Below are 288,358 nucleotides of genomic sequence, written 5' to 3'. Positions count from 1 at the left end.
CCCCGCTCTGCCATGGGTCGCCCTCTGTGTGTGGGGCAACTGGTGGGGTGCGGGCCTTGGCCTGGTGCTGCCCGCATTCCCCACCACCCACCTCCAGGTCCCCATTCACCACTGGGTGATGGGAGCCTGCCGGTAGGAGAAAGGGACCGAGAGGTTGGCAGTGCACCTCATAGTGACTGGCTGAGCGGTCAGTCGTTCTGGTCGTTCTGCCATTATGGGCGCTGGGCTTTTGTTATATAGGATTACACCTCAATAAAACCAGAAAAAGAAAACAGTTGGGAGAAAATAACAGCAATAACTCCTTATATCATTGTATATTTTACTGGTGTTCACATTTCCCCAATTGTCCTATTAATTTTTGTTCTTACAGTTTACTTATTTGGACTGGAATGCAAATGAATTCTTTACATTGTTATTGGTTACTTTGCCATTTAAATTTCTCCTATTCCTATAGATTTTCCCTCCACCTTTTCTCTTTCTTGCATTTTATTGCTGTTATTAATGAAGAAAAAGTCTGATTTTTGCTGATTGTATCACTTTATGTCATTTAACACACCACTCGGTTCTCTGTACTTCTTTTAAATTCATGATTGGATTTGGAGACTTCAAGTTCAGGTTCAATTATTTGATAAGACTACTTCATAGGTAAGGTGGCATTCCTCCATCAGGAAGCATACAATGTCTTTGTTTCTCTCTGGGGATGTAAATAGAGACTGATAATTAAGGTCTAGATCCATGAATTCATTAGAGGTTGGAAAATGGTGACATTCTAATGCTGACAGTCTTCATTAATTAGCTGGAAAACTTCTGCAAAGAGAAACTGCCTTCATCGATCATTTGGTAATCCTGAAGCACAGTTTATATAGTAAAGGCAGCATAATTAATTCTTTCCCTATGTTTATCTTTTCCAAAATGAGTTAGTTCCTTGGTCTCTCCCAAAGGTGATTAATGAGCTTTTTAAAATCATTATAGATTTATGCAATTAAACATATTTAATGTGTTTTTAGCTACTGTAGTTATCTTTATTGATGTTCCAAATATGAGCAATGACAGCTTATTCAAGTTGGCTCCTGAGTCCTTTTGACTGAGCCTCGCAGTATTAAGAGCTTCTTTGCTTTCTGGTGAGAAAAGATAACTCAGGTTCACCCTGTGCATTTCTCCAAAGATCCATGGAAACTTTTAGTGGCAAATGGTCTATGAAGACCCCAATGCGGGCACCAGAGGAGCTCCTTACTACGGGGTTAGTCATTGTTTCGGGACTTTTCAGTGGACAGAACTAGGAACTTTGTTCTTATTTTTAAGGTAAAATATATCATAAGAAGAAAAACATTATGAATTGATGCTGATACTGACAATTCAAATTCAGGAGTACAGGGTTTTCATTTAGTTTCATCAAACACTCTCACACCAAAAATCATGGTTCTTAATGATATTAATATATTTATTTATTTGCTTTATCCTACAGAACCAGGACTAGCGTGAAGCCAGTGAGACACATATTGTGCAAATGTAAGGAGGCCTACTCTCAGGGTGGTGCAGGTGTATGGGGACCTCCTTAAATTCTCTGCCCTACAGGTCCCACTCACCTCTCCCATAGTTTTGACCCTGGTCCCACCCTGCACACTCAACAGTATTAGAATAATAATACCAACACTAGCACCAACAATGTGATTAGAAGCAGCCTAAGGTGGTGGTGTTCGGGCAGTTCTCTATTCCTTGTCTGTAGTCTACTAATGATGTGCAAGAAACTACTATGTTTTAAATACTTGGAATAATTCCTTTCTATATCATTATGACACCAATTTGATACACAATTGGGCTCATTTGTTTTATTTTACTTTCAATTTTAGGGATTAGTTCTTACATTTAATTCTGTTTTCTATAATTATGTAAGAGATTTACATGATTCCAAAGTCAAATCTATAAAATAAAATTATTCAAAGATGACTAGCTTCCATTCATATCTTTGTTCCCTCCCACTGTGTCCCCCTATGTAATCTTTTTTTTTTCCCTCCGTGTGGATGTGTCATGGTTCAACCAGCCTCCCATCGAGGGATTTGGGTTGTTTCCAGTTCTTTTTTTTTTTTTTCTATTACAAATAATATTGCAATGAATAACCTAGTGCTTTTGTCTTTTTGTATTTTTTATTTTGCTCAAAGGATATTGCTTCAATGTTCTTGAAAGATATTTTCATTGGGGATATAATTCTAGGTTGACATTTATTTCCTTTCATCCCATTGAAGAGGTAATTAAAATATCTTCTGGTATTATTACTGTTGACAAATCAACTCTCAGTCTGAATGTGGCTTCTTTGAAAGTAATCTCTTTTCTCCCTTGCTGTTTTTAATAAGCTATTCTCTTTTTCAATGGTTTTCTGTAGTTTCACTATGATATGTCTAGCAGATATATGTTTTTATTTATCTTGCTTAAGATTATTTAGACTTTTGAGATCTGTATATTAGTATCTTCCACCATTTCTAAAAAAAAAATCTCCAGCCATTCTCTCTTCAAATATTGCCTCCTACTCTTTCCCTCTTTTCTATCCTTTGTGGATAGATCTTCTAACTGTACCTTTTATATTTCTTATGACTACTTCTATATTTTTCTTCTTTCCTTGTTAAATTCTGGATATTTTATTCTGACTTGAGTTCACAAATGCCCTATTCTGATGTGTCTAATCTATAATTAAACTCCTCATTGTGTTACTCAAGTTTAGTTACTATATTTTTTCTTTCTCAAAATTCTATTTGTTTTTTTTCATAGTCAATAATACTTTTTATAGTTTCTTATTTATTGCAGATAGTTTCAACCCCCTAGTTCATTTCTTTAAACACAGTAATCATCAATTTTTTATTCTCCGGGTCTAATGATTTTAACATCTTGAGTTTCTGAGGGGTCTGTTTCTGTTGGTTCTCACTCATGGTTTTACAATTCCTATGCATGCCAAAGATTGTATATGAAAAATTAGTTGTAGAAATAATTTGAGACCAGTTTGACAGTAATTTTCTTCATAAAAGATTTTTTTCAGAAAATCTTTTTGTTTACTTCTACTGGGCATCTGGATGTACCAACATTCGGAAACTACCTTAATTGAGTTCAAGGTTTAAGATTCCCTGGGTTACCATGTGAAACAAACTTGAGTTGCAAGTCTGCTCAAGGGCTACTTGCTTCCTATTTACTTTTATCCTGAAGTTTTAGATATTTGAGGTTCCAACTTAAAGGGGAAGAGTTGTCAGTTTTGTAACTGATTCTGCTGGATTAGCAAAGGACCTCATGGCAAAGGTAATTTTGAGTGCTGGGCTTTCTTCTCTGAGTTTTCACCTTCTAGATTTTGGCCCATAATGCCTAACTATCTTGCCTATCTTGTTTACTCTTTTTTACTTTTAACAAAACAATATTTCACCCGGCCTTTGAAGTTGTCACAAGTAGGAGGATCTGTCCAAAGAATTTAGCTTGACATTTAGATAAAAACAAGTTTATCCGTATTCTCATGAATTTTTAGAGCTAGGCGTCAGGAACACCAACGCTTGCTGGAAACCACCAGAAGCTAGGAGAAAGGCATGGTATCTGCCTCCAAAAGAGACCAACCCTTCCAACACCTGGACTTACGGTAACTGGAGGACACTATGCAGCTGGCTACCATAAGAAGTCAGACCATCAGTGTGATCCTTGCTCTAAATTCAAACGTGTATAATTTTGCGATGGGGGTCTCCAGTCTTTGCCTTTGGAATCTCATAACGGCCATTCCTCAAATATGTATTGAACACCTCCCATTTGCCAGGTACTGTTCTCAGTGCTGAGGACAAAACTTTCTGCCTTAGTGGAGCTTTCATTTCAGTGGGTATCAGTTCAATAGTTTGATACTTTGGCTCCTTTCATACTCCCCATAGTATAATGATCTTATATATCCGCTGGAGGAAAACTAAGATAAAAAGTTATGCGGTGGGAAGTTCCACTTACTAAATGAAGAAATACAACAAGAGAAACATGGGGAGTGAATTATTCTTAAGACCTCATTCCTTAAGTGAGGATTCAAGAACAACTCCCTTGACACTCATTAAAACCACCTCAATGCTCCTCCACCGTTTCCCTTTCAAAGATGCTGCTCTTTTCTTTCCTGATCTGGGAGCCCCTTTTACATCAACTGCAATCCAACTGCCCTATCCTACCCCACCACTGGGGTTGAGGGCAGACCAAAGTAAATTTTTTGGACTATTAATAACATGGGGATGGTATTTAATTAAGCATTATTACCTTGCCAACTTTTGCTACATATACCAAGGTTTCTTTTTCAGCATATATAAAAATCAACCAAAGAACAAGGCATCTGCATTTTTTTAAGGGCCACTCCTGGTATTGGTGTAATGTATATGCAGATGGAGTCCATATACAGACCACTTACATATTAAAACTACCATTCAGAATCATTTTGTGCACAGAGCATATACAACCATTGCTTAGCTGCCTGGGATAAACAGTGTTGGATTATCTCACAAAATATGTGTCCTCACCTGTATTTTTGCTACTGAACATGTCTCACATTCTAAAGTCTTTTTTCTAAGACACAGGATCACTTAAGTCCAGTGCATGTCAGTATCATTTTGGGTGAATGCGTACTTGGAAAAGATTTTTAAAAATGCTTCTTAGAGGGGTGATTTAGCATGATTGAGGGTCCAAGTGTCTGCATTTAACCAGCTTCCAGGAGATTCTGGGGCATGGAAACCCTGCTCCTGGCGTTATCCCCTGGTCTTGGCTCATTGCTTGGGTTACACGTGCCCTTTCCCCTTTCATTGAGATCCATCCTTTACTTGGCTCTATTGGTAAATCTGAGACAGAAACTCCTTTCTTGTGCCTGTCAGTGACAGCTAGTCACCTGTGCCCTAGTGTATATCTCCTAATCTGCTGGGTTTAACCCTGTCACCAGCTATTACCAGATGGGTCCATACTTCCTGGGAGGCATGAGACTGTCTGGTCACCAACAGGACTGCACAGTCAAGCATAGCTATCAGTTTGAGACAGGTTAGAAGGCCACTCCTGGTATTGGCATGAATCACCAAAAATATTTCAACCATATAAAACTCAAATTCAAGTATTAGAATATCAATAACTTTCTTTTCCTGAGAATTAGTTACTACACAGAGTCCATCTGCATGGGTTTCTAGAAGCCCAGAGCTACTTTCATGGGGCTGGGAATCTAAACACCGATGTGAAGAGCAGGTGGGGACACAACTCATAAAGGTCAAATGAGTCTGGGTTCTAGCTCTGCTCTTTGCCTAGAATGGTATTTTAGAACTAGGTCCTTTCCTTCTTCGAACCATCGGAGTACCCTCATTCTTTATGGCTCAAGACGCTCTTGCAGGACTGTGGGGACAAGCCAATGAAAGAGTGGATGAGAAGGTAAAGGACTACAGTCATTCATACAGTCAACAAGTATTTATCAAGTGCCTACTATGTGTAGGCTGGACCAGGAGATATAATGGCAACAACAGCAGATATGATGTCGCAGTCTATCAGGGTAGACAGACAGGAATTGAATAATAAAATAAGTAACTGTAAGCTTGCAATTTCAGTGCTAAAAAGTAGGGGTCAATGATCAAAGTCATGGCCCAGCGGCAGGGAGCTGCCAAGGAGCACTGGTGAGGGCTCTCCCCAGAGCTGCTGGCAGAGCAAAGCGCGGCCTGGTGGAGGGGACGCAGTGGTAGCAGGATTGGTAGAAGGCAGCACAGAATTTGGAAAGGTGAGGCTAGAAGAGGACAGTTCAGGTCAATAGCTGACGCCCAGGAAGCTGGGTGTGGAGGACTATTCATGGGTCTGGACTTCCGTGTGTTTCACTTTGTCATCTGCGTGATATCCCTCAGGCTGGTCCCCCTGGTGTCCTTCCATCCTCAATCTACCAAAGCCCTTTCCATTGTATACTCATCAGTTTATCTGTCTCACTCTCATGACATGTATAAGGCAACAACATGACACGGTGGTCAGAATGCAGGCTCTGAATGTTGCCTGTGTGACCTTGGGCAAGAAGTTTCATCTCTCTCAGCCTCCGTTTCCTCTTCCGCGAATAAGGAAAGAATATTACTTATCTCACAGGATCAGTATAATGAACTAATACATGTCAAAGTTTTAGAACAGGACCTGGCACATAGTAAGTGGGGAATAAATATTAGCTATTAATATTACCGGTGTTCTAAACACTTTAACATAATGGCTCTTTTACTTCTTGTGAAACCTTATGACAGTTACTATCATTACAGATGCTTTATAGGTAAGAGTTCTATCATTCATTTAAAAATATGTTAGGATCTAGGATTGACAATGAGCAAAACAAACACAGGCCCTGCTCTTAGATGCAGGAAGACTAGTTAATGCTATTGGGCTCCCACTGACCAAGTCTGGGACAATTTGAGCCTCCATACAAATCATGATAGTAACAATCACAAGGTGTTGAATGAAACAGGAATTCATGACTCCATACTGATATAAATAAATAAATGCACAAATAAAAAATGGGGCAATTCTTTGTTATATTAGAATGCCAACTAATGAGTCCTGGTCAGGTGGCTCCGTTGGTTGGAGTGTCTTTCCTGTACACCAAAAGGTTGCAGGTTCAATTCCCAGTCAGGGCACATACCTATTTACAGGTTTAATTCCTGTTCAGGCACTTATGGGAGGCAACCAATTAATGTTTCTCTCTCATATAGAAGTTTCTCTCTTTCTCTCCCTTCCTCTCTCTCTAAAGTAAATTTTTTTAAAAACATATGCTCAGGTGAGGATTAAAGAAAGAAAAAAAGAATTCCAACTAATGAATGTCGAAGAAATGGAGTTTTTTTAAAAACCACCAATTAGCAAATATCATAGTAGTAAATGATTCAGGCAAGAATTTTCAATGGATGCTAAAACCATGGGGTGAAAGTCTGATGAAGAATGGGATATTTACATCCTTTCAAAATACTTATTAATTCCAATGAGGAAAATCACGTCTTTATGGAAGAGCCTGGCGGACACCACCTTAACCAAGTGTCTAAAGTTACCATCCCCAGGGATGGGACAAACTCAATCACGTGCCTCCCGAGGCACCGAGGACACAACAGTGCCTCTGTGTCATTCCTGCCACCTGTGCAGAGCCTGATTTTAATCCCAGAGAAACAGCAGACAGACTCAAATTTAGGGACATTCTACAAAGTTACTAATGAGTACTCTTCAAAGATGTTAAGATCAGGAGAGACAAAAGCAGACTGAGGGACTCTTCCAGATCAGAAACCTGACGACTCAGTGCAACATGGGATGCTGGACAGGACCCTGGACCAGAAAAAACATTCTATATAAAGGTCATTATTGGAACAACTGAAAAAATATGAATGTCTCTAGTTTACATCGTAGTATTATATTCATATTAATTTCCTGAATTCGATAAGTGCACTGTGGATATGAGAGGCAATATCCCTGTTTTTAGGAATATATTCCTAAAATATATGTGAGGGGTACTGAAGAGCAAAGGAGCTCCTTATTTGCAAGTATCTCTCATATGGTCCAGACAATAATAATAATGACTAATGTGTGTGTGTGTGTGTGTGTGTGTGTGTGTGTGTGTGTAGACAGGTAGATAAATCAACAGATAAAATAATGAAGCAAATGATGCAAAATGTAAACATTTGGGGAATCTGGGTTAAGGACATTCAGAAGTTCTTTGTGCTATTTTTGTATCATTTTCCCCTGAAATTATTTAAAAATTAAAAGCTATCCAAAAAATCAAGAGAAACTCACACCCTCCCTCCAAGCCTGTTTTGGGGGGATGGGATGGGAGGAGGGAGGCGGCGAGAGAGCTGAGGGCGGATCTGTCTGTAGAATCTGCAGACCCGCCAGGTGGCTGTGTCTCTCTGCAGACTAGCTGCTTCCGGCTGCTGGGAAAGGGTGCTGACAGCCAGAAACATCATTTCTGGCCCCTTCCCAGCGCAGGAGGAAACAGTGAAAGCTCTGTGAGGCGGAGGAGCTGGTCCCGGAGGACTGGCGCCAGGAAGCAGAGGTGTGGGCTGGAGGTGGGGTCCTGGCAGGGTCTGCGGGTCAGCAGAGCTTGCTGGGGACAGGGATTCACTGCCCCGAGCTCCCTCCCACCGCGGGGAAAGGGGAAGGAGGGACTGGAAGAAGACTGAACATTTGCTAGGCGCCTACTATCTGCCGAACACTCTTTTGAGTGGTTTGCATATATTACCTCACTAATCCTCATAGAGTTTTGAGATAGCCTCTGTTATTATTCCCATTTTAGAGATGAGGTTATAGAGGCTTAGAGAGGTAAGGGCAGAGATTCTGTTTCAGGCAGAACAGTGGAATGCATGTGCTAACTGACTTTTATGATAAAAGCAACTTGAAAAGCTGGTTAAAATAAGAATTTAAAAAAATTAGTCAATGATCTGGCAAGAAAGTATGGAATACTCAGAAGTCCCAAAGTAAGAGAAATCAGGAACCCAGAGAGGTGGGCAGGGCAGGAGGCAGCCTTTCCCCTTGAGGGCATTGCCAAATCATGGGGACCTTGACCTTGGTACTCATGGGCTGACAGAGACCAGAAGTGTAAAAGTCAACCCAGAGCCCATCCCAAGTGGGAGATTATTGGAACACCCAGCTCTGCACAAAGCTGGATCTCTAGTCTCCCCCACCCCCTCCGCATCAGGTTAGGGAAAAACTAGGAGCGAAACCCACCAGTCACCATCCCCACTAAAACCTACGAGGAAATCTTAGCAATGAGCTCAGGGGGAAAGCATTTTCCCTGAGAATTCATAGCCCCAAATGGGCTGTCAGTGGGTTTTGAAGCCTGGCTTCTCACTCCCTGGTTAAGCTAGAACAGCTCACGCTGAAGTTCAGATGCATATCTGTGCAGCAGATAACCAGCAGCTACCTTCAGCAGGACTAGTTACAGCAGTGCAGGAAACAAGAGCATGAGCACGACACGAATCTCTCTCCTGGGGGGATCTCAGGGACAGAAAAGCAAGGAGAGTGTGCAAGGTAAGTTCCGCTGCTGCAGCACGAGACCCACCCCACAGTCCCTGAAAGAAGAAACAACTTCATTTTTCTTTCCAGAAACAGGCCGGACGGCCAACAGCTCTGCTCACTCAGTCGTTCAGGGCCCCAAGTCCCTCCCACGTTGTAGCTTCATCATCCCCTGAGACCGTGTCATCATCTACTTGGTAGAAGCCAAGTTACCATCATTTCCAGGTTGCTCCTGGCCGGAGGGAAGGGAAAGTGTGGAGCTGGCATACTCCTAATCTCAGGTCTGGGTCCAGGAGAGGCAAACAGTACTTGCACTCACATTTGATGGGAGAAAACTTGGCACTGGATAAACTTACATCCAAGCGCTGGGGTGGGCTGGGACTGGGCTGGCTTCCTGCCTAGGAAAATGGATAGAACAGATCCTAGGGAATCACGACCAATCTCTGACACAGCCCATCCCTCTGGCTGCTAACTATGTGGGAGACACACCAAAGTCCAGCCAGTTACAGCACCCTGATCTCTGAGTGATGCCCAGGCCTCGCCACCTGGTTCAGATGTGGGCCCTTGTGGCCAGATGACTGGTAAGCTAAGGGACAGTTTGTCCCACCCCCGGGACCAGCAGGCTATGATAAAACAGGGAAAGCGAGACCAAAGAAACATGCCCATTCAGAAGAGAGATGGTGGCCAGCAAGCAGTAGTCCCCGGGGCAGGAATTGTGAGGGCCCCTGCCCTGGCCCTGGAGGTTCTGGCTGCACTAGTCTTGGCCTCTGGAAGATTCTCCCTTGTCTACTGTCCTCATCTGACCCGAATGTCAGAAAATATGTCTTCCTTGAGGGCTATTTTGGGGCTTTTATGGTTTCTTTGGAAAAAAACAATTCTTGGAAGATTCATTAGGGATCAACTACTATTTGCTGACTGACATCTCAAGAACAAGGCTCTGCTGTTTTCTCACAGATTCTCAGCCTGCTCCATGCCTTTGCTCCCTCGCTCTGGCTCCCACACCTGTCCCCCGGCAGTACTGTAACGGCAGCGATTTTGAGACCAGGCTCAAGAGAGAAGCAACCCCCGTAGTCTGACCTCTGCCTTGGCGCTGGCTCCCTTGTATGAATGTTTTGCTTGCGGGATAGTCTTTGAGAAAGGCTCTCAGCCACAACCGTCTGATCGCCTATGTTTGGGTGACAGAAGCAGATGGCTGTTCCCTACATTGCCGGATACTTGCTACTCCCTTTCACCTCTGCTGGAAATCCGGCTAATATTTGCAGAGCTCACATCTTTTCTTTGAATGTCACTGCAACTAACAAGGAGCAGCCGGCACTCACTAACCTTCTGGCTCTTCCCAACTTCTCTTGAGTTACAGCCTTCGAAGGCAAAGATCTGCCTTTCAAGCTAGTGAAGGGGACACTTTCACCTATTACTTGGCCCAGGGTCCCCACATGCCCAGCCTACAATATCAGTGTTCCTGCTGCCTGCCCACTAGGATCAGCTATGGCAGGACCCCATTCTCATGCCCATTTTTATATTCATCAGGGTAAGGATTAGTGTGTGTGTGTGTGTGTGTGTGTGTGTGTGTGTGTGCGCGCGCGCGCGCACCCCACAGTGCACAGGGCATGGCTCAGCAGTGCACAGGAGAGGCCAGACCCTTCTGAGCCTGCTGCCCTCAGATCCATGCCTCATAAACCCCACCATATTGGCTGTTATATCTGGCCCTCACACAGACCACTCATTGATGATGCAAAGCAGATTTAGTGTGCTCAGCAGCTTTTTATGGGGTTGCATTCTATAGCAGACCAAAGAACAGATACCATATTTTCCGGCATATAAGATGACTTTTTAACCCAGGAAAATCTCAAAAGTCGGGGGTCTTATATGCTGGAAAGTACGGTAATTGGGTTTTAAGCAATCTGATATACATTGTCAGAGATTTTTCTAACCTACCGTATTTTCCAGCGTATAAGACCCCCGACTTTTGAGAAGATTTTCCTGGGTTAAAAAGTCGTCTTATACGCCGGAAAGTACGGTATTTTAAAAACCTCAGAATAGATATAACAGCCAATATGGTGGGTTTTATGAGGCATGGATCTGAGGGCAGCAGGCTCAGAAGGGTCTGGCCTCTCCTGGAATAGCTTGCACATTCTGGAAAATGCGGGAAGGGAGAGCTCTGTCCGAAGACCAGAGGGAAGGTCAGAGGCTACCTAAAGGCCAGCCTGGCAGGACAAATAGGCAGAGCGAGGCTGAGGGCAATGACACATTGCTGAGGTCACGAGCCAGCAGCAGGGTGGCGCTCACGTGGTTATTTGGGGTTTGGAAGGAATTGTTCAGCACAGAACAGCCCAGCCCCTAGTTGCTGGGACTCCCCTCAAGGCTGGGAAAGAGGGGTGGGGGGAAGGCGCTGCTATCTCGGAGAGGACCGCTCGCCTCTGTGCCTCCGTCTCCCCATCGTGTAGGAAGGAGCTGGGGGCCGAGTCTGTATGAACGCTGCCTCTGCCCAGCCACCAGGGCCAGGACCCTACGGCTCTAAGGTGCTGTATGATATCCCGGGTCCTTTACACACTTCAGAACATAAAGGTAAGAAAGCCATCAGGGAAAGAGGAGAAGTGATTTGCTCAAGGCCACATGCAAGGGAGGAGCAGAGCAGGGCTGGAGTCCGGCACGAACCAGTTCCCACTAAGGACTCTTACAGAACCACTACCATCGACCCCGTCCCCACAACTGGAGCACATCGGAGTGGGAGTCGCATGTCCCCACCCTGGTCAGGGGAACAGGACACTGCCCTGTCATGAGAAAACACGCTCTGGGTCAGAATGGCCGAGAGAGGACGCTTAGGCTGCTACGAAGAGACCGAGCAGGAACGCAGCGGGTTCGGGAAGACAGGAGTCCACATCCCACAGCCACCCACAGGCAGCGCAGTATCATCAGACGCCCGGGCATTGCAGTCATGCTCGGTCAATGGCAGCCGCAGGTATGCCCCTGGTCTGTCTTTTGGGAAAAATAAGAATGACCTGCCCGCGTCTTGCGGCCCGGGCCCCGTGTGGCAGGCGTGCTTGCTTGCTCATCCCTTCGCAGAGAGCTTCAGCGCGTGGCCATGCTCTCACAGAGGAGACAGAGATCGTCCCGACCCTGTGCCCAGGAAGATGCGGAAAACAGACTCCAGTGGAGCATTTGCGGTCGCACTGCGGGCTGCCCGGCTGGCGGCCAGGTGCCAGTGTCATCTTCCCACACAGAACACGTTCCGCCCCCTCCGAGGAAGTGGATCCCAAACTCCACCTAGTTACACTTCCAGATCCAAGTGCAGGATGTCTGGGGGAAGGACGTCCTCTCCGCCACATAGGGTTCCACATCGTCCAGTGACATGCAAACTGCAAGGCAAGTTGTATCCCCCGCCACCACCCCAGCTGCACCCCCACCCCTTACTCCCCAGCACGATGCTGGGCAGGGGTGGGAAAGCCACGGCAATGCTCCCATGTGGAAAGGAAGAAGGGAAGTACTCGGACGCGCATAGCAATAGGTCCATTGTGCTGGCCTCAACCGGATGGACTTGCTCTGGTTGGCTAGTCCGGCCAACCTGGTTCTGGAAGATTCTCCTTTCCCCACCGTCTCTGTGACCACATCTGAAGCAGGCGTTAAAGGCCTGGCCTCCTTGGGGGTTGCCTTGGGGCTCAAACAACCAATCACTGGCCAGTTCCTACTTTCCTTGGAAATTTCTAGTCTGGGGGCTTCTAGCTAGTTCCAGGTGCCAATGACCAGCCCCAAGCTGTTTTCCCAGTGGAGTTCTGAAGTGATTTTATTATTGTGTTTCCTGCTCATTCCGGCTACCTTGGGAGGGTTCTAAAGCAGTAAGTCTGGGGGCCAAGACATCACCCTTCATCCGATCTTGCTCCGGGACTGGGTCGTGGGCTGGGCTTCCTGGGTGGCCTCTGAGAAAGGCTCTGGCCCACAAGCTGACCTTCTGTGTGGGTTACAAAGGGGGACAGCTTTCACCTCTGCGAGGCCCTCGTTTCTAGATCCTCTCTATTCCTTTTCATCGCATGTCTTTCTTGTAATAATTTGCTAAAAGCCACAAGGAGTAGCAGCCACGTACACTAATATTCCAGCTCTTTCCAGCCACTTCTCCTGGAGCTACGGGCTCGGTCAATATGTGATCCGCCTTCCCAAGTGTCCTAATAATGGTTTTGCTAAATGTCCTTCCCAGGTCTGATGAGGAGCCCCACCTCTCTAGCCTGCGAGATCCGAACCCATCCAACATGCAGCAAACCACGAAGCCAACGACTCACACTGTATGAGTTTAGGACCGCAGCCCACCACCAGTACCAACTTCTGTGTATTTACGGTAACGAAAGACTGCTATAATACAGAGACCCAGTGATGACTTGGTGGCTGGAAGAAGGTAGACGTGTTTCTCTCATGTGCAAAAATAGTCCCCGGGGCTGATTCCAGATTGGCAGGCTGTTCGGTTCCACACGGTCATTCAGGAGCCTGCGGTCCTTCTCCCTTGTTTCCTTGCCATCCCCTAAGCCAGTGGCCTCGTCGCCTTGATCACCGCTGGGTTGCAGGGGAAAGAGTGTGGGGGTAGGGGAAAGTACATCTTAAGGCCGAGGCCCGGGAGAAACACGCTTTTCTTCCCAATATACGCCACTGGCAAAGACTTAATCACAGCGAGAGACCTAAGTACGAGAGCATCTGGGACACAGAGTCGGCTGGAGGGAGGGGAAAATCAATGTCGGTGAACAATGAGCAGTCTCTAACCATGGCCTGGAAGCTGAATGGGCAGGTCTCCTTATGAGTCAGGTGGCCTTGAGCATAGGCCCAGAGGAGGACTGTCCATGTAGGGACTCTTCATCTTCACCCCAGACACAGGCCATGACATGCGTATTCCCCATCCGGAACACGGGACCAGAAGACCAGCAGGACACACGTTTGTTTGGTAGCTTTGCCATGGCCCCATAGTCCTCTCTGAAATGATGCCCACCATCCTCCCCTGTGCCAGTGGGGCCTGAGGGGCACGCAGCACCGGGAACCTGCTGGGAGGTGGAAGAGGGTGCCAGCCAGGGTTGTCTGAGCAGCGGACTGACCATAGGATTAAGCGTGCAAGGATTTCAGTAGGAGACATGCCCGTGTGAATGAAACAGAGAGGGAGCCAGCAGGCTACGAGGCAAGAGACCCCGAGAGGAGAGCGGGAGAGGTGTCCATGGACGGCCCTGCAGTCTAAGAAAGCTCCTGCAGAGCCATCGGGAAAGCCTTGAGCCCAAGTCCACCAGCAAAGGACTCTCAGGCCTCCCGGGGACAGTTCTGCCTTAGTTCCCAAGCCATGCACACAGGCATTGGTGGGGAGCAGCCCGTGGGGGGCATGGGATGGATTTCAAAGCCAGAGCTGCTCTGCTCTGGCCAATTGCACCTCCTGTAACAGGAGGTCTGCAAGGCCCATTCTCATGGCTACCACGGGGTGTGACAGTAAGAAGCTGGGGTTCGTATCCTTAAAAGAGCACAGGCTTTGAAATTTAAAAAGAAATACTGGGTTGCAACCCAGCTCACCACTGACTAGCTGTGTGGCAAGAAACCTAAGCCTGTTGTAGTTTTGTCATCTGTACAATGCCTGGGTCAGGTTATCTGGGTGGAAGTGGAGTATCCATATGAGGTGCTAACTCAACGGCAGCCTTTATCTCCTCCTATTCTGCCAGAGCCCAGTGGACCTAGGGTCCACCCCAAATGTGCTCCCTAAGGGAGGATGCTCAAGTCCACGGATGACCCATTCCCTGGAATCACACACAGCCCATCCTTCTCACCCCCACACCAAGCGGGCCCAGAAATGGCACACAGTGAGCTGCGGAGGCCAAACTGGCCTTCAAAACAGTCCAAGAAACACCCTGATAAATATCTCCCCCTGAGCCAAAGAGAAATATTTAGAAGAGGCTGCCAGCTGGAGCTGGGATGGCCACTTGTTACCTCCTCTGGGATCCAGCTTATTTGAAAACTGGTCACCCAGGCCAGGACTATGGGCTGAGACTCAGACAGGGAGGGGAAGGAAGGAGGCGTCGCCTTGGACAAGCCTGCAAATCCCAAGGGCTGTAAATCCAGACGGCTGGGCGGGCTCCCACCCACCCCAGCTCCGCAGCACAACTCCCCAAGAGGCATCCTCACCTGGAGTTTCTCTCTCCTCTGATGCTCATTCTCCAGAGCACTTCTCTCTCTCCTTCCCTCCCTCCTACTCTCTCTAGGTCTCTCTCTCTCTCTCTCTCTCTCTCTCTCTCTCTCTCTCTCTCTCTCTCTCATTTCTGTCCATCTTTCGACAATTTCTGGCTCCCAACTCTCTGTGTTCCCCCTCTCTACATGTCTCCCAGTTTCCCATCTGTCCGAGGGCCCCAGTCCTCCCCATTTTTCTGGTTCTCATGTCCTATTGCTCCCTCAGCCCATGTCTCTGCCTCTCTTTCCTCTTCTCCCACCATTTGGCCTCCAGGCCCAGCTCAGCCGCCTCTGTGGAGCTGTGTGCTGCCTTGGAAAGCCTTCAAGCCACCGGGAGGAGCCAAGCCCCAGCAGTTCCATAGGGACCTCATGGGAGCCCCCCCCCCCCCACCCTCTCCTTTCTCTTCTGTGCAGGGAAGAGATGCCCAGCAGAGAGCATCCCAGACCAGGCTGCTGCCTCTAACACGGGGGCATCCCAACCTCCCCCTCCCTTGCCCCACCCCTCTGTCCATGTCACTGCCTCTTCCAAACATCTTTCTATATCCAACCCTGAGAACTAATTGCCAGTTGTAGGCAAAACAAAGAAACTGGGACAAAATGGATTCACTTTTATACCAGAGAGTGGGGAATTAGCTTGATTAAATGCGGAACATTTATTCAGTAGAATAATTTAAGCAAGATGAGCATCAATCCTCCTCACTGCCCCCTTACTCATCTTAACCCGACAAACATTTCGGAAGCACTGATTGAGAGCTGAGCAGGGACTGGTGATGGGATGTGGTCCCCACAACAACCCCTGGATGCTGGCCAGGGTGATCCAAGCAGGCCTTCAGCTGGGGAAGGAGGCTTTCCAACAGGAAGAGGGGTGCTGTGGTGCCCACAGGGGAGACGCCCAAGCCAGGATCTCTGGCCTACAGGGTGTGACAGCCACTGGGAAGGTTTGGGGCACTAGCCCCTGAAGAGTAAAAACAGGAACTACTGCTAAAGATATAAGGTAAGAGGGGGTGGGGGACAAGTTGAGGGAAGAGAAGGGGGATGAGGGGATTCAGAGTTCAGCAACCCTCCTCCCACCCCGAGGTGCTCAAACCAGCCTAGCCATGGCAGCTGCCGGACATCAGAAGCAAAGCCTCACTCACAGCTGCCTCCCAGGCTGAGGCGTTTGCAAGTAAGGGCCTCTGTCAGGAGCCCTCGCCGCAGTGGAACTGGCTGCCACTGCGGACTGCAATGGCCGGTGTGCTCCCCGGGGCCAGGACAGCGCCACAGACCCCAGTCCCCTCTGAGCCAGCGAGGAGGACATTCAGGCCCGGTGGGTCCTATTTTTCTTTCAGTTTTTAAATAAAAAAGATCTAATTGGCCGCCCTAGCTGGTTTGGCTCAGTGGATAGAGCATCGGCCTGTGGACTGAAGGGTCCCGGGTTCGATTCCAATCAAGGGCACATGCCCAGGTTGTGGGCTCAATCCCCAGTGTGGGGCGTGCAGGAGACAGCCAATCAATGATTCCCTCTCATCATTGATGTTTCTCTCTCTCTCTCCCTCTCCCTTCCTCTCCGAAATCAATGAAAAAATATATTTTTTTAAAAAAAGATCTAATTGGCCTTATTTAACAATTCATGAATGGGGCAGCATCCCATCTATTACATAAAAAGCTGCTTCTATTTTTGTTTCTTTGTTTTCATTTCCTCTGCTCTCTAGTTTTCTGCAGAGCCAGGGCCTACAAGAGGTGCGGTGTGAAGAGTAAAAATCGGTTCAGCCCCCACCACCAGAGGGCGCCCAAGCACAGAAACAGGGAAACCTGGAGAAAGAAGGAGGAAAAGCATCCAAGCTCCCAGCCTGGAGTGGTGGGTCAACTCTGAAGTAACGGTGGAGGGGGGGTGGGATGGTAGGGGCTCCGAGTGGGGATCCTGCCCTCCTCGACCGAATGCCGTTTACTACCCCACCACCACCGCTGCCGAGTGGCCCTGTGACACGGCCAACCCCCGAGGGCTTAGGGCGGAGACGGGGTGCGGGGCAGCTGCCGTAGAGCACTGGAAAGACAGGCTCCGGTGATGGTAGGAGCCCTGGACGCAGAGTCGGGGGCGCTGGCTGCGACTCCTAGCTACTCTCCACGTGACCTTTCCTTCGCCGCTCGCGAAGGCTTGTTTTCTCATCTGTAAACAAAGGGGGTGGGGAGATTCTCGGTGGTACCCAAGCGCCCTTCAGGCTCTGACCTCAGACATGCCCCACCCTCCTCGCGGAATCCTGGAGAGGGCAAGGTGAAGGGCTGCACAGAGGAACCGAAGAACTGAAAACAACCGCTGTTCGCTCCCGCGCAGGGTCCCGGGAGGGGGCACGGCAGGGAGGGGGCACCCACTCTCGCCCACTCGGACGGGCCACTACCCACCCAAATAGCCTGCCCGAGTCTTCCGCTGCTGGCTCAGGCATCTCCCCACCCGCCACCAGGAAAGGGCACGGAGTGAGTGGGGTCCTCCGGGGTGGGTAGAGGGCGATGACCCTGACCCCAGCCTCCCGGAGAAGTCAGGCGCACGGAGAAGCGCTCTCTCCATCCTCACAGCGCCGACTTTCGCCTCATCAGCGGCTTCAGCTCCACCCCGGACGCCGGCGATGGGGAGCAGAATAGGGAGGCAGGGACGCTCTGGGCCAGGCGTGGGTCCACCTGGGGAGGCGAGCAATGGACCGGGCAGGGGGGCGCGACCTCGTTCCACTGAGCTTAGCTTGTGGAGTTACCTTCTCTCGGGGACGGGGGGGGGGGGTCCTCCCCCTCCCTCCTTCCCGCCCCCAACCTCCCAGTCTTGTGAGCCTGGGCCCTGAAGGTTCAAGAAGTCAAGAACCTGGAGAAATGCACTGTGCAAATATATTGACTTTATTTGTCTCCGTTCGGGAGCCTCACAGACATATCCAGGTAAAAAGACCGTTAAAGAAACGCCGCCAGCCATCGCAATGCAAAAATAAATATCAATCCTCCGGCCCCAGCAGCGGCTGCGCTGCACCCCAAGTCCCACCGGCCGCGCCTAACCATTATAAAAGTGTTCAGCGAGCGTATGTTGGCGGGAGCGTGAACTGGGTGCGCTGGGGGGCACGGCGGTGGAGCGGTGTGCGAAATCGGAGTGGCAACCCATCGGACGCGGGCGGGGAGCGGCTCTCCGGGGAGCCCTGGCGGCGGGCGACGCGGCGCGGGCGCGCTCCCCGCACACACTCACAGCGGAGTTCGTACTGGTCAGAGTTTAAAAATAAACATGTACAAGGGCAGAGAAGCGGCCCCCTTCCTGGCGCCCCCGGCGCGCTCGGACCCGGGATGAGCGCAGCTCAAGGCGCACCGACCAGTTCTGTTTGGCGGGAGTCCCAGCGCGCGCGAGGGGCGGTCGTCCCGGGTCCTGGGGGGTCCCCGGGGCGCGGGCCCTTCCGGGGTTCGCACGCTAGTCCCCGGCGGGCCCCGAGGCGTGCGCCCCGCTGCCGGCGGCGCCCTCACAGGGCCGAGTCGGAGTCGCTGGAGTCCAGGCTGTTCCTCAGTTTGCAGCTGCTGAGCTGCTCCCGCTGCAGCGACAGGCTCTGCGTGCTGCGGCGCAGGCACTCCAGGCTCTGCAGGAAGGACTTCTTGGCCTTCTCCTCCTCCATGGGAGACACCCCCTCCTCCTCCACCTCCTGGATCTCGTCGAAGGTCACCGGCTGCGTCTTGAAGCGGGACTGGCGCGGCCGCCGCAGCCGGCCCTTGCCCTTGGTCAGCTTGGCGGGCCGCACGGGCTGCGGGAACGCGTCGGCCAGGCACACGAAGTGAGGCATCACCGCTTGGTAGCTGGAGCAGATGCCCATCAGCTCGCTGGGCTTGGCGGCCGCCATGGCGCTGCCGGCGTCCTCGGGGCCGGGCGGCGGCGGGGCGGCGGGGCTGTCGGGGAGCGGCCGCTGCGCCGGGGCCCCCCGGGAGGCAGCAGCCTGGGGCTCGCCGGGCGGGGGATCCAAATCTGCTGTGGGGTGGTGGCGGCCCTCACGGGCCCGGGTCGGCGCTCCTCGGGAGGGCGGGCGAGGGCCCGTCGGGGATACACGGCGCTGGGGGCGCCGCTCCGCTGCGATCCGAGGCGCTGGCCGCTTCCGCGCGTCTGCCCCGCGGCGTCCGCTGCAGCTTATATAGCTGCTCCTACCCACACGGCCCGGCTCGGATGACAGCGAATGCCTTTTAAAGCGTGCGCGCCCCGCGCCCTCCCGCCTGACGTCGCCCCGCCGCTCTGGGAAAGTAACGGCCCCTTTCCCGGAGCCCCCCGCCCCCACCGACCTGCTCCGGAAGGCCGGCCCCGCCCGCGGGGATTCCGGGAGCCTCCGGAGCTGCGGGAGCACGCGGCTGGACCGGGGCGGCAGGGAGCAGGGGTCCTGGGGTGTTACTATTGGTGCTGGGACCCCCAAGTCTGTAGGAACCGCGGTGGCCGCGGGACGCAGGTCCCCCTTCCCGGCGCCTAATCTCAGAGGCACACACTGAGCGCGCTGGTCGTTCTGCCTCGGGTTCTGCGCGTGGCGGTGGCAGCTCCTGGCCGTCCTTACAGCGGGCAGAGCCGGGGCACGGCTCCCCAGAACTGAGTTCGGAGGGAGAGTCGAGTTTCTTCTCTGGATCCTTGTTCTTCCCCTCCCCCCACTACACCTCCCCCCCACACTATCCCCCCCCCCCCCCACCTCCACACACACACAGGCACGCTTGAATACAGTCACAACCTATTATTCCATTATTCCATTCTGGTTCTTCTGTTCCCTGAATGTCTTCTCCATGTTTATCTCCTCACTACCCCACCCTCTTCAAGTCCCTCGGGCACCCCCTTCATGCTTAGAAGAATGACACTTGGATATGCCACTAACAACAACAACAACAACAACAACAACAACAACAACAACTACCATCTGGAGAGTTGTACTCCAAGCCAGCCAGTGAGCTTTGTGTTACGTATGCGGCATTACCCTATTTGATCTTCGTAACAGTGAGGTAATCGGTATTCTCCCAATTTTACACGGTGTGTGGCAGGCACAGAGAGGATCAGTAACTGAGGGGCCCAGTGGGGCCAACGCCAGAGTGCACGCTCTGTAGTAGCCAGCTGAGGGTGCCACCCCAGTGCCCCTGGGCTTCTAAGACAGGTCCCCTGTCAGGTGTCCCAACTCCCAGCACAAACCAGCAGAGTCTGGCGGAGCTGCGGGCCTGCGGGCCAGAGGGCCAGAGCAGTGCCCCCTACCGGCTCCCAGAAAGGAAACTGGAAACCCAGGGAATCCATGGGATTGGGCCTCTATTCCTTCCATAGCCATTCAACAAAGATGTATTGAGAACCTACTGTGTACCGGTTCAGGCATGTCCTGCCCTCTGGATGTTACATTGGGGGCAGGGAGGGTGGTGGTGGAGGGGAGACACAGACAATAAACAGGAAACAAGAACATGCACTGCGGGCGGGGTGGTGGGAATGCAGATCCAGCCACGTGCCTGGGCAGTGCCTGGGCGGAGGGGTGGCCAGGAAAGGCTTCTCAGAGTGGGTGATATTGCAGGTGACACCTGAAGGCTGCAGGACAATAATATCACTACCAAGCACTTAGTGTGTGCCCTGCTCTGGAGTACCTTTGATGCATTAACTCATCTAGTGTGTTAACTACTGCATTTATCCTCTCAGCAACCCTGGGTGACCAGTACTTGTAGCATCGCCATTTACAGACAGGAAAACCAAGGCACAGAGAGGCTAAGCCACTTGCCCCAGGCCACATAGCTAGTAACCAGCAGAGCTGAGGTTCCCACCCAGGCCACTTGGCTCCTAAGCCGCTTCGTATCCACTGCACTGCGTCCATGTGCCTGTGGAGGACAAAGAAGGACCCAGCGTGTGGCCACTTGGCGGGGGGGGGGGGGGGGGCGGGGGAAGCATTGGGGCAGAGGGAACCAACCCTAACACAAAGGCCCTACGGCAGGAGTGAGCTGGGCCTCTTCAGGAACTTCAGGAAAGCGGAGGGTTGAGAGCATTTTATTCTAGGGGCCGTGGTGAGGCACTGGGGTTTTGAGCAGGGGAGCTGCACACTCCAATGTATGTTTTCAAAAGCTCACAGTGGCTGCCATGTGGAGAGCAGAGTGGAAAGGGACGGGGGGGCGGGGGGGTAGAAGCAGGAAGTGTGCTGAGAAGATCGTCCCTTCCTAATCTACCCCCCTTTCCTTCCTATCGTGCTTAACTACAATCTAAAAGGCCTTCTCATCCGCTTGTTCCATCGGTGTTGTCTGCCTTCCCACTGGACTACAGTTAACAGCCACTGCCTTTCCAAGCAGGAGTCAGGGGGCCTGTGGAGTGTGCCACCACCACCCTGCTCCCCGAGCCTGCTCCCACAGCGCCTGGTTCCACCACAGCTTCCTTTCCAACCCATGCAGCCCCTCTGGACCCCAAACTCCCAGGCTGGGGACCGGGGCACCGTAGGCTAGTGGTCGCCAACCGATGGTCCGCGGATCACTGGTGGTCCGGTAGGTCTGAAAGGTTGGAGACTGCTGCCCTAGGCCACTCCTGTCGGCCTCCCTGTCGATTCCTGGTCCCACTGCTGACCCTTCCCATCCGTGGCTTCTCCCCTTCAGGATGGCTCAGGGGAGACAGCCCCACACTTAGTAGCCTTTTCACACTGTTCTGTGCCCTCTGGAAGGCTGCTATCGGGTTAGAACCCAGACTAGATTCTAACCCTGCTCTGCCACAGGCTCCTTCTGTGACTCGGGACAGGTCCTACTCTCTGAGAGTCCGTTTCTGCACCTCAGAGCACAAGTAATGCCTTTGCTTTCTTGCAAACCGGGGGCCAGTGATCGCTGTGTGGAAAGCTCCTGGCGTCGTGCCCAGCATGTCTTCGGCATGAGGCACACCTTCCTTTTGTTTTCATTGTCTCATACCCCATCCTGCCCAGCCCCCAGCGAGGCTGAGGTGTCCGGGGGAAAGTGCTCCAGAGGGCATCTGGGCTCTGGTGCTTATCCCTCTGCCTGACTCAGTGTCAGGGCGGGAGCCACAGAGCAATGTCTCCAGGCATGGGATTCCCGGGGAACCAGTGCCCAGAGGTGGTCCTAGGGGGCTTCAGGGGGTATCAGCCTCTTTCAACAGACCCCCCTCACATGTGACAGGAGGGATGGGCAGATGTGGGGGGACCCACAGCCTACCCAGGTATCGGGTTCTGTTGACCTCGCCTTGCTGATTCACACAGGGTCAGTGCTGGGTTTCCCAGGACAGGCTAAGCGGCCTTTCTTGGCCACCTTGGGGCAGGGGATGGCTATTAAAGGGGATGCAGGACAGTCCCTCTTCTCACCAGGCCCGTGTCCTTGGGACGACCAAGGAGGACACAGAAATGTCATCTGTTGAGCACCTATGTGCCTGGCACTGTGCCAATGATGCTTGGCATGTGCCTCACCTAATCATTCTCACGGCATCCTCTGAGGGGTAGCATCAGCTGTTTTAGAAATGAGGACTCGGGGTGCTTTGTAGCCCACCAGGGTCCCCCTCAGTGCCGGTGCTGACACTCACCGCTGTCTGCCTGACCCCGACACCCATGCTCTGTGCCCGCACCACCCGTCTCGCCATCCCTCTGAAGTGATGGGAACAGCGGGACTAGATAGAGGTCAGACCCCCAGGTTCCATCACCCGCATACGCTGTGGCCTCGACCCAGATGCTTCCCATCTCTGAGCCGCAGTTTCCTCACCTGTGAAGTAAGGAGACTAGGCTCTGATTTACTGGGAGCCCCTCCAGCTCTGACATTCTAGAATCCTCGGAAGGATGCAGGGATGAGGGGACCCATTCACAGGAAGTAGATGCTTCCTCTTGGGCCAGAGAGTGGCAAGCAGCCCGGCCGAGGCTGCGGGGGAGCCTCGCCTCCATGGAGGGGCTGCTGGGGGAGCAGATGGGGCAGGAAGATGGCAGCTGGCCAGGGAGGCCTGTGCCTCCACCTCCTCCACCATCCCCACCCACACTTTGGCTTTTGGGCAGAGCCAGGGTTTAAAAAAAGCAACTCCAGCTCTTCTGCTATCAGCAGGGCTTTGTTTCCAAGGGAGCCTGCGGTGCACAGCCTGGCGGGCGGGAGCAGGGATGCCCAGTCCGTCCGGGATGCAGACGGGCAGCCCCAGAGCCAGTGGAAGAGCCCGCCGGGCAGTGCTCCCTTGCTTTTCGGGGGGGAGGGGGGGAGGGGGGGAGGGGGGAAGGGGGGGAACAAGCGGGTTAGGCCCCTTTCTGTGGCTGCTCTGCCACCCTGGCACTGACCAACTGCCAGCTAGACACCTTGGTCAGCTTCCGTCCCCTCACACTCTCCCAGAAGCCTCTCCGAGGGCTGCCAGGCCTCCGAGTGCTGAGTGAGGTGGTGGTTACTCTAGACCTTGCTGTGCCGGTCAGTTTGCACACGTGTGCATTCAGGTGTGCGGGGTGGGATGAGAATGTGAGTGTGGCATCAGGGGCGGGGAACAGTGGTTGGCAAACAAGGTCCGTGGCAGGCAAGCAACAAGGCCTCTCCGGTGTCCTGCCTCACCCCCGCGGGAGCCCAGCCCACCCCTCGGCGGGCTTTCCGCACACAGCCAGTGATTTCAGCGTCCCACCAACTGCTTCTGTCTCACTCAGAATTACCACTTCGTCTGGTATGATTGTGAGCAAAAGTGTTTTGATAATTTTGCTGGAGGGTTGCCATGACAATCTCCAGCGAGCTCCAAGAGGGGGTGTCAGTGTGTGCACGGGAGGTAGACAGAGGAAGAGAGTCCGAGAGACTCAGGCAGGGAGAGACAGAGGAAGGGAGAGGATCAGGGAGAATCCCAGTGACATCTCCAAGTCAGACCTTCAGCCTTCATGGCCCCCATCCCGGGGGCAGGGGCGGGGGGCCATTCATGCCGCAATGAGCTCATGGTCTAATCTGGGCCTCACTGTAGGCCCTGTAATGGGACACCAGCTGCTAAGGGCAAGCTGCCATAGCTGCCATGGCAGGGCTGGCCCCGCAGGGGAGGCTCCCTGGCACCCCCCCCCCCCCCCACTCCCAGGATTAGCCCCAGGAACACCAGAATGGAGTGGGGGCAGGGAGGTTCCTGGGGACTCAGAGGGAGCCAGAGCCCAGGGGAACCTCCTAAGAATCACCCCAGCCTGTGCTGCTGGGAATAAAGGGAGCACATTTCCCAGCCCCGGCCTGCTTCCTGGCACAGCTTCAGCAGCCTGGGTCTGGGCTCAGTCCTTCCTGCACGCTTTCTTGCAAACCGAAGGGTCTCTCCTGGGACGAGCGGTCTGAGAATCACTAAGGATAAGGCTAGAACCCTGCACAGTCTGCGGCCCTAGAGCTTTGCAAAATAGTTTCCCCTCTGTGACTTCAGCAAAGCAGGACTATCTGCTGTCTTTTGAGATGAGGACAGAAAGGCCCAGAGAGGGGAGGGAACTAGATCAAGGTCACACAGCAAGGCAGGGGCAGAGTAAAGATGAAACCCAGTCCCGGACTCTCCCCCAGCCTTACCGCCCTCGGGGAGGACAGGTTCTGTGGAATGGCCCATCTGGCACTACCCCCTCATATGGACAGGGAAACTGAGGCCCAGAGACATACCCCAGCTAGTACACATAAAGCCTGAACTCGCAGCCTCAGGTCCTAAGCCGTTTCACTGCTTCTACTGAACCACAGCCCCATGCGTTCCATAAACAAGCCCAGGGACTTATCTTGTTCATGCCCAAGTGTACAGTGTCCTCCTCTGCCTGGGAAGGAGAATCTTCTGGTTATTGGCAAAACAGAGCAGAGGACAGCAGGGCTGGCCGGGAACACGGAGGCCAGGTCAGAGGCTCGCCGAGTTCCAGCTGCGGAAGGCGGCCTGCCAGCGGCCTCCCGCCTGCGCTCCTGGAGCTGTGAGGCCCTGGGCCAGTCACGCTGGCTGGCGGAGCTGTTTCCAGGCTGCTGAGAGCTGTGCATAGGAGCCCTCAGGGAAACTGCTTTCCAAGTGCCGGGAAGCCGCTGCCAGGAGCAGCAGCCCCTGGTGAGAGAGGGGCCCGCAGCCTGTCTCCAGCTCAGCTCAGATCTACCTTTCAATTATTTACCATCATGGGGGGGGCGGGGGAGGAAGAACCACAAAGAAAGTGCTGTGGGCTCTGAAGACAGCCGCAAAGATGACTTCCCTGCAGTCTTGGTAATGAGTAACAGCATGAGCATGAGCAAGCAGCACCCCAAGACTGCCTGCTTGAGTCCCCTGGTTCCGGTGTTTGCTAGAAAGTTCTCACTAGCCTGTGACTGTGGAAGCCTTGTGCCTGCCCCATCCTCCTCCCAGGGTGGTGGTTATGAGGATCAAACCAGATGATCTACAAGAACACTGTGAGGTAAAGCCCTGTAGGAGGGTGAATTTTAAATGGATTCCAAGGAATCAGGGTTAAAAGATGTCATTCTGTGGAACATGTTCTGAGCCCCACCTCAAGACAGGACTCACTGTCAGCCTTGTAAATAGCTCCTGGCTCATTTGCGGGGGTCCAGAGAGTCTGCTCTCCCCAAGACCTGCCTGTCTTCCTTCTTGGACACTGTCTCAGGCTGCCCAGCAGACAGGAGGTGCCTGCTGTGCCCCAGATTCTGCACGTTTGGACATGTTGGGATGGGGGGGTTACTCTCAGGCCCCCAACTTCAGGCAGCCTCTCTCTCATGCTGCTGTGCCTGTCACTGGCCAGGGAGGCATCTCCTCCATCTTTCTCAAGGCAGCAATAGCTGCCATTTCTCCAGCCGCCTCCTCACAGGGACAACAGGATGGGACTTAAGGAGAATGAGTTTATCCTGAGCATCGATGTCACGCCAGTCACCAGCACACAGCACTGTGAACCTACCATCGCACCTTAAGTTTATCCTCTGAGACAGGTGTTATTATCCTCAAGCTTTCGCTGAGGCAACAGGCTCAGAGATGTCAGGGAACTTCCCCAAGGCCACCCAGCCAGGCAGAGATGCAGCTGGGAGTTGATCCCAAGCCCACCAGTTGCCACAGCTCTTCTCACCCGTCAGCTGCTCCCACAGTGGGGACCCTGGAGCTGCCCAGGCAGGTTCAGTGGGAGGATGGACAGGGCGCAGGGTCTGGAATTCTGAGAGCCAGGTCCCACTTCCCAACAACTCTTCCAGGGAGCAGACTGCTGTCCTCCGGCCCCGCAGCAGTCAGCGTGCGGTGGGGAGGGAGTGTGGATGACATCCAAACCCACTCCTTTCCCAGGGCGGTGGCAGGAGGAGGTGTGGGGGCTGCTCCCCACTGTCACGCCCCAGCACTTGAGACCCAGACAGGGGCAGAGCCAGGGCCTCACACCTTGAACTGAACTGGGGCTGGAGGGCATCGGAGCACATACGCCAGCAACTCAGCAACGGGCCTCGGAACCACGCCTCCAGTCAAGTCTCAGCATCTGAGATTGGAAACCACTGTCCGCAGATACAAAGAACTAAAGCACAAAGGCTCCGCTGGCCCATGGGGTCCGGAGGACTCCTGGCTGCCAGAGCAGGAAGGAACGCTCAGGTGAGCTGGGCCAGTGTTTTCAGATCAAGGAGTGGGACTCAGTCGGCTGAACAGAGATGTTCAACCCATGTGCCCCAAGAATTTTTAAAACATGCAATACCTGACTACTTAGTCAAGGGCACTGACCGCTTTTCCCTTAGATTGTCAAATAAAAAAAATGACAGCAGCCAACACAATAGCCTTCCGGTGTGAATGAATCAAAATTATACCCCTTTTTTGGTCAGATTGGCAAAATATGTATTTTTTGGTGTGCTGCAGAATATAGGTAATTAGTTTATGTGTGCCATGAAATGAAAAAGGTTAAAGATTGCTGGGTTATGAGGCCATGACTGGCATTTTAAAATGATGTGCAATAAAACAGAATAGAGTAAATATTGTTTCACAAAGCTTTAGTTTTAGTTTAATGTGTGTCTGTAAAAATTTTTTTTAAAATCTTGGGCTGTTGTCAATAAAGCTACAAAAACCATTAAATTGGCTCGACCCAGGAAAAACTGGGGCCAAGGTCAGGAAAAGGCTGTGCTCGGGGGCCACAGGCAGTGGATGTGGACCAGGCATCCCCTGATGCTGGGACACTGCTTGCCCCTCGCCCCGGCTGCCTTCCAGGGGCCCCATGTCTCACTGTCTTTAACCTTAGGCGCCATCAGACCTGCATCTTATCTGCTGTTCCCAGGCCAGAGTGGGAAGGACCCAGTGCTTCATGGGGCGGGTGATGGGGGTGCCGTGACAGAGCAGACCCAGGCCTCCTTTCCCCCTCCCACCCCCTCTGTGGGAACAGTCCATCATCAGGTCCCTCCACATCCCTCCCACCTGCCTCCACAGTGGCCACTGTGCAGCCACCTCCGGGTCTCTCTTGGCCATACTGGGCCCTCTTTCCCCCAAAGCCTGTCCTAGACCTGTCCACGCACAAGTCACTCCATCTCCATTGCGAGATTTGGCCAAAGCCCCTGTGAGCTCTGCCCTGCCCCCAGGTCGGGGGACTTTCCTTCACATCTACATGTATTTGATAAGAACCGCTACCAATACTAAGACGATAGGCCGATAGGCGCAGTCACACTCAATTCTTAAACTCTGTTTTAAAGAGAAACTCAGGCTAAGAAATTGGCCAAAGGTAAGTGGAGGAGCCGGATCTAGAACCAGGTCTATATGGCACCAAAATTGACAGCTCGGCGATTGACACCTCGGCTATTGACACCTGCCTGCCATTCCTGGCAGCCTCTCCTCCAAAGCACTGGTCCAGGGGAGGACGCCATGTGGGGAGGGGACAAGCATCTCCTACTCTAAGCTGCAATAAGGAAGAGACCGCTCCAACCCCAGGAGGGATAAATATAGGAAAAATAACACCTACCCTTCTCCCGACCCTCCCTACTCTCTCTCCCAGGAGAGGAGGGCTGACTTCTCCCTCCCATAAGGGAGCTTGGGAGAAGGAACTGGGTTCCGGGTCAGGGGATCCCTCTCCTGCCCAGTCAGATCTGCCTCCACGCAGAGAGTGCACACAGCTCAGCTCCTGAGTCCCCCACCTGGGAAGGGCCAGTGTCCACCTGTTGGAAGAAGCAGGCCTGGAGGCCTGCCTCCTCCACTCCCCACTCGCACGCAGGCTCGGTGGGGTGGCAGGGACCTCCGGGCCGCTGGCAGGGCAGGGCCTGCTGTGCTGCTTCCTTGAACAGTGCCCCACAGCCTCAACGAGGTGCAGGAATGTCAGGAAGTCTGACTGTGGTCATGGATGTGAGCCAAGGTCTCCCGTCCAGCTTTGTCAGTAATAACACTGGTATTTTTGACCTCATAGCTGAGTCCTGCATTTGTTTTTCTTTTGCTTCAGCACTTGTGGGAAGAAGGGGTGTTACTAGCACCAGAAAACCCAGTATCTTTCCTCTTCACCTCTCCCAGGCCTCAGGTATCTCTGCTTGGGCTCCTATCGTGGTCTCCCACACGTCTTCTCACCTCCAGCCCCATCCCCTCACTCCCACCTAATAAATACATTTTCCTAAAAGCCGCCCTCTCAGCTCTCAGTGGCTTCCCACACCAGAGCCCTCTGCATGAGATGCCTCCCAGGCCTGATTGGCTCCGGACTTCCTCTTTCACTATCTCTCCCCCAGCTCAGTCCCTGCTACACAAGCCCTGGAAACAAGCCACCCAGGGCCCTCAATGCTCAGGAGCCTTCAGATGTCACTTTGCAAGGTCTCCTCCCCAGTCCCCAGTCCTCAAGTGCCTCCTCCACCATGCAGCCTTCCCTGACCACCACCCTAAGTTACATCTCCTGTTCCTCCAACTCCTGTAGCATTCATTGTTGGGACCCCTCATTTCATATTCCCTTTATTGAGGTACATCAAATGTGTGTCTTGTTTTCTCTACAAATAACACAAAGTATAACAACAATGCAGCACAGGCTAAGATGTGCTTGCTCTGTGCAGGGCATTGGACGGCTTCCCCTTCAAGGGGAGAAGCTTCATAGGATACAGAGCACAGGGCCTGGTCCCACTATTGGTGCTCCCGGCACACCATGAGCTTTGCAGATATGCCCGAACACTTTTGGTAGAAGAATCAGTTGGCACAAACTTTCTGGAAAGCCATTTACATTACGTATTCAAGGCCTTAAATAACACACACAGCCTTTGGAGTCTGGGCCAGCACCCCACTTTTAGAAACGTGCTTGAGAAACAACTGTAGAGTGCACGAAGGCCCCGGTGCAGGCGGCCGCAGGAGTGGGGGGCTGTGCTCCCTCCCTCCCTCAATTGTAAATGGGATAAAAATAGAACCCAGTCCATGGCCGTTGTGAGGATTAATAAACTGTGAATTCATATATGTAAAGCATTTAACACTGTGCCTGGCACTGTATTCAGATTCTATAAAAATGTTACCTCTTCTTCTTACTATTTAAATTGAGATCTGAATGAGGCCAAATCCTGGACTCTTAGCTATAACACCACCCTGCCTCCCATATCCACTCCCATGATTTCCGAAATCAACAGAACAGTTAGTTACTGATAACAAAATAACACCAACATCAACACTGGTCCAGAGATCCAACACAAGCGGGCGGGTTACATAACCGCAGACAATTCCATGCAGCCTCTCAGAAACCTGTTATGGCACAATAATCGATGCCATGCACCAAGGTACAAAGGAAGCGGAGAAAGGCTACAAGAGGGTGAGTGCAGTATGAAGTTACTTTTCCCCCCGTTATACAAATGTTTAGAAAAAAAGACACTGCAAAAGGTAAAGACTCGTCATCCTGGGGCTGTAAGGTGCAGATGACTTTCCGTTTCCTTTTTATCTTTCTGACTTATTGCGTAGGACACATAACTCCTTTTGTAGCTAGGAATAAAAACTAATTTTGAGAAAGAAAATAGAAGCCGCTGGTTCACTTCTGTCTATGAAAGCAGGGGTCGTGTCTTCCTTTCAAATATCCCCACTGCATCTAGCACGCCATCTCTGGACACAAAAGCCCTGGGCTTGGACAGAATCTTGCTTAATCTTCCAGGCCGCGGCGTTCTGTACAGAACTTAGAAATGGCCTGCAAGGACAAGAAAACAATGTGACTGCCGGGGATGCGTCTCAGCCTGGTTGGTGACCCACTGCTGGGAGACGTCAGGAACTGACCTGAGGGGGAGGGGATGGCATCGGGCCAGGGCGGGTGCATTAGGAGACCAGTTATCTGGGGAGCATGTGGTGGGGCTGCCAAGAGAGCGCTGAGCCTCGATGCGAGGCCACTTTGGCATCTGGGAGCTCTCTTCGGCTTGTTTTAAAGGCTTCCCAGGAGACGCTTAAGTGCAGCTGAATCTTAATATGATCAGCCTCACTCGTGAACAATTTTCATTTTGCCCAAAGCCTCCGGGCCTACCCCTGCTAAATGCAATCGAGGTACGGGCACCGGGGGAGCCTACCAAGGGGAAGGGCAGGGTCACAGGGCCATCGGTCAGCCACAGAGGGATCACCCACCCAGCAAGACATTAGGGCTGGGGGTGGCAGGGCATGTGGAATGTTCTACTTACAACAATTACATGACTAAGCACATTACCATCAGGCACGTTACATTGATGCTCTTGACCCTCACAAGACCCCGGAGAGGTGGCTGCTTCTGTGTCCATTTCACAGCTCAGGAAACTGAGGCTTGGGGGCTGCCTGACGGGTCCCTGGTGGCTCAGTGAGGAAGGGCAGAGTGGGACTAAGCCAGGTCTGCCTGACTCCAGCTGAGGCTGTTCCCCCCACGGCCCCAGCAGTAATTCTGATAGACAAGGAGGCTGGGGCAGGGGTGGGGTGCGTAGCTGCTCCCTAATTTCACCCCTGCAGGCACCACTGTGACTGGAAGAGGCCCCTCCCTGGCCCTGGGCCGGGCTTGCCTGAAGCTGGCACAGAACGCGGCTTGCACTATTTTCGGCAGGAGGATGCTGCCTCCAGCTGCAGCACGGACCTTTGCCATATATCGAGCTGCCCGCTGGTGCGGCAGGAAGACCGTCAATACCACTCCCTGGAGGGCTGCCCCAGTGGGCGCTGTGACCTTCTAGGGCTGTCTGTGCCCGTGTTCCCTCTGGTCACCGGGTTCTGCTTTAGCTGGGGGTCTCAGAGGCCACAGAACCTCAGGGGGGCGGGAAGAACACTGGCCTAGGCAGCTGAGGATGGTCTCCTTGGTGGTTCTGCCTCATGCCCTGGGTGGCCCTCAGAGGAGCCCTTAACTGCTCCAGGCCTCAGTTTTCTCATCTGTCCAATGGGGAAGGTAGCCTCTAACCTACACCCTGACAGGACTTTGGGGAGACAAAGGGCAAGGTGTGCCCAAGAACTCACTAGCTCTCCTCTCTGCCCACCCCTCCCAACACAGGGAAGACTGGGAGCCAAGGGCCCTGGGAAGGAAGCCACGCGTTCAGACTCCCCCCTGGACTTTCACCTCCAGGCCAGCGGCCTTCCTTTCCTTCACTCTGGGTGAAGAGGCCAAAGGTAATGTCGGGTGGGGAGGAGGATGAAGGGAAGAACTGGGTGGCTAATCACTTGATACATTTTCAGAGGAAACACTGCAAAGTTTCTCTAATCCGTGGGGCTCCCCTCCTCTTGAACGCTCCTGCCTGAGTGGTCCCTGCAGCCCGAGTACCCCTGGGCCAGAGGTTGGGAAGCCAAGCCCTTCATCCACCCATCCCACCAAGGTTCTTTAGGTAGAAGGATGTGCCCTCAACCAGAGTCACTGTTGGAGGTTGTTGATTCCCTTCCTGGTGGGTCTCACCCATGCCCATGCTCCAGGACCTGCCCATGCTCCAGGACCTGCCCATGCTCCAGGACCTGCCCATGCTCCAGGACCTGCCCATGCTCCAGGACCTGCCCATGCTCCAGGACCTTCCCATGCTCAGGACCGATAAGGAGGGCAGGGAGGAGAGGCCTGGGAGCACCTTCCTGGGGCAGCCTCCTGGAAGGACCAGCAGCCCTTGGTCTCCACCACTAACTGCAGCAGGAAAGGTTTTGGTCGGATCCAGTGGTGAGGCATCTGGGTCCTCACAGGCTCTGCATGGCAGGTGACTGTCACCAACCCCTCTCCACACCCTTCCTGATCACAGGGCCCTTCCTCCAGACTCCTCCCAGTGGGGAGAAGCTCCAAGATAAGGACCACTCTCTACCTTAGCTTCCCAAGAAGGAGCCAAGAAAACACTCCCTCCAGCCCCAGGCGACACCGGCTGCTGTTGCCCCACTGCCTGGGGCGGGGGCTGGAGGAGGCCCAGAGAGCACAGAATGCCTGCTGACAAGCAATCACACAGGGCTCTCCCGGCCCACCCCGGGCACCAGATCTCAGGATCTGACCAGTCCTCTAGGAACCTCAGTATCATCATCCATTATAAACAAACAAACAAACAAACAAAACCCAACCACCTCTAGGGTTGCTCTTAGGAATAAATCAGGCAATAGATGTAACCGGCCCAACAGAGTTAACTCCTCTGCTCTCCCTCCTGGCTTTCCTTTCAGAAAGGCAGAATCTGTGCCCTGAGGTAACAGCTCGTGGGGTTGGAGGCCAGGATTCTGCCTGAGCACGTCCACAGGATGGAGGTCGCAGGAGAGGGAGGAGAGGGACTTTCCCCAGAGCGCAGGGAGTGTGACATCACCATTGCACTGAGAGTGAGAGCACAGAAATAATTGTAGTGACAGTGCGTCACACAGACCTCGGCCAGCTCCAAGTTCGCTCATTTGAGAAAATAATCTTTTAGGTCATGCTGGCTACAAAGCTACTACCTAATTTTCCTGTTTTCCTACCCTGCTCTTGGGCCCTGTGTCCAGCCCAGCCAGGGCTCTGTGTGCAGCTGGGGAAGCTTCCGTAACTCAGCACTCGCAGACGCAGTAAAAGGCCCAGTTGGAAAGGCACCGTGAGTCAAGGTGCCACTCTAATACACAAACATCAAAGCCATTCCCCCCCCCGCCCCCTCCCTGACCCCAGGAACAGAAATCATCACATCTAAGAATGGGTTCCAGCAGCACAAACCTGATAAGGGCTTCCTGTGGGGGTTCCTTCCAGAGAAACCAGGAGGGAGAAGGGGACAGTTGTAGACTAGGTCCCTGCGAGGGGGCATGTAGGGGGAACCATGTATAAGTAAAGATTTAAACAAACAGAATGCATCGCTATGAAAACATCTGGCTTTTTCTAAGGCATTAAGAAAAATAATCAAGAATTCAGATTCAGCCTTAGCTGGTGTGGCTCCACGGATAGAGCATCGGCCTGCAGACCGAAGGGTCCCAGGTTCGATCCTGGTCAAGGGCACGTACTGAGGTTGCAGGCTCCTCCCCAGCTCGGGCCCTGGTCAAGGCGTGTGCAAGAGACAACCTACCAATGTGTTTCTCTCACATGGATATTTCTCTTTGTCTTCCCCTCTCTCAAAATCAATGAAAAAATATCCTCAGGTGAGGATTAAAAAAAAAAAAAAAGAATTCAGATTCAACACTACAAGTGTTTATTTCCAGAAAAGGCAAAGTGAGTCTCAGATATTTTGCAGCCAAATAGAAGCCGCCAGAACTCGAGGAGACATTCCCCACAGGGCAGGGACCCATCATGTCAGGCTTTCTCTCAAGCCCTCCAACTGGGGCATTCTGCTCATCACATGCCCACTCAGCTCTTCTGGGGTTGCCGTGACACAAGTCAAGAGAAGGTGCCAGTTGCTGACCAGGTCCAGACAGACCTGCCACACACCAGGGCAGGGTCGCATCAGCCTGGAGGCAGTAGGAGGGAGTGCCACGAGGACATGGCAGGCTTACGAGCTGTGTCCCACACTTATTAGGAATCTCCGAGGCCGCCTGAGCCAGTGGGCCCTATTTCCATACTGCGGATATAATCTGGTGCCAGGCACACGTTGTTCCGACCTGCGCTTCGAGGCAAGCATTTCTCTGGGCTGTCTGCTGACTGGCACTGTGAAGTGTTGTGAAGAAGCCTGATGCTGAGTCTGGGCATCATTCAGTCTCCAAACGTACTCACAGGTAAGAATGAAGGAAGGACCACACATCTACCTCTGAAAGTTTCTTAGACATGGTCAGGAAACACTGCCAGAAGGTTGGATGAGAACTTGTCTAACTTGCCAGAAACTGGATTCTTTCCCCCAAAATGAGCTTCCCCTGTAAAATGGCCAATGACTGGTCCATTTGGCACATGGTCTCTGACGAGGAGATGCCAGGTTGAATGGGAGGAGTTACAGATGCTGCCCTGATGCACAGGAAAGCCAGGGCACAAACAAGGTGGCCTGGTCGTCAGCTCTTCCAGCAGCTACGGGGCTGCTGGGCCACCAGTCCTGCCAGCAGGTATGGGGTGGCGGGGTTACCAGTTCTGCATGAGCAAGCCCTGAGCTCAGGGCCCGGGGATGCTGAGCAGACCACTCTGCCTAAATTCAGGAAGGCAGAGGCAAAAGCACAGTTTAGGGACTGGCCTGTGCTTTGAATTCTGGTTCTGCCATTTCTAAGTCCTGTTAAATTTCTTAAGCTCTTGGAGACTCAGCTGCTTGGTCTCTGTCATGGAAACAGCATTTCTTGCAGGGCTATGAAGAAGACTAGGGACTCTGTAGAAAACACTCCTAGGACAGTGTGTGGCAGGATATTAAAGCTCAAATAAAGGGCAGCTAAAAAACGAAACCTGTATTTTCCATCATGCTACAGCCATCGTATTTGCTTCCTCTGCTTTACCAGGAATGTTAATAAAACAGCTTCACTCCTAATCCCAGGGAAGATCTACCACCAGCAAAGCCCAGCAGCGGGCGGTGCAGTCACTGAGCAGGGCTGCCCCCGCCAGGGTCTGGGATTCCTGTCTCGTCCTAAACCCTGTCCTATGACTCAATGGCGAGTCCCTCCTGCACATTTCAGGAGGGACACTATTTTCGTGGTGGAAAAATGGCAGTTCTGGCACTGGGCAGCAGGAAACAAAACCTCAGGCGGCTCTCAGCTGAAGAAAGCCAGCACTTGCCTCCCTGGCAGACGGGGCTGCGATGAGTGAAGAGGTCGGATCTGCAGCTGACGCAGGGGAGGTCAGGCCCTACATTAGGAGGGATGCTGTAAGACCTGGGACCATCTGCCAGTCCCTTCGTGTCTGGGAATGGAAGAGGAATTTCCCCGTGTCAGGTGTCAAACTCATAACTGAAGCTGGCTCCACCACCCTGGCCAGCTTTTGTTTGTTTTAATAGGAGAAAAGCTGGGGATTCAAAAGAGGCTTTGCTTTTGTGGTGATTTGTACCTCCCTCACAGGAAGGCTTCGTATGACGGTCGGATTTTATGAAGCATTTAGAATTTCTCAGAGAAAGGAGCTGTACTCGGGTAACAGCATTAACAGAAAAGGTGGAGGGACTCCAATGCAAGAAGCCGAGAGCTTGCGGGACAGCCTGTCAGAGCAGAGCCTGGCCAGGGGTGGCGCTACACCGGAGCTCGGGGAAGAGCCCGCCCAGCCTCCAGCACTTTGCCTAGATCATGGGACCATCAGCCTTACAGCACCCGATGGAAACAAGATCAAAAGCAAGGAGGCTCTGTAAATTTTCCCCACAGGCAGCTAGGGAAACTCTAATGCTCCTGCCCTTTTTTCATCCATTTTCTTTCTCTCAGCTTTTTCTTACCTTGGTTTGGAATTAATCCGGCACACCACCTAACTCAAGAGGTCAAGACCACATGGTTTTATGGTGCAATAGGGGCAGCCACGTTGTTGTGTTTTGGGAACCTTGGTGACATCATGGACTAGGCCCTGAGTCTCGGGAACTTGGGTCTAAGGGAACATTGAGTCAGAAAACAGCCTTAGTCACAGGGCCACTGGAATCTCAATGGAGAGAACCATTAGGTAACCGAGTCTGTTCTCTGCAGGGCTGCTCCAGCTTCTGTCTGGTTTGGGTTTAAATGACTCAAGTCATTCTCCAGGGGAAACTAATTTATGTGGAACAGCTGCCACTAGCAGAACATTTGCTGCTCTTGAGCCCAAATTTCTCATGACATCAGGCAAGTATTCCTCCTTCTGAGGGGACAGTTTTCTCTTGTATTATAAGTAGTCCGGGAATAGAATAGAGAACCTAGAAATCAACCCAAACCACTATGCTCAATTAATATTTGACAAAGGAGGCATGAACATACAATGGAGTCAAGACAGCCTCTTCAATAAATGGTGTTGGGAAAATTGGACAGATACATGCAAAAAAAAAAAATGAAACTAGACCACCAACTTACACCATACCCAAAAATAAACTCAAAATGGATAAAGGACTTAAACGTAAGACAGGAAACCATAAAAATAATAGAGGAATCCACAGGCAGCAAAGTCTCAGACATACACCGAAGCAATTTCTTCACTGATACTGCCCCTAGGGCAATGGAAACTAAAGAGAAAATAAACAAATGGGACTACATCAAAATAAAAAGCTTTTGCACAGCAAAAGAAACCATCAACAAAACAACAAGAAAGCCCACTGCATGGGAGAACATATTTGCCAATGTTATCACCGATAAGGGTTTAATCTCCAACATTTATAGGGAACTCATACAACTTAAAAGGAAGATAACCTAATCAAAAAATGGGCAATGGGCCTAAATGAGGACATACAGAAGGCCAAGAGACATATGAAAACATGCTCAAAGTCACTAATCATCCGAGATGCAAATCAAAACAACAATGCTGTACCATCTCACCCCCGTCAGAATGGCTATCATCAACAAATCAACAAACGACAAGTGCTGGCGAGGATGCGGAGAAAAAGGAACCCTCGTGCACTGCTGGTGGGAATGCAGATTGGTGCAGCCACTGTGGAGAACAGTATGGAGTCTCCTCAAAAAACTAAAAATGGAACTCCCATTTGATCCAATGATCCCACTTCTAGGAATACATCCCAAGAAACTAGAAACACCAATCAGAAAGGATATATGCACCCCTATGTTCATAGCAGCACAATTTACAATAGCTAAGATTTGGAAACAGCCTAAGTGCCTATCAGCAGATGAGTGGATTAAAAAACTGTGGTACATCTACACCAGGCGTCCTCAAACTACGGCCCGCGGGCCACATGCGGGTGTTTTTGCTGTTTTGTTTTTTCACTTCAAAATAAGATATGTGCAGTGTGCATAGGAATTAGTTCATAGTTTTTTTTAAACTATAGTCTGGCCCTCCAACAGTCTGAGGGACAATGAACTGGCCCCCTGTTTAAAAAGTTTGAGGACCCCTGCCTTAGAATGGAAGGTGGGGCGGTAAGGGGGAGAGATCAACCAAAGGACTTGTATGCATGCATATATGCCTAACCAATGGACACAGACAACAGGGGGGTGAGGGCATGAGCGGGGGGTGGGGGTGAGGGGGGTGGGGGAGTGAGTGGAGGGGTAACGGGGGGATAAGGACACATATGTAATAACTTAAATAAAGAAATTTAAAAAAAAACAAGTAGTCTGGGTGGTGGCTTGAAGATGGAGGCTAGCGAACACTGTCTTCACCTTTATTCCCGGCTGTAACCTGTCTGGGGTGTCCCGGGAGGACTGGCAGTTAAATACAGGGCTCCCAGAACACGCAGCTTTCCATTACAATAGCACACGAGCCACACCGCTAAGGAGTCAAGGCCGACTTCAGCTAGGCTCTGTGAACCACGTCTGTTTGGGTTTCTGCAGCTGTCTGCCTACGGAAGGCTCCAGAGTCCCTGACGCACATTTGTTATCTCCACTAAATTTAGTCACGAGGAACAAACACGTGTGCATTTACACCAGCGCAAAGGCCATTCAGATCTCTTCAAATGGAGCGAGGGAGGGCAGGAGAAAAACTGTTTATGGCCAGAATCATCCGTGAGCACAGCCGTAGGGGTTTTTAATTTGCCTAAACAAAATATGTGCTTTCAAGATGTGCTTAGGGATTATTGTTCCCACAGTAAACATATTATGGATGTGAACTGCTGGCTGGTAGTTAACAGGGCTCTGAGCTGGGAAGTCAGTCTACCCTGGTCTTCCGAACAGCCATCTGGGGAGATCAGCTGGACCAGCCTCTCGAAGTTTCTTCACGGTGGAAGGGTTGCTCAGTCTCGGCACAGCTTCCCTCAAAGATTTCACATCACTGTTGCGCCCCTCTCGGGTCTGGATAGACTGTCCGAAAGGTCAGGTTTATTCTCTGCGCTCTAGAGTGGTACTCTTTGGGCACCCGATGCTAAATGGAAATAGAAATAACTTTGACATACACACACGCACATTTTTATTTCAAAGCCATCTGAAACTTATTTACGAGCACATACACACATTTCGATTTTATGCGCCCTTAAATGAGCAGCGTTAGATGTTTAGAGTCTTGTGGAGAAAGGTCTCCTTCTCTGAAACAAACCCCACCCCCAGTACGAGATGCCCGCACCCTCACAGTGCAATGGTTCTGTCTTTTCTAATACTTGCTCTTCCTCTCAGCCTCCTCCCATGTTTCTGAATCTCATAAGAAAACAAATAAATGGTTGAGACCAAAGAAAGATGTGGGATTCTGCTCTTATGCTAAGTGTTCTCACATTAATTTGCACAACATAAAAATGACCTGAGTGCTGGTGTGCTTAGTGGTTGAGCGTTGTCTATGCACCAGGTCTCTCTCCAGTTCAATTTCGGGTCAGGGTACATGCCCGAGTTTCAAGCTCGATCTCCAGTAAGGTGCGTGCAGGAGGCAGCAGACGGATGTTTATCTCTGATCAATGTTTCTCTCTCTCTCTCCCTCTCCCTTACTTTCCTTAAAATCAAGAAAGACAGTTTTTTTGTGTGTTTTTTTAATGACCTCCCCTTAAGATGGCCTGGCCTAAGCTGTGGACCTACACAGCTCAATATGGCAGTCACTAGATATCTCAAGCTACTTCAATTTATTTAAATTAAAGCTCAGTTCTTCCGCATACTAGCTATATTTCAGGAGACCCACAGTCACATGTGTCCAGGGGCCAGAACACTGGGCTGCACAGATATGGGACATTCCCCTTCTGCAGAAGGTTCTATAAGGTCCGGTTTGACTATCAGTAGCATCAAAACTCCTGGGCAATTACAAAAGCAACTTGCTCTGCACCATGTTTACAGAAATGGATTATTGTAAGCCAGGCAGGATGCTGCCTCCACATGAGCGAATCCACGTTACTTGCACGTTCTCACCTGCCAGTCAGCTTGCGTAGCTCCTTCCATGATTAGCAAGGTCCCGTGATCCAAGGGTATCTTCACTCTTTCCACATATGTGTAGTCTCCATTCTCTTCCTAGAAAACAGCATTCGCCGCACTGAAGTTTGTGCTTGTGTGATCAAGATGCAACAGAACACAACTCTGATCAAAGAAACGGGCGCCTCCCCAGTCAGACTGCAGGGGTCAGTGAACGGCTGTCACTTGGCAGCAGCGTGGCCTCAGGCCAGGCATTTCCCCTCTCTGTACTGTGGGATGATGACAGCACCTGCCACATTAGTCACAGGGCCATCGGGAGCCTCCATTGATGCGGTGTGTGGCAATCACCTGGAGACCAGCACGAAGCGAGTCATCGTAAGGGCTAGCTATTGTTATTATTATCAGCATACAAAACGCAGGAGAGCCCATTCTGGCCCATGAAGGAATTAAAATTCATCTATCCAAGAACTCTTTACGTCTGCTTTATGCTGTGCGCTGTGTTCAACGTAGCGTGGGAGAATGGGTTTCTAAACAAGACATGGTATGATGAGTTCTGATCATCGTCCACAATTTATGCTAATTCACTAATCAGTACCTATGTTAAAACTAGTCCTGTGGTGTTTTGGCGATATAGTCCTGTTTCTTTCCGGAAGAGTCAACAGTGAGATTTTCTCAGAGAAGTGAGCTCTGGCTCGACCAGAAAGCATAGCAAACTGAGCCTTGCTGTTTAAGCCTTGGGAAGTGGACCACAATTCCTGAACACTTGGGACACAGGTGCCTGGTATTTTACATCGCCCTGTCTTCCAGAAAGCTCAGGCATGGCCAGTATCATAATGAAACTCCACAGCACAGCCTGCGAAGCAGCCGACAGGTGGTGTTGCTCCTCCCGCACAGCTGATGGGGTGCATTACACAACTTCCCTGCTCGCAGAGTTGAGACTGGGACAGACCCCCGCTTCCTGATTTCTTCATCTCTCTTCTGAGCAGATCCACCCATTCCTCTGCTTCACTGGTGCACGGGACTACCTCTGGGTTAGTGCAGGATTGATTTCGCTGCAATACCGTGTTTATGCTTATTATTGCAGGGGTGCTTCTGAGAACATAACAGTTTACAATGACTTCCCCCAGGAAAATCAAAATCAAAACAATAATGAACTAGAATAAACAGTCTAAGTTCCAGGCCCCAACCCTTGGCGGAGACTGTGCAAGCAAACTCATAATTTTTTCAGGCAGAATATAAGAAACAATGTTTGAAATAACTTTCTTTCAGTGATTGATTTTAATGGTGTCTGCCACCTCTTTTCTATGCACCAAAGCATTTACCTCTGACCCCCTCGGCCAACCAGAGAGCAGTAGGAAGGTGACCTTGTCCTTCTTAGAAAAGCTTCATCTCAGAAAAGCAAAAGGTTGCTCTCTGAAATAAGTGTTCCAGACCAAGGACATGATGTTTTACTGGAGAGAAAATATCAGGCGGGAGTGCGCTGTCCATGAGATTAGAAGGCCCCAGGCCCTGTGACTTAGGCTGGAGCGTCAGTGACCAGACCAAGGTTCGCACGGCGAGAGGCAGACCTGCTGCCCTCTTCATAATCTGGGAGGCCACGGGTCTTAATCTACCAAGCACAGACACGAGGACAGGAGAGGGAAATGAAGCAGAGAGGAAAGACGCTCAACCACAACATGAAGACAATCCTGAGATGAAGATCTTGTAGGACATTTAAAACAAAATAGGGAGGAGGGGTGCCAGGCCAGTGGAAGAGAAGAGGTGAGCACTGTAATTCTACCTGGAAACATGAAGCAGGAATAGGCCTAGCAAGGGAAAGAGAATTCCAACTGTAAGAGGGAAATGCCAGCGCTAATGGAAAGTGATGTTCAATTGATCTACATTTCCCTTAATGCCCCTAAGATCTGAACTTTCCAAATGAGAGAAAGCTTCAGGTTGGTTTGAATAAATTTCATCCAGTATAACCATTAGTTGGGCCAAAAAGTGGAAGGGGGTGAGCCTGCACTTGGGAGGGAATCAGTCCCCAAAGGAAACAGCAACACACTGTGCACCTACCATGAAAGGTGACACCAATACCTCAGGGTTTGTTATTTGTTCCTTCCAATACCCCTGGCTTAGAAAATGCGTTCCCAATTTGCAGGAGATAGAAAAGGGGGCAAAGAATTCTACCAGGGCAACACGGAGCTCACAAATGCTTCCTTCTCCTACGATCAGAGGCAACAGACCGCTGTGTCACCGTTGAACTTAACCAAGAAGCACAGAGACTTTCCACTTAGGAAGCAGATAAAAGGCCAGAGGAGCCCATGTGGCTATGCTGAAGGCTGAGCTGATAAATGGGTAAGAGCAGCAGTGGAAGTACAAGCCAGTGAGAGGAGCACATTAACAGGCATTAAGCATGGTTACGTTACCAAAACACATCTCTGTAACCCTTTCAATTTAACCAGGTCTTTCTTCAAAACAAAACACAGCCCTATAAAACCATGGCTTAGGATAAAATTTTCCATCCCCGATCCCAGTTAAAAGAAGCTTTTAGGGTAGTGGTTCTCAACCTTTCTAATGCCACAACCCTTTAATACAGTTCCTCACGTATTTTTGTTGCTACTTCATAACTGTAATTTTGCTACTGTTAATGAATCGTAATGTAAATATCTGTGTTTTCCGATGGTCTTAGGCTCTATAGCAGCAGTTCTCAACCTGTGGGTCGCGACCCACAGGTTGAGAACCGCTAGCAGGGTCGCCTGTGTTGTCTTGCCTTTCAAAACATGCTCAGTGCCAGTCATCACATACATCAACAAATAAGTGCTGAATGACTGAGGAAAAGCACCAAGAAATATAAAAATCACCTTTAATCTTACCATCCAGAATTCATACAACACATGCACAGGAATAGTCTATAGATTATTCTACATTATTCCACAACTGTGTACTCTACATTTTAACACTATATTGTGAGCATCTTCCTATGTCTTAAATATACGTGTTTCAAAAATATGGCCATATGATATTCCTTTGTCTGAACATACCCTTCCTTCTCTAATCTCACAAATATATTTTACCACCTGTTTATGTTAGGCACTGTGCTTATGGTAAGGATAGAGTAGTGAGGTATACATGTTTGGAGATTGAGATTTTATATACAAGTACTGCTTAAAAGAAAAGAGAAAGAAAAAACTACTGCAAAATATTTCTGAATCTATTTCTATAATATATTCTTAACCCTTTGCACTCGCTTGCTTTTTTCTCGATTCCTTTATTCTAATGCTAACCGTGTCGAGTCACACTCGACATCCGAGTGCAAAAGGTTAAGAATGGAATTGCTGGATCCAAGGGCATGAACTTGAAGCAGTTTGAGTTATACCACCAGACTGCCTTCTTAAGAAGGTTGTGGCAACGAATGATTCCATCAAGAAAGTATGATAGTGCCTGTCTTCTGGCCATTTCATTAATACTGAACACTATCAACTGTCTACGATGAAAAAACTTAGGGAGAAATGGCAACTTATTCTTGAGAGCCCTTTAATTAATAACCCAGTTCAACAATTTCTCACATGCCTATTTGCTGTTTGGACTTGGCGGCTCATGTTTTTGTCCATTGTTCCACAAGATGTTAACATTTTTCTTATTGATCTGTAAGTGCAGATAGTAAGAAATTTTGACTTTGTCTGTCATACTTTCTCATTTGCTACTTGCCTTCTAACTGTTTTATCATATTTAACACAGAGTAGCCCCAAAATTTTTAATGTCAACTCTAATGACCTTTCTTTGGCTCTCCTCCACAGTTTTTGTGCTTAGAAAGTCTTTTCCTATCATGAGGAAAGTTAAATATACAACTGCATTTCCTTTTAGTTTAAAAAAAAAAGAGAGGGAGTTTATATCTTTTAGATTTAACTCTTTAATCCACTTGGAGTTGAGTTTTTTTCCTCTCAGGTTTCTTTTTATAACAATTTCCAGGTACTTAAACCAAGGGATCTGCTGGACTTTTTGGACAGAATTAACCGTGGTGTGTGCTGCTCAGGTGCCAGGCATATTAACATACTATTAATACATGATTTCTAATCCTCACTACAGACCTCTAAGGGAGGTTATAGTATCCATTTTTCTTAAGCCAAGGGAGCTGGAGGGAAAGTACATTTCTAAGGCAGGAAGTGGGCAGGGCTAGAACTCGAGCTTATATTTGCCTAGTTCTAAAGCCTCTATACTTTCCACTATACTTATAGAGCTTCATCCTGTGCTCTCCAAAGTGACCTTTGTTCCTTCTGAAATCCTGTAATATTTCCTGTCCTGTCCTAATTATGTGGCACCCTGACTGCACTGTAAAGGTCACAAACACCAGCAAGTAGCATAAACAGGGGGATGGGGGGACTGAGCACAACACAGCAGGGAGTGGGGACCATGGAGAACCAGGGGGCATGGGGCCTGCACAGGGGTGGCTGCTCTGCAGAGCCAGCTCACTGTTCCCCCATGTTGCCCAATCTGGGCAGCTGATAAGTGAAATTTTTATGTAAAAGCTCCTGAGATATCAATTTTGGCAACTAATGCAATTTCTTTAAAAATACTGGGTAGTATAAACAAAACAAGTCTGAGGACCAGATTCAGCTCAAGAGCTGCCCAGCTGTGCTGCCGATGGACCCATCACGATTCCTTTTACGCCCATGTCTCATGATCCTGCCTGGCCGGTAAGCTCCTAAGCAAGGCCGTCATCTGCTGGGCTTCTTGATGCCCCTTTGCTATTCCACACAGTAGTGCCTGATAGGAAGCTCAGGATACACACACTACTTCATCTTCAAGAGTCCTATTCTTAATCTCAGGTACATCAACTCAAGCAGAAAAGGCTGTTGAAAACACACAGGAACACACACACACACGTTACTAAATGCTGGGGACATAATAATGAATAGGACAGAAATGGACCTTGGCCATATGGCATTTGCAATCTATTGCCAGTTTATAATCTCCTAAAAATCATATAGGCAGGGTGTGCAGGAGGCAGCTAATCGATGTTTCTCTCTCATCGATTTTCTAACTCTCTATCCCTCTCCCTTCCTCTCTGTGAAAAATCAATAAAATATATTTTTAAAAAATAATGTAGGCAAAGATAGCAGAATCAAAGATAATCTTGAACATCCAAATTTAAGGGGTTGAGGCAAAAGAAGATACCTCAAAGGAGATAGAGAAGTGGAAATGAGAAAAGTATGAGAATAACGAAGATAATATAGTATTTCAGAAGCCAAAAGGAGAAAATAAAAGAAGCTAATAGATGGCTGAGTTTCAAGCAGAGAGGTGATGGATATTGGTAAGTAGCATTATAAGGAAGAAGAGAATAATGACGGAGAAGAGGCCAATGTGTTTGCTCCTTATGTCAATGGTGTCGTATATAGCACAGTGGTGGGGATGTATCTAGACAGCAGGTGTTTCCAGAGTGAGGTAAGTTGTGAGGAAAGGGAAACAGCAGATATAGACAACTTATTGCAGAATTTGTGCTTCAAAAACCAAGAAGAGCAAGATGTTACTGAGAATGTCTGGAGCGTCAAGCAAAGTGTTTCCTCAAGATGACAACAGATACAATAGGGACTTCCCCGACTTTATGGTCCAGGATCAGATACATGTGGAGTTGCCTGAGAAGTATGGCCCAGGCTGTTCTTGCGGAGTGAAATACTTCAAAATCTAAACGTTAGCTTGTGCTCCAGCTGCTTAACCTGCTGAGGGCCAACTGTCCCTTCACCTGCCCTGGCTCCCAACTTATGCCTATGCCAAAATCATTTTTTCGCCTACCCTCCTTCCCCCCTGCAAATTGTGGTGTTACCTGGCCCTTGAGAACCCCGCTGGCTTCTAGGCTGCTTCCTGGATCATCTGGATCACCTACTCTAGCAGCTATATTTAGACTGCAATGTTGTTTCTACAACGCCAACACAAGAGCACAGCTGGACGTCTTGTCCACAGTGGTAATATATTTTTAAAATCTGACAAAAACAAGCATATTAGCTATGAAAATTATGGAAAGACAACAGAGCTAGGGCCCTGCAAAGCCATCTCTACAGTGTTCTGCTGACTCAAACCACACTTTAAATGACATCCTCAGCATCGATCTGAAATACATTAATTTCAAAACAGAAGCAGCTGTTTCTGAAATAAGATCTGCTCAAGTACGGCTAGCTGGAAAAGCATAGATTTGAAGTCCCTGAGGTTATCTGTTCGAAAGGTTTTAAACTCACTTGCCAAAACAAATCTTTGGGTTTTTACCAAACTCTTTCTTGATTTTTAAAAATATATATATTTTAATTTATTTCAGAAAGGAAGAGAGAGGGAGAGATAGAAACATCAATGATGAGAGAGAATCATTGATTGGCTGCCTCCTGCATGCTTCCTTACTGGGGACTGAGCCCACAACTGGGGCATGTGCCCCTAACCAGAATCAAACCCTGGACCCTTCAGTCCACAAGCCGATGCTCTACCCACTGAGCAAAACTAGCTAGGGCATCTCCTTCCTGATTTTTTGCACTGATCTGGCATGGAGGGCTCTGGTGAGGTGAGTGAGAATACTAAGCACAAGGACTGGCACGTGCACTCAATCATCCTACCCTGGCACACTGTGATCTGCGCCTCACCAATGCCACACTCACTTATGGAAGAGGGCTTGCGAGGTCAGGGCAATTATTCACTGCAGAGGCTCTCTCTGCAGGCATCCAGAACTTAGCACTGCACACAAGACTAGTACGGGGATTCCCATCTTCCTTCCGGACTGGACAGGTTAAAGGCAAATGCAGCTGCGTCTGACATACTTGCTGATAGTGTTTGCTGTTCAGATTTGTTGTTGATATAGTACTGGGGTAGGACAGGGACAAGAAGTTACTAAATTTAAGCAAAAGCAAACTTCTTTACACTTACTGTCACAGTCAGTTCAGCTACACAAACGTGCATTTGAAATCAGAGGAGTTCGTGAGATAAAGATTCCATTCCTAACATCCAGCTGATCCCAGTCCCCAGCAAAAGTGCAAACTTCTCCAGTCATCTGTTAACAGCAGGACATTCAGCCCCAAACCATTCCTGGACACGGCCTGACCAGACATAATCCCACCCCACCCTCTCCTTCCTGCACCTTCCACTGTGTCTTTTGAAATTCCCATTTGGTGATAAGCAAATACCCCTACATCCTCTCAACCTTGTGTGCTCTGAGGAGTCCCTCTACATTTCCTTGTCCCAACTGAAACCTAGCTCTCACCAGAAGACTCCAAATTCCCTGAAACTTCCTCACGTGGAAGGTGATTGTGTCTCTCCCATCCAGTAGAGCTCAGAAACAAGTGACAACGGTCCAAACTTTCAGACCATTATTCCCATGCCTCTCTTACAACACCCTCTCTTACAACACTTGCTCTTTTGAGCTTCATCCATGTGTCCCTCCTTCTCTGCCTCGATCCCACACATATACAAGGTCTAACAACCTCCTAACAGGTCTACTGGCTTCTACTCTTGCTCCTTTCTAGTCCAGGCTCTCCACAGTAGCAACAGACCCTGTAAAATTGTCAGAGCATGTTGCTCTTCTGCTTAACACACTTCAATGGCTTCCTGATGTGCTTAAAAGAAAATCCACTCCTTCCCAAGGTTCATGAGTCTCTGCGTAGCCTGGCCCTGCCCACTCGCGCCATCCCATTACCCACTACTCTCATATGGTCACTTCTTCCAGCATGGGGCATCCTTCTTCTTCAAATTCACTAAGCTCTTGCCTGCCTCAGCTAAACAATCATCCACCATGAAAATGTGGCTTGTGAGAAATAAGAAATCACCACAAGGCTTAGGATTAATTCCTATGAGTAAAGGGAAGGAAAAAACCCCTACCATTGGGACAAGGTCTAAAAAAGCTAAGTTTGGAAGCAGACCCCAAGCCCAATAACAACAAATCTCACTGGTTGTTCTCCTAAGACTAAAAGTACTATTACCAGAAGCACAAAACTGGAGGGCTCTTTGCAAAAATTAATCATACCCAGCGGCCACCAGAGACTGGATTCTAGCCTGAGATAAGGCCCCAAGGAAGCAAAGGATGATTCCAACTCCCAAAGGATGTCAAGTCTGAAGATAACTCAAGTCCTCTCAGGACTACCTGCTTACACATGCATCCATTCATTTACCCACGCACACTCTCCAAACCACTTATAAATGACTCTAGAGATAGAAGCTCAAAAACTCAATCCCCATGCCTGATTCACAGGCCACTTCATGCTCCCCGAGCCTCCCTCTACTCCCTCGGTGAATGCCATTTCACGGGCCCAGGGGATCTTGGAGTTCAGCTTCACTGCTATTCATTTCCTTTTTCAATTCCCACATCTACAAAGTCACCATGACATCTAGCATTTATAACAGCTTAAAAAATTCACTGATTACTGCAACAACTTTCATAGTGCCTTTCCTGGGAAAACTTTCTATTACTCCTAACAAGTGGCTGCCAATTACCATCTCCATCTACAAAAAAGGAGTAAGTATAAATGAGGCAGATGAGTGCTTTTTACCAGCATCGTTTCAGAAGCAGGAAACAAAACTTGATTTTCTAAATTTCATTAGGGTATGTATTAAAAAGACGATGGTAATCAAGGATTTCTTTCAAGTATTTCTTGTAATTTCTCAGGACAGATGCTGTAAGAAGGGAATAGCCTAATAAGTATGGATAACTGGAACAGCATGGGGGGTGCTAGCTGAGCGGGGGGAGGGGGGGTTGTTACTACTCTATGAAATACTACACACGGTTTATCCAGTTTTCAAATTGAAGCTAGTCAGTATATTATTTTGGATTCCAACATCATCATTTCTTCTAAAGTCCTAGAAAAAATGTCAGTATTTATGATTAAACTGACCTTTTTATACTCTGCTCTTAGCAAGGGAGGCACTGGGAACTCCAGTTCATTGGGCACTCTCAGAGCCTCTGCCATTACAAGTGGTTTTACAACCATCTCTCCTGGTGACACAAATAGGGTTCACATCTCTCAGAAGGTGCTAGAGGGAGGAGTGGTAAGAGAAACATCTAATGTGCCTCAACTCAATCACCTTGTAGCAGATAAGAAGCCCCTCACCTTTTCAGGATCCAGCTGATGAAGGACAGAACTTACCCATGAGTAATTTGCTATAAAAAAAAAAATGCTTTTGGCATCTAAATCTCCAGTGTATCACAAACTTCCTGTTATTACCTAATAACAACCCCCAACTCAGCCATCACCGTTTCCATGGTAACTGACGGAGAAATAGCAGCCTGCCAAATGGCTTTTGTAGTTCTCCGTCCAGCTTGTTTTTCAGTATAGAATTAAAGCTAGCTGGGCAAAGAACCAGACTAATCTTTACAACAGGGACATGATGCAGTTTGAAAAGTACAACTGCATTTGGGACAAGGAGTGCAAAAAAGCTTTAACAAACTCAGCTTGGTAGAATAAAAAATGTTCTTGGTTTCTAAAAAATGTCTACTGAGGTTTATTTTGTCTTAAGACAGTATATCCTGACATTGGCCAGTAGATAGATAGAAGTGTGCTATTCACTCAGTCTTTAACTGAATTAACAAAAGGGATGGGGTGAATGGAAGAGCAAGATCCGGCTAGTTTACTATGCCCTAAGCACCTTATTATCATTAAAGGAAACAATAACCTACTCTACAATCACAGTGAATGGGCAGGGCAGTGAAAAAGGATGGGCATCTTGAAGGAGAGAAATGTGTAATCCCAGGGATGATGCAAGCATGAAACTGACTGAGCCAACTGCATGAATCAGAGGAGCACTGATGCTTAGGAAACAAAGATCTCCTTACCATCTCAGCACAGGGAGAGACTGTTAGGACTACAACGTGAGGAACTGGAACAGCTTTCAGAAGATCAGCAGCTACAGAGATCTGCTTAAGGTGCCAGACCAAAACCAACAGCTGCTGCAGGGGTGGAGGAGTGTGAATGTAAAAAAGAAAGAAAGAAAGACTATTTCTCTTTGAAAGTACTCCATAATTTAAACAGATGCCTCTCTGTCTTAAAACTGCATATTTGAATGAAGTGCAGGAAATCTCATGATTATTCTATGTCAGTTTCAGATGAGAAACTGACTCAAGTCAAACAGCTATTAGCTTCCCTTCTGATAGGTTAAAAATGAACTGGATTTTGAAAGAGATTCCCTCTGACAGCCTCTAGCACACTCTGAATGACTTGGTGACAGGCAGGAAAATTATAACCTATAGTGCCATACCAAGACAGGTGCCTAAGAGCTACAGAAAGTCAGACTCCTACAAATTCCACACAGCGGACTCACCCAATTTATGCTTTCAAATTTAAGTTTTACCTGGGGTTGTATGAGTCATGTTCTCATAGCTATCACCAGAGTGTGGAAAGAAAGTAGACAAAGACTTGCAATAACCATTTCCTTTCCATCCTTCAGAAAGTGATCATTATATATTTTTAAATATATTTTATTGATTTTTTACAGAGAGTAAGGGAGAAGGATAGAGAGTTAGAAACATCGATGAGAGAGAAACATCGATCAGCTGCCTCCTGCACACTTCCCACTGGGGATGTGCCCGCAACCAAGGTACATGCCCTTGACCGGAATCGAACCCGGGACCCTTCAGTCCGCAGGCCGATGCTCTATCCACTGAGCCAAACCAGTTTCGGAGAAAGCGATCATTGTAATAGGATGAAGACGATGTGCTCTAGATGCCCTGTAGGCTACCAACTAAAGAAAGGCTTCTGCACTTCTAGTTCTGCTAGATTTGCAGAGCCCCCGATTTTTATCTGTTAAAGAAACTTGCAGGACTTTTTGGAAAAGTTTAAACTTGGGTCCTCTTTACCCAAGAATGGAACCTATAGGTTGGGGGAGGGATTCATTTTTAAACGGTATTCACTTATGCATGATCATAATTTAAATATATTAACATTTAACTTCCCCATCTTAAACAAAAGCCAGAATTGAAGGAACATACAATTGCATCAAGTTCAATCATAGCCAAGACTATGTAGGAAGCCAAACTTATTAGAGTCAGTAACCTGAGGTACTGACACACTTACATTTCTTCCCAAATCTGTTTCCTTTGCCAACATTGTTTCAAGAGCTCAGAGAAATTTTCTTACTTATTAGATCTGTATTTTTATCAAATCAGCTACCATAGTTACAGTGCAGCTTCCCTTGCTACTGGCAGACAATTAAAGGGACTTTACCACATTGTTGGTGTTTCATGGCCTATACTTTCCCTCATGTTCATCAAAACAGACTCCAAGATGCCTTGAGATAGGGCTTCAGTATGAGCAGTCCCTCTCTTTAACAGAGGTTTTGTTCCAAGCAGTTGCCCTGAGAAACAGTGCTATGTGACAGTTATATTCTCCACCCACGCATTAAACTATAACATAACTGAAGTATGTTACCAAGAAACAGCTCTTGAACACCATGAATGTTTTATATCAGTAAATGAAGACCTTCAGCTTCCTGGAGGCGAAAAGGAATGGGGATATTCTGGGCACAAGAACATTATTAATGCTTAATAGTAGCTGGAGACAGCTTATACAGTAAAACTAATTATCCAGAAATAATGCTTTGGGAACTCTTAAACTTTAATCTATAACGAGGCCAAAAATGTTTTTAAAAGGGGATGATGGTAAATGTACGTGTGTAAAGAAACAGTAACTGAATATGTAAATACTTGGCAACAAAGAAAATAACTGTGAAGAACCAGACACTAGGATTACAGTAAAGATTATGTTAGACATGTTACAGCTTTTTGCCAATCGGAAGAAGGGAAGGATGACCCGGGGGAAGGCACAGCACTAGTATGTGCTGGATCATGAGCTCCAAGGGGGAAGATCACTTCATCTTTTTCGTGGCTACAGCCCTGCGCCCAGGACCACACTCAGCACATAGCTGGTGTTCCATATGACTGGCTTAAGAAGAGGGTCTGAATTAACAAATGAGACATGGTGTTCCTCTGCCACTCATGTAACAGGGCAGGATGAACTTAATTCTTCACATGTGTGAACTTGGGATTTATCTGAGTGGAAGCCTCTGTAGAAACGCATAAGCAGACCTAAAAGGAATACAGCAAAGGCCGGGCAGTCTGCTTCTCAAATGCTATTCCCTGGTACAAGAGAAGGCCGACTTCCAATGAGAGTGTGAAGAGTACTCAAAGTGCTCAGGGAGCAGGATCACTCAATAACTAACTCACTGGCAACTGACAATCCCCTGCTTACATTGATCAAAGTTTCTGTGTAAACAAAGTAAAGGAAACCTAAATCAATGGGAATTTTACATACAAAAGGTACTTAATGGCATAAATGTAAAATAACACCTTATGCTTCAAAATACTGTGCTTGGAAACCCAAACCCATGTCAGGAAATAGTCCAGTCCATTAACTGCATTCTCAGAGAAGATGTCTGACGAAGGACAGACACAGCACCTACTAACAGTAACTATGAGGTCTGGATCCTTCCACACTGCCTGGGTCTGGCTCAATGTTGTAAAAGGAATGATTGGGAACCTTGGTTAGAAAAAGACACAAACTCTGGAAATAAGATAATTTGGTAGAGATTTGTTTTTTTCTTAGAGTTTCTACTGTCTTTCTATCTACCTTAGTCCTAAGCTTCTATACTTAAAAAAAAAAAAATTAACAACCTTGCATCACTCAATGTTATATAATACAAGAGCTGGGATGGAAAAATGAAATTACTGTATAGTCAGTTTAGTCACTGCTTCTCTATCTGAACTTGGACAGACCACCACTTCCGATATCTGGCTTGAACTTCCTCTCTGAAGGAATGGCAGGTGCATCAGTATTCCAGGAGAAAGCTAAGGAGGCAATGCTGATGCATGTGATGCTCCCTCACAGGGAAGAGGCAACAGTGCCATGAAGAACACTTACTTCAAATCAGGCTTCTTTAGGAGCATCTTTCCTGGAGCCTCCTTCCTTTCCCTTCTCGCCCCCTCTAGCTTGGGCGAAACAATAATTTATGATTACATTAAGTGTAAGGAAGTTCTCCATACCATCTCTTTATAAGTCCTCCTTTATAGCAGTTACCATCATTGTAATTATGCACGTAATTAGGAATATCTGTCTACCCTGTCTCCAGGAGCACCAAGGACAAATGTTCTTACTTATGAGACCTGTATTTTTATCAAATCAGCTACCACAGTTACAGTGCAGATTCCCTTGCTATTGGCAGACAACTAAAGGGACCTGACCAGCACCTGGCACATGGCAGGCAGTGTCTGGTAGAAAAGTGAATGAGTGAATGGGCACTTTGGAAGTCAAAAGTTAACCATGGAGTAAGCAATCAGTTCAAAATGTTTCATCAACAAGTCACACACTTCTATCCTCTAAATCTGAAAATAGGAGCACTCCTTTTTTCACAGAATAACTGGAGGCAGGAAGAACATAAAAGTTAAAAAAACAAAAAAGAGTACTCACTGGCGGGGGCTTCTTTCTCATCTCAAAAGTGCGTGTGGCACCAAAACTGAGAGAAGCAATGACCGGGCACCTCCCCAGCGAGGGTTCATCATCGCTGTGCCAGTCCACACTGTCCTTCTCATTGCGGTACAGGTTGCAGAGCAAGGAGTTGAAGGTGTGGCCCGTGTTCTCCTCAATTTGGTTCTTAAGTGTGCGCAGCACAGGGTGCCACTGCAGTCACCAGGCCAAGGAAAGGAGCAGAGAGCCACATGGAAACACAGAAAGAAAATGCAAATTCAGTCACATTTTATACCCAGGAGCATGGAATAAGCAAACCACTTGGAATGCAATAGACAGAAGGCAGGAAGAGTAGTTTAATTCCCATCCGTTATTTCTATTTTGAAGCAAGTTAACCTCTGCAATTTTATTAAGGTACTAAATTTAGTATAACAACTCTACGAGGACCAGGCCTATCCACCCATCTCATCCCTTCCATGTTAAATACATGACCCTCAGAAAGAATTGTCCATTCAAGGCAGTCACCTTGATTACCAATAAGGTGGGAAGTGGAGCAGTGAGTCTGGTTTGCACCATAGTTGATGGGCTGCCAGGTAGATAGCAAACACAGACTAAAGTGTGAGAAGCAAACAACTTTCTTGCTGGGTGGCCCTCTGTCCATCCTATTTCTATTTTATTGTGAATGGCAGAACTGCTTTAAAAAAAATTAATATTTCCCGAGTGGCTTGTTTCCTACAAACTCAACCTAATGGGGGAAAATACTCCTTTCTACAGGATGAAATTATGACATAGCCTGGATAAGTGTATGGTCTGTGAACTGGAGAAGATTTAAACAGACCCACAGCCCTGCCTTCTGAGCACCAAGTTCATTATGTAGTTTATACTTTAGAAACCACAATCTACACTACAGGAAGCTATGACCCCTGACCTTAAGTTGTACTTTGGAGCTATAAGCAGCATAGCTTGTATTGATTCTTGTTAAAATTCTATGTCTTTCCTCCAAGAAAACAACAACGCTTTACAGAGCTTCTTTTAGGACAGTGGTTGCACTATCAAAACCTACTGAGGACCCCATAGACCTTCTGTTTATATGAGTTACGGCAATGAGATTTGCCCTGTTAAAAATTATAGCTGAAAAAAATTTAAGCTATTGGTTAATTTATTTAAAAAATAGCAAACTCATTACATGTTAACAAAATAACATTTTATGAAAAATAACTATATTTTCTAATACAAACAATGGGTGAGAAGAGCAGCACAGCTTTGCAAGTCTCTTTAATGTCTGGCTTAACTGAAGCCAGCTGACTGTCAGATCTGCTTCTGCATTCAATCTGTTACAGTATGTTGTTTTTGCTGAAGTATGTGAAGAAAATTGCCTTCACACAGATATGTGGTTAGAAAATAGTCTTTTATAGCCTTTTCAAATAATTACAGATATTCTTTGATATCACACCAAAATTCAACAAGCCCTGATTTCTAAAGGTTAGTTGCAATGTGGAATTTGAAACTGTATGAATAAACTTTTCATACTGTTATATTTAAATTATTGGTCCATGATGCATTTTGAATGGATTTTTAATCCTGTATACTTCTGTAACATCTAGGAAATATTGGTTCACTGAGTTATACAGATCTTCTAACTGTTGACACATTTTATTATAAAATACAAAAAAATCACATCCATTAACATTACCATGGATCTCATCAGAAAAGGCAAAGTAATGAGAAGAGGTCAGGCTCAAGGTGGCGGTTATGAGTTTTTCCAAAATGCTAATTTTTGCTTGAAAACGCAACCTTTATCATTAGTAATAAATCCTGTTGTTTTCCTTGAAGTGACACTCACTTCATTCATTTTTTAAAATATGTCTGCCAAATACTCAAGTGTGAATAACTATAGTTGGTCTGCTAGTTGATATTTCAAAGAAAAAATGGTCCATAAAAAAGTAGCCAGTTCAGCTTACGGCTTACACAACCACACACGTTTTTTCTTGATAACCATCATACTGGGCCTGTATCAGGATGCTTTGCACATACTTCCCATTTCCTCAAACTATTAAAAAGATTGAGATTTCATAACACTAATGTTTACTGCTTCATCCAGGGGCGTTCTTAAAGGAAACCAGCATTTTTTTTTTTATTAAACTGGAAGTGCACAAATGTGAATACAATGATTATTAGTACAGTTTGATGACAATGCCTGGTTCAAACTAAGTTACATCCACCATTACTTTTTTTTACTCACCATCAGTGCAAATTCAACATAGTAAAAATGTCACCCAGTCTTAGTATTACTATAAAAATAGTTTGACCTTGTGGATTTCCAAAAAGGATTTCGTGGCCCTCCTCCAGGGTCTATAGATTGTACTCTAAGAACTGATAACGTTACAGAAACCCTTCAAAGTCCATGTTCTAGGTTTGGTAGTGAAGGAATGAATGTTCAGCAAAGGAAAGCATAATAATAATGTAATTATATTATTGTTGTTGTTGTTATTATTATTATTATTATTATTATTAAGTATATCCCATGGCTACTGTCAGGTAAAACTGCCATGGAAGCATATGGGGGAATCATTCAGCTTTGCTGTGATAGGGAAACCATGGCAAAAGCTGGGATTCCTTATTATGAATGTTAGCATTACATTCTAACAGAGGATTTTAAAAGATAAACAGTGATAAGAATAAAACTTAGATCAATAAAACAGAAATCTTATTAAATTACCCTATATTCAAGAGAATAATTTTCAAGTGAAATTCCATAACAATGTTAGCAAGCTGTATTTCCTATTTATTTTATAGCTTTAAGCTTAACTTCATGGAGATAAAGATCAGATGCTAGAATTACACTCAACAAGAAAAACCAGAATGTAACAAAACAGAAATCTTATTAAATTACCCTATATTCAAGAGAATAATTTTCAAGTGAAATTCCATAACAATGTTAGCAAGCTGTATTTCCTATTTATTTTATAGCTTTAAGCTTAACTTCATGGAGATAAAGATCAGATGCTAGAATTACACTCAACAAGAAAAACCAGAATGTAACGGAGGAAGATAGCTTTTCTGCCATGTGACTGAGAAACCAATTAGCACTTCCCTGACTTGCTTCAGGACTGAGCACTGTAATAACACCAGGTTTGCATTATGTTTCTAAGTGGCTATGTATTTTTTCTTGGTTATTTTTGGTGGTGAAGTAAGGAGAAAGGGAGAAAAAGGGGTATAATGAACTAGAGGATTAATTTAGACTCTCCACCCAATACTCTATATACAGAGCCCTCAGAGCTGAATGTCTAAATTAAAATTCAGCGTCATCTCACTGTGCAGTGAAGCCATGCTATCCTTAAAAGACATTTGAGGAAAAGAGTCTGAGAAAATATGAATCGCAGAAGTGAAAGGACGCATTCAGTGGATTTCAAACAGTGTTTTGTACAGTCCTAGGTACCTCAGAGGTGCCTCTGGGATTACCACAGGGGAAAGGAGAGGGCAAGTGGTGGGACTCCAGGCAGCTAAGGCACTCAGCTACTTCCATATATCGGGTCCATATGAGATTTAGTTTGAGCAAAGACTAAAAGAAGTTTAATAACCTATGATTGAATCTGCTCCTATGTTACACGATATTAAGCTTGAGATAATTATTTTAAAATCAAACAAGTATCCCCAATACACACACATATACACATTAGTGAATACCCCTTAAAAAATATGAGAAATGCCCTGGTCTGGTGGTTCTGTTGATTGGAGCACTGTCTCATACTCCAAAAGGTTATGGGTTTGATAAGGACACATATGTAATACCTTAATTAAAAAAAGGTTATGGGTTTAATTCCCGGTCAGGACACACAACTAGGTTTTGGGTTTGATTCCCAGTAGGGGTGTGTACAGGAAGCAACCAATGGATGTTTATCTCGCACATCTATGCTTCTCTCTCCCCCTTCCTCTCTCTGAAATCAATAAAAGCATTTTTTTTAAAAAAGCAACAATGAATGCATAAATGAGTGGAACAACAAATCGATGTTTCTCTCTCTAAAATCAATTTAAAAAAAAAGAATAAAATCTTACCATTTGCAATAGAATGAATGGACCTAGAGGGTATTATGCTGAGTGAAATAAGTCAGTCAGAAAAAGACAAATACCATATGATTCCACTTACATGTGGAATCTAAAGAACAAACTAAACAATAAAAACAGAAACAGACTCACAGATACAGGGGAAAGACTGATGGATGGTTGCCAGAGGGACAGGGGTTGGAGGACTGAGTGAAAAAGGTGAAGGGATTAAGAACTATAAATTGTAGTCACAAAACAGTCCCAGGGATGCAAGGTACAACTTAGGGTATATAGTCAACAGTACTGTAATAACTATATATGGTGCCAGGTGGGTACTTGAAATATTGGGGTATAACCTTGAAAAGTATATGATTGTCTAACCACAATGCTGTATAGCTGAAACTAATACAAAATAAATAATACTGAATGTAAACTGTAACTAAAAAACAAAATTTAAATTATAAAAAAGAAGTGCAGTATACATAATTTAATTTATTCTTTTCATATATTTGCCCAAAATGAAATAAAGAGACTGGAACCAAAACATCAGGTGGAAGAATTACCCAAAATTTTGGTATTCTTCAGGTTTATCTGCAGTTTCTAAATTTTCAATAATACATACCGTATTTTCCGGCATATAAGACGACTGGGCGTATAAGACGACCCTCAACTTTTCCAGTTAAAATATAGAGTTTGGGATATACCCGCCCTATAAGATGACACCCGGCGTATAAGACGACCCTCGACTTTTGAGAAGATTTTCCTGGGTTAAAAAGTCATCTTATACAACGGAAAATACGGTACTTATTACTTACATTATAATAAAAGGATTGTCATTAAAAGAAATACCCTTTAAGAGTTGTCAAAATGTCCTCCAAGCATAAAAGACTACTCTACTCAGCAGATCTTATGTGCCTTACATTTATTCTAAAGCAGTGGTTCTCAACCAGGGGCAGTTTTGCCCCTCAGCAGATGTTTGGTAAAGTCTGGAGTCATTTTTGGTTGTCACGACTTGGTGAGAGTGCTTCTGGCATTCAGTGAGCAGAAGTCAGATTAACTGCTAAACATCCTACAATGCCCAGCACAGCCCCAACAACGAAGAATTAACCAGCCTCAAAGCAGTAATGCTAAGGTTGAGGAATCCTGTTCTAAACGATTAACTAGAATAAATGAGGAGCTTCTTCCCCACAGCCTGCTTAATCTTCAGCTTCTCTGCTGTGACTGCTGACAAAAGGTAAATTAATTCGGACAGAAACATGCAGCAGTCTATGTTGGGTTGGCCTAGTTCCATTCTCTTGTTTCCAAACCAACCTCAGATATAAGGTCTCAATACCTCCCTGGATCACACTCCAAATGCAGCCCAGAAACAAAGCGCAGAGCTCTCTCCTTACGTAAAAAAGCCACGTACCCCACACCAATGTTTTACCCACGAACATTTTAGCACAGGGATAGTTTATAATTATAAATTATGAGAAGCTCTGAAGTGTGTCATGTCACATTTCTGTTTATCCCAATGCCGTAAGCAAACTCCATTTTCTTCAAAGTCTCTTTCCATAAAGCATAACATTATCTGCCAAAGGCAAGATTCCAAAGACTAAACAAGGAGCTATTTCTTGGATCTCAACTCCATCCTCTGGACAAGCTTAATTTATATACTAGCATCTCTTTTTGTCTGTCATGGAAATTTTTAGAAACAAGCCAAAGCAATAAGTTGAGGTCTAAGAAGAAATCCAAAGTCAACAAGAAAAACACCAATGTTTTCCACAAATGACAACACAGCCTGAAAAATGAAGAGACGTTCTGACCTCGTTGGCCAGCCATAAGGACTCTGGGCTCACAGTAAACGTGTCCCGGGTATGCACAGAGGGCTGCAGCCAGAAAGGCTTGGGGAAGGAGGAGACTAGGAGAAGAAGTGGTTCATTTTCCTGAAATCCGGGAGTCTGATTCCACTTTACTTCAGTTCCAGATTTTCTCACCAATGACGGTGCACACAGACTCAGTGTTTGAACCCAGAGGGTGTTTGAACTAGGAACCATCATGCAGCTCTGAAAGGTGTTTAATTGTTCTTTTCTAGTACTTTACAGTTATGTATAGAAATACAACAGCAATGTTCCAACATACGTGAGGATTTGGTTCCATAGTGATTCTGGAGTAAGTGTAAGGAAGTTCTCCATACCATGCTGTGAGTCTTGGTTGCTGGTAAGTTACATCTGAGAAAGAAAATAGAGGGCCTTTGAAATGGCTTAATGCTATTTAAGGTGTACCTACTGAGTGCTAACCACAATGTGCAAAAAGCTATGAGAAATACAAAGGCAGAGCAAGGATGGGCGCTGACCCAGGCTCCACCTTCATAGGGAACATGCAATTTCAAGACGAGAAGAGGTGTTGGCAGAAACAGCCTGAGCAAACCATGAGGTGAGAATGTGTGACTTAGTTGTGTCAGACACAAATAAGAATGGAGGAGTCAACAAGAGACAAGGAGGATCGAAAAAGCAGGACCCAGAGTCTGAAGCCTTGTAGGTAGGAATTTGTGGCACCAACATCCATACAAAAAAACAGGACAGGCCCTGGCTGGTATGGCTCAGTTGGTTGAGCATTGTCCTGTGCACCAAAAAGGTCACCGGTTCAATTTCCAGTCAGGGCACAAGCCCAGGTTGTAGGTTTGGTCCCCGGATGGGTGCCTAGAGGAGGCAACCAATTGCTGTTTCTTTCTCACATCGATGTTTCTCTCTTTCTCCCTCTCTCTCTCATATCAATAAAAAAATATATTTTTTAAAAAGAAACAAGACAGACCATTTACTTATGTGCCACCACTGTATAAACCCCTTTGAATCTGAACAAAGAAAAGCATACTCTGATCAACCACAGCATGCAGCTGATTTTAGAAGTTTTTTATGTCCAATTTATTTAGAAAGGGAGTTATTCATAGATCTATTTTCCCCTGCAATTGGTATCAACTACTACAACAATAAGAACAATAATAATAAAAGCAGCCAACATTCATTGAAGACTTACTATGTACCTGCCATTCTGGTAAGTACTTGCCATGCATCATCTAATTATCACAACAACCTTATAAGGTAGGTATTATTATTATTGGCTCCATTTCACAGATCTGAAAACTAAGGACTAGGAAATTACTGTATTTTGCTTAAAATTAACAATTACTTTGAAGAACACAGTCTGTAACCAAAGGCAAGTCTGTCACCAAAAGCCCTGCTATAGAAACTCTTGGGAGTGAGGAGAGAGAGCTGAGTTATTCTGATGTTTGAGTCAAATGAAGCCAGTATACTTCGACTTTTTCTTTACAGAAAATTTAAATTCACTTGATTTGCCAGAAAGGAATTGTATAAGAGCACAGATGCCCCTCAGTGGCCGCCTCTGGTACTACAGGTGCTCTAGTAGCTTATGGCTGACCACAGAGCAGCTCCAAGGCAGGTAATCTTGACAAGCTCAGGAGAGTACAGCTGAAGCTACAGGAGATGAGACTCTTCCAGTGAAACAAGAAAGAGACTAAAAAGCCGTAAGAAGGATTGTGAAAAAATGTATGCCGAGTAGAATCAGAAAAAAATAGAAAGCCCCGGAAGTTTCTATGAAGAAAGAGGGACACTGGCACCATGTGATGTAATAAAGGCAGTGAACAAACGCAAAGGGAGATAAGCGTGTCAGCCACAGTTCGGCCAACCCAAACTGCTCTGGTTCCTTGAACGCCCGCCCACCCCGTTCTCCTGCCATGTTCTGAGTCCCTCCTGTTACTTCTCTGTCCCCTTTCTCTGACTGGCTAATTTCTACGCATCCTTGAGGCCTGGTAGACTTCGAATCTCTATTAAGATAGCTGTGGTGAAAAGAGGCAACAGTGTTGGAAACACTCCAGAAAGCGAGGCAGGCGGCAACAGCTGCGATCTCAGAGATCCACTTACCCTCTCTGATGCCGGTCCTCTGTTCCCAGGGAACTTCCTGACAAAGCTGCTCCAACATCCAGTCGGCTTCTCTCAAGTCAACAAAGCCAGGATACAAACGCACCCTTGAAGCAGAAAGAACCATTAGTAACTTAAACTACACAGAAAAGATGGGCTGCAGACTCTGTTAGCAGAGTGAACTAAGCTGGATGATGCCTCCTTTCATGGGGAGATGAAATCATCTCACCACACCTCCCATAGCAAGCAGAGCCCAACATCACCCAGGTCACGATGCTCGGATTAAGCAAAATAAATTTTTGTGTAAGACAAATAAAAGCATGAAGGATAAAGGGATTCATAAGGGCTCTTATAGGCATGGTTCAAATTTGCTGCAGCACTGCTTAGCTGTGAGACCTTGGGCAAGTTATTCAACCTCTGAACCTTGGTTTTTGTAACCTGTAACATGAAGTTCATATCCACCTCAGAGGGTTGCTGTGAAAAGTAAAGTAAGCCTGGCCCTGTGTCATTTTAACAATTGGTAGTCTTCTGATACTACGCCAATTGTAGGGGAAACAATAATTTATGATGACATTAAAATTAAAATATCCAAATGATGGTTCTTTCTCTCACTGAATATCCACTTATTTCAACACTGCTAAGTCAGTTCAAATCATTTTGGAGATCCTTCTTAAGAAGTGTTCTGAAAGCCCCTGGAACATTCTCTTGAACTTTTTTACTCTTTGAAGATGCATTTGATATTCTGAAAGAGCCAAAGCTCACCTTAAGCCATACCTGGTTAACAATGAAATGTGACCAAAATAATGCAACTGGTTTCCTTGTGTGACTGTTAAACTTGCTTTAAAAGGGAGGTTCCAGAAAGGGTTATAATAATGGCAGTGCCACTGAGTAATTACAGAGACTTCTTCTAAGCAATTAATTTAGATATGTAAAGTTCTGATATATTTTGCCTTAAATACCTCATTATTTCATAGTGACAATTAGTACACTCATGCATTGATTAACATCACTTACCTAGATATGCCTGTGGGTGACCGGCTGATTTCATATACACCCTCTTTGCTAAAGAAACAAAGAAACAAAGAACACAGACCTGTTAGTATCCAGTGGAAGGGCTGTCCTTTGGATTCTCAAAGTCCTGGCTCACCAAAGTCATTCAACAATGAGGGCAAGAACAGCCCCACCTTCTTCGACCACTGAGATAAGGGGCGAGATGGCACATCATTAATGGCACTGGGAACAGAGCCTGACAAGGTCAGACCACGAAATGAAGACTGTAATAACATAAACTCTGATCCTACCCCTTTCTATTCACCCATAATTTAGGCCGAAATAGTGCCAAATACAGCGCCCCTTTGGAAACTCTGGAAAAGGGATGCATCTAACAGGTAGCAAGGGCTCTGTGCATCTGTTGCTTTCAGATACATGTCTAAGGAGGTTCCTCCTCTGATTAAAGTCCTTCAAGGCTTCCCAGCAACTTGTCAGCATTGCATTTAACGTCCCTGTGACCTGGCTCCGCCTCCTGAGAGCTCCACCAACTTTACCGCCTGGACTCTCCTGACTACACCACCACGTTTCAGCTCAGCATCACCTTCCTGACCTTTAATCCACCCAAATGTTAACATCTCGTCCTCTGTGCTACCATAAGACCTTACATACAAATCTACTGTTTCATGATACACAGGATTACAATGTACCTGGTCACATGTCCATTTCATTTACTAGACTGTGGGCTACTGAGGGGCAAGAAATGGGTTATTACTGTTTCCCGCACCTAGCACATAGTAGTTAAGCAATAAAAGCTAACTGAATTTAATCAAGCTTGCAACAGCACAAAACTGTTGCATATGTGCAGGGTGGCGAGGTCCACATAAGAGAAGTGTTCCCGACTGGATAGGTGCCTCTATCCAAATAACTGTGCCAGTTCCTTCTCAGAAGGAGATATGTTACTGAGGATAATACAAAGGGACAGTTTTCACACACCCCTCTGCCATGTGAGTGAGTAGCTCACAATCTCTGAGCAGGCTCTTAGGTAGATGTGTGAGCCACTCTGAACCAAAATGTAGCAGAACTACTGTTACACATACAGTATTGATCACATTTCTAAATGTGTGTGTAAATTCCCAGAGTGTGAATACAATGTTGCTATGTGATATATTTTGGGCCACAATTAGAAGCTGGCTCACTTCAAATGTGAGCCACACTTCTGGCTATTAAAAAAAATCTAGCACAGCTCACTTTAGATAACCAAAATTAACAAACCCTAGGGTTAAATAGGAATCAGTTCTGCCACTTTGCTCCTGACTTGCAAACTCACAATTGCCCATTTTGTAACAGGTTTCCTGATTTTATTTATTCTCTTTATCACCAATGGAGACAATATCACACTGATATTTGTAAAACAATCAAAGACTGTCAGAGCTACTAGACTGGGCCTTAAGGGATTAAGTAGTCAAAACACTTAATATTACAGACAAGAAGACTAAAGCCCAGAGAGATGACAATAGCTTAACTAAGGACTAGTTACATAGCTAACTAGTGGCAAGGCCACAAAAAACATACCCTTTCTGAAAGTATGATGACATTTGTGTTAGTTTAAAATAGTTCTAAGATATACAAGTCAACCTTTAACAGCCAAACAGCTTAACAGACTGCTCATGAGCAATAACATAAGCATAATGCTAACCTGCTAAAATAAAAGGATGCTTTAGACTGACAATTTATGTACATCAGGTGGAAATTGAAAAGCAGGAAAAGAGGAGTCAGAGCATCTTTAACAATTTTTGAAAAGAACATTTTAGACACATTAATATGAGGAATGGAATGTTTACTATCATTCACTTGCTCTGAAACAATTATGTGGTTTTAAGAAATAGACCGTAGGGTTATCTAGATTTCCAGCAGCTTTCATAAGCATTGCTAGTAAAATGGTACCTAAAGGCTTCTCAAAGAGCCATGCTTCAATGACTCAGGAAAAACGCTCCTCCCCACCCCGTCTTAACCTAGGAGATATTTTGCTCACTCTCTGCAGACATATTAGTGAAGTAGGGTCAGGAAATCTACACCAGGCAGAATTTAACGCAGACTATCTTGTTGCATTTTCCACACCATCAGTGAATTCAGAAAGGCTTCTCAAAAGGCCCAGCTTACAGACATCTGAGATAGGAATATCCCAGCCTAAAATTAAGACACTAACTGAGCTGTTATCTCTTCCAGATGGAAAAACCAGGGAGGGGGACCAATCCTGGGCTCTCCATTTCAGTGCGGGCAATAGTCAGAGGAAGGCAGCAAATTACTTACTCAATCACTCGCGGCTCGGGGGCTGTGCGCACCACCTGCAAGGAAACAGGCAGATCTTACTGTGGAATGGCTCCTCACGCTCAGCGAGGCTGACTTGCAGGATTACCATATCCTTTCATTCTAGTCAAAATAAATCAGGTTCAAAACTATCCTTTTTTATTCCAAGCTCTTACTATTCCACCAGGAACTCTTGTTTCTGCTCTTCTTCGTTACTAGTGAGCGTTAAAAGACGATGCAATTGGAAATGATCCCTTTTCCTAACAGCCAGCATTAGGAAAACCTTTCCAGGAGGTTTTTTAAAACAGAAGATATTCTATAAAGTAAGGAGTTTAAATCATTTATGAAATCATTACTAGAACACAGCAATTTTCGATCGCTGTGCCACAAGAATTTTTAAAACACGCAATACCTGACTCTTTAGTCAGGGGCACTGACCTCTTTTCTCATAGATTGTCAAATAAGAAAATGACAACAGCCAACACAACAACAGCTATCCGGTGTGAATGCCCTGTCTGAACCATAAATATATAGGTCATATGATAGGGTTGCATCTCATTGGTTATGTCACATAATCAGGTGGCGTCTGATTGGTTAATTCTTGGTACCAGAACTCCTTATATACAAGTATAGGCACCTGATTCTTTAAAAAGTCACATTGGAGAAAAAAGGATGGATAAAAACTTTCTTTTTGGTAAGCCAATCAAAATTATACCTTTTTAAATGTCAGATCAGCAAAAATATACTTTTTGGTGTGCTAAAGAATTTTAGTAATTAGTTTACGTGTGCCATCAGATGAAAAAGGTTGAAAACCACTGCTATAGCATGATGCCTGATATTTAGCTTTCTCTCTTATTATTAAAAACAGTGAATCTTCACTGTTTCTTACATTTTTCCCCATGAAAAAAAGCTAAAATATCAAGCATTGTAGTTGCTGAAATTTCAATCCAATTCCAGAGACATTTGCTGCACTAGCACTGAAGACAGCGTGGTTTTAGGACTGTTAGACTTTAACCAATGAAAGCTCTAGTCATGTTGTTACCTCTAACCTCTAATCATGTACAGCCTCTATGCCAAAAAAAGGGGGGGGGGGGGAATTATACATGCCCATAATTTGGGGGAAGACTACAAAGAATTCTCAGACATACTAAGGAATTGATATTCTACATTTCATTATTATTACAGTCCTTTAATTCTCCTTTTATTAGTGAATTTATTCAGTCACTACTTATTTGAGTGTCTACAATGTGAATATAACTTATAAACAATCTGTTACTGTTGAAGGAAAAACAAGAATTTACCTGCTGGGGTTCTTTGAATACAAACTGTTTGTCTGACAGATGATGCTCCTTGTTCGTCCAGGTCTGACCAGGGCTCTGGTGGAGATGGCTCTTAGCAGTGGTAGCTGAAGCAAGAGAGAGAAAAATCTGCTCTCATCACTTCCTACTGAGCAAGGACCAATGAAATCCACTTAGAGGTGACCTCTATGACCTCTACAAATTAATTAGTAACATCTACTGAAGACCTCAACACACGCACTGAAAGTCTGAGTGTAAAGACTAAATGGGAGAAACACTACAGATCAACCCTTAGCTCACCGTCAACAAATTCAGAGAAAATACCAGCCACATTTTAAATAATTCTTTAACATCGAAATGGGAGTCCATTATAAACCAGAGGGATATGAAGGAAAGAGGATGACAGTTGTCCACATTCACATGCACAGGATCCCCACTGGTTCTTGCCTGGCTGAGCCACGGCCTGGCTCTTGGCTGAGCCAGCCCAGGCTCCCTGCACGCGGGCTCGCCGTCTTTTGTCCTCCATGTTGACCAAAAAGGCTTCTGCTCTTAGCTTTCAGAAGATTTCATTGCTGATATGAACCGCACAATGGTAACCTGTTTTTTAAAAAACACACACACATGCTTTTAATAGGGGTTGTGAGAACTTCTACTACTAATGGGTAACTATAATCCTTCCAGGCTGAAGAGACTGCTCAACAGCAATAAGAGGTTCTATATAAAATCAACTTCTGTCATCACAACATCTCAAGCAAGGTGTCTACTAAATCACTTAAGGCTGCTGGTGTTAAGGTTTACCTTTTGCAATCTTATTATAGTACCTTCACGTCATTCACAAGAAAGTGCACGTTAAGAAATTCTACGCCAGGATTATAAACTACATTACTCTTATTAGTCCCCAGAGCAGAACTTAAGGAAACTAATACTCCACCTACCTGGAAACTGAGAAATAGGCTAGGGCTCAGTTTCCGAAGACATTTCCATATCCTATTATCACTGGTGGCATCAAACTTCCCTCGAAGCTTGTTAAAAACATCCATGGCCTTGCCCTGGCCAGATGTCTCAGTTGGTTGGAGCATCATCCCCTACACCAAAAGGTTGCAGGTTTGATTCTCAGTCGGGCACATACCTAGGTTGCAAGTTCAATCCCCAGTCAGGGCACATATGGGTGGCAACTGATTGATGTTTCTCTCTCACATCGATGTTTCTCTTTCTCTTTCTCCCTTCCTGTCTCTCTAAAAATCAAAAACCATTTTTAAAAAAATCAGTGGCCTGTTAGAAGATTTGATGCAGGATGGATACAAGTGTAATAAGCATTGTAGGAGACATGTATGAGGACCACAAGGTTAAGTGCCTCACTAACGTCACTCAAGAAGTCAATAGCAGATATATTACTATTCAAATTTTATTGTTCCAGTCCTCAGCTAATTGAAGAATCCACCTCATAATGGTCAGTAACGTCATATTACTTTGACATTTTCACCAATAAAGTTTTAGTTCACAGCATATACAGGAGCATGCTGACCTACCAGAACCAGGGAGGTTTAGGCATGTTTTGAAACTATGATCCATTTCTTTATAAGCCTATCAAAAAAAGCTTCTCATCGCAGGTTCTCCAAGGTAACAAGCTTATTTCATAGCCTGTTTAACCTACCGATTACCAGGACCCACCCCCCCACACACCTTCTGATTCAGGACAGCTGGGATGGGCGCCCAGAAATCCGAATGTTTAACAAATTCCCCAGGTAACAAATATGTAATCCTTCTCACAAGTGGGGAGATGATAGGGGCTGTCATCTGCCCCAAAATACCAACTCTCCAGTCCCACACGACGTGTAGAGGAAGCCCTCGTTTGACATTTTCTCTCAATTGAGGCCTTAAAAGCTTAACACGACGATTAACTATAGTTCTTGCTCGGCTCACGGGGCAGCAATATGCTATTACATGTCAGGGGACAGATGTTGAAAATACAGGTTCCAGAGCCCCTTGCAGACCTAGCGAATTGACGACGCCGCAGAAACTGTTAATTCACCCCACCCCCCACCCCGGGATTCCTATCCCAGATCAAGCTGGCGAGCCCCGCAGCTGGGCAAAGGGCTACGGCGTCGGCCAGGACTCGCTTTGACTCCAGATCTGCCACTTCCCAGCGGCATAACCTGGGGCGAATGATTTCACCTTTTGGGGCCCCAGTTTCCTCTGTGAACAGTTTCCCCTCCCTCACGACTGAAATGCAGTTTAAACGGTCTTCGCGGGGGAAAGCCTGGCCCTCAACAAGGGTTAGCAACTTTCTCTAGCAGACCCTTCTCTTCCAGGAGGCTCGGGTGAGGTCGCGGAGGCCGCCTGGGAAAGGACCTCAGAGGCGGCCCCCGCCCCACCAGCCCGAGCGCCCACCGGTGAACCCACAGGCCGCACCTGCCGGCGGAGCCGGGCGCGCTCCGCCCTGGAAGTAACCCTCAGCCCCGGACCTGCTTCGCCGCCGGCAGCCCGGGGAACCTTAAGAGTGCAGCACCGACTCCAGCAACTCCCAATCAGAGGCCGTGGCGTCAGGCACTTCCGCTTACGTCAAGCGCCGCCGCCGCTTCCGGCGCCAGCACCTGGCGTCCGGGCTGCTCTGCGTTCCTCGCTCCCGAAGGGCCGCGTGTCTGAAGGTGCCGAAGGGAGGGCCGGGTTGGAGGGGAACACGGGGTTGGAGGGTTAGATGGATCCCCGCGAGGTGCCCGGATATGGCGAAGGTAGGCATGAGGACGTGTTTCCGAGGCCAAGGCCCCTCTGGATGTCACCTCCCCAGCTCCGCCTATTGGAGACGTCCAAGCCTCTTTTTCCGCCCAGCTAGTGGAAAGGCGAGGGAGTTGGGGAACCAGGTGCTCAGTAAAAGGATCTGAATTTTGCCCAGCCCGCGTTGCTCAGTGGTTGAGCATCGATCTATGAGCCAGGCTTGATTCCGACTAGGAAACATGCGGGGGTTGCGGGCTCCATCTCCAGTGGGGGGCGTGCAGGAGGCAGCGGATCAAGGATTCTCCCACCGCCTCCTGTGCGTCCAGACCAGGGATGGAACCGGAAACCTAGGCGTGTGCCCTGACTGGGAATCCAACCGATATCCTTCCGGTTCACAGGAGGACGCTCCCACCAGCGGAGCCACACCGGCCAGGGCAAGTTATTCTTTAAGATCTACCAAAGCGTAGTCACTGTAAAAGTCTTTAGAATAAGCCTCATACTGCAGGACGTTCAGTATACCCTATCAGTGTAGCTATGTTGTTGCTACTATCTAATTTTCACAGCATCCACTATTCTTTGTTATCACTTGTAACATTGAAGGAGAAACAATTTAGCCTGGAACTGAAAGGAGGGGAAAGTGGTATGTATGGTCGGACTGCAATTTTTTATACCACACGCCCATCAACTAGTAATTTGTCAGTGTCTGCTTCTGGCTCAGGAACCCTGGCTGTATCTTCCAAAGGATGTAATTTCTTTCTTTCTTGATGGTTAATGCTTTTGGAACAGAAACAAAGAAGTCTGCATTGAGGAGTCCCTAGAAGTAGTGTTCTCCAAGTAGAACACTTCTCAAAAATCAATACATAGCCCGCTTGCATCTAAAATAACTGCATCTTTAACAGAATCACTTGTATTTTTACCAAGTGCCCAAGGTGTTTCTGATACATAGAACATTTGGAAACCTTTTGGACACATGTAGGGTAACAAATTGTTCTAGTTTATCTGGGACTGGGGGTTTCTCAGGATGCAGGGCTTTGTAAGTGCTAAAGCCAGGGCAGTCCTGGGCAAACGGTTGATCATTCTAGATACATGTGAGTGTATACTGTTAAAAAGACGATCTTGATGCAGTTTGGCATCCTGGGTTGCCCCATTTCTGTTTGCAGGATTTGTTTCTATTAGGGGTGGTGGTGGTGGTGGAGACCATGGAGAAGGGATGAAAATGAGGTGCATTGCCAGTTCTTACTGATTCTCAGGTCCAAATCCATCCTTCACTGACCTGCTCGCAGTAGCAGTACTGGGACATGTCTCCTTTTCCATCTGGCCGGGTGTTCAGTTTCATCAGTAGAGGGTGCTGGAGGGACATACTAGGAGAGGAGGAAAGGGCTCTTCCTGATTCCAGTGTGAGGTCTCAGCTGGCTTTTCAATGCATGGTGGCTAGCCGTGTTTGGCAACTCTCTGTGGGCTGAAGTTCAGTGTTAGTTGAATTTATAGCCTTGTTAAGTTTCTCTTGTGAGGCTAAGGCATTGTTGGGAAGGCATGGGATCCCCAAACTTGAAATAAGCACTTCTGCTTGGGCCCGGATGAAAGTGACGATTTTGAACACCCAAGTCACCCTGTGCCTCCTTTGGCAGTGGAAGTAGCTTGCCCTTCTTTATCTGGGGACACTTGAAAAACCCTGTGAAACCCTCACCTGGAGCAGATGACTTGAAAAATACAGCATAAGTCTGTGCTTCCTGGCAGGCGACAGTGCTTCCGGCTTTGTGCATTCCTTTGTATTCTGCCTTGACCTAGAGGTAGACCAACCTAGAGGTACTTTTTAGTGGCTGCTCTCTCTATCTACTATGTTGGTATTTTTAGAGTTTTCCTTTTCCCCTGTAGGTAATTTTTTATTATGGTGAGTAATTCGTTATTTTATTCCTGTTTGAATTACTATATAGTTTCTGTCTGTTTGAGTCCTGACTGTTACAGTATGATCATGATATCAGGGCTAGCAAGGGACTGCCCCAGGGTCGGCCTTAAACTGTAAGTAACTGGTTTGCCTCTGATTTGGGCCCTTTGTTCTAGTGCCACTCTCGGGTTTCTTTAGCTGAGACCTCCCTCCTGAAGTCCCAGTAGGTTTTGCTGGCCCAGTTGCCTGGCCTCTCCTCCGAAACCAGTGTTTCTCAGCACATGGTTGGAAGACCATCTGCAGAGTCACTGGGGGAATGCGTATAAAAACGGAAGATTCCAGGCCCCATCAAGATTCTGAGTCAGCAGGTGTGGGGCAGAACCCAGCATCTGGCATTTTTAACAGTGCCTGGTTTCAATTTGCAAGAACATTCAAGAGTTCTGCCTTTTCCGGCTGCCTGCCTTCTCCAGGTGATCCCTTTTCCACTCAACAGTTATCTTGTCCCCTAGATGGCAAAACTGATCAATATTTTACGTGTTGGTAGCTCTTAGAAATGACTCTGGGCGAGTCACACCCTGCAGCCTACTTTCAGTTGCCTATTTTCACAGCAGACTCTTGCCCAGTGTTCCCTGTTTGAATCATGTGCCACTTGTGGAGCGCCTGCTGCTGAATTCCTGAGAAAATCCAATCCAAGGAAAATAATGGCACATCAAGCTAATAGCTCTCAGCGAAGGTGTTGCAGAGGGAAATTCCCAGCCCGTGTCTCACGGCCCCAGGCTCAGCGGTTCCCAGCATGAGGAAGGAGGGTGGGACAGGAACCTGCCAACTCTGCAGCGTGTTTGTGTGGAGGCTTTCAAGACTTGGCCAATTTTAAACAACTCAGAGAGAGAGGGGATGCTTCCCAGACTCCACTCAGAACTCCTCCTGCTCCTTGCCCAGCACGATTGCAGATGCTGCCAGAGATAAAGTCTTCCAGAAACCGCAGTGTAAACCATGTGAGGCACAATTAAAGAACAACATACTTGGATGTGGAATTGTGGATAGCAGACAAAAATCTGGGATGGGAGAGATCACTAGAGGTTACAGTCATCAACGAAGGCTTTATGGCGAACAGAATTATGCCAAGGCTCTAAAATATTTGGCATTCAGAAGGCCCAAAGGTATTCTGATAGTTATATTACCCTGAAAAAGAGCAGGCAACGTTTATCTACGCATTCTTCATTATAAAAAATAGCCAATACAAATGCTACTTAACATTTATTGAGAGTATCTTGCTTGCCAAATGCTGTTCTAATTACTTACATGCTGATCTGATTTTCAGAACGACCTTATGATGTAGATGTATATTAGCCTCCATTTACAAAGGGATAAACTGAACTATGATGCTACATGATGCCATCATCCCACTGCAAATGCATGTCAGAGTGAAAGCTAATTGGGAAAGACAGGACTATTCCTGGAATGATATATGGAGCCATCTCCTGGGACCACATAACTGGTGTGGTTTTTTCCAATGACTTCAGAAGTGAAGCGTTGGTAGCAATATAATACAGTATGGAATATAGGCATTCTCTGTACTTTCTGCCAGATTTTCCTGTAAATCTAAAACAAAAGTTAAATATACAGTCTATTAAAAAGGACAATTAATGAAAATATCCAAACAGAGAGAAAAAAGATGGAAAACTCAATGGAGGCTCCTAGCAGTACGGCTGAATAATACAACTCAATTCTGGCTAAATTAGAACAAACATAAAGAGTGGCCACAAAGTCCCCATGAATGCTAGCTTGAAGTTGGCTCCTCTGTTCTCTGCAGAAATTAAAAATTTTCCCTTTGTTGTTCTATCATATATCTATTAGCTTACATGATACTGAATTCCTACCTAGAAGAAATGTAACACAAGTACCCAAACTCTAATGCAAGGCTAGAGTCACAAAAAATAAGTAATATCTCCAAGGGCAAGATAACAAACCAAACCAAAGGGGTGAAAAAAGTGTAAGAAAATGAAATCAGAGCTAGAAGCAGTTAGCAGTAAGAAAATAAGAACTCAGTGGTTGCTCCTTGGGGGAAACACAGAACCTGCATTTGGAGCAGGAGAGTGACTCGGAATCATTACAAGGTGTGAGAACTAAGCCTGGGACTCCTGCATGGAGTCAGGTACCTCCAGTGGAGTGAGAGTAGTGCCGGGTTGGTAGAGTTCCCAGGCTGCCAACAGACAGAAACAAAAAATTTATCTCTGAAGAGGAACATCCCAATTTAGCCCTCAGGACTCTCTCCTGATTAAAATCAATCAAATAGGATTTCAAAATAATAGTACCACCACAAAAGAAAATAAACCACTTTGAATGAGAGTCTGGAGAAATACAACCAATAGATTTAGACTCCTAAGAATTTCAGATTATAAGAATCACCAGATATGGAATATAAAATGCCAATGTGTGAAATATTTGCATAAAATTTTAAGACTAAATTTGGAAAATGAGCAAGCATTATGAAACTATCAAGAATAACCACGCAGATTTGAACAAGAACCAACTAAAACAGCAGTTGCCAACCTTTCGGACCTCACGGACCACCAGTGGTCCGCGGACCACCGGTTGGCGACCGCTGAACTAAAACATGTAAAAATGAAAAATAAAAATAGCAGTGACTCGCTGAAACCAGTTTGGCTCAGTGGATAGAGCGTCGGCCTGCGGACTGAAGGGTCCCGGGTTCGATTCCGGTCAAGGGCATGTACCTTGGTTGCGGGCACATCCCCAGTAGGGGTTGTGCAAGAGGCAGCTGATCGATGTTTCTAATTCTCTATCCCTCTCTCTTCCTGTGAAAAATCAATAAAATATATTTTAAAAAAATAGCAGTGACTTGCCTTAACAGAAGATAAAAACATATGAAGAAAGAATTAAGGAACTAGAATATATATGTAAACAAATCGCACAATATGCAGCTTGGGAAACGAGAGGTGGAAAATGTGAGAAAGGTTATGAGACAGAATCAAGATAGGACATTTATAACTAGACTCGAAGACAATGAGAATTTTTTCAGAAAAGACCAAAGACATGACTTCTTACATACAGAAAGCATGGTATAAACCAAGTAGGATACATTTTTTAAATTCCGCACTTAAATACACTGTCATGATACCAAGGCCAGAGTTATTTCACCTATGAAAGAATGCCAATGTGGCCAGAGTTATTTCACCTATGAAAGAATGCCATACTGACACTGACTTCTGAACACCAACCACGGAAGCCAGAAGTCAATGAATGATGAGGTATTTTATTAACCTTAATATGCCATCAATTCTAAATCACATCTTTACTCATTCAATATAGCACCAACAGAGAAAAAGTAATGGTTCCAATTAAACTATGACATGCAACAGAAGGAAGATCTGACATGCAAGAGAGGAATGTAAACAAATTGATAAATATATAGTATATTTTAAACCAGCATGATTCTATAAAATAATTATGAAAACACTGAATTTATGGGGTTTAAAGACAAAATCCTAGTCCACAAAAACATAGAAATCAGGAAATTAGGCCAAGGGGATTGGGCCTAAAGCCAGCAGGTGGACATCCCCCGAGGGGTCCCGGACTGCACAAGGGCGCAGGCTGGGCTGAGGGGAACCCCTCCCCCCATTTCAGGAATTTCATGCACTGAGCCTCTAACAGAAATATTTTCTAAGCACATATGGTACACTTAGAATTTTGTCTATACCTAGCCATAAAGTCTCATAAAATTTCTAAAAATAGGGAGTAATAAAACATTTACATATGTATTCTATGTATTCTTTTCCTAAGCTACTATAACATTACCACAAACTCAGACACTTAAAGCAAGACTATCCTCTCACAATTCTGGAGGCTAGAGATCCAAAATCAGTTTCTAGGCCAATACCAAGGTGCTGGCGGGACTGGCATCCTCCAGAACCTCTGGAGAGAATCCGTTTTGTCTCTTCCAGCTTCTGGTGGCTGATGGCATTCCCTAGCTTGTGGCCACATCATTCCAGTTTCTGCCTCCCTAGTCACATTGCCTTAACTTCTGCATGTAATACTTCTCTGCTTGTCTCTTATTAAGGATACTTGTGATTGTATTTAGGGCCATATGGATAAACTAAGATAATCTCATTTCCTAAATTATTCACATCTGCAAACATCCTTTTTAAAATATAAGGTGACATTTACAAGGTACAGGGATTAGGACCTGATATCTTTGGGGGCCATAATTAACCTTCTACAACATTTATATATTTTTTCTTAATTTCAAGCTGGATTCTGAGCACTTTAAAAATATCAATTTCTGCTCAGAACTCTTGAGATAGGTGCTCTTGGTATTCTTTTTTCAGGTGGCAAAAACTGAGGCAAAGAAAGATAACTTGTTCAGGTTATATCATACTCACATGTTCTTTGACCACAATGCAATTGTTTAGAGATCAATATTTTTAACTTTTATTTTGAAGTAATTTAACACATTTATAGGACATTTGCAAAAACAGTACAAAGAATTGCCATATACCCTTCACTTAGATTCTCCAAATATTATTTGTCACACTTTGCTTTATCATTTTCTATGTATGTAATTTTTTTCTAACCTTTTGAGATTAATTTGCATATAGTTGCAAGTGTAAATACTCTACTTTGCATTTCCTAAAAATCGAGGACTTTTTCTTAAGTACTAAGTACAATGGTCAAACTCCAAAAATTAACATTGATACAATGCTATTATTTAATTTACAGATCTTAGTCAATTTCACAAATTGTATCAAAAATGTCTTGTATAGCAAAAAAACAAAAACTTGTTTTCTCCATCTGGACCCCAACCCAAGATCATGTATTACATTTACTTTTCAGATTTCTTTAGTCTTCTTTAATATGAAATGTTTCATAAGTATAGGCTGGTTATTCTGTGAAATATCCCTCAGTTTTTTCTGATATTTCGTCTTGGTTAGGTTCAGGTTATATATTGTGGCAGGAATACCACATAAATGATGTATCTTCAGTCCATCACATCAGAATGCACACAGTGTAAACTTATTAATGGCAACACCAGTACAAATTTTGTTTAAAAAAATGCATTTGTAAAATTTAAATTTGTGCTTTTAAAAACCATTTCTAAATAATTCATAGTTCAAGGAAATCATAAGGTAAACTTTTAAATATTAGCCCTGAAAAAGAATGTGTGTATGTGCTTGTTTGTGCGCGCACACACACACACACACACACACACACACAATTGTGGGATATAGCAAAAGATCACCAAATAAATTTAGAGCCTTAAACATTAATGTAAATAACCGGGGGAGGGGGAAATTGAACATGAATGAATTACATGCCCAAATTATGAATAATAACAGAATAAACCCCCAGAAAGCAAGACATAAAAAGAGCAGAGGGGATCAATAGAGCCAAAAGTTGGTTCTTAAAAAAAAACTTAATAAATAGCCCAGCCAGTGTGGCTCAGTGTTTGAGCATCGACCTGTGATCCAGGAGATCATGGTTGGATTTCGGTTCAATTCCCAGTCAGAGCACATGCGCAGGTTGTGGGCTCAATCCCCAGTAGGGGACATGTAGGAGGCAGACAATCGATGATTCCCTCTCATCATTGATGTTTCTATCTTTCCCTCTCCCTTCCTCTCTGAAGTCAATAAAATTTATGTATTTAAAAAACAACAACTAATAGACAAACTTCTGACAAAATGGTAAGGAAAAGAAAGAAGCATAAACAATACTAGAAAAGGAAATATAAGTACATATCCAGCAGAAGTTTAAAAACTAAGAATATTTCTTGAGTTACTTTATGCTAATAAATTTGGGAAGAAATAACTAAATGCTTAGAAAAAACTTTTGTTTTCTAAATTGACTCAAAAAGTAGAAACCCTGAGTATCCTTATTACCATTAAGGTAAATCAGTAATTAAAAATCTTCCCATGAATAAATAGTAGGGCCAGATGGTTCTTATTTACTTTAAAGGAAAAGATTGTTCCGCTCTTTTACAGAATCTTCCAGAGAATAGTAAAATAGGCAACACTTCCCAGCTCATTTAATGAAGTTATAATCTTGATATAAAAACACAATTTCCAAAATATAGATGCAAAAATTCCAAATAAAATATCAGCAAACTGCATTCCACAGTGTGCAAAGATGGTGAAACATGACCAAGAATGTAAAGGTGATTTAATTCTAGAAAGTCATAATTAAACTAAAGCAAGAGCTCTGAAATCTCCAGGAGACACCTCACCTAATATGTACTTCAATATGTGCATACTCCTAGCCCTTCTTGGAACATACCAGGCATGCTCTCCTTGGGCTCTGTGCACAGGCTAGTCTGCCTGAAATGCCCCTCCCTCAGGTCACTGAATGGCTTGCTCAAGACTGTTCAAAGGCTACCCTCACTGAAACCTGCTCTGAGTACCTTATAATCACAAGCCTCCCACCCCGACACGCACCAGTTCCCCATCCTCCTAGCCCTGCTTCACATGGCACTCATGCTACATTAATATTATTCTTTCTGTTTATCATCTGTTTCCCTCCTTTGCTCCCTCCCCCTCTCCCAGCTCAGCTGTGTTTGCTGCAGTTTCTTGGGCATCCAGAAGAGTCACTGGCACATGACTGACACGCCCATCAACACACACAATGGTACACCTGGAAGCTTTTGTAACAAGGAAGACAAGCTTGCTTATATCCTTTCAGGATGACCTTTTGTAGGACCCAGGTTGCTTATTTTTCAATGACACACTTTCAAGGAGAGTAATATGTGTTCATGTTAGACACGTGTTCCACTTCTAGATGTCTTCATCCACATCTCAGTAGAAAGAACATCTACATTTCCACAGGGAATTTAAAGTCTGTCTATATGTATGTGTTTTGCAGCATGAGTGACATAAACATGCCAATCTAGAAATATTAGAATGTCACAAAGTAGTGAGTTCTTAAAATTTAGTTTCCAACATATTCAATAAAAAAAGGCTTCAATACTTTGTTTGACCCTGGAAAACTACAGAGCAAAGTAGCAGAATCCAGGACCACCTAAATCTCAGGTAATTTTTTAGGTCAACAGACTAAGGGAATTATAGTACTACTAAGCTCATTTCATTCTCACAAGGTATTATCACACATCTTTCCCTCCACATTGAATCAGCACCATATGTATTGGTATCGGGATTAATGTTCACTCTTATAAAGTTCAGTTCTATTATATTTCAATGCAATAAATATCAAATGAGAAATCAGAATTCATCTCTTTAGGGCAGGACCACATTTGAGGAAAAGGAGACCAATAACATCACCTGTAGCACTTATTTATTCCCAGTGTACGTGGGACTGACACAAGGACAGGTCAGAACGGCACACACCATTATGTGTGCAGGATAATTCCCCCCACGCTATTCCATTGAAAGGGCAACAAGAAAACAATAAATTAAAATTTGCTTCCTATGTTGTGAGGAGAGCTTACTCTACATAAATAACCAATACTGTCTCCCACTCGGTGCATTTTGGGTTCAAAGCTTACCCAGCACATATCAGACAAGTCAATAGAGAATAAGTCTCAAATTTATGCTTTACCATGTTGAAGGTTTTGAGAATATTTGTTTCTCTTTTAGTACAATTTTTCTTTCATGTGTCTGGAAACATAGATTTTCATTTCATCCTCTTCAACCTTGAGTATCAAATACACGAGGAAATTTGCTAAGTTGAAGAAGTCAAAGCCATAGCTCAGAAGTTTTGAGATTGCTAAGAGATTTCCTAGCCAGAATATAACTATTTCCCAACTGGGGTAAAAGGAAAAATATTTTGTATATTTGTAAACCAATCCCTCCCCTCTCTGCCAACTTTCCAGCAATAACCACATGATAACCATCAACCAATCAACCGTGTGAAGGCAAATGAAATATTGCCCAGGTCATTGTGCTGTCAACAAAATGAAAGAGAGAAAAAGGCAATGTTTTTCAAAGAAGCTGCCTTTATTCCATTCAAATGAGTATTCCTCATTCTGAGATTATGTTCTTTCCACTTTTTGTATGCTATTAAATGTCTTTTATATAACGATGGTAATTTGGTTTTCTGTTTTTATGTCCTTAGCTATTAAAATCTAGAAACACTTAAATACCCCAATTAAAAATGTTTTATGCTAATTTATTGGTGCTTAAAACTCAGCCTTGGAACCTCAGCCTAGGAAAAGGTCTACCTTTCAGATGACATGTCTCACAACTTTGAATTATTGCTTAGCAATTTCCCCAAACAAGTTATGTAGCAGGATAAAAGTAAGCCTTAATGTATATTAAGCCAGTGTAACAATGGCCTTAATTTCAAGCACTAAAGAAATATATTTTTAATCAACACCACGGTTCTATCACCTTTCATCAAGACTAATTACATCAGTATATATAGGGTACTAATCTCGAAGTGTAAGGCCCCTTCTCTGATGTCACGCTGTTCTAGGAATAGCCTCTGTCACATATGTAAGCAGTATTATTGAAGCACAGAAACCAGGCCACTGGGTCCACCAGGCCACTTTCCTGGGCTGGGTTTTAGTGGCACCACAGGTGGTTGTCTGGCTCAGTGTGCATTTTGGCCCATTTACCTTTATAAATCATACCATACACCTTAAAGTAGCTACATACATTTAAACTGAGAAGAAATATGTATTAGAAGAAAGCATATTTTTATAGGCTTCACGTGTAAAAAAAACAAACCTCCAAATTAATTTTGTCATTAGCTATTTGGAAAAAGAATAGTTCCATATAAACATACAAACGGGGACAGGCCTTTAGAAAAGCTTACAAAGGAACTATGCAAACTGCAGTGTGTCCTCCCAGTGTAAATCCATTCATCTCCAGCCCCTCAAACTGTTAAAAACAAGAACAGTAGCTGGCCATGACTTTTTAAAGGATGTTTCAGAGAAGATACAAGAGTCATCATTGGCATTTTGGGCCAGATGAAACTGTTGGGCCTTAATGCCAGATTCTATCCTTCTGTGATTTGCTGAACTTGTGCTCCTTCTCATTAAGTTGTTCTTGTTAATATTAGTTCTATATCCAATTGATATGAGCATTTATATTAAACTACACAATAACTGCTGCTGGTAGCATCCAGAATATATGTCAGGAGCTCCTGATTATGGCCTCATTCAGTCTTATTAGTAACTATTAAAATGACTGAAGATTTGGGAGCTGGGTGGGTGGCCCGTGGGGAGCGTGTGGAGGCTGGAGCATCTGGCCGAGCTACGCAGAGCAGTCATCAATGCTTAGTTCTTCTTGACTTTCTTCAGATAGCGAGCCCGCGTGGACTTGCCCATACGCATGCCCAGTTTCAAATATAACCAAGAAGGCAGCATGGAGCTGATTATACCCTAGGAAAAGAAATGGGGAGATATGTAATTACAGCCTATATAGTTTGAGCTAAATTAAAACACGTGATCTTATGTTTTACTATAATTCTTTTTTAACTTATAGGTAGATTTTAGAGTTCTTGGGTTTTTAAAATAAAAACACAGATGACGCGTTAGTAAGTCTAGCATATATATATATATATATATATATATATATATATATATGTTAATTTATCACATTATTTTGTGACTCAATGGAGGAAAATAAAACACACACCCAAGTGCTGATCTGGGCCTTAGAAATCTACCTACCAAAAGAGAATGGGCCGGGTATCCATTGGTTCGGGTTTTCAACCCCACTGTTCTCATTGCCGACTTCACGTATGCCTCTGAAGAGGGTACGAACAAAGATGTTTTCCGGATTTTAGCCAGTTTCGTAGCTACAAAGAAGGGCAGGACACTCTGTAAAGGCAACACCCCCCAGAAGAAAACATGCCATTGATTAGGAAGGCCACAAACTCAGAATTCACAGTGATGCTTGACTGCTCTGTGGCAGAAACATTCTGATGAAATATAAAGTTTGATTAATAACATTATATAAGTTTCAGGTGTACAACTGCTTCTGAGTTCTATAAACTTTGCTATTAAAAAGTAGGAGAACGTAAGCAAATCATGTCGCAGCGCTATGCCTCAGGCTTCCTGGTTACAAAGAGTGAAGATTTAAAAACTTTGCATATATAGACCACAAGCTTCTAAAGTGTTCAGCTTCTCAAGACAAAGATGATCTGGTATTTCCCAATTACTTAATTATAACAACCCATCCCCTTTATATATCTGTATCTGCATAAATTGGACTATTTGGATCAGAATTAAGTCACACTGCCGGGCCAAACCACTTGATGGCGCCACAAGTTAACTCCTCACTCAGCTAACTCATCTGGAGGTGGAGAAAAGGAGACAAGAGGCATGCCCAGAAATTGCAAGTCACATTTTCCCAGCTAAGAAGTGTACATTCTATTCTGGAAAGAGCATTCAATTATCTCCACAATGGTTTCAAATCAAGGCACTTAACGTGGCCTGGTAGAGGAAGGAGGGAGTCAGAGATGAAATAACTTTTGAGCTGAGTCTTAAACGAAGTGGAAGAGTTTGCCAGGTAAACAGGGAAGAACATTTTGGGTACTGGGAACAGCAAGTGCAATGTCCTCAGAGAACTGCAAGTAGTTCAGTCTGGTCCATATATCAGGTGCGTGTGAAGCAGTGGCAGGAGGAAGGCTGAGCAGCACAGAAAACGAAATCCAATCACTGGACAGTACTGACTGCCAGAGTGTAAGCTCTAAGAACACATGGTCTTACAAGCCACTATCCTGCCAACGCTTAGAATGGTACCTAGAACGGAGCAGAAGCACAAAGAGGAGCTACTAAAGGAATCAGCAGCAGAACACTCCGCTATGCAGCACTGAAGGAGAGCCCGAGCCCTTCCCCTGCTGCAGGCCGGGAAGTCATTGACACCAGGAGGCTGACAATGGAACATGCCTGAGCTTAAGCAAGATCACCCATCTAAACGAAGGCACACCACCTGCCCAGCATTTCAAATGGAACATTTCAAATTATGTAAAAATAAATACCTTACATGTCAAAATGTCATCTAGGTACATCCTTCAGTTAAACCAAAAACCCAATGAGCAATAATTAACCCATCTTTCCTGCTTACTCAGGGAAACATTACAGTGACCAGGTCAAGAAGATACTTATACTTTCATAGAAAGTATGTCGGGCAGAGCAAATGTTAAAAGTTGCTTAAGCTCAACAATTTGCCATTTTAAATACTGCCAACTGAAACAGACTAGATCTTGACAGCTACAGATTTGGGCAAGTGCCCTGGTCTTCAAATTCAGAATCCTGAACTGAAAATAATTTAACTCAGCCACAAAGCAAAGCTGAAGTTTGGTCCTTGCCAGCCTATTAAAAAAAAAAATCCCTGGAGACAACTTGGTCTTTTTTCTCACACACTGGAGCAGCTGGCTTAGGTATCTGGTTTTAACAAAACAATTCAGGGGACCTAACTTAGGAACCGAAAAGCTACTACAACTCAATGTCATGGGGCAGTGGAAGGATGGACGTCCCATGCTGTACAGCGGGTATTTAAGAATTCAACACTGGATCTCATATCTTCACATGGGAGAACATCTTTCATGCAGCCATGAGTACTACACACACCTTCTCGCATTTAAAAATAACCGGAACAATTCACAACCATGCTTTGAAACACACGGATCCAGGCTCATCTATTTGCACAATATGGAATTTAGACATGGTGTTTAATCTGTCTTTTATGAGCATTAAATTCACTAGTCTAACAGGCACATATTCTTAAGGCAGAGGCTGCAGTTTCTATGAGGCATCTGAGGGAAGTTTTTGCCTTCAACTCTGTGTATTCATTTGCCATTTCAGGATCTGTTCAGTTAAAAAAAGCAGGAGTACTATAATCATGAACCTTGAATGCCAAGGTCATAAAAGACAAAGGCTGTGGGTGTATTCCAGATTAAAAGACACTAAAGAGGTAGGACAACTATATAATACCTGGTCCTAGACTGAATTCTTTACTGGAGGATAAAAGATGCTATAAAAATATTATGGGGATTAAAAATTGGAGTGTAAATGGCAAACTATATAAAAATATTATATCCATGCCCTAACAGGTTTGGCTCAGTGGATAGAGCATCGGCCTATGAACTGAAGGGTCCCAGGTTCGATTCCAGTCAAGGGCATGTACCTTGGTTGCGGGCACATCCCCAGTATGTGCAGGAGGCAGTTGATCGATGTTTCTCTCTCATCGATGTTCCTAACTCTCTATCCCTCTCCCCTTTCCCTTCCTCTCTATAAAAAATCAATAATATATATATTTTTAAAAGGTAAAAAATAAATAAAAATACTATATCCAGTGTTAACTCTGAAGTTGGTAACTGTATTGTGGTTATATAAAAGAATCTCCTTATTTTTGGAAAAATACACTCAAGTATTTAGAGGTAAAGAACCATGATGTACGCAACTCATTTGCCAATGATAAAATAAATGGAGTAAAATGTTAACAGTGACTGAATCTGAGGAAAGGGCATTTGGATATTCCTTGTATTATTATTATTCTTGCAATTTTTCTATAGATTTGAAATTATTTTCAAATAAAACATTTTTTGAAAAACAAGGCTTCTGAAAGTTTTACAGAATGAATTCAAAAAGTAAAGTTTTAGGATGTCATCCTAGTGTCGGCTCTTTCTTACCTGCTCAGCATAAATGGTCAGTGCAGGGCACACAGAGGGGCCCAGTACTGGGGCCCACCAACTAGCCAATCAGGCTACTTCTGATTGTGCTCTTTCAATGAGTTAAACATAATTTGGACTATGCTTTAATTACAGGGCAATAATGAGGACAGATAGTTTTCACCAACAGAGTACACTTTTGATGAGGTTTATGAAAAGACACTTCTTACCCTCTATTGAAAAATCATTAGACAGGGTTTATCAGGCCCAAACTTCGCCCCGAGGGCCTTGATATCACTCAGTCACTATGGTTTATTTGCATTTCCAGGAAATGCTACCATAACAGCAAATCTGAATTCATGAAGGAAATTTTATTTATTTTTTATTTATTTATTTATTTTTAAAAATATATTTTATTGATTTTTTACAGAGAGGAAGAGGGATAGAGAGTTAGAAACATCGATGAGAGAGAAACATCGATCAGCTGCCTCCTGCACACCCCATACTGGGGATGTGCCCACAACCAAGGTACATGCCCTTGACTGGAATCGAACCTGGAACCCTTCAGTCCGTAGGCCGATGCTCTATCCACTGAGCCAAACCGGTTTTGGCATCATGCAGGAAATTTTAAATGCTCTTATGGAATTATGGGAAAGAAGTTGAGGGGAGTTTCAGTTCAATCCAAAACATGTTGGGCATCCACTGGAAGACCACCAAGGAAAGCAACCTTACCTGCGTTGTATTTTAACAGTATCACCAGGAAATAGCACGTGGGATGGAGTGGACAGGAAAGACTCGTAGTCCAAAAAATGTGCTGACAGAAAACACCACCAGAGAAAGAAAGCCAATCGTTTTAAACTCTGAGTGTCATATAGAGAGAGCAGATTGTTTTGTCCCTCTGGTCAGAACTAACATGAGACTTCAGCGTTCTGATATGTTCACACAGAAATGACACCTGTATTTCCCCTCACCAACATCTGAATTTTTATATTTTCACCAAATTCATTCAAAGTTTAAACCCTAAATGAATTCATATGAAGGAAGACAATGATCAATGAAGGTACATAATTCATCATTATTAGGGGAAAATAAAAATAAAGTCAAATGAATAAACACGATGTGGTACATCCATACAATGGAATATTATCCAGCTTTAAAAAGGAAATTCTGACACCTGCTGCAACACAGATGAACCGTGAAGACACTACACTAAGTGAAAAAAGCCAGTCCCAAAAGGACAAATACTGTATGATTCTACTCATATGAAGTACCTAGCATAGTCAAATTCAGAGAGACAGAAAGTAGAATGGTGCCTGGCAGGAGCTGGGGGGGAGGGGGTGAAGGGGAGAGGAAATGGAGAATACATGTTTAATGGGTACAGTTTCAGTTTGGGAAGATGAAAAAAAATCTGGAGATGGATGGTGGTGATGCTTACCCAACGATGTGAATGTATTTAATGCCACTAAACTAAATACTTAAAAATTGGTAAGTGGTGTCTTCTGTTACGTATATTTTACCACAATTTTTAAACTGTTAAAAATCACTACTGTATCTACATCACCCTGATGTTTACTGTCATCCTTGCTCTAATAAAAGTCAATTTTGTTCAGCTCTTGACCCTCTCTTGTGGTTATTACACAGTGGCATTAGAACAGTCACGGCACACCTTATATTCCTGGCAGCTAAGAGATATTAATAGTCTAATTCTCTCTAAATAAAATCCTAAGAACTTACAATAATTATGCTTCAACTGTTTACACTGCATGTATTTCTACTCCAGGCATCCCGACTTAAAAATTCTAAGGAATAATTTTTTTAAATCTAGACTTGAAGTGCATAAAGAAAAAAAACAAAATACATGTCTTTAATCGTGTGCTAATATCACATTCACTTACTTAGGAATGTGATTTTCTTTCGTTACCAGGACAGCAATAGTTGCTGTGGAAACCACACAAAAACAGGAATACTTAACTGAAACAAACTCTACTCACCTGCACAAAGATGCCCTTGCTCTTATATTCCTCATGGATGCACTGAGAGAAGAAATCTACAAAAGCCTAGGAGGGGGTGGGAGTGAGAAGAAAACACACACGCATCACATCAATCTGTCTGATTTGTAGCCATGGAAACAAAAATAATAAACTATCCCAGTTAACACTATAGCTTCTAATCATTCTTTTTATTTCAAAAAGAATGCAGAAGAGACCTCAGACAAACACCTCAAGCCCTCAAGTCATTTTTATCTGCCACTAAATTATTCTCTCACCAAATATAATATCTAGATCAAATTTTGATTTAACTGGAAAAGGCTCTTTTCTTTTTTCAGAAAGAAGAAATGTTTGATTATACAACAAAGGATGCAGTCCTCCTCCCTACTTGCCATTCGAACAGAAACACAATATAAATTCTGTTCAACTCTGTTCTATGGGGATTTTGTTGTCAATAAAGAGAAGAAAAGAACAAGCATCCTCTTGGCCCTGTGGGGTTCAGGAAGTGTAGAGATGAACCTGACAGCCCATCTTCTTGTAACAGCACGACTTTAAATCTACCTGTGAAATAAAATGTACCATTTTTCAAATGTGAACTCAACCTCAGGCTTAAAATGCAAAGTCTCAATAATGACTCTACTAGGATCCCAATAATTAGTCTTGTGTCCATGGAGCAGAACAGGTAAGCAGTTGGAGTTCACCCATCACTTCCAAACACCTGGCGCTCACCATACACATGCCCACTCTGTGTTTCAGAGCCATAGAATACAAATACAAATACGTAGATTGAATAGAAAACAGAAGTTGCTGTTTACGTTTTTCCCGTGGACACAAAGCCAAGTGAAAAGGAAGGAAGGCGTAGTGCTCTTTTCCTTCCCTGATCTATGGTGAGTTCTTATTATTCTATGTAATAAAAGCCTAATATGCTAAGTGTCCAGTCATTCGGTCAACCAATCAAAGCGTAATATGCTAATGATATGCTAAGGCTGCTCAGCCACTCGCTATGACCACCAGGGGGCAGGTGCTCAATGCAGGAGCTGCCCCCTGGTGGTCAGTACACTCCCACAGAGGGAGCGCCGCTCAGCCAGAAGCCAGGCTCATGGCTGGTGAGAGCAGCGGCAGTGGTGGGAGCCTCTCCCACCTCTGTGGCAGCGCTAAGGATGTCTGACTGTCGGCTTAGGGGAGCGGGCCTAAACTGTCAGTTGGACATCCCTCGAAGGCTCTCAGACTGTGAGAGGGCACAGGCTGGACTGAGGGATCCCCCCACCCCCGAGTGCACAAATTTCGTGCACTGGGCCTCTAGTGTATTATATTTTGCTCATTTCCCCCTAAAAGCTTATTTAATTTCAGCGCCTCAGCAGGCATATCCATTTCAGAGATGTATCCTATGCCTCCACAATGTATATGCAGATGGTGCTATTGACCTGCAGGTAGTAGGAAATGCATTCTAAATTATCTTCCTAGTAGTAAAGTAACATGAAGAGGTGAATGGTGGTATATAAAATTATGACATCTTACACAGAGTTCTGGAAAATTCTCCTCTCATTCCAGAATTGCCAAGAAATATCTGTGAATTCTGAATAATGTGTCAAAATACTCACAGTCTATCTTGTGCCTACTATGTGTATTTAAGTGCTGACTGGCTGCAATCCTTCTACTCAGCTCTGCTTACTTGAACTGATGCTTTATGAAGGTGACTTATTCATGAATCAAATCCCCGATCTTAGATTCATTAACATTATGTTCTGACCAACTGAGCTATCTGGCCTAGGCCAACTTTCTCTGGAAAGTTCAAAATCAATTTTAACAGCAGTAATTTAGTGGGAGGAAAAATACCATCTGTGGATCTGAGATCTTGGTGTCCTGTTTATAAAGTTTATACCAATCAGTTCTCATTGGCTTTGGCTCCCCTGAAACCAGTGTAGGGTATTTTCCTTTTCTTCTCATTCCATTTGAAAACTGAGATTAAAAATAATTCCTCATTCTCACTCCAACACGATTTACTAAAAAACTGTTCACCTTGGTTGCAGAGTAGATGGTCAGCAGTGGAACCGGGAACATGCCACTGGCGGAGGAGATGTTCAGAATCACGCCTTTAGATCTAAAAAGGAAAATGTCCCATAAACAGAATGAAATCATACACACAACTGTTTGTAAATTACAGATGGAGATACAGGTTTGAAACAGAAAGACCTAGCTGTTTTTCTAACACACGTCTTTCCTTGCCTATCATCAGCATGTGATATGCTTGGTCAGTGAGTGAGGCATAACTCAATCAACTAAAAATAGCTCTTGTTTGCAATTAGCTCATTTCTCAGTCTTAGTAATCTGGGGCATGACCGGATCAGATCTACAGAGTTCTGGAGTTGATCTCTACCTTCTGAGGCCTTCTCTGCCCACAGCACCAAGAATTCTCACTTATAGAAACACTCTTATACTCCCTGCATGCTTTTATTTTGGCATATCATCACATACTCCCTTGCTATAGTATTTAAGCATTTTATGTGCACACATATTTCTCTCCTTCAACAAAACCATAAGCTCCTGGACATCATAGCCTTTGTCCTCACTTTTCCTCAAAACACTCAGCACAGTCAGAGCATGTAACCAGTACGTAATAAAACCTGGAAATGAGTGACAGGTCCTGCCCTCCTACCTCCCTGGATATTCAGGTGCTAAATGAAGAGTTGACTCTAACATGCGATACTATAGCTCCTCAAACCATATTCTTTAGCCAAAGGCAAAGCTTGAAAGCCTCTACTGTAACTTTTAGAGACTACTTAAAGTTAAAAGTCAGAAAGTTATCAGGAGTTACTAATTCTACAAATAAATGAAAAGTAGTTTGAGGAAAGCAATACTGTGAATACATGTGTTGTTAGCAAGCATGTATGGGTTAGATAAAGTGTGGAATGAGGGTTTGGGGAATTTTAGATTTAACAACCAACTCTTCCCCCCTCAAATCCATTCTTCTCATTGGGGTTGGGCCCCTTCTTTAGCGATGGCAACCTGACCTCACCCATCTCCTGTCCTCTAGATCACATTCCTTTCCTTCAACCCAGTTTCTCATTATTCTTTGTCTGAATTTACTTCCCCCAAAGTCTATTTTTTCTTACATTTTTATTGATTTCAGAGAGGATGGGAGGAGGAAGAGAGAGAAACATCAATGATGAGAGAGACTAATTGATTGGCTGCCCTCCTGCATGTCCTCTACTGGGGATCAAGCCCGAAACCCGGGCATGTGCCCTGATTGGAAATTGAACCCTGACCTCCTGGTTCATAGGTCGATGCTCAACCACTGAGCCACACCAGCCAGGCTATTTTTTTTTTCCAATATTAAAAGAAGGGACTAGATAGGTCTTTTTAATGCAAAATAATAAGAGAAACATGATTACATGGCGTTATATTAGACATAAATCTGAAAGGAAATAATCCCAAAAGGTCACCTAGCCCATCTGCCAGCCTCTGGGCAATATGCCACGTCAACCGTCAAATCGAGTCTGGATCCTCAGCTTAACGGGTCATTGGAAACAAGTTTGTTTTTGTGTGTTTTTTAATTGAAGTCCTTATCTGTAATCCGAACTTTCCTAAATGGTGAAATCCATGAACATTTTGGTCACAGAAATCAAATCTCAAATTTGAAAATGTCATATTGGGGTTTTGAAGGAAGTTGGAATTTAGTCAATGTTTTAATTATATAATTTTTGTATTTTTTAAAAATTTGGTTATTATTTTGTATTAGTTTCAGGTGGATAGCATAGTGATTAGATAATCATAAACTTTACAAAGTGTTCCCCTCAATATTTCCAATACCCACCTGGCACCATACATAGTTATTACAGTATTATTAACTATATTTGCACTTACGTATTTTTTGCTTGTGTCTCTGACAGAGACAGAAAAGCCTTTTCTTTTAAATTTTAAGGTAAGGGTGTAAGAGTTTCTAGTGGGAGTTAGAAGTCAATCACTAAAAGATAAAAACCCGTGAACTAGCAATGACTAGTAATTTCATCTTATCTATATTTATGAGAAATTCCTTTTATCAACATAGTCTAAAAACCACTTCTACTGCTGGAGATGTTTAATACAGCACCAATTTATGATGCTTAAAATATCTTTATCTTTTGACGATGTTGAAATATTCTGAAACTAGGTTGCAGTGATGGCCTCACAGCTTTGTGAATATACTAGAAACCACCAAATTATACACTTTATAAATGAGTGAATTTTATGGTATGTGAAATGTATCTCAATACATCTGTGAAAAAAGAGAGAACATGTATATGTATGATATATTGGAAGGTGCCACCTTTAAGCTCAGAGCAGATCCCAAAGAAGTGGAAGCAACAAGAGCGATAAGTTCTCACTAGAATGGCCTATTAAAACTTCATTCACCAAAGCAATGATTTCAGTATAGGAAAATTCACTTAACGATAACAAAAACTTCTTTCCCGTTTTCAAATACAATAGACCAATAATCAAATAGGTCACAATCATGCACTTACGCTTCTTTAACTGTTTACTCCTTGAGTCAACCGAGATTTTGGTTTCTCAAATATTCCACCCTAATTAAAATTTCCAGGAGGCAGAGTTAGTTTGAATTAGTGAAAAGTCAGAATTTGAGGATACTTTATTCACAACACAATATTTGCACTCTAAAATACATCAAATCAAACCTAAGACCAAGCAAATATAAAGCGAGAATGCACTAGACCAGTGGTCGGCAAACTGAGCCAAATATCAACAGTACAACGATTGAAATTTCTTTTGAGAGCCAAATTTTTTAAACTTAAACTTCTTCTAACGCCACTTCTTCAAAATAGACTTGCCCAGGCCGTGGTATTTTGTGGAAGAGCCACACTCAAGGGGCCAAAGAGCCGCATGTGGCTCGCGAGCCGCAATTTGCCGACCACGGCACTAGACCTAAGTGCATTTATAAAAGGAAAGCATTTATAACCCTAAAAAATGGCTGCAGGGAAAACACCCCTTCTACAAAAACTCTGTGCTACCAAGAAGCACAAGGATTTGTTTGTCTAGCAAGAGCCTTCCTCACACACCCACACACAAGACAGTACAAAATCCCCTCTCTTTCTCTCCAAAGATAATCATATTCACCTTAGTTTTGTCTGAATCATAAGTAACACACTGGTCTAGCTGCCTTAATCCTTGTACTGTATACAGGATCTGTTCTTTATGCAGACATGGGGGATGAACATTTGGGAGTGCAAGGCACTGAGGACTGGGCTTTAAAATCAACTACTTTGTTGAGCTCTAATCCTCTAAGCAGAATTAGTGACGTCAAGCCAGTTTCCATGGCACAGCCAGACTCATGACAACTCTGTTATATCAAGCAGAAGGACAAAATGGGCTGCACTTAATAGCACACAGAAACAAACATAAAACCAAGCCCTGGTTAATCTCTCATTTTCCGGGAACTTGGGGAACAATTCTAAGATGGATCGGAAGGTACATTAAGAATATTTGCTGAAGTTCATAATGAAGACTCACATTGCTTCAGCGCATTTCCAGTCTGTTATGACAAATAATTCAAATAAACAAGTCAGGTAATATTTTCTGATACAATATCCTTAATCCATCTCGCTTCTTGCTAACAGCCACATGATGGTGTCTCAGTGGTGCAAGTCACTGAGGCTCTACTAGAACTAAAGCACCACAGAAACAGAGCAGAGAACACCATTGCTGATAAGGAAGCACCTTTTCCCATAAACATGTGCTCTTCAATTACTAGCCCTTCTCACAAGTGAAATGTTCAACTCACCCAACCCTATAAAACTCAACATCGTGCATTCATAGCTTCCTATGGATAGAATTCCCAATCACAACACTCTCCTCCATTGTCACCTGGATTTAAAAAATGCCAATCCTTTATTCTTCTACACATGCCCCACTATTCCATCAGTCTGTTGTAGTAACCTTGTCCATAGCTCTAGGAAAATACTATTGTCACAAAGGAAGTGATAGGTCCCCTCTGAAGTCACCGATTTCTGCCTTCCTCGGGAACCTCCTCACTGCCCCACACTGCAGGTGAGGAGAGAGAGAGTTGGGGCGTAATTGCTGCTGTGAAGAAATGGAGCATGGTCAACCCTAATGTGGATGACTCACTGCATGTAGAGTTTGATGGCAGTCAAGGGAGACTGAGTAAAAAAGACTATCACAATTATCATATTCCCATTTCTAAGTGTGCTCTTGGAGGGTCACTGTTTTCATTTCTAAGCTTGAACATAACACTGAACTTGGTACAGACAGTTCTCTAAACAGACTCTCAAGAAGACCGAGAAACATATCAAAATAGTTCTAAGTCAGAAGAGAATCCTAGAACATGGGGGTCAGGTAGATAATTAGAACTAGCAATCTAAGAGCATTGTACAAATATTGCTTTGTTGAAGAAAGTTTGCAAACACTTACCACACAAAAGAGAACTGCCTGTCCTAAAACACCATAACATGTCATAATTCCACCTTAAGCAATACAGTATGAAAGAAGCTATTTTTAGCTTTTCCATGGTTGTTATGGCAACCACCTCCTGGCTCCAGCTGTACACGATGTTTATAATTCCAGGGAAGTGGAAAGAGCAAATTTCCTCTATAATGCAATTATGCACTTTCTACCTCTCTGGTAATATAATACCTTAGTTTGATTGCAGATATTTGTTTAGTGATGGTCAGTTGGCCTTCGGCTATAGTTCTAGAGGGTTTGGAAAATCTCATACATCAGAGACAGAATCAGTGCAAGGGGGGAAAAACAACAACAAAGGATCTTGATACAGGACTCTGCTTTTACTCAATGTAGATACGAATCCGATGGTAACCAAGCATAGGAAATATGCCATTTGGGGACAGTGTAAAGTGCAGGCTATAATATAATCACTTATAATGTATAAGGCTTATCAGATGAGCTGGTAAATTGGAGTTTTTATTTCTTCTTGGGCAACAGCCTCTGACTGAGTTCTGGACAAAGGAATGTGGGCAGAGCTGATTACAGCACTTCCAGGCCTGGCCCATGAAACCTCCATCAAACCATTTTTATTCTCTCACCTCATCTGTTAGCTGGATCCAGAGGACTCAGCAGAGAACTGCAAGGCCCAAGGGAAGAAGAGGGGAGGCCCTAGATGGAAGGAGCCTGAGACCCTGAGTAACTAGGTAGAGCAGAGCCCTGACCACTGATTCATATTGGCTGTGCTGCAAGGGAAAAATCAACTATTATGGTGTTAAACCACTGAGATTTGGGGGTGGTCTGTTATAGTAGTTAGCCTACCTTGACAAATGCAACTAGAAACTCTTTTAACTCAAGTGAATATAGCTGTTACTCCCCCTAACCAAAAGAACTGTTTCATAAAATCCACTCACATTTCTCATTAGTTCTTAACAAGTGCCACAATCACCCCATGATGTCAGTTTCAGTCCAGCCTATGATGGCTTTTGCCAGATCATTTCTCAACCTCAATTTAAAATCAACTTGATTTCTTGAAGGCAAGGATCCAATGAATCTTCTGTGTACTCCATGATAAAATTTACTTAATGACTGCCTGTTGAATGGATGGATCCTTTTCTTTGCATTCTTTGTTTTTATCTAATGCTCCAACTATAACTGTGATATGACTGCGAGGTCTACAGAGGTAGGAGTGAAGTTCCTAGGGCCTAGTGCAGTTACTAAATATGTAGCTTCATAGCACTCATTTAACTTAAAGTACTGAAATTCTATGGCTCTTAGAATCTAATATTTTATGATCTGCAAAGATATCACAATGGTTTTTTTAATTTAGTTTTTCACCAACACACTAAAAATGCCTTTTACGATACCCTCTGTGATTTATAAGTATGTGAGTCTCTTTTTTAATGGATGGACTTCCTATTCTGAATTAATATCATATCACTTGCAGCTGCCAAAGTAAGACTAAGATGATGGCCCAAATTTCATCTCTCCCAAGTTCTATTCTGTCTGCCCTAATTCTCAGCAGTTTTTTAGGGTTCTCGTCTGGTTTGACTAATGTCGCTTCCATATCTGACCATCAGGGGGACACACTCCCATGGTCAACCAAGAATAAGCAGCTTGAAGATTTTAAAGGGAAATCTGACTAAAAACAAGCTATTAAAATATACAAAACTACATATAAAATGGAATTGCAAACAAAGAGCCTTAGTCTCTACAGATGCCAAACAAAATGGATTCCTAACCTCAGTTTCCTCATCTGTGCAATGGTGGGAGGCTATCAAGGTTAAATGAGTTAACATAGAGCATGCTCTTGGTACAACACCTGGCACATAATATGTACTCAATAAACATTAGCTGTAATCCCTGCCTGAAGCTGGTTGCAGAGGTTTCTTCACAGAGGTAGGGTCCTAGGTCTTCCCTTTTCAAAGCTGTGATCCCTTTGGAGGGTCTTTTAAACTCAAAGCTATTTTGCAGAGGAAGGATGACTGTGAAGCCCTAAATTTAGCAAATGAGCAAGCTAGCTCAAGATGCAAGCCCAGCTCTTTTCAACGAGTTTTCTTTGAAGGTCTAAGCTATCCTTCAGGCTTTTCCAAGGGAAGAACAGAGTTTAATCACAATTTGACACTTCATGCTATTTCAAATGTAAGAACTCAACAACACATTCTCAATAAAAATGAAGACATCCAGCACGTTCTAGTGGAACTCAATATAAAGTGGAACAATGAGGCTAGTGGACATAGTCTTTTTCCTCCAAGGGTGGGGCTGACATCTTATAATCACTTCATAGCCCAAGTTCCTCATACACCCATGCTCCCAGGAAGACCTGGAAAACCAGAGGATGGGGCCTTCCTTCATGAAACTCCACTGGTTTGGGCTCTGAGAGCACACAGCTCTGAGAAGGGATTCCCCGGGATATCCCAGGAACTCTATCCACCCCCTCAGAACAGCAGGCAATTGAGTTAGTGTTGGTGACTCAGGCAGACTTTTTATCCAGATCTAAAGGAACCACTGCAACCCTGGAGAGGGGAATGAAAAGGGAATCGAGTGGAAAAAGCCTCCCGCACCAGATGACTCACACTTCGCCCTGTGACTCATTACTGTCACTAAGACATGGAGGAGAGGTTCATTAGTCACTTTAGCGAATTTTTTCAAAGAAAGGATTCTCCCTATAAATAACCATGAGCTCTGTCTCTCCAGTTTGGAGCGTGAGCTCGTGACTCACCTTTCTACCATGCCAGGCAGCACTAAGCGTGTCATCTGCAAAAGAGAAAAACAAAACATTTGTGACAGCTGGGGATGCAGCAGAGAAAAAGTGAAAAGAACCCACCCACACAAACAAGAAGGGAATCACAAAGCCGCTCACCATCTCTACAGAGAGCACCTCTATTTTATAGAGTCTATGTAATATGTGCCAAGAAAACAAATCAGAAGAAATTACCGGAGAGAACATTGGGAATACTTTCAGTGAACTTGGCCAAAATTATTCTTGCCTGATATGTTAATACTGGCACAGAGATCTTCAAATAATTAAAGATTTACAGTGAAATCTAAGTATCTCAAAATGCATTCTCAGGAAAGGACAAGGGTTATCATAAGAAATAATGTGCCTACAAGACTGCTTAAGCTTTCTAATCTCAAAGGCTCAAATGATCTTTCCCTATCAAAAAAGCCTTTAGAAGAAGGCCATAGAGTGGCATGTTGGCAAATAATAAGGATTTCTTCGCATTCATTTCTCTTGCTGCTCTAGTCAGCTGTGATTGAAATTCATCCTTAGAGAAAGTTGAGGTTAATTTGTGATCTCAAGTAACCAATAATGGAGAAACAATACTTGCATTATTAAAGGACTTCATAACTGTTTACTACATACACAGAAGATGATGACAAAGACCATTTGTAAACTCTGTTTTATTTAGTAAGTCATGATTAACTAAGGAAAGTTAAGATATTCACTGGCTTAGTCAAGGCCACATAATAAAGTTCTGAGGTTAAAACATGAATTCTTGACTCCTAGATATCACCAATTTTTGCAAGCAAATTATTTTTGTATTATGTAACCTCTAGCACTTGATCATTTTTGGGAGAGAGCAGTACAAAGGAAACACTATTTCATAAATCTCAGAAAGACAACCAAATTCATAATGAAAACATTAAAACTCAAGATAATTTAGTAAAATAAGAAGACATATATTGTCACCTATATCACCATTATATGTAAACTAGAGGCCCGGTGCAAAACATTCATGTACTGGGGGGGGGGGGGGCGGTGTCCAAGCAAGAGGGCGCAGACCGGCAGATGGACATCCCCGGGAGGGGAGGGGTATGAGGGGGTCCTTAGTGCTGCCGTGGAGGCGGGAGAGGCTCTCGCCACCAGCCACCACCGCTGTGCTCGCCAGCCAGGAGCCCAGCTGCTGGCTGAGCGGTGCTCCTCCTGTAGGAGTGCACTGACCACCAGGGGGCAGTTCCTGCATTGAGCATCTGCCCCCTGGTGGTCAGTGTGCGCCACAGTGACCGGTCCTTCCACGGTTCAGTCGATTTGCATATTAGCCTTTTGTTATATAGGATAAGAAATAGAGTATAACAACTTGTCTTAGAATCCAGGCTATTCACACAATAATTAGGACACCACAAATACTAGTAGCCACTTTGTTCACTTTTGCCCTGCCCTCTACCCCAGAGTAACCTGCTTGGAGTAAACAGGATCTGAATTCAAGCAACTGAAAAATGAGCCCACACAAATTAGAAGAAAAATAATACAAATGCTTTAAGCAAGTTCTCAATTGGTATCATTAATAATAATTTTAAAAACCATAGCATAACAGTGAAAAGAATTACATGAAGCAGCAAAACTGTTGCACAATGCCCGTTTTGGAGAAATTAGATGGTAACACCATTGGAAGTCATATTAGAATAAGATAGCACACATTTCCTTTGGAAAACTGTATAATTTGAGCTCTGTGTTACCAAGAATACAACTTAATTAGAAACCCTTACAATTTCACCTGCATGGCTAACTGAATATTTACTGTGCAGGGGATGAAAGCTTAATTAGGTAAAGTTTAGAGAGTGCTCTGAGATCTCTACATACTATTTGATTTTCTCCTTTATTAATGTTTAAGTCTTTGTGTAAGGTAATAGTCTTCCTTGCCATTTCCCCCCCGCCCCACATGACTTAACCTGAAATTCAACCCAACACCATAAAAAACAAACATTTTGTAATAAATTATGGTTTGATATATGCTAAAATAATTTAACAAAAGTAAAAGAGCTTTCCAAAACAGAGGGGCTGCATGTCAATTATTAATGAATCTAAAGCCATGACTTATAAACTGTCAAAAATTTAACATAAAAAGAACACATATATCATTATAGACTGTTTTTTTCCAAATTTAGCATACTATAATATGCTAAAAGTTTCAATCACTTAAATTTTCCCAAAATAAGTTGACTTCTTAAAAAGTGACAGATTTTAGGAGAAAAGAATCCCTAAAGTTCTCAAAGAGATCTTTACATTTTCACCCACATGTAAGAAACTTCTCCTTTACTAGCTTTACTCTGAGCTAGAAAGAATCTTAGAACCAACCAACAACTACTCCGTTTTTGTTTTTTTAAGATGAAAACTATTAAAACAGTGGTTGTCATTCAATTTGGCAAACCCAACATTTTGTAGTTATGTTTGGAACAGCCCATTACTATGAGACCCCATGGCTAAATGTCCCCAGTCATTGAGAAAATTGGAGGAGCACAATGATAGCTGCTTTCAAATGCACTAAAGGACTCTCGGTATTAACTTGTAATGTCTTCATCTAGAAAAGCCCTGGGTGGGGTTCAGTGGTGAAGGCCATACTCACCTTCCTGTAATTTATTAATTTCCTAATGTTGTTAACTTGAATTCTTGGGGCAGGGTGGGGGGTAAATTCTTAGCATAATCCCTAAATTAAATACAATTAGACTGCTCAACAGAGATTCTTCTCATGGATTTCCAAATTAATAGAGGGCTCCCCCTACTGGTACCATGTCACAGCCCGAGGCAAATCCATGTAAGAAAAAGGAAACAAATGCTTCACCTGTGCTTTTCATCCATCTGCACCCCCTACTCCCTCCCCGCCCCCCACAATCCAAGCATTTATCACCAACAGACAGGGCATAGCATTACCTACTTCCGGCTGAGTAACATACCACAAGTACATAGTGGTATCAGAAGGAAAAAGTTAGCTTTTCAAAAGCATGCAAACGGCCTCATACTCCAAGTGCTTTAATTTCTGATGATCATAGAGATAGAAGAGATTTATTTAGTCAAAGCCATTCTAATCTCTCAACATCACTAAGCAGTTCTGCAGTTTGAATAGACTGAATGTCTGGAATTCCCTGAACAGGGGAATGCAAACCCAAATGCCTGAAAGGGCCAGGTACATAACATACACTAGTACAGCAAATCAGACAATAGAGACTAGTGGGGACTGTGGAAATCTGGAGATTGCAAGCCTAACTATTTAGCATAATTAGCTGCTACTCAGCTTAATCACTTGTTGCCACTCAGCTCTAATCACTTGTTGCCACTCAGCAGTTCAGCTCGGTGTTTCCTGATTTTCAGATTTTTCCCAAGAGAAGCTAGAAGTTTGGGTGTGAAATGTCCCGGTTTTGAAAACACTGCTTAAGCCAACTGAAGTATGTTGGTAGGGCACATTCAGCGCACAGATTATTGGTTGCAACTTGTGACCTAGAATCAGAAAAGGAACTTACCTTCTGCCCATTCCCCTTCTGGCAGATTCAAAGAGTAGGAAGTTCTTACAATTTACTTCAGTGTAAATATCAACAACTGATCCAAGTTCACCCTTCTAGGGCCCCATACAGTAAGTGTGATCCTTATTCCCAAAGAATTAGAATTTTCAGTTTTTAATTCAAAAAGCATTCATTTTACACCCACCACATTTGAGGCTTGGGGCTCAGAAATGGAAAGAAACAAAAAGGACATGGTACCAGTCCTCATGCTGTTCACAATCTGTAGGGAGACACTCAACCAAAAGTGAAACGCTGAGCAAAGGGAAGACAGGCAGTGTGCGCTGAAACTGCCCGAGAGACCCTGTCTCTTCTGGAGGGATCAGGAAGGCTCCCTGCCCCAGCCCCTCCTCCAAGTGCATAAACTTTAATTGAGATCTAAAGGATGAGTAGAATTAGTGAAGTCTGAGACAAGGGAGACTTCCATAGAGAGAGACCAGCCTGAGGGAACATTCGGTTCAAAGGCCTGAATGAAGGTGCTTTGACCTGAGCACAGTTGGAGGGGGAGAGATCTGAAGGGAAACTGGGGAGGTGAGCAGGGACCAAGTCAGGTGAGTCCTTCCCTCTCTGTAGGTCACATTCAAGATTCTGGACTTGAGGAAAAGGAGAAGTTGCTGAAGGATTTAACAGGGGTGCAATACAATCCGATGTAAATAACACTTTGGCTAGAATATGGAGACTAGAAGAAGACAAGGCTATTCCACTAATTCCAGCTGAGAAATTTCACGGCTGGGAATCTGGAAAGTATCACTCGGGATGAAAAGTTGATTTGCAAAATAGGAGGTAGAACTGGCCTTGATGGTGTGTGTGTGTGTGTGTGTGTGTGTGTGTGTGTGTGTGTGTGTGTGTGAAAGAGAGAGAGAGAGAGAGAGAGAGAGAGAGAGAGAGAGAGAGAGAGAGAGAGATGCATGTTTCCTTTCTTCACCCTGAACATCTCTAGTTCTTCCAGCCATTCCTAATAAAACATAGTTTCAAGTTCCCACTCTGGTTGAATAGTTGATGAAGGAAGAACTACATTATGATCCCCCTGCTTAGCACTCTTCCTCCTCATCATCAAATAAAGCAAACCAAACTCAGTGGTACTTCACTCGAAGTGGAGGTTATTAATAAACTTTACCTTGGGTCACACCCTCACCTACTTCCTTCTTTGCTCTAAGAAAGGTAAGATAGAAATTTCCTAAGGGATTCAGATCTAGGCAGGGCCATTCCCTGTGATCCACCTTATTCACCAAGCCAGCGGCAGCTTCTGGGTCCAGTACCATCAGAAGGAATAATTTTCCCACCCTTGGGGAGCTAGTTTGGGCAGTGTCCATCTGAAAAGGGATAAAGAGTCTATGGTGTCTTGAGATCCTAAAACTTATTTAAAAAATAAAAAAACAAGCCGGAGGAAGGATGGCAACTCCAATTATGGCAAATGCTAAAACAAGTGATCTCAAATCAGAAACAAGCAACACAAGATCTGTTTTAGAACTTGTCCTTGGATTGGTGTGAAGCTCGTTATCCTACCTGTTGAAACTGGACTTGTATTTGCCTGCCTCTGGAGTTGTGGCACTTCTTCCCTTTTCACGATTCCTCTACTAATCAATAGCAGCACAACAATTTCATTTGCAAAATCTCTGTGCTTTGAGATGTAAAGCCCTCCAGGCATGAAACCAGAACTATTTTAGAAGAGTGTGGTTTAATATCTAGAGGTTTAATGATCTCTAAACTCCACCATTTCTGCTCTGAAGGTCATTATCTTATAGAGGCCCGGTGCACAAATTCGTGCACCAGAGGGGTCCCTTGGCCTGGCCTGCAGGATCGGGCTGAACCGGCTCTCTGACATCCCCCAAGGGGTCCCAGATTGTGAGAGGGCGCAGGCCAGGCCGAGGGACCCCACTGGTACACAACTGAGGCAGGGGAGGGATGCAGGAGGTTGGCCAGCTGGGGAAGGATGTGGGAGGGCTCCAAGGCATGTCCAGCCCATCTTGTTCAGTCCCCATCGGCCAGCCCCCAACAGCAAGCTAACCTACCGGTTGGAGCATCTGCCCCAATGGTCAGTGCATGGCATAGCGAGTGTTTGAGCGACCTTAGCATATCATTAGCATATTATGCTTTAATTGGTTGAACAGCTGACCAGACACTTAGCATATTAGGCTTTTATTATATAGGATTTTAGTCACAGACCATCTGAAATCACAAGGAAAAATCCCCAGCTAGTAGGGCTCTCTCCCAGGTTAAGGCTAATCTATCTGTCATATTGGCCACCTATATAGAATTTCCATACCCCTGGCTCTTCTTACCTTGGCATTTACCTGCTCTGGAGGAAAAAGAACAAGACTAAAGTTTAACCCTGAAAGACTTGAAAGCAAAATTGGAAAGCAAGCAACAAGGCTTCTAAACATCCCTTAGATTACTTCAACTAACAGTATCATACCTGGTAAAGAGAAAGCCCAGTTAAGTAAGTCACTGAGAGAGAAAAAAAGGTACAAACCTAAACTATTGAGTAAGATGAAAAGTGAACTGGAGAGCTTGGTGGCTGGGGAGAGAGGACTAAACTGTACTCTACGATTCAACATCAAGGATCTATTGGCAAAAGCATTCGGCTGGCATTTCTCTCCCAGTATTCTTCGGTACCACTCACCACTACTTCGGCTGGTGACAACCTCTAATTCCTTTGGTCAGGATATTTCATTTTTATTTTTCTTCTGCTGGAATATGACACTTAAGTGATTTTTACAATGATCTGACCTACTCATATAGGATAAGAGCACATGGACCAAGCAATAATCCTGGACCTGAAGGAATGTAAAGCCAGGTCATTCAATGCACAGCACCAAACTTAAAAGATGCTGCGGCCCTACCAGCAAACATCTCCAAATTCCCAGCATGCTTTGCAGCCAGTCAACCCCTATCATGGTTTGGTAAGGAGATAATACTTTGACCAACACTGGTGGTGAGAAGAGGTTTTTCTCTTTCTTATATAAACCTTTTTGATGTATTTATTGTGGCTTTCGGCTGCAGACATCCATGCCCTAGTTCCCCTGATGTCCAGCCACCATAAAACCTTGTAAGATTCTAGAGCCAGACCAATTCTCATCTTGTTTTAAGTTACCCCAGGGCTCCAAACAACCATTCCTACTGAAAATGCAGCCCTGGCCCTGGCAACATAACACAGTCAACAAAAGGACAATAGGTACAATTCATCAAAATATACCACAGGACAGATGACAGCAGCATGAAAGAGCACTGAATCTGGGAGGCCACACGCAAAACTTCATCAAGGCCAATGCCCTTTTCTCAGTATAAGCAAGACAAACACATATACCGTAACATACGTATTGCCATGTCCCTCCTGCCACTTAGACCTGCCTTTCTGAAACGTAGATCAGATCACACCTATTTCTACTTTTCAGCTTCCTGCGGCTCTCCATCGTTTTGAGCACAGCACTCGGCTTTGCTGCATAATCATGTCTTAACTTACTTTTCTGGCCTTCAGGTTAGCTGCCCCACACCACTCGCCTCCCGCTGTGAGCCAAACCTTTCATACCTGAACTACCCAACAGTGCTGCAGAGATGGTAACTGCATGGACCCCCGCCGACAGTACAATAAAAAGGGGCTGTGCTCCAGATTTCATTAACTCCATGACAACTAAATCAGTTTTAAATGGTTTTTCCAATAAAGTGCGCATCACTAAGGTATAGGAAAATTCATACTTACACTAAAGATAAAGAATGACTATTTGGCTTAATGAAGAAGGGTTTTAAATAGCAAATGCTCTGAGTGTCGTGAGATTTGATTTGCAAAAAAACCGAGTTAATATACAAAAATGTTAAACATTTATCCAGTTCTGCTTGTGATCCTTCCCATCTACATATATAAAAGGCTAATATGCAAAGTGTCCCCTCAGGAATTCGACCAAGAGGCCAGAAGTTCCATCGCTCGCTATGATGTGCGCTGACCACCAGGGGGTGGTGCGGAACAAAGGAAGGCTCGGGCTGGCAGCTAGAAGGCCCCAATCAGCCCTGATTGCTGGCCAGGCCTAGGGACTCTACCTGTGCATGTATTTTGTGCACCCAGGCCTCTAGTCAAAAATATAATAGGATATGATATGTTTAATAATTTAGCATTGGCTCCACTAACTCATTTCATGGGAACAAGCATATTGGCCAGTGTAAAAAGAGAAAGAATGAAGAGGCGGAAGAAGCATTTTATAATTTGTCAAGATATTAGGACTGGTGGTTCACTTTTATTTCATCATTATTTTGAACAAACTGAAAGGTGCTCTACAGTGCTGTTGGATTTGAGCTGCTTTCTCCACATTTCCCCCCTGCACTGCTCATCTTTAAGCAGGGACATGAGGTGACCACAACCGCACAGGCTCATCTGTGCTCAGATGCTGCTTGAAGGATGCAGTGTGTGGCCATGGAGCACAGCAAGCTGACTGGTTCTCACAGATCAAGGTCAGGACCTTGGCCTTTTATCATTAGTGTTCTGTATACTGCCAACCAAAAATGCATGTTTTGAGAGACCGAGAAGGCCGGGGTTTTATACTATAAGTGTATACACCAGTTCAGTACAGTTCTGACAAGCAGGAGAAAATACTAACGTGTCTAGTATAAAGTTTTATATTGTTTATTTGACAGAGGGATTAAAATTATCAGGAGACTGCCGAAACTGGTTTGGCTCAGTGGATAGAGCGTCAGCCTAAGGACTGAAGGTTCCCAGGTTCGATTCCAGTCAAGGGCATGTACCTTGGTTGCGGGCACATCCCCAGTAGGGGGTGTGCAGGAGGCAGCTGATCTATGTTTCTCTCTCATCGATGTTTCTAACTCTCTATCCCTCTCTCTTCCTCTCTGTAAAAAAATCAATAAAAAATATATTTTTTTAAAAAATTATCAGGAGACTAATTTGTAGCTAGTATCAATTCTATAAAATAAAATTTAAACATTCAAACATATTTTTCATCATTAACTCATTACAATATATTATGAAACATGTACATAATTTTAACACTCATTATTTTTTTTTAAATATGTTTTTCTTTTTAATTGATTTTAAATTTGCTAGCTAGTCTTCACTTTAGCATATATTGGTCAGCATATACAAGTGACAAGGCTATAACACATGCCTAGCAACTAGAAACTAGAGTCAATTTTACATGTGGCTAAGAAAAATCATTCTTTATCGTCCCATACTTCCCATACAATACTTTACCACAATATTTAACTCATCAACTTACATGTATCACAGAAAATATAAAAGGGAAACAATTTACCAGTGATGACTCGCATATAGATGAAAACTTTGTAAAAATCAATCTTAAGCCTAAGTTAAATTGTGTGGTCCCGAGGTCTACCATAGGGTTGCATATAATGGAGGCATTTAATTAATGTCTTGTTATTAAAAAGCAAAATTATACAGACACCAGTTTGGTATTCAGTTCTTTCTACTTCCTGAAGACATAAGGAAATAGACCACTTTCATCTGGAAAACATACTTACATCGAAAGAAGAGTTGACTGAAATGAACAAGCTGATTATTTCAGTGTTCTTAAACAAAAAAGACCAAAAAGGGTGAGAAGCTGCTTACCTTACAAACAGAAAGAATGTTAACAGTTATCATTTTCTTGATGGTCTGCAAAAAAACATAGCATTTTATATAGATCATGGAAATGACCACAAAATACACATGTGATATGAATGATCTGGAGATGCATTGAAAGTTTCCTCGGGTACGGTAGAGGTCTCAGGAAATGACAGGAGTTGGGATGGAGAGAGAGATTTTATTTCACTAGTACTCTCAGTGTTATAGTACTTTTCTACCAAAAGCAGCAATTCATGCTAATCTGCAAAACCCAAGGTACCTGTGCAAGTCAAATCTGAAAGCAAAAAGATAAACTTAATCTAAAGTAAATATGAACCATTTGTAATTTCCTCTCTGCTAATACAAAAAGGAGAAATGATTGAAACTAAGGTTCTCAACTATTTTTTTTAAATGTTACATATTCCTTCAATGATACCCTCTTTTAGTCTTTATTAAAGAATTATGCATGTATCAAGGATATAGCTTTCATTTTGGTAGAGCTAGTCTACCTGAATCACTAGTATATTGTTGTCTATTAACAACTTTATGATTTTTAAATTGGTATTCAGAATCCTAATACTTAAAACAAAGCTATTATTACCCCTGGTACTGTACAAATGGCGTTATAAATATTTTCTCATTCAATCCCCCTTATGAAGTCTATTGTATGGCAAGGGACCAGACATGAAGTATGGTAGAGATCACCCTCAGAGTAACTCAGGTAACAAGTAGAAGAGCCAAGGATTGAACCTCAGGCAGCTGAACTCCAGGGCTCACAGTCGGAGCCATTTTACCACACTGTCTTCCCAACACCTGCATGCATTCCTTTTGTTATCATAATATACAAAGAAAGACTTACATTGTCCAAGTCAGGAATTTCCAAAAAGAATTCAGGATACTCATATGCTACTCCCACATTGTTCACTGAAATAAGACAAGATTGTTAGCCTAACATATATATTTTATAGATTTTTAAAAATATTGGGATTAAAGGTTTCAATAATACTATTTATGGTTGGAGTGACCTTTTCCACAACTTTCTATCCAAAAATGTATCCATGTGTGTACAGTTCAAGAGTCTCCTCTGTCATTAAACCTGTTTGTACCTACCACACCCAGCTCCTGACAAAAGAACTTATGTTCACCTTCCAATTCCCATAACCCCTTGGAGTATGTCTATTCTGCCTCTGTAATAGTTATTTGTAGATATTGCTCAATTCTTTTCTAGATCTTAAATTTTCACAGTAGAAAGAGCAGAGAGTACTGTAGTAAGGGAGACTGGAAACTTGAGTTCCACTTACAACTATTTCAGAAAATGTGTGAGTTGGGATAAGTCACATATGACAGGCATCTGTTTCTTCAACTCTGAAATGAGAGCTCACTTAATCATCCAACAAAACCAGAAGGAAAAGTCAGTTTCTGGCATCATGGAGCATACAATCGAGTAGGAAAGAAAGGCACTACACAAAAAGAATTAAAACAATTATTTCATTACAAAGTACAAAGTGTTATAGGAGTCTATGCCTGGAGCATCTGAGCTTATCTGGGAAGTGAGAGAAAGCTTCTCTGTGGAGGCCAAGAGAGTGGGTCAAATATCTCCAGCAAACCATCCTTGCCTACTAGCCCATAGGCCTTGAAGTCATGCCTTAGTCTTCCTGTATTCCTACTCCTCAACCACCTACCTAAGATTGGAGCTACAAGACAAGTGAGAAGCTATGAATAAGCATATATAATTAGGTACATGACTAACACTCGGATATCCTTTAGTTTCCTTAGCCCTGGAAAGACAAAGACAAACCCAGAATAAGGAATATTGGCAGGAATCATACAAATAAAATACCTTAGAATTTATTTTAACCAAATACATAGTGAAATGGATTATCTATCTATCTATCTATCTATCTATCTATCTATCTACCTATCTATCTATCTATCTGTATTTAATCATCACGACAACTACATTACCTCCCTTATACATATTAGAAAACTGAAGTTCACAACAGTTAAATTACTCACCCAAGATTAGAGAGAAGGAATTCAAACTCAGGAAATTTGACTTCAGAGGCTAGGCCCTTAACCACTACATTAAAGCCATCATATGCCTTCATCCAGTCTTCAGTTCAGAAAAAAATATCAGTAATAATTGGAGAATAAATAGAAATCTGATACTGATGTTTAATAAAACTGTGAAGTATTAAAAGGTTTCAGTAGCAAAAAGATAACGAAGTTATGATCGTCTGCTAAAGCTCATAAGGAATTGTGCCTGATAAACCTGATAGTAGTAATAGTAACTTTTTCAATAGACTAACAAAATTAGTAGCTCAAAGGAACTCAATAAGAGTTCTATATTTAGCAGTAAGCCAGTCACTTGAGGCTGTGAGTCTCAAGATTTTACTTGCACAATTTGGTCAGCATGGCCTGAACAAGATTGCTGAAACCTGTCTGAAAATCTGAAAGCAAAAGATAATGACAATGTAAACTGTATTTAATTGGGATTCTTGCCCATCTGAATAGGCATAGTACCTACACATAATTAATAACAGCAAGTCCAAATCCATTTTTGTTTTATTCAATAGGTTCTCTACCCATCAAGGGTTCTGGGATTCAATTCTATAAAAGAGCTGTTAAAATTAAGCCCAAACTAGTTGTAGGTGGGACTTTATACTCACTGGACTTTGCTTTAACCATCTTTGGAATTAGAAAGGATAAATAACTTATTTACAGCATGACTAAGAGAAACAGCAACACCCAAAATATCTATTAAAGTGCTCCACATAAAATAGTCTTTAAAAAGTCAGGTTAAGATAACAGAATCCTTGCCCTAGCCAGTTTGGCTCAGTGGATGGAGCATAGGCCTGCGGGCTGAAGGGTCCCAGGTTCGATTCCAGTCAAGGGCATATGCCCAGGTTGCGGGCTCAATCTCCAGTGGGAGGTGTGCAGGAGGCAGCCGATCAATGATTCTCTCTCATTGACATTTCTATCTCTCTCTCCCTCTCCCTTCTTCTCTGAAATCAATAAAAAATGTATTAAAAAATAATAATTTAAAAATAAATAAAAAAAATGTTTTTTTAAAAAGATAACAGAATCCTTAAAGAAAGAATCTGTCGAATTGTAATATTCATCAGGATTAAAAACAAAAAACAAACTTCCACCTCATACAGCATACTCCATCTCCCTTCACTTTTCCGTATCTAGAAAACTTTCTTTCTTCACATTCCTTTCTAGCCCATGGGAAAATTAATGCTCTACTTCAGAATACTGAAGAAAATTGAGTAGTATAATTATAAATCATTTAAGATCCAGATTGGGGTTTTTAAAAAAAGCCTGGGATTTTGCAAGCAGCACAGTTGACTTTGCAATCTTTGTGACATGTACTACAAACACAGAGTCCAGCTAAGGGAGCTCACAAATAAATAACTAAACCAGTAGGAAGTGTTATTCTGGTTAAGGCTACACTAATGATAGAAAGCCTTCAGATATGTCTCTGCTAACTGAGCAAAGGAAAGCTATCGAAACTTTCTACTCACACAACGAGAACCTGAACATCTACTTAACACAGCTCTAAAAGAAAACCCAGTCAACATGGAGAACTTCTGCCCAAATAAATAAACAGTATCATGTATAAAGGCTACACTTTCATAACTAAAAATACACACAGAAAAAAAAAGATAAAGTGGGAACAAATCTTTCAGAACACTGAACCAAATTTTACGAGGGGAAGTACCTGCCAATGTCAGATTGGCAACAGGTCCCAAAGCAGCAATTTTCAACTGGTGTGCTAAAATAATTTTTAAAACATGCAATACCTGACTATTTAGTAAGGGGCACTGGACTCTTTTCCCTTAAATTATGAAAAAAAAAAAAAAAACACATTAAAAAATGGCCCTGGCCAGTTCTGTTCAGTGGCTAGAACATCGGCCCATGGACCAGACCAAAGCATCGAGGGTTCAATTTCTGGTCAAGGGCATGCACTTGCATTGCAGGCTCCAGTCAGGGCACCTGCAGGAGGCAACCAGTCAATTCTCTCACATTGATATTTTTCTCTCTCTCTCTCTCCCTTCCACTCTCTCTAAAAATCAGTGGGGAAGAGGGGAAAATATTCTCAGGTGAGAATTAACAACAACAACAAAGTGATAACAGCCAGCACAACAATGGATGTCTGGTGTGAATGAATAAAAATTATACCTATTTTTGTCAGGTCAGCAAAAAAAAAAAAATGTATTCTTGGTGTGCCGCAGAATTTTCGCTAGTTTGTGTGTGCCATGGGGTGAAAAGGTTGCAAGTCGCTGTTCTATACCAGGGATTAGGGCTCTTAAATCCCTTTGTGCTTTATTGGTTGCACTCTTTGCTAGTGAGATATACTCTACCCACCTTCTCTCCAGAGAGGCTGTAACCACTCAGAGTGCTATTATTTAAGAGTGTAGAGGAAAAACAACTGTTGCTCTCAAATGGTTATTTCCATAAACTGCACAATTGTGCAAATCTCTTGGAAGAGGCAAACCGATTGCAATTTTATTTTGTGACATTAGGTGGCAGCAATAACCAAGTGGCAGGAGGAAAGCTTTCAGGGAACTGGAAAAGGAAGAAAACAGGTTTAGGGTAGAAGTCAAGGATGGAAATATTTCCAGGATAATTTAATTTTATTAAGAATGGGTGCATGCAATGCCATTTTAAATATTACAGGATTCATTATAGGATTCACCAAACCAAAGAATGCCACAAGTTATTTCTACATTATTCAGATAGTTGAAAACCTTTCTAAATGGAAGCATTTTGTCTTTTTTTTCTTAATCCTCACACGAGTATATTTTTTTCCATTGATTTCTAGAAAGAGTGGAAGGGAGGGAGGAGGAGGAGAGAGAAACATCGACATGAGAGAGATACACTGATTGGTTGCCTCCCCCACATGCTCCTTCAGGGGCTGGGGAATCTGAAACCAAGGAAAGTGCCCTTGACCTGGAATCAAACCTGAGACCCTTCAGTCCACAGACCGACGCTCTAACCACTGAGAAGACCAGCCAGGGCAATGGAAGCATTTTAAATTGGCATTAAATAGCTGTTCATTAGTGGGGTTTTTTTAATCCTACAAGTGAGGCATCAGAGAGAGATTTAAAAGTTTTTATTCAGAGACCCACAGAACCCTTTTACTAGTGTAACACGTCCTGTCTTTCAGAAAACAAAGGATGTTTGTGTAATCTGAGAATTCCAACCACTACTCCAACAATCATCACAGGACCATGAACAAATATAACATCTATCCCATCAGTTTCTCACTGGAGTTCCAATACTGAGAAGAGCTCAATAGAACAGAGGAGACAAACAGAGAACAGGGGTGAAGACAGATCAAGAACAAGGACGAGGTGAGTGGTTAGAGGAGGAGGTGGCAGGTTCTCCATGACCCCCTCCACAACTCTCAAAAACACCAATAAATAAGAATTGTCTTTTAAAGATGCAGAAAATCCACAGAGTAATTCTGAATGTTATATAAATATTCTAAATGATATCATGCTGCAGTTTAAAAATCACTTCCACATCTCAGACCTAAAAAGAAAAAAAAAGCATACACAAGATTTCTGTTTCTTCTAAATTCATTTGCTGCTGCTTCTGACCTACTGGATGTTTAGAATCCTTTATCAAAACCGGCTGCTACAGAGATAATGACGTCATTAGAAAATTAGATTTTTGGTAACTGGGTTGGGTATGAGGGAGGAGCAAACAATATAAACTAGACAATAAAAATCCATTTGAACTCAATAATAACAGATATAAATATACACACACATCACTTTCAAGCTGCTGCTTTTTCTAGATTAATCAGAGAGAGAAGAAATTAAGGTGATTTAGAAACACATTGCCTAATGGTTGGGCTTTCTAATATATATCAAATAAGGCAAAGTACTCTCTATTTCCTTCTCATCATATCAAAGTGGAAAACATTCAGTCTACGTTTCAGTTATATTTGTAGTTACATATACTCATTCAGCTCAAATGAAACATTAGAGAAATGAAAAACCTATTAGAGTTCATTAATGAAAATGGATTAGAAAAAGGTGCTGCCACTTCATTATATTTCAAAATAAACCAAAAAATTTAAAATGTAGGCACCAGTAATAGTGTATGTACCCAAAGTGGGGGGAACCTCTCCTGCCTTAAGCTTTTGAACTAAAAAAGGGTATGGATCTCGGAGTCCAATACACCCAGGTTTTAGTCCTGGTTTTACTACTAACAGCTCCTAACAAGAGGATTTTACCCCAAAAAACCTGTTTCCTCATTCTCTCATTCTTTCTCTCTCTAAAAATGTAGAGAATTAAACAATAACATGCAAAAATATTGAACTCAATCCTGAAACATATCAGTATGTTAATAAACAGAGGAAGAGTTGCTGTTATTTTGCATGGCCATTTAGTCATACAAGTGTTACTGAACTCCTATTTCGTACTCTATTCCAGGTGCTGGGGAGGTAGCAGGACGGCCAAGGTCGCTGCTTTGACTGTATAGCACCTGCATCCTTCTGAAAGAGCTCTGGACAATGGTTCATCAGAATAAATGTTTACACTGATTACATTTATCCTAATTGCTTCTCTGTCTTCTTTATTTCACTCAAGGAGAACTAGTCTTCCAGTCTACAGAGAGTGTGGAAAGTGATGCAAAGAAAATTCCTTTTATGCCTTATTTAACATATTGCGGGAGCTAGCACATATTCATACTCTGGCAGATGATATTTGGAACACCATGTAAAACATTTTGCAAACTTCACAGTTTTCATACACTTGTGAGTAGCAATTTCTAAATAAAAGAGAGTTTACAAGGCTTTAAATTTGCAGTGCCTTTAATCAGAAATTGGAAAATTAAGACTGAGTCAGAAGCAACACGACAGAATGTTTCATTTCCACTGTTTAATTATAAATTGCTATGTGATCCTCATTACAACACTCAGTAAGATTTGCCATCCATAAACTTAGAAGACGGGATGAGGAAAGAAGGATAACATGAGGTTGGTAGTTAAAAGAGAAGCACCTACCAATTTCATGATTTAGCGTTCTATTTACATTTCTGAAATCACAGCTAATTATCCAGTTTAGAGATTCTGCTAAGTTAAAGATTCTGCTCTAATTAATACCATTAGTGGGTTTCTAGTAAGAGGAAATACGTTTGAATTCTAAGTCTTGCTCTCCCTTTAGAAATCCGATCTCATTCCATATATCCAATGGAACTATCTATCCTTAGTCTGATAATGTTGCTGATGACTCTCCTAGTATTAAGATGAAAAATTTCATGTACCTCTTCTGTTTGCCATGATTGGTTACACCAGGCTGCTGCCTCATTCAATACAAAGGAGGGCATTTACGCCAGAGATCCAGTCATCTACTTGAATCTCCCACTTGGATTTCTCAAAGCCCTCTTAAGTTTAGCATATCCCAAAGTGAAATCATCATTTTTCTCTAAAGAATTTGCTCCTGATCCAGGGTTTTCTGTTGTAGAGAAATAGCACCCAGTTGCTTAAGTCAGAACCTGAAAGTTGCTAATTACTAATTGTATAATTTTAAATTCTGTAAAGTCTATTTCTTGTCCATAAAAATGGCTACAGAAATATTAATACCGACCTCGTAGGATTGTGGAGAATTAAATGAGATTCATTAGCATGGTATCTGGCATATTTTAGAAAAATGCTTAATGAATGTTGGTAATAATAATTAAAACCAAATAACTATTACTGTTATTCTTCTCCAGACAAGACCTCTGAAGAATACCTTCATCAGATCCTGGTTCTGTTTTTTGTTTTTTTCTTCTTTTTTTTAAGATAATTAAACTTTGATTTAATAAGGTAGAGCACTTTACACACTATTGATACTTAGACTGAAACAGTAATAACTTATTTTTCATAATAATTTAAGTTCAAATATCTTGTACATTTTGTTTTACATTTTTTATTGATTAAGGTATTACATATGTGGTCTTATCCTCCCATTGCCAACCCCTCCCCACCCCCACTCATGCCCTTATCCCTTGGTGTCTGTTTCCATTGGTTAGGCTTATATGCATGCATACAAGTCCTTTGGTTGATCTCTCTCCCTTACCCCCACCCTCCCCTACCTTCCCTCTGAGGTTTGAACATCTGTCTCAGTCTCTGGATTTGTTTTTGTTCATCAGTTTATGTTGTTCATTATAACCCACAAATGAGTGAGATCATGTGATATTTATCTTTCTCTGACTGACTTATTTCACTTAGCATAATGCTCTCCAGGTCCATCCATGTTGTTGCAAATGGTAGGAGAGCCTTCCTTTTTACAGCAGGGTAGTATTACATTGTGTAGATGTACCACAGTTTTTTAATCCACTCATCTGCTGACGGACACTTGGGCTGTTTCCAAATCTTAGCTATTGTAAATTGTGCTGCTATGAACATAGGGGTGCATATATCCTTTCTGATTGGTGTTTCTAGTTTCTTGGGATATATTCCTAGAAGAGGGATTACTGGGCCAAATGGGAGTTCCATTTTTAACTTTTTGAAGAAATTCCATACTGTCTTCCACAGTGGCTGTACCAGTCTGCATTCCCACCAGCAGTGCAGGAGGGTTCCTTTTTCTCCACATCCTCCCCAGCACTTGTCATTTGTTGATGATAACCATTCTGACAGGTGTGAGATGGTATCTCATTGTTGTTTTGATTTGCATCTCTCGGTTGATTAGTGAATTTGAGCATGTTTTCATATGTCTCTTGGCCTTCTTTATGTCCTCTTTTGAAAAGTATCTATTTAGGTCCATTGCCTATTTTTTGATTAGGTTAATTATCTTCCTTTTGTTAAGTTGTATGAGTTCCCTGTAAATGTTGGAGATAACATTGGCAAATATGTTCTCCCATGCAGTGGACTTTCTTGTTGTTTTCTGGTTCTGTTTCTACTTCCTAAACATCTCTCCAGTCATCCAACTTCCATTACCATCATCCTAATATGAAACCATCATCATATTATGTTTCATTGCTAAAATAGACATACTGGTCTCCTTTTATCAATTCTTGTCCGCTTCAACTTGGGAGTCAGAATGATCTCTCTAAAATTCTATTATGATGTCAATTTACTTCTTGAAACTCTACAGTGTCTACATTGTCCTTCCAATAAAGTCCAAAAGCTAATAAGCCTGGTTTTGTAAGCCCTTTTGTGATCTGGCCCTGCTTCATCTACAGACTCTAGCCACTTCCTCTGCAATCCGTGCTCTAGATTTACAGGTCCTCTACCAGTTCCCCCAATTTGCCAAGTACATTTTCCTTAGGGTTCTGTACTTTCTGTTTTCTGCCCAGAAACCCTTCCCACAGCTCTCCTTCCAGGTCTCAAGTTAAACATTAATTTCTCAGACAAAACATCTCAAACACTCTTAGCTTTCTCAGTAACATACTCTTTCATGACATGCAACACACTCCCAATTACTTGTTCAATGGCTGACTTCCATGAGAGCAGGAACAATATTAGTTTTATTTACTGCTATATCTCTGCAATTTTACTTGTTGACACTCTGGTTTCTCTACAAATCTGTCACCTTTTACTTGTTGAGTGAATCAGTATATGATTGACTGAATGAATCAATCAACAAATAGGAAAGGAGAGCTGCTGTATCATAATTTTTTTGGTCTTTGTCAGATTCCTAGGGTAGATAGATGTTCTAAACCTTTGGAATTTCCAGGGTAACAGGAGTGTCTTTGTTACTCCTGGTGGGCCTGTGGATCACACCAGAGTTTATACTACCAAGATGATTCAGAATGGCGATTGGTCACGATGAAGAACAACTGTGTAACTAGAGGGTTGGTTAGGGCTCTGAGCCAGCCCAACCTCTGGAAAAGGAAGCGGGACTTCAAACTGAGTTCAGTCACTGGAGAAATGAGTCATGCCTACAGAATGAAACCCAATAGAGACTCTGGACATTGAAGCTCAGTGGAGCTGTCTGGTTGGTGAACAATCAATGTGTGGGGAGTGTGATGAGACCTGACTCCACAAGGAGAGGACCAGTAGCTGTGCTCCAAACCCTCTCAGACCTTGCCCCAGGTGACTCTTCATTGGACTGGTCTTGATTTGCATCCTTCATACGAAAGCTGTTTTCTTAAGGTCTGTAAGATGTTCCGGCAAATATCAAACCTGAATTTGTAATCAGTTGGTCAGAAGTGCAGTGCTTGGCCTGGGGAGCTCCAAATTTGTAGGTAGTATCAGAAGTAATGGAAGTATTGTTGGGGATTGTGCCCCTGAACTTATGGAGTCTACACTAACGCTGGGTGGTCAGGGTCAGAATTTGATTACATTACAAAAGCGAAGTTTTAGAAGTGTCCTAAACCTCTCGAAAGCATGAAAATCATATCCCAGTATAATAGAGATACTCCACGGTCTCAGGAAACGAGCATCCTATCATGCTCCTATAATCCTTTCCTCTGTAACTAGGCTAATAGCCTATGCCCCTTCTGGGGCCTGAGCCATTTTATGCCTGGGCTACAGGGAAGGAAAAAAAAAAAAAAAAGTGAGTGGATGGAGAAGGGGATTACTTCCAAAAGTATGAAGTTTATCTTTGGTGCTCTCTTAACTAATTATTTTTTTCCCCTTCTATTTTTCCTCCCCTCAAGTATCTCACTGATCACTAACCTGCCCCTATAATCTCCTCTTTAAGCCTCTTCTTTTCTATTTCAAAATAATTTCTCCATGTATTTCACTAAGATAGTCATTTCCTCAAGGTGACTGATCCAGCAAGTAGAAAGGTAATAAACTGAATGTACTAATCCCAATCCTATCTAATAAAAGAGTAATATGTAAATTGACCATCACTCCAACACACAAGATGGCTGCTCCCATGTGGTCAAAGATGGCTGCCCCCATGTGGACACAAGATGGCCACCACAAGATGGCCAGCAGGGGAGGGCAGTTGGGAGGGACCAGGTCTGCAAGGGAGGGCAGTTGGGGGTGATCAAGCCTGCAGGGGAGGGCAGTTAGCGGTGACCAGGCCAGCAGAGGAGGGAAGTTGGGGGCGACAGGGCCTGCAGGGAAGGGCAGTTGGGGGGGACCCAGGCCTGCAGGGGAGAGCAGTTGGGGGGGGACCAGGCCTGCAGGGGAGGGCAGTTAGGGGTGACCAGGCCTACAGGGGAGGGCAGTTAGGGGCAATCAGGCTGGCAGGGGAGCAGTTAGGCAGCTATCAGGCTGGCAGGGGAGTGGTTAGGGGGTGATCAGGCTGGCAGGCAGAAGCAGTTAGGGGCAATCAGGAAGGGGGCAGGCAGGCGAGCAGTTGGGAGCCAGCAGTCCTGGATTGTGAGAGGGTTGTCCGACTGCCCGTTGTCCGGGCAGTCAGACATCCCTCGAGGGGTCCCAGATTGGAGACAGTGCAGGCTGGGCTGAGGGACACCCCCCCACCGTGCACGAATTCTGTGCACCGGGCCTCTAGTCTATATATATAAAAGCCTAAGCGACCGTTATGAGCGGATGACTGGCTGGTAGCTATGATGTGCACTGACCACCAGGGGGCAGATGCTCAATGCAGGAGCAGCCCCCTGATGGTCAGTGTGCTCCCACAGCCAACCTCCCATGGTCTCTTCCCCCAGCTGGCCAGCCCGATTGGCCCAATCACCAGCCAGGTCGAGGGACCCCACCCGTGTACGAATTCGTGCACCGGGCCTCTAGTAAGATATAAATGAAGATGGCATTGGTTCTTTCAGAGCTACTTACATTTCAAAAGGCAATTTAAAACTAATTTCTTATTAGTAAAGTTCTGAGAATGGCAAGAAGATAACCTGTAGCTCTGTATAGTTCTAAACTCTCTGAAGACGAAGCGACACTCTTCTACTTGTAACTTCCCTCATCAATCGAGACTGGGAAGCTGCATAACTTCCTGGTATGCACGTATCCTTCTTTGGGGGAACATAGAGACAGTTTCCTCAACCTGTGGCTCCCTCTCCTTGGCCTACATTGATTTCTTCTCTCTTTGATACTTTAGGGACTGAACTCTAAGAAAGCCATCCCAATTAATTACCTGGGAATTTGCCATTTGTAAGCTAACTGGTCCTTTCCCCCAAGTAGCTAATAATACCCTTGGGTCTTTTGTTAAGAAGCTTTGGAAACCTAAGTATAAACAGATACATAATCCTTTCTTTCCTTTAGTTAATAGCTCCCTTGCCCCACACTTCCTCCTATAAAAACCTTCCATTTTGTACAACACTCAGAATGCCCTTCTAGTTGCTAGATGGGATGCTGCCCAATTCATGAATCCCTTAATAGGGCCAATTAGAGCTTCACATTCACTCAGTTTAATTTTGTTTTTTAACAGTAATAAATAGGCCTGAATACACTCAGCCAGCACCAGTATGGCATCACAAGTCCGCCTGTCTGCACCCATGGACTCTCTGGTTTCTACAACTTATATAAACTGTGACAGTATGGGATGCAGAAGACCTTCGCAGCATTTGGCGTGGAAATTTTGGTCTAGGGTAGGATGCATTAAAAGCTATGATTGATTTACTTATTAAATGAATCACAAACTAAGTAACTATATTTTTCCAGGAAGACCCTTCTATTTTTAATTCTAAAATAAAGAATGTCACTTTTTTTAAAGTTAAAAACTCATAGCAGTGTAATTTGAAATAAGTATTATCTGTGGCATACTTGAAATCCAAGGCTACTCTGTTGGCCTTGGTAAATTATGCCTCCCGCGATGCATTGTGCAAAGTCCTCCAAACCAATTTGGAGCACACATGAGAGTCTCTTGAGGAATCAAGTAAGCATTAGAGCAGTCCCATTTTGTTAACCAATTGTTTGCTTACTCAAAGCAATATTGATGTCATTTTCTCTGAATAGTTGAAATTTTTTAAGCTTTCGCAACTCTGTGTTTCCTGGCATTTGCCTGAGAGAAGAGAGCAGATGCTTACTTATTTTACATAACAGCATTAAGAATCCAACTCCTCAACCTTATGCATTTAGAGTCTTATCAAGTTACCATGACCTTTCAGTATGAATTCACACAATTTGTGGCTGTTTTCCTTCCACTTATCTTATTGAAAACTTAATGTTTCTCTCATGACAAAGGGCTTTAGCATTTTCCTTGGTAGTTCAGGAAATATTAATTTTCTTTATTAAGCACTGACTATACTTCAGTGGTTAATGCTATTCAAACAAATGGAGTGTACCACGGTGATTTATTTTTCTTTTTATCATTACTGGTTTTGTTAATAATCAGTAGAAAAAAATTCCTTCCTGTAACTTAATATGGATTGCTATATCGTACCAGAAATCAATTCCCTAAAATAAGGGAATATTAGACAGGGGAGATTGACATTAAGCAGAAGTAGGAAAATAAGATTATTTCCCCTTGACTGGACAGAGGTGGGGGCATGTATGATCTGGATGGGGATGAGAGAGGGAAGAAAGAAGGTGAAGGAACTACAGACCCAGGTAATCATAAGAAAAAGAAAACATAAACACTGTACCACCCCTAAGTTCTGTACCCACACTATAAAAGTTGAAATATGACCTAGCAATAAGATAAAATTAGCTCATAAAGGTGTCTTTATAATTCTCTCAAAAATCTTGACAAACTAAAATTATAATGCAATGTAAGTATAAGATATCTGCTAACAACTGTCAATAATAATTATGCAAAGCTTATGATTAAGGAGACAGGTGTGGTAGAGGAGAAAGAAAATTAAATGGATAGCCACTTAATAAGATAATGTATTCAAAAGTGCTGCTATAAACTTTAAAGGATTATGTAAATATTACCTATAATTATTTTTATTATTAATCTGTAACCAAGTAGAAGTAAAAAATAATGTTGTGTGTATGTCTCAATAAGTATTCAATCAGAATTATTTAATTATAATGTAACTTTAAAGTGTTATCTTTCCCATTAGAACATTATACTACATAATATCAGGCACTTTCTTGTTCACTGTTGTATCTCTAGTTCATTGATGAATGAATGAATATAATATGAACTGCTATTGCAATTTACTAAGGAGCTGGACTACAAAAACAATGGTTCCATTAGCATATGTGGCCTAGGAAAAGATCAGTCCTTATGTCTAAATATCAATGTTTACGTATTGACACAAGTCCTAGGATTCTAGAAGTGGGGAAAACATGCTTCAGAACCACATGCCCTCTATTCCCATCCTTAACAGATCTGTCTGTTGTGCCTAAACTCATACTGTAGACTTTCTATATATTGAGTCAGGAAAGAACAGATGAAGAACGCCTTTTTTAACCCAGCAGTCCGACACCAACTAGATGCCCAACATTTCCATCTTCAAGGGCATCGGCTCTAAGTATCTATAGTTCAAAGTTACCCAATGAAAAGCAGCTAAAATGTATGTAAAGCTAAGAACAATTGTGATTAACAAAACTACTTCTGAGAGAAAATTTTCTTCTCCAAGAACACAAGTTTAAGGTGTGTCTCCGCTCATTAGAGCTCCTCAATCCATGTCTCTGCCTAAGCCAGCCTTCATTCTTCAGGACATGCCTAGTTTGAAAGGGGTTATGACAGACTATGGCAGGGTCTATCCTAACTAATAAGTCATACCTGCTACTGATTTGAGAATTTAAAAAAGTCAACAATTTTACAGATGTTGGTGGTGCTGCAGGTATTCCAGATCTAAGCTGAAGAAAGATAATTATGAAAGACTCCAGGCAATATTATAAGTATTGACACAAGAAGAACGTGTAGACAGAAGGCAAAAACTAGACCCGTGTCTTCACTCATATTTTGCTACTGGCTATCCTATAAGTGAGGGAGTAGCAGTGCGGGTAGGTGGGGCATGGTGATGTGTGATGTGGACCAGGCAGGAGCTGAAAAAGATGGCATGGCTAAGCCAGGGTTAAGGCACTGTGTAGGGCTATATATGTTTAACTTGTTTTTAAATTGCATTACCAAGAAATTATATAAAAGACCATTCTTTTATAGTATGGGGAAAGGAGGTGAGGTTGTGAATAAAGAAATGTTAGAAAACTGTTTTAAAGCTTCCTTTGTTTTTCCTCCTTTTATAATCCAATGAAGAAGACAATGGCAATTCCCAGGTTCACACCAATTTAGGCAGTGAGACAAACAGGTTCAGCAGAGGAAAGCTTTTCTGAACTACATACTGTTTCTTCCCAGAAATGGCTCAAAGAATGTTGGGTAACTTTTCAAAGCCCTTGTTCTTTCCTTAAAAGCTAGAGAATATTTTCCATAACAAGGTACAATATTTCCATATCTCAAAAAATCATTGGTTTTTGGTAATAAGAGCAAGGTGTAACAAAAGAGAGTAGCAGACTTAGATTAAAAAAAAAAAAAAAGAGGGCTGAATGCCAGTTGTATCACTCAGTCTTTATGTGGCCTTAGGCAAGACCATAAGCTCTCTTAGCCACACTTTCAACTGGGGTGATGTCTCCCCCAATGGGACAAAAATTGGTTGGGACCCAGCCAGCATGGCAATATGGTTAAGCATTGACCTATGAACCAGGAGGTTATGGTTCGATTACCGGTCGGGGCACATGCCTGGGCTGCAGGTTCTATCCCCAGTGTGTGTGTGTTGGGGGGGGGGGGTGGGGGGGGGGGGTTCAGGAGGCAGGAAATCAATGATTCTCCTTCATCATTGATGTTTTTCTCTCTCTCTCCCCCTCTCCCTTCTTCTCTAAAGTAAATAAAAATATTTTTAAAAATTGGTTTGGGGTTAGAGAGCATAAGATCTTATTCTTTATGTGTGTAAAACAAAAATATACATACATAAATGAGACATACATAAATGAGCAATGCTTTTCTAAGTCTTCATTTCTCAACTGTAAGTATGGGTCAGCATCCTCCATCTTAAAAGATTACTATGATATAAATATAAATATATACAGAGAATGAGAGACTGGAAATAAAGCAAGCAGAGAAAACAACCAAATGCAGAATAGCCATTAAAATATAACTAAAAATACAAAGATTCAAGTAAATATAGATTAACATAATCTAATAATCAATTGTATTAATAAGATAATTTTTGACTCACTAGTCATTTTATCAACTGAGCACCTAACCTCCAAAAAAGAAAACATACAGTCATTGTAAAAATCAAACAATAAATGCAAAAAGAATATATATTAGTAAATGTGGCAAAGATACAAACCTAAAACACCAATTTTAAGGCCTGCCAAGCTTGTTTTAATTTTATCATATATATCTTCGGATGCAAAGTCAGCAGCAATGGTCTTTGTTTCCACTTTGAATTTTTCTCCTGGGGAGAAAACACAAATGGGGAGAGAATTAATACATGGCAATTAAGCACTTAATGCCATTATCCCTCCAAACTCTTTTTACCCCCTAATTTGATATAAAATTTAGACCAGGATAATTTTAGGCAACCATGAGACGATCTAAGAGATGATATAAAGACAACACAATAGTTCCAAAATAAAATTCTAGTGTTGTCACAGAGTTGGCTGGATGTTCCTTAATCAGTTCTCCTTCCAAAAATCAATGACTACTTTTTAGACCCTTAGGTACAAATAATAAAACATGATTCACATTATAATGTTATATACTCTTTAAATATCACTGGTTTTGTGATTTTAATTGCAAACTGATGCTTCATTATCTCAGGAAGAAGTCTTTATGCTGTAATATATTTTAAAGTGTGATATATTAAAACAAAAGTTCATCTTATTAAAATGAAAACAAAAGTAATAGGATTCCATTGGAATTTAAAAGCTCGGTTAATAGTTAATAGTCACTACATTTAAAAATCCACACAAAACAGTGACAGAGCTACAAAGTGACACAAGAAAGACTTCACAAGACCATGAAGTTCCAAACAGAGCTCATGGAAATAACAGATTGAGAAATAAGACCCTGGAAAAACGGGACTCATCTGATGTAACCATACTGTTTATGCCTGCCTGCACTAGTGAGTCCTTTTGAGAAGACAGCATACTGTGAGGTCACCCAGACATGGATACCAATTTCATTTCCACACTTACTTGCTAAATGACTTTGATATCCCTTGTCTCTGTGTGAGGCTCAAGTGTTATCTACTGGCATACAGGAGGCAATCCATAAAAGTTAGTCTCCCCTTTCTCTCCTCAGCTAATCCCATGCTCACATCACTTTGTGAAGTTCAGTGGACTAAGAAAGCTTATCTTCGGCAACTGATGAGAATTCATTTAAGAATCCAGTTTCTAAAACGAAATGATTCTCCATTTGCACACAGGCAAGTAAGTTAGCGCATCACAGAGTGTGCAGCACTAACCCAGGAAGTTTCCACTCCTGACCTAAAGGATTTATGTCTAAAACTAAAGAGCCAGTTCACAAGAGATGTGGTTCTTGGTTAGACTCAATGAAAAGTATTGACCCCAGGTAGGAATTCATGAATAAACCAGAGGGTAATAATTATATGGCAAATATCTTGCCTGCTGGGAAAGGCATACTTACTATTCCACATAAGTGAGTTACTATATGTGCTCATGAAATGGACAGCCAGACAGACACAGAGCTGTCATTTCACATAGCTGATCCAACATGTCTCACTATAAAAGGTTCGCAGAATTCACCACAAGTACCGTACTTTCCGGCGTATAAGACGACTGGGCGTATAAGATTTTCCTGGGTTTAAAAGTCGTTTTATACCCCGGAAAATACGGCATATTGGACTATATTGATGGGATTAGATATAATGGATTAGATATATTGGACTACCGTATTTTCCGGCGTATAAGATGACTTTTTAACCCAGGAAAATCTTATACGCCCAGTCGTCTTATACGCCGGGAAATACGGTAAATAAAGATCTGTTATTAGAGCCACAAATTCATATGGGGAATGGGGGGAAGACAAAATCAGAAGGCTGAAGAATACCTTTTATTAACTGTAAAATAGGATAAATTTATCTCTTTATTTTGAGAAAACCAAAGTATGTTGCCATACTAGCACCATATACTGACATTTAGGAAAATTTCTCTCTAGTAATAAAAGCCACTTTCACAACCCCTTAATCAAATTTATTCTTTCAAATCTCATAGGATGAACTTATGTTGCAGCCTGATATAGATATGCTGCTAAAAAAAATTCAGAAACACTTTTGGAAAGAACGTTATTTAGTAAGAACCCTCAAGTAAACTCTTTCTTTGTGTTCACATTAGAATAAGCAAAATGGCTTCTGATGCAAGTTTTTCAAGATAAATAACATTATGAACTTATACCTGGATTACTGTGAATCATGTTCTAGTTCAGTTAACACTGCTGCTTTTCTCTTAACTTACCTTCACTGCCTCTATTGTAGGCTTCCTCTTTTTTAAAAGTATGTCAGCTCATGCCCCTCTCCTCCTCACAAACCTCCCGGAGTTCCATCTCACTCAGAGTAAGAGCCAAAGTCTTGGGCAACAACCTAATACTCTCTGAACTCATCTCCACCTACTTCTCCCCCAGTTGCTCCCTAGCTCCAGCACAGAGGCCCCAGCAGTTCTTTAAACACACAGTGGTCTCCAAATACACTCAAAGGCTTTTGCTCTTGCTGCTCCCTCTGCCTGGAATGCTCTTCTGCATCCCTTGTCTCCGTTGGGTCTTTAAACAGATGTTACCTTCTCAGTGAAGCCTCCTTTGACCACCCTTTGAAAACTGCAAGCACTCCTCCCCTAGCAATCTTTGTCCCCCTTCCCTGCTTTGTTTTATCCTGCTGCGTTGACCTTCCTCCAATACACCATGTATTTTCATAATGTACGTGTTTGTTGTCTGTTCCCACCAGAAGTAAGCTTTGTGAAGACAGGACCTGGGTCTGTTTTGTCGAGTTGCTCAACAATGTCACAAAGAATAATGTTCTGTCCTCCTCTCTTTTCCCTTAGGCTGGCTCGCCTCCTGGTTTCAAGAGGGCCACAGCCATTTCAAGTGTCCCATGCAGATGGCTATGTTCTGAGGAAGAAATGGGGTGTCCCTCTTATATGTCCCTTTTACAGCGAGGAAAGCTTTCCCAGAAGAATCCAGCAGATTCCCCTCACATTTCCTTTCCTAGGATTATGGGATGCATGCTCTTGCCCAGGCCCATGTATGAGCTTTGAGGATTCCACACACTGCCCCTACCAAGTTGTGCGAGTCAGGGATAGCAGCACATATATAAGAATAAGACAAGAAATGCCTCTCCCTGAGCATAAGCAATCAGAAGAGAATTATGACAGGTGCTCTAAAGGCTGAGATAGGAGGTAGTTGGCTTTCCTAGGAGCGGAGGAAATCTAGGCATCTTCCCTTTCCCACAGTCTACCAGTGCTCAGCTGACCCTATCAACAAAAGTCAAACCAGATGAACAAGAATCCTCTAATCTTTAACATCAGCACAAGGATATACTAAGTACCTGGAACAGAAGTGAGGACCATATACATACAGTATAGCATAGTGCCACACACACAATTTCCACCTTCACCACCCCCACACCTAAGGCTCATCGTAAGACCACCAGTCCACAACTCACAAACAGTCCATTGCTGGGGAAAAACTTTACCAAAGCCTTAGGAGAGGTACTTCTGAGTACTCTGATCCCTGCCCACCACAAAGGTTCAATGGATGCCGGCCTCAGTCAAGTCTTTCCTCCAGGGTAGGATCTGTGATAGTTAAAATCAAGTACTTCCTCCAGGGTAGGATCTAAGATAGTTAAAATACCCAATAAGTGTGTAGGACAAAGATACACAAATAAGTGAAGTTGGAGGTTGCAATGGGAAGAGATGAACCATTTATTTGTCCCTTTAAGGAAACTCTGGTTGTCCCAGCTTTCGGGTACCAGCCCCTTTGGGGTATTCCTCGGCTTCAGAGAGTCACCTGAATCAAGATCATGCCCCCTTCCCATGACGTCCATATCCAACGACAGATTGAGGTGGGAGTATAAAGCCATTGGACTGCTTGTACCTATCACATTGTGATTCCAAAATTACAGTAAGTTAAGAGGCCGTGTGCACGAAATTCATGCACGGGGGGGGGGGGGGGGGGAGGGGTTCCTTAGCCTGGCCTGTACCCTCTCGTAATCCGGGACCCCTCAGGGGATGTCTGACTGTCAGTTTAGGGTTAGGCCTGATTGGACCTAAACTGGCAGCCGGACATCCCTCTCGCAATCTGGGACCGCTGGCTCCTAACCGCTCACCTGCCTGCCTGATCACCCCTAACCACTCGCCTGCCTGCCTGATTTCCCCTAACTGCTCACCTGCCTGCCTGATTGCCTCTAACTGCTTCTGCCTTGGCCCTCACCACCTCGGCTTCGTCCGGAATGACATCTGGAAGGTCGTTCAGCTATCCGGTCTAATTAGCATATTATGCTTTTATTATATAGATTTTTCTGTTCTTTCATAATACCCTAGCTTTAATTATTCTAGCCTTAAGATAAGTTTTAATATTTCTGACAATGCAAGTCTCCGTTATTATTACTCTTTTTCAAAAGTTTATTGGTTATCCTTACTTCTTTAGTCTCAGTTTTTATTGGGACTGCATGAAACATTTCAATTAAATTTATGAAGAACGACAATGTGGCATTCCTCCAGGCTCTCCATTTACTCAATGTCTCACAAAAATCGTGTGGTTATAAATTCTTCAAGAAATTAAAGAACTAAAGAATTCCACTATTAGAAAACTACACATCATTATGCAAAGATACTCAATGCTGCTAATTATTCCTACTGATGTGAACCATTCAGTATTTGAAATTGGATGGGCTGGCATCCTGCTACTTACAATTGTGGCCAAATACAATCATGCCCCCCTCCCATTTGAGATGGTCTTGGCCCACTGTCTCTCAGCCTAGTGGCTGAAATCAAAAACTAAGAAGCAAAAAACCCCACAACTCTGATGATTGATATGAGATGTTCAAGGCAATCAACTTACTAGAAATGGAGGCAAAAATCAACTCTGGCTTAAATGGTAGAGAATGAAGCTAAGAAATAGCTGGGCTGATGATACCACTCATTCCCTTTCTATCTACTATCCCACTGAAAACCACATAACCACAGTTGAGGAATTACAGAAAGCAAATATTATTCATTACTATAGAGGTATATGACAATGAAGGCCCTCACTGTCTCAAGCCACCCATCACCTGCAAGTATGGGTGCCCTCCTGCAGTCACATTGCTGATTTTTACTCAGAGGACCTGAATTAGGTCCAGGTCAAGCCTGGAACTGACAGAAAGGAACTGCACCCATACATAGTCTCAAGATGCTGATAAAACACCTTTCAGTATTAAAACTAAGATATTTTTAGGTCCAAATCTAAAAAAGTCAGGAACACATTCCAAATAGCTTTAACATATTTCTGGTCTGGCCATCATTATTTTCATTTTTCTCAACAAACTGATATCTCTTAAATATAAGTCTTTCTCTAAGAATAATTTTATAGGTCTTAGAAAGACTTTCTTCATTTCCCCCCTTGATGTCGAGGGATATTAGGTCTGAGAATGCTAGAAAAGAGGTCTAATCTACATAAACCCATGCATTATTTACAATTTTTCTATTAATAAAAACCAACGATAATATATTAATTCATTTGTCCCTACATCTGCTCCAAATAAACAATCTGTTTTTCCCCAAAAATTTTAGGTACTATCCATTACGAAAGTTTGTCACATTTACCCTTCCCCATCTTTTCTGTATTAAAACTTTCATCATTTAAGATTCACATTGTGCCACCACCTCTGTGGACTGATTTTTTACGATTCCCATTTTCTCCAAGGTTAAGCTATTTACTCTCTTGGCTGTGTTCCTAGAGACAAAGCTTCCATATAACCTTATTAAATACTTACCATACTCTATTATTCAAAGAGCCCTTATTTCCTAACAAACATAGATCATTCTTTGTCATCTCTGTGTTCCCAGCACCTAGCACAATGCTTGGCATATATAACAGAGGTCACTCAATGTTTGTTGATTGAGTAAATGCATCTAGGCCAAGAAGCCTGACTTATTAACATCATCTTCTCAATACTTCTTGAACTCTTCCCTATAGAAATAAAATTACATTGCTGGTAAGAGATGTCTATATGAGATACAATATAACGTAAAGTACTTACTATAGGCATTTTTAAGCATTAAGATAAATTGAGAAACAACTCAGTTCTTCCATCTGTCCTACATGGCACTATCATTCTCATAAAAATAGAAACATTTTAGAATTACTGTATAAGAAACCTCAGAAACCACCCAGGAGCTTAACTCAGGGGCATGGAGATGTTGGTTGAAGGTATGTAAGGTATGGGCCCCTCTCTCTTTACCCTGTCCTGAAAAGAGATAATTAGGGAGAAAGAAGAGACTCTTGGAGAAATAGTACTATATTCAATGACTACCAATTTTTATCTTCTTAAATCTAAATTCATTAAAATCTATTTATAACTATGAAAACATATTGCATGCTTTTAAAAACTCCTCCATTTTTATATAAAAAGTCTTTATTTCAAAGAGGCTTTACCATCTCCCTCCACTCCCTACCCCTTGGGGTAAGACATCTCCCTTATGTAGCTCTGGAGAAAAGGTGATTGTGCCCTAGGAGGGAATAATTTATCTGACTCCATTTTTAAGGGCCCATTTAATTATAATGATCAGAGATGCTAAACAAATAATGTTCCACTTCTTTTCTACATTGCCCTTGAAAATATATTAATGATAATTTTAATCTCATGAAGAGACCTACTTCCAGTCAAATCAAAAAATTTATCATAGTATTATCAGGATTATCTCAAACCAAGTAGCTCTTTCTTTTAAGCCAAGGTTGTTATATTTTATTCATTACAACCTATTTAACTAGAACAGTGGTCGGCAAACTCATTAGTCAACAGAGCCAAATATCAACAGTACAATGATTGAAATTTCTTTTGAGAGCCAAATTTTTTAGACTTAAACTTCTTCTAATGCCACTTCTTCAAAATAGACTCGCCCAGGCCGTGGTATTTTGTGGAAGAGCCACACTCAAGGGGCCAAAGAGCCGCATGTGGCTCGCGAGCCGCAGTTTGCCAACCACGGAACTAGAACAACCATCTGAAATAAATAAAAACCTTATACCATGTGAATCTGTTCTACTGATAGGGCATGAATAGGACCCACTTTTTGAAAGCCCTGAGTTCTACCCTTGGTTCAGACATTGTAGACCCTTGATAAGGTACCTTTGAAGAAATTTTCAAATAAGGATGTATATTTTCTACACTTTGGCGGGGAGGGGAGGCCTGGCAATGGAAACATCTGAATTTTATTTTTTGAGGTGAGAAAAATGCAAAAAAAATTCCTAACATTACTATAGTTAAGATCAATATGATTTTGCTAATACTATGAAAGCAGGGTGTTATGGGCTGAATGTCTGTGTCTCCCTAAAATTTGTATGTTGAAGGCCTAACCCTCAATGTGATGGTATTTGGAGGTGGAGCCTTTGGGAGGTAATTAGACTTAGATGAAGTCATGAGGGTGAGGCCCTCATGATGGAGTTAGTGTCCTTATAATAAGAGGGAGTCAGAGAGAGCTCTCTCTGCCCACTCACATGCACCAAGGAAAGGCCATGTGAGCACATAGTGAGAAGGCAGCCATCTACAAGCCAGAAAGTGGGCCTTCACCAGGAACTGAATCTGCCAGGACTTCTCAGTCTCCAAAAATATCTATAATAATAAAAGCGTAATATGCTAATTAGACCGGACGACCTTCTGGACAAAGCTGTGGCGGCGGGGGCCGAGGCAGAGGCAGCCGTGGTGGAGGTGGGGGCTGAGCCCCTGCACGAATTTTGTGCATCAGGCCTCTAGTGAGATGTCTGCTATTGAGGATACCCAGACTATGATATTTTGTTATTGCAGCTCAAGTTGACTAAGACACAAAGCTTGTTTAAAAAAGCATGGCATGCAGTTAGAAGCCCTGGACTTGAGTGCCAGCTCAATCACTTGTTGGTTGAGGGCTCTTCCTTCAAGTCTTTTAACCTTCAGGAATTCTATTACTATAAGAAATAACACCCACCCTTCAGAGCTCTTATGAGGATTACATGTTACAGAACATGAGAATGTACTTTAAGAAACTGTAGAGTCTTATACAGATGTTTTCTTATATCTGCCAATGTCTACAAAGATGAGTACATCACATGTAGTTGCTTTTTTCCCTAAATAGCACAGGCTCTGGTAGGCATTATCTGTATCATTACGTCTTTTCTCTTTGCATCAGATGCATATCTTTTTTCAAATAGATCGTGCACATCCAACTCTGCTCTAAAAAAGTGATTTATTTATTACGGAATCATCCATGGAATCAATGGTCATGATATACTACTTTTAGCCACACCTTTTGGTGAAGGAGTTATGTGTGAACCCAACTGTTGCTCTAACAAATATAAACAAAGCTTGCAAAGAAAAAGCAGCTCATACCTGCAGAGTGGGATTTTAAATAAGAGGTGACATTTGCAGTGAGTCCTTGAGGAGCAATCAGCCATGCAGAGAATGGGGAGTTTGGCAAAGGCAGAAGTGGAGGAAAGGCTCAACATGTTGAAAGAATCCCTGTGGATAGAGTTTGCAGTACACAGGGAGAAATGAGAAGAAAACACTCTGGAGAAGGAAGCTAGTGGGGTTGTATGTGCCGAGATAATAAGCAGGGCCAGCTACATAATTGTGGGGGCCAGTGCAAAATAAAAAGGCGGGGCTCCCCCTTCAAAAAGTATTAAGAATTTCAAGATGCTGACAGCACAGCATTAAATCGAGTCCAGGGCCTTCTAAGCACAAGGCCCTGTAAACAAGCTTATACTTCATCCTGTGTGTTGTAAGTACTTAGCAGAGGCGATTAAGCTAGGAAGTGACAAGGTCACACTTGCGAAATGCTAGTGGCAGAGAAGAGGGCACATGGCCTGTTATAAAAAGTGACGGGGGCAGGGAGAAGGCATAGCAGCTGCTGCATGAGCCCCACTAGAGAAGAGGCCCTAAGGGGGAGAGGCAACAGCAGGAGTGGGAGGCAGGCAGCTCAGAGACACTTCTCAGTTAGAGGCTGATGGATTTTCCCACTGATTAGATACACGGCTTTAGGGAGAGAAAGGATACAATGGTTTATCCATTTGCTTTAGAAATCTGGTTAATAAACCATCGTATCTCAGATCTAAAACAGTCTTCATAGTTTCATGTATGAGGCAATATACGGCTTATCATATTTTTTAAAAATATATTTTATTGATTTTTTTACAGAGAGGAAGGGAGAGGGATAGAGAGTTAGAAACATCGATGAGAGAGAAGCATCGATCAGCTACCTCCTGCACACCCCCTACTAGGAATGTGCTCTCAACCAAGGTACATGCCCTTGACTGGAATCGAACCTGGGACCCTTCAGTCCACAGGCCGATGCTCTATCCACTGAGCCAAACCAGTTAGGGCGGCTTATCATATTTTTATCATATAAAATATGTCCCTGTTATTTTTTAGTTAAGCAAGTTTTGGGTTTTTTTTGTTTTTTTCTTGAGGTAGCTTACTTCCTTCTCTTTGTTGGTTGAAAAATGAAATTACTACCAATAAGACTTGGGCCAGAGTTGACCAATTTTCCATGCAGGATAACCATGAGCTGAAATCAATTTGGAAAGCAAAAGAGATATTTTTGTAACCCTCCATAACATTCCTCCCTTCTTCTTTCAAAGAGAAAGATAGCTAAAATTAATTAGAAGTCAAATATCACACAGTACATTTCTTCTAAAAATGCTGATAGAGCTCCTTTTTAAAAATAACCTCTTTTAATTTTAACCTGTCACTTTGTTCTTATAAGATTCTGTTCTGGTTTTGTGAAGAAAAGTATTCTTTTCAAGATCTGAGTCTCTCACTTTGGTATTTAGAAAAAGGAAGCTTAACAGTTGCTTTTGTTTCTTTAGAAAAGAAAACCCAACCAAAAACTTTTGAAAAAATTACCATAAAATTTTAAATATCAACTATTGAAATGAGTATTTACTTTACAGCAATTAACACTTTGAAGGTCAACATAGTTAAATAAAAAAACCACCCCCTTTCATTTAAATTGTTCAAAGAGCACAGTTTTCACACAATAAACCAAAATAAAAGCAAAAATACTTTATTTGGAGTCTCCTTCTCCTGCTCTCTAAGAACTAAGGATAAGAACCTGACACAAATTGTCACAATCTGGGATGTCCTAAAGAACCCTGCTCGAATTTGACCAGTTGTCCCAACAATGTCCTTTACAGCAAAAAGGATCCAAATCAGAATCACTAGTCATATTAGCTGCCACCTTCTATTTAGCCTCTTCCAATCTGGAACAGTTTTTCAGACTTTTCTTCACTTGTTTGACTTTGACACCTTGAAGATTACAGGCCAATTACTTTGTAGAATGTCCTCATGATTAGATTCAGGTTATGCATCCTTGGAAGGAATTGCACAGAAGTGAAGTGGTGTTTCTCATTGCATCCTATCAGATGGTACACAATTTCAAATGCCCCATTACTGATGAAGATAACTTTGATTTCTTATTAAGGTGGTGTCTCCCAGGCTCCTCCACTGTGAAGTTACTATTTTTCCCTTTGTAATTAACAAATATTTTGGAAGGCAGCGATGCTCACCATTATACCAACACTGCACACTTAACAAATATTTTAGTCTTTTGTGGGGAGATATTTTAAGACTACATAAAATCCTCATCAAAATTTCTATTTATTATGCATGGATTTATCATTATTAGTGTGAGCTCATAGTTTCCTATTTTATTCAATAGATTATAATTTGTTTCTCTCCTTTTAATTTTAATGTTAAATTTGTCCAGATATGGTTCATGGGACAGAGTCCCTTGAAGCTGGCTTCTGTATCTTTGTGACATGCCTTCATTTTTCTTTGACTATTTTCTTGCATTCTGGCACAAAATGTTCCAGGTTCATCTTCTATTCTCTCTGCCACAGCCCTGAAACTAGCCATTTCTCCAAGGAGCTCTGGATCCTCTTTTAGAAAACAGAATCTAGAAACCAAGATCTGGGCGCTGAGTTTGCTCACTGCTCCCAGGAAAGACCATAAGCTTTAGCGACCAACTGTTGCAGTGCACAGACACAGTGCAAGTAGATATAGGGGAGTGTCCCGCAGAGGAATTCATTGCCATTATCTGAGAAGCTTTGACAGTAGAGCCAAAGATGCAGTAGGTAGGCCTTGGGGTGCTCTTCCAGAGCTCAGATCATTGTAAATCATTTTTTAAATTAAGCACACAAATGTCTTTGATACAAATTGCATAATAAAGGCTGATAAAATGCTGTAATTTAAGCCTTAGTTTAAGAAGGGATAGCTTTATTTGTAGTCTTCACTTGGTAGATACAAGTCTAAATAAAATATTTGAGCTTTTTAGGGGCAAAACAAGCTCTTGGTTACTTATTGAGTTTCATGTTAAAGATATATAAGCAACAACATTCTCTGCCTAAAGCATTTCCAGAAAGTGTACCAAACAGATATTGAAAAGTAGATTTCCACAGAAACAATTTTATAATTGGAATTTCTATTACTAATATCAATCATAGCTAAGCACAATAACATAATATAAATACACAAACATATAATATCATTAGCCTCTATAATAGTTTAAAATAGTAAAATTATGCGCGTAGTACTGATTGTCTTGAGGACCCAGCTTACCAGCTTACTATAATATATATATTATAAAAATGTAATTATCATATCACAAATTTGGCCTTAAAATATGTTTGTTAGTCCGACAATACATAATAAAACTGCTGTCTTAGAATTTAGGAGAGTTATTTGGACAGTATGGGCCTTTAAATAAAAAGTTCAAGGAAGCATAAGCTAAACCTTTTATATTAACAAATTTCTCTGTAGCAGACAGAGGCAGTGTTGTTTCCATTGCCCTTTCAAGTTGCCTCAAAGTAATGTCGTAGAAATTCCATAGATAATAGTATGTAGGTAGCATGAAGGCAAAAATTAGTACTTAAAAATAGCCAAAATAAGATTGGCTATTAGGCCATAATGTCAATACACATTGATTGGGTCCAACCCAGTTATTAGAGTAGCCCCTTAACTCCCTAAAACTATAGGCAAAATATTCTGTATACATAAATCCTCAATGTCATCAATAGGTTCTGAGACTTAGTTAAATGAAACGATGTTTAATGAAACCAATTTTATCATAGGCTAATTGATATAAACAAGAGTTAAATTCCTATCTCATCAATGTTGTGGACAACACTGAATGAAATGATGTTATTTGAGGTCCTGCTGTATATACATATTTTTAATAGGGTTACTTTTTTATCATTGAGATTCACAAAAAGATCCATGACACACAAAAGAGGAAATATCTTTGGTTTAACTGCTCCCCAGAAATACCCACTGTGAAGGGTCTGGGCTGTAATCTTCATGATGCATAGCTACATATTATATACACAGAGTTGGTTCATGAGTTTACTATTTGTGGTATGTGGGAGGTTCTTTTTTTTTTTTTAGCATAAAAACAGACTTTTTCTAAATATGCTATGCTGCAACTTGCTTTTATTCACTAGAGATTGCCTTCCATGTCAGTACATACAGACAGACATTTTAAATTACATAGAACAGCTGGGCCATAATTTATTTAATCAGTCATTCAAGACATGAGTAGGCACATATCAAAAGAAGAATTCATTGTATTGGAGAAGGGGAATATATCATAGCAAGTTAGAAAGAAACAGAATGTCAATGAATTCAGAGAAACTTTTATAGGTCATCAAGACTTTTTTTTAAAAAAAAAAGATAAAGTAAGGCTGAGGAAACTATAGCATGTGTATATTTGTTACCTCCAAAGCAAAAGCTGTTTGAACAGAAGTTATGGATGCAACTAAGGTTGCCCCTCTGCTTCCAGGATCCCTCTCCACACCAAAGACATTATAATAAAAGAGAAAAAAACATACAAATAAAGTATGTAAAATAAGTCATAACCCACATGTAGTCTAGTGAAGCCCATCTTAGGGGAAGGTCTGGGGAAGAATTTGGGGAAGGCTATACCACAGGCAACAAAGGCAAGAACTCATAAGAAACAGCATCTGAGTAACGTATAAAAGAGCCACACTGAGCCAAAGCACTCGAGAGCATTTGTGGACCCTGGTCACCTATTTCACCCCCATAATTATGGTCCTGACAGATGAGAAACCATGTGGCTGCAGTTCTAATCGTTCAGTTCAAGGTCTGGAAGGAAACACCGGTCAAGCAGAGGTGGAAGCTGACATTCCCACTGTCTTGTGTACAAGCTGGTCCGATAACACAGAGCATCCGTGAGGGCTGGGCCCTGTCTCTAACTAAAGAGAAGAGTGGACGAAGGAGCAATAAACAAATTAGTCAGTTTCTCATTTTTCACTGTTGTCAACAATTTTATGCTGCCTGACTTTTCTTGTAGGAAAAATTTCTAGACGTAGAATAGTCAGGATACATGTGTTTATAGACTGGGTAGAGGAGGAAAGGGAATCACATTTTTACAGTTTGTACAACTGAATTAATTAGTTGGCTAATTTTGGAAAACAAGTCGCACTTTTGTCATTTTAAGAGAAAAAAATTCTCCCTTTGGTCAAGATTGGCTCCCAGTCCTACAAGAACTATAAAGAGAGCCAGGCGGCAAGTCGTAAAATATACAAAGAAACAAAGTGTGGATCAGAAGACAGAGGAGTGCTGGAGTAGGAAAAAAACAAGTCACTGGAGCAGGTCTTGGAATGTTCATCCAAGCACAGGCTGGGGAAAAGCCAGAGGCATCAGTTGGTATGCTGGCAAGGTTGCTCCTGTCATGGAAATGGAGATGCCAGTCTCTCTTTGCTTCATGCCTTAAACATAAACGTAAACTCTCTGGGCAAGAGATGGCAAGCTCGTGAAGGGAGCCTCTGGCTTTATTTGGCTTCCTCTGTACAGCTGCCTACAGGGAGTAGTTCTACTGTCAGTATACTGGTTAGCTATACTATAGGTATACTGATAAGCAGGCACCACAGTCATACTTCCTTTGAGAAAATAAAAACAAAACACAAAACTAAACATTCGATTTTGTTTACCAGCCTATTAAAGGTGGTTTCATGGAAGTTTCCCCTCAAAAGACATGCTCACTGAATATCCTGACAAAAGGAGGTTTCAGGACCTATACATTTATCTGCCAGCTCCTCAATCTTGGTCAGTTCTCAGGAGTCTGCTTTCGAGCCTAACAGGTGGAACTGAAGCTTTCTGTCTTGGAGGCACATGGACTGTCTGTGCCCCGCCCAGATCAGCGGTCTCCGGCCGCAATCCTTAGTGCATGGCTGCAGGCACTGCAGGTGCACAGCCTCCTCCACGGCACAGCCTCCTCCACGGCACAGCCAACGGGCCAGGCTCCACCCTGGGACTGGGGTTGAACACTTTCCTCTTACAATGTAGAGCTCTGTTATTCTATTTTGTTAGAATATTTAAATGTTTGTTAAACATTGAAATGTTTCTGTCATCTCACAGTGGTGCTCTTTAAAAAAAACACAATAGCAGCTTCTGAGTGCTGGACACTATGCTAAGTGTTTTACTAGTATGTGAATTATCTCAGCTAATTCCCACAACAATCCCGGAACACAGTATGAGAACTGTCTCCATTTTCGGATGAGGAAATTGAAGTGAAATAGCTTGCCCAACGCCAGAAAGCTCTGTTAGAGGCCAGATGGGAAGCCTGGTATCCAGCACCTGAGAAGGCATCTTACTTCCAGCTACACTAATCTCTTAATGTCAGATGCTGTTTCCTTGTCAATTGAGGCTACAGCCTTACATTTAGATGCAAATTTTTGTAAGACACAAAATAAGAAAATTTTCAGTAACTGTAATTACTCTTGTTCTGCTGAATACTGTCACTACATTTTACCTATAAATCTAGTTTTGAAACTCCCAGTATAGGATTATCTGGAAACATGGCCCTGGACATTCTCTGATTGACTAATCTTCTGTTAATAAAATTAATTGAAATCTGGATAATCTCATGATGGTAAAAAGCATATCCTCCAAAGTCTCTTTAAAGGCAGCTGATGCTATGGACATTCATCCACTCATTCAATAAATATTTATTGAGTTCCTACTATGGGTCACTCAGGCACTGTTATGGGGACTGGGGTATTAGCTGTGACCCAAATCAAGCTGCTTACCTTGGAGCTCAGAATCCACTGAGTCAGTCAGAGAAAGATAAATATCACATAATCTCACTCATTTGTGAATATAATAAACAACATAAACTGATTAACAAAAATAGATCCAGAGACATAGAAGCATCGAACAGATCTTCAAACTGCAGAGGGAAGACAGGGGAGAGTAGGAAGGGGTGGGGGGTAAGAAATCAACCAAAGGACTTGTACACATGCATATAAGCATAACCAAGGGACACAGACAGTAGGGGGGGGGGGTGAGGTCCTGTGCTGAGGGGCGGGAGTGGGCTGGGAGAGGTCAGTGGGAGAAAAAGGAGACATATGTAACACTTTCAACAATAAAGAATTTACTTTCAACAATAAAGAATTTTTTTAAAAAATCCATTGAGGGGCATACAGGAAAGAAACAGGTGAAAATATAATGTATCAGATTTGGTAATAAATGCCATCAAGAAAAAAAAAAGCAAGGTGAGAGGTATAGAGAGTGAGAGAACAATTCTTTGAAAATGAGAATATTTTTCGAAGCTAAAAAAACTGCCTATTTCCGATTTGTTAAATGCGTACAAGAATGTCAAATCCTAGTGTGCAACAAATTTGTACTGTCACAGGTAATGAATGGATGCAATTATACAACTGATTGAATGCTGAATCCTTAAAAGTGAATTTTCCTTACTTGTTTTTTTCTATACCTTTTAATTATTTCTAACCAAAATAAAAGTTTGCTTGAAGGTATTTATTTTATAAATGTCAACCAATTTAATATAAAACACAATGTGTCTATCATTAATAAACTCCATATCTCTATATATGTATTTTCAGGCAGATATTTAGGAAGTCTAATTGGTAGTTTTGAGAAAATCAATTCACAAATCCTAAAGATAATAAACCCAGTCAATTTCTTGGTAGTCACTGCACTGGTTGGTCTGCATCTTACTGGAATCATCTCTTAAATAGGGCTAAAAAAAGTGCCAATCTCAGAGAGCTGTTCAATGATTCAATGAGCTGATTTCTATAAAGCTCTTAGAACAGTCCCCAGCACATTTAACCACTAACGAAATAATCTATACTAATAATAGAGGAATATGCAAATTGTCTGGACTCTGTCACAGTAAGGACAGAACAGCAGGCTGTGTGGGACAACCAGGCCGGCAGGGGGATTAGTGAGGGACGACCAAACGACTGAACAGCAGGCTGTGTGGGGTGACGAGGCCGACAGGAGGGGCAGTTGGGGGCGACCAGGCCAGCTGGGGTTGGGTGGGGGCAGTTAGGGGCAATCAGGCCAGCAGGCAGAGGTGGTAAGGTGTGCTCAGGCTGGCAGGGGGAGCAGTTAGGGGCTATCAGGCAGGCAGGTGAGCAGTTAGGAGCCAGCAGTCCCAGATTGTGAGAGGGATGTCCAACCGGCAGTCGGACATCCCCTGAGGGGTCCCAGATTGAAGAGGGTGCAGGCTGGGCTGAGGGAACCCCTCCCCCATGCACGATTTTCATGCACCGGGCCTCTAGTAGCTTGATAAAAATACATAAATGAAAATAGTGGCCCATAGATTGCTGGACCTTCAATTTAGCTTGGCCCCAATTAGAGCTAAATTGGTGTAAAATTGTAAAGTTTTACATAAGACATCTTGATTTCCTCTTTAAATTCTTTTCAAATCACTAGAAAATGTAGCGCCTGAGGCTTGCACTGCCACATAGTAACTACTGGCTAGAGCTCCTGTCTTTATGTGGGGTAAGAGCTCTGGTTCTCCAGGCCTCCCCACTCTCGCTTGCCTCACCCATTTCCAATGAATGAATGGTCTCTATGAGCATATGCATTTCTGACTTGGATCTCAACTGATCCCTTTCCATCTATGCCCAGTGTATAACACCGAACAGAAAAAAACAGGTAGATATTAAAGTATGTATTTTTAAAACATTCAATGTTTAACTTAAAAAAGGAGGAGAAGCAAAAAATATGCGTTCCATGCTATTTTTCAAAAGTCTAAGGAGGAATCAAATGCAGACATTGAAAAGAAACATTTTGTAAGCAGAATAAGGACAAAATTTGAGATTTAAATGTATTTACTTTCAGGTACATGAAAAACTTACACTGCACTATAGATTTGGGATGAAAATGATGCATCAACATAGGTTCATCAATTGTAGCAAACATACCACTCAGATATAGGATTCTGAGAATAGGGAGTGTACATATGGTAAATTTCTGTACCACCCACTCACTTTTGTTATATACCTAAAACTGCTTTAAAAAGTAACGTCTACTTTAAAAAGTAAACTGCAAAATAATTTTAAATCTAGAAAGATGACACCTTCTCCATAAAATATTCTTTACTTTTTAAAAAACATCTTCAAAATGGCTTGGAAGTATTTTCTTTCCTTCAAAACCATTCATAAAAACCTGACAACTTAAAACACATTCACACACACAAAAAGATCAAAAACAGCTTACATTCCCATGATGCTCCACTTTATTCAAGAAAAAGTATAGACTTATTCTCCATTCATACATGATCACAAGCTAGTGCATAAGATATTTTACTTGCTTCTAAAAATATATTAATATCCCTAAAAGTCTGTGCAGTATACTCAATTTTCTTCATCTACCATAAGCAGCTGCATTGTATAAAACTCCCAGGAGCAATTTGCTATGTAAAATGATGATTTAAGTAATATTAAGCCCTTCTTGCAGAAATCATCTTGTAGTTGTGCCAGGAAAGAATTCAATTAATAATATTTTAGGCATTGCATGTGAAAAAGTGATGGAAAGAAAGCAAAGCCAAAAAAATAACAATAATATTTTAATTCATGATTTGATTAAGATAGTACATGTTAACATATGAATGCACATATCTGTTCTATAACATTTTCAAGAGTAAATTTTTAAGGGAAAACAAGAATGGAGAGTGAGGAAGGCGGCTTACGCCTGTTTACTTTATGTTTAATGCAGTAATTTACAGCATATTTAGTCCCAACTATCTTTAACGTGATCTTTAAAATGATTGTTAAAGCGCCTCACCACCTGGCACCATGCCAAATGAAGGCAAACTGTCAGGTGAACCAACTTATAAAATCTTTGTAGGTTGAAAAATTTTAAAGCAGTTAAATGAAAAGGTTAGATGTTCAGCCTTCAAAACATGTTCAGGTTTTTTGGGTTTTGTTTGTTTAGGTTTAAAAGTTAAGACATAAAAATAGTTACTTTGCAATCTCATTAAATATCTTTTGTTTCGTTTTTATTTTCCATGCAGTGCACAGAAAGAATAAGGTATAGGTGCTGATTCTGAGTCTGCTACTATATTTGCAACATGATCTTAAGAAATGTATTGGAGCCCAGCCGGTGTGGCTCATTGGTTGAGTGTTGACCTATGAACCAGGAGGTAATGGTTCAATTGCTGGTCAGGGCACATGCCTGGGTTGCAGGCTCGATCCCCAGTGTGGGACATGCAGGAGACAGCCCATCAATGATTCTCTCTCATCATTAATGTTTCTACCTCTCTCTCTCCCCCTTCCTCACTGAAATCAATCCTGCCTAATAAAAGAGTAATATGCAAATTAACCATCACTCCACTACACCCACAAGCCACGCCCACCAGCCAATCAGAGCAAGTATGCAAATAAACCCAACCAAGATGGCTACAGCCACAGAGAGCAGAAGGGAGGCTTGGGTTTCCCAGGCAATGGAGGAAGCCAAGCTTTCTGCCTGCCCTTGCTGGCCTAAGCCTCCACTCAAGGCTACAAAGTTTCAATTATAGAAGGTAAACAAATCCAAACAGAAATGGCGGCAGCCACAGAGCTGGAAAGAGCAGGAGGCTAGGGTTTTCCCCCAGCAATGGAAGAAGCAAAGCTTTCCGCACACTCTGGCTGGCCCAGGCCTCTGCTTAAGGCTACAAAGTTTCAATTATAGAAGACAAACAAACCCCAACAGAAATGGCTGCCGGCCACAGAGCAAGCAGGAGGCTTGGCTCTGCTCCAGGCTACTTAGTTTCAATTGTAGAAGATAAATAAATTCCAGATACCAGGGCCTCCGCTTGGGTCGCCGGGGGGCGTGGCTGGCCTGCAAACCACCACAGGCCCCTCGCTCAGGCCGCCCCACGCCCCAAGGGAACCCCCACCCTGATCCGGGACATCCTTCAGGGCAAACCAGCTGGCCCCCACCCATGCACCAGGCCTCTATCCTATCTAATAAAAGAGTAATATGCAGATTGACCATCACTCCAACACACAATATGGCTGCCCCCATGTGGTCAAAGATCCTGCCCCCATGTGGACACAAGATGGCCAGCAGGGGAGGGCAGTTGGGAGACACCAGGCCTGCAAGGGAGGGCAGATGAGAGGGACCAGGCCTGCAGGGGAGGGCAGTTGGAGGCAATCAACCCTGCAGGGGAGGGCAGTTAGGGGTGACCAGGCCGGCAGAGGAGGGAAGTTGGGGGCAAACAGGCTGGCAGGGGAGCAGTTAGACATCAATCAGGCTGGCATGGGAGTGGTTAAGGGGTGATCAGGCTGGCAGGCAGAAGCGGTTAGGGGCAATCAGGAAAGCAAGCAGGCGAGCAGTTGGGAGCCAGCAGTCCTGGATTGTGAGAGGGATGTCCGACTGTCTGTTTAGGCCCGATTCCACTGGGATCAGGCCTAAACGGGCAGTTGGACATCCCTCGAGGGGTCCCAGATTGGAGAGGGTGCAGGCTGGGCTGAGGGACACCCCCCCTCGCCCCCATGCATGAATTTCGTGCATCAGGCCTCTAGTCTATATATTAAAAAGCCTAATATGCAATGTGTCCCTTAGGAGTTCAACTGGGAAAGGAGGCCCCGGCCGGCAGCCAGAAGGAAGGCCCCAGCTGGCAGCCGGAAGGCCCCAATTGGCCCTGATCACTGGCCAGGCCTACGGACCCTACCCATGCATGAATTTCATGCACCGGGCCTCTAGTAAAATTATATTTAAAAAAAGAAAGCAATGTATTGGATAACTCTCTACCAAAGAGCCTGAAAGAAACAGCAATGCCTTATGTATGACAAAAAGCCTACAAGTACATCTCAAGAATGAGTTTACTTATAGGTATACATCCAACAGAAATGCATGCACATGTCCTCCAAAAGACATGCGCAGGACAATTCATAGTAACAGTACTGGTAATAACCAAAACTACAACAGCTAAACTGTCACATACTCATCAAAGGATGAAAATAAATGTACTAAAGCTACATGTAAAAATATATATGAAACTCACAAATGTAATGATAAGAAGTCAAAATTCAAAGGACTGCATCCTGTGTTATGCAATGTATATAAAGCCCAAAGAAGTATCAATTAAGTGACAATATTAGAAATTGAGACCATGGTTACTTCTAGGGAGGAAGGAAGTAGTAAATGGGAGGGAGCATATGATTCTCTCAACTTTGTGCTCATTTACTAAGTATTTGAGTAATTTATAGTTTTCCTACATATTACATTTAAATTGTTTTTAATATTAGCACTTATAGATGTGTTTCTGTTATGAGACAAAAGAAAAATTAATGAAGAATATGTTATAAAGTATAAAGATACCACACTAGAAGAAATGTATGTCATTGACAATAAGGCATATCCAAGTGATAAAAGGTTCTATATTCCCTGCAAATGAAACAGAATTTCTTTCTAGATGTGTTTCTTAGAAAGGCTGTAAAGGATAATTGTGGATGCAAACTCAGCGGTCCTCAGGGGCCAAGCACGTTACTCAAGTGAGTGAAGAGAGCCTAATAGAAGCATATGCACATGCACTGTGTGAGTGGGGAGGGCTGTGCCGCCCTGGACAGGGCAAGGTCGTTTAAAGGGCAACTGGTCCACAATTCCGGCTGATTGCTGCCCTAAAGGAAGGTTAGGCCCAGAGTTAAGCTATCATTTGGATTTTCAAAAGAAGACATATATTAAAATTTATGTGATTAACTGACATGTACTGGTTTTTAAAACAAAAAGTGGGACAAGCAAAACTTGTCTAAAAGGTACCTGTTTGATATATCAGAAGAGAAGATTGCTATGGCAACAAGTCTCTAAGGAACCAGGAAAAATCTGAGGAATCAAGATACCAGCAAGAGATGACATTTCTTCCTCTGAGGAAGATAAAAGACTAGGCATCTAGAGACACATGCTGAGTAAAACAGGTCCTTTGTTAGGAGGAAAACAATAAGAAATGGCAGAGAAAGTGTGGGGAGATCTCTACAGGAGTGGTTTTCAAACTTCATTGCAATCCGTTCTTTTATCAAGATAATGCAAAGCCCAAGTTACTAAACTGATCAAAGCACAGTGACCAACACTGAAGCAGTAGGAAAGCTGGAGTCCCACCCATGAGGACAACCCCTATCTGGCTGTTGGTCCAACATCTAGCCACACAAACCACTACTTAAAAAACACATGAAGGATGAATAAAGGCTTTCTAGAGTTGGGTAGTGATAGCAGCACCCTCCATACAATTCAGATCTGGGAGTTAAAAAGACAGATTCTAAGCAATTCGAGATTAGCTAATAAGGTACACATTCAAGGCACCTTGAGATCCTGGATTAATAGCATAAAGGATAAAGTGAGGGAGGTGGATAATTAGAAATATCAACCAGGAGTAGAAGGAAAACTAGACCTATAATTAGATGGCCTGCAACTGAAAATCAGCTTTTCAGCCTTCCGTGTGATCTTGGGTTACCTTGCCAGGTTGTCCACATAATGGTTCATAGGATCAACTATGGATATTCATTCCACCACTTATTCAAAAAACATCTCAAATATGTTTTAAAACATCACAAAAAATTTTAAAACATCACAAAAAAGTGAGGGTTTTAGTCCATTAGTAGTTTCTAAACAGGAATGTCCTTTAAAATCATGTGGAGTATGTTTTCCAAACTACATATGCCTAAACATGATTCTATGGATTCCACAAAAGTGAATATATTTACTTTTGTGGCTTAATATTTTTTAACATATTTTTGTTGACTTCAGAGAGGAAGGGAGAGGGATAGAGAGATAGAAACATCACTGATCGGCTGCTTCCTGCAAACCCCACACTGGGGATCGAGCCTGCAGCCCAGGCATGTGCCCTGACCGGGAATCGAACCGTGACCTCCTGGTTCAAGGTCCACACTCAACCACTGAGTCATGCCGGCTGGACTGTGGCTTAATATTTTTATCACTATTGAAACATGACTACATTTTAGATATTATACATCTCTACAACATTAAACCAAATAGAAGCACAATAAAGGCTGATTCTATATCAACATTTTTTCTATTTCTAGTAGCTTGCTGTCATTAAATATTAATCCTATTTGTGTGTTTTATTAAACAAAGAAATAAAGTAATTCAAAATTAATGAAATTTATAGCTGATTTTAATGGACTCATCTTCTCTTTGGTTCTAGTATTAGATATAGCACTAGATCATTTAAATTAGTTGATTTATAGTTATTTTCAAGATTAGCATGAAACAAATTATGCATTTAATAAGTAATAGAATAATGACATCAAAACAATGAATAATTAACAAGAAAATATATAACTTCACTTGATGGAAAAGTCAAATTAAAGTGATCCTTTTCGCCCTAGCTGATTTGGCTTGGTGGATAGAGCATTGGCCTGCGGACTGAAGGGTCCCAGGTTCAATTCTGGTCAAGGGCACATCCCTGGGTTGTGGGCTTGATTCCCAGTAGGGGGCATGCAGGAGGCAACCGATCAATGATTCTCTCTCATCATTGATATTTCTATCTCTCTCCCTATCCCTTCCTCTCTAAAATCAATAAAATATATATCTATACTAATAAAGGGGTAATATGCAAATTGGTCAGGACGTCCTCACAGTAACAACTGAACAGCAGACTGCATGGGGCGACCAGGCCAGCAGGGGGGTTAGTGAGGGACGACCAAGCGACTGAACAGCAGGCTGCGTGGGGTGACCAGGCCAGCAGGGGGGTTAGTGAGGGACGACCAAACAACTGAACAGCAGGCTGTGTGGGGCGACCAGGCTGGTGGGGGCAGGGGGACAGTGAGGGACGATCAAGTGACTAAACAGCAGGCTGCGTGGGGCAACCAGGCTGGCAGGGGAGACAGTGAGGAGAAACCAGGCCAACAGAGGGGGGCAGTGAGGGGTGACCAGGCCAGCAGACGGGGGCAGTGAGGGGCAACCAGGCCAGCGGGGGGGGGGGGGGCATTTGGGGGCAACCAGGCAAGCAGGGGGGGCAGTTAGGGGTGATCAGGCTGGCAGACAGAGGTGGTTAGGAGCCAGCGGTCCCAGATTGTGAGAGGGATGTCCTGACTGCCAGTCTAGGCTCGATACAAATCCCCTGGATCGAGCCTAAACCTGCAGTTGGACATCCCCCAAGGGGTCCTGGATTGGAGAGGGTGCAGGCTGGGCTGAGGGGGACCCCCCCCCCCCCCCCGTGCACGAATTTCATGCACCGGGCCTCTAGTTTAAAAAATAAAGAAATAAAGTGACCCTTTTCCATAAAACTTTCAAAGTACTTTCTCTCTACAATGAAAAAGAAAGAAATCCTATATAAAACTACTAAGCTTTATAATTGTTTCAAAGAATATGCCTTTTTATGTATTCTTTTATAGCTGAAGGCTATACCCCAAATTACAATTATCCACTTATAACAACTAAAAATTCAATAGTGGGAGGAAAAACACTAATCATCTACTTAAATGGGACCCATTTTAGAACACCTTGGTCCCACATTCCCCCAATCAAAAAGTTTTTTTTACACAAAAATCCCTGAACCATCAATAATCCAAGGAAAGACCACTTACAGTTTTAAAGAAACAATACGAACATAAGCAAACATTTTAATTAAGAGGTATAGCCAGTGTCTGGAGCAGCACACACCCACATGCCAGCTATAGAATAGCCAAGTTCAAGCAGCTGTCTTGATTGGAGATGCAGTCCAACACATGCTAATAAGGGTGGGCCAACTAATTAATAGGTATGCTACATTTTTAACAAAATATCCACCCATATTACAGATGTTGTTCTCTATCTCAGTCAACGATTGGTAACAAACAGTAGTAACCAAGTTGAAATAAGCTACACTCCGTGCAACTGCTTAGTTCAACAGCTTTACAACAGGATCCCACATTAGCTTAGAAAACCACTTGTGACAAAATTGGAATATAAACTACATTTTGAAAATATCTGTCTGTATAAGATTCAGAATAAGATGAGGTTTCCAAATGGCTCTTCAGGCACCACAAGAATACTTGTTAAGTAGGCACAGCCCTTTAAACCATGCCAGGCTCCGTGCAAACATTTGCAGAAGGATTGTGTCCTTTTCTCTTTAAAGTCTAATGCAGACAAATGTTCTTAGACATGTGTGAAGATAATTAAATTTAGCAGGAAATCTATAATAGTAAAAAAAAAAAAAAAAAATGGTGGGGGAGGTAAAAAGGGGCCTTCTGCTCCCAGTCATGATGGTCTAACAGAGATCAGACTTATTCTATTGCCTTAAACTAAGAAAAGTGGACTAAATATATGAAACAATGGTTCTCAGACCTTGAACAATAGAAGGTTCAGGATAGCAACAGCTAAGAGAAGGTAAACAAATGAGGGTGGTTGTCCTAGTTTATTGTCCCGAGATATTTTCTAGGCCAGGATGAAGAGGAACTCAAGTAGAGACCAGCATTATCCCCTGAATTGAGGAAACCAATGAGCATTTGAGGAAGACAGTACAGAGAGAGAAAAGAGAGTGAGAGAGAGAATAAGAGCAAAAAAGACAGACAGACATAGACAGAGGTGGAGAGAAAGGCCATACCATACTATACTATTTATGTTCAAGAAAGTAGAGGGAGAACATTTTAAGAAGAGATAAGAAAGATATAAAAATGACCTAACTTTTCATATGGAGAAAAAAAATACAATGTCTAGCCGAAACCGATTTGGCTCAGTGGATAGAGTGTCGGCCTATGGACTGAAAGGTCCTAGGTTCGATTCTGGTCAAGGGCATGTGCCTTGGTTGCAGGCACATCCCCGGTACGGGGTGTGTAGGAGGCAGCTGGTCGATGTTTCTCTCTCATGTTTCTCTCTCATCGATGTTTCTAGATCTATCCCTCTCCCTTCCTCTCTGTAAAAAATCAATAAAATATATATTTTTAAAAAATACAATGTCTAGATTAAAAAAAAAATTCACTAACAAAATTAACAGCAGATTAGTCACTGCAAAAATAAAGTTAATGAATATTAAGACACAGCCATGGCCACTATCCAAAATAAAACAGACAGGAAAAACAAAAAGGACTGCAACATCAGTGAGCTGAGGAACAACCTCACTCAGTTTATTATATGTATAAACGAAATACCAAAAAAGGGGTGGGAGATAGAAAAAATAATTGATAAGTAGCCATATTTTTTCAAATATAATGAAAAATAAAAACAAATAAATTTAAGATAAACAAACTCCTCCAAATAGGAGAAACATGAAGAAAACTACACAAATGGACAAAATATTCAAATCATTGGTTAATGATAAAGAGAAAATATTAAAAGTAACCAGAGGATATTTTTCTTATTATCACAAGAAAAAAACTGAAACACACACAAAGACAGAGAGGCTAAATAATTGGTTACTAAACAATGAATGGTTTAACAATGAGATCAAGAAGGAAATAAAAAGATACCTTGAAATAAATGAAAATGAGAACACAACAACTCAAAATCTATGCAACATAGCAAAAGCAGTCCTAAGAGGGAAATTCATAGCATTATAGGCCTACCTCAAGAAACAAGAAAAATCTCAAATTAACCATCTAACTTTACACTTAAAGGATCTAGAAAAAGAACAACAAAGCCCAAAGTGCAAAGAAGAAAGGAAATAATTAAGATCAGAGCTGAAATAAACAAAATAGAGTCTAAAAAGAACAATACAAAAGATCAATGAAATGAAGACCTGGCTTTTTTAAAAAGTAAGCAAGATTGACAAAATTTTAACCAGACTCATGAAGAAAAAGAGAGAGGACCCAAATAAATCAAATCAGAAATGAAAGAGGAGAAGTAAACCACCGACACCAAATAAATACAAAGGATTACAAGAATACTAGGGGCAGAGTGCATGAATTCGTGCACCTTGAAAGGAACTGCGGGCCGTGAGGCTGCAGTAGGCACAGCAGCAGGACTCGGCCCATCCTCCACGCCCCCGCCCAGCCCCTCCTGCCACGCCCCCCTGGTCCCCTGTCTGCCAGCAGCCCCACTCCTGCTGCCATCGTTCCCATGCACTGACAGCGCCGGCCCCACTTGCACCCACTGACAGCTCAGAGTGATTGGGACCAGCGCTGTCAGTGGGTGCGAGCGGCAACTGCTGCCCCGATCACCCCTCAGGCACAGGGGAAGGTGGAGAAGCCCTCAGGGGCAATTGGGGCCGGCAGCCGCTAATGGTGCCAAATAATCAGACCGGTGCCAGGCACCAGCAGCGGGTGTGAGCAGCAGCTCCAGCGCCGGCTGCAGGTACGAGCAGGCCCGGCGAAGTCAGTGGGTGCGAGCGGCGGCTCCAGTGCCGGCAGCGGGTGCAAGCACCAGGCGGGACCACAGCGCACAGGAGCAAAGAATTTTCAGTAACCACCAGAAGCTCACCCCAATGACAGCGACCGGCGCCCCACCTTGGTCTGGTACCGCTACTCACCTGCTCCACCATCCCATTGCGGCCAACGCCCGCCATGTTCCACACACGCCCCTTGGTGGTCAGCGCATGTCATAGCGACCGGTTGTTCGATTGTTCCACCATTTGGTCTATTTGCATATTAGCCTTTTATTATATAGGAGGAGGAGGGTATTACAAACAACTATATGTCAACAAATTGGACAGTCTAAATAAAATGGAGAAATTCCTAGAAATATACAATCTTCTAAAACTGAATCAGGAAGAATCCAAGAATCTAAATTTGAGCAAATATAACTAATGAAATCAAAGCAATAATAACAAAAACTCCCAGCAAATAAAAGTTCTGGATCGGATGGCTTCACAGGTGAATTTACCAAACATTCAAAGAACTAACACTTATCCTTCTCAAACTACTCAAAAAAAATTCAAGAAAGAGGAAGACTCCCAAGCTCATTTTACAAGGCCAGCATTATCCTAAACTAGGGGCCCGGTGCATGAAATTGGTGCACTGGGGAGGGGTCCCTCAGCCCAGCCTGCCCCCTCTCACATACTGGGAGCCCTAAGGGGATGTCCTACTTATGGCTTAGGCCCACTCCTCATTGGGAGCGGACCTAAGCCACAGTCTGGCCTCCCTTTGCGGGAGGCAACCAGGCTGATCAGGGAAAGGCGCCAGCCCCATCACCCGCTGCTGCAGCCACTGCTAGTCACCACAGCCACCAAGGAATTTTCATCAACACAAACTCCAGTCCCTTCACCATGAAAAAATGACAACTTTCTTTAAGCATTTTCAAGATGTGTCCTTCATAGAATATGACATTTCTTCCTTTATTTTTCTTTTTATCCCCACCTGAGGATATGTTTCCATTGATTTTTTCCCCCTTCCCTCCGATCCCAGGCTCGGTCCCTGCCCAAGCCTAAAGCCTCCACCCCAGGCTTTAGGCTTGGGAAAGGGGACCCCCGGCACCTCCAATCGCGGGCTTGGCCCCTTCCCAAGCCTAAAGCCTCCACCCCAGGCTTTAGGCTTGGGAAGGGGTTCCTCCATCTGTAACTCCGATTGCAGGCAGGGCAATTCCCATCAAGATATCAATAATGTATTTCATAGAACTAGAACAAATATTCCAAATAATTATATGGATCCACAAAAGACCCTGACAAGCCTAAGCAATCATGAGAATAAATAACAAAGTTGGAGTAATCACACTGCCTGATATCAAACTGTACTACAAGGCCATAAAAATCAAAACAACATGATACTAGCATAAAAATACATATAAAGTGTGTCCCAAAAATGTATAGACACACTTTGAATAATTACAAAGGCAGTGTTTATTAAAATACATTTCATTTTCAAAATTGAGCTATCAGCTGTTAAAATGTGTATACACTTTTTGGTATACACTCATCAATGGAACAGAATAGAGAACCCAGAAATAAACTCACGCCTTTATGATCAATTAACATTTGACAAAGGAGGGAAGAACATACAATTGGATAAAGATAGTCTATTCAAAAAATGGTGCTGGGAAAATTGGACAGATACGTGCAAAAAAAAAAAGAAAGAAAGAAAAGAAACTAGACCACCTTCTTACACCATACACAAGAATAAACTCATAATGGGTCAAAGACTTAAATATTAGACTCAAAACCATAGGCAGTAAAATCTTGGACATTTCTCGTAGCAATATTTTTTCTGATGTATCTCCTCAGGCAAGGGAAACAAAAGAAAAAATAAACAAATGGGACTACTTCAAACTAAAAAGTTATTTCATAGCAAAGAAAACCATCAACAAAATGAAAAGACAATCTCCTGAATGGGAGAACATATTTACCAATGATACAAAGGGGTTAATATCCAAAATTTATAAAGAACTCATAAAACTTAATAAAACAAACAATCCAATTAAAAAATGGGCAAAGGACCTGAATAGATACTTCTCTAAAGAGCACATACAGATGGCCATTAGACATATGCTCAAGGCCACTAATCATTGGAGAAATGCAAATTAAAACCACGATGAGATATCACCTCACACCTCACCCATCAGAATGGCTATCAATAAATTTTAAAAAACAGCAAATATTGGCGAGGATGTGGAGAAAAGAGAATCCTTGTGCACTGTTGGTGGAAATGCAGATTGGTGCAATCACTGTGGAAAGCAGTATGGAGTTACCTCAAAAATTAAAAATGAAACAGCCTTCTGACCCAGAGATTCGACTTTTTGGAATATATCCAAAGAAAACTGAAACACAAATTCTAAATGATATATGCACCCTTATCTTTATTGCAGCATTATTTATAGTAGCCGAGGTTTGGAAGCAGCCCAAGTGCCCATCAGTATATGAGTGGATAAAAAAAACTGGGGTACATTTACACAATGGAATACTACTCATCAAAAAAAAAAAAAAATGAAAGAAATTTTACCCTTTGTGACAGCATGGGTGACCTACAGAGTATTATGCTTAGTGAAATAAGCCAGTCAAAGAAAAACAAGTACCATATGGTTTCATTTAGATATGGAATCTAATGAACAAGATAAGCTAACAAACATAGAAACAGACTCATAGGTACAGAGAATAGACTGACAGCTGTCAAAGGGAAGGGGGCTGGATGAAAAAAGTGAGAGGATTAAACAAAGAAAAAAACAACCTCATAGATATAGACAACAGTATGGTGATTTCCAGAAGGAAAGGGGGTGGAGGGAGGTAAAAGATAATAAAGAAGGGATAAATGGTGATGGAAGGAGACTCTGGGTGGTGAACACACAATACAATATACAGATTATATATTACAGAACTGTATGCCTGAAACCTATATAATTTTGTTAACCAATGTCACCCCAATAAATTAAATAAATTTTTAAAAGAAAAAAAATACACTAATATAAACTTTTGAAATATTTAAATACTTGTTAAATGAACCAGAATTATGTAAGAATCCAAGTTGTACAGAAACCAATTAAGGTAAATCTTTAGGCTAATAAGATTTGATTTGATCATTTAAAATTAAATAGGTATATGTCTTCTTTCTGTATAAAATATGCCACTATTACATTTTATTCTCTGAACTTTTAAATTTTCTACACAGGATTTACCAGTTAGATATATTAGAACTGCTTCCACAAATGATTTAAACTTTTAAAAATTGATATCTTTATAAAAAGATTGGCTCTTCTAAACTTCAGACAAAGCTACATATCATTTCATCTTCATTACTCTTCCCATCTGCTGTGTAAAACTTTCAAATGTCTTCTCTGACAAACCTGCTATCAATAAAGGTTGCAATGCTCTGCAATGTCAATCCTCCCATCTAATAAAAGAGTAATATGTAAATTGACCATCACTCCAACACACAAGATTTCTGCCCCCATGTGGTCAAAGATGGCTGCCCCCATGTGGACACAAGATGGCCAGCAGGGGAGGGCAGTTGGGAGGGACCAGGCCTGCAAGGGAGGACAGTTGTGGGTGATCAGGACAGCAGGGGAGGGCAGTTGGGAGGGACCAGGCCTGCAAGGTAGGGCAGTAGGGGGCAATCAAGCCTGCAGGGAGGGCAGTTAGGGGTGACCAGGCCAGCAGAGGAGGGAAGTTGGGGGTGACCGGGCCTGCAGGGAAGGGCAGTTGGGGGGGACTCAGGCCTGCAGGGGAGAGCAGTTGGGGGGGACCAGGCCTGCAGGGGAGGGCAGTTAGGGGTGACCAGGCCTGCAGGGGAGGGCAGTTAGGGGCAAACAGGCTGGCAGGGGAGCAGTTAGGCATCAATCAGGCTGGCAGGGGAGGGGTTATGGGGTGACCAGGCTGGCAGGCAGAAGCAGTTAGGGGCAATCAGGAAGGCAGGTAGGCGAGCAGTTGGGAGCCAGCAGTCCTGGATTGTGAGAGGGATGTCCGACCGCCCGGTAGGATCGGGCCTAAACGGGCATTCAGACATCCCTGAGGGGTCAGGTTGGGCTGAGGGACACACACCCCCGTGCACGAATTTCGTGCACCGGGCCTCTAGTATATAATAAAAGCCTAATATGTAAATGGCCTGAATGGTGGAACTACCAGCGGAACGACCGGTCGCTATAATGCACACTGACCACCAGAGGGTAGACGCTCAACACAGAAGCTGCCCTCAGCCCTCAGGCCCCAGGCCAAGTTGGGTGCCAGTGGAGCCCCCCTCCTATCGCCACGCCAGTCACCCAGCAAATCGCTGGCCAGGCCTAGGGACCCTACCTGTGCATAAATTTCATGCACCGGACCTCTAGTGTAAATATAATTCTAATGATACTTAATTGACTTAAGATACTATACCAATATCAGAGTGAGTTAAATAATGAGGAATCTTTGGTTACCTGAACAATTTCTGAACTCCAATTAGCATGGCAAATTCAATTTGGTATATACATTGTTTTATAACATAATAATAGAAAACAAAGTTAATATATTTTGAGCTCTAGGTAAAAGTGTTAACTTGTCATCTGGTATGACATATATTAAATATATTAAAATCAACAAAGAAAGCTTATGAATTAAATAGCTTGAACCCAGTTGTTCAGATGAAAATTGATCTTTGATAATATAATCTTAATGAGAAAGCTATAAAAAATTATCCTGTGCCTTCAGTACCTAGCCTAGCCAGCAATGGTTCCTTATCTCCCCAGAACACTCTCACTTCCTAACAGCCTGTTAACTTTTTGAGCTTTTGTGTTGACTTTTGTCATGCCCTTGAGTAATTTTTAGTAAAAGTTTCTTATTTCTGCAAAGGCTTGATTTCCTAATAATTATTATTTCATGTAGCTATGTTTTATTTTAATTACTGTCACTCTAAACCAAGACTATAATCATTTCTTGCCTTGGGCACCTATGACTTATGCTTCTATTTTTTTGTAATCACTAGTCTCCTGGCAATTCTTTATAATACAGCTTTCACAAATTGGGGCTCTAAATTAAGAATAATAAAATTGTTAAGATATATTTTTATACCCAAACTATTTCTGGTATTTCTCAGATAGCCACTAGATAGCACTATTGAGCAATGAGGAGATAAGGAAGAACTCGATTTGTAGTGTCTTCTCCTTATCTTTAATTAGCCCAACTCTCTTATGAGAGCTGCCCTAATATAAGAAAAGCCAAGGCCTAGCTGGTTTGGCTCAGTGGATAGAGCGTTGGCCTGCGGACTAAAGGATACCAGGTTCAATTCCGGCCAAGGGCACATGCCCAGGTTGCAGGCTTGATCTCCCCCAGTAGGGGGCGTGCAGGAGGCAGCCAATCAATGATTATCTCTCATCACTGATATTTCTATCTCTATCTCTCTCCCTTCCTCTCTGAAATCAATAATATATATTAATATATATGAAAAGCCAAGGTATAACTATTAATATGATTCAACATCTGTATACTTTTCAGGGTAAAAGAAACATATTTATGATTCATGATATCATGAACAAAGCCTGGCACAATAAGAGAACAAAATTATTTCTAAGGTTATGTTTCTAAGTATACGATGCTCTTGTTAATTGATGGCAATTTAAAAACATACTCTACAGAAGTCCCTGGAGATTTATCAGTGCCTTTAGTGTCCATCACAAGGCTCATGCCCTCAGGATAATCACTGACTAAATTATTAATTAGCTCTATATTATATCCCAACAGGGGATTACATTCTGACACTGTTAATTACTGTAATAAATTAACCAGAGACCATCAGTCTTATTAACAGGTGGCTCCTACTTTTCCTTCAAGCTTGCCAAAAATCTTAAATCAGAAAGTTGAGTCTTTAAGAAGAAACATCCAATGAATAATAGCCTGAGTGTAGGCCTGTATCAGTATGCTTGTCTATTATTGCTGCTGCAGAGAATCAACTCAGGTCAGGCTTCCTTCCCAGTGTAACTCAATACTGCCACCAAAAGCAGACCATCAGACAAATGCAACAGAAAACAGACTGAATTTACAGGCCTCTTTATTTGAAAATCAGACACTGTAAAAGCATGCTGCTGATCCAGGTTCCAATGGAATGAGAATTAATTTTGCAACACTAAATGGACCAATGAAGAAAATTTAATAGTGGTTTGGAGAAAATGTATTTTCTTCCTTCTTATTTTTTATTAACTCTCATTGTGTCTGGCTATATTTGAACAAATCAGAATGATACACTCTGAATGGATGTATGTTTTCTGGGAAATCTTAATATGGCAGATTGTATTTTCCAAATCCAGATTTTATTTTCAAAAAATATCTCCCTTCCCACATGTTCTCCCTATCAAGTCACTTCCCCATCAAGAGGTGGAGCCTTTTCCTCCCCCCTTGAATCTGGGCAGGTTCAGGGCTGCTTTGACCAACAGAGTATGGCAAAAGTAAAACAGGATGAATTCTGAGAGTAGGTCACAAAAACAAATCAGCTTCTGCCTGGTTCTCTTGGAACATTTCCTCTGAAGGAAGATAGTTACCACTAAGGAAATCCAACTACCCTGAGATGGCCATGCTAGAGAGGCTACCCGTGGGCACTCTAGTCAACGGTTCCAGCTCTCCAGTCATTCCCCTATGGCACCAGCCTGTGAGAGAAGCCATCTTGGATCTTCCAGACCAGACCACCCATCAGCTGAGTATCAGTGAGGGACCTTGGTAATGCCATAAGGAGCAAAAGAGTTTTCCCACAGTCCCGGCAAAATTCCTGACCAGCAGAATTTATGAGCATCTAAAATCATTGTTATTTTACATTTATAAGTTTGGGGTGTTATGCAGCAAAAGTAACTGAAACATAAACTAGTAAATCATTGGGTGGATTTAAAGATGGTAATTGTGTAGAAAACACAACACATTGATTGGCCTTGTCTGCAAAACTAATCAGAACAATGGTTAAATATTATACATCTCTTTACTGAGTTCTTTTATATTACATGACAATGTAATTATTTGCATAAGCTCAATAAGAATCTATCCTTCTCCCTATCAGGAAATAATTATAGAAGACAAATTTGTAACCATGACCATGCCAGAAATGTTTCATTTAATGGTAAATCTCATTTAATTAGGCATGACAAGCCCACTAGGAAGGAAAAGGATTGCTCTCCATTTTGTGGAATCTGCTGCAAAAGCCTCCCTGGTACCTCCATGGCTTGTGGAGTCCCCGATTTATAAGTAGTAAAGAATGTCCTGGAAGGCCAGGAACACTGACAAATTTGGGGATCTTGGACAAAACCCGGAAAGGCAAATTGGATGGTTCCTGGTTCCTTACCTTGGACTATGTGAACTAACTCAAAGGGCAAAAGAAATATTTCTGCTGCTCTACGGGCCACATTAGATTAACTCTCTAACATCATGTGGTTCTAGTTTTACTAACCATAAAACACAAAGGTCTTTATGTGATCACTAATGCCTCATTGACCTTATGGAAAATAAAATAGGCTAAATATAAAAAGCATTATATTAATTATACTGATAGTGCATCAGAAAATTGTGCAACAAACTTATTTGGTCAAATCCACATCAGACCTGCACAGATTTGATAATAGTTAAAAACTGAAAGAAAAAAAAAATGAAACTGGTATTTCTTCTACAAGCTTTGCATTTCAAGAGAGAAAGTCATGGTATTATAGGGCCATCCTAAAGCTTTACACCTGAGATAAATTACAAAGAAGAGGAAAAAAAAATTTTTAATCAAAGACAGAAATGTGTGTTTTCTTAAATCGAAGCTGTCTAAACTATATGTACGTAATCAGATTTACCGCATAATAATATAACTGTAAATACCACCATCTCTATACATATCCTGCAAACCAATGAGTTGTTCTGAAAGCTAGTTTCCTTTGCATTGTGCTTTGTTGCAAGTAATAACTCAGTTCAGAGTTCAAATCAAAATTGACTAAAATACTTAATAAATTAATAATCCTGGATAACAATGATAATACAATAAGCTTATTATATGTGATGACTTTCAGTTTGTCTTAATTCCATAGGTGACAGCCTTACAAAGAACTATAATTTCATCAAAGCAGTCAATCCTGAGAAAGTACTTATCCATTGTTGGCAAAACATTTAGCTCCCTACGATATTATACATAATTCTTTCAAATTTTTTCTGAAGAACTTCAACTGATGAGTAGGTTGTCCTCCACACTCATAAGGAATTGCTTCTAAATGGCATAGAATCCCCAAGTCTACATAAAAACAGTGGAGAATTAGAAGGTGAGGAGCCAAAAAGTCCCTTATTTTCAACTGGCACCTGGTTTTCTTCCTTTTTTTAAATTTTTTATTTCAAAGAGGAAGGGATAGAGAGAGGACATAGAAACATCAATGGTGAGAAAGAATCACTGACTGGCTGCTCCTGCACGCCCCCCATTGGGGATCGAGCCTGAAACCCAGGCAATGTGCTCTGACCAGGAATCAAACCGTTACCTCCTGGTTCATAGGTTGATGCTCAAACACTGAGTCACACTGACCAGGTGTGGTTTCCTTTTCAAACTCCTCCTTTCCTTTTTTGTTCTTTCAGTCAGATAGGGGAAAAGAGAGATTGAGTTTAACCCACTAGAGTGAGTTTAAGTGCTGTGCTGGGCCAGAGGAGACGAGTTAGCCTAGTTAAACTAACTTGCTAGACTTGTTACATTACTGAACTCTGACTGGTACAGTAAGTGGTATCAGGAGTGGGGTCCCACATAAACTCCGGGGAACATTTTTTTTTTCCATTTACAAAAGAGTTTGTTTATGCAAAAGAATCAGTCTGCCCACTTTATATTTGGGGAACAAATATTAATAAACAATTATCTGAGCATATGAAATGTATGTATTCAGTATTATACTGATTGAGGAATTATTTCTTTGAATTTATTGGGGTGATATTGGTTAATAAAATTATATAGGTTTCAGGTGAAAATTCTATAATACATCATCTGTATATTGTATTGTGTGTTCACCACCCCAAGTCAAGTCTCCTTCCATCACCATTTACCCTCTTTACCCTCTCCTACTTTCCCCTAAACTGCCCCCCTCCCCCCCCGACCCATTCCCTCTGGTAATCACCATACTGTTGTTCGAGTCTGAGTTGTTATTTTTTGCTTAATCCCTTCACCTTTTTACCCCCATCAATTCCCCCCCTCCTCCCCTGACAGTTATTAGTCTATTCTGAGTATCTATGAGTCTGTTTCTATTTTGTTTGTTAGCTTATTTTGTTCCTTAGATTCCACATACATGGTACTTGTCATTCTCTGACTGGCTTATTTCACTTAACATAGTACTCTCCAGGTCCATCCATGCTGTAGGATTTCCTTCTTTTTTATGGCTGAGCAATATTCCACTGTATACCACAGCAATATTCCAGATGTACCACAGCTTTCTTATCCACTCTTCTGATGGGCATTTGGGCTGCTTCCAAATCTTGGCTATTGTAAATAATGCTTCAATGAACATAGGGTTACATATATTCTTTGAATGAGTGTTTCAGGTTTCTTTGGATATATTCCCAGAAGTGGAATCTCTGGGTCATAAGGCAGTTCTATTTTTAATTTATGAGGAACCTCCACAGTTTTCAATAGAGGCTGCACCAATCTGCATTCCCACCAACAGTGCATGAGGGTTTCCTTTTCTCAGAAGACTTGTATTGGTTTGATTTGATCCATCATGTAGTAGCATCACCATTCATCAAATAAACACTGGTTGCTGATTATAATGAAGTATCTACTGAAGATGTACCTTAAGAAACCAAGTGACCACTACATTCGAATTTGGCAAAAATAAGTACAAAGACTGGGACATGGTAGGGCTTCTTCTGAATGCAATGGAGCACTTACCAAAAGAAAATGGCAAGCTCGAGTCTTTAAACTTTCAGCTCACATTTATGATCAGAGAAACAGATAATTACTATGGCAGCCCTAATAAAAACTTTTATGTTTTATAGCCACTGAGCTCACATTGCTAACATCGGACTTAACTGTGCCAGTTGCAGAATTACAATGTAAGTTGAATTCCACACAGACTCACCATGTTTCATGTAAAAGTAAAAGCACAGAATGAGAAAGAGTGAGATCCTGAGACAGGATAGGGATATCTTAGTGGACTCAGCTGAAGCTGAGATTCCTGAACCCCCAAGTTACGCTGAGCCTACCCAGCCAGTGGAAATAGAAATAGCCTGCTCGCCTGTGTCTGAAGAGATTAGCTCTCCCTGGCTCCAAGAACCTGTAATAACCTCACCATAACGTAAGGGTGGTTTTCTTGCAAGAGAATTCCTCTTCTCAAGACCCAACTGGCCCATGCCTTACTGCCACCCATAATAGGGTTCCAGCAAATATTCTCGGGGAAAAAAGTACCAAGTCTGAACACAAAGTAGTAACTTCCACACAAAAGTAATTGCAAGATTTTGCTATTTTGTATTGGTAGAAACCTGGGACATCTGTGTGAGAATGAATTCTAAGAATGTTAGACTAAAGAAAAGAGAATATAACACCAGAATGGGCCTTTTTTTTAAAATATGAGTCACTTACCAGAGATTTATAATTTAATGGTTAGCTTATACAACTGGAAAGGACTCTTAAAAGAGTTATCGTGGAACCCCATAAGGCCTACATTTAATACGATTGTGAGGTCACAACTTGCCTGGCATAATGTAGAGGCAGGGATCCAAGAGTTTATGGAAACAGGAATGTTGGCATGGATTTATCACATGTAAACTGCAAACACAACCCCCACCACCTCTATACCAAGAGGGCCCAGTGGATACTCCCTTCACCAAGGCTCCAGCTTCATAACAAGAGTATAATTATATGGGCAAGAGGTTATTAATCTGGCCCTTTAATACTCTGCCAGTTAATAAAACTCGCCATGTTGCTACTACATAAGAACCTCTTCATTTTCTCTCTCCAGCTCCTTTTTTGTTTCCTTAATGGTCCTTACTACAAATGGCAATTATTTATTTGTCTGGTTTTCTGTTTTGCTTGTTGCTGTTCTTTGACCTATTTGTTTCTCTGTCTCTTCCACTAGCATATAAATTCCATGAGGGCGAGGACTGTAACTATCTCACTCACCACTGTGTTCTGACTGCCTGGCACAGCACCTGGGACACAGGCATTCGATGAAGATGTGTTGAAAGTATAAGCAGAGTCTGTCTGTCTTTGTCAACATTAAATTCTGGTCCTTTTTACTCCTAGAATAGATATGTTCATGAAAACATTATCCTCCCAAAGAGATGATCTACAATGAGTTGAAAACTTAAACAAATGTATAAATTTCCTCCATGTACTTCTCCAGCTTAGAACGAATGGCCTGGTCTGCTGATATCATGTCTTCCATTAAATTTTTATTATTCCCAGAAAAAAAAAATGTTTTTCAAATTTTCAACAAGGAAAAAAACCCCAAACCATTTCCTTATAATAAAAGTCAATTCAGTACCATCACCATCTGTTCCATCATGAATGTTTGAACAGGATCCAGTCTTACTCCAATCATATTTCTGTCCACAATCATATATCACCTCAAATCATAAGTTAACCAAATTCTCAAATATCATTAAAGTAGATCTTCTGACTCGTTAAGCAATTTTTGTACAGGCTGTAGCACTTGCTGAAAGAGTGTCATGAGGTAGCTTTTCTTGTTTCTGTATCAAGCCAATGGTGGATTCATTCATATCAGAGCATTTAAAAATACAACGTTCCATTTAATCAAAAGCTTCTATTTTCTGCATATGAACCTTTACTTTTGGCAATTAAGAAAGAAACAGTACTGCCCTAACCAGTTTGGCTCAGTGGATAGAGTGTCAGCCAGCGGACTCAAGGGTCCCGGGTTTGATTCCGGTCAAGGGCATGTGCCTTGGTTGTGGGCACATCCCCGGTGGGGGGTATGCAGGAGGCAGCTGATTGATGTTTCTCTCTCATCAATGTTTCTAACTGTCTCTCCCTCTCCCTTCCTCTCTGTAAAAAATCAATAAAATATTTTTTTTAAAAAAAGAAAGAAAGAAAGAAACAGTACTAAGCCCTAGCTGAGTGGCTCAGTTGGTTGGAGCATTGTCCTTACACCAAAATATTGCAGGTTTGATTCTCGATCAGGGCACATACCTAGGTTTTAAGTTTAATCCCCTGTCGGGTTGTGTACAGGAAGCAACCGACCAATGTGTGTCTCTCTCTCTCTCTCTCTCTCTCTCTCTCTCTCTCTCAAATCAATAAACATACATCCTCGAGTTAGGATTAAAAAAGAAAGAAAGAAACAGTACTAAGATCCAGGCAGTATGCAAAGTTAACCTACTATCTAAGTAACTACACCTCAGGCTCATTAGTGTCACAGCTTCATTCAAATTCACACCTCAGCAAAATTGCAAAATACTCTGTGTCTTGGACCTTCAAGGTGGCATTTACATAGTTGAAACCTTGAAAGTTAAAATCCTTAAATGCCAAAGATTTCTCGTGTATCTATATACCACATGCTTGCCTTTGTAAAGATCTGTGTTCTCAGCAGGGTCAAAAAAAATTTAATACAAGTAATATTAGGAATCTATAAAGATCATTTTTCACCTAAAAATTAAATGCATCTATGTGCAGCCTGTCTAATAGAACGAGATATGGTCTGGAAAGAAATAATAACAAAAATATATACCTCACAAGGATCAAAGGGGATAACACATGTGAGGTAATAAATAATAAAGCACTATATAAATGTTAGTAGTAGGTGCTAATGTTAATAAAAACACAATACGTTGTACACCTTAAATTTATATAACTTTATATGTCAATTATGTCTCAATAAAAGGTGTGAAAAATAATAATAAAATACAGTAGCAATCCCCTCTTCTCAAAGAATTGGGGCAGTTTGTTAGTTGGCTACTTAGAGAAGTCAGTTAAAGCAAGGAATCCTACACAATGATAAATATACATTGTAGCCATTTTATTTTAATTTAAACCACATTTAAGTAGAATTCATTCACCAGTCCTCAATGTGGGGCCAAGGCCTTTATCTTTGAGTTTAGATCTGCTGATGGAATTCCAGTCTTTCTTGCATAAACCACACCCAAAATGCAGCATTCATATATGGCAGTTCCAGTTGTTTTAAAATGCAACAAAAGCTTCAACACAAATGAAATAATCAGAGAGTAAATTTCTTTTCTTTTTATAATTTTTCCAATATTTCACACTTGTCTTTTTAGCCCCTAATTTCTGAAAGAACTCCCTTTTCTCACTTTTTTCATAGCATTCAAGTTAGTTTTAATAGAAATAACTCCCCTTTTTACACCAAGATTGCATCAGTTTACAGAATATTTAATAACAAATGCATCAGTGAGTTGGGGAACCAACACAACTGATTCTTAATAAGTAAATAATGTGACTTGTGGGTGTAAAAGGTGTAAAAGTGCATAAGCATCTCCCTGGAGGAGTAGCTCAGTTAGTTAGAGCATCATCCCGATACACCAAGGTTGCGGGTTCAGTACCCAGTCTGGGCACATACAATAACCAGCCAGTGAATGCATGGATAGGTGGAACAAAATATGTTTCTCTCTGTGTGTCTATCTGTCTGTCTCTTTAACTCTGTCTCTCTCCTCCGCCCCCAACCCCCCGTACTCTCTAATCAATAAATAAAGAAAAAAAGTACACAAGCATCATACTGAGAAGTCTACCAGCCATAGGCTCCAAACTGGGAACATAAGTAAGTTTTACCAAGGAAATGGACATTACTGATTTATTAGATATCAGCTTTAAAAGTCTTTGCATATGTAGTTCAGGTCTCAAGAACAGATGACAAAGAAGAAAGTTCAAAACAGTTTCCCCGTATCTCTCTCTCTCTCTCTCTCTCTCTCTCTCTCTCTCTCTCTCTCTCTCTCACACACACACACACACACACACACACACACACTATCTTTTGTATTTTTCTTCAATCATATATGATACACACTTAAGAGACAATAAAGTCAATGAGTAAAAAAACACACAAGACTACTGAAATGAAACAATAGAAAATGTATAAGTAGAACATGATAAAATAATCAGAGAATTTGACTCCTGACAAATTAAATGAGTCAGTAAAAGACATTTTAAGCAAATTATAGTGGCCCTACATTAATTTGAAAAAATTGATGATCCACCTTAAAAACAGCCTATTAACAGAATGAAAAAGAAGCTTTTGTATTTATTTTCTTATCATGAGGGCGGAAAGGGTGATGTGAGAACTTACTTATTTCACTGGAAACCTGGTTCAGTTTATCCTGTGACCTGCTGATAAGGACAACCTTCATTCCACACTTCGCCAACTGAAATAACAAAAGAGAGAGCAAACAGTTGAGTCATACCTGTGCATTTTATTGAAAACAGACATTAGATATATTCTCATTTTAAGAAAACCTGACCATAAGATAACCCAAATTAAAAAACAAGCAAACAGCCCTCGCTGATTTGGCTCAGTGGCTAGAGCGTCGGACTGCAGACTGAAGGGTCCCAGGTTTGATTCCGGTCAAGGGCACATGCCCAGGTTGGGGGCTCGATCCCCAGATGGGGGCATGCAGGACAAGGCAGCCTATCAATGATTCTCTCTCATCATTGATGTTTCTATCTCTCTCTCCCTCTCCCTTCCTCTCTGAAATCAATAAAAATACATTTAAAACACACACACACACACACACACACACAAGCAAACAAATAAATTCCAATGTAATGAATGGGCAATACAAAATAAAGACTTTCCAGGAATCCCCAAAGGGTTATTTTCTAAATCAAACTAGTATACAAATGTCAAAAGGTTTTAGAAGAAAAATTGTTACTTTTCATTTTGTACCCAGCTATACTGTTTGAGTTCTTGAAATCATAATATACACAAAACTTTTTAGTGAACTATTCTACACAGCATATAAATGAGCCATAAATTAGCTGCTATGCACTATTAGCGATTTACTAAACTAATATTCCAGTCTTATATCCTAAAGTTGGCTTTTATTAAATAATAAGTGATATTGCAAATGAGGAGATATAGAACATTTTTAAAAATAAAAATAACAAAGGTTGGTAATAATTTATTAAGTTATTCTGCTGTAAAGCCACTAAAGAACCCATGAGTCCAAACTGGTATGTGGTTTTCTCTCTTTCAATTAACAGGGGAGGGAGGATAAGGAAAAGCTTTTATTTATAGAAAAAGAGCATCTACTAAGTATAGAAAGAAAGATATCATTAGAAAAATCACTATTTTTAAACCACCACGGTAATAACTAATTTAGGCAAAAATTTTCAATGGATGTTAAAACCATTGGGTGAAACATGGTTGGGAAATGGGATATTCACACAGTCTCCAAATACCACCCCACATACTACTTATTAATTACAAAGGGGAAAGGTACCTTTATAATGGAGAATTATGGTGGACAGCATTTTCATAAATGACTTCTCTTTTTTACAATTTTTATTTATTGACTTTAGAGAGAGAGGGGAAGAGAGAAAGAGAGAGAGAGATAAATTTTTGTTGTTCCACTTGTTTATGCATTCATTGGTTCATTATTGTATATGCCCTGACTGGGGATCAAACCCCATAACCTTGGTGTAAAGGACTGACGTTCTAACCAACTGAACTACCTGGTCAGGGCCAAATGATTTGTCTTAAGATAATCAATAATGAAACAAGTAGACTTCCTGTGCCTCCTGATAAGATAAAGTCAGGATACAACAGAACCTGTGTAGCAATCATGCTAAAAAAATGTTTAATTAGATTCTAGTTTAATTAGAAAACAATCCGACAAATCCAAATTGAGAAACTTTTACAAGACAACTGGCTTGGATTTTTAAAAAATGCCAGTTACAAAAAAAAGGAGGGGGGCCCTAGGGAACTCTTCCAGTCGAGAGACATGACACCTAAATACAATGCATAATTCTTAACTGGATGTAAAACCACAAATAAAAGAGCTACAAGGAAAGTTTTGGGGGCAATTGGGAAATTTGCATGTAGGCTGTATCCTATATCCTATATAGTAAAAGGCTAATATGCAAATAGAACGAACGGCAGAACAACGAACGGCAGAACAACCAAACAACCGGTTCCTATGACATGTGCTGACCACCAGGGGGTACACGCAGAACATGGCAGGAATTGGCAGCAGGCAGCAGAGCGTGGAACATGGCATGCGTAGGCCACAGTGGGATGGTGGAGCAGGTGAACGGGGGCGCCAGACCAAGGCGGGGTGCCGGCCGCTGTCATCAGGGCTAGCCTCTGGTGGTTACTGAAAATTCTTTGCTCCTGTGCGCCACGGTCCCACCCGCTGCTCACATCTGCTGCCAGCACCAGCCCTGCTAGCACCCACTGCCGGTGCCGGAGCCGCCACTCGCACCCACTGCCGGTACCTGGCACCAGCCCTGTCAGTGGGTGCGAGTGGCGGCTGCCGGCCCCAATCGCCCCTTGCTTCTCAACCTCCCCTTGCTCCTTAGGGATGATCAGGGCAGCAGCTGCCGCTCGCACCCGCTGATGGCGTCAGCCCCTCCAGCAGACAGGGGACTGGGGGCCATGGCGGGAGGGGCCGGGTGGGGTGCAGAGGATGGGCCGAGACCCGCCCCTGTGCTCACCACAGCCTCGCAGCCCACAGTTCCTTTCAAGGTGCACAAATTCATGCACTGGGGGTGGGGGGGAATCCCTCAGTCTGGCCTGTGCCCTCTTGCAGTTCGGGACCCCTCACTCCATACCCCCTACCTGCTCGCTGCTCCTTAGCACTGCCATGGAGGCGGAGGCGGGAGAGGTTCCCGCCACTGCCGCTATGCTCGCCAGCCATGAGCCCAGCTTCTGGCTGTGTGGCACTCCCCCTGTAAGAGTGCACTGACCACCAGGGGGAAGCTCCTGCATTGTCGTCTGCCCCCTGGCGGTCAATGCATGTCATAGCAACCAGTCATTCTGCCATTCTGTCGATTTGCACATTAGGCTTTTATTATGTAGGATTATACCAAGTTAAACTTCGTGTGACCATTGTATTATTGGTTATAAGGGTGAACGTTTTAAGATTCAGGGTGAAATACTTAAGGGTGAATTATTATGATGCCTATAACTCACAAATGGTCCATCTAAATTCGAATTATAATAAAATTAAATGTGGCAAATGTCAATAATTGGGGAATCCCAGTGAAGGGTATATGGGTGTTCATTATATTCTTACAACTTTTCTGTAGTTTTGATATTCAAAATAAACTTGGAAAACAGAAAAGGATTTTTTAAACAAAGAACAACGTTTGTGAGTAACAAATGAGAGATTCAGTGGATCCGCCAGGATCTTCATCTCACCTGGGCAGTATCATAGGCTGTGGGTCCCTTCTCGGAACTGGAAGGCAGGGAAGCTGGCCTGAAGAGTACTGCCAAGGTTCCTGCTTTTTATGATAGCCTTCAAACCATTATGGTTTCCTATCCTTTCATTACATTCCAGAGAAATTTGAACCTTTTGCCTGTGTCTGCCAATATCTTTCTGTCCATCACAGTCCTTCTTATGAAAATGATTTCATAAACTAATATGGAAATATAACCTATATAATAATATAGCAACCTTTTGGAAAATAGTTCAAAACTGAGGACTATCCAATTACTCGCAAAAAAAAAGCTCCTTCTTACACAATATATTCCATATACAGCATATAAACCATAAACTCAAAATGAATTAAAGACTTAAATGTAAGACACTCCTAGAAGACATAGGCAGTAAATTCTCTGATAATTCTCTTAGTAATATTTTTTCTGAAATATCTCCTCAGGCAAGGGAAACAAAAGAAAAAATAAACAAATGGGGCTACCTCAAACTAAAAAGCTTTTGCACAACAAAGGAAATCATCAATAAAATGAAAAGACAACATACTGAATAAAAGAACATATTCCCCAATGATTTATCTGATAAGGGGTTAATATCCAAAATTTGTACCAAACTCATATACCTCAACACCAAAATAAACATTCTAATTAAAAAATGGACAGAAGACCTGAATAGACACTTCTCCAAAGAGGATATACAAATGGCCTATAGACACAAAAAGATGCTCAATATCACTAATCATCAGAGAAATGCAAATTAAAACCACAATGAGATATCATCTCACACCTGTCAGAATGGCTATCATCATTAAATCAACAATGAACAAGTGTTGGCAAGATGTGAGAAAAGAGAACTCTGGTGCACTGTTGGTGGTATTGTGGATTGATGCAGCTACTATGGAAAACAGAATGGATATTCCTCAAATAATCCTATATAATAAAAGCATAGTATGCAAATTGTCCCCTCGACCGGGAGTCGCCCAGGAGTTCGACCAGGGGCGGGGCCAGCCGGGGGAAGGGAGGGAGTACCTGGCCGGTGGCTGGCAGCCACTAGGGACCCTACCACTGCATTCATTTCGTTCACTGGGCCTCTAGTTAAAATTAGAACTATACCCAGTAATTCCACTTCTGGGTATATACCTAAAGAAATCTAAAACACTAATTCAAAAAGATATATGTATCCCATGTTCATTATGGTATAATATTTACAATAGCCAAGATACACAAGCAATCCAAGTGCCCATCAATACATGAGTGGATAAAGAAGATGTGGTAATATATACAATGGAATATTACTCGGGATAAAAAATAACAAAATCTTACCATTTGTGACAACATGGGTGGACCTAGAGGGTATTATACTAAGTGAAGTAAGTAAGACAGAGAAAAGCAAACACCTAATGATTTCATTTATAAGTAAAATCTAAAAAACAAAAGAAACAAACAAAACAGAAACAAACTCATAGATACAGAGAACAAACTGAGGGTTGCCAGATGGGAGGAGGAATGGGGGGCCTGGGTGACAAAGGTGAAGGATTAAGAAGTACAAATGGGTAATTACAAAATAGTCACTAGGATGTAAAATATAGCATAAGAAATATCCTATATAATAAAGAGGTAATATGCGAATTGACCATCACTCCAACACACAAGATGGCCGCCCCATGTGGTCAAAGATGGCCACCACAAGATGGCCGGCAGGGGAGGGCAGTTGTGGGTGATCAGGCCAGCATAGGAGGGCAGTTGGGAGGAACCAGGCCTGCAAGGGAGGGCAGTTGGGGGCAATCAGGCCTGCAGGGGAGGGAAGTTAGGGGTGACCAGGTCTGCAGGGGAGGACAGTTGGGGGGGACCCAGGCCTGCAGGAGAGGGCATCTGGGAGCAACCAGGCCTGCAGGGGAGGGCAGTTGGGGGTGACCAGGCCTACAGAAGAGGGCAGTTAGGGGTGACCAGGTCTGCAGGGGAGGCTGTTGGGGATGGCCAGGCATGCAGGGGAAGGAAGTTGGGGGGGAACCAGGCCTGCAGGGGAGGGTAGTTAGGGGCAACCAGGCTGGCAAGGGAGGGCAGTTGGGGGTGACCAGGCCTGCAGAGGCGGACAGTTGGCGGGGGGGGGAAGACCCAGGCCTGCAGGAGAGGGCAGTTAGGGGTGAGCAGGCCTGCAGGGGAGGCTGTTGGGGGTGACTAGGCCTGCAGGGGAAGGAAGTTGGGGGAGACCAGGCCTGCAGGGGAAGGCAGTTAGGGGCGACCAGGCTGGCAAGGGAGGGCAGTTAGGGGCAACCAGGCTCGCAGGGGAGGGCAGTTAGGGGTGACCAGGCCTGCAGGGGAGGCTGTTACGGTGACCAGGCCTGCAGGGGAAGGAAGTTGGGGGGTACCAGGCCTACAGGGGAGGGCAGTTAGGAGCAACCAGGCTGGCAAGGGAGAGCAGTTAGGGGTGACCGGGCCAGCAGGGGAGGGCAGTTGGGGGCAACCAGGCTGGCAGGGGAGGGCAGTAATGGGTGACCAGGCCAGCAGGGAGGGCAGTTAGGGGCAACTGAGCCGGCAGGGGAACAGTTAGGCGTTTATCAGGCTGGCAGGGGAGTGGTTGGGAACCAGCAGTCCTGGATTATGAGAGGGATGCCCGACTGCCCGATGGACATCCCTTGAGGGGTCCCAGATTAGAGAGGGTGCAGACTGGGCTTAGGGACACATACACCCCCATGCACGAATTTCATGCACCGGGACTCTAGTAGTTAATAATATTGTACTAGCTATGTATGGTGCCAGGTAGGTACTGAAATTATCAGAGGAATAACTTCATGAATTGTATAATTGTTTAACCATTATGCTGTACACCTAAAACTAATACAAAATAACTTTAAAAATCAACTGTAATTGCAAAAATAAGATTTAATAAATAGAAACCAAAAACCGTTCATATTTACACAATATAAAATAAAATTACACTAAATTTTTCACAATTCCTGATAAAAAGTTTTATACAAATTTTGTTTTTGTATTTTTAATACCAAAAAGAAAGGTCTTGAAAATGACCTACCTCTTCTGCATATGATTTTCCAATTCCATCAGTACTACCTGTGACAACTGAGAAAAGAGAAAAAGTAACAGTTTAGTTTAAGAATTATAATTAAGAACTGATCATACATAGCAAGGACCCACCAATTAAACACAAGAGGACCTGTTTAATACTTTGATATAAATTTGAACCACCTGGAGCAATACCAGCAGTTCAAATTTAGCTCTGAAAACCCACCACAATGGCCAAAATTAAAAAGACTGCAGCCCTACTGGTTTGGCTCAGTGGATAGAGCGTCCACCTGTGGACTGGTTCCGGGTTTGTTTCATTTCTACTACTGACCACAGGTAATCAGACATATATAAAAATTCTAGTCTTCTTTAAACTGGGTGAAAAATAAACTTCCATATTGTTAAAGTCACTATTATAGGCCCAGAAAAGCAAGAGTAAGCTGTCAGTAAAGTAAGTTATTAAAACAAAATATTTAGTATTCACATCATTATAGGAATATTTACTCCAGGTAGTTCACTGATATCCAATTAATTCTCCCAACAGCTATCACCCTAATCTAAGCTATCACCCCAACGTACAAGGACTTGTGCAGTGAGCCTTTCAGTGCTTTCTCACTCAATTCACGCTATACAGTTAAGAATTCATTTTCTGAAACACCACTTTTATGATCTCATTCTCCTATCAAGAAGTGACATTGTTTCCCTATTACCAATTATTAAAACTTCTTGCCATTCACTTCTCCCCACAACTACTACATGGGGCTACCATCATTCATCTCCCACAAAAACTACTGCAACCACTTTCTAATTCAGCTGCTCCCATTCTCCAATTCATTCTCCACATTGTAACCAAAGTGATCCCTCCAAAGGGCAAATCGGATCACTACCCTGCTAAAATCTGTCAATGGCTTCCCACTGCCCTAAGGCATACTGAAATTTTTTCAGTTCCTCCAAGGTAATATGCTCTTTCTTTACAAATGCTGTTCCTGCTACTTCCAATTTCACTCCAACCAGTGTCTCTCTCCCATCCTTGAGGTTTTCAGTTGAATTTTTCCCCTTCCACCATTTTCCTTAACCTCTAGACCAGTGGTTCTCAACCTTTCTAATGCCGCGACCCTTTAATACAGTTCCTCATGTTGTGGTGACCCCCAACCATGTTGTGGCGACCCTGCTAGTGGTTGAGAACCCACAGGTTGTCACGACCCACAGGTTGAGAACCGCTGCTGTAGAGCCTAAGACCATCGGAAAACAAAGAGATATACATTATGATTCATAAAAGTAGCAAAATTACAGTTATGAAGTAGCAACGAAAATAATTTTATGGTTGGGGGTCACCACAACATGAGGAACTGTATTAAAGGGTCGCGGCATTAGAAAGGTTGAGAACCACTGCGGATCTCAAAACTCGCTATCCCCATTATACTCTGTACTCCCTCTTAATAGCATTCATCGTATAGGTTTCCATAAGGGTCTGAGTCACCACTTACAAATAAAAAAATTAAAAAGTTATTTTACCAGCAAAGATGGGCTTATTCAAGAATAGCAGAGAATTGCAATTTGGAACAAGCATACTACAGCAAAAACTACAGGCAAGTCCAGCAAACAAAGGAGAGGGAAGTTACTTTATAGAGAAAAAGGAGGAAGTTAGGAGGGGGTGTTTTGAATGAAAAGTCCATGAAGGAAAATGAGAGCTCAGGGTCGTGATGGCTTCCCATTAGCTGCGCTTGTTGCTAGGCAAGGAGAAAATCTTCCTTCCATCCACTGGGGGAATAAAGTAGAGACACATCTTCTTGGAAATACAAGGTATATTTCTTCCCCTGTGATTATCGCTTGTTCCTGTGGAGGTGTGTAACTGAAGTGGAGTGGTAAGGCCTGACAGCTCCTCCTTTATGCCTCCTTACCACATTTAAAATGAGATTTCCTTTATTCATTTTACACCACAGTCTAACTGCTAGCATAGTGAATGGCAAAAGCAGATCATTAATGAGATTTTGCTGGATGAATGAATGACTGAATGAATAAAAAGAGACTATGACTAGAAAACTAGCCTTTGCTTTATCCACTCATTTTTTTTAAAGAAATAATGCCCAGTCACCTACTGTACACAACCCAATATGCTCTTCAACCCCTCTCAACATCAAGAATCCGTGATCTAAAAATTTTTTTTAAATGTAACAGAGAAAAGTTTCACTTTATGGTAAATATGTAGGTATACATTTTAAAAGAATTCTAATGCTCTCCTTGAAAGGAGATGATTTTTGATGTTAGAGAGAACTACTTCACTCATAATGTGCCAGGGTGGATATGAAGTGAATAAATCCAAAGCAGAATCAGGGAAAGGGAAGATCAACCATTTTGGTCTACTAAAGCATGCCAAATTAACAAAGTAGGACAATTCACTGTTCTTGCCATTAAGATTTGCTTCTTCAATGAACACCGGGTTGTTTTCATTTTGCTGTGAAGTAAGTGAATAAGTTAAGGTACTTTTCAACAATACACAGAAAAAAAAGCTACAGGTATCACCCATAACCAATAGCCTGAGGTATTACCCACAATCCTATGGGCTGTGAGAGTACATATGATGGCCAGGGGCAGACTTGAAGTAAGGAGGGAAAAAAGAAGGGGAGAGAGGAGATAAAAAAAAAAAAAAAGGCTATGTCTTCCTATATAAATATAACACCAGAACCCAAATTCGCAAGCCTTTGAGAAGATGGAAACTGACAAATATAAAGAATATCCCAACTAGGCATCCAAAAGTACCTAGCTTGTTACAGATTATATAAAATACTGGCAACTGACCAGGGCTCAGCTTCCAGATTTTATACAGTCAACAAAAATACTTTAGTTTGTGTAGGTTAAAATTATTCTACTTTTTGTCCTCAATTTGCTAGGAACAGATATTTTTAGTAAGTACCAAACCAACTTATCAAAATTAAACATCAAAAATAGACTAGAATAGAGAAGCACTGGAAGCAAACATGCTATTTTTAGCTCTTCTGTCTATTCGCTGCCACTGCCTACCAAATTCTGACTGCAGAGCCCATGCATAAGAGCTTAGTTATTCCAGGCAGGTTCCTTCTCGTGACCCTTTTTTTTCTCCCTGAACACCTGGATGCAGAAAACACTCGATTGATTAAAGATTAATACTGCTGCAAACCGTGACAGCTGCCTTTCCTCTGAGTGCTTTTGGGGGTGGGGAGAATAGAAAATGACAGAGAGCTTGCATCAGTATTCCACTTGGGGATCTATTACATGGAAAGAAAATTGCTATTTCAATTCCCTTTTGTTGCTAAAAATAGCAGTCTCGATTGATTCAAGCAAAGGGGGAACCAGCTTAGCAGTGCTGAATTTAGAAACCACTGAAGTCCCAAGAGCAAATGCTAACATAGTCTAACACATGCCAGCTCATATCTAACAAAGAACAAAGAGAAGCATGCAGGCTGCAAGTTAATAAAACAGCAGCAACTTCCTGCATTTTTAGTAAAGGTAATCAGTGAAAGTGATGCAAAATAAGAAAAGACTATAGTAACCTGTTCTTCTAATAATATTTTAATTTTAAAAATTTACAGGAAAAAAAATAGATTATGCATAAAACCAGATATTGTGGGCATTTCCCGCAACATCATGGTTTGGGAAAGTTACACATTTTCTTCAAGCACAGTATATTACTAAAGAAAGAAAATGCCCAGTCTACATATACGCTGTCCCAGGAGAGAGGTTCCTTCTCCCACACAGTCCTCTCTAGTTCCCTAATGACCAGCCCTCTTCAGCCTTCCCTCCTCTTCTCTTGACCCAAACGAATACTGCAGATAGTTATAGCATGCCACTTAAAAACCTAACAAACCAAAAAGCAAAACAAAACAACATTCAAAAACAACCCATCAGTTCAGAAGAGAGAGAAGGAAGAAGCTATGGAAAGCAGGATCTGCTGAAGGCAGCTGATCCCCTGGGCCGACTTCCAGGCAAGGACTTGTAATGCCTTCTGGTGGCACTAAAACCCCAAAATACCTTCTGCCTGCATTTTTCACTTTACTTGGTTAACTGAAAACCTTTCCAGATAATGATTCATTTCATTTCATTCCACATCCTCTTTAAAAATGCAAACGCCTGTGTAAGAATTAAAAAGCTATCAATCCTGTGCCTCGGTATGATTTAGAGAGGATTCAAACTGCTCTGTGGGTTTTTCTGGGGATACCCAAAATGTGACATGGAAGGGGCTTCATGAGAGTAAGGATTCTGGCTGGGGGAAAAAGAAGTTACTACTTCTGGACCACAAGCCTAATAAAACCATAATGGAAAGATGGAAGGCTTTTGCTATTTTAATACAAAGAGAATATATCAAGTGGTTAAGAATATGGGCCCTAAAATGAGACCAGAAAGGTTCAAGTCTAGATTCAAATACCAATTCTACTATCTATCATAAGCTAGTTAACCTCATTGTCTCAGTTTCTTTATCTGTAAAATGAAGACAATATTATCTGTCCCATGGAATCATTGTAAAGATTCAATTAAAAATGTTAATAATAGTACCTGCCATTTTTACCAGCAATTTTCAGTTGAAACTCAAGACTGCCAAATGAGAATTGTTTGAGAATTACATGGGACAATGTATATAATGTACTTAGCATGGGACTTGGCACATAGTAAATGCTCAGTAAATGTTAGCAATAGCCAAGGAGCACTAGAAAGTGGAAAGGAAAGTTTAAAAGTAACTAAGGTTAGATACGATACCAAAACTACAAGCAACAAAAGAAAAAGTAAGTTGGACTTCATCAAAACTAAATGTTTTTTTGTACATCAAAGGACACTATCAAGAAAGTGAAAAGAAATCCCAAAGAATGGGAGAAAATATTTGAAAACCATCTATCTAATAAGGGTCTGATATCCAGAATATATAAAGAACTCCTACAACTCATCAACAAAAAGAAAACCCAAGATTAAAATGGGCAAAGGATTTGCATAAATATTCACCTAATGAAGATATACAAATGGCGAGCAGGCACATGATAAAATGTTCAACATCACTTAAGAAAATGAAAACCAGAGACGAACCAAAATGGCAGCATAGGTAAACACCTGAACTTGCTGCCTCGCACAACCATTATCAAAACTACAACTAAAAGACAAAACGGATATCATCCAGAACCATGGGAAGGCTGGCTGAGTGGAAATTATACAACTAGAAGGAAAAAGAAAAGCGCACTGAGACTGGGAGAAGGTGCGGAGGTGTGGACGTACAGAGTCGCGCGCAGAAACAGGCTGGCAACTGGGTATGCTGTTGTCTTTTTCAATCGGAAGGGAGATACAAGCTCCCGACTGCTTTGAAGTCCAGTTCCGAGTGAGACTCTGGGGACCCAGACTCATACGGGGAGAAACTGGACTGTCTGGCATCAGGCCGGAACACGAGGGCGGCTTTCTCTCAGAGGTGCTTGCAGCGATCATTGTTCCTGCACAGTACCGCGGGACACAGAGACACGGGGACCTTTTTGGGGCAGGGCTGATGGTCAGCCATTGCTGTTTGCTCCGACCTGGTGATTCCCTGAGACCCCGCCCCATGCAATTTACAACCCCACCCAAGCTGAGCCCAGAGGCTTTTGCATATAAATGGCCGGGCCTTTTGCAATCTAACACCTAACAAACTGCAGCTGGGTCAGAGAGCCCCAGAGCCTCCAAAAGAAGGCCCAAGGCTGGACAGCAGCTTGCATTGCTTCACAGCTGGGCCTCATCTGGGCACCTCCAAACCGCAAACAAAGAGAAGGAATCTGCAGATCTTTCTGTAGCTCCTGCTGGGTGGCCTCAAGCAGAGGCTAAATTAGCACCTCCTTGGAGATCCAAGAGCCAGTGTACCCAGTGGTCAGAGTGAGACCATCCAGATTACAACTCTTCACATCCATAAGAGACACACTCAGGGGGCAGACTCAATGAGCGCCAAAACCCCACTGAAGCAAGTCTTGCCCCATAAGGGTGTCTCCAGCACAGAAGTTCTCCCATCGTAGACACAACTGATCCTCACAGCCAATTGGCCTGGAGGTCAATTCCTCCCAGTGATACCAATAGCAATCAAGGCTTAACTACAACAAGACTGTGCACACAGCCCACAAAGGGGTGCACCAAGAGTGTCCACCTCAGGTAATTAGGAAGGCTGAGCCATTGGGCCCTATAGAACACCTAGCACACAAAGCCACTCTATCAACACAGAGAAGCAGCCAAAATGTGGAGACAAAGAAACAGGTCACAAATGAAAGAAATGGAGGAAAGCACACTACTGGATATAGAGTTCAAAACCATGGTTATAAGGTTACTCAAGAATCTTCTAGAAACCCGAGAAATGTAGTGGATATGAAAAAGGACCAACTAGAAATTAGGCATACACTGAATGAAATACAGAGATCCAACAGCAGACTAGAGGATCCCAAGAATCAAGTCAAATATTTGAAATACAAAGAAGCAAAAAACACCCAACCAAAAAAGAAAAAAGAATCCAAAAATATGAAGATAGTGTAAGGAGCCTCTGGGACAACTTTAACAGTATCAACATCTGAATTATGGGGGTGCCAGAAGAAGAAAGAGAGCTAGATATTGAAAACCTATTTGAAGAAATGACAGAAAACTTCCCCTACCTGGTGAAAGAAATAGACTTACAAGTCCAGGAAGCGCACAGAACCCCAAACAAAAGGAATCCAAAGAGGACCACACCAAGACACATCATAATTAAAATGCCAAGGGCAAAAGACAAAGAGAGAATATTAAAAGCAGCAAGAGAAAAACAGTTAGTTACCTACAACTAGTACCCATTCGAGTACCCATGCGATTGTCAGCTGGTTTCTCAACAGAAACTATGCAGGCCAGACGGGAGTGGCAAGAAATATTCAAAGTGATAAACAGCAAGAACCTACAACCAAGATTACTCTACCCAGCAAAGCTATCATTTAGAATTGAAGGTCAGATAAAGCGCTTCACAGATAAGAAAAAACTAAAGGAGTTCATCACCACCAAACCAGTATTATATGAAATGCTGAAGGGTATTCTTTAAGAAATAGACTTACAAGTCCAGTAAGTCTATTTAAGTCTATCTATAAGGGATTGTAGGCTCAATCCCCAGTAGGGAGTGTGCAGGAGGCAGCCAATCAATGATTCTCTCTTATCATTGATGTTTCTCTCTCTTTTCCCCCCACTCTTCCCTTCTGAAATCAATAAAAATATATATTTTTTTAAAGAATACAGAAAAACCTAAGTTTGGATTGTTCCTATTGATAGAGCAGCGATTTTCCATGTATCTAAATTTAATGTGTACCTACACAGTATCAAACAGACACTTTTAATTTTCCCAATACTATATTAGGTATAATTAATAATTGCCCCAATCCTCTATAATAAAAGGGTAATATGCAAATAGGCCAAACAGCAGAACAACCAATCAAAGCATAATATGCTAATGATATGCTAGGGTGCTCAACCGCTTGCTATGATGTTGCACTGACCACCAGGGGGCAAATGCTCCTACCAGTAGGTTAGCTTGCTGCTGGGGTCTGGCCAATCAGGACTGAGCGAGATGGGCCGGACACGCCCTGGAGCCCTCCCGTGGCCCCTCCCCAGCTCGATTGTGCACCCGTGGGGTCCCTCAGCCTGGCCTGCGCCCTCTCACAATACGGGACCCCTCAGGGGATGTTGGAGAGCCTGTTTCAGCCCAATCCCACAGGCCACTCCCCTTGGGAGGGGGCCAGACGCAGGGCTCATGGCTGGTGAGCGCTGTGGCAGCACGAGCCTCTCCTGATCGGGACTGACTGGGCGCGAGCCCGTGGCAGGCACAGCAGGGTGGGGATGAGCGGGAGCAGCAGGTAGGAGCTGCAGGCAGTGTTGGACTGCGGGTTTTGGCCAGATCCCTGCAGGCCACCCAGAAGGACCCCACCCATGCACGAATCGTGCACCAGGCCTCTAGTAACTATATAAGTGAGGATTATACATAATAAGAACTTATTATAGTATCTAATTTTAAAATAAAGAAACCATCTCAGAGAGGTTAAGTGACTTGCCAATGGTCTCATAATCTTAAATCTAATCACCAGAACATGAACCCACTACACAACAGAATACTGACCTACAAACTTGGAACTATAATAGTCACGTTTAGTGATAATGTATGGATAGTACACATACTTCAGAGTTCCTTGCTCATTAATCTGATAATGCCAAATCCAACTTTATTTTTCACTATTATTTAACCAACCTCTCAACTCCAGCCAGTCTGTCTAGTACTTCTCAAATATAACATGCCAGGAAATCAGCTCCATGTTGTGCCCAAGTCACTCCTCATATTGAGAATAACTTTTTTCCTTACTCCTCACTCCCATCAGCCATCTTTCAGTAACTGGAATTTCTAAGCTTCACAGAACACAATAATCATTAAATCTGACTTACCATGTGGCCTCTAAGATGTCAAAACCTCCCTGTTAGAAGAGGCTAAATAATGTACACAAGTTCAAAATAACTGGAAGCAAAGAAATGGAACCAAAGTTCCCTGACTTGTTATCTGGTTGTTAATCCTAATGATTAATTAGATCATGACATACAGCAAGGAAAAAGAGTTGGTGGAATAGTTATGAGAGTCTTACCTCTGATATACAATGTAATCCTGGTTTTATTTTCTTGTTAATGTGCAGTAGTTAACATTCAAATGAGACTTGTCCAGCCTATGCAATTGTTTTATGTTCAACATAAACCATAGCATTGCTTCTACTCCTATGTAAGAAATTTATATCTCGTAAATGCCTATAGGTTTGAAGTTACTTCAACAAGTCCAAATTGGAACAGTCCTATAGCTCAAAATAAAAAATGTTGGCTTTGACATACCTTATGATTTTACACATTTAACTGGTAGAGTAATAACGAAATCAATATTCCCTTAGCTTAAAAACAGTATGCAAATGCACTAGTCGGACAACAGTACCTACTATATGAGTGTCCTTGAAATATGTAACACCAGCCTGGTAAAGTGAAAAAGCTGTAATGAACCTAATTGCTAATTCCAATAATTAGCTTCTTTTGAATGGTCCAAATTTATAAACACCAAGGTAGATATATAGGGAGGGTATAGTGTAGGTTATTTGGCTTATTTCAACCTAATTCATCCTATTTAAGCTTTGAACCAATATTCTTTAGATAAGAAGTGGGTAAATTCCTCCAAAACAAAGAGATTTTAGATACCAGTCACTCTGATAATTAAGTCCCTCCCTACTAAGACACTATTCTGCTTTTAAGCGACTAGGTTTCTTACAGTAACACTACAATAAAGTCCTATTTTGAGCCAGAGTTACTTAGTGAATAATCGCTTTTTCTTCAAAGATTAAACAGTTCCCTAAAGGTCTAAATGTTGATGCGTAAGCCAAAGCAAGCAGGCCTCACTACATCCCTAGGTACTTTACCCCTAGGAGAAATCAAGTTCATCTACTTGTCAACCCTGATGCTGGCCCGGTCAAGAACTTTAAAACAACCTCCTCAAAAGATAACTTGATAAACAATTTACAATATATATCTTGATGACTGACTAGTATCAACAACAAATTCCAGGAAGGAAATAAAGAATGCTAATCTATTCTCTCTACTAGTTTTTGTTTGTTTGCGTTTGTTTTGTTTGTTTTTAAACTCATCACTGAAGAGCCAAAACCATGGAAGCACAATTCCCTCCTGTCAGACAACATCTGGCTGGAAACTCTATTTTTTAGGAAAACTCAAGACCGCCAATGAAATTATGCTGAGCAACTCAACAATTATCACACTTTTCAAAATGAGCACTCAATGAAATGCATTTCCAACTGAATCTTTTTAAAGGAGCTTCATGTAATCCAACACTATTTTTCTCAATTACAGAGATTATATTCCACATAAAATAGTGGAGAGTTGACTAGCAGTCAGGAAACCTATGTTCTAGTCCTGGTTCTGCTAGCTAAATGAACCTGGACTAGTAATTAACATTTCTGAGCCTGAGTGTCAACATCTTTTAAGTGCAGTCTTATATTAAATGTATGGCCAAGATCCTATGATTCCATGACTATGATGGATATAGTCATAGCAATGGCTTCTCTCTCATCTTTAATATCTAAAAACACACACAAGTTTTAGAAAGAGTATTAAGTCAACTCAGAACTGTGATTTAAAATAATAGAGGAGCCCTGGCTGGTTTGGCTCAGTGGATAGAGCGTTGGCCTTCGGACTGAAGGGTCCTGGGTTCGATTCCAGTCAGGGGCACATGCCTGGGTTGTGGGCTCCATCCCCAGAGTGGGGCATGTGGGAGGCAGCCAATCGGTGATTCTCTCTCATCATTGGTGTTTGTCTCTCTCTCCCTCTCCCTTCCTCTTTGAGGTCAACAGAAATACTTTTTTTTTTTTAAATAAAAGATCCCGGCCGAGTGGCTCAGTTGGTGGAATGTAGTCCTGTGCACTAACCTTGGTCTTCCCTGGAGCCTTCTACTCAGATTTTATTTAAATACAACAGGGCTGCCCAGCCAGTGTGGTCTAGTGGTTGAGCATCCACAGTTAGGTTCCCAGTCAGGGCACATGCCTAGGTTTCGGGCTTGATCCTCAGTGTGGGACATGCAGGAAGCAGCCAGTCAATGACTCTCTCTCATCGTTGATGATGTTTCTCTCTCTCTCCCTCTACTCTGAAATCAATAAAAATATATTTCAAAAAAGAAAACCAAAAAAAATGTTTTAAATACAATAGGGCTACTTTGGGGATACCATATCGAATAAGAATAATTAAGGACATATCTACCAAAAATAATGAGGACTGTAACATTTTACATTAAATTTGTTGTCTGATGGAATCTACTTATTCCTTCTGACAAGGGCTGCTGGATCTTACAGGACCAGTAAGGTTCCACAGGCCTCTTGGCCTTTAACGGGCAAGAGTCCTCTCTGTCATATGCTTATCTGACTACACAATTGTCCCTGTCAGTGAGAATGAGCATGGCATTGTATCATGACCAAATACTCCATATAAAGTATATTTAAGTAACTTTACCCTTTAAATAATAACTATGGGCTCACATTTATATACTGTATATAAAATCTGCTCTCTAATTCATTGCATAAAGCAAACTCCCCCAGTTAACTTAATAGAAGCCTTAAAAATATTTTTAGAATGCAAACTCACACACACACATTAGTTATTTTTATAAATTTCTATTTTTTTACACTAGGTTTCTAAAGAGTGGACTACACCTGTATTCTGACAAACTGGCAGTTTCTAATTAGAGACAGAATGAGTACCAGAAACCATATGGAAATTTTAATAGACAGGCCATGTCATAACATTTGTTCTAGAGAAGCTATTCAGATACTACCTCAATGTGCTTAATCTTGGAGACTCGGTCCATTAGAAGGCCAGTGCTAAAGCTGGGAAATTCCTCTTTCCTATAATTCAAGAGATAACCAAGTGAAGAAACAAAGACACTCTTGAACAGCAAAGCATTCTAATGGTACCGGTTGAGCAAGGTATATGCTTGGGACTTAGCAATGGAAAAACTATCTCTGAAATATGACAGAGCTCTGGACCAAATCACATCTAATGGTAAGGCTTAGTTGCAGAAATCAGGGGAAACTACTTATACAGCCCTCTCGGGCCCAATTCATGCCCTCAATTTCTCCTTGTTCCTTTGCTCAGGCTTTAGGGATTCAACCCCACTAGCAGTATTCTCACCTACTCTAGCCACTGGTCCTTAAAGATAAATACCCTGATCCAATTAACTACCTCAATTCATTCATCTATAAAATGACAATAGTGATGGTACTTAATTCAGAGATTAGTATATGATATCAAATCCTTATAAAAGTATATGGCACATAATTAGCATTATACTAGAGGCCCAGCGCGCACGAAATCGTGCACAAGTAGCTTGCTTCCACTTGCCTCAGCTGGCCGGCCCACCCATCGCCGCTAGTAGATCTCTGCCATGAGTAGCTTGTGCCCTGCCCCACCCGTTTGGTCGTGACACCATTATGGCGTCACAACAAGCATCAGCCATGTTTTATTATTGTTGTTCAGTACATTGTTTAGAACTATATATAGTATCATTATTGTTAGTTCTTTTAAGGATCTGACAACTAACTATTACATAAAGTGAGAAAAATAACAGTAACACGGGAAGTTTCTTAAATTTAGAAATCTTACAAAAACTTATATTAGAGGTTCCTGGCTACTTGATAACTAACACAGCACTCTCACCGGGAGTCCATTTTGAGGACGGACCACCATCCTTTCTTAATCTGTTCCTCTCTTGTGCCTTTCTCTTACTTAAGCTCACTTACTAAAATTAGAATGTTCTCTTATAACCTAATTTAAATAGGCCCTTCTATATGAAACTTTTTCTGAGACCCACCTTCTAATATATTAATAACTTACATTTTTGTTTATTTCACCTCTCTCCCCAATTAGAATGTAAGCTTCACAAGGATAGGAATTATTATATTTTATTTATGGATGAATCTAAGTAACTAGAATAGTACCTGGCATATAGATTTTCAATAGATATTACTGAATGATGAATATTCAATCTGGCCTTCAGATCAATAGCAGTGTCCCATAACAGACAAGTAGAGATGTGGAAGCAGCTGCAGATAGATGAATGAACTATGTGATACTGAAAATCTGTGAATTGAAGTATCTAATACATGAAATAAAAACCTCCTCCTCCTCCAAACAGCTGTATGAACAAATCAATGGGAAAAGAAGAGTTGGAGGGAAAGTGAGACAAAGAACAAAATCTGGCCTGTGTGACGCATTTATAAAACTGATGGCCTGTCAGCACGACACTGATGAATATTTTTGCAGGATAAAAATGGCAACCCAGTGTCTAAAAATAAACCACTGTGCTGCAGACCTGTCTGGTTCAGCTACACCACTGGAATACAAACACACCCACTCACCAGCACATTTTGACTCAAGGTTTCACAAAGACAGAAAAACTGAATGTTTTGTTGGCAAGAGAAGATATTTTACATGGTTTAAAATCAGTTATATTCTCTATGTAATGTATCTATATCTGAATTTGCATTTAACTTTAAGTGATTTTCACTTACTAAAAAGTGAAAAATGGTAATAGTAATAAGTCATTAACTCACCTTATGTAAAAGATTAATTTCTCTCAGCCCAATTATAGTAAAATTGAGTACCATTATGACCATCTTGGGATAATATCCTAAAATTGCAATTTAAAAATAAAGTTGCAAATGATTTCTAAGCCATGCTGACTTAAATGGCAGATCTTGTCAAAATGTTATCTGCAAATGACTTTGGAGATGAGGTGAAAAACCTGATCTCATTTTGCATCTGAACTCTACAATAAAAAGTTGTTAGCTAAAATGCAAAAGTGAATATACAGTCCTCCACAAGCAGCGTTTTAATTCATCAAATCCAGTCACCTTACTCAATCCTGCCTTATGTGGTTATGATTCTGCTCTTAGCTAAATTATGATTTCAACTCTAAGAGTTACAAACCACTGGAAGGTTCTAGAACATTCTGAATACTGTCATACCACCATTTTTAATAGTAAAAATGAACTCTCCATAACAATAAAATGTGAATAATAAATTACACTTGATCCTTTATGACCACCCCATTTGGAATAAATAGAAAAAACACCCAGATCAACACTTCAGGAACCAATGAAGTTTTCACAACACAGTACAACAAAAACTGCCTAATTCTTGGTGGTGTTCAGCTGTGCCAATCACTGCACAGTAACTAACTATGCAGTTTTCCTGGTGGGTGCGGGCAGGTGAGGTGGTAGGGGTAGACATCTTGTCTTCTTAGTTCACAGACCTCCAGATCATAAGCTGCACTGAAGCAGATGTGCCTGAGAAACTTCATGTGCATCATGACTTTGATAAGATCCTGGACTTCAAGTTGATGCCATAATGGGATAAGACTTCTGGGAGATGGGCAAGTGTATTCTGCATGTGCAAGAAATATGGATTGCTACACGCAGAGAGCTGACCATAGCAGATCACTTCCCAAGATGGTTGCAACAATACCTCCCCCTCTTATGCCACTTTGCTGTGGGAATTTGCCATTCTTCAATCAAAAGGTGTAATCTTTCCCCTTCTGCTTGATTTTGAAATGGTCCTGTGACTCCCTTGAGTCAACAGAATGTGGCAAAAGTGGCACTGTCTGACTTCTAGGTCGAGGCTTTAAGATACCTTGCAACTTCTATTTTTACTTTCTTGGAACAATCTCAGTGAGATGTGAGGAAGCTCAACCTAGTAGAGTGCATGATTACAGACCATCCGGAGAGGCCACATGGAGGAGAACTGAGGCTCCCTCTAGCCCCAGTAGAGATGCCCCAGCCAATACCATGTGGAATAGAGAAAAGCTGTCTGCACTGAACCATGCTCAAATGCTCGATCCACAAATCATTAACAATAATATGTTTGGCTGTTCGCTTAAGCCACTGAGTTTTGGGACAGTTTATTATACAGCAGTAGATAATTGAAACATTGAGGAAAAGGTCAGTCTGAGTAATGGAAATGTGTGACTTTTTCAATTTTGAAAAAATACATTTTTAATACTTTTAAACATTCACAATGATTTTTAGAATAATAACCTGGGAAAATATCAGTGAATTAAAGCCCTGTGGAGCTTATATTATAGTGAGGGGAACAAGGAGGGGCCCTTAGGAATCTGCTTTAATAAAGAAAATGATTTCTAATTAGTACACCAGTATTCTAAGTTAGTGTTTGCTAAATACTGTAACTAAATCTAGTTTTAACTTTCTCCTTGAAATTGTTACATGGATGCTTTATCATTGTACCAGAAGCTATTTTTAGCCAGACCTTCCTCAGACTGAGCCAGAAGAAAAACAAGGTCAAGATGATATAAGACCACATTTTGTGCACCTGAATTTTCAGGTATCTTCAGTGTACTGAATTAGAACATCAATACTGTCACACCTTTGCTCCTGCTGACTGCACTTCCTGGAGTGCCCTTCCCCCACTTCTTTACCTGGTGGACTCCTGATGCCCTCATCAATCACTCACTCCAGGTGCTTCTCCTGCTCTTCCACTACAGCCTATGCATACATATAGCATAATAGTGGGTATATCATATCATAACTTCTTATTTGTTTAATTGTCCCTACTAAATTGTTAGTTCTTCCAGGAGAGGAATTGTTCTTCCATTCCTAACACAGAAATCTACATATAGTAGTAAATGAACAATAAATGTCTTTTGAATTAATAAATCTTAAATTTTTTATTAAATCATGGTTCGCTCTCTGAAAAAAAGGTAGCTAATAATCCAAAAAGATGGACTTGCAGCTGCCTGGGAAACTATAAGGCATTATTCAAACTTTTTTATCATTATTTATCAGATAGGCGCAAAATTTTCCTCTTTCCAATACTCAAGTTTACTCTCAAAGTAGGAAGACTTGTTATACTTAAGGTCATTCAGAAAAGCATACCAACTCCCAAATAAAGTTCCTACGCAGGTACCTGTGAGTTCCGGTTTACTGTTTCTTTGGTGTTGTTTTCATCAGCATTCTGTTTTGCAGTCACCTGTCATATCCTGTGTATCTGTATTTTTATCTCAAAAGCACAAAAGAAAACCTTCATGGTTTGAGACACACCCAAAGGGCAAACACAATTTAATTTGTGGGTTTTAAAAGTCACAGGATTCCAGACCTAAACAGATTTTAAACCTTACCAACTTAGTTTTCAGGACACAATTCCCCTTCTTTTCACATAAATTTGGTTATTATACAGTATCACAAGCAAGATTATAAAAATGTGGAGGAATGAATGAAGAAGCATACAGAGCAGCAGAGTCATAATTCAATCCCTGATACATCTATCACCTAACAGAGGCGCTTTATATCTATGCTGCCCAACGCAGTGGCCACTAGCCACAGGTGGCTGTTAATTTAACTTTAAATTAAAATTAGATAAAATTAAAAATTCAGTTCCTCAGTCTCAAAAGCCAAATTTTAAGTGCTCAATAGCCACATGTTGCCGATGGCAACCAAACTATGCAGAGTAGGTATAGTGTTCCATGGTCAACACTTCCTTAAATGACATGAAACAAAATTTCATATCAAATTACAACAGAATTCTTCCATTATGGCTTCTGCCTGCAGTAATGAAAACTGTGTGATATTTCAGAAAAAAATGTTAAATAGAGGGGTAAGTCAAGGAAAAAAGAAATACATCATTTTTTTCATAGTCTGATAGGATGCAAAGGTTTACGTTAAAATTCATTTTTTGAAGTGACATATTCCAATTAATGAAAATTCACTTTGTTTAATAAACTTTTCTTCCAGTAACATAAACCTTTTTCTTAATGTATATGTTCAACATCATCACCTTCTGAGTTTGGGTAAAAGGACAATTTTTGAAAAGCCTTCTCATCTTAAAACTCCAATCATTTTCTTAAAATTATCACACTATAGTTTTAAAGTATTTTAACTGCTAGAATATATAAGGCATATGTTATTTGGAACTCTAATAGCTAAATGTTAATTCTATAAAATCTAACTTTGAAATACACTTTTTAAACAGCTTCTTTCTAAAGATAAAATAAAAATCTCTGCAAAATTATCTAAATTTAAAAGATGAAAAATGTATCCAGTGCTAAGATTTATCTTGTATATCAATAAAATATTCTTTTCTTCTGAAATATTAAACAAGCTTTCAAAAGTGGGATTCAAAGGTGGTTTATAGAAATTGCACAAATTCAATGAAATTTTCAAAGAATTTCAAAGTACAATGGTAAATTATTTGCCCAATTAAAAAAATATCCTAAGTACCTTTGTTTTGAGCTCTGTTAGGCAAAATATGTATTTATGTTCAAGTACTACTAGTAGATTAAAACGCAAAGGAAACATCATTGTAATAAAAATCATCTTCAATTATATATTTTTAGGAAGTGTCTGGTGCTCATTAGCACCCTCTAGAGTCAGTTATTATAGTCCAAATGAATCTGATCTTCAAACATAGCAATTCATTATTTAATATAAAAGTGACAAAGGTAAAGAATTTTAAGAAACTTAAATGACATTCATATTATAATTTTCCCTCAGAAATTTCAAAATGTCATTTAAAAGTCCACATGTGCTTTTTAAAAATGAGTTCATTTTGACAGTATCTCTTTAAGAAATTTATGTTGTTCTATAAAAGATGGTTCAAGTGAAAGACATTAAGCCTTTTAAAGTTTACTATGCAAAGATTCTTGCTCAAAAACCTGTGCTTTAAAGGTTTTTTCAGTCACATGTTTTTATTTCTAATTGTCCTCCATATGCCTAAATTTTAAGAATACTCTAAATGTAAAAAATTTACATAATTCATTCGCCATTAAAATAAGATATGAAAGGAAGCTTATATTTCTTGAATATGAAGAAAATTTCAAATGGCAACTCATTGGAAGGACAGTAGGGCTGGGTTTTAGAGTTAAGAAAAAGGAAGCCTGTGTGTATCATTTCTCTGATATCAACCACTAAATTCCTTTAGTGAAACTTATCTCTAAATTTCCACCAACACAAAAACTACCATCAAATCTCCTTTTATGTTTCCCCTTCTAAAGGGTAATTTAGTTCTCCCTCCCTGGAAGGCAGACACAGAGAACACCTGCAGGCACAATGTGCACATCATCATGGTGCAGAATTCAGCACCCTGGACCCCTGGCTCCATTCCCCTGCCCAGTGCTGCCACATGCACCAGCCCACGTCCTGAGCATGTGCCTCTGCAGTGCTCTCAGGGGCTCAGGCACATGCAGTCACTGTTCCCCCAGATGAAGCCCCCATGTGACCACAGTCAGGCCTGCAGTCACAATACAAGACAACAGCCCTTTCCATCCAAAAGAGAAGGGAGAAGTGGTCAACCACAATTTTCTGAATGCTTTAAATAAACATAGATATAGCAGCAAAATGTTTCTTGTTTACATCCACTAAATTATTTTTGGTGTTTTCTTTTGTCTCTTCAAAAATTAAAAAAGATAAAGTCATCATCTGAGTTCACTCTAGAGGAAAAAATCCAATTACTCCCTACTCTCCTCTTACTAGATTGCCTAATGTTTCATAACGGAATACGTCATTAAAAAGGGGACAAAACGCAGCAAAGCATTGCATCAACTACGTTGGTAAAGGCAATTAAGTCAAAGCACTGCTAATAATCCCTCTTCAGCTCTTCAACAAACTCACAAAGAGGAGGACTTATGCCTAACATTCTTGCTTATGAGGGGTGAAAACAAGCTCTCTCTTTTATGGAGAAAACAGTTACGCAGCTTGGACCTTACCTGGATCTGTTACATCCTCTCCTCTCTGCTGCTTGTTACCTGGGCTATTTCACTGCCCCGTGTTTTCTCCACTGGAGGGCACAGTTAGCTAAAAGAAAATTTGGTGAAACCATTTGTTCTGTTCTACAGTTCCAGAAAAAGGCTGGGTGAGAAAGGAGGAGAAGCTGCTATCATAAAGGATGTTTCAGTAATATTTCTCAATTTCAGCTATTCTCTGTTATCATGAAAATCATTATAAAAGATAACCACTAATTGGCTAAGAGTTAAGACAAAAAAATCTGTTCCAAACACCACTATCTATAAAGTATAAGTAAAAGATGAGGTGGAAAGCAAAGAATAATTTTTTTTAATGGTGGACACCCTAGGTACCCAATAACCTCAAGTGTGAGTGCAAACAGAAATTCTCCTTTACTACAGGTCCCACAAAGCATTTTCACGGGAATGTGGTGTTGAATTACTCAGTTCTTTTGCAACGATATAAATCATGCCCAGCAAAAATAGTTCATTTTTATTTTCTATTTTTCGCATTATCATTTTAGAGATAAGCCAACAGGGGATGCTATTCAGCAATTCATTCATAGCTGCCTTTTCTTTATAAACCTAATCAATCTTAAGGGTTTAGTGCAAAATGTTTTCAATATGGTTAGGAAAAAAATTAGTAAAGTGACACATAAATACTGCATTTCTAGATAAATCAAATAAATGCAGTTTTCAGGGTAGCTTATAAAACAATAGCCTCCTGTTTTAAGACTTGCTTTTGAATAAAACTATTAGGTTTCCACTTACCAGGAAGCTTTCTAAGCTTTTACTGTGTTTAATGTGATGGAGGACACCTCTCTATGGATATTATGCAGGGCATCGTGTTTTATTAAGTCAACTGACAAATTATTATAACTTAGTTTTTTGTTATAGATAGGCCAAGTTAATTTTTTTAAGTAGAAAATATGGCAAAATAACGAGTGGGATTACACCTTCAAAAAAATCGTCTAAACATGTATATTGAAACAAATTATTCATGTTATATTAAGTGATTTACTAAAGAAACCCAAAAGTCCCAGCTAGGGCTTCATAATTCAATGGCCTCCGGACCATCCCCTGCAGTCCTAAGAGAAGAAATAATTCCATTTGCCTGACAACACAATTGGTTGCTCCCAATTCTTTCCCTATTTATTTACATCATGGCTATCCATACAAAGAGTATTCTAGACAGAAGGGTAAGCTAGTACAAAGTGTATGCTGTAGATGCACAAGGAACAGCAAGGAGGCCAGTATGGCTGGAATAGAGAGAGGAAATTCCACTCAAGTCTGAGTTTAAATGTCACCTGATGAGAAAATCTTGCCTAACCACCCTATGTAAAATAACAGGAGTAAAACTTCCTTTCCTTCTTCCTCTGTTATTCTCTATCATCTACCTTGCTTTATTTTTCTTCTTAGTACATCTCAACACCAGACTTCCCAAGTATGCATTTGCTTATTGTCCATCCTTCCCTATTAAAATGAAAGCTCCATGACAGCCAAGGCTGCCCATTGTGTTCACTGCTACCCTCCCAGTACATTACGAAGTATCTGGCACACCAAAGGTAATCAAATGTTTGCTGAATAAAATAAATAAAAGAAAAATGATGGGAGTCTGGAGAGAGCTCAAGAAGAAATGACACAACTTCCATGATATTACTCCTTATCCTTGAGCTATCCAAGATATATGTCATATGCCTGACATGAGGTACAAATACCAATAAAGGGGCAAAATGGCAATGATATAAATATCTCCCATTCAGTAGATCAGAATTAAATTATGAAGAGGAAGAGATTAATTTATACTTTTAATACAAACTAAACCTATAAGGTCCATTCTCTAATCACCTGTAGTTTTTTTAAAAAAATTTAAAATACTTAGAATTAGGCCAGTCCACCTTAAGAAGTGACAAAACATCTACCCACAATGAAAGATACATACATCAACTTATGCCTCAACTCTATTTCTTTGATTATCTCCAGAAATTAACTCCTTCTCTACCTTTTCCTTGGTCTTATTTTGTTGCTTTGTTTAAAGAAAATGAAACCAAGGGCAAATATTGTGATGGGAATTAAGCTAAGCCGGTGGTGCCCCATCCATATCTTTGGAGAGCACATTCCAAATGCAACTCTTGGCACAAGGATTTTCTCTGTAGCTGAAACCAGCAACACCCAAGCACACAGTGGATAGAAGTGCTATCTAATTAATGCTTGTCTCCACCAACAACCTTCACCCAGTGACTAATGGCTGTGGGTGTATAAATTCTGAGCATTCTGACCCCAAGGGTGAAATAACTCTGAAACTTAAATTCTACATAGCTCCAGAGTTCTGCAGTTGGATTAGAATACAGTTGACCACAGCGCTTGATAATGGCCCTTTTATTGGCTGAGTTCCCTTCCCTGTCTCCCTCCCTTATGTCAAGCTTGAAAGTTTTCCAATTATATCACAGTTGAAGTGACACTTCAATACCAATAATTCAACTATATCCTTACCATTACACCTAACCATGGTTTTTGTATATGTTAAAAATAAAGTTGAAACTTAAGGTATTTCTTTAAAACTAACACAATTAGTGCTTAAACTAGTTTAACTTTTAATTCAGTAACCAGCTTACAATAATAAAGTTGTCAAAAAAATCTGTTTTAAGATACATTCTAAAATTGACGTATTAAATAATCACATCAAAAGAGACTTAGGTGTTGATCACGACAAAGTTGCAACAGATCCCAAAATAAATCTCTGAAGCAATTTGAACCTCACACAAAGGGTTTGATCAACTCATAGGGCAATTCTATTTCTAGGCTTCTGACTGAGAACGGAAGGGGAGAAGGCAATGTCTCATTTGTGTATAATGCTTTGTACTTTCTACAGTGCTTCCAAAGACTATTCAGAGACTCTTAACATTTCTGAAGACAGAAAAAGTAAGTATTTTTATACATATTTGATAGAGCAAATAAACAGAATGGCTGACCAAAGATTCCACAGCAAATAAATGTCAAAGGTAGGAAGGTGGAATATGAATTCAGGTCTTCTAATGGTCCAATACACTTCCTTGCTTTTCTGCCTAAAAAGGAAGTAGCAAACATTTACCGAACTAAGGCACAAAGTGCTACAGGGAATACACTCAAACCATTCAAAAATAATGTTCTCCCTTTCCTAAAATAGTACATGCTGAGGCTCCCAAGTTTTCTACAGTCCTGTATAATATGGCATATAATTTATGACTACTATAAATGGTAGCTGAACCAAAGGACTCTGGTAAGGAACTTAGAACATTAGCTCAGCCTAGTCCTATCTAATAAAGAGGAAATATGCAAATTGACCATAACTCCACGACAAAGATGGAGGCACCCACAGTCAATAAGGAGGGAATATGCAAATTGACGCGACAAAGATGGTGGAGGCCAGGCCAGGAAGCTTGCGACGAGGCAAGCGGATGAGCAGCACGATGAGCGCCATCAGCAGGCCCATGCCGGTTGTTCACTTCTGCAACAGCGGTGCGGGATCCTCACTGGCTCGGGGCAGCAGTGAGTCGGGCGGCAACGCGGGCATCAGCAGTCTCGCCACTGTGGCCGCGCCGTCGGGGAGAGGCGCAGCCAAAGACAGATTGCAGGGCTCGGAGGCACCCAGGGCAAGTGCCCCTGCACCCATGCCAAGCTACGGAGGCCAGGGGTGGGGGGTGTGGCAGGGTTGGGCCACATTTGGGGAACACCCCAGAGGTCGGGGCAGCTGGACCCGCGGAGGGAGGTCGTAGCCAGGTCAGGGCAGCCACGGCGCAGAGCCGGAGGCATGGGCGCTGGGCGCCTTCCCCGCCAGAGCTGCGCACTGTCTCCACTGCCACCGGCGCCGCTGCCTCCACCACTGGAGCCACTGCTGGAACAGCCGCCAGGACCTCAGCATGTTTCTGAGCATGCTGATCCTGCAGCCCAGGCATCCAACAACCACCTCACCCCGCTCCCACTCCCCAAGCCAACCTCCGGAGCCTCACATCAGACTCCTGCAGCCAACCCAGGCAAAGGCACGCCCCTAGCTGTCTCCCCCTACCCCTCGCCCCAACTCCCTACATCCTCCTCGCACCCACAGTTCAGAGGCTCTGGGGAGTCCACTGCAGATCTCCCAGCCAGTGCCTCCCAGGCGCCTGCCGGTGCCTGTAAGTGCACCCCTTTCTGCGCCCACTGGTTCCGGCGTCCCGTTTCCCCAAGCTCCCTACGGCGTCTGGCTCTCACCCGCATCCCTGACAGCTCCCGAGACCCCTACTCTCTCCTGCACCCCCACTCTCTCCTGCACTCCGTTCCTTTCTGCGCTTCTTTTGACTCCTGTGTTTAGCTCCCTCCTGCGCCCCCGCTCTCCTGGATCCCCATATACCTCAGTGCCCAGATTTCCAGCCAGGCAAGCCCACGCTCAGCATTCTCTAAGCACCCAAGAGCTTTGGACAGCCTGTCCACGAGGGTTGGAGGAGTTTGGCTGAGAGATTGTTCCTCAGGTCGGGCAGCCTAGCGGAGTGAGTATAAAAGCCTTTCTCCTTCTAGCAGGGACCCAGCCAGCCTGCGCCCTGCCAGCTCCAGGGATTGAAAGCGGGTGTTCGTGGTTAGAGGAAACTTTCCAGCCGAGCGCCTGGCTAAAGCACACCGCGCAGCTGTCAGGAATGCTCTCTGGGCGCTGTTCTTGCCAGGAGCTTGCGTTCCACTGCGGTAGATGCAGCAAGGACGCAATGATTAGTGCATCAGACTGCTAACGCTGAGGACCGGTAGGAAAAACACACACTCCCCAGTCCCAGCTGGCGAATCTGAGTCTGATGCAACCTTGTGTGCCTGTATGACAAAGAGAGAGGCTTAAGGAAACGAAAATGTTTAAGCGTAGAGTAAATGACACTGCCACCAAGAAAGAGCACACTTAGTTACACTTCGGACTTTTCACAGTCAGTCAGGACACCTGTATTTTGTGCTTTATGATTCACATGATCTGATCATTTGAGTTGGGTCAATACAAACGAAAAGGCACTATTGGTTTTGGTTGAGGTAATGAACTGAGATTTCAGATTTCTTGGTTGTTTTCTCCTTTGCCCAAGTTCCCAGATTCTCAAAACTCTAGGATTAGTTTTGGGAGGGATGAGAGAAGAAAATATGTAAATACTCAGGATTAAAATCAGATAGCAGTTGAGATTATAGCCATGGTTTTTGAGTTGGCAAATGAATCGGTTTGAAATTCATGACCCTGGCCTCTGGCCAGGCCAGGCGCGGAATGCTTGCCTCGTTGCAGGCTGGGCTGAGGGACCCCCCCCCCCCCGCATGAATTTCGTGCACCCGACCTCTAGTACTAATCTGTAAGATTGCCTGACATTCACACAGAACCTGTCAGAAATCAACCTCATTATTTTCCTCCCAAAGCCTGTCCCTTCTCTTTGTGTTTTCCCAATGTCAGTGACTAGTGCCAGCACCTACCCAGACCTCACAGTCCTTGACTTCTCGACTCAACTCCATCACCCCACAACCCAGGACTTCCACCTCCTATCTCTCCCATCCGACTCCCTGGCTTACATCCTCCCCTCCCCACTTAATTAGCCACCACTACCCAATCCCTGGCTAATCACCACCACAGGTCTCTGTTGATCTCCCTGTCTCCTGGGTTGCCCTCTCCAAAATATCAGAGTAAACTCCAAAATATAAACGTAATCATGACATCTACTGCTTAAAATCTTTCAGTGATTTCCCACTGCCCTTAGAATAAACAAAACCCTCACCAATAGCCTAAAGGTCCTTTGTGACTGCACTCCTGCCCATTTCCCTATCTAGTCTTATCTTTTGCCTCTCTCCCCCCAAAGAATCTCAGCCCAAAGTTTCTGAATGTTCTCACTTGCCTCAAGGTCTCCACCTAAAGTATTCCCTCTGCAGGAAATATTCTCCTGCCCTCCAAACCCCTCTTGCCTGTCCATTCCTAATTCATCAATGCAGTTTGCATAGTGGTTAACAGGATTTCAAATTCCAGATGCTCCTCCATTTACTAGTATGAGAGTTTGGGCAAATAGCTTTCTTTCAGCAAAAATGAGGATTTTATAGGACCTACCTTATTGGATTATAGGAGGAGTAAATGAATTTATTCAGGCAATTAGAAAAGCATCTGGTACATGGTAACCTTTTAAATAAACATTGTATCTCATTACTATTATGAACATCATCAATGTCTTCTTCCTTCCACTTCTTTTTTCCCCACATCTTGGATTAAGTGTTACTTCCTTCAGAAAATCTACTCTAAACCTTTGGACTAGGTTAGTGTTCCCATAGCTGGCTCCTATTACATGTTTTGGGGCTGCTTATATTAATAACTAGAGGCCCAGTGCATGAAATTCGTGCACTGGGGGGTTGGGGGGGGTGTCCCTCAGCCCAGCCTGCACCCTCTCCAATCTGGGACATCCCTCTCACAATCCAAAACTACTGGCTCCCAACCGCTCACCTGCCTGCCTGCCTGATTGCCCCTAACCACTTCTGCCTGCCAGCCTGATCACCCCCTAACTGCTCCCCTGTGGGCCTGATTGCCCCTAACTTCCCTCCCCTGCCAGCCTGGTCACCCCTAACTACCCTCCCCTGCTGGCCTGGTCACCCCTAACTTCCTCCCCTGCAGGCCTGGTCGCCCCCAATTGCCCTACCCTGCCGGCCATCTTGTGGCGGCCATTTTGTGTCCACATGGGGGCGGCCATCTTTGACCACATGGGGGCGGCCATCTTGTGTATTGGAGTGATGGTCAATTTGCAGATTACCTCTTTATTATATAGGATTATATAGGATGATCTATCTTCTCTACCATACCAATGGAGGAAAAGATCATGGCTTTCTTGCTCACCACTATATTCCATACTCAGTACTATATCTGGAACACAGTCAGCACATCATGAATATTCCCCTGCTGAATAAATGTGTGATCCAATTCCACTGTTTAATCACTACAAAGATCACTTAGCTGGCCAACTAAAATCTAAATTTCTTCTGTTTAAACTTAATCCCATTTCCTCCTTCCTCATCATTTGAGAGGACTTTTTTAAAAACTTATCTTATTCACCCTCAATCTCCAATTAGTAAAGACTAGGAAATCCTGGATGTCCAGAAAACATGCTGAAGTTCCAAGTTTCTTTTTTTTCCCCCCCTAATCTATTTAAAATGCACAAACACAGAACTAGCCTAAAATAGAATCTCTATGTAATTGTCAAAATTACAAGTAAATATTTAATACAGAAATCATTGGAGGTTTTAACACTATTATAAACCAGGCTCTGGTACCAATAATAGATATCCAGTTAAAAAGCCTGCATGAATAGCCCACTGACTTCTTCTAGGACTAGCTTGACCTTAATCCAGTGTTTCCCAAAATGCATGATCTTAAGAATTATCTTATTTGTTAAAAATACTTTCCCATGTTCTTTTCTTGGAGGTTTTTATTTACTAGGTCTGTAGGTATATATATACTTTATTGATTTTTTTAAAATATATTTTATTGATTTTTTACAGAGAGGAAAAGAGAGTGATAGAGAGTTAGAAACATCGATGAGAGAGAAACATCGATCAGCTGCCTCCTGCACACCCCCTACTGGGGATGTGCCCGCAACCAAGGTACATGCCCTTGACCGGAATCGAACCTGGGACCCTTGAGTCCGCAGACCGACGCTCTATCCACTGAGCCAAACCGGTTTCGGCAATATTTTATTGATTTTTAGAGAGGAAGGAAGAGGAATAGAGAGATAGAAACACTGATGAGAAACATTATCAACTGGCTGCCTCCTGCATGCCCCCTACTGGGGATCAAGCCTGCAACCTGGGCATGTACCCTGACCAGGAATTGAACCAGTGACCTCTTGGTTCATGGACTGATGAGCCACACCGGCAGGACAACCTAAATTTATATTTGTAACAAGCCCATCCAAATGTTTCTCGTGATCCACCTGAGTTTGGATATTGCCAAGGCATAAATAGACCTTTCCCTTTCAGATAACATTTGAGGAACTCTCCAATTTATAAGCTCTTGCACAGGTATTCCAAATTGCCTCAAAATCATCCTTATCAGGAACTTTGGCAGGAAATTGGAAAGAACATGGAGACTGGAGTTAGAAAACCTAGATTCAGTTTCTTCTGCCATTTACTGGCTGTGTAACCTTTATACCAGTCACTGGTCCTGGCACATTATGTGGAAATAACAAAACCAACCCTAACCTGCTTCACCAGCTTATTGTGGAAATCATTTGAGAATACTTGCAAAAGCACTTTGTAAATTAAGATGTCATCATCACAGTAAAATGTCATTAATTCAGCCTCTTCTAATTCATAATGTGTGAACATCGCTGTATAACCTGCTGTTTTTTTCCACATTATCTATAAAGAAATCATCACCTCCTTTCACATGACAGGCACTGATAGGTATTGGAACACACAGATAAGCAGCACCTTCCTGTTTCACAGCAAAATTATGAGACTGAATGGGCAAGATTAGGGGAGCTTATTTATTGTATTAGTTCTGTTTATGTGACAAGGCTGGAGTTTCAGCTATCATTAAAGTAAGCTTGGCAATATTTCTACTGGAAGTTAGGTTGGTGGTGAGCCGTAAATGCCAGTCATTACAGTAAAGCCAATCTGGAGAATGAGTTTTCTACACATAAGGAATGTTAAGGGAACTTTAAAACTGGCATCTACTGACTAAAAGATACTGTCTTTTCCTGGCCTCCGTGAGAAGCGAATACTAAAGCAATACAGTATTATTGCCTTGGCAATTCAGTGTCATCAGCATAATCTGTAGTTTGGGGTACAGGTAAGGCTGAGACTACAGGTAAGTGGGTTGATACTGAGTCAACCCACTTAACTTGTAGCACTATATTCAGTGAAAATGTTCCCCAGTCTTAATGTCCATGTAGGAGTATACCAAGAGCATGGCATAATGGCATGCTTGGGGGCTACAGAGATACTTGTCATTTCTTCAAATGTTCAGGTCTGTACAAAGAGGACTGTTTTTGCCCCATCCCAGTTGCAGGAATGTGTGCCAAGTCTAGTTCTGCCAGCATCTTCACAGATCACCTCTGCTTATCCTCCTCACCAGTTTCCCATTCTTCATTCATCCCCAATGAGTCTCTTCTACTCTGCTGTCAGCAAGTGCCGCTCATCACTCCTCCCACTGCTTTTAAGCAATCTACCACTGATGCACCCCGGTGACCTGCCTTATCTAGCTGTTCTCCAGCTGGATGCATGAACTTGAGCAAGCCATTGCCTCTTCAAGCATACTTCCCTTAAAATAGTTCACCTGAAGAGGTCACCCACAGCCCTCCCAGTTTTGTTAACCTATCATTATTCTCTTCTGCTTTCTAATGATTTTGCCATTTTCTCATTTCACAAAATGCTGATTACACTTTTGTAAAGATTGTCAACCAATTGTAGTATTCATTTTTTTCCATGAAGCAATTAAACTATATGTTCAATGCTCTGTGGTTAACTTTCAAGCACTTATTAATTATATACATTTACCTTTCAATGCCTTTACTACCAAAGACATTTTCCAAGAAATTTGGTTCGATGTCTCTCTCCAACAATTCAAAAAAGTCTAAAGGTTTTGGAAGGCTTGGGTTCATTTTATCAGGTCTTCAAAATAAGAAAACTACATTTTAGTCAATATATCCTAGAATTTAACTTTTTTACTAATTCATCTCAGCCTTACCAATTAGCAAGGTTTTACTGAAACTTTAAATTGGAAGTCTTTCTTACAAAATGAAAATCTATTTGCAACAATTGTGTAAAGATCTGGGGATGAATAATAAATATAGTACCAATATTCTATTAATATTAAGATTAGTTGGTTTCCTATAACCATTTCCTAAACCTTAGATGAAGAAAGTCTAGCTTATTACCAATGCTACTCAAGGACCTCTTTTTTTATCTCATTGCATTCTACTCTTCCAAAACTGTTATCTCAACCCTGTTGCAGTAATTTTATAACCTGTCTTTATCTAACCAGCTTTGGTTTAATTTCCATCTAGCTTTTTAGGTGTTTCACCTGAGGTTTTAAAACAAAGAGGAAAAAGGTATACAACTTATTTTACAGCACAAAACCAAAAATTATAAAACCAAAGCAAAACACCCCACCCCAGTGGTCAGCAAACTCATCAGTCAACAGAGCAAATATCAACAGTACAATGATTGAAATTTCTTTTGAGAGCCAAATTTTTTAAACTTAAACTTCTTCTAACTCCACTTCTTCAAAATAGACTCGCCCAGGCCGTGGTATTTTGTGGAAGAGCCACACTCAAGGGGCCAAAGAGCCGAATGTGGCTCGCGAGCCGCAGTTTGCCGACCACGGCCCCACCCCAACTGAACCTCAAGGAAAAAAATATTCATTCATTATTTATTATTTACTGTGCACTCCTGAAGGGCTTATAGTTTAGAACAAGATAATGCATGCAAACACATGGACGCATATGCATGCTTACACACACACACAGCGCAATGACTAGAAAGGGAAAATGGAGAAAAGCCCACAAGAAAGAACAAAACAAGTACTATCAGAGTTCCAACAGTACATGATCACTTCCATGTGGACAGCTGCAAGGAAAAATTCCAAAGCTGGACTCTGGGAGAAGGTAAGACTTCAAAAAGAGAAAGAGTGAGGAAGAATGTGCAATACAAGAAAGAGCACTCCCGGCAGAGTTAAATAAACATTCAACAACCACTGAAACTATTAAATGTCTCTGCACAAGCAAAACCATGGAGAACTGGGAAGAAGTTGGAAAGTACAGGCATGCCTGGGACCCAGTAAGTCATTCAGGGATGCATACAAGAGAGGATGCATAAAGGGCCACATTAGGAAATGAGACCAGAAATAAAGCAAAGATTTCAGGAGTTTGATGTTTGTACAGACATTAGGAAACTGAAGTTTTTGTGTAAGATATAAGAGGCAATTCAATTGGAGATTTTCTTCGAAAGATGAAATTTGCACCAGAGTGTAAGATTTAGTAGGGAGGTGTTATATCAGGGGAACCTAGAGAAAGGTATGGATGGGAGAAAGACTGTGATGATAGATTCAGTAAGACATGGCAATTCCCTGTCTATATATGGAAAGAAAAGCATAAGACTTGGAGTCAAGGAAGCAAACTGGCCACTTGCTGTATTTGGTTCACTGGCACAATTTATTGGCCCATAGAGTGAACGTGGGAAATGTGCATCAACCTTAAAAAATTAAGAAACTTTCCACGATGGGGCCCACGTTACTGAAGGGCAACAACTGGCTGAGTAGTGGCCATGCTAAGTCAACCACATTGGTCACCTGGACAGTTAGTTCCCAGACATGTGTTTACACCTGATCCACTTCACTCATTTACTTTATCTTCTGAAGACATTTGAATTTGCCATCCTGATTTAGAGGCTATGTGATTCTAAAATTAGCAAAATAAGGAAGTCCAAAACAGGTTGAGAAGAATAGAAAAGATGAGTTTTAGACATGCTAGGATTGAGATCTTGGATAACCAACCAGAAGGTAACAGACAGCAAGTTATTAAGAAGTTTGAGAAAAAGTCTGGAAAAGAGAAGATGGATATTGACAGAAATAAGAATTATTCCCAGAAGTAAATTTGACAGCAAATATAACAACAGCAATATCAGATAGCATTTACTATTTAAGTGCCACATACTTAGAACAGTATCTGGCATCTGTTCATTAACTCATTTAATTATTACTTTAAATGTATTATTCCTCATCTGTCCATTAACTCATTTAATTATTACTTTAAATGTATTATTATCCCAATTTGACAGATGAGGAAACTGAGGCACACAAAAGTTAAGGTGATATTGCTTATAACTGGCACACCTGGGATTCAAAAGCAAGTAGTCTAGTTTCATAGTTTATACTATGAGAATTCCTTTCTGATGTTATAGCCTGTATTTTGTTTCTTTTTTTTTTTTTTTTTTTTTTTTTTTTTTCATCTGTAGTTTATTTATTTATTTTTTTTTAATTTCTTTATTGATTAAGGTGTCACATATTTGTCCTCATCCCCCCATTCCGCCGAGCACGTTCCAGGCCGCCACTGTGTCGTCTGAGCCGTAGTTCTTAAAGTGTGATCTTTGGGTCGCCGGCATCAGCATCATCCCGAGTACCCCTCTCTTTTATTCTAGTTGTAGAGCGTCTGCTCAGTCAGCCCTCCGGTGGTTCTGGATGGTGTCTGCTCCGCTCTCCTGTCGTAGACTCAAAATTGTTGTGGTGGGCAGCAATCAGGCTTCCGCCCTATGCCTCCGTCTTGGTTTTCCTTTGTATAGTTAAGTCTTGATTGTTGTTGGTGTTGCTGGGAGGAATTGTCCTCCAGGCCAATTGGCCGTGCAGATCCTCTGTGTCTATAAAGGAAGAGTTGCTGTGTAGGAGACAGATTTATGGGCCGGGTCTTGGTGCAGCAAGGCTTTGGCGCTCATTGATTCTGCCTCTGGAATGTGTCCTTTATGCGAGTGGTTGAAGTCTGGTGTCATCTCACACCGACCACTAGATGCCCTCGTTTCTGGGTCTCCAATGGTGTGTAGGTCAGCTACTACCTGAGACCACTCAGCAGGACTTACGGCAGAAACTGCAGTTTCCTCCTCCTGTCTGAGCGTCCCTAGAGCAGTCCGACTAGAACCGCAGTTTATCTGGTCAAGCTGCCATAGGGCAGGCCACCCACATGCAAAAGCCGTTGCTTGGAGCCCAGGTGTGCCTGCCCGACGTGCGGGGCGGGTCTGCAAAACGAGCGGGGCGGGTCCCAGGGCGGGGCGGGTCTCAGGGCGGGGCGGGGCCTCAGGGCGCCACCAGGCCATGGCGAGGCGAACCGCTCTGGCTGTAAGTCTGCTTTTTCTGTTTTCCACGTTTCCAAGCCCCCTCATTCCGCACTCCAGCGCAGCAAACACTGATTGCTGGGCGCACCTCCACAAGGAAGTGACTCCCACTCTCCGACAGGAAGGCCGAGAGTCGCGCCTCTGTATTTTGTTTCTTAGGTTCATAATAACTTAAGAAAATATAGAAAGAGAAGCTAATTCCCCCAAATTATATTATCCTTTAATCTCAAAAATACTGGAACAACTTACTTAATAGATATTTTTATTCATTCAACAAATATATATTAACACTATGTGCAGACACTGTTCTAGGTGCTTAATATACTTAAGCCAATAAAACAATAAATTTTAAAAAAAACAGACCTTGCCTTTATGGGCTTCCATTCTAGTGGGTAGACAAATAAGAAATATAATAAATGAGGGAAGTATACAGTATGGGAGATGGTGACAAAAGCTATGACAAAAAGGACAAACAGAAAGGACAAAGATCACAAGTGGGATGCAAAAAAAGAAGGATTGTGAATTTGAAGGTAGTAGGGAAGGTCTCAATGAGAAAGTGATATTTGAGACACGTTTGAAGAAAATAAGAGTGAGCCACATGGATATGTGGGGGAAGAGCATTCTGGAAGAGAGAACAGCCAAAGGCCCCAAGGCATCAATGCCATGCCAAGTATGTTCAAGGGACTGAGTTCAAGGAAGTGTGTTCAAGCAAGAAGTGCATGTGTTAGAAGGGAGAGTGAGAGGAAAAGTGGGCAGAGATAAGGTGAGAAGTAAAAGAAGGCAGGAGGCAGGTGGTTGAAAGCCTTGTCAGCCACATGAAGAATTTTGGTTTCAATCTCAACAGGATAAAAAGCCATTGGAGGGATCTAGGCAGAGGATCACATGATCTGATGAGATTTTTCAAGGATCACTCTCGCTACTGTGTCAGAATCCACTGTAGGGGAGCCATGGTGGAATCAGAGCACAGGAGGCCTTTATTATACAGAGGCAAGAGATTTCAGTGGCTTATCCCAGAGTGGTAGAAGGAATTGTATTCTAGATAGTTTGAAGTTATAGTCAATGGGATTTCCTAATAGACTATACTTGGGGCAAGAGAAGACTCAAAAGTCACTGGAAGGTTTTTATAAATGTAATTGAAAAGTTGCACATAACAAAATTTTTCTAAGTCTATCGTATCTTGGGTTCACTAGGGAGAACCATATTTCACTTAGTAAATCTTTGCACAAAGCAAGGAATTCTCCCTGCAGTAGCACTAATCACTTCCTAATTGAACTGTTAATAACTTCAGATTTCCAATTGTATGTCTGCTGAGTAAACGACATTACTTCTTGGTTTCAACAATCCCTTTTCATCAAATAAGACTAATTTGTACCAATAAAAGATGTTCTTAACTATGTTACTTAGTATCCATAAAAACAATGAGGACTACACTAGAACCTCATTTACATCTCATTTCCTTGTCATCATTGTGGAGAGCTGCTACAGAGTTTGGACAGATTCAAGCCTTGGACTGATGAGAGGGCACAGTCCTCTCATGGCCACGTGCAAGTCCCAGCTTGGAGGGCAGGGCCCTCCCAGCACAATTATAGCCAACAGCTGTAGCTGTAAGCTTGAACCTATGGTCCGAACACATGGCCCCACTCTATAGGCTTATAGTGTTCAGGTGCATGTTTAGTTGAGTAGGATTGAAACCCATGAGAATGTTGTAAGCATCTTGACCACACCCTTACTTTGCCTCGTGGCATCTGCTATAAAATAAAGACTCGGCTTGTGGGCGTGGTCGCTGTCTCGGAGAAGCAGCGTCCCACCAAGACCCAGCTTTCATTCTCTTGTCTGTCTTTTCTAAGCCTTTCAGCTGCCCCCACTCAGGGTCACCCTTGGCCGTGCTGGCGTGGCACACATAATCCTGGAAAAGAATCAGCTCCATTTAATAGATGAAGGACGTTATGCTCACAGGCTAATGATCTTTGGCCAAAGTCAAACAGCTTAGTAAACAGCAAAGTTCACTCTTGCTGCACTGACTCCAAAGGCAATTCTCCTGTTGTCTCTACTGTTCCCCTGTATAATATTATTGAGAAGCAGTAATTGTTCAAAATCTTGTTTCCTAACCTCCCCTCCCATTCCACACTGACTAGATCATTTAAATAGAAATAACTTCACTTAATGGTGGTAAATATAATTCTTCAGAACCTGGATCATCTCCCTGGAACTGTCAGTAGAAAGAGGACAAATGCACTGTTTCACTAGACAAAATGAATACATAAAACAAAGCATTCTCTCGGATATGGATTTGTGACAGGCTTCTCAACTATCACACCAGTGACCTCGAGAAAGCAATCACCCAGTTTCAGGGTTCATTTAACTACCCTAAATCCCCAGTAAGACTAGAACTTCCCACATCACAGTGGTTAGATTTTCCCCCAAGGAGAAATAGTCTCTGAGAGATGATATAACCAAGAAGTGCACAAAAGTGGCATCCCTTACTATGAAGTGTGAATTTATTTTTTAAAGGCAATTTTAACCGAGATTATCTGAATAACTTGTACTGGTCTATCTTTGTGGCAATGCAACTTCTGGAAGATCACAGAAACAAAGGATTCTGTTTAAAGTTGCACTTCGACATTACCCTCAATTGTTTCCCATGTTCTTAGGGGTCATTAAACAGCCTGTGTGCTGGCCCCCTCTTCACGCCCATATTACTCATGTCCACCCTTTCTCAGCTTTAGTCACTATGTCTTGTTTTACCATGGCCTGCACTGTTTCTGCAGTGTGAGCCAACCCTTTTAAAGGAATTCCTGGTATTATTATTTCAACCAATAAGACTGAGACTTTCCCAGTTCAATCCAATCAGACCTGCGTACCTATATCTCCATTAGCATGTTCACCAACCAATCAGGACAATGCTTTTTAGACCAAACTGTGAAGATTTGGTGTCCTCATTTGCATAAGGATGGACCAATCAGGGACCAAGTTTGGGGATTTGTCTCTATATAGGTCAGCTCCACTCTGGCTCATAGAGCACCCTTTTCCATTCCATCAGACTGAAGACTGTGTTTCCCCAACTGGAGCTGAAACACCAAAGGCATCTCACAGATTTCAGCAGAGCTGTCTAGCAGGAGAGAGGCTTTGCCCTAGGGCAGTGATGGCGAACCTATGACACGCATGTCAGCACTGACACGTGTAGCCATTTCTGATGACACGCGGCCGCTGAGGCAGCCGCATGCCGAGGATGAAACATTTGCTGCTCCTGAGGATGAAACATTTGCGAAATAATGTTTTTTTCCTCAAAGTGACACACTACCCAAGTTATGCTCAGTTTTTTGGCAAAGTTTGACACACCAAGCTCAAAAGGTTGCCCATCACTGCCCTAGGGCTACCTCCCCACACCCATGTGCTCAGTAGCTCAATATTACAGTTGAGATGTTTGCACTAAATAGTTTCCTTTTTCATTACACCCCAAATTGGGGATTCCTCCTGGCATTGAATTGGCACCAATGACCAATGGTTGACAATATAAATATATATTATAATATATAATAACTAGAGGCCCGGTGCACAAAATTCGTGCACGGGGGTGGGGGTGGTCCCTCAGCTCGGCCTGCACCCTCTCATAATCTGGGACCGCTGGCTCCTAACCGCTCGCCTGATCGCCCCTAACCACTCTGCCTGCCTGCCTGATCACCCCTAACCGCCTCTGCCTCGGCCCCCGTCACGGCGGCTTTATCCAGAATGACGTCCAGAAGGTTGTTCAGCTGTCTGTTCTAATTAGCATATTATGCTTTTATAATTATAGATATATATAATAAGTAATAACAAGTTATTGAAGTTATGTGCCAGACACTGCACTATCTGTTTTACATAAAATATGTGTTCTCATTTATCTGTCACAACAATCCTATGAAACAGACACTAGTATTATTCTCATTCTGCAGAGATATTTACTACCTGGATCAATGTTAATAAGTACAGGACCTAGAATTCAAGTCTAGGTTTGAGTATCCAAGGCCTCCAGTTTTACCTCCAAATAGGAAACTGGACATTGCACAGAAAGGAAGGAGAAGAACAGAAAAAGTGGGGATGGGAAGACAATGGGGACTGGTGGGAGGGTGTGTGGGTGAAGGAGATATTCTAGTTCAGAGTACAGAGGACAGAGGCTGAATTTCTAATTCCAGGAAACCTTCCTCCTCAGTTTTTCCTCCAAGTAAGATCAAAGCATGCTTTTATTTATTTATTTATTTATTTATTTATTTATTCACTTACTTACTTACTTACTTATTTACTTATTTACTTACTTACTTAATACTCACCCAAGGACATGCTTAGAGGGAGGAAGAGAGAGAAGAAGAGAGAGAGAAAGAGAAAGAGAGAGAGAGAAACAGAAACATCAATTGATTGCCTTCCACATATGCCCCAATGGAGGACCAAACTCACAACCCAGGTATGTGCCCTGACCGGAATCAAACCAACAACCTTTCAGCACACAGGACAACACTCAACTGAGTCACTCCTGCCGGGCAAGGCGTGCTTTTAGGTCTGATTCTCCAGCTGCACCTGCTGCTTCTTACACAGTTCTAGCACTAAGGGTGCCCTGCTAACTCCAATCTGGAGATCTTGTTCCATTTAGGCCCATGGACTCTGTTTTCAGAGATGAAGTACAAATATCTTTCAGAATTTTTATAACTAAATTTATTTGTTTCTGTGCCCTCCTACAGCTGTCCTGCTTTTTGAAAACAAAAAAACAATAGTTTTGCCCTAACCGGTTTGGCTCAGTGGATAGAGCGTCGGCCTGCGGACTGCAGGGTCCCAGGTTCGATTCCGGTCAAGGACATGTACCTTGGTTGCGGGCACATCCCCAGTAGGAGGTGTGCAGGAGGCAGCTGATCGACGCTTCTCTCTCATCGATGTTTCTACCTCTCTATCCCTCTCCCTTCCTCTCTGTAAAAAATCAATAAAATATATATTTTTTAAAAATCAGTTTTAAAAAACAAACAAACAAAAACACCTCTACTATGATCAACATCAGCTCACCAGCAAGAAGAACAGGTACACTAGAGTTTCCTGAATGTCAACAGGGAACACATTACATTTACCAAGCTGGACCTCCAGAGAGTCACTAAATCTATTTGAGAATGCCAGAGTGATAAACAGAAAATAGCATCAAGGTCAGGTCCAGCCATATATTGAGCACCTGAGTGCCTTTCCAAGTTTTCTCAGGCAGCAGCAAGATTCATGGTTGCAAATCTGAAGAAAATCCTGACCTACTTGATTCTAAAATCAAGTAGCTATTTTGCAATGCTTCCAGAAACACCAAACATGTGCAAACTTGAAAGTGTGCCTTCAATCAAAAAGCAATAAAGTTTCTAGTCTAGAGTTTAGAGGAATCCACCGCCACAGTACTATGCAATCTGTAAGCTAATCTCCCATACACACAGCATATAGATGTTGCAGAATGGACAACTTGGTTCAAATCTGATCCTGTAACTCACTAGCTATGAAACTGCAGGCAAGGGATGTCATTAACTTAAGTCTCCATTTCCTCCTCTGGGAATAATGCAATAGAATTCAAAGAGAGAGTAAAGATAATCTATGTGTTCGAGCCTCACCAAGACCACCAATATACTCAATGGTGAAAAAAATGAAATCTTTACCTGTGAGATCAGGAACAAGATAAATAAGCCACTCTTACCACTGTTATTCAATACAGAGGCCTGGTGCACGAAATTCGCAGGGAGCAGGCTAAGCCAGCAGACAGACATCTTTCTCGCAGTCCGGGACCCCTTGCTCCTTGCTGCCCACCTGCTCTCTGATCCTTACCCACTCGGCTCGCTGCTCCTTAGCGCTGCCACGGAGGTAGGAGAGGCTCCTGCCACCGCTGCCGAGCTCACCAGCCATGAGCCTGGCTTCTGGCTGACTGGTGCTCCCCCTGTGGGAGAGCACTGACCACCAGGGGGCAGCTCCGTGTTGAGCATCTGCCCCCTGGTGGTCAGTGCGCATCATAGCGACCAGTCGTTCTGGTCATTCCGCCATAACAAAAACGTAGGCTTTTATTATATAGATAATATTGGAAGTCTTATCCATAGCAATTAGGGAAGAAAAAGAAATAAAAGACATCTAAGTTGGGAATGAAGAAGTAAAACTGCCACTTTTTGCAGATGACATGATTCTTTATATAGAAAACTCTAAATACTCTACCAAAAAACTATTAGAAAAACAATAAAAAAAAAACATAAAGTTGCAAGATATAAAATCAATGTACAAAAATTCATTGTGTTCCTTTACACTAACAATGAAATCTCAGAAAAAGAAATGAAAAGAAAAAAAGAACATTTCCTTTTGCAATTACAACAAAAAGAATAAAACACCTAGAAATAAACTTAACAAAGGATGTGAAGGACCTATATACTGACTACTACAAGACATTATTAAAAGAAATTGAAAAAGGCACAAAGAAATGGAAAGATACTCCATGTTCATGAATTAGAAGAATCAACATGGTTAAAATGGTCATATTATCCAAAGCAACATACAGATCTAATGCAATTGCCATCAAAAATTACAATGGCATTTTTTTTTTTAAAGAAAAGAAAAAAAGTCATCAGATATGTATGGAAACATAACCTAAATCTCCATTTCCTCCTCTGGGAATAATGCAATACAGTTCATTGACCTATGAACTAGAAGGAATAATGCAATACAGTTCAAAGCAATTCTGAGTCAAAGCAATTCTGAGAAAAAGCACTTAAAATGAATCTGAAATATGTGCTAAAGAAGCCAGTCACAGAAGGACAAATATTGTATGATTCCATGCATATGAAATATCCAGAATAGGTAAATGTATACAGAAAGTAAATTAGTGGTTGACTAGGACTCAAGGGGATTGGGGTTCGAGAGTGACAGCTAATGGGTACAGGGTTTCTTTTAAGGAGGATGAAAATGTTCTAAAATTAGATTGTAATGATGATTGTACAACCTTGTTAACTATGATAAAAAATCTTGAATTATACACTTTAAATGGGTTAAAGTGTATGATATATGAATTACAGCTCAATAACGATATTTTAAAAATCTAACCCATTAACTGATTCGTGGATCCCTTTTCTTTCCTTCCTAGAGAAATATCCTCTCCATAAAAAAACTAAAAAGAAGAGTTCAGAGTGCTTTCTTGGGTTTGAAGCTATAAAATATCTTGGCTTTAAAAATATGCTTACATCTCTTTGCATCCATCATCTCCACTTAATTTCAAATATCAATCATTTTTTATGAACTCAAATGAATACAAAATATTTATGCCAGGATAGATAAATGCAAAATGTATCTACGCTCAAACTAAATCCTACAGATTACATTCTCTATTGCTCCCCAACAATAACTGTTCTCTGTTTTAGTACAAACTGACCACCTTTGTTAACAATCTTCTTTTGAGTACTTGCTACAGTGACTTTCAAACAACTAAAACTCCACTTTCACAGGCTCTCTTTGTTCTCCTAAGAAATACAGGGAGTATGGCAATCACAATGACAGCCAAAACAGTCTTTCCTATTAAAACTGGCTAAACCCATCTGCTAAGGACCCAATGACATCAGCAGTATTCACTTGAGTGGGAATGTTACAGGAGCAACCTAGAGAAGAGATGATCTTGCTCTTGGTTAGGAGATAAAGGAGATAAATTAAAATATGGGCCCACTAATGGATGATGGTCTTAAAAACCTAATTAGACTAAGGAATCTGTTGTCTGGAATATTTTTACTGATTGCAAAGGGAACCTGTATTTCAGGAGTTTTCCAACCTTTTTTTTTTTAATATATTTTTATTGATTTCCAAGAGAAGATGGGAGAGGGAGAGATAGAACCATCAATGATGATAGAGAATCATTGACAGGCTGCCTCCTGCACGGCCCACACTGGGGATTGAGCCGGCAACCCGGGCATATGCCCTGACTGGGAATAGAACCATGACCTCCTAGTTCATAGGTCAATGCTCAACCACTGAGACACCCCAGCTGGGCCAACTTTTGTTTTTAAGTTTAGAAGAGCTTATATCTGATCAACGTGCCAGTTACTGTGGGAAAATACAGAAAAATGCCTCTCAGAATCTAAAATACGAGGAGAAATTAAACAAAGTCAGATAAAGAGACTTAAGAATAACAAGGATAAAAATATACTATCAACTCAATGCACTTCCTATATAATAAAAGCCTAATATGCTAAGTGTCCGGTCATCCATTCAGCCAATCAAAGTGTAATATATTGATGAAATGCTAAGGCCGCTCAACAGCTCACTATGATGTGCATTGACCAACAGAGGGCAGACAGTCGACCGGTTGACCAGTCACTATAACGTGCACTGACCACCAGGGGGCAGACGCTCCGACTGATAGCTTAGCTTGCTGCTGGGGTTTGGCCAATCGGGACCAAGAGAGATAGGCTGGACACACACTGGAGCCCTCCCACAGTCCCTCCCCAGCTGGCCAACCTCCCTCGTCCCTCCCTAGCCCCGATTATGCACCAGTGGAGTCCCTCGGCCTAGCCTGCGCCCTCTCACAATCCGGGAACCCTCAGGGGATGTCGGCAGTCGGTTTCAGCCCAATCCCACAGGCTAGGCCGTAGGACCCCACTGGTGCACAAATTCATGCACCAGGCCTCTAGTTACTATATAATATTTAAAATATTGACTTGATTATGGAGAGGAAGATGTTAAATGAACATTAGTTCTAGAAAGTAGGTGATGCCTCCCTAATACTGCCTGCTACTTGCTTTTATTCAAGGAAGGGTGCACACGTCTAAGTAAGCAATTCTGTAAGGGAGAAAACTTATTTGTAGTATTTATATACAAATATTAATTCTAAACTCCTAATCTTGGTTGAACAAATTACCTATTTTTTAAGCACAATTTAACTCTATTTCTTCAAGTGTCATCTCTGCTGGTTTGTTCTTCAGTTTATTTAAGTTCACCCCGCCAACTGATACAAAGAACTGATTTCTACTCTTAATAATGTTGGTTTTTGTTTTTTTTAAATATATTTTATTGATTTTTCACAGAGAGGAAGAGAGAGGGATAGAGAGTTAGAAACATCGATGATAGAGAAACATCGATCAGGTGCCTCTTGCACAACCCCTACCGGGGATGTGCCCGCAACCAAGGTACATGCCCTTGACCGGAATCGAACCTGGGACCTTTCAGTCCGCTCTATCCAGTGAGCCAAACCGGTTTCGGCAATAATGTTGTTTTTTAAGATTCCCTGAATTTGGAGTGATAAAGGGAGTATTTTAAGATCCAGGCCATAACTTATAAATAATGTTACAAATAATTTGGTCATTTCTTCTGCTTAAGTACTTTAAAAAGAGAGATTTTCCAACAATTCAGGGTAAACTCAACAATATTTCACTTTATGACACTATGATCCTCTCTGCTATATTCCAGTTCAAATTTCATTTCTAAAACTGTTAGACATTTCCCTTAATTTATCAAAAATCCTTCCTCTGGGATCAAATCTTTTCAATACAAATATTACTCATCAAATGACAATGTCACATCACTTGACTTTTACTGTGGACTCATAGATTACTTAGGCCATTTGAGTTCTCAGCCACTATGGTCAATTATAGAGATTTTTTTTAAAGCTATTAACATTAATCTTTGCTTACAAATTGCAGAACTTCATCTTGATATAGTATGATTTCTTAAGACACTGGAATCTTAAGTAACTATTTCCAAAGTCCACAATCAAGTTCTCTGAACCTCACAATCAAGAACTTGGGCAAGCTAATTGTGAAATTATAATCTTGATTATAAACGAGTTGAGCACTTGACTTGTACTTTCAAGGATTATTTTTTCAAAGTGATTTTTAAAAACTAGTCCTATGTTAATAGTTACTTCACATAGTGGACAGAGCTCTCACATACACATTCCTATTTGGGATGTTTTCTTTAAGTTGCCACCCCAAAAGGTTATTTAAATGTTTTTGGATGAATGATGACTATGGAGTAACATTATTTGTGTACCTTACTTGAACCTAGTCTGATAGCAACTTCTAAACATCCCAAAATTCAATAGAATGCTTGGTGAAGTGAACATTCAATTATAAAACAGCAGAATAAATAATCACATCAGAGAACGGCCACAACATATCACTTGGTTTAAAAAAAAAAAAAAACACTAAAAGAAATGAAAAATAAAGATAAACCAAAAAAAGTAGAATAAGAAAAAAAAAAGCAAGCACAAGACGTTCCTGCAGGCAATATTCTCAACTTCTCCAATCTGACCTTCCTCTTCCATTTTCAAAATCCTCCGACTGGATGGAACGAGATCCATTTGTTTAGCTCACTCTTTGTGAGAATAGTTTTTTCTGCACAATATATATCTGATTTCTACATGAAGAGTCACCGTTTTGCAGAAGCAATAGTTCTTACTAATTTTTAGATTCCAGAACAGTTTAGCGAGGATTTTTTTTTTTTGGGGGGGGGGGGGGTTAATTACATGAAATTGGCCGAATCCACGTGATTCCAAGGAGCAGAAAGACTCGGTAAATTCTATGTCCTCTTCCTCCAGCCCCCAACCCTCCACCTCACCCTTACCCCCCCCCCCCAAAAAAAAAAAAAAGTCAACAGAATGCTTTTGCATCCTTAGCAGAGGGCCAGTGTTCAAATCAAACTAAAAACTTCATCTTTAAAACACTACTAAGGGGCGAACCAAGGTGGGTAGAGTGTAACTGAAAAGGCAGCAAGGAGTCTGACTGACTACATGCCAGGAACCCGGAATGGCTTAAATGACACAAGCCCATGAGAGTCCCGTCCAGATTTCTTCCGCACCCACCAAGTGGCACTTTGGAGTCGCTGCGTTACGCCACGAGTGTATTTAGCTAGCACTCAGAAACTCTGCAAGTCTAGGCAAGCCAGACATGGCTAAGGCGGGTACCCGGGACGCAGGAGTTTCGGGAAGGAGGAGAGGAGAGCTGGAGAAGGGAGGCCACGCGCTGGGCCCGGAACTGGTCAGCGCCAGCGGCTCCGGTCGCGCGAGCCGCTGCAAGAGTGAGGAAGCGGGCGGCGCTGGTTCCGACTCACCTGCCCATTCACCGAGCCCTGGTCCAACCCCAGGCTCGTGACCCAAACCCCAGACCTGAATGGCCGTGAAGAGCGAGTACGAGATGCGCAGGGCGAGGTAGGCCACGGTGCCCGCGCCCACCCAGTACAGGAAGCCGGCCGCAGGGAGAGCGCTCTCCATGGCTTTCAACCAGACCTTACTACCCTCGTGAATGAGAAAAAAAAACAACAAAAAAAACTAATGAATGAATCCTGGAAGAGGAGCCTGTCGTGACGCACGGACGACCCTAATAGGCGCCGCTCCGACACCGTATTTGCCTAAGCCCCGCCCACAACGCCATATTCGTGCCACCATTGGTGATCTATTGTTTCCTTTGGGCGTATGCGTCAGCCATTGGCTAACTTCAGTTTCACTTCCCCGCCCACATCCCCCTCCCTTGCGCTCACCGGGGCGGGTTTCCGTTCTAGAGAGGCTGATCATCAGCCAATCAAGATTCAGCCCCGCCCTACACGTTACCACGCCCCCGGGATCTCGACGGAGGGCGCCGGTCTCACCCCACCAAATAACCCAGGTCTTTCATTGGCTGCTGCGGTCCTCGCGATTGCGGAAGACTGCACTCCGATTGGCCACTCAGACCCAGGCAGGTTTGAAGACGGAATGGGATCCGAGAAGCCACTAGTGAATAGGCAGATTGTAGTAAGAAGTAGGCGTGGAACCAGGGTGTTATTTTCACCCCTTTAGAAAGTATTTTATCATTGTTAATTGTGCGGTTATGGTTCCCATAAACTTTCCCAGATAAAGTCTTGCATCTGCCGTTCCTGTGCCTTCCCCACAGCACCTCTTCGCTCCGGTGACACTCACTGATTGAGGGCTTTTTGAATGCCAGGCCTCCCTCCCGGACTGAGCATTAAACTACATACATAGTTCCCAGAGTCTAGGAGTTCAAAGCAAATGGCTTCATGGAGACAAATAACTAATACACTACGACATAGAGCTGTAAGATGAATGAGAAATATAGGAACACAGCTTGATGAGCAATTAGTTCGGGGGAAGGAACTCCACGTTTTAACTGGGCATTAAAGGATGATGTTTTTCTTTTACTTTCTTTTTTTATTTCCTTTTTGTTGTTGTTGGGGGAGGGAAGTGAGTTGTGAGGGGGCACAAAAGTGTGCAATATGGGAACTACCTCAGCAAAATTCCAGAGGAGTGAGTCCGTAAAATAAGTTTAAGAAATTGTGTAATGCAATAAAATGCTTCACACTTACCCTGTTATCCTTCTATTAAGTGTTTTGGTTTCCTTTTCTGGTATGGATTTGGGCTCATAAGGCAGCTAAATTTTTTTTTCTTTATCTCTTTCTGCCTAACTCCCACTCTCTTTTGAAGAATAGAGTGAAGAAATAAAATGGAGTTGCTATAGTCAAGATGCCAAATTACTAAAATCAAGTAGGTTGAGGCATGTGAAAACAATTCTATTCCCATTTTAACTAGACAGAAAACTTAAACTTTCGAACTTTCCAGTCTTGTATCAATGTGTGGATATATATCAAACCTCCAGAAAACCCTCTACCCCTTGAAGGACTAAGGAAAGAATGTTCCTATATCCAGATTGCCTGACATCCATTTTCCAGATCACCAGTCATCTACAGGATTGTCACATTGGACCAATCCACAGGCTAAACATACAGAAGTGATTCTTTTTAAGAATGTACTTTTTACTATAAGAACTCTTAGCTTTTCTTTCTTCTTCGGAGCACTCTGGGTATTGCCCAATCGTGTTTTCAGTTTGCAAACTCTAAGATCCTTGAATAAATCTTTGTCATTTATTTCTAGCCAAAGCCTCTGGACTCCTTTTGAGTTCATTCAACATTTATCAAATTCATTAAGTATAACCCTAAAGCCGTACTGTTCTTCATAAACTGTCAATTGTCCAGCAGAATTCAGCCATATGAGTTGAGCTGGCACCATATTTTGTTTTAATTGAATTTGATACCTTTGTCTGGGACTGCCTCTCCAATTCAACTGAAGTCCCACCATTCCTCTCCCTCAGCCTCTCCCTTGCTCCCCCCTCTGCCTATAGTATAGTCCCAAATTTATATATCCCAAGTTATTATTGCTCACTGCCAAAGGCACTCCAGATAGTCACTCTCCTTCTCCTTAGAATAGGGTGGGAGGAGGGGAGGAGAGATCTTATAAATTAAAAATACCTATTTTTGTTGCATTTGTATGCATGTCGATGGCCACATTAGAATTTATGATTATTGGGAACTGTATTCTATGAATCCATAGGACCTAGAACAGTTCCTGGAACCTAGGGACCCTCAATAAATGTCTGACAAATAAAAAGAAATGCAGATCCATTCATTCAACAAATATTATTGTGTTCTAATTATGTACCAGTAACTGGGCTCGGTACTGGGTATACAATAGTGAGCAAATGGTCAATTCTTAGTCCTCATCCTACTCTACCATACCAGTCGGTGGGCCACTGTTTTCCTCAACAGCTGCTTCTTCCCAAAGTCCTTTGCTGGCCCCTCCGCATGCTGGCCTCTAAATGATGCAATACCCTTGGGCTCAGACCCCAGCTTTCTTTACTTCTCTACATGGTCTTCTTACATGTTAATATCAACTATAAACTGATGACTTGCAAATGCCTCTGGTTAACCTCAATTTCTGTGTGTGTGTGTGTGTGTGTGTGTGTGTGTGTGTGTGTCCACCTGTCTATCAATATCTCCACTGAGGTGTAAAATAGAAATAAATATCTCAAACTTAACATGTCCAAAACAGAACTCTACCCCCACTACACATACACCTTTTTTTCTTCCCATCTTTGTTAAAGACACCACTATTTACACTCTTTTAAAGATCTAAAACCTAGAGATCAACCTTGAGTCTCTTTCCATTACATTCCCATGTCCAATTCTTCAGCAAATCTTGTTCACTCTACCTCTAAAATATATCTTTCTTTTTTTTTAATGCAGGTTCTGGTTCTGCAGGTCTAGGGTAGAGCCTGAGATTCCACATTTCTTTTTTTAAATATATTTTTTATTGATTTCAGAGAGGAAGGGAGAGGGAGAGATAGAAACATTAATGATGAGAGAGAATCATTGATCGGCTGCCTCCTGCACGCCCCCTACTAAAAATCAAGCCCGCAACCCAAGCATGTGCCCTTGATCAGAATTGAACCTGGGACCCTTCAGTCCGCAGGCTAACACTCTATCCACTGAACCAAACCGACTAGGCCCTAGTCACTAGGGCTAAAATATATTTTAACTAACCACTCTTCCGAACTCCTGCTTCTACACAATCCAAATCATAAGCACTTCTTGCCTGGAGTATGACAATGGCCTCATAATTGGTCTCCCTGAAGTCTGGCTTGAGGTTTGTTCTCCATGAAGCAACTAGAGTATTTATAAAGTAAATTAGGTATTTTTTCTTTTGCTCAAATACCTCGAGCTTTATATCACATTAAGAACAAAGTCCTCTAAGACTAGTTTATCTGCCCTGACTTCTCCAGCAGCAACCACCCTCTCCAATGCTTACTTGATTCCAGTCACACTTCCTGCAGTTTCTCAAATAAGTCAAGTTCATTCCAGTCTCAAAGCAGTTCTACCTTCTGTTCCCCTCCCTGGAACCCCTTGCCCTCTATTTCTCAAGGCTCACTTCTTTATATTATTTAGGCTTTTGCTCATACATCCTCTCCCTTGGAGTGGTTTTCTCTGACCTCCCTACATAATTATCCCAAATAGCTTCTTCTCCTTTGCCCAGTTGCTACTTATTTTTTAGCCTAATTTGTTTCTCTCAAAGCACTTAATGCTTTCAAATCTTTTATTTGGTTTTGTCCATCTTCCCAAAAGAATGTAAGGTCCTGAGAACAGTGACTTCTCCTTGTTCACATTGTATCTTCACCTAAGATGTGCACCTAAGAGTACTTGACACTTTATAGGTATGCAATAAATACCTTTTGAATGAACGATGAGTTGATAAGTCGATAAATGAAAATAGTCGAATGAGAGATATAGACATCTAATTATATATATAATAAAATTACAGTAAGTACAAAGAAGAAAAGAATAGGGCTTAAGGAAGGAGGATAAAGGGAGAGCCTAATTTAGGAGACTGCCCTGAAAAGCCTTTTTAAGAAAGTAGCATTTGAACTGGTATCTAAGGGTAAGTAGAAATTAATCTGGCAAAAAGTACGGTGGGATAAGAGAACAACAAATATTAACAGTTTTGTTGTCGTCTTGAAAAATACATATATGTCCCTCTAGCACATACCACAGCATCTGGCATAACATTAAATAGGCAAAAAAAAATAATTGTTGATTTTGAATTTTTAATAAGGACAGCTACCCTAGCAATGGACTTTCTATGGATGTTAGAACTCATATTGCGTATGTTATTTTCATTAAAGGAATATTGAAGATTGAAACCATCTCATTTTGGTATCCATTCCTTCTATATAAAGTTTGGGCACTACCAATGCAATTAATAGGAATAATCTTTATTAAAAATGCATTATTTTATTCTGATCACATCAGCCTTCTTTTTGCAATAACTATTCAATTGACTCAAAGAAAAAATAGTGATTCATAGAGTGAAGCGTTAAGCTTTATGGGTTCAGATGGTTGCACATTTTTGGAATTGAACAACAATCCTTTGTCTGTGGTTAAATTGTATGAACCACTAAAAACTAATGCTTATAAGAACCTATGATACCCTACTCCTATTTAGCAGCATTCTGTGCTACAATTTAACATATAGACCAGGGTTTCTAGAAATTGACAGAGCCATACTAACCAAACATGAAACCATTAAGCTTTCCAAAGAGAAAGCAATATCATAACTTTTGGTTTCAGGTAAATCTAGGACCAAATCCTAATTCTAACTTTTATTAGCTGTATGATTTTGTGAGGATTTAGCTACTAAACATTCAGTTCTACATCTGTAAGATGGGACATTATTGCTTAAGTGTTTCCCAATGATTGGCAGATAGATACTAATGTTCCGTGAGGTAGGTACTACTCCTATCCCCATTTTAAAGGTGAAGAAACTGAAGCTTAAACCATTAGACAGTAGATGGAAGAATTTGGATTTCAACTAAAAAGTGTGGTTATGAAATTATAACTCAAGAACTAGTTCAAAGAAGGCAACATAAAAGCATGGTTAAGGCAGAGAAGAGTTTCTAGAAATATTTGGTCGTTACACAAATAACATACTCAGATACATCCACGTTGGATTTCAGTCTCATTTATTTAAAAGATTTAAAGTTCAGAGTAGTCTTTAAAATGGAAAAATGAGAATAGCAATATTGTATCATATTAGTATACAAATGTTCCCATTTAACTTTAAATTCATTTTCAGTACTTCTATAAACTTACTTTCAGATCAGATTTTTATGAGGAAATCAGGGGTTGTTCAATGTATTGAAAGAAAATTCCACAATGAGGGAATTTCACAGAATTGAGAAATTTTTAAGAATACCAGTACACAGAGCTGAATCCTTTATTCGGGTGCACAATAAAACTTGCATATTTTAACAGGTCAGTCTTCCAACTCATCTTTGTTTAAACATAGGTAAACATACTGCACTTGCTCTCTCCTTTAAGTTCATTTGAGAGGGTTTTCAATCCTGGGTTAAGCAATAGTGACATGAGAAACAAACCAATTTAATATAAATTTTTTAACATTAGAAATTGTGTGGTTACCAAAAAGTTAATATTTAACTTCCTTAACAAACAATATTACCATAGGAATGAACATTAACATTTATTATGCTTCAATATTGCATTATCATTTTCAAAGTGACCTCACATACATTACCCTATACAAATACCACAATAGCACCCACATTTTTCCAACAAGGAAACAGACTCTTTAAGATGAACTTCTTGCTTAACACATTGCGGACCAGTAGTTTTATTGCTAGCTCTACCCAGTAGCCAGATAAGTTTCTATTGAACGAGTACAAAAAACATTTTACATAAATGTTAAAGGCACGCTTTAACATTAAATACCCATTGCATTTTGAAGTTATTTATTACATGTTCTTACAAGCTAATATCTTTTTAAAGTATGATACTTTGTAAAACACTGTGTAATATGAAGCGAGAATTCTCGTGATCTGTTCGCAATGTGTTAAGAATCACTCTGGGTGCAGTAGGCCTGGTTTTAAACCAAGGTGTCTGCACTAAAAATCCAGGGCTCTTCCTACTCTACCACCTACTTTATAAGAGAAGTTAAGGTCTTGTTTCATAGATCCTCCTGTAAACATATAAAACGAAAACCGGTCATTTTGAAACAAATGTTTAAAAATATAATTTTAATATTTTATTTTTTATTTTCAAAAGCTCATAGAAGCATATAAAATGAAACAGTATCCCACCCCATTTTCTCTGCCTGTACATTCCAGCTGGCAATTTGGTGTGCATTCTTCCATTTCTTTTTCTCTGTAGGTATAAAACTATATGATATGTACAACATATATACATACACACTTGTTTTAAAAGTAAAAACTTTGATCATACAAACAATCTGACAACTTTCTTTCTCGTCACTATACCATTAAAAATACCACAGTGAAATCTTGACATATTAATATTGTATATCAACTGGATTTCTTTATTGCACCAGCCTAATATTCATCTCAACAACCTGACCAAAATGCTCTTTCACTTTAAAAAAATGTATCATTGTCAGCAAACCAGTTTAAAGCTGAGTGAAAGGGAAAGTAAACTGATAGTTGGGCAATATCACACTTAAAGCCAAAAATAACAAAACTTGATGAATATTACCCAAGCAAACTTAAAATAAATAACATAGGGGAATTTCAGAAATGTTCCTTCACTTGAATGCTTACTTTAGCAATGGACTCAGAATTTGCTATCCTTACTCATATTTTTCCTAAAATTTGTAGCTTATGTAATTTCTATTACTTTTCTAGTTCTTTTCTCCTTTCCCTTTATTATATCTGTATATATTTCAGCATGTATATAAAATTATACTTGCTTTTTAACTATAATACCTATACCCCCATCTGAAAATTTAATAATATTTAACCATCAAATATTCCCAAATTTTTAATTGTCTTATTACCTTAAAATACGGTTCATTTGCAATTATTGACATGATTAAAGTGCTTTCGTTTGAAGCACCTCTAAGGCAAGCACCTGGAAGTCACACACCACCTACCTTTTCCTCTTTAAAAGTTTCAAGAATACATACATGGAAGATTCATCAAATTGAGAAAATTTTAATGAACTGGAAAACTGAACAAGTAGGATTACATTAAAAATGTTTGCTTTAATTAAGTCAGCTGCAAAAATTGCTAGCTAACAATACAAAGAACTACTGAAACTGAGGTGCTAAAAACAGATGTGAAAACACTAGATTCACTACAAATAAAGAAATCATCAGAAACATGTACAAACCAAGTCTATTTAGGATGCAACATTTCACTTTCTGAATATCACAGGGAAAAGAAAAAGAATATGTGCATATCCTAAAGGTATAATACATAACTTCCTTCTTGGAGCTCAAAGCAAGTGGTCTTGATTTACAGTTGAACACAATGGAAGAAACTGCTCATGGGTCCCGAATACCTGTATTAGATAAAATTCAGAAAAAAAACACATGGTACAAATGTCAATAGCTCTTTGACACCAATCATCTGGAAATAAAATTTTGAAACTCGATAATTTTAATTTGGGAGAAATGACCTAGATGCAAGACATGAGTAGTTTTAGGGTTCTGTTTTCTATTCCCAATCCATACAGTCTCTTACACACTCCTCCTTTACAGTTGTCTTATTTATAACTGCATTCTACATTTTATTATATGTGTACATTTGTGTGCTTAATGAGGATATGAATGAACACTCTGTAAGTCCCTTAATATGGGTCTCTTTTTGGTCTGGTTTGTAGAGACCAAAAAGCCCAATTTTATTATTTCCACAAATTCCTCATAAATGAGCTACTCACTCATCATTTCATGAATATGATCATTTACATGGAAATGTCAAAAAGACTTCCTACCAAAACTGAGAATATTTCTTATTCATACAAAATGTTTAATAAACTTGGCTTAACATAAAGGACCCTGTTTATAGAAATACAGTTAATTGCAAATTTGTAGAGAAAACAACAAAAAACTATTTGTGAATGAAATCATTTTTTAGTATAGGTTTCCAAGTATATAGAAAACATTATTTTAAATATTTGAATGCTCCCACTAACAATATTTTTCTACTTTACTTACAAAATTTTAACTGATACTGAAAAATATATCCACTTATATTTAACTAGAAGCCCAGTGCATGAAATTCATGCACAGGGCTGGGGGGGGGGGGGGGTCCCTCAGCCCAGCCTGCACCGTCTCCAATCCTGGACCCCTTGGAGGATGTCCGACTGCTGGTTTAGGCCCGATCCCAGGGATCGGGCCTAAACCGGCAGTCGGAAATCCCTCTCACAATCCTGGACTGTTGGCTCCTAATCGCTCACTTGCCTGCCTGGTCAACCCCAACTGCCCCCCTGCTGGCCTGGTTGACCCCAACTGCCCCCCATGCCAGCATGGTTGCCCCCAACTGCCCCCCCCCCCCCCCGCTGGCCTGGTCGCCCCACGCAGCCTGCTTGTTCAGTCGTTTGGTCATCCCTCACTAACCCCCCTGCCGGCCTTGTTGTAGGCAGCCATCTTGTGAGGGCATGATGGTCAATTTGCATATTATCTCTTTATTATATAGGAAAGTTCTTTTTCCTGTTTAGATACTTCTTGCTGTTCCAGGGTCTGCCAAAGTTGGCACCTCAATTCTTTTAAGACCTTTAACCTTCCCACTCTCATGGAATACTTGGCTGTACTGGATTCTTGGCCCCCGATCCTGCCACTGCCTATGTTTTCTTCCAAGAGTTTTATGGCTCCAGATCTTACATTTAAGTCTTTAATCCAGTGAGTTTGTTTTTGTATATGGTGTAAGAAAGTGGTCCAGTATCATTTTTTTCATGTATCTGTCCATTTTTCCCTACATCTTTACTGCATTATATATCCTTGCCTCCTTTGTTGTAGATTGACCATACAAATGAGGTTTTATTTCTGGGCTCTTTATTCTATTCCATTGATCTATTATGTTTTAACACCATACTGGTACTACTTAAGTGGTTTTGTTTTCTTAATTTCAACTTTTGTTTGTTGCTAGAACATGAGCATTTTTAAGGCTCTTGGTAAATACTGTCTTTTTTAAAAATGTTTTTAATTGATTTCAGAGAGAGCAAGGGAGAGAGGTAGAAATGTCAATGATGAGGATCATTGATAGGCTGCCTCCTGCATGCCTCCCACTGGGGATTGCACATGCAACCAGGCCATGTGCCCTGACGGGAAACCGAATTGTGACCTCCTCGTGGTTCATGGGTTGATGATCAACCACTGAGTCATACCAGCAGGGCAATACTGTCCTTTTTTAAAAGGTCATACCAATTTACATATCCAACAACATATGAGTGCCTGTTTGACACTTTTTTAAGCACTGACCTTAAACATTCCTGCCCCCGCAAGTGTGGCAGATTTTAAAAATAGTTTTAGTCTTTCAATTTACTTTTGATTACTGGAGAACTATAATGTTCTCTTCTTGGGTCGAGGGAGTAGTATTTGACCTCAGGCATAGTAAGCCTTGTTTACAGCACACCATCATTATTGGCCTTTTAATTTAGTTTCTTTTACCTCATTCCCCACTCCCATTCTCTCTCCTTTTCCCTCTATGGGTAACTTTTTTCATTCCTAGATTGTTCCAATGTGTTTGACATTTTTGAAATTTTCTTTCAAGACATTTGTACCCATGTATTTTAAGTTTATAACAAATGGTATTATTATAGATTTCATTATTACTCACTAAACACTGTATTTTTAAAATATATAAATATGTGGTGGATATATGTAATCTTTTGCTTCTATTTAATGTATAGCACTAGATGTATACCTCTACCATATTTTACCCACCCCTCTCCCAATGATTAAGAACCTGAGGTTGGTCCTAAGCTTCTGCCACCAGAACATGTGATCAATATCCTCATATTCGCTCCTTTAGAGACCTGTGTAAGACTTCTGAGGACAAACACCAAGAAACAATTTCATTATCTATGTTCATTTAACTAAATTCTGCCAGATTGCTTTGCAGAATAGCTCCTACACTTTACATGTTCAGTAATGGTGTGAGGGTTCCTACCCCTGTCCCGTTTTCATCAATACTTGACATTACCCATATTCCTAATTTTTGTTAGTCTACTTGGTGTAAGGATATATTTTATTGTCACTTTAATCTGAATCGCTCTGATTACTGAACTTGAGCATATCTATGTTGTTAGCCTGTTCATAACCTTGGTGCATTTTTCTACTGTAGCTCTTGTTTTTTCTTTGATGCAGTGGGCATTTCTTGTTGTACTATAGAAAATAATTCCTTGTCAGATTTAAATATGCAAATATACTCTCCTATACTGCCACCTATTATAAATTATGAAGCAATTTTCCCAGTAATTTTTTCCAGTTATTACTGCACTACAAAGTACCCCAAACCTCAGAAGCTTAGAACCACTTTATTTTGCTTATAATTTTATGGGTCAAAAATTGAGAAGGGATCCAGTGGGCAGTTAATCTTATTTACATAGCCACAGCCAGGGCAGTTGGTGCTGGAGAATCCATTTGCAAAATAGCTTCTTTCCTTACATATCTGGTTCCTTGGTGCTCCTAGCCCCCTCCACTTGATGTCTCCAGGGCCTCTTTACATGACTTTGGGTTTCTCACAATATAGTGATTTCAGGGTGATTGCATTTCTTACACAGCAGCTGGCTTTCAAGATGCAAGGAAAGCCCTATCCAGTTTGGCTCAATGGATAGAGTGTCAGCCTGTGCACTGAAGGGTTCCAGGTTGATTCTGGTCAAGGGCACATGCCTGGGGTGTGCAGGAGGCAGCTAATCAATGACTCTCTCCCCGCTTCCCTTCCTCTCTGAAACCAATAATTATATATATATATAATTAGAGAGGAAGGGATATATGCAAGAAAAAGCTGTCTGTGAAGTCAGGTGAGAGCAACACTGGGACATCACCATGTCTACCACATTCTCTTGGTCTAAGCCAGGGGTGGGGAACCTTTTTTCTGCCAAAGGCCATTTGGATATTTATTTGTGAGCTATACCAAATTATCAACTTAAACATTAGCCTGCTGTATTTGGTTAAACATTTAATTAACTCACCCCTAATGCCTTGGCAGGGCCAGAACAAATGATTTCATAATCCTTGTATGTTCACCATACAAAGATGCCACCTGTTGATAACAAAGTGACATCATCACATGCAGAAGAGCATGGGAACTGGGAGATGTTGTGGCCATCTTTGGAAAATATCATCTACCACATTATTTCCTGACATTTTTCTTTTTCTTTTGAGATTTGTCAAACCATGGTTTAGCAATTTTCCTAATGATTTATAAAAAGTCTTTATATTGCATATCTCAAACCTTTTGTATTTATAAAAATTATGTTTCTTCCAAGTTTTCCTCCTCAGGTAGAAGAATATAATAGAAGTCTGTTCCATTTACTTTACTGTTACGTTTCTTTAAAAATATAATTTGTTAGGACAAAAAAATTACATGTCTATGCACCTCAAAAAAAGTAATGAGCCCTAGCCAGTTTGGCTCAGTGAATAGAGTGTCAGCCTGCGGACCAAAGGGTCCCGGGTTTGATTTCAGTCAAGGGCACGTACCTTGGTTGCAGGCTCCTCAAGACCCTGGCCCTGGTTGGGGCTCATGCAGGAGGCAACCAATAAATGTGTTTCTCTCACATCGATGCTTCTTTCTGTCTTTTCCAGTCTCCCTAAAAATCAATGGAAAGATATCCTCAGATGAGGATTAACCAAAAAAAAAAAAAAAAAAAAAAGGAATATGTTATAGGATCTTAAGGAATAAGTCATTTCACAATTATCTTAAAATTAAACCCATTATATTATAAATTCAAATTTGATAAGACAATTGTAACAAATGGTACATAAAAATTTAAAATCATTGATGTCTTCATTTTTAACTCTAATGCAATGGGCCTTTTCGTCCCCTTTATTCTGTACCTTTGGTTAATACTAAAATAAAAAGAAACAAATTGGTCATTCTTTTTAAAATATATATATACTAGAGGCCTGTTGCACAAAGATTCATGCAATAGGCCTTCCTTCCCCTGGCTGCCGGCACCGGTTTTCCTCCGGGACCTGGGCCGCAGCGGAGCCAAGCCTTCAGCCTTCAGGTTTGTCTCGGGCCACAGTGGAGCCTTCAGTCTTCGCTCTGTACCTGCCTATGCAAATTAACTCATTTGGGGTTAATTTGCATACTCACTCCTGAATGGCTGGTGGGCGTCATGGAAGTGCAGTCAATTTGCATCTTTCTCTTTTATTGGTATAGATTTTTATTGACTTCAGAGAGGAAGAGAGATATAAACATCAATGATGAGAAACATTGATCAGCTGCCTCCTGCACACCCCACACTGGGGATGGAGCCCGCAACCCGGGCATATGCTCCAACAGGGATTTGAACCATGACCTCCTGGTTCACACATCAATGCTCAACCACTGAGCCACGCCAGCTGGGCTGGTCATTCTTTTACTAGAACTTCAATGACAATATGGTTCCTGCCCCCTCAAATAAACTTCTTTAAAAACAATTTAAAGCCAGAAATATGTTTATTTCAGAGTTTAAAAAACAAACTGTACAGCAGTTTACAGATAATTTTTTAGATTAGTACACAGAACTGCTTTCTGCTTTTATGTGAATTCAAGGCTTCCTTCTTACATTGTCTTGAAACTTCCACAAATATGTATTTCATGAGCATGTCAGGCAAGAAGTAATACTGTCTTCAAGTATTACTTGTCTGAAAATGACAAGTCATGCATCTTTATTAACTAAAGACTGTTAATGTTAATAACAGAAAAGGAATCTAAAGCTATATGACTTGGATTTTTTTTGCCAGCCAAATTGTGGCACTTTGTGCTGAGGTTTAAAGAAGTCATTAACTCATCCCCCCTCCCTCCCCCCAGAATATAGAAATATAATATTTACATCACTTTAATTATAAAAATGTAATGACAAGAATGGTTTATTAAATAACATTCTTATTAAGAATACTTTAGATGAAAATCTTTTTAAAAGTGGGAGCAAATAATTTAAGAAATGTCATTTAAGTTCTAGAGCTCAATAAACACACTTAGAAAGTTGAACCAAAAAAGAAAGAAAAAAAGAAAAGAAAAATAAGGAAGGCGGAGGACAAAGCAAAATTCTCTCTTAAGATCTTTTGAAGCTTTTAAGATATAGATAGAATCCTGTGACAGTATATATGCATACAATCTTCTTTCTTTTCCAATGGAAATTAATTATCCTTTCATCTGACACAGTATTTTGGAGTAACTGTTCGTTTACTGTCTTTTGCCCCAAATCTACACTAATAAAAGAGAAATATGCAAAATGACCATACCTTGCAATGCCCACCAGCCAATCAGGGGTATGCAAATTAACCCAACAAAGATGGTGGGTTAATTTGCATACGCAGGTGTGGAGCGGCCGGACAGGGCGGGATGCCTGCTATGAGGGGGAGGGCGGGGGGCGGAAGGAGCTACAGGAACGGCGCTCCGGCCTGAGTGGAGAAGACTGACGCGGCGGCCCGAGTGAAGGCCTGGGTCCCGGGTGCTGGAGGAAAACCCGTGCCAGCAGCCAGGGGAAGGCCTATTGCAACAGGCCTCTAGTATCATATGATTAACACTCTGACTTCAAAAACTAGGGCCCAGCAGAGCAGAGATAATGTATGTTGTCCTGTATATGTATGTATGAAGAATCAGAAAATAAAATTAATCATTGACAGGCATGGAAAAATTTTAAATACTTTTTCTCTTTCACTCAGAAACCTTCTTAAGTTCCAAGAAGGTAGAGGTGAGGGGGTGGAGATACACTTGTTGTGTAAGAGTATTGCAATATAAAAATTAATGTATTAAAATTTTTTTAAAAATACAAACCAACAATTCTTCCTCTTCAAAGAATGTAAATGAAAGCTAATTCTGAATGGGTGATTTGTTGTCTTGCATATGCAGGGTTGCCATTCACAAATGTTCAGATGCAGAAATGCATTAATAAGAAATGCTTGCTTTCAAAATTAGAAAGGACTTGAGTAAAGGCCTCATTCAGACATTTCCACCCAATCCCACCACCCCCAGTGTTTCTAAATTTTTGCTACAATCTAAAATCAAAACTTTAACTTTTCATTATCTTCCAAATTATATTATTTGGAAGTAAATTTGTGTTTCCTTTTTAAGTGAACACCAGAACCGAAGGCTTTCATCTGTAACACCAAGGTCAACGAAATTACCCTTTAGTGTTGTCTCATCAAAAGGAGTTTCATCAAAACCATGCAAAGCCGAAGTTTCAAAAAGCTTTTGGCGTAACTATCAAATGTGTATACACAACCTAAGGAGTCATTTTCTCCAAAAGGTAGTGGATCTACCATACTTTTCTGAAACTACAGTTGATGCTACGTATTACAAAAAGCATTTCACACCAGAAACAGAACTGAAGTGATGTAGGTGGAAAGCAGAGTACAAAATAAAGGCCTAAAAGATTAAATGTTAGAACTCTTGGGTGTAAAACCTCACCATATCCTAGAGAGACGTGTTTACTCATAAATGCCCAGAGGGTTATATGCAAATGCAAAGTTTATCTCTAAACTTACCAAATGAGTACTCATCCACTCTCAAAGCACTTTCTAATGAAGTCAGTGGTAACTTGGTAACTACAAATTTATGTATCTTCTTTCAAAGCAAACGGTGGTTGTGGTTGGTTTTAAATAATTCTGAATGATTCTACAAATCTACAAAGTCTGGCCATCCAGTTTTCTTAAAATACAAAACCAACTCACCAATATTTTACTCACCACCAAACAGTAACAAATATGGACACTATTGGTCTTTTTAAAATAAATTTCCCAATATTTTTTCAACTGGCAAGTTAGTTAATATTCCAAGACACACTGGGATCGGGTCAGAGAGAAGGAAATACTTTTCTGAGACCTGACTGGCATGCCAACAATATTAGTCTAGCAATCTATGCCCGAAATAACATTCAGGAGAAACACACATACAAATCCATCCAGCTTTGCTCCTTTCTCCACAATTACTATATTCTCAAGTAGTCAAGTACTAAGCAAACCCAGACAAGAAGGGAATTATGAAAACCCAGTTCATCACAAAACATCAGGTTTTCTATGCTCTAAAATGCTAACAAAAACCATGCAACACACACACACACACACACACTTTCTCTCTCTCTCTCTCTCTCTCTCTCTCTCTCTCTCTCTCTCTCTCTAAATCAATTCTATCATGTGGCCTAGCCCCAAATTAAAAAAACTGACAGCTGATTTCCAAAATCTTGTACTTCTTGTACCTTCTTTCAAATCCCCTACCTCACCAAACGAGTGAAAAAACTTTCTTGACACTAGTTTTACCTGTTTGGGGGGAAAAAACTTTTAAGTAACATTTTGAAATGGCTTTTCATGACCAGTTAAGCCTCAAGTTACACATGAAACAGCCAGACTGTCGAAATAAGGCAAAATGTGTACAGCAGTGCCTGGTGGCAGAAATAGTGAGGTCCACGTTTGCACAGGCGGGTAAGGTAAGTGCTGACCTGCTTGGCAATCTGATGCTACCCTGAGATCCTGACACATGCAGTTCCATGTCAGTGGTGTCCCACTTTGCCTCACGTTGACAGAGTACCCAATGACAAAGGAGATCAAAGTGTCCCGACATGCAGAGCACCCCTGTGAACTAAGGTTAAGGTGGCAGAGCTCAAAGCAAACCAGATCCCCATAAAAGTACCCAGGCGACTTCACTAGAGAAGCCCAAGGCCCTGGCTCCCTAGAACTAAAAGTACCTGCGAGGCTAGCATTTGTTTTCAACTTATTTTTGCACACAACAGCTTTCTACAAACAACTGCAAAAACAGTTTTCTGGAGACTCCAAAGCTTTCAGAACACATCCAAGTCAACAGAAAAACATTTCACAACGGCCTGACACCGCCGGGCAGCGTTAGCAAACAAGCTCAAGGTCCACCACGTGCAGCGGACGCGAACCTCACGCCCACGGACACGCTCACAACTCAGTGCAATTTCTCAACCCTAAAACAGGACAGACCACACCCAGAATATTACCGTCCGCACTTTCCAACATCCCCACCTTCTGCAAAAAACCCCACCGGGCCCTAGAAAACGAGCCCACCTAACCCCAAATCGTGTCGTGAACATCCCTGACTACAGAGACAGAGCCGACCTCTGTTCAGGAAAGGGGGCGGGGTGCAGGACACACACGACAACCCAAGACAGCGCACCCCAGGACCCTGAGACGCTGGTCGCCCAGATATGTCCTAGGCAGAAGGCCTTCAGACGGCCAGGGTCCGTCAGGACGGGGCCCCTCGTGGACCCCGTAGCCGCCAGAGGCCCCCCTGGCCCGTCCGGCGACAGCAGGCCCCTCCATCCACCCGCCGGGCCGCTCGCTCGTGTCCCGGCATCACAATGAACAGGCCCTCGGCCGCCTGGGGGTTGCTGGCGGCCTTCTGACGGGACGGAGAGCCCCCCAAACGTCCGGAACAGCAGAAACCCTCAACTCTGGCCCCGGCGGCGGCCATCACAACAGGAAAGCGGACTTTTGCGACAATTCCCACAATGCCCGGGGCCTACAACTCCCAGAGTGCACCGGGCTCGCCGCGCTTAACCCTGTCGTGGCCAGGAGCGGGCCACCTGCTCCCTTCTCCCTCCCAGCACCCAATGGTTGCACTTACTTTTCACCCGCACAATCCGGAACGAACTTGGCGAGTTTTGTCAAGCAGGGACCGTGGTGCTATCCCGCCGCCTTCCTTCACCACGCCAACAACCACAGCTGCCCAGAAAAGGATCCCTGACCGAGGAGGGCTGTTGGTAATCTTGAGAGCACTCCTCCCAGTACTGCCAAATGTGTATCATTTGAAGGGTGCCATGAACTTCAATCAGTGTTCCCTTTCGCCTTTATACTTTTTTCCTGGCATGTTTCTAAATTATTATTATAGCCCAGAGGTTTTGGCACTCGACCTTATTCGTTTAAAATCTGTTTCCTAAGTTCTGGGAATCCACAAGAGAGGAAAGACTATCCTATATCTGGCTACAATGTTCTACATCTCTCCATTTCATAAGACAAGTTTCCTCAAATATATTGATTCAGAAAACTCATGCGGCTCCAAATAAGTCCTAATAACAACAATTAGTTATGGGCAACGTATCTTTTCCATTTCAAGTTTGTTTGTTTGTTAAGGGGAAACACTATTGTGCCAACACATTTTTGCTTTCCCTTTCTCCCTCTCTCTCTAGTGATAGAAAAATGGTCAGAAATGACATATAATGCTGCCTTGTTCCTTTCTGACGTTAAAATATCAGCAAACAACAAGTAAATAAACATTTTAATGTAATTTGAAAATAAAACTAAGAGTTCATTCTTTCAAAAAAACTGCAGTTACATATTTTACTCACAAAAGAACTTCAAAGTCTTTCTCATTTTAATGAAAAATAAGTGTTAAAAATGCATTTCTTTTAAATACATTGCCCATAATTTCAGTAACGATGACAATCACATTTAGAGATCACTGTGTCATCAATGTAAGTTAAATATCTAAGATGTACTTACACAAACTGTAACTTGCTTAGACATGCAACTGACTGACAGACAAAATAATTGTTTGGTATTTGATGCATGCACTAAAAGAACAACCAGAATTCACCCAAAGTATCTGCTATTTTTCTCATACCCAAATATAAAACAAAATGTACACAATGTCTGATTTTTTTCCACAGAAACATTTTGCCATTTGAAAGGGCACTCAAAATGTATCGTGAATTTCAAATCACAAAACTCAGAAATCCTAATACACACATAAAACCCAAAGCCTTGTTGGAAAGATACATCCACAGCAAAATTTTATTTTAAACGTGTCTCTTAATATTACATTTAACTTATTAGTAATTTTTTAATCTAGTAACCTACAGTGAGAAAATACTTCTCCATCATTTATTTTTTCACTCATGTTACAGTTAATGTCATTTCATTACCAATTAAAATAAATGCTATATACCAAGACATAAAAAATTGTGTATAAATATGGATTTTGAATTTTAGTTAATTATACTATTTTAGCTTCTGTATTTTTCTAATTTTCACTTACCACTTTAGTTAGAATTTAGCTAGGCAAAGTTGCATTTTCTCCTCTCTATTTTTAACAGACCATAGAATTAAATGCATATTTTGTATATTATTCTCCTGATGTCAAAATATATGATTCATAAGAAAGGCTTAAAAACAAGTCAAAAGTGAAACTGATCTCCTTGTATATTTATTACATGCTTACAGCTCTCTTCTCAGTATTATGAGATTATATTTTCCATTAGGATGTTAGTCATGTTTTCTTTTACTTTATTCTTCAAAATATAAGATTTTAAAATTAATACAGCATATTAAAGGGCTTTATTTAAAGATTACATTAGACATAATTTATATACTTTTTTCAGGTTACCATAATTCTTTTTTATAAAGTAACCTAGAAGTTTAGTATATCCTAATTAAGTTTTAACCTACATGCTCAATATTAACATGATTGAATTATGAAGAAAACAAATTTATTCTAGAAATAAATTCTTTAAATTCATACAAAAAATTTTAGTATTTTTCTGTCAAAATTTTTAGATTCTATTTAATCACATGAATTTTTACCTGTATTTCTTAAAAACCTAAACCTCTGTACTATGGTTTTCAAAAGTACTCATATGTACCTTTATTAATGTATTTAAAGTTAGGAGGAATCTTATTTACTCTTGAGAATATATATTAATAGAAGACAAATATTGTAATCTATTTTTTTTCCAAATGTGGTATTGGTAACAAAGCTAGAATGTACAAATTTGTATATCTTATAACAGATTCTATGTGTAATTTCTATAACTACATCTTTCATCCTTTTAACTTCATAAAATACTTCAAAGCATCCCTAAATGTTTGTTTAGACATTTTAATTGCATTTTTTAGTTTATTTGCTTTAAAACATTTGCTTTTCATATATGTAATTTATGCTGTTCATTCAAGTAAAATGCATTAATAGAATTACTTCAAATATTAAGTTAGTTGCTAATATTCTAATATGCTCAAAAAGTTAGTCTTTTTCTTTTCTTATGTTACCAGTATGGCACAAACCAAAACTGAAAAACAAAGGACAGGTTCTTGCCTGATTAAAAAAATTGTTTATTATGATCTTACAAAGCAATATTTTCCTAGCATGGGGATATATCCCAGAGTTTATGCTTCTCTGTTATTGCCCAAATCTTAATTAACTTTCATTCACTGGCCTGCTTATAAAGCAGTGACCAGTCTTTCACATTTTCACAATAGTCCTTTTTTTTTTTTAATATCACACACATTTACAATTATGTTTAGGAATATTCTAAATATTTGAAAAAACTCTAATTCCTGATTTTGCTAAATGTGATTTTAATTTTGTTATCTCTTAAATACTTAGACAAGACAGATGGTGGGAATCCTATTATCATGTCAGTCTATTTGAAAGTGCAAAAAAGGGTCTCCTTCCCCCACCCCCGCAAAAAAATGATCTTTCTAAGTGAAATATTTCAAACTAATTTATTTTATTTAACTTAAAAATCTGGCTTTCTATCATCTTCATAATGTTTTACATCAATTAAGTGAGCAAAGCTTAAGTTTATGTTACTTCTTTCCTCTAATTTAAATATTCTCTTTCCAACAGGTAGATAAATAATAAAAAATGTTTCCTTACCTAAAGATGAAACGTTTCACTTTTAAAAGAATCTTCCCAATTCTTCAGGAGATAAAACTTTTATTTTTCCTTCTAGTCTGTGAAAAAGAATAGCATAGGATAATGAATATTTGACATTTTTATCCTAATTTTAGACAAAGCTTAAATATAATTAAATTAAATCAAAGCTGTCAATTAAAATATCATCCTGTTTTAAACTTTATCACAGAACCATTATAAGAAGGTGGTTTCTGCACTGACATATCTTGTGGGTCTTATTTATGACTGAATAGTTTTAGTACTCTTTCAATTTTTTTAAGTCATTAACTATACTTATATGTTTTAAGATTCTTTTTAATACGTAATAATGCCTGGCTTTTACATAGATTCTGTAGTCTAAATTTCTAAGAAATAGTGAAAGAAAAGTATCTAAACACTAAACTTTCTAACATTTAAAAGGCTTTTACATCAATTTCTCCAAAAAGAAATCATTAAAACACTACATACTCTAAGATAGAAATACTAAATACTTTAAGACAAGAGTAAGTTTAGGCTGAATTTATTAAAACAATTATCCTCCTTGTCCCTCTCCCTCTTTCTGCTCATAATTTTTTCTCCATTTTAGCACAGATTTACATTCATTAACTAACATGCCTTCTCTCAAAAAAAAAAAAATTATCTTCTGCTTAGGAAATGTTCAGATTCCTTACATTTCCCCTAATTTTACATACGGATCTATTATTTCAAATTCTAGAAGGGGAAAGTGAGAATTAATGTTTCTTTTTCCTAGATCTGTTTTCCAATTCTTCCCTCTATAGGATTGTGCCATATCCCACGTAGCTTTTTTTTTTTTTAACAAGATGTGCCTAACATACCTCTTCCCAACATTTGAGGGCGTATTCTGATTTTGTATCTCCATTTTGATGCATACATCACAGTGTGGCTAATGTTACCTTTCCACACTCCAAACATAAATATTTGCAGTCCCCTCCATTCATCAGACCCTAGCTATTTCCTGTTCTTCCCCAGAATGTCCCATTTGGGAATCGAATATAGTGGAGACCTTAGGTAAGTTAGAACCACAAAGAAGAATGTCGACCACAGATATCACTATTCACATCTTCGAAAGTATCTTGCTCATAACTAATCTTGATACTTCCGAGCAATAGAGAACCTGTACAATTCATACGCATGAGCACTAAAAAATTCCTCTCCCTTCCGTCACTATTGCCTACTTTCCACTTCCAAAGCCATATTTTCAAAAGAAAATATGGTACAAATGATCCTTTCTGGTACAAATGATCTTTGCAAGTGCCAAGCGGAAGATTTTTATGAGGATAGGAGAGTTGGCCACTCACAAACCCAATCAATTTCTAGGGCAGATGCAACATGACCCACCAGGTCTCCACCCAGACTCCAAGCCTGAGCTCTGCCTTCACTTCACCTCCCCGTGGCTCCTGAAGGATTGAAGGGAAGCACATCACTGCATGGCGCCTCATTTTCTTCACCTCCAACTTGATTCCATCACCCAACAACAAGCAGATGCTGAAGTGAGAGCAGGCAGGGGAGTCAGGATCAAAGAGGAAAAAAAAGACACTCCCACCCGCAAAAGACTTGAATTAACATGACATCTATTCCTCAGCTCTACCCATTTTCCTGCAGCCTTTCTCCCAGCCTTGGAGGAGGCCTGTGATATTGGGCCAGGTGGAGGGGTGCAGTACAGAGAGCCTCCAATGTCCCCCAACCCCACAACAGCACAGACAATAATGTGGGCAGAAATAACAGCAATGTTTTTCTTTTTTAATAAAAAAAAATGACAACTAAAGCTTCTTTCTAAAATTACTGACATGGCAGGTAAATGTGTGTGTGTGTGTGTGTGTGTGTGTGTGTGTGTGTGTGTGTGTGTGTGTGTGTGTGTTTTATCGAGAATAATACACAAGTGGGTTCAGAGACATAAAAATCTTATCTTTGCTTTGGCCTCCGTGCTGTAGGCTTCTTTTTCTCCGTGTAAACAGACAATCTAGTCCTCATTCAGTAACCCAATGCTATTGTAACTGGGGAGCGAGCACAGTGGGGAGCCTTTAAGCCCCTCAGAGAAACTCCCTCCAACCCAACCCTGGCTTGGAGAATTGTAAAGGAAACTCCACAAAGCATTTTTAGTGTTCCAAAAAAGGATTCCTGCCATCTCCCCTGCTCAAAACTCCACACCAAATTAATCGGACTCATTAGTTCCTATTGAGACACTCAGTTACTTAAAAGAAAGCACTAAGCATAAACTTGGTGGGAAGTGATTTTTTTTTAAAGCCAAGATATAGTCATCCTAAACAGTAACAGATTAACAGATGAACATTAACTGCTTACTAGTTTCAACACCAGCTGCAAATGGGTTGATTCCTCATTTGTTGGAACCATCAAGGGTGCCAACCGCTTCCCCCAAACTTCCTTTCCATTTTAGAAAACCAAGTTCCTAGAAATAATAATAGTAAAAAAATTTTTTTTTCTTTATCAGGGGCTTTTTAAACATTAACTGCAAATCCAATCTAACACTGTTGAGCATTAAATTAGCTCTCCTTCCCTCTCTCCCTCTTTTAATTTGGGAAAAGTCACTGTCTTCTCTACTCTGCTTTCTTGCTCTAAAAGTGAAGGAACGTCCTCCTTCTTTCCCTTCATCCTTACTTGAAATCCCTCTTTTAGCACCCCACACATTTCCCTGGCTTCACTGTATTGTGGTACTGGCCAACTTTCACCAAATGCTATCCTCATAGAAAGAGTAAAATGTAAAATGAGGGGGTGTCACAGGATAATCTCCAAGGTCCCATTTAGCTCTCACATTCCATATGTGTCTAGGATGATCCAGAAAAACTGGAATAACTCCATATAAGAATCCAAATTTGGGTCTCATTTCTATGTTTTACTGCTGTCACCGCATTTCTATAAACTTGTTGCTGAATGACAATATAACACACATTTTCCTGCCTTTTTAGGACAGCAATCCCCTCTTTGCTCTGCTTCTTCAACCTAATTCCTTTCCTCTCTAAGAAACCATTCGGTATCACTAATAACTCCATTCTTTCCATCAAGACCACCACCACTAGCAGCCTTTTTCTGACCTAATCTCTTAATAATGTCACATGTTCTCCTAAGTAAAACAATAGTATCTACCCACCCAGCCCCTGCTATCATCCTCCTTATCATCCTCGTCTATAACATTTACTGAGAACTTCCTAGTTGACAGAAACTGTTCTAAGCAATGCACATTTAATCCTAACAACCTTATAATGCAGATCTATTATCAGCTCCATTTTACGGATGAGGAAATTGAGGCAAACAAAGGTTAAGTGAGTTGCCCAACAGGTATTCTTATTGAGAGAGGGATCCAAGTCTGAAAGCCACACATTTTGGGTATAGAGTTTGCACCCATAATCATTTTGATGCACTGCCTCTCAGTTTCAATTATTTCCCTGGGCCCTCCCACTTCTAAAATTCATTGATCATCCAGCACTTGATTATCTCAGAATGTCTAGTCTCCTAATGGATTAATTAGACATAATCAGAATAATTTACTTTGTAGAGTTGTGAGAATTTTAAAAATTTAATGTAAAGCATTCACAACAGTACCGGGCACAGAGTAAATAGTTTAAAGAAATGTTAGCAATTATTTAATAAGAGCTCTCAATTTGCAGATGAAGACCCTGAGGTCAGTAGTTAGTAGAAAAACTAGAACTGGAAAAAAATAGAAATAATGCGCCCTGGTCTTTAAAAAATACCACTTATTAATGCTGTGCTAACTTCAAAGACACACTTAAAGTTTAAGACTTTAAAATAACCGTTGTCTTGTGTTTCTTAGTCCAGGGTTTTTTTCTGTTGACCCATACTCTTTCTCTGGCTAAAAAGCAAATTTCTGAAATCATGGACTCTGGATTTGCCTGCCTGCTCCTCCTATCACACAGCTGGACGGTGTACCAGTAAATCACCAGCACCAAGTTCACCAGAAGCTTCATAGCTATTAAAAATCACCTTCGTGTTGAGTGTAGGTTTAAAGTCATTTCAAATGGTGATACTGATTTGATGAAACATAAAGCCCCATATTTCAAAACATTATTTTATTAATTGAAAAATAAATTGTTTTTTAAAAGGAAATATTTTCGTCCCTGAATAAACAAAACTGGGGCTCAAAAGGGTTGTACAGGTAACACTTGTATTTTTAAGTCAATGTGGTATGTTAAAGGTGACGATAACAGTAGATGAGGGCATGCATTTGTGAGTAGCAAAGAATCAAAGACCCTGAAGTCAACCCAATGGAAGCTGGGCTCTACCAGAATTTTGCATTATAAATGATCCTTTCACTATTAGAGGTTTATTTTCTTTCTGTGGCCTCATGGCAATAAATAAATAAACACACGTGTTCTGCGATAAATAGATACCATGCTAACATATCAAAAAAGTATCACATTACGCGGGTAGAACACAACTACTGTTCAAAAGACAAAAGAAGCATTTTTAAGAAGTTCATTAACCTGGTAATTCCAAAGACTAATATAAAATCATCTCAGGCCCTAACCGGTTTGGGTCAGTGGATAGAGCATCAGCCTGCGGACTGAATGGTCCCAGGTTCGATTCCGGTCAAGGACATGTACCTTGGTTGCGGGCACATCCCCAGTGCAGGGTGTGCAGGAGGCAGCTGATCGATGTTTCCCTCTCATCGATGTTTCTAACTCTCTATCCTTTTCCCTTCCTCTCTGTAAAAAAATCAATAAAATATCTTTAAAAAATAAAAATAAAATAATCTCGGTATGGTTTATATTTTCATAATTTATGTCATTAACTTCAGACTTTCAATTGGCTTATACCGTGATTTTGGCTACACTTATTTCCTCCCAAGTTCTTATCTGAGAATCTAAGTTTCTCAAACCTTTGTATTATTACTGTGACCTTCCTCAAGGAACATTCCACTCACTCTGAGGTCAGAACCCAAACTTCTCAGCATTTAGTTCAGGTAAATACAAATGAGTATGTCTTCATTTTTAAATGTCTACTGTGATTTTATTATAATTTCAACTCTAGAATTTTAAATGCAATTTTAAAAATAATAATTTTACACAGAATTTTCATTTTACGCTGGTTTATGAGTTATCGACCATATTCCAAGAACTAAAGCCCTACTTCAGAACATCAATTCTGAGAAATTTTAAATCCATGCTCCCCTCTTGTGCATATACAAAAGTATTATCTCAATTAGGTTGGTTTTTTTTCCCCCACAAAGAAAAGTAGAAAAAGTGTAGCAAACACTCGTGCACACATAATCTCTATTCAGTAGTTATTAACATTTAGTTATATTTGATAATATCTCTTTTTTTTTCTAAAGTACTCTAAAAAATACAGATATGGCATTTCTCTCCCAAGCACTTCACTGGGAATGACATTTTCCTACATCACCAGAATGCCATTATCACTCCTACAAAATGAACAATAATTTCTTAATACTCAGGCCAAACTCTAACGTCTCCACTTGTAATCCAATTTTCTTGATAATATTCTTAAGTCTCTATTCTGTCATCAGTGACAGTACACTTGTATTCTTAGACAAAAGCTACCTCTAAAGTGGCTAATTCCAACCAGTTCTGCTAAGGAAGCAATGCCTTCCCTGAACTGCTCCAAGCTCATTATCTGATGGATCATCAGGCATCTTCTAATCTTGCCCTTATGCCTATTGGGGATGTCACGTTAAATCAAACACTGATGAGAACTAGATAAAAGATCCGGAGGGAAAACAGATATTTTCCCTCAGTAATCAGTGTGCATTGGAGAGCAAAGAAAGTGAGACGAGGGGCCACAAAACCCTAAATATAGTCACAGTTTTAAATGAGATTGTTTTGCCTAATCATCCAGTTTAGGCATGTATAGCTCAATCTATACAAGATACAAAAGTTGTAATTTTCTATGGCACAAATTCACTGGAACTCAGAAAAAAAATTCATATTCACATTTCCTTCAATCATTTAGTTAACTCAGTAAAAGTGAAACTACAATAATCCATGGAATAACTGAATTATTTAGATTTTCCAGCTGTAAGAAATGAAGAGGTAGAGCAATCAGACAAGAAGAAGAAATAAAAGGCACCCAAAGTGGAAAGGAAGAAGCAAAGCTGTCATTATTTGCAGATGATGTGATATTGTCAACTCTGAAGGTTCCACCAAAAATGGCTAGAACTGATAAATGAATTCAGTAAACTAGCAATATAAAAAAATCAATATCCAGAAATCAGTTGCATTTTTATACACCAAAAATGAGCTCTCAGAAAGAGAAACTAAGACAAACAATTCCATTTACAATTCCATAAAAAAATATAACACAACTAGAGGTAAATTTAACCATAAATGTAAAAGACCTGTATTTAGAAAATTATAAGACACTGAAGAAAGAAAATGAAGAATATATAAATAAGTGGAAACATGTACTGTGTTTATGGATAGGAAGAATTAACATCATTGTAATGTCCATACTACCCAAAGCAATCTGTAGGGTTAATGCAATTCCTATCAAGATACCAATGGCATATTTCACAGAACTAGAATAAACCATATATAGAACCATAAAAAAACCCCAAATAGCCACAGTAATCGTGAGACAGAAAAATAAAGTTGGAGAAATCATGCTATCTGATATCAAACAATACTACAAGGCCACAATAATCAAAACAGCATGGTACTGACGTAAAAATAGACATATAGATCAACGGAACAGAATAGCGAGCCTAGAAATGAACCCATGCCCAGTTAATAGTTTACAAAAGAGGCAAAAACATACAATGGGGTAAAGATTGTCTATTCAATAAATGGTGCTGGAAAAATTGGACAGATCCATGCAAAAGAAAATGAAACTAGACCACCTTTTACACCATACACAAGAATAAACTCAAAATGGATTAAAGACTTAAATGTTAGACATAAAACCATAAAAGTCCTAGAAGAAAATATAGGCAGTAAAAGTTCAGACATTTTGCATAGCAATATTTTTTTCTGATATATCTCCCATGGGTAAGAGAAACAAAAGAAAAAATAAACAAATTGGACTACATCAAACTAAAAAGTTTTTTGCACAGCAAAGAAACCATCAACAAAATGAAAAGAAACCCCACTGATGGGGAGAACATATTGCCAATGATAAGAGGTTAATATTCAAAATGTATAAAGATCTTAGACAACTCAATATATATATATATATATATATATATATATATATATATATATATATATATATCCAAATGAAAAATGGGCAAAGCACATGAATAGACACTTTTCCAAAGAGGACCTACAGGTGGCTAATAGACATGGAAACATGCTAAATGTCACTAATCACCAGAGAAATGCAAATTAAAACCACAATGCGATATCACATCATGCCTGTAGGAATTGCTATTATCAACAAATTAACAAACAACAAGTGTTGGTGAGGATGTGGAGAAAAGAGAACCCTCATGCACTGTTAGTGGGAATGCAGATGGGTGTAGCCTTGTGGAAAACAGTATGGAGTTACCTCAAAAATTAAAAATGGAACTGCATTATGACCCAGAGATCCCACTTCTTAGAATATAGCCAAAGAAATCCCCAACACTAATTCAAAATAATATATGCATCACTATGTTCATGGCAGCATTATTAACAATAGCCAAGTAGTTCAAGTGTCCATTAGTAGATGTGTGCATAAAAAATAATGAGTGATACATTCACACAATGGAATACTACTCAGCCGTAAAAAAAGGAAATCTTACCTTTTGCGACAGCAGGAATGGACTTAGAGAGTATCATACTAAGTAAAATAAGCCAGTCAGAGAAAGAAGAGTACCATATGATTTCACTTATATGTGGAATCTAGTAAAAAAATAAGCTAACAAACAAAATAGAAACAGACTTTATAGATACTGAGAACAGACTGACATCAGTTAGAGGGGAGGAGATTTGGGGGGCTGGGTGAAAAAGGTGAAGGATGAAGCAAAAAAACCTCATAGACACAGACAACAGTATGGTGATTACCAGAGGGAAAGGGGTATGAGGTAGGTAAATAAGGTAAAAGGTGGGATAAATGGTGATGGAAGGAGACTTGACTTTGGGTGGTGAACACATAATACAATATACAAGTGATGCATTGTAGAACTGCACACCTGAAAACCTATAGAATTTTATTAACCAATGTCACCCCAGTAAATTCAATAAGCATTTAAATAAAGAAATAAAGAGGTATTTTGGGGGTATGGAAAGAGACTGGAAGTTGCCCTGACATAAATTTTAAGTCATACTCAGTCATAAAGACCAGGGTGAAAGGTCTCTCTTGTCGTTTTACATGAAATAATCAGAAGAATAGAGAAAATAGGTAACCTAACTAAGGTCATCTTTTCAATTTCATCTGTAAGCGACTTGTTTTTCTAGAAATGACCAAGTCTCCTTTATATGAGTCTCTCAAAAACTGATGCAAACAAGGGAAGATGCTCAAGGATTTGCAAACTCTAACACTTGAAGCTGTCCCTAGGGCTTTTTAATTTCACGCCATCTATGGTGGGACAGCTAAACAATATCCTTTCTTACTCTTTACCTTTCGTATCTTCTCTTTCCCCTGAATCCACAAAGCAACCTTAAAAATATGTGCTCTGTTATTGTTTTTAAATTGTTATTTTTATTGGTTTACATATGACTGAACTAGTTAAGGAAATACAAATTTTGCTTTTTCATTAAGCTAAAACTGTATGGGGAAAAGATAAAGATACCTCCTCTTTCCATTGTCACCAAAGCATATCATATTATGCTTTTCTATGTTGCTTTCTTCTTTTTTTAATAAGGGTATGATAACAAAAGTATGAAGTAGATAATATTTACAGGTATTACCAGAATTCATTGAGGCATGCCCCATCAACACTCAGCTATATGCCACCCCCTTAAGATCCTCATTCTAAAAGACATGCCAACATGAGCACAAAACATATGTTTAGAAATGTTTACATTTGATACGATAACTTATATAGAGGGAGTCAAAGTGAACTGCTTCCAACATGAGATCAAAGGACAGCGTGGGAAAGCAGAATCCAAACAACTTCAAAATACACACACACACACACACACACACACACACACACACACACACACACACACACTATAGAACTTTAAATGCCTCACAGGAGAGAGTTGTTTTTCCTCTAAGTGGTGTTTTTTTTTTTTTTCTAAATAAAGTTTACAGTACAAGCAGTTCTGTCTTATGCCATCCTTTACAGGCATTCAACTGTTCACAAAGCAGGATGTCAGCATCACTTACCTAAGAAATACGTGTTGGTTACCCCGACGTGTCTGGTAATAGAAACACTGGCTTTTCAAGTTGTAAAGGTTCTTGGAGATCATCTAATTGAATGTATTCACTCTACAGATGAAGACAAGAGAGGTAAAATGACTCACCAAGGCCACACGGCTTGCTGAACTGCTTACCTTCTTAAATAGATGATGGCAAAGAGCTCAAAAAGAAAAAAGAAAGAAAGAAAAAAAGAAACTGCCAATTAGAAAGCTATGGACATGACAGAGGACAGCTACCAAAACTAGAAGAGTAAGAATTGTACTTTCTGACAACTTTTCAGAAGGAAAAAGTTGTTTCCTGTAGCATCCCATTGACTGAGGGCAGGAAGGCATCATCAGTAGTGATGCTCACACGGGTCAGGAGCCGGTCTCTCCTCCTGCACATATGCTGAGTGGCTCTGCAGCCAGTGTCATGGTCAGTGATAGGTTTCTGCTTTTTTGGATCACCATAGCTGCTTTGCACTCTTTACTTCTTATATTTGCCATTTTTTCTTGCTTTAAAGGTGTTTGTTTGTTTGTTTTTCTTTCAGGACAGTGGAAAGGGGAGGGAAACTAAGTTATTTATTGATTTTTCTGGAAAGTTTTGGTGACTAAAGGAAAAGATTGAGGACTGTTTTTGTTTTAGAGGATGCTGAAAGGTGATCAATTCAATACAGAAAAAGAAGCTGCAGTCCCTAAAATTCACTAAATGAAGCTGGTTCTAACGCCTATCCAGCCCATGGCTGAGGCAGTAGGTCCTTCCACGTAGACGTGGAGAGAAGTGGTACCTGAGGAGGAAACATCACCAGGTGGGCTCGATAAATTCAATGAATGGGACCACCATGGGGTTTGAACCATCTACCATTGATCTCTTCTAAAGACACAATATCTCTGTTGGTTAGAATCGCCCAATACATTTAAAGCTTAGAAACAGAGAAAATTGAACAAATACTATAAATTGAACAAACAAAAATATAGTAGTAACTTTCTCAAGTTATATTTAGAAATAACGAACAAGACTTACTCCTATTAACGAACAAAAATACCACAGCTGACCACAACTTAAATACCAAGAGGGTACGAGACCCCATTGGAATCATTTGACACAGCTTATTTGGAAAATTGTAATATTATAAAAGCTATTATAGTTTCTCAAGAAGTCTGGATAATTTGTTCAATGCAAAGGGATTGCAAATAGGCTTGGTCAGACATGGCAGTTAGCTAATTTTTCCAGGTTTGTGGAAAGAGAGGAATAAAGATGCTTCTTTTTCCCCCCTCTGCATCCCACTCCCATCCGCATTTCCTTAGAAAAAGAACCCTGGCTAAAACAACGTCCAAATCCATCACCATAGAAAACAAATAGGTTAGGGATGGGTACTCGTTTGGCCAAGTATCAATTATAAACATAGGCTCAGACCTTGGGTGAAATGTGGGGTGAGATTAATGGTATGGATTATTAATAAAGCTGAGTGGCATTCTAAAATGCTCACATTAAATACCCATAATACTTCTGGTTATGCCAGTCAAATAATGTTGCAAAAGCCAACACTACTTGTTTGAAAATTATTTAGATGATATATAAAACCAAAAGAATATATGTGTATGTATGCTTCCATACCGTCATTCATTTCTCTGGCCATGGCTATCATGCCGGTTAAGAAAACAAAATTTAGAAAGTTAACACAGCTCTGAAAACTAGCTCTAACCCACCCAAATTTGGTTTTAAGTCAAAATAACTTGAAAATTTGCTTAGGGGTAAAGTGGTCTTCTTGTCCACTTTTATTGGCACTTATACAGGAAGGGCAAAGGTAGGTTTATAGCTGTTCATATGGCAAAGAATGCAATAATTAATAAAGAATAAAAGAATAAATTCTGTGTTTTGCATACTCACAACTGTAAGCCTACTTTTGCCCCACCCTGTATTTGAGCAACATGTTTTCGGGGAGCTGATTTCAAACTGTAAGCTGAGAGCTACTGCTCATCTGAATGCCTACCAAATCTTGAGGATTAAAAATGCTTTTAAAATTCTAGTCAATAGTGACAGTGAAAAGTGATCAAGGCCACAAGGTTTGTTTTGTTGTTTTTGTGGGGAGCGTGTTTTTGGGTACCATTTGGATAGCAAAAGGGACGTAGTTGATAGTTTCTAAGCACCGGTAACGATGTCATTGAGAATGCTTAAATCTTTTTTATTTGGGGTAAGTTTCAAATAGAAAGTACTTCAGCAAAATGGGATATCACTGTAAAAACAAGACCTGCGAAGCTGACAATAAAAGGGAAAGGAAATTTTTTTGTTTACAAGAGAAAAGAAAGTTTCATTTGAGGGTCTAATTTTGGGGTCTAATTTCCCTAGTAATTTTTAAAAATCATTACTTTGTAATATTTATTCTATGTGGCATGTTGCAAACATTTTAAACTATCATCATATTTCTTTTTATATGGCATTTTGTAAAAAAAAAAATGATGCCCTGAAAATAAAAACTCCTGGACCAATATTGAGAGTTTTAAAACATTATTACTATTTGCATTAAATTAGCAAAAGGAAAATTTTGCCAGTGCTTTTCAATTTTTTCTAATAATACTTTAAAAATGTAGATAATATTTTTAAATTAGGCAAGATAAAAACAAAGATTTATTATTTATCATGATACATATTTTAAATGTTAGTATTACAACAGAATTTTTCAATCAAAATCTAAAGGAAAGAATATCATTTAGAATATCTGAAAATATATTTTAGAAATAAACACAATTTACTTGTTGGGTTTTTAGTAATTTCGGCAACTACTTGAAGAGACCAGAATGTAGATTTTTTTTAATACTATGAAATTTTTTTAAGTTAATGAAAAATTACATTCTAACAACTATAATATCACTATTTTTAAATGTTTAAAAACATTTAGAAAATGCATAATATGTAAATAGTAATAAAATAGTAACATACCACTTTAGTTTTTATTTGTGGCTCTTATTTAATATTACTGTGAATATTTTGTTAAATTATATCATTTTATTTTAACTCAGAAATATTTTTTTCTTAAATGCAGTTTATTATAGTCGAGTTAATTTTTTTTTTTAAGTTAAGGACTAATACTTATACATTTAGATAGCAAATTCAGGAGATAACAGGGTTTATCCTTAAATTTCTCTTAATGTTGGTATAGATCTATATAATCTCCATAAAAACAATTACTGTGCTTTTCTAATGTCAATCTATCTATATGAAAACCAGAAATCTGCACAGGGCTATGCTGCCTGGGGAGCTGACAACTGAATGTTTGTAAATATCACGTAGCTAGAACTGAGTCATATTCACATTTTGTACCCTCTCAAACCAAGCCCTCCCTCCTTAACTTTCAAAGCTGTGAGATTAATTTCTAAAATAAAGTACTGTAAAGTAATGTAACTGATTAGCCATGGATTTGAAGATTCTAAAACTGTATTAAAATTTCCCTCTGTATTGATTCTTTCTATGGTAGTTTCTATGTAATAGCCTTTATTAATATTATTATTATGTGTATCCCATAGAACATGTAACATTTATTCCTATATCAATGCAAATAGTTAGTTTAGTAAGCTATCATTATAAACCATGTTTTGAGTTACATTTTACATCAAAATTGTAATCTGCTGCAGGTCTTTCTTTTAAGTCTAAGAGTTCGCAAAATGGAAAATTTTAAAAAAGATTGTTTTCCTTTGAAAACGTTACTGAAGATACAAGTCTCAGATAAAATGAAGACAATATTTTTTCTGAAATTATTTTTAGCAACTTTAAAAAAATAAAATGCAAGAAAATTTCAATATGCCATATAGTTTCTGTTTCTTGTTACTAGTTTATGTATTTGCATGTGAAACAAAAATACATGATTTTATATGAATTTAAAAACCAACAAAGGAATATGTGACTAGTTCTGGAATGTATACTCTATCTTTAGAATTTATTAAAACATTGAAGTAAATGGAAGATTTATCTTCCAACTAAAAGATACAAAAATCAGAGTAATAAAATATCAACTTATTTAAATACTTGCCATTCAAACTAAAATTTTGTTATTCTGCTTTACAAATCTGGAAAGAGTTTAACTAAAGTAATTTTTAAAATTTTATATTTTGTTAAGATTGCTTTTAGTTTTTTAGCAAATGTTTTTAAATAGATTTCTATCCAGAATGTATACATTTCCATTGTTTTACAAATAGATATAAGTTTTTTCAATTAACTTTTCAAATATTTAAGTTTTTTAAATCTTAAGCAATTAATACTTTCTTAATAATTCCTTGCTTTTTCTGGAAATTAAACTTTTAACTAATGAAATAAACTCACTTTTATTTTAGTCTTTCAAATATTAGTATTGCAAATATCAAGAATTTAAGCTGTTCTAAAAAGCATAAGAAGAGTTTTAAATATTTACAATGATTATATTCTTAAGTAAAAATATTTAGAAATTAGAAATAATTCATACTAAAATTTAGAAATTGCCAATGATTCCTTATGGGAGAAAATAAAGAATTACTTTTTTCCCCCCCTCTGTAGTAAGTAGTAAGTCTCCCCATTTCACAAAAGAATTATATTAGCTTTTAAAATATGTTAATTCTTACTCCAAAGTTGTTTATTTTGGCCTTTTTAATGCTTTTTTGAGTTAGTAAGGACAGATTTCAGGACTAAATTGAGAATGAACTTCTATAGTTACCAATTTGCCTTCATCAAAATGTCCCTGCTTGGCAAAATTTAAACAAAATAATTTGTAGAGATAACATCCCCATTTTTTAATTTTGTTGTTTCTTTTAAAATAAGGTTCACATAAACATGTGGTAAAATTTCTTGCATGCTTACAACATATTTATAGGATGTGATTCCTAAAAAAAACATATTTTAGTCAAATCTTTTTTTTCTGAACTACAAATCAATTGCCAAATTGATTCTTTGGTAATAATAAAAATTTAGTTTTTCAGATTATTTTAGAATTATCTATTTTTGCTTTAATTCTGAAAATATATTAAGTCAAAGAAGGTATAATTATATCATTTTAAACAGTAACCATCAGCTTAGTATGTAAGGATTAAAAGCAGTATTTTGCCACAGGCTTTATAAAAGCTTTATGTTAAGAGTTTAAAATCTTGTATTATGCCATCTTGAAAAAATCTTTAAATATTATCAAGCTATAATGAAAGATCTTAAAGGTTAATTTAGAAATTTTTTAATTTTTGGTTTTGTTTTCTCTTTATACTTCTGCAATCTAACTCCATAGAGTTTAGGCTTTTTGTAAACTGATACCAGCCATTTCATTTCTGATATTTGGAAACATTGTTTGGATAATATTTTTGTTTGTAAAGCTGTCTTTTAAATTGTGTGTGTGCCTGAACCTTTTTTTAAAGCAATAATAAAATTAATGTGATTCTGTTTAATATATTTCACAAGTCTATATTTGGAGAACAAGTAGGATAAGTAATAAGCTTCTTTTTTATATTCATTTAACTAATCCTGGTTTAAATATTGTGCTTCTAATTTTCTAATGGGACATATGACAGACTCTGGCAGTAGTAATTTCTGGCATGAATGATTTTCAAATTTTATTTTAATTTGAATATATGATATAATTCATGGACTATTAATGTACCCCATTTTTATCTAGAAATTTGCAGTTCAGTTTTATGTGAATATTTACTTTAAAACTATAAAAATATATTCATCATTGGTTTTAAAAAATATTTTTTAAAGCTCATGTATTTTCAGCTGGCCGGATCGATGTCATTACTTCAGAAATTTTGAACCTTTATAATTTCATAGCTTGGCTGTTACTTTCACATCTATCAATTACCTTCGTGTGTACTACACACACTGGTAGCAAGTCCTTTATTTAAATTGTGTAACTCACAAGAATATACAAATACCATGTGAACAGAACCATAGGGCATCACATCCAGCTGACAGCTTAATGAATTTCTTTTATCTTCTGTTAAATGTGTCATCTCATCTGAAAAAAGAAAGGTACTTAGCAAGTTAGTCTTGAGAAAACTTTTTTGGGGGGAGAGGGGACTCATTACCACATTTGTCTATCCCTCAGGAAAATCACTAGATTTTCATGAAAGAGGATTTTCCAGGAGTTACTTTCTCTTCCTTTAATTTATATTCAATTCATTGAGGTTGAATGCATAGGAAGAAAAAGGAAAAAAAGAAATGTTCGTGAAATTTGTTCCTGACTCAAATCCTATAGTTCTCTTCAAACTCTCAGGGTGAAGTTCAATTACCTGGTGACTTGATCAGTGAGGATAAACAACGCACGTAGTTCAGGCTTCTCCAATCTTCTTTCTTCAGTGAGGAAAATTTTTTTTTTCCTTTGAATTATCTGAATAACTGCTTCAACTCTTCAGTTCAATTTGCATGTCTAGACAGGAAACTAGACTGAATAAGGCTTGGGTGGACTGTGATTTCTAAAACTACTTAAAAAAAAAAAACCCTCTGCATTTTGAATTGTAATTCTTACTATCTTCCATGTGTAACCTCACTGACTGCTTGCATCTGAGGCCTTCCAGAAATCTTGTGTCATTTTAAGCAGTCATTATCCAGAAATATATATACATTTTAAAACTTTACCAAGGCCTGTTTTACTATTTCTCTTTTAAAAGCCCACCACAGATCTTAATTTGGCACTTATATACAGGAAAATATGACTTATCTCCCCCCCGCCCAAAGCCAGTTTTTATGAACTAGTAAAAGTGTTTTACCTCGTTATACAAAAAGAAAAGGTATCTGGGGTTTTTTAAACAAATTGCTGTTTAAAGATAACTCTTTAAAGGCAACTACTTAAACGCAACACTTTTTAGAGAAGAAAAGGAATGCAGGAATAGTTTCACTTGTTACATGTAAGATTTGTTTAATTACATTTTGCTGAAACACTTTTTTAAAAAGTTATTATTTCATAAGACAATAAAAAACAGGCTATTTAAAAAATCGTGTTGTTTGAAGAATATGCTTTCTTCCTCATTCTTCCCAATGGCTAAATGGCAGACTCGAAAGAGTTAAAAATATGGTCTAAGGTGGTCAGAAGGTACAAATTTCCAGTTATAAGATAAATGATTACTGGGATGTAATGTGTAATATGATGACTACAGTTAACATTGCTGTATGGTATGCTTGATCGTTACTAAGAGTAAATTCTAGAAGTTCTCATCACAAGGAAAAACATTTTTATTTTATAAACACATGAGGTAATGGATGTTAACTAAACCTACTGTGGTGATCACTCTGTAATATATGTACATCAAGTCATCATGCTGTACACCCTCACTTACATATAGTACTGTATGTCAATTGTATCTCAATAAAACTGAAAAATAAACAAAAAAGGAGAAAAGTACATGATTGAATCAGAAGCTCTAATGAACATCAGCTTATTGTTCCAACCATTGCTATTGCTGTATGGCTGAAGGTAGACCTTGTATGGAATACTTCATTTTCAACCATTTTTAATAAAGTACGCTCCCTCCAGATTAAAACCTGGAAAGCAAAGCTTTAGTCACGAGGTCCCAAAAACTGTATGCCTCCTTGGATTTTGTTGATCAACTGGGCTTAAAACATTCTGAGCAACACTATTTTTCCTTGTTGTAGTTCTTGTCCAGACCCACAGAATGGAGGCTGAAAAACACGCTCTTTGGCCTCATGAATGGGGTTGTTCATTATTAATCAAGTTGAGCTAGCCAAAAGAAAACAGAAAGGCAAAACAAAAAAGGTTTTGATTGTAAACCTTGTAGAATTGTTAAACCCCAAGCCATTAAACATGAAATTGCCTTTTGAAAACGGTCCTTTCTTAAGCCATTTTGGTTTGGGCGCACCAACATAAATTCTTTCTTTTAAAAAAAAAAAAAATAGCCGAAACCGGTTTGGCTCAGTGGATAGAGCGTCGGCCTGGGGACTCAAGGGTCTCAGGTTCGATTCCGGTCAAGGGCATGTACCTTGGTTGCGGGCACATTCCCAGTAGGGGGTGTGCAGGAGGCAACTGATCGATGTTTCTCTCTCATCGATGTTTCTAACTCTCTATCCCTCTCTCTTCCTCTCTGTAAAAAATCAATAAAATATATTTTAAAAAAATAAATAAAAATCTTAAAAAAAAATACTTGTATTGGTTTCAGAGAAAAAGGGAGAGGGAGAGAGAGAGATGGAAACATCAATTATGAGAGAGAATCATTGATAGGCTGCTTCCTGCACACCCCACACTGGGGACTGAGCCTGCAACCTGGGCATGTGCCCTGACAGGGAATGGAACCCTGACCTCCTGGTTCATAGGTCAACACTCAACCACTGAGTTACATCGGCTGGGCCCTATGTAACTTCTTACAACCTCTCCTCCCCTCCCCAGAAAAATTTTCCAGTAGAAATAAATTTTCCACAGGACTTCAAAACAGCAACTGAATAAAATGTCTTGTTCCCCAAACGTCGTGCAGTGCATTCCTTTGGTATCTCATCCTATGTCTCCCTTCCTAAGACAATCCACCTCTCTCCAAGACCAGAGCCCATGTAACTTTATAAAACCACATCAAATCGTTTAGGTGAAAACCCTTTTCTGTTTGGGAGGAAAATGGGAAAGACTGGAGCACCCGCTATATAACTGGTTCTATGACTCAACTAAACCTTTAGTCAGAGACAGCTTTTGTTTTCCAGAAGAGAAGCCTTTACAACTCAGCAGATGGAGATTAGCTAAGATTACCCATAAGTGTGGAGACCATTTCAGTGTGGATTTTCTAGTTCAGCCCCAATTTTAAATATACACTGAGTGGCCAGATTATTAAGATCTCTGAACACATAATAATCTGGCCACTCAGTGTGTGTGTGTGTGTGTGGGGGGGGGGGTCCGGCCAGCCTAGCCAGGGGGAGGGGACAAGGGCAGTTGGCCGGCCTGCCTGCTGGTCGAACTCCTGGTCGAGGGGACAATTTACATATTAGCCTTTTATTACATAGTATATACACTGAGTGGCCAGATTATTATGCATTCAGAGATCATAATAATCTGGCCACTCAGTGTATATATATATTATTCTTGCCCAGCTGATGTAGCTCAGTGGTTGAGCGAAGGACCTATGAACCAGGAGGGCAGGGTTCAATTCCCCGTCAGGGCACATGTCTGGGTTGCCGGCTCAATCCCCAGTGTGGGGCATGCAAGAAGCAGCCAATCAATGGTTCTCTCTTATCCCGCTCCCTTCCTCTCTGAAATAAATTAAAAAAATTGTTAACTTTGCTTATTTATTTTTGAAAAGAGAGAGGGAGAAATATTGATTTGTTGTTGCATTTATTTATGCATTCATTGGTTGATTCTTGTATGTGCCCTGACCAGAGATGGAATCCAAAACCTTGGTGTATCAGGATTGTACTCCAATTAACTGAACTACCTGGCCAGGGCCAAAAATATATGTTTAAATGTTATTCTTTTCAATAAAAACAAATTATTAAACATGCACTAAATGTGATGCAAATTCATAATTCTGAAAGACTTTTCCTATCAACAGAAAAATAATTCAGGAAAATAAAAAAAACATCGATCAGATTAAAAAATCCTCATTTCTAGTTGGTGATTTAGTTGCCACCATCAAACCTATGAGTTTGGAAAATATTTCTTTATAAGGGATAGAAGCATGAGTTTTAAACTTTCAGTCCTCAGGCTCCTTGAAGGATACAATATCTGGTAACCAGGGTGTAGGTTTACATTTTCATTTTGAGACATACTGATGACCACAGTTCCTTTACTCTTGATCTACCTATTATATATTCCTATTTTTCTACGTAACCCTAAAATAACCAATCCCTTTAATCAATTCCATCAGTACTATGACGACAGGAATAGGGCAAGCCAGCTGTTTGCACAAGAGATTCCATCTGATTGGTCCATGTAGCCATGGCTTTCCTGCTGATGACTGAAGTGTTCTTGTTGACTCTCTGGTGCAGCCAACAGAAGTAAGGACCTCAGCCTTCTCCGCTACCTCATGCACCACCTGTCAACAGATTTCTGACTATAGCAGACCGGCCCAGACAGAAAAAGCAGAGTGCTCACCGTGGACTTTGCAGATCTGAGGAACTTACAGATCCAATAGAGAAGGGAAAATATGCTTTGGGTTTGGGGCCCAAATCCTTGGGTCATATACATTTCAGAGAAACAGCATATGGAACTGGAATAAAATGTTTTTAAAATCCTTGTAGGTGGATTTTTTTGGTGGGGGGTGTTGTTTGTCTGGGTTGTTTTTAAGTATAAATCTACAAAGCATTTCGATCACTGTGTTTCTAAATTTACTGTTTGTAACTGTCCATTTAAATTTCTACTTGAGAATAAGAATGACTTGGAATTGTGTATATTTTATTGTGGTGGTGATTTAAGGAACATTATGTCTCTGTTTCATAGACTCTGATCCTCTTATGACCTACAAGCAAACAAATAACACTTCCTAGATTATTGGTAACCTACATTATGGTTCCTGGGGTTTTTGAGCTGAATTTCTGTGCAAATGTCTTCATAGCTTAAACAAATAAGCAAACCAGTGCAGCTTGACTCAAAGGTAACAAGTGGACCAGAGTTGCTTCTCTTGGTCTTTTAGGTTGCCCAGCCTTCTAAAAACTGATACAATCTATAGTGGAATCGTCATCCATCAGACCTGACTTATGTAACGTATCATATTTAATAATTTGATTGGGTACTGTCATAATAATTGTTAAAAATAATGTATTCAGGAAATACTAAGTTGATTCACATAGAACAAGTAAACTCTGGTGTCAGCATTTGAGATACTTCTGCCATGACCATGTCATGTAACTACTAGTTTTCCCTTTTCTTAAATGATCTCATTATAACAATTGCAATACCTTACATGTGTATATGACTCTGGTGCTTTTACAGACATTATCTCTTTTGATACATGTCAGTGATGATGTTATTATTGCCCCCCGCCCCCCATTTCAGGGAGATTAAAAGCTCAGACTCTGAAATGAAACTGATGAGAATTTGAATCTTGGTCTCCTTAATTTTCAAGATATAATCTTCAGCATGTTTCATTGCCTTTCTGAGCCTCAGTTTACTTATCTGTAAAGTGGGGGTGTGATGTGATTGTTGTGAGGTTTAAATGAATAAAAGTCCTGAGTGTGGCTGGCATGGCTCAGTGGTTGAGCGTCCACCTATGAACCAGGGGGTCACAGTTTGATTCTTGGTCAGGGCACATGCCAGGGTTGCAGGCTCAATCCCCAGTGTGAGGCGTGCAGGAGGTATCCAATCCATTATTCTCTCTCATAATTGATGTTTCTATCTCTCTCTCCCTCTCCCTTCCTCTCTGAAATCAATAAAAATATATATATTTTTAAAAAGGTTGATAATACTGCTTGGTACATAGTAAGTACTCAAGAAATGTTGGTATTTAAATAGAAAGTAAATGAAGCTTAGAGACATTGAGAGGCGTGCCCTTGATGTAACAAAAACCAGGACCCAGGTTAGCTGTCTTCAGAGCCAACGATGAAGCCCTCTCACTTTGTTTGCAACGCAGCTGTTTTAAAGTGTGACTCAGCATTGTTTCTAACTACCTTCTGCCTACATACTGATCAAACACAAAAGCGCTTTTTCCTCTTAACCAGTGGACTTCAAAAACCTTCCATAGATGCCTTCATAAAAGTCAGTGGACACCTGGGTCTTGTCCTGGTAGAAAATGCAACAAGATTAACTCATAAAAGTATGTCAGTAAGAAAAAATATGCCACAAAATGAGCTTCAGTCGTAGCTCAGTGCCCCAGCAGAAAGCTCTTCCAAGAAGCAAGCTGATAAGTGAGACTGAGGAAAGTCTCAAAATCTTTACATCAATGTAATTTTGTCTTTCTTTTTAAACAGACATTCTTAGTTCACCTATCTGGCTATTCTGCTGGTTTAAGAGGGAAAATGTGAGCCCTGGCTGGTGAGGCTCAGTTGGTGGGCCGCATTGTCCTGTGCACCGAAAGGTTGCTGTTTCAATTCCCGGTCAGGGCACATGCTGGGGTGGCAGCTCGATCCCCAGTAGGGGACATGCAGGAGGCAGCTTTCACATTGATGTTGTTCTCTCTTTCCCTCTTCCTTCCCCTTTCTCAAAAAAATCAAATAATTTAAAAATATAAAATAAACAGGGAAATGCCTTGGGTTTAATGTATGGTAAATGCCCAGAACTTCCAAATATAGATACCAGTCCCCTTACATCATCATACATATTCTTTTCCATCTCTATTGAGAAAGCTTATAAATGAAACTGATTTTGGTACTATGATTCTTTGAGTTTTCTAATGAGGTTCTCTCCCTTGAGTTCTAAGTGGGGCCATTCTCAAGAACAAAGTTCCGTGTTACTGCTTCACAACTCAGCTCCCTAGGTGCTTTCTGAGTCACTTCAGTTTAATTTATTTACCATTTGGCTGACTGTCTTCAATGCGTATTTGAGCCCAACTGATGTTCGAGTATGTCATAATCACGGGCAATAAAACTGTGGTCCTCTGTTTTTAACCTTGGAGCCAATGACATTGCATCTCTGAACTTAATGTTCTAGGCTCTTGAGCCCTAAATTTCTAGTTACATCCTAATCCTGTAATCCTCCAAAACTGATGGTGATGTTTCTTAATTTCAAGCTCAGCATTTTCTTACATGGAACTTTGCCATTAGTTTGCCAGAGGAGAGAGACTCTGTTTTGTTTCTGGGAGAACTAAAAGATGGAGAGAGATGGAGTATAAATGTAGACATAGAGACAAAATGTAACTCACTCTTCAGTAGGACATTTTTTGAATTGGCTATTATTACTATGGTTGACTTTCAAAAGAATAAGCTCTCAAATATTTAACCAAAAATGTATAGTGAAAAATGGCTCAACTTCTTTGTTCGGTGGAATGTCAGTTGGAAGATATCTTGAATATACACCATGTAAAAAAAATATTTCTTGGTTTTATAGGAGGCATAAGTTGTCAAGCACCAGCTGAAATTCTTCTTGAAATAAACAAAAAACAGCACCAAGGTTTGAGATTCTTCTTCAACCAGCACAAGGAAAATTAAAAATTCTAACCGGGTTCTCTGAAGATGACACATTTTTTCATGTAGAGAAAAACAGTGACCATAAATAAATAAAATAAAAACTATCTTGATGTTATTAGTCTTAGAGGAAAATTTCCCTGGAACTTAGGCATCTCTTTAGATTCTTTCTTCAGCAGGAGACTCCTTCCAAAAAGAAAAGAAAAATAACAATTATATAGAATAATTACAGAACTCTGGTTGACAAGCCAAAAGGGACACTCGTTTTCTGGCTTTAAAATGGGCCCAGGTAAATCTGTCCAAATTCAGGTCTTCCTAGTAAATAAGATGTTACCTTTCCAAACACAAACTCCACCTGTTTTGTTTCATAAACTGTAATGTCTAATACAATTTCCTTAGAATAAAATATGATCTCCCTAGTACATGGCTCACTTCATGTAAAAAGGAGATGATTCATTAGTCAGGAACCTTGCAAAGAGCAGAGAGAATAGACAATGGCGCCTCCTGTCTGTGAGGACATGAGATTTTATACCAGAAAGATATCTGTGGAATGGACACTTGAAGGTCCACACCAGCTGCAAGGCCTGGGTCCCGGCACTGCTTCCGACCCTATTCATCGCTGTCTTCCTGATGGGTGCTGGGTGACTCAGGGGCTTGGTTTTGGCACACACAGACTTTGTCCTCTGAATTTCAAAGGCAGATGAGTTCAACAGCCACTGAACAGAGTGGTTCATGACTCAGGATACAACTGTTTGGTGGCCAAAGAGAAATGATGTTGCCATAATAATAGCCTGCAATCTGTTATCTCCTTCCTTCCTAAAATCTTCAAGATCACTGGAAGAAACTATCTTGAGGAGAGAGCAACTCTCAGGTAGAGAAGTGGAAATAAAATCCTAGAGAGACCCAGTCCCTCTATTCCAGATCAGTATTCATACCCCCTCCCAATCTCACCATCCCTTAAGTCAGAAGCAGAACTAGTCTGAAAGTCTCCTGGTGTGAATTACTGATAATTTAGGGAAGTGATTTTCCCTCCCCCCAACAAGTTCCTGTATCTCAAGGGAGATGGGTCATCCCAATCATCACCTGGTTTCTCAAACTGTCCAAATTAGGGACTGAAAATCTCCCTGAGTCATGCAGCAAATTTTGTCCACACTTGAAGGTCACTTGAATATTGAAAAGATATACTGGGTGGGGGGCAGGCAATGGGGGGATAAGGACACATATGTAATACCTTAATCAAAAAAGAAATTTTTTAAATAAATAAAAAGAAAGAAAAGATATACTGGTGATTGAAGTTGATGGAATGGAAGATGCTAAAAGAGTCCAGTGTGAAAAATCTGTGGGCCAACAGCATGCCCATCTTTTCGATTGTCAAACATCCTCCACCAGCACCAAACCTCAGGGAGGCTTTGATAGATCACCGAAACTTAATAGGGAAATTTTTTTAGAGGACAGAGGAGTGAGGAAGAGACTAGAGGAGACATTAACCAAATCCTTCTCTGATATGAAGAAAGTGTAGAGGTTAAAAATGTAGGATTTTGGATGCAGACTACCTGGGATTAAATCCCAATTCCTCCTACCTATTATCATTGCAACCATGAGCAAGTTATCCCATCTCTTTATATCACAGTTTTCTAATCTGTAAAATGGGGATAAAACTGGCACATATCACAAAAGGTTGTTGTGTAGATTAAATAGTTAAAATATGTGAAACACAGAAAAATGCCCGACACGTGGTAGGCATTCAAAAATGTAGCTAATATTGCAGAAAGAGTTAAATTTTTTTAAGTTTTAAATTACTGTCATGCTGAGTATTATTTTTTAAAAACAAAGATTTTGACCCTTTCAGTGTGTCTTCCTACTTTTTTATTTGCTTGGCTTCCCTTTTTCCTCTCCTAATACTCGTTTGCTCTCACTCATACTCTCACACACAAATACATAAAAGCATACAACCATACGTACAAAAAAAAGCATTAATCCAGAGTTTGCAAATAACACCTTGAATTCCACACATCATTTCTGCCATGCTCTTTGTCTATCAAAAATATATTTTGTTCACAAGCCTTTTCAGAGATATCCCATTTCTCAAAGGTAATACTATAGCCATTTAAAATGGAGGTTTGTGAACAACTGAAAGTGAATCACTCAATTGTACTAGAGACTTACATTTTCAGCCATGATGGCATATTTAGTACCAAACTAGTCCTCCTGTTATAAACAAATATAAAACTGAAACAGAAGTTTTCAAACTCTAGACAACAATCAGAGAAGGAATGTGATCCTTGAGAAAAGGAAAAATACATGATATCAGCCCAATAATCACCTTCAGCCTTCTGCTAGAAACACCTAGACTGTGATGCATAAAGGAGTAGCTTAAGCAAAGGGCAATGATCTCACTGAGCTGATGGGGTAAAGACTGAAGTTCAGCTTTGTGTATCAGGTAACAGAGAGAAAGAGGCTGTACACACACACACAACACACACACACACAACACACACACACATACACACACACAACACACACACACACATACACACACACACGCAGAAAGAGAGCTCCAGAAATATGCATAAAAGTCTCTTTTAATATTTTACTGAACACTAAATTGTACATGCAGAAGGAAAGACTCTGTGAGTCACGGCAGAGAATAATTACTGAGGAATTGTGAGCTGAACAAAGATTCCAAAGATTGTATAAGGCTTGGAGACATTGGAGAACTGATCAGACAGATTCAAGAGACCCCACTGTACATACTGGGCATTCAATTAAAATTTCAGAAAGGCAAATTCTTAGGAGTAGGGTTTTTCTAGCTCTACAGTAAGGATTACTTTATACTTTCCCTAAAAACTTTTAACACAAGCCTCAAGAAGATCAAGCTAGTCTGTGAGCAAGTTAACTATCAACAGAACAAAAGTCAAGACTCTTCAAAGGAAGACAGATAAATCCAGTTTTGCAACCATGTAAAATCCACAATATCCAGTAAAAACAGTTGAAAAAAATTACTAGCTATGTAAAAAAACACACAGAAAAAATGTGACCTATAACCAAGGGGAAAATACACTTAAAAGAAATAGACCCAGAGATAGCGCAGATGTTGAAATTAGTAGACAAAAACTTTAAAACATGTCAAGAATTTAAAGCAAACTAGATATAATAGGTGAACAGATAAGGAATCTCAGTACAAAAACAGAAACTATAAAAAGAACCAAACAAAAATTCTAAAAGTAAAAATTATTATATCTGAAATTTAAAAAATTTACTGAGTGAGTTTAATAGCAAACTGGACACTACAAAAGAAGAAATCAAAGAACTTCAGCACGGGAAGTAAAAAAGACTGAAAAAATGAATAGATCCCAGAAACAATATAAAATGGTCCAATACAGGTATAACTGGAGTCCCAGAGGAGAGGAAAGAGAAATTGAGTCAGAAAAAGTATTTGAAGAGTCAGTGACCAACTTTCTCCCCACATTTGATGAAAAATAGCAACCCAAAGATAGTAGAAAGTTAACAAACCTCAAGAACAGATACAAACAAAACAACAAGAACCTTGTAAATGGCAAAGTTTGTTGCTGAAACCAATGATAAATATAGGAATCTCTAAAAAATAGCCAGACAATTATCTACAGAAGGAATAAAATTTAAAATATTTCTTTTTCATCAGAAACAATGAACGTCATAATTCAATGGAATGATATTTTTAAAGTGTTGAAATGTATAAAAGAAAAACTCACCAATTGAGAATTCAATGTCCAGTGAAAATTTCTGAAAAAAACTAAAGGCAAAATAACAACTATTTTTAGATAAATGAAAGCTGAGCTAATTTAGCAGACCTGAACTATAAGAAATGTTAAAGGAAGTTCTTTAGGCTGAAGGAAAATTGCATACACAAAGGCACAAAGAGCATCATATATGTATGTGGGTAAATATAAGAATTTTTGTTTCCTTAATTTCATAATTCCTTAAAAGTAATTGTGTAAAAGTATGGTTTATAATATATGCAGAAATAAAATACATAATAATGTCACATTTTAAAATTCTTAGAATGTACATGAAATGGCATCATAAATTAAGAATACAAATAATTCCTAGACAAACCAGAAAAGATGAAAATCAAACAGACGTAGTTAAAAGCTCATAGAGGAGATAAAACAGTAGCAGCAAATTCTAAATTATTATAAAAGAAGGCAGAAAATAGGAACAAAGACTGAGGGACATATTGAAAACAAGTAGCAAGATGGTAGACTTAAACTCAACAATTATGTTAAATGTAAATTGATTAAAAACTCCAATAAAAAGGCAGTTATTGTCATACTGGAATGAAAACAAGCCCTAAATATATGCTAAAGAGTTGCACTTTAAAAAGAAACAAAAGGCTCATTAAAAGAAAAAAGAATGGGAAAAGACATAAAGCAGAGATACTAACCACAAAGCTAAAGAGATATTGAAGTTAGATGACATTAATATCTGAAAATATGAACAGAAATAAAAAAGAATATTTCATAATAAGTTTAAGTCATTGAGAAGAAACTGATCCTAAATGAGTATGCATCTTATAACAGTACCTCAAAATACATGAAACACAAACAGAACTAAAGGGAGAAATAGACAGATGCATAATTATTGTTAGATTTGAACTCTCCTATCTCAGTAATTGATAGAGCAAGTAGATGGAAAATTAGTGAGATAAGATTTGAACAAGACTATAAACCAAAGGAATCTAGTTAACACTATTGAACGCTAGATCCAAGAACTTCAGAATACATTTTTTTTTTCAAGTGCTCAGGGAATGCTCACTAAGAATACATATGGGGTCATAAGACAAGTTTCAATAATTCTCGAAGGATTAAAATCATATATGGTATGTTATCTGACCACAAAAGAATTAAATGATAAATTATCAGCAAAAAAGAGACCTAAAATACCCCTAAATTCATCCAATTTGAAATAAATTACAATTTTTTAAAAAATCACATATGAAAAGGCACATTTAAAATCACATGAAGGATTCAGCTAAAGCAGTGCTGAGAGGGAAGTTTAGAGCTTTACTTACGAATATTAGAAGAGAGACAAAATTTAAAATAAACGATTTGAGAAGCTAGAAAAAGAAGAGGAAATTAAAGCCAAAATATATGGGAATAATATTAATAAATAACATAAATTAATAAAATAGAAAAGAAAATCATTGGTTCTTTGAGAAAGATTAATAAAATGAATATATTCTTTGGGTAGAATGATCAAGAAAAATACAAATTAACAGCATAATGAAAGAGGGACATCACTACAGATCTTTCAAACATTAGAATGATAATAAAAGATTATTGTGAACAACTTTATGCCAATAAATTTGAAATTTTAGTTGAAATAGAATTTGTGTCCTAGATAGTTAGAAGAAGAACTTGAAAATCCAAATAACCCTATATCATCTACCTATATGGGAAGAATTAAAAAATCTTCCCCAAAGAAAACTCCAGGCTGAGAGAGTTTCACTGGTGAATTCTACCCAACATTTAAAAAATATACTAATACCAATCTTATATAAATTCTTTCAGAAAACAGAGGAAGAGGGACTACTTCCCAATTAACTTTATGAAGCTAGCATAACCCTGATAATAGCCAATGACATTATAAGAAAAGAAAATTATAATAACTCTCTTGAACATAGACAAAAATATTTAACAAAATATTAGCAAACTAAATTCAACAATAAATAAAAAATATATTAGGACCAAATATAGCTTCTTCCTGGAGTGTAACATTGATCTTATATTTGAAAATCAATGTAATTCCTTACATTTACAAAATAAAGGAAAACAGTCACATGATCATTTCAATATATGCAGAAAAAGAACTTAACAAAACACAATGATCATAAGAATAAAAAACAACAACCAGTTTTAGTAAACTAGGGATGAAGGGGACTTCCTTAACCTGATTAATAGCATTTATGAGTAACCTACAACTAATTTCCCACACCGCACTAAGTTTTAGGACAAGGCAAGAATGTCTGCTTTCACCATTTCTCAACATTGTACTGAGTGTCCTCGTCAGGGCAATAAAGAAAAAAATAAAAGAATAAAAAGCCACAAAGTTTAAGGGGGGAAAAAAAGGAGAAAACTTTTTATTTATGGATGACATCAGTACTAGAAACAAGGTTCAGCCCCAGTCATATTGTGCACCATGTCATCGGTCACCAAACCACATAACCAAATGGACTACTGCCAGGAAATCCCCCTAATATTGTGAGCCCGACGTTTCAGGATTTAGGCCAAAGCCAGGGCAAAGGATATTACTATTAAAGAACTGTTTTCGCAGTGGAAAGAACCCTGGGTTAGAAACCCCCTATTGCTGGATTTGCCAGTAAGAAACTCTGTGACTTTGATCAGTCACTTCACCTCATCTTTGCCTCTATCATTTCATCTGTAAAATGGGAAAGTTAATAATTTCCGATCCTAAGATTCCAATTTTGGTCCAGAATAGGCAGATACTTGTTCTTAGGATTATAGCCCTAGACAAATTTTGGGCAGCGAGAGCAATGCTCCATCAATCACAGGTTGCTGAGAACACAGAAACCCTAGATCCCATGAGCTGTAGCTCAAAAATATATCTAAGATATATATGCTTCCCACCATTGCCCACTGTCATCTCTCATTTGTTATTGCCTTTTAATTGGTCTCCCTGTTTACATTTTTGCTTTTCTTCAATCCATCCTCCACCATCAGCCAGAGATATTTTTTAATGATTTTTAACTATTCAATTATAGTTGATATACAATCCTATTTAATAAAAGAGTAATATGCAAATTGACCATCACTCCAACACACAAGATGGCCACCCCATGTGGTCAAAGATGGGTGTCCCCATGTGGACACAAGATGGCCACCACAAGATGGCCTGCAGGGGAGGGCAGTTGTGGGCGATCAGGCCAGCAAGGGAGGGCAGTTGGGGGGACCAGGCCTGCAGGGGAGGGCAGTTGGGGGTGACCAGGCCTGCAGGGGAGGGCAGTTAGGGGCAACCAGGCCTGCAGGGGAGGACAGTTAGGGGTGACCAGGCCAGTAGGGGAGGGCAGTAGGGGCAATCGGGCCGACAGGGGAGCAGTTAGGTGTTGATCAGGCTGGCAGGGGAGTGGTTAGGGGGTGATCAGGCTGGCAGGCAGAAGTGGTTAGGGGCAATCAGGCAGGCAGGCAGGCGAGTGATTGGGAGCCAGCAGTCCTGGATTGTGAGAGGGATGTCCGACTGCCTGTTTAGGCCCGATCCCTGGGGTCCCAGATTGGAGAGGGTGCAGGCTGGGCTGAGGGACACACACACACACACACACACACACACACACACACACACCCCGTGCACGAATTTCGTGCATCGGGATTCTAGTATTATATAAGTTTCATGTGTACAACACAGTAGTTAGACATTTATATAACTTATTGAGTGATCACCCCAATAAGTCTAGTACCTGACACCATACATAGTTATTACAATATTATTGACTATATTCCCTATACTTTACATCCCCATGACTATTCTGTAACTACCAATCTGTACTTTTTTTCTTGGTCAAGAAACTCAGGTTTATTGAGATTAAGGTCAACAAATTCTAAATCATTGATTTATGAACCTTGAAAGCAAACTGTGAAGCTTCAAATTTTAAGAATTTGAGGAATAATTAAGAGATGGCCTAAATTATAAAACTGTTTGACTCAACTTTGTTATCAAAGGCTATTTCTTTTTGATGCACCACCTTGATATGAATATATGTAGTGGTACAAAATTTATTTGAAGAATGACAAGCATCATCTTTTGACTATCATGTAGTATGAGCCCCAATGATCCTGTGGTGTAAATCCTAATGTGGTTGCAGAAAGAATACATATTGATTCAATGCAAAATACAACACCGCCCTCAACTTTACTCTCCCTACGATGCCACTTTTTAATAGCTATTCTATTTATTTTTCTTTTTTATTAAATTTATTGGGGTGACATTGGTTAATAAAATTATATATAGGTTTCAGGTTTACAATTCTATAATACATCATTTGTATATTGTATTACAGGTTCCCTACCCTAAGTCAAGTCTCCTTCCATCACCATTTATCCCCCCTTTACCCTCTCCCACCTCTTCCAACTGCCTTTATCTCTGGCAATCACCATATTGTTGTCTGTGTCTGAGGTTTTTTTCTTAATCCCTTCACCATCTGCCTAACCCTACTCCCATAGCCAAAGAAATATTTTTAAGACTATATCAGAGCATCTCATTCTTCTGCTTAAAACCCTCAATGGCTTGCTCATTGCTCTTGGAATTAAACCCAAATTCTTCACTGAAGCTAATAAGGCCTAAAAATGTGGCTCTTCACCCAGGTTTCATAGAGACTGCTCTCAACCACCCTATCTAAACTAGACACATACTTTGCCCTGCTTAACTCTCTTTCATTTTAGCCATTTTCATTTTCTTCATTCCCCAATGCAATCAGTAATTTTCCTATTTATACATTACCTACTTCCTTCACTAGACTTTATCTCTTTTGTTCACAGCTGCTTCCCTTTGTCTGGAGCAGTGTCTGGCATATATTAGATGTTCAATGTACCTTTTTGAATGAATGAACAAGTTCCATTTTATCAGACTATACAGTATATAGTGCTTGAGTTGCCACTGAACTAGCCTGCTTCTGGGTTAGCCGAGACCAAACCCAGACTTTTCCCAGTATACCTCTTAAAGCAAGTAAATGAAATTGTACTAAGCACAATATATTTATTAACTATCACCTAAGCACTTGCTATGTGGATGCAAAAAATGAGGCAAGATTCCTACACAGTAGGACTTACAATATAATGATGAAGACCAATAATAATTATTATTGTTACAATATTACAACATTCTAGTAATTATTAGAATAATAGTTACAATTTTAATACCTACAATTTCATGAATACTTTCCAGATTTCAAGGTACTTTCCTATGAACTATATAATTTAATACCAAGTGGCTCTCTTTTCCCGTCATTATTTTTAACCAGAAAGGAGGCAGACAAAGAAAAGATAAAGGTACCCTGACATAGAGGAAGAAACATGGGGTTTGGAGTTCCCTAGAAGACTATACTCATCACTTTAAAATATAATAATAATGATAATAATAAAAGTAACATTTTAGTAAGAACCTACTCTGAGTCCAAGCAGGACTAACTTAGGCCATACAGTTAACTTAGAGTCAGCATATAATGGGGAACCTTGGGAAAGTAACCCAGCCCCTTTTGATCCCAGTTTCTCGTCCCTAAAATGCTAAAAATGTACATGGTTGTTGACAGAATTGGAAATAATTTGTAATGGATAGTTGGTAAATGGGAGGAACTGAAAATATGAATTACTGTTTTTAATAATTACCCCAAATCAGATACCTTAGAGCTATATTGATCACTGTGGATAACTGTATCCTTGCTAGACCAGAATCAGTGAGGCTCCATGACCAATGTGGGAGTCTGCAGTCCCAAAGGATTAAAACAAAACAAAATAAAAGTACTGGCAATTCTGTTAAACATAAATTTTTCAGAGTGAATTCGTAATTTTAGTATTTTATTCACATGTTGAACAAATGAATGTGGCTGAGCTGCCACAAAACTGGCCCTAAGCAAGAACTCATCGACCAATGTGGAGCTGGGGGAAGGGAAGGCCTCATAAAAGGAGTGTCATTTGAGCTGGCCTGGAAGGATGGATAAAATTTGCCTGTGGGGTAATGAAATTATCCCTATGGGAGGACTAATTCAAAAGCACAGGATAACATGAAATATTTGGGATCCCATCTACATATAAAGTAGATTTACTTTTCTGGCACTGTTTGTTGTTGTTGCTCTTTTTTTAAAAAAGACATTAAAATAATTTGCATTCCCTAAGCAAGTCAATTAAAGATATCAAAGGTTTTTCTAGAGGTTTTTTTGTGTCAGGAAGAAGACAGGCTAAATGTCATGGACTGACATATTATAGATCAAATAGGCACAAAGATAACAGAAAATCAAATATACTAGGTTTTAGGAAGGACCAAATTTCAAACCCTTGGAACACTGGACTTCCCTAATGAATTTCCAAGAAAATGTGATCATTGTCGGCCAAGTGGCACTCTCTAACGTGCAAAAATGATGGCCACAGGAGGAAAAACACCATGTTCCTCTAGAAGACCTTATATATTCTCAGGTATCATTTATCAATGAGCAATTAAGAGTGGGTGCACACATCAGTGTATTCACACAGGTACATGTACACGTTCCACTGATGGACATAGCAATGAGGAAAAATATCACTTTTGGTAGCATTAATTTAAAGATGCCCAAGAACAAAATTTTCCAAAGATCTGCCCTGCCGCTCATGGTCCACCAAAAACATCTTGTAATGTCTTATTTCCTGAAGAGAAATTCCTCTGTAATGATGCCCCTACCATATACTAGTCATATATATAACCATGACAATGAGTTAAGCATTGTCATCTCCATTTCACATATGAGAACTCAGGTACAGGCCACTCAGCTAGTAAGTGTCAGAGCCAGAATTTTAACCCACGTCTCTGTCTCCATTAGGCTTCCTCCTAAGTACCCTGTACCTTCTAATACTTCCTAAGACTCCTACTGAGCTAGTTGTCTGAAACCAATAATTGATGAACTTATACTATGTGGACCCCTGTCTGCTTACCACTTTGCCTTTAATAACAACAGTCATTAACCACCAATAATGTTCCAGACAGTACGTCGGATGCTGGAGTAGATGCATTGATGTACATGGGTTTAGAGATCTCATCATGTAGACAGGAACTCAGTTTTAGCTGGTTCTCTGTGATGCCAAATTATTTTATAATCCCTTTATATCTGAATCAACCTACCCAAATAATAAGGGAGAAATCCAAGTAGCTAAAAGAGAAAAATACATTGAGAAAGGAATCCTTTAAAGGAAAAGAGGTAGGAAAACCATATTAAAATTTTTTGTTATATATATATATTTTTTATTTCAGAGAGGAAGGAAGAGAAACATAGAAACATCAATGATGAGAATCATTGATTGGCTGCCTCCTACACGTCTCCTACTGGGGATCGAGCCTGCAAAGGGGGCATGTGCCCTGACTGGGAATCAAACCATGACCTCCTGGTTCATAGGTTGACGCTCAACCACTGAGCCACACCAGCTGGGCAGGATATAAAACCCTCTTTCTATCCCTTACTACCAGCCTTTCAGAAAGAAGCAGATAAAAATGTGCAATCATAGGTAATGGACTTAAACTTTCCAGATAATTCCTGTTCTGAGTCTATCTAAGAGTTGCTGATAAGGACCATATCAAAATCTTGATGATGGAAGTCATCTAGTACAACCCTCTCATTTTACAAGTGGGGAAATAGTTCCGGAGAGAGAAAGTGACTTGTTTAAACTGTCAGGGCTGGTTAGTAGCAGATCTAGGATTAGAATCCATGCCTCCTTGCCAAGTTGGGAGCTGTCTTCACTGATCAGGGGTACCGGGGTAAGAAATTAGATATATACTGAATTATAGCATCATGGTTTAACATGTGTAAAGGATTTCACTGTTCTAAAAAGGCAAAGTCAGTACATTATCTCTACTATTCTGGTATTCTAAACCTCAGAGGGCCCCATGAGGCAGTAAGGGGAAATACTATTATTCTTATTTTACTTATGAGGAAAAGTGAGACTCAGAGGAGTCATCAGATTTTCCCACTATCACACAGCAGAGAGAGACAGAGCAGAGATTCAGGTTTTTAACTCCAGTCCACTACTCTCAAAACTCCTATACTCTGCGTTGGGGGTGGCAGGGGGGGGTGGGGGCGGGGAGAGTAAACAGAGAAAGGGAATAAAACACAAAAACCAGCTCTTTAAGAACTAGCAGAAGGACCTTACAGGCCTGGCTTCATTTGGAAATGAGGTGTTCCTCAGTAGAGGCACTTTCTCAGGTAACTGAAACAGACCAGTTAGAGTCTCACCCCCTTGTTTTAACTCTCATTTCAACTGCTTTGAATGCAAGGCCTTCCAAAGTGCTTCACTATGTGGAACAACTTCTCTGAAAAGCAATGTGGCAATAATTTAGTCTCAGAAATTATTAGGGATCTTCACAAAGACTTAGCTATAAATATTTTCATTGCTGCATTAGCTACAATAGCCAAAACACATTTTTTAAGTTGAAAATTTTCCAACAATAAGGGACTGGTCTAATGTATCATGAGACATGCATGTATTGTAGTTCTACTCAGCCACTTAAAATTATGTTGTAGTGAATAGATATTACATGAAAAACTCTTTTCTCAATATGTTAAGTGAAAAAAAATGCATATTTGAGCTTCTTTTTGTAAAACAAACAAACTATACACAGATGCACACACTATGGTGCCATCTCTGAGTGATAAGATTCTGAGTATTTTTTTCTTATTTCCGATTAAGTGTACTTTCTATTTTTTCCCAAAGAAATACCATTGTTCTTTAAATTAAGAAAATGTTATTTTTCCTTTTTAAAAATACATATGTCATGCAACTCAATACCAAAAATACCCAAACAATTAAAAAGTGGGCAGAGAAATTTACATTTTTCCAAAGAAGACATATGGTTGGTCAACAGATACATAAAAAGGTGCTCAACATCACTAATCATCAGGGGAATGCAAATCAAAGCCACAGTGATATATCACCTTACACGTGTTAGAATGGCTATTATTAAAAAGACCCCCCCCCAAAAAAAAATAATAATACAAGTATTTTCAAGAATGTGGAGGAAAAAAGAATCATTGTGCACTGTTGGTGGAAATGTAAATTGGTATAGCCACTATGGAAAACAGTATGGAGGTTCCTCAAAAAGTAGAACTATGATATGACTCAGCAATTCCACTTCTGGGTATTTATCTGAAGGAAATGAAAACGCTAATATGAAAAAAATATCTGCACTCCTATGTTCATTGCAGCATTATTTACAACTAAGGCCTGGTGCATGAAATTTGTGCACAGGGTGGGGGGGAGGGGTCACTCAACCCAGTCTGCACCCTCTCCAATCCAGGACCCCTCGGGGGATGTTGGACTGCCAGTTTAGGCCCAATACTGGGGATTGGACCTAAACTGGCAGTTGGACATCCCTTTCCCAATCCTGGACTGCTGACTCCTAATTGCTCACCTGCCTGCCGGCCTAGTCGCCCCCAACTACCCGCCCCCCACCAGCCTAGTCACCCCTCACTGCCTCCCATGCCAGCCTAATTGCCCCCAACTTCCCCCCTGTCAGCTGGTCGCCCCCAACTGCACCCCCCCCCGCCACTGGCCTGGTCACCCCACACAGCCTGCTTGTTCAGTCATTTGGTCATCCCTCACTAACCCCCCTGCTGGCCTGGTCGCCCCACGCAGCCTGCTTGTTCAGTCGTTTGATCATCCTTCACTAACCCCCCTGCTGGCCTGGTTGCCCCACGCAGCCTGCTTGTTCAGTCGTTTGGTCGTCCCTCACTAACCCCACTGCTGGCCTGGTCGTAGGCAGCCATCTTGTGAAGGCGTGACGGTCAATTTGCATATCACCTCTTTATTATATAGGATAGCCAAGATAATAGGAGCAACCTCAGTATCCATTGCTAGATGACTGGATAAAGAAGATGTGGTATACATATACATTGGAATATTATTTGGCCATAAACGAGAAATAAATTCTGTCATTGTAACAACATGGATGGACCTTGAGGGCATATGCTAAGTGAAAGAAGTCAGGAAGAGAAAGACATACTGTATGATCTCACTTATTTGTGACATCTAAAACACACAAACAACCACCTCAGAAATAGAGTGGGAGTTGGTGGGTGGGCAAAATGGGTGAAGTTGGTTAAAAGTACAAACTTCCAGTTATAAAACAAGTCCTGGGCTTAAAACATAAGACAGGAAACCATAAAAATACTAGAGGAATCCACAGGTAGCAAAATCTCAGATATGTGCCGACGTAATTTCTTCACTGATACTGCTCCTAGGGCAATGAAAACTAAAGAGAAAATAAACAAATGGGACTACATCAAAATAAAAAGCTTTTGCAGAGCAAAAGAAACCATCAACAAAACAACAAGAAAGCCCACTGCATGGAAGAACATATTTGCCAATGCTATCACTGATAAGGGTTTAATCTCCAACATTTAGAGGGAACTCATACAACTTAACAAAAGGAAGATAAACAACCTAATAAAAAATGGGCAATGGACCTAAATAGATACTTTTTGAAAGAAGACAGAAGGAAAGCCAAGAGACATATGAAAACATGCTCAAAGTCACTAATCATCTGAGAGATGCAAATCAAAACAACAATGAGGTACCATGTCACACCTGTCAGAATGGCTATCATCAACAAATCAACAAATGACAAGTGCTGGCAAGGATGTGGAGAAAAAGGAACCCTCGTGCACTGCTGGTGGGAATGTAGACTGGTGCAGCCACTGTGGAGAACAGTATGGAGTTTCCTCAAAAAACTAAAAATGGAACTCCCATTTGACCCAGTGATCCCACTTCTAGAAATATATCCCAAGAAACTGGAAACATCAATCAGAAAGGATATATGCACCCCTATGTTCATAGCAGCACAATTCACTATAGGTAAGGTTTGGAAACAGCCTAAGTGCCCATCAGCAGATGAGTGGATTAAAAAACTGTGGTACATTTACACAATGGAATACTATGCTGCGGTAAAAAAGAAGGAGTTCTTACCATTTGCAACAGCATGGATGGAACTGGAGAGCATTATGCTAAGTGAAATAAGCCAGTCAGAGAAAGATAAATATCACATGATCTCACTCATTTATGGAATATAATGAACAACATAAACTGATGAACAAAAACAGATCCAGAGACAGAGAAACATCGATCAGACTGTCAAACCTCAGAGGGAAGGTAGGGGAGGGTGGGGGTAAGGGGGAGAGATCAACCAAAGGACTTGTATGCATGCATATAGGCCTAACCAATGGACACAGACAACAGGGGGGTGAGGTCATGAGTGGGGGGGATGGGGAGATAATGGGGGGATAAGGACACATATGTAATAACTTAATCAATAAAGAAATTTAAAAAAATAAAAATAAATAAAACAAGTCCTGGGGATGTACAATATGGTGACTATAGTTAATAACAGTGTATTGGAAGTTGTTAGGAGAGTAGATCTTAAAAATTCTCATCACACTCAAAAAGTGTAACTATGTATAATGATGACGGTTACTGTGGTAATCATTTCACAATATATACATCTATCAAATCATGTTGTACACCCGAAACTAATATAATATTATAAGTCAATTATATCTCAATTTTAAAAAAAGAAATGTTGACGAGCTAAAAAAAAATGTGCATATGTTCCTCTCATTTTCAGAGGACCATTTCATCTTGAAGGCCTAGTCATCAGCATGAACCTGTTACTGCTAAACCTGAGCTGCCAAAGACAACTGCTCTCCCCTGCAGGCCTGATCGCCCACAACTGCCCTCCCCTGCCGGCCATCTTGTGGCGGCCATCTTGTGTTCACATGGGGGCGGCCACATGGGGAAGGCACACATGAACTTTGGGTTTACTAGTATACATGCTTTTATTATTGAATTGTTTACAATGGACATGTATTAATTTTGTGACTAAATATAATTCCATCAAAGTTTTTTAAATGTGCTATCAGCCCCTTTTGGGGTTGCCAAAAGAGGGTTTACAGTTGTGAGTACAATAAACACAGAGTTTATTCTTGTATTATTATTTACTAACTAGAGGCCCGGTGCACAAAATTCATACATGGGGCGGGGAGGTGTGCGTCCTTCAGCCCAGCCTGCACCCTCTCCAATCTGGGACCCATAAGTGGGCAGTCGGACATCCCTCTCACAATCCAGGACTGCTGGCTCCCAACCACTTGCCTGCCTGCCTGCCTGATTGCCTGATTGCCCCTAACCACTTCTGCCTGCCAGCCTGATCACCCCTAACCACTCCCCTGCCAGCCTGATCGACGCCTAACTGCTCCCCTGCCAGCCCAATTGCCCCTAACTGCCCTCCCCTGCTGGCCCAGTATCCCTAACTGCCCTCCCTTGCCAGCCTGGTTGCCCCTAACTGCCCTCCCCTGCAGGCCTGGTCCCCACCAACTGCCCTCGCCTTCAGGCCTGGACCCCTCAACTGCCCTCCCCTGCAGGCCTGGTCCCTACCAACTGCCCTGCAGGCCTGGTCCCTCCCAACTGCCCTCCCCTGCTGGCCTGATCGCCCACAACTGCCCTCCTCTGCCGGCCATCTTGTGGCAGCCATCTTGTGTACACATGGGGGTGGCCATCTTATGTGTTGGAGTGATGGTCAATTTGCATATTACCTCTTTATTAGATAGGATTATTGTATTATTTTCCATGCAGACAACTGTAGACCTACTTTTGCCCACCCCAGTATTCCTGAGAGACTGAAGCAAGACAGACAGAAGTGAAGCCCAGAAAAAGACCCTGGGCTAGAGGAAGAGTCTCACAGAAATCCCTTCCCCAATACTTAATGAGATAACAACAAAGCTCTCTAGTATCTACAAGGACAGGGGCAAAGCCAATACTATAAGCAAAGGCTCAGAAAGTCCTGGCTAAAAACAATACATCAATTTGGGAGTGGAGTTGGGCCACAAAATGGCGAGTCTCCCAGCTGCATCCTGACTTCTCAAACATTTCAGTGATCAGTCCAGCCAGTCATGAGAATTCTCACTTAAAATTCCAAACTTGGAGAGAAGCAAACTGAGGATATCCTAGTGTTTTTCTTCTTCACTGGGAAGTAGTGGAAAGAGCTGCAAACAGCTGTCTTTGAGAAGCAGAGGAAGTAGACAGGAGGCTGCCTCTGGCAAAGGGGAGCTCCAGAGCTATGTGGTGAGTGGACAGAGGGAGGGTATCTAGCCATCCACAGGAGATCCACTCCCAAACCAGATGGTGTGAACTCTGGTACAGGACAACTAACAAAACCTCCAATGGGGGAGTAGAGCCTAAGCCAGTGATGGCGAACCTATGACACGCATGTCAGCACTGACACGCGTAGCCATTTCTGATGACACGCAGCCGCATGCCGAGGATGAAACATTTGCTGCTCCTGAGGATGAAACATTTGCGACTAGAGTCTTGGAGTTAGTTTTTTCCTCAAAGTGACACACTACCCGAGTTATGCTCAGTTTTTTGGCGAAGTTTGACACACCAAGCTCAAAAGGTTGCCCATCTCTGGCCTAAGCTTTCTAACAAAGCCTGCCTCAGGGGCGTCCTCCCTGCCTCTTTATTCTCAGGCTATAGAAAAATCTGCATAGCTCTTAAAGGGTAGGACCCTAAGGAAAAACAAATGATACTGTGAGATGATAGTCAAGACATCACTAACAATATAAGAAAAAATAGATAGAAAATATAATGTGGATATAGAAGTGCAAGATAAAAAGAAATAATATACAGCATCAAATAAGTATATAAAACTAATATAATGTTATATGTCAATTATATCTCAATTTAAAAAAAGAAATGGAATGGCACCAATGCAAGTATATATGAGACACACACACAGAATGCAAAAGACACACAAATAGCCAGCCTAGAAAATATAACACAAGAAAGAGAAGAAAAATCCTCCATCTGTGCATTTAAATAAAAAACTAATTAAAAACATGAGTTCATAAGAAATGGAAAAAGAAATAGAGGATCTAAGGAAACAATGGATGCCAAAACAATAGCATTAAAAAAAGAACAGATAAATAAAAATACGAAAGGACAGAATACACACAGCTAAAAATAAATTATACTTACAGAATAAAGGATTCAAAAATCAAAGTTACCCATACCGAAAAGACAAGGTATGTCAGGGAGAGCATATCACAGAGAAGCCAATAGACATGGAGGATAAAATTGATCAATGATAATAATAATAATAATAATAATAATAATTCATCAGATAAAACAGGAAAAAGTATGGAAAGATCTAACACAAGAAAATTTTCCTAAAATAATAGCAACCTTTAAAATAGGGCTTATTATGTGTCAGACACTGTTCTACACACTTTACATATATTATATCCAGTTATCTCAATGATTCTATGAGGTAGATATAATTATTTACATTTCACAGGTAAAGAAACTAAGGTATAAGGAGATTAAACAGCTTGATAAGGTCTTACAACTAATAATATTAAGCCAAGTAGAACTACATCTGAAAAGCACATGCTGGGTTCTAGAAAAATTGAATGTAAAACTCACAATGCAAAAACATAACATCAAGGATTTTAAAAAACAACTTTTAAAACATTCAGTCAGAAAATGTAAATCACCTACAATGGGAAATAATCATGCTGACAGCCTTCTTCACAATAATATTCAATGCCAGAAAGTATGGAGAAATAACCACATAGTTCTTTAGAAATAAAGTGTGACCCAAGAATAGTATGCTTATTCAAATATAAAGGCAACATATTAAAGAATTCAATGAAACAGTACCAATGAATTATTCAGAAGAAAAAATGTTTATAATGAAATCCAGCCAATTAAACAATAAATCAAAATAAAGAATTCAAGGAAGGAAAAGCTGTGGTTAAAATATATGTATAATAAAAAACACATATTCGACAATAGCTATGAGTTATGGGTACAGAAATAATACAAAACTTGATCATGTACAAATAATAATATAGCTAAATAACAATAACAAAATAATGTAAGTGATATAACAATAAAAATCAAAATAAGGGAGAATGAGTGGGAGGAATAAAAAGAGTGCTTGCATGGCAGGGAATAAATCAATACTGCCTAAAATAGAATCATTTAGGGTAAAAAATATGCCTACAACCTGTTAAGGTACTTCATAATCTCTTCTTAAAATTAGAAGGGTTATTTTAAGAAATGATATTTCTCTTAATAAAGAAATGTTTTTTGAAGTTAATAATTCCTTCAATTCCTGTTTCTTCTCCTAGTTTGAGTAAAACAAAATGTATTAGTTTTGTTTAAAAGTAGCAGCATGATCTCATTTTGTACATAATAATATCTTGAGTGTCTATCTCCATCCATCCATCATCCATCCATCCATCTACTGTTCTATTCTTCTGTGCTTACAAAATTTTTTAAATCACAAAGTATTTTTTAAAAGTTTAAGCTCTCTTCAAAAGCAAAAACAAATGATTTTTTTTTTTTCGGTAAAGAAATAAAGTTATAATCATGGATTTGGAATGCTAGATGGGACATTTAAAGTCTTTGCTGAGCCGAAACCGGTTTGGCTCAGTGGATAGAGCGCCGGCCTGTGGACTGGAAGGTCCCAGGTTCGATTCTGATCAAGGGCGTGTTCTTTGGTTGCGGGCACAGCCCCGGTGGGGGGTGTGCAGGAGGCAGCTGGTCGATGTTTCTAGCTCTCTATCCATCTCCCTTCCTCCCTGTAAAAATGAATAAAATATATATTTTTAAAATAAATAAAGTCTTCTCTGAGTCAGTGCAGGTGAGAGGTTAGGTGGGTAAGGGATGTTGTTTTTAAGTAGCATGTTGTTAGGTTGTATTTTTTTTTATGAACCTTATTTAATACTGTTCATTAGATGTCATGCCTGGTCAGAAAAATGCTTTAATTTTTACGTGTAGAACATGACTCAGTTGAGTTTTTTTATTTTTATTTTTTGTGAGAAATGTAAATGCAGAATTGGAGAAAATAACATGGGCATGTTGCCTGATGTTAGGCTTAGTATTTTATTTTATTTTTTTAAATTTCCAAAGCAGACATGAGGTAAGGAATATGCACACCCAGCATAACTCTCCGGGCCACAAAATCCACCTGGGGTGCTGACCACCTCTGGACGCTGTTTGAAATGGGCATCGCGGTGGTGGAGCAGGCCCCATCAATTAAGTGGAGCATGGAGAAGCAAAGGTTTTCTCTCCAACCCTTAAAGTGGGTTTTTGTTTGGGATGGGTTTCCCCCCCAGCACCCCGCTGTGGATTTTTACTTTTTAAATCTTAAATGTTATACTAGTCACAGGCACAACAGGCAATGAGCAGGTGAAGAGCCGATGGAAAAGTGTTCAGAAACTCCTGTGTTACCTAATGGGCTTCTGAATGTATCCTGTGGTCCATCGAGAAGGCTGGAGAAGGTGGCAAGGAGATGCTGCACCAGCTACTGCAGCCTGAAGACAAAGTTGGTGTCTCTTTGGACTTTAAAATTATTCCTATGCAGCTTACTTCATTTTTGTTTAATCAAATAAACAAATGTGTTGTCCATGTGAAAAAATAAAATAAAATCTCTTCCTCTGTTATAATGGTAAAAAGCAAACAGAAAAGGAAAAAGATTAAGTACTAAGGGACACATAGGCTGCTGTGATCTGAGCCAACATTCATCCCATTCTGGTATTCTGATTTCCTATTAAGAATTTAAGCAGTGCATAAAGGCATCAAAAAGAAAGGTTTTAGAAAATCACACTAAGTCCTACTATCTAGAAATAGCCATCATTACCATTAGGCGAACAGCACTGCAAGTAATTTTTATCCAGATATCCAGATATAAAAATTAGTGGATAGATGTATAGATGAGCAGAGAAATCTATCTATATAAAAGCCTAAGTGACCATCGCAACTTGAACAGACGACCGAACACACTGCGTGGGGCAACTAGGCCAGCAGAGGGGTTAGTGAGGGACGACCAAATAACTGAGCAGCAGGCTGTGTGGGGTGACCAGGCTGGCAGGGGGGGCTGTTGGGGGCGATCAGGCCGGCAGTCAGAGTCAGTTAGGGGTGATCAGGCTTGCAGGGGGGGTTGATAGGGGTGATCAGGCAGGCAGGCAGGTGAGTGGTTAGGAGCCAGCGGTCCAGGATTGTGAGAGGGATGTCCCGGATTGGAGAGGGTGCAGGCTGGGCTGAGGGGACCCTCTCCCTCCCAACCCCCAATGCATGAATTTCGTGCACCGGGCCTCTAGTAAAAGCCTATCTAATAAAAGAGTAATATGCAAATTGACTGTACCTCCGCTGCACCCACAAGCCATGCCCATCAGCCAATCAAGAGTGAGTATGCAAATTAACCCAACCAAGATGGCTACGGCCACGGAGCGAGCAGGAGGCTTGGGTTTCCCCAGTGATGGAGGAAGCCAAGCTTTCTGCATACCCTGGCTGGCCCAGGCCTCCGCTCAAGGCTACAGAGTTTCAATTATAGAAAACAAATAAATCCCAACAAAAATGGCTGCGGCCATGGAGCAAGCAGGAGGCTTGGGTTTCCCCGGTGATGGAGGAAGCCTAGTTCTTGGCCTGCCCTGGCCTCCGCTGAAGGCTACAAAGTTTCAATTATAGAAGATAAATAAGTCCCAGATACCAGGGCCTCCACTTGGGTCGCCGGGGGTTGTGGCTGGCCTGCAAACCACCACAGGCCCCTCACCCAGGTCGCCCCACACCCCAAGGTAACCCCCACCCTGATCCAGGACACCCTTCAGGGCAAACCAGCTGGCCCCCACCCGTGCACCAGGCCTCAATCCTACCTAATAAAAGAGTAATATGCAAATTGACCATCACTCCAACACACAAGATGGCTGCCCCATGTGGACACAAGCTGGCCGCCACAAGATGGCCAGCAGGGGAGGGCAGCTGGGAGGGACCAGGTCTGCAAGGGAGGGCAGTTGTGGGCGATCAGGCCAGCAGGGAAGGGCAGTTGGAAGGGACCAGGCCTGCAAGGGAGGGCAGTTGGGGGCAATCAAGCCTGCAAGGAAGGGCATTTGGGAGGGACCAGGCCTGCAAGGGAGGGCAGTTGGGGGCAATCAAGCCTGCAGGGGAGGGCAGTTAGGGGTGACCAGGCTGGCAGAGGAGGGAATTTGGGGGCGACCGGGCCTGCAGGGAAGGGGAGTTTGGGGGGACCCAGGCCTGCAGGGGAGAGCAGTTGGGGGGGGATCAGGCCTTCAGCGGAGGGCAGTTAGGGGTGACCAGGCCTGCAGTGGAGGGCAGTTAGGGGTGACCAGGCCTGCAGGAGAGGGCAGTTAGGAGCAATCAGGCTGGCAGGGGAGCAGTTAGGCATCAATCAGGCTGGCAGGGGAGTGGTTAGGGGGTGATCAGGCTGGCAGGCAGAAGCAGTTAGGGTCAGGAAGGCAGGCAGGTGAGCAGTTGGGAGCCAGCAGTCCTGGATTGTGAGAGGGATATCCGACTGCCCGTTTAGGCCCGATCCTACTGGGATCGGGCCTAAACGGGCAGTCGGACATCCCCCAAGGGGTCCCAGATTGGAGAGAGTGCAAGCTGGGCTGAGGGACACCCCCCCCCCCCCCGCCCCGTGCATGAATTTCATGCACCGGGCCTCTAGTTATACAAATAAAAGGAGATTATATGTGCTATTTACTAACAAAAATTCTAATTAATTCCTAAACCATATATTGTCTAAAGTGATATTAGAAATCAGACCCACATACCTCCTAGATACCTATATCAGTGGGACATCACAGTCCCACCTCTACACACACAGACACACACAGACAGCCTACTTGCCTGGTGATCCTACGTTGTTCTGAAGTCTGTCTGAGTCTTGTCTGCACACCTAGAAGGGGTTAATTACCCTTGACTAACTTGTCACACCTCACTCTGAAGGCATGCTACAGGGACATCAGAGCAGAGACCCGAGATGTATGTATGAGAAAAGTTTCCAAAGGAAGGGCAGTTCCCATGGCCTGGGAGCTCAGTTGGTTGGAGCATTGTCCTGGTCGCCCAGGTTATGTCAGAGCACATACAAGGAACAACCAGTGAATGCATAATAAGTGGAACAACAAATTAATCTCTCTCTCTCTCTCTCTCGCTCTCACTCTCACTCTTTGTTTCTCAAATCCACAAATTTAAAAAATTCAAAAGGAAGGGTAGTTAAAGTCAAGAGGACTGAGAGGAAAGGGTTTAGGGACAATGATTTGAGTACTAAGGAGCAGCAGAAGAAAATACGTGGGCACAGGGTGCAAGAAAACAGACAAGAAGGGAAGAGAGCTGCAGGGTGGGGTGAAATAAGAAGAAAGATCTGGTTCCCACAGAAAAGACACTTTTCCAACTGGCATGGGCTGGCATGAACAGAAATGGGGATGTGAACCGAGCGAATCAACTTCACGGAGACCAGGTTTGGAGGGGAAAAGAGCCCAGCTCAAGAAACTGGGGTAGGAGGTGCCACCTAATCTGCAGATGCAGTTCAAAAGCAACATCAGTGACCCTGGAGCATATAACATAAAACTCTGGGTGAAGATACTGGCTATTCGGACATGATTCTCTCACCCAAGACCATGAGCCTTTTCCTCCCAGGAGGGATACACACACAGAGAAGGATGCCCAGTAACTTGGCTGCTTCTTAGAGCACATTAACTGGTACTAAAAGCCCTGAATTCTACAGGGAAGCCTAACTAAGGCCCATGTAACTACTCAGACCACCAGGCTCCTAATCAAATTAATAGCGACACCCTCATTGAGTTTCTATCAAGCACCATCATAATGTCTTGACTTCATTTGAAGCAATACCAAAAAATCAGCTCTTCCCTAATGACCAGAACTAATTTGAGCAGACTCAGTTTCCATCTTCTTGCTCTTCCAAACCACTCTCAACTACAGATCAACCCCTAGCTGAGGGACACACACCACCCCCCCCCCCGTGCACGAATTTCGTGCACTGGGCCTCTAGTTATAAAAATAAAAGGAGATTATATGTGCTATTTACTAACAAAAAATCCATTGAATTCATAAACCATATATTGTCTAAAGTGATATTAGAAATCAGAGCCACTGAATCCATTTAATTCATAAACCATATATTGAACCATATATTGAAATCAGACCCATATACCTCCTAGATACCTATACCAGTGGAACATCACAGTCCCACCTCTACACACACATACACACACAGCATTCAGTGGCTCTGTAATGCCTTCAAAATTTAGTACAAAGTCCTTTGCATTCCAACTTCCTCTACAATCTGGCCCCTATCTTTGCAGTTTTCTTTTCCTCTTCATCATTGCAATCACTCAGTGATCTGAAAGATTATCTGACATTTCCAGAACACACCATGCAACCACCACTCCAGACCTTTATTATGACGTTCTCATTGCCAGACATGCCTTTACTCATGATCTTTCAATCAAAATCCTCCTCATCTTACCAGGCACATAGCTCACATGCTCCCTAACCCCCTGAACTCCCATTAGCATTAGCATCCCTTCCTGTCAGTGCCATAGCAATTTGTTTTGACCTTACTTGGACTTCATTCTTTTTTGCCTTGTATTAGATGCTGTTTAAATCTGTCTTGATTGACATCTGTCCTTATAGGTGGGAAGTGAATGAACGTTTATTGAACATCTACTGTGGATGCCATGCACTTTCATAGACAGCATCTAATGTATCCTTCTGTTGCTAATTTGCAGTAGAGTGCTCACACATTTCAGGTGTTCATAAATGCTGGTTGTGTTACTCTACAAAAAGATCACTATGTCTTCTTTAGGGGACTTGGAAGAAATTAGAAAAAGGGTTAGACTGATCAACTCAGTTGGATGGCCTGGAGCAGGGGTGGGAACCTTTTTTCTGCCAAGGGCCATTTGGATATTTATAACATCATCCAAGAGTCATACAAAATTATCAGCTTAAAAATTAGCCTGCTATATTCATTCAAACATTTAATTAACTCACCCCTAATGCCATGGCAGGGCCAGGCCAAATGATTTTGCGGGCCTTATATGTATGGCCTGCGGGCCAGACGTTCCCTACTCCTGGCCTAGAGAAAGGGTGAAAAATATTTAGTCTTCGACAAGTTTGTGTTAGAAAAATGCCCTAGCCAGAAAAGAACATCTTCCCCCACCCCACCCCCCACCCCCCTTATGCTTATTTTTCTTTGCCTCACCCAGGAATTCTGAAAATCTTATCTCTATTCTGCCCAGAGCCAGACCACATCAGACTCAAGGTTCTAATTCAGGCGTCCTCAAACTACGGCCCGCAGGCCACATGCGGGTGTTTTTGCCGTTTTGTTTTTTTACTTCAAAATAAGATATGTGCCGTGTGCATAGGAATTTGTTCATAGTTTTTTTTAAAAAACTATAGTCCAGCCCTCCAACGGTCTGAGGGACAGTGAACTGGCCCCGTTTAAAAAGTTTGAGGACCCCTGTCTAATTCCATCACTAATTGTCTGTGGACTTTAAGCAGAAAGATGCCCCTCACTCTGTCTCAGTTTTAACTTGTATAAAATGGGGATTTTGGGGAATTTGGGCTGCATGATCTCAAGGGTCCCTCAGTTCCATAAAATCCTAAAATTCTATGTTGAATAAGCCTATACCGAATGCCTTGGAAATTGGCTTATTCTTCAGGCCAATCTGTAAACACCAAAAATGAATGGGACAGTATGGAGAGAGGGTAATAGATCTGTGAATGTTTTCTCTGTGGGCGCATCTGGGAGAGAGTGGGAAAGCTGTCAATCCATAAAAGTATATTTTCAAGGAATTTTTAAATTTATCCAAATGGATAACCAAATGGTAAAAACATCGCTTGGATACTCCCCATGAGAGGTTACCTTTGTTGTTGTTATTGTTGTTACTGGGAAACCAATAAGGGTTAATTTTAAATACGTTAATCCTATAGTGAAGAATCTCATAAAAAAAAATCCACAGACCAATAGAGTTCAATGATCAACATTAACAAATAAGTTCTCTTCATTTACATCTAACATCGGACGAATCATCCAGAAGGAGCCTATTGACTACATGAATAAATAAATCAACAGTGTTTGCCTCAACGTCTGCAGGGGGAGAGGAAGCAGGTAACAATTGATTTTTGTCAGATAATCGATGAAAGCACATCACTCACTGCTTAATAACCAGTTGATCTGAATTCAACTATTGTTTTCAAAACCATCAACTTAGACTGGACTATATACCTCCCCTCAGGCAGGGTGAAAAGATGCAGTTTATAGATAAAGCCTGTGCATATACAAAAAGCAACATAGCCTTGAGAACGTTCAGCTTGATTTTGGTGGGGCCTACCATGGATCTCTGCCTCCCAGAGGTACCCGAAATCCTTTGTCCCCTCCCCTGTCAGCGAAACCACGAATAAACAGGCTCTTTGGCTGCTAAGGTCAGGGTCAAACTCACACCTTTGTTTATATCAAATGTTTACTTTGTGCAGTTCTGATATTTCCACCACGATTGTTCTACCCAGGGCTGTAGAATAATGGATCTCAAATGTAGAAATGCCATAGTGATCCCAATAAAAAAGGCCCTGACTATATAAAGACTATTCGTTTGCTGTAAGTAAAAGATATTTATTCTGCAGGGGGAGAAAATAAAAGAAAAAAAAGAAGACCAATAATTTTTTTTTTTTTTGATGGGGTACTTTTGGGGATAGTAGGGTTAGTATGATGTGAAGAAAAAAATATATATCCAGAAAGAAAAGGGAAAAGAGAAATTAGGAATAATGTATATTCCCCAGTATAGTAGAGAGGGCAATAGACAATGACAATGCAGGGACCTTCCGGCTAAATACAGTCAGTTTTTCAGCTCTGAGAAGGCCAAACCAAGCCAGTCTACAAAGAGGGGCACAGTTTAGAGATCAAGGCTGTGAAATCAACACAATTTTTTAAAAAGGAAACAGAAAACCAAATCAGTTAATAGAATTTTGGGCAAAAAAAAAAAAATTCAATGAAATATTTTTAAGACTCAACTTCCTCATATATTTTCGTATCCTTTTAAAGTTTATTTTTTCCACTATAATGAATGCCTTTCAAAAGTATTTTACTTACTGAAGATTTCCTCCCAAAAGAACATTTCCCCCAAATCTACATTTTCAACCTTCTTGTTTGGTTTTGTATATATTGCTAGCATTTTTTCCCTGAAAGGTTCTTTCCCCAAGTTGTATTTTTTTTTTTTTAATTCAGGGTATTTAAAAATGATTACTACTTTTTCAGGGATTGTATCATTAGGGAGTAATTAAGATTTAAACATTTTAACTATCTTTATGATTCAGAAAGCCCTTAATCCAATTATTAGGGCGAAGGAGAAACTGACCTTTCCCCTTTTCAATACTGATTCGAGTTTGGAAAAAAAGAAATCTCTTTCAGAGAATACTGATTTCTATATTTACCAAAATATAATGGGCAAATTTAACAGCAGTGAAGTTTTAAATAAGCTTGACATATCAATTTACAAAATACCTCTTGTGTATAAATTTTGAGTTTCTGTATATGTGTTCCTGCAGACTGGCACAGAGAAAAATATAATTTGATATTTATATTATTTGTTTAAACCTACCTCAAATAGTCCTCTAAATTCAATTTCCTGTGGTCAGGATTTTTTTCTTTACTTTTTCTTTTTCTATTTTCCTTTTTATTTATTTAATTATCCTACTATATACATATTATTTTCTTTTTGCTCATTAGCAATGTTTTAATGACAAAGTAATAATGACAGTATAGTAACCAGAAGGTTCGAATTGTATTACCTACTGCTTTCCTGCTACAGATTTCAAGGTAGCTCACAAAGAGAAAATGAAATCAGTGCTCTTTCTCTTTTCACAGGATTTAGAAACTTGACAATTGTCATTTTTTCACATGATTCTGATGCTCAAGCATTCCAGATAGTGCCTTTTCTATATCATGATTGGGATTTCCCTATATTCCAGGTTAGAGATGAACATTTTGTTTAAAGATGTCTGGTTTGGGAGTCAGGCACTGATAACTGCACAGACCCATGTCAGTCTTTTTAAGGAGACAAAAGGGTGCTAGGTTTATTTCAGATGTGAGAGTAACCTACTTCTGAAAAAAAACAACACTAGCCTATGTCAAAAATAATGTCAATATTTAGCTTATTTATGTGGTAGACTCCACTTTAATTTTAAATGAAACTCAGAAGAATTCATATGTTCTAGTTATCTAGTATACTAGTCAGCCAGCATGACTATGTTTTAACATTAGGATACCTTCAGATACAAATGGTTAACTTCTATCTCCTAGGTGAGAAGTGTGCATATGTGCATGTGTGTACAAAAAGATAACCATCATGAAATTACCAACATGTGGACGGATGGCCAGTATGCAATTTCAGGGTTTTGATGACATCACTCAGCTAAGGTGTTAGAATAAACTCCCTGTGTCTCTCGGTACCCTGTCCCCTCTGAGTCCCCTTCTAGCTGGTGTCATATTTCTCCCTCATCCTTTCAGGATCTTTTAAGATCACAGCCTCCCTTCCCTACTTTCAGTAAATATATATTAGCCTCCAGGTATACATGACATCAAAAATAGAATTTTGACTCCCTTGAAGAGAAAGGAGAATTCACAGGCATCAACCTCCCTTTCTGAATACCTTAAAAACCTCCGTTTAATATAAGATAGCTCTATAACACTCCCCCCACCCCCCATAAGCTTGCATATTGCAGGCAGCAGGAAGAATGAAAAGACTTGTGTATATGGACATCTATCTTAATCACCTCATGTTTCATATTCTCTTTTCTATGGCACATATAGTACATTTAAATGCAACAGGTTGGTGGGCATGATGCAAGTATGAGAAACAATTTGTGAAATCTTGAAAAAATATATAATTTAGAGCAATTCTGTAACCTGGGTTTTCATTTTTTTTTGGATATATGATTTTTTGAAGTATAATAATTCCTGGAGATTTCCATAAACTCCATTTCATTATTCTCTAATATTACTCCTGAAGCAACTGTCAGAACCTACTACTTTAACTTATTTAAGGTTCTGCTACATTGAAAACAACACAACAGAAATATTTTTGCCAAAAAGCAAACAGTAAATAAATAACAGTTCCTATTTAATCAATTTTTATAAGTATGACTACTATAAATAAAACAATCTATTTTGATGTGTTATAATAAGATCTAAAATTTTATAATTCTTGAGCATATACAGAAAGAAAAGAGATAGGAAATGAGCCAAGTACTAAAACATAAACTCCTAAAATTTATATTAGTAAAAAAAAAAGTGCTTTCAGTTTAAAATTGTATCTGGAAAGATATTTTGACTAAAAATTATACTTATAACTATATTATTTTCAAATTAAGAAATGAATTATGAATGGTAGAAGAAAACAGCACATCACCCCAAAATAGCCATATTAATGAAATTACATATCTCTGTAGGAAGTTGTATTTTTGTGCCACATAAAAAATTAATATTTTATATTCATAAATAAAATATCTTAGATATTGAACTTTGGTTAACTGATAATATTTACTGGGATAAATTATCTTTAGCGTTGTAGACTCTACAGAAAACAAACAAAAAAAGAAACAAAATTTCATGTTAAATCTCAGAGTAACTGAGAGGTAATTCACTGAGAAAGATTTTCAATCATAAAAAAATGTATAGTTTATTTTGAAAGGTTCCCCCTTTAAAAAAAAAAAAAAAAGATTTCCCTTTGCTCAGAATTCTAAATCATCATGAAAAATAATTTCAAAAGTAAAATCTCATCCTAAAAGAAGAAGCTTATATCTGTATTTTTGAAGTATTTGTTTGTTATTTAAAGAGATATCAACTTGTTTTCATGATGGCTTTGTATGGAAATGCAAATATTTCTTATGAAACAGGATTTTTTTTTTTCTGGATAAACTTCCTAAAAGGTAACTTTGAGAGGGAAATATCTATGAATTAGAGGTTTTATAAGTATGAAAATACTAGATTAGTATTACTGACTAAAATGTTTTCTTTTCCTTAACATTTTCATTTTAATTCTTTAACATGTTAATTAGCAAAATTTAACTCTGGAAGCTATCAATAAAAAAATTTGCTTTATTTTTAAAATTGTATTATAAATGACAACTTCTGTGTTCCCTTAACCATATACATATATTTTAAAATTTAAAAGGACAGTTAGGCATAAGGAAATTCACTAAGGGGAAACTAGTCCTCTTTTATGTAAATATTATTTCATTAAACGTGGTGTTAATGCTCAGAAGGTGGAAATCTAAAGGATAAAGTTTGGGGGTTATATCTGATTCATTCTTCCTTTTTAATTAATTTATAGGCTGCCCATTTGCTCATTGCCCTTCAATCGGCTGAGAAATAAAAGAATTTTCTGGACAATTCACTTTGGTTCATAGAACCCCCACCTCTCGCAAGTAGGTTTTATGCTCTTTTTCTTATCCCCAACCCAGTGCTCTTGCCACAAATTCAAAGGGTAAAGGAGTCTCCTTAACTTAAAAAAAAAAAAGTATTTGCTTTTTTTTTTTTCTACTAACCTAAGATCTGGCCTTAAAGACAATTTGACCCTGGAGTTATGACTCCCTTACAGGGTTAATTTGTTTGTTGAGATATTTAAGGGATCAATGCAGTATATGTAAATAATTACAATTTGAATGACCAGCCCTGAGCAAACTCCCTCATGTTCTCACTACGTATTTGTTCAGCTCCAGACCAGTTCCCTGACCAATTCACAACATCTGGAAAAATCTTGGTATGATCCAGATACTCCTTGATTTTAGATTCATCTTTGACCTTCTGACTCCTAGTGACTTAACCTTTCTGCTTCCTTATTCCTATTTTCAACTCTCCCAACTCATCCAGGGCTATCTCTAGTCCCGGGTCTGTAGGAACCTGTCTTAATAATAACAGTCCATATCAGTTGAATCCATTCTACATATCTGAAATAGTTTACTGACATATCATTTCATCTTCCCAACGGCAGTATGAACTAGGTCCTTGAATATCCCCATTTTACAGGTGAGGAGCCTGACTCAGAGGAAGAATTTGCTCAAGGGTAAGCAGCTGCAAAGGGCAGAACTGGGGAGTAAAACGAGGTCTCTGGCTTTCTCAGCCATGAGGTGTTACTGCTTCCTCAAATTATGCTGCTTTTATCCTCCCCTTAAAAGGCTACAAAGAAGACATAGCAAAGGGCCACTTGATAGACTGCGTTTGACATGTTCCTGAGCTTTCTATTATGTTTTTGTTGTTGTTGTTTTAAAGAAAGAGAAGTCACTGAATAGAAGCAATGGGTAGGCTCTGGGTTAAAATGTCGGCACAGAAGGCTCCAGTTTCAACAAAAAAATAAAATAAATAAATAAACAAAAACAGAAAAGCATATCTTCCTTTCCCTTTGAAATGTCTTTGAATGTGCTAGACAGGTTCGAGGGTCCAAGTGTGGTCCTGGCCCTTTTTGCCTAGTGCTACCCAGAAAACATAGAGACCACATCAGATTCTCCCCATAACCACCCCTGCGATTTGCAGCCAAGACAAAAGAAATGCCTGATAGGACAAGTTAAGTGCATCAAAGAGAGGAGAGTTAAGATTGTTTTTTGGGGGTAGAAGAATATGAAAAGATTTATAAAGCCGTGCGTGAAAAATGAATCTGGAAAAAGGAAAGAACAAAGATAAAATATGGGTGGGGCAAAAGAAGGTTTACAGTTGTTCGTATGGAAAATAACACAATCATTAATAAATAATAATACAAGAATAAACTGTATTTCACATACTCACAATGTAAACCTACTTTTACCCCTCCCTGTATGTATGAAAAGGAAAGAGAAAATATCATGTATGACAGCAAATAGTGTTATCTATTCTTGCCCTCCTATTTTTCCTTTATTCTTTCCTTGGAGGAAGTCACTTAAGCTCTGCAAATTTAGGATATAAGCTGAAAGTGAAAAATAAATGGCAAGTTTCTTAGGCAAACTGCTTTTCCCCCAAATCAAAACTTTAAAAAAAAATACAGAGTGATTTGCAAAAACAATTGTGATTAAATTCAACAGATTTTAAAAAGAACTTAAAAGGAAGGAATTATAGGGAAATGAAACTACAAAGAGATAATCTTTGAGTAGGGATGCATAAAGGAGAGAAAAAGATTTTCCCCTCAGCTCTTCCGATTTGCTCTAGCCGGGTAATCCTGGGTACTGGCAGACTATGGAGCAAATGGACAGATGCTTCCAGAAAAGATTATCTTTTATCTGTCACTTAGGGAATAACTCTGGCCCTATGACTGTAGATTCTGTGATCTAAACCTTGTATAAACCCTGCTATATGTGTCAAGCAGGAAAAAAACACACACACCAATAATAATAATAATATTAATAATAGTGATAATAATGACAATAACTAACATTTATGAGCACTGATGAGGTACAAAGCACTTTCTATGTATAATCTCACTTAATCCTCACCAGAACCTTATGGTTGCTGTCATGATTCCCATTTTACAGATGAGGAAATTGAGAAAACAAAAAGAACCAGTTGTATTCAGATGGATTTTCTGTACTTTAGTCTCAGCAGCAGCAATCTGCTGCTTTCTTACTGAAGTAGAAATACACACGCTTCACCCTGTCCTCCCCCAATCTACTACAAAATCTTTGCAAATTCAGATCCTAATCTGGGCCTTTCACTTCCAGGGTGACCCCCGAGCTATGACTTCCACTGGCTGGGCACCCTGGGAGTGTGGAATAAGAGCATCTAGCTCCCCCTGAAAATAAAGTTTACATCAGTATTGGTCCGGGCTATGGTCAGTAAATGCCCTTTGCCCTGACAGAGGCCTTTCTCATTGCCAGGAGGAACTCTGAGGGCCCTGCAGGAAAGGAAGAGCCCCCGAAAGGCTGGGAACTAGGAAGAAACCTTTGCACAGTGACCTCTCCATATCCATTTTGGGCCTCAAAGACTTCCAATTTCTCCTTCACTGACTTGCCTGCCATAAAGCCCCCTGCTGCGCTATGTAGAAAAGTCTACTATCCTAACGGGGCCAACCCAACCGGACCAGTTAACCAAACTAACAATCCAACAAACGCACCGTTCCTTTCCTTCTCAAGGAACCCCCATCCCATCTAGCTGTGACTTCCCCTGGACTTTGCCAAGAACACGAAGAACCAGGCTAGCTTAGTCATTCAAGCTTCTCATCTGCTTCTGTCCCTCAGCTCGAGGCCCACCTTGCCTTTCAGTTACTCGTTTTCTGTTTAACATTTATTCTAGCCATTTGCTAAGTATGAACTAAGTTTTCAGTATTTGGTCTCCAAAAAAGGGGCGGGGGGCAAAATGCGTGATGAAAATGCAACAGAATGCTACTAGGAAGAAAAAAAAAAGGAACAGCTAGAAATCAAGATTTGAAGATGCAACCTAAGCTTCAAACTTTAATATTGTAAAATATAGGCCTTAGAGATTAACTAGATGAAAAAAATGTTAATTTGGGGTTCATGGAGCCTAAGGAAGTCATGAACTCCCTGAAATTGTATGTAAAATATCTGTAAGCGTTTTTTTTTTCTTTCTTTTTTTGTTTTGCTTTTCGGGGAAGAAGGTCCATAGTTTCATTAGGTTGTCAAAGGGAGGTAAATTTACTTATATTTTCAATGCCTAAAATAAGGACTGATATACAGTAGGGACTCAATAAACATTTTTTTGAAAAAAAATTCAACATTTGTTGAATAAATGGATGGTTGAAGGGTCTGAGCTCTAACGCATCTAATTTTATAGACGGAGAAATTGAGTCCTAGAAAGGATATAACTGCTTCTTCAAGGTCATGAGCTTAAGTAGTCAGGACCGGTAGGTTTAGCTGTTTTAACTCTTTCCACTGCTACTTGGTGTTCTTTTTGCCTTTTAACTTAATCATATCTTTCACTCCATTTCATTTTCTTCCTCCCAATCCATTTCTTTTTAAGCAGAAAAACGCATCTTATTTCCTAGTTATAAGTTGCCAGCTAGTGCATATCCCAAAGGGGAGGTGGGGAGCGAACAGCAGGAGGGTCTATGGAAAAGGCCACCAGAATAATTTGTTTGTGATAGCACACACAGCATGGCTACCATTCCTATGTGCAGAGGACTTGATTAACATGGTATCGAAATGGCTGTGATTGATGGAAATATGTGAAGCTAACATAAGTGAAGTTAGGTCTAGGGGGTGGCAGTAAATCTTAAGCTTAAAACTGGCCAGCTCAAGCAGCTTTCCTATGAGCAGGCCTGCTTGGTTGAAAGCTCCTTTTGAGGGCCTTCCTTGCTTGTAAAGTAATTACGAAATCCTGGAGAATTCAAAGCAGGCCTTCCTACCTTCCAAACAGTTCACAATCTAACCCAGCAGACAAGGAAGGGGAGAGGGAGAGGGCCTAGTCCTCACAGAGCTGCTCCTAGGAGAGATTTTGAAAGAGACCAAGGGACGCATTCTGTGACACAGCAAATTTCTTGTGCTAACAACTCCCTCGGCAAACTGAGGCCAACAGGAAGACTCTGAGGTCTAGGACATGTCAGAGGCAAGGGCGGAGAGCTCTTCTTAACCTAGTGACACCCCCAGAATGCTAATTACTTGCAGAAGATCCTTTCAGTAAACTTCTTTGAACCCCCTGCCCCCCCCCCCCCCTCACATTGTAAATGCAAGTCATTTTGGAAGGGAATCTGTTACAATGCTCTGGGTTGTGTTTATGGATTCCCTGTATTATTTGGTAGTGGTAGAAAATATTTAGTGAGGAAGAAAGAACCCAGAGGGGACAAAAAACAACCTGAGTCTGAGTGAGGCCCAGTTGTGTGACCTTGATGGAATCACTTAACCTCTCTGAACCTCTGTTGCTTGATTTGTAAAACAAAGGTTTCAACTTATATAGCCTCAAAAAGCACTTTCCAGCTTTGGCATACTACATATTATATCTAAGTTTGAGGTTTAACCCATTGACAGATTTTTCAAACATGATCAGAAGAGGTTACCCTTCAGCCAGAACAAAACAAAACAAAACACAAAAGACCTCACCACCACCCCCCCCCCCCATATTATTTTCTTAGATTTCTCTTTCAATTGAGATAGCAATTAAAGGGGAGAGGGAGGGATGTTAATTTATTGGAATGAACAGCAACCCTATTGCTCTAAGATAGATGATGAAAACTTCAGAATCTTACGTTCAAAGGGGAAATTTTTAAAAAGAGAGGCTCAGCCAATGATTTGAAGACCTTGCCTTCACTTTCTATGGTGGGATTATAGATGATTCCAGCCAATTTATTTATTATTTGGGTTCCACTCTCAAAATGTAGACATTGCACAAAATCTACGTAGCAGTCATTTCATTAATAGAGCAAATAGGTCTGTTTTGTGATGATCTGGAGGCCTTCCATGCAATGTGCTTCAGTTCTGCCATGAGCCTCAAGTTTCCTTAAAGATTGCTAACAGCTTTCTACGTTTTGCTCACAGAACATCCAAGGATTAGCCAGGCAGCTCAGTTTCTCCCTTCCTCATAAATCTAACAACGCTGGGGTTTCAAAATTCTCTGCCAAGCTCCGGACTGCATTCCCCAACAAGAATCAAATATGACACTGAAGCTCAGAAAGGCAGCTAAACAAAAGCTCTGTAGCAAAGGACTTTGCAGGTTAATAGAAAAATTAAATGTATTTCGAGTTAATGTGTTACCTTCAAAAAAAAAATCCTTAACCTAAAACTTCCATCTATCCTATGCTGAACTTCAGTTAAGGAGACATAACTCAATGATTCAGTTTCCTCAGAGAAACTGAGCTCAGCAAATGACCCAACTCGGCACCTCTCCTGGGCCCCGGAGAGGCCTGAAATAGCCCAAAAAGTGGGAGTAGAGAGCAAACTGTGAGCCCCACTGAGTGAGGCCTGCCCCCCTTAGTAATGGGGACTTGGGAGCCTCCAAACGCAAAGGCCCAGCTCCTGATGGGGAGAAGACAGGAAGTCTTCTTGGGGCTGACTCCTGGGGTACTGTGCCTTTCCTTATGTCATCTATGATGGGTGCCTTCCTTGCCAAAGACTAAGCCCGTTGAGGATGGTCCTCAGTGTTGGATCCCTGGCGTCCCTGTGTCTCATCCCCAAGTGGGGAGTGTGTGTGGAGGCCCTGGGGCCTGCCCAGGCCCAGGGGCAGTGGGCCGAGGTCTCTGCACTCACCTGGGACTCCAGAGCTCACTGGACTGGACCCTTCAGCTCCTGTGACCTCTGAGACCCCCTCGTCCGGTGGCCACCCCTCAAGCAGACCTCCGGGTGTCAGGACAGGTTAGACCACCTGAAAGGACACATAGATGGGTAAGGTTACTCTGCTGGCTCAGAGGAGAATGGAGAGATTGGGGGCTGGGTCATTTTGCAGGAAATCACGGAGAGCGGAGAGCCGAGGCTGAAGGGTAGGGAGAGGGCAAAAAGGCACACCTGGGCCAAGGCCTCAGGGCAGGGATGCTGCTGCAGGAGAGCCTTTCAGAGGCGCCCACAAAGCCTCCCGGTTTGGGACAGAGAAGAGGGTCCTGGCCTGAGACCCAAGCAAGCGTGCCCAGGTGCCCAGGACCTTTGACTGCATCCCTTCCTTGGTCTCTGGCCTAAGGCAGGTAAGGCAGAGGGACTCCGAGCAGCCCCAGGTCTTGGAATGAGGACGGAAGGGGAGAAAAGGCACACAGGGGGGACCGCGGGCTCTAGCTGGGTATGGGAGAAGACCCAGAAGAAGCAGCCAAAAGTGGGCCTGAGGGCGCAGCAGGCAGTAGCCCCCCGCGGGGCGCAGCCACTAGAGGGCAGGTGGCGGGGAGGGGGCTCTGTGGTGCCCTCACCCCTTCCTTCCTCCAGAGGCAGTCTGGTTTTCTAACGCAGGCAAAACCCAAGCTAGATGACTGGCCTGGGAGGACCAAGTTGCCCCAGCAGCTTCCTGGACACTTTCCACTGGGGGTGGGGGGTGGGGGTGGGGGGTGGGGGGAAGCAGACTGAGGTGGGGAAGGGTCTCCCTTCCCTATAAGGGCTCTAGGGGTTGGCATCAGGTGCAAATGCTTGGAAGTTTCCATCAGGCCCTTGATTAACTAAGTGACAACGTGGCTTTTTTCAAAAGGGGTGCATTAGCGGTTTGGGGGTTCAAAGAGATGCTCCCTCCGCCTTTGCCGACCTTCCCCAGCAAAGGCAAAAATGGGGAGAAAGGGCTTGATCAGCTCCACTGGCCCCAGGCTGACGCAACCGCCCTGAGGAGGGAGGGAGAGACGCACCAAAAGCCACAGGTTTTCACTCATTGTGAAGGGGAAGGGGAGAGGGTCTTTGCCTGGGGTCCCACCCGGAGTGAGACACCCCTCCCGGCAAGCCCCCTCGCCCCCACCCCCGGGCGGGATGGCCAGCGGGCGCCCCAGCCCCGGCTGCGGCCGCCCCGGCCGCCGGGCTGCAGCAGCGGTAGCTCCTGGGAGGCAGCAACAGTTGTCTGGCCGAGGCGAAGCGAGGCGAGGGCTCGCTCTGGCGTGCACGACGCCGGCTGCGGCCGGGTGCTCCTGGGCTCCGCAGCCCGGGCCCCAGACCCAGCCTGGGTGGGAGCAGTGAGGGGACCCCCGGCACGGTAGCCCCCGGCCGCCTGCGCTGCGGTTGCTCAACCCCTTCGGTGCAAGTTCACTTCTCTTAGGTCACCTACTCTCCCAAATCTGGTGGAGAAGGAGGCTTTTGGAGAGAGGGGGGCTTTCTGGCTAGGGAAAGGAGGCGGGGAGTAAGAAGCAAAAGACCAAAGCAGAGCTGAAGGGACCCGGGGTGAAGCTATTTTTAATCTGGCGTGGCTCTCCTGCCTCTCCCTCGGCGAAGCCATCGCTCCACAGACGGCCCCACGTGAGAGGCAGGGAGGAAACCCACCCAGAGCTTTTGCTTTTGCTCCGTCTCCCCGGAACATCGTCGAGACCCTTTTACTCTCTCCGAACACGCAATCGGGGAGGAGAAATCTCCTTTATCTGGGGAGAGGGGCTCGGATTTAACCCGAGAGCTTGGAGTCCTCGTCTGAGGTGCTTTCTCGAAGGCTGAGCTGGGAAGGCTGACCCTGTCCAGCGGTCCCCGTGTCCGGGCCCCTTTCTCTACTCGGGAAAGGGGAGAGTCTGGGTGCCCAGCTACCCGGGAGCGGAAGGATGGCGGTGGTAGTTGGGGTGCGGGGGACTCAGGCCCTCCCCGAAAACGAGTAGCCTTGCAGCCCTCGGATCTTGGACTCTCGTATCTCTAGACACATCCTCTACCCTTGACCGTCCCTCTGGATGCCTGCGTGTGTCTGTGTGTCCTTCTGGCCCAGTCCCTAAGGACGTCTTAGCAGTCCCTAAGGCGAAGGGCATGGGCGCAGATCATGGCGAAGGCCTGACTGCACCACTTGTAACCAAAGTGGTCACGACTGCCAGGGGTGGAGGAGGAGGAGGAGGGGGACCACAGACGGCCCCCAATCCTGCGGTTCTGCCTCCCTCCCCAGGACAGGGTGCCTCGAGAGGCCAGGACGGGGCTGCTGCTGCTACTCTAGGCTGCAGAGTCGAGTGCAACCTAAAAGCTCCTTCTGTGTGTGTGTGGGGGGGGGGGGGCAGTTTTTTTTTTTACTGTTTTACCCCCTTGGGTGCTACTTAGTTTTGAAAAGACAGGATGGGGCGGTGGGGGGAACCCCATGCTGCAAAACGCCCTAAATTAGGTTGGAAGCAGGTGCGGGGGGGGGGGGGTGGGGAAGGAACTCCGGGGACCGGGCGATGCCTGGGTTTCCCCTCTTTTCGGAGCCGCCAGTTCGCCGCGGCTCGCCTCACCTTGGGGTCCCCGGCTAGGACGGAGGATGCCCGAGGTCTCCTGCCCCTCCCTCAAGGGTTTCCCCACCCCCACAGTGCGGTTGGAGCTATAGGGTCCAACGTGACCAGAACATGTCCTTAACTGATGCATATTCCAGGTACTGACTTGGCTCTAAGACCAGTGAAGGGGGTTATTCGGGGTGTGGGCGGGGGTAGGGGGGGGGGAAGACACAACTTCTGTAAACTTTTATTGTATTTTAGCTTCTTCCTACTTCTCCGA

At 41.3% G+C, this 288,358-nt stretch overlaps 3 protein-coding genes and 1 long non-coding RNA gene across 7 annotated transcripts; all 4 read right to left on the bottom strand.

The window, feature by feature from the left end:
- Positions 1 to 17,994: 17,994 nt before the first annotated feature.
- On the bottom strand, positions 17,995 to 19,126 carry LOC307109839 (uncharacterized protein C11orf96 homolog). The gene has a single exon (XM_079788801.1). The coding sequence runs from the start codon at positions 18,987 to 18,989 to the stop codon at positions 18,618 to 18,620; it is 372 nt and encodes a 123-aa protein (XP_079644927.1). The 5' UTR covers positions 18,990 to 19,126; the 3' UTR covers positions 17,995 to 18,617.
- A 15,175-nt stretch (positions 19,127 to 34,301) lies between these two features.
- Positions 34,302 to 67,738, bottom strand: ALKBH3 (alkB homolog 3, alpha-ketoglutarate dependent dioxygenase). 3 transcript variants are annotated; one of them, XM_079788286.1, is made up of 10 exons: positions 67,532 to 67,738; positions 65,567 to 65,716; positions 65,123 to 65,226; positions 63,825 to 63,859; positions 61,539 to 61,586; positions 60,528 to 60,631; positions 58,729 to 58,817; positions 52,567 to 52,776; positions 39,161 to 39,259; positions 34,302 to 38,198 (listed from the first exon to the last, which is right to left on the bottom strand). In XM_079788286.1, the coding sequence occupies exons 2-10, from the start codon at positions 65,643 to 65,645 to the stop codon at positions 38,106 to 38,108; spliced, it is 861 nt and encodes a 286-aa protein (XP_079644412.1). In that variant the 5' UTR covers positions 65,646 to 65,716; positions 67,532 to 67,738; the 3' UTR covers positions 34,302 to 38,105. The 3 variants fall into 3 exon arrangements, with proteins under 3 accessions (XP_079644412.1, XP_079644414.1, XP_079644413.1); XM_079788288.1 differs by lacking the exon at positions 67,532 to 67,738 and adding an exon at positions 66,649 to 66,770; XM_079788287.1 differs by lacking the exon at positions 67,532 to 67,738 and adding an exon at positions 66,055 to 66,622.
- Positions 67,739 to 77,659: 9,921 nt separating this feature from the next.
- On the bottom strand, positions 77,660 to 207,894 carry HSD17B12 (hydroxysteroid 17-beta dehydrogenase 12). Its single transcript, XM_079788285.1, has 11 exons — positions 207,610 to 207,894; positions 165,442 to 165,488; positions 159,324 to 159,399; positions 118,689 to 118,796; positions 103,444 to 103,508; positions 102,591 to 102,635; positions 93,465 to 93,499; positions 86,312 to 86,393; positions 84,296 to 84,361; positions 79,360 to 79,509; positions 77,660 to 79,068 (listed from the first exon to the last, which is right to left on the bottom strand). The coding sequence occupies exons 1-11, from the start codon at positions 207,767 to 207,769 to the stop codon at positions 78,964 to 78,966; spliced, it is 939 nt and encodes a 312-aa protein (XP_079644411.1). The 5' UTR covers positions 207,770 to 207,894; the 3' UTR covers positions 77,660 to 78,963.
- Positions 207,895 to 212,928: 5,034 nt separating this feature from the next.
- LOC307109165 lies at positions 212,929 to 224,277 on the bottom strand. Of its 2 annotated transcripts, none has more exons than XR_013814388.1 (4): positions 221,616 to 224,277; positions 219,329 to 219,438; positions 218,821 to 218,891; positions 212,929 to 215,187 (listed from the first exon to the last, which is right to left on the bottom strand). It is a non-coding gene; the product is annotated as an uncharacterized lncRNA (long non-coding RNA). The 2 variants fall into 2 exon arrangements; XR_013814389.1 differs by having other exon boundaries at positions 222,326 to 224,277.
- Positions 224,278 to 288,358: the final 64,081 nt, after the last annotated feature.

This window comes from Cnephaeus nilssonii, assembly GCF_951640355.1.
Source record: "Cnephaeus nilssonii genome assembly, chromosome: 13".
NCBI lineage: Eukaryota > Metazoa > Chordata > Mammalia > Chiroptera > Vespertilionidae > Cnephaeus > Cnephaeus nilssonii.
The sequence above is the reverse complement of the archived record's forward strand: the minus strand, read 5'-3'. Positions and strand labels throughout refer to the sequence as shown.

Excerpts from the sequence above, each read along its gene's own strand:
- LOC307109839 (XM_079788801.1), bottom strand. The coding sequence starts at position 18,989 with ATGGCGGCCGCCAAGCCCAGCGAGCTGATGGGCATCTGCTCCAGCTAC.
- ALKBH3 (XM_079788286.1), bottom strand. The coding sequence starts at position 65,645 with ATGGAGGACAAAAGACGGCGAGCCCGCGTGCAGGGAGCCTGGGCTGGC. Across the intron at positions 52,777-58,728 it reads CTATGGAACCAAATCCTCAC|TGGCACCCTGTGCTGCGCAC; the intron begins GTATGTTGGAAC and ends TGGTGACTGCAG. Across the intron at positions 38,199-39,160 it reads CTACGCAAGCTGACTGGCAG|CATCGGGTGCCCAAAGAGTA; the intron begins GTGAGAACGTGC and ends ATTTCCATTTAG.
- HSD17B12 (XM_079788285.1), bottom strand. The coding sequence starts at position 207,769 with ATGGAGAGCGCTCTCCCTGCGGCCGGCTTCCTGTACTGGGTGGGCGCG. Across the intron at positions 84,362-86,311 it reads CCATCTACTCTGCAACCAAG|GCTTTTGTAGATTTCTTCTC; the intron begins GTGAACAGTTTT and ends ACCCCCTCCTAG. Across the intron at positions 79,069-79,359 it reads ACCCGGCCCATTCTCTTTTG|GGTATAATCAGCTCCATGCT; the intron begins GTAGGTAGATTT and ends TTCTTTTCCTAG.